General features: G+C 39.1%; 10 protein-coding genes and 1 long non-coding RNA gene across 22 annotated transcripts; 6 read left to right on the plus strand and 5 right to left on the minus strand.

Moving 5' to 3' along the window:
• Positions 1–54,885: 54,885 nt before the first annotated feature.
• fgf20b (fibroblast growth factor 20b) lies at positions 54,886–56,700 on the minus strand. The gene is made up of 3 exons (XM_036551692.1): positions 56,424–56,700; positions 55,564–55,667; positions 54,886–55,131 (listed from the first exon to the last, which is right to left on the minus strand). Exons 1-3 carry the CDS (start codon positions 56,698–56,700, stop codon positions 54,886–54,888), a joined length of 627 nt encoding a protein of 208 aa, XP_036407585.1.
• A 2,064-nt stretch (positions 56,701–58,764) lies between these two features.
• Positions 58,765–79,965, plus strand: micu3b (mitochondrial calcium uptake family, member 3b). Of its 3 annotated transcripts, XM_036551601.1 has the most exons (15): positions 58,765–59,021; positions 61,938–62,085; positions 64,425–64,456; positions 64,743–64,821; positions 67,633–67,680; positions 68,137–68,219; positions 68,330–68,401; positions 69,726–69,767; positions 72,783–72,878; positions 74,247–74,341; positions 74,673–74,844; positions 76,716–76,824; positions 77,315–77,472; positions 78,476–78,544; positions 79,684–79,965. In XM_036551601.1, exons 1-14 carry the CDS (start codon positions 58,773–58,775, stop codon positions 78,542–78,544), a joined length of 1,452 nt encoding a protein of 483 aa, XP_036407494.1. In that variant the 5' UTR covers positions 58,765–58,772; the 3' UTR covers positions 79,684–79,965. The 3 variants fall into 3 exon arrangements, with proteins under 3 accessions (XP_036407494.1, XP_036407492.1, XP_036407493.1); XM_036551599.1 differs by lacking the exon at positions 69,726–69,767; XM_036551600.1 differs by lacking the exons at positions 69,726–69,767; positions 72,783–72,878.
• A 2,885-nt stretch (positions 79,966–82,850) lies between these two features.
• Positions 82,851–104,231, plus strand: zdhhc2 (zinc finger DHHC-type palmitoyltransferase 2). Its single transcript, XM_036551251.1, has 13 exons — positions 82,851–83,135; positions 92,694–92,720; positions 94,698–94,792; positions 95,565–95,685; positions 96,189–96,258; positions 96,354–96,386; positions 97,229–97,349; positions 98,436–98,568; positions 100,596–100,722; positions 101,930–102,022; positions 102,916–103,031; positions 103,497–103,568; positions 103,849–104,231. Exons 1-12 carry the CDS (start codon positions 82,991–82,993, stop codon positions 103,535–103,537), a joined length of 1,122 nt encoding a protein of 373 aa, XP_036407144.1. The 5' UTR covers positions 82,851–82,990; the 3' UTR covers positions 103,538–103,568; positions 103,849–104,231.
• Positions 104,232–109,506: 5,275 nt separating this feature from the next.
• Positions 109,507–115,493, minus strand: cnot7 (CCR4-NOT transcription complex, subunit 7). Of its 2 annotated transcripts, XM_036551454.1 has the most exons (7): positions 115,385–115,493; positions 113,415–113,614; positions 112,990–113,183; positions 111,581–111,742; positions 110,813–110,957; positions 110,439–110,549; positions 109,507–110,053 (listed from the first exon to the last, which is right to left on the minus strand). In XM_036551454.1, the coding sequence occupies exons 2-7, from the start codon at positions 113,529–113,531 to the stop codon at positions 109,922–109,924; spliced, it is 861 nt and encodes a 286-aa protein (XP_036407347.1). In that variant the 5' UTR covers positions 113,532–113,614; positions 115,385–115,493; the 3' UTR covers positions 109,507–109,921. The 2 variants fall into 2 exon arrangements, with proteins under 2 accessions (XP_036407347.1, XP_036407348.1); XM_036551455.1 differs by lacking the exons at positions 112,990–113,183; positions 115,385–115,493 and having other exon boundaries at positions 113,415–113,517.
• Positions 115,494–115,916: 423 nt separating this feature from the next.
• On the plus strand, positions 115,917–124,987 carry LOC118792888. Its single transcript, XR_005005635.1, has 3 exons — positions 115,917–115,978; positions 116,120–116,225; positions 124,932–124,987. It is a non-coding gene; the product is annotated as an uncharacterized LOC118792888 (long non-coding RNA).
• Positions 118,841–132,692, minus strand: mtmr7a (myotubularin related protein 7a). The gene is made up of 14 exons (XM_036550719.1): positions 132,458–132,692; positions 131,546–131,668; positions 130,762–130,924; positions 130,357–130,514; positions 129,758–129,886; positions 128,022–128,156; positions 127,552–127,684; positions 123,414–123,523; positions 123,158–123,283; positions 121,924–121,973; positions 121,244–121,444; positions 120,285–120,419; positions 119,868–119,994; positions 118,841–119,541 (listed from the first exon to the last, which is right to left on the minus strand). Exons 1-14 carry the CDS (start codon positions 132,479–132,481, stop codon positions 119,176–119,178), a joined length of 1,980 nt encoding a protein of 659 aa, XP_036406612.1. The 5' UTR covers positions 132,482–132,692; the 3' UTR covers positions 118,841–119,175.
• A 2,566-nt stretch (positions 132,693–135,258) lies between these two features.
• On the plus strand, positions 135,259–157,007 carry slc7a2 (solute carrier family 7 member 2). Of its 4 annotated transcripts, XM_036550715.1 has the most exons (13): positions 144,817–145,113; positions 145,236–145,425; positions 146,656–147,040; positions 147,277–147,432; positions 148,734–148,899; positions 149,086–149,222; positions 149,443–149,665; positions 150,938–151,077; positions 153,045–153,147; positions 154,030–154,241; positions 154,744–154,910; positions 155,250–155,358; positions 155,711–157,007. In XM_036550715.1, exons 3-13 carry the CDS (start codon positions 146,671–146,673, stop codon positions 155,881–155,883), a joined length of 1,956 nt encoding a protein of 651 aa, XP_036406608.1. In that variant the 5' UTR covers positions 144,817–145,113; positions 145,236–145,425; positions 146,656–146,670; the 3' UTR covers positions 155,884–157,007. The 4 variants fall into 4 exon arrangements, with proteins under 4 accessions (XP_036406609.1, XP_036406608.1, XP_036406607.1 ...); XM_036550716.1 differs by lacking the exons at positions 144,817–145,113; positions 145,236–145,425 and adding an exon at positions 135,259–135,501; XM_036550714.1 differs by having other exon boundaries at positions 144,817–145,425.
• A 2,498-nt stretch (positions 157,008–159,505) lies between these two features.
• pdgfrl (platelet-derived growth factor receptor-like) lies at positions 159,506–165,692 on the plus strand. The gene is made up of 6 exons (XM_036551694.1): positions 159,506–159,719; positions 161,288–161,567; positions 162,364–162,515; positions 162,928–163,221; positions 164,536–164,672; positions 165,349–165,692. The coding sequence occupies exons 1-6, from the start codon at positions 159,665–159,667 to the stop codon at positions 165,535–165,537; spliced, it is 1,107 nt and encodes a 368-aa protein (XP_036407587.1). The 5' UTR covers positions 159,506–159,664; the 3' UTR covers positions 165,538–165,692.
• Positions 165,693–167,969: 2,277 nt separating this feature from the next.
• On the minus strand, positions 167,970–210,338 carry mtus1a (microtubule associated tumor suppressor 1a). 4 transcript variants are annotated; one of them, XM_036551526.1, is made up of 14 exons: positions 210,077–210,338; positions 209,064–209,286; positions 205,977–206,177; positions 201,877–201,999; positions 199,757–199,864; positions 186,473–186,693; positions 178,668–178,734; positions 174,515–174,729; positions 173,215–173,320; positions 172,818–172,891; positions 172,517–172,612; positions 170,929–171,042; positions 170,668–170,765; positions 167,970–170,261 (listed from the first exon to the last, which is right to left on the minus strand). In XM_036551526.1, exons 1-14 carry the CDS (start codon positions 210,305–210,307, stop codon positions 170,045–170,047), a joined length of 2,094 nt encoding a protein of 697 aa, XP_036407419.1. In that variant the 5' UTR covers positions 210,308–210,338; the 3' UTR covers positions 167,970–170,044. The 4 variants fall into 4 exon arrangements, with proteins under 4 accessions (XP_036407419.1, XP_036407417.1, XP_036407421.1 ...); XM_036551524.1 differs by having other exon boundaries at positions 170,929–171,045; XM_036551528.1 differs by lacking the exons at positions 199,757–199,864; positions 201,877–201,999; positions 205,977–206,177; positions 209,064–209,286; positions 210,077–210,338 and adding an exon at positions 195,460–195,753.
• A 19,039-nt stretch (positions 210,339–229,377) lies between these two features.
• Positions 229,378–233,813, minus strand: fgl1 (fibrinogen-like 1). Its single transcript, XM_036551572.1, has 8 exons — positions 233,735–233,813; positions 233,544–233,626; positions 232,876–233,047; positions 232,436–232,595; positions 232,186–232,283; positions 231,454–231,542; positions 230,126–230,313; positions 229,378–229,747 (listed from the first exon to the last, which is right to left on the minus strand). The coding sequence occupies exons 2-8, from the start codon at positions 233,616–233,618 to the stop codon at positions 229,588–229,590; spliced, it is 942 nt and encodes a 313-aa protein (XP_036407465.1). The 5' UTR covers positions 233,619–233,626; positions 233,735–233,813; the 3' UTR covers positions 229,378–229,587.
• Positions 233,814–235,110: 1,297 nt separating this feature from the next.
• On the plus strand, positions 235,111–258,536 carry LOC118793061 (pericentriolar material 1 protein-like). 3 transcript variants are annotated; one of them, XM_036551005.1, is made up of 41 exons: positions 235,111–235,296; positions 237,904–238,018; positions 238,234–238,473; positions 238,629–238,898; positions 239,159–239,329; positions 240,413–240,529; positions 240,916–241,074; positions 241,673–241,850; positions 242,028–242,137; positions 242,384–242,597; positions 242,742–242,925; positions 243,041–243,232; positions 243,779–243,930; positions 244,093–244,319; positions 244,528–244,661; positions 245,035–245,164; positions 245,273–245,407; positions 245,523–245,692; positions 246,642–246,827; positions 246,925–247,153; positions 247,353–247,498; positions 247,665–247,846; positions 248,026–248,197; positions 248,679–249,019; positions 249,488–249,646; positions 250,301–250,357; positions 251,110–251,282; positions 251,478–251,606; positions 252,073–252,202; positions 252,309–252,431; positions 252,562–252,686; positions 252,923–253,057; positions 253,165–253,362; positions 253,725–253,781; positions 254,073–254,196; positions 254,443–254,594; positions 255,574–255,646; positions 255,941–256,176; positions 256,448–256,540; positions 256,851–256,974; positions 257,779–258,536. In XM_036551005.1, exons 2-41 carry the CDS (start codon positions 237,920–237,922, stop codon positions 257,802–257,804), a joined length of 6,252 nt encoding a protein of 2,083 aa, XP_036406898.1. In that variant the 5' UTR covers positions 235,111–235,296; positions 237,904–237,919; the 3' UTR covers positions 257,805–258,536. The 3 variants fall into 3 exon arrangements, with proteins under 3 accessions (XP_036406898.1, XP_036406900.1, XP_036406899.1); XM_036551007.1 differs by lacking the exon at positions 240,916–241,074; XM_036551006.1 differs by lacking the exons at positions 240,916–241,074; positions 257,779–258,536 and having other exon boundaries at positions 256,851–257,258.
• Positions 258,537–288,358: the final 29,822 nt, after the last annotated feature.

Raw genomic sequence — 288,358 nt, forward strand, 5'->3', positions numbered from 1 at the left:
TTTCGGAGTGTCGCACAACTGACTAACACGACCGGAACTTGTGTTAACACCACTGTGATAATTTAAATCATTCAAACTCATTTGTGAATAGAGCACTATTTAAACTCATCTACACTACAGTGACTGCACCCCTTTTTACTTGCATGTGCTGCAAGTTATGTGTTCAATATGTCCATATGTCATATGCTGTATAACCGTAATAAACAGAATTAAATAACAGCTAAAAGACAGACATGTACAGTACTTTTTAAAATATGAATGTCCAGTTAAATGATAGTCTGCAGTAGTTGTGGCACATGCATATGCAAAAGAAATATATATCACTCACAGATACCAAATACACGGTGTTCAACTTTGGTTTTTCACCTTGTAAAGAGTCAAGTACCTCATGTTACCCAGAGGGCTGACATGTCAATGTGTTGGTGTCATGGGTAAGGAGTTTGCCTTAAGGACATTTATAAGAAGAACAGTTGTTCAAAACTGCTGTGTAATGTTTCCCTGTCAATTAAAGGTATCAACTGAATGATGGTATACTTCCAAATTGCGATTAATGAACACCAATATTAATTCTGAAACTGTCTTCATTATTACGATTGTTTACACTACACTACTAGAGTCTGTCCTACCTACAGCTGCTACCTACAACAGCAAAATAAACATACAATTATACTAATTTGGTTTATCCTGTAAAAGACAGTAATAGCCTATAATGCATTTTCTATCAGTTCAAGGTGCTACTGAGGGGCTGATATTATTTAAATAGAATAAATCCACACAGCTCAAAGTGTTGTATTACAGCAGTCACAGCATTCTCAGATCAAAAGTGTCATGACACAGCCAAGGTTCGTTAATATTGTGTTACTGACATAGCTTTGGGAGGGGAAGCTCAAAAGTGTCATGACACAGCCAAGGTTCGTTAATACTGTTTCATCCCGGGGGACCGGAAGTTAAAAAGTGTCATGACAGTGAAGATGAGTCGGGCCGTTATTCAGCTGTTTCACTGACACTGCCATGGGACCAGAGTGTCATAACACAAAAAGAAGTCTGTTTATATAGATATTTAACCAAGCCTACTGTTTCACTAACACTGTGGTGAGGTGTTTATTACAGTTAAAGTGAACATCATGAATCGACAATGTGTTACATTAGTAAATAATGATGATGTAAAACAGTTATCCTCATTACAATTCATATGTTGAAAATACTCAACTTGACCATCAGCATTATGCCTTAATTTGTTTCCAATGTTCTACAAGGAGAATAATCATATCTGTCTGTTTACATTAGTAAAGACTGTGTTTATTAAGTGAAGATATGCTCTACATTACAGGCTACAGAGATATAAACCTGCAGACATTCAGCATGTTCAAAAGGAGTGAGCTGGTTGCCCTGACTTCTATATACCCGTAGATTTCACTGTGGCGTGCTAAGTTCAGATTCAACACAATGAAACTATTTTAAACAATTTATTCAAATGATTCTTGTGTCAAAAAGGTTTGCTGTCCCCCATCACTGTGCTAGGTATGGCCAGTATGGCCAATGCCATACTGTTTTTCATGTAGACGTGGGATAGCCATACCACTTTTTGTTGACAGGTATTATTATCAAGCATCCACAAACGTTCTCCTGAGTTTAAAGGAAAGCGTATGCTAAATAGTAAAAATGGTTTTGAGATTAGATTATGCAGTTTGGACTATGTAACAAGTAAGGATAACAATCTGCCAAGAAAATACAGTGCAGTGCATTGCAGTCAGAAAATGCTATCGCAGTAGCAAGACTATATAAAGCTGATTTAAACATATCATTAATTGGCAATTTATTTTTATCTATCGTGTTTCATATGTTTATTTTAAACTATGGAAGTTTATATGGGCTACAGAAAAAAAAAACCCATAAAAGTTACTTTAGTTATGACAGACCATATACTGTATGTTAGCATTGTGTTTACATACTGTCACACTATGTGTATTTACCAGGCTGGATTTGAGGAGCCCACAGAACAAATGAAAAATAATACCTTACTCAAGACATGGCATTTCAATGCCAAAGGTCTCGTAAATGAGTGGAGGCATTAGAGGTATAAATTAATGGACAGTTTTCCTATCTGGAAAATCATGACCTTATTACATGTAAAACAACACAGTGGGAAGTTTTGTTTTAATACCTTTCAAGGTCAATGTTTTATGTGAAGCTGCACCTGAATGCATGCATGCTTTTACCTAACATTTCTTTTTACACACTGAGGAAGGCATACACCAAAACACATCCTTGCAGTTTACCAAATGCAAACTTTTTAAAATCTAAACAGTGGCTGCATGCCTTTTTCTTAATTGTTATATGTCCCAAAAGGAACTTTTCACTGGCACTTCATGGGGAAAACCGAAACAGAATAAATTTAATTAATCTGAAATGGGCTGTTGAGGGTAACATTTCTGTTTACCACTAACAGGCTGATCAATTAATATTATGAGCTGAAATGAAAAGTGCTGCGGTTCCATTTCTCTCAGATGACATGGGGATTAATCGGAACATTTCACATCAACATCACTAATCAGTGCTTAGTAGGCAGTCTTAACCTCTTTCATTTGCATATTGTGTAATATTTCAAAGGTTTGTGGAGCTGTAAATTTCTTCTGAAAGAAAATCTGTCTGTGGAGAACATGTGAATATGTTTTTTGTTATTCAATTAAACTAAGTATTTCTTGCACTGAAGATGCAGTGGACTATGCTGGAGACATATTATTATTGGAGAGAAGGGAAATGTGTCCATCATTGCACTGAAGTCCATTTAACTGGAGTCCATCCTTAATTTGGCATGTCTGTTTTGATAAATTAGATAGTGAATGAAACAAGACCAATGAGACCAAAGTCTAATACTTACAGTACGTTGAAAACAGTTTTTCGTGTGGTAGTGTGACAAGTTTGCAGTGTAATTCATACACAAGCCTTTTTTTTCTAGTAAAGCTTGTAATTTGTTGCAGTAAAGTGAAGGGAAGGATTCCATAGCAGGTAATGCACCTATTTTAGCACAAAAGTGAACTTTCACATCCCTATACTCATGTTTCCTGTTGAAAGCCTTGAGCACATAAAAATGTGACTAACTTAATAACATTTGTGAGTAATCTACTGATTATATAAATAAAAGGAAATAAATAAAATAATTGTTTTTCATATTAGTTGAATCAATAGTTAGATCAGATACTAAGTTCTGGATACAGACTATGCCTAGGGCAATTCAGACTTTCTCTAACTTATAAAAAATGGTTGACAGAGAAGAGACATATAAATGCTGATAAATATTCACCCAGGCAAAGCCAATGAATCATTTTCTTGAACTTTACTGAAGGCTTTCTTACATAACATGAAGAAAAGTGGCATTAAATGTCATTAAAGAACTTAGCTGTATCTAAGAAAGATGATCAAATGTCACAAGATAAACTGCTCTCTACATGGATGACCCAATATGATCAGACCACTTTCCAGATTCGTTTTATACTCAAAGGGAGTCCTGACCGACAGAGTGTACTGACTTTTCAGATTTACTCAGGTGTACGCTGAACTGAGGACAAATAGATATCCATATGTTTACTGCCTTTTTAGTAAAATTATATATAGGCAACCTTCCTTTTAAGTAACCATTTTAATCCATATGTGCTTTGACAATATTTGTATCACCATTTTTACATTTTCTCTATACCTATATGGGCAGGTTTTATTTCTGTAAACTGTCTTAGAAACTACCTTGGTAGAGCTGTTAGAGGGTCAATGCAAAGTCATTTGTATTTCTTTCTGTTTCACTCACATAGCAGGTATAAAGATGTTTGGTGATTACTTTGTCTCATCGTACAACAGTACAATAGTAGTAAGTATATTGTGCCAGTGGTGACTTGGCTATCAAGAAAACCCAACTGAGTACAGTGTTAATGCTAACTTTTTTGGTGCATTCATTCTACTGAAATTAATAATGTTTTAAGTCAGCAGGATTAGGCCTAATGACACAGCGAAGATATAACACCAAATCTGACTACCATTAGTATTAGTTCTAAATCTGACCAATGTTTCATTCAAACTGTGCTTCCTTTCAAGGCATTCATCAGTAGGGTAATGTTTTATTGAAACAACAGAATTTGAAGTATGTTGCATTCCATTATTTTGAATCATCTCATACCTCAGATGATTTTAAAGCAACTGAAAACAACTACTTTTTAAACAGATATTGCAGGTCTATCCCATAGCCTGAGGTATATCTGTTATTCCAGAATAAATTTTTGAAATTTTAACAATGATTGTGTTTTAAAGATTTCATCAGTTTTGACCATAGGGCACTCTTGAGTAAGCACATCATGAAATATATTTAAACAAGCCAGCCATGTACAGAGGACTTTTATAGAAAAGGTTTGCGTGAATTTTCTGGCTAGTGTATTTTACAAGTCATACTGTTCTTCCCTTGGGGTTATTTTTCCCAGACCCAGGTCAGCAACAATAACTGTGCTACATAATGACTCCATAAACCTGGGGCAGACTGGAGCACTGGCTCACTCTTTCTCAAGTCTTACTAAAGAAAACATGACTGACCAACGTTTAAATTATTCAGACTAGTTTAAATTATTCCAAATAATACTCATGCAGAGGTGAGTAAAATACATCTTTGATAAATATTGTGAAGTAATATTTCAGTTGCCTACAGCATAATCAATCCAAAAAAATGAAAGCTTTCAGAGTTAAATTCGTGACCAGGTGACATAATGTCTTGATGCTCTCTCCTGTTGTCAGATTACAGATTTATGCTAGGGAAACCAATCAAAATATTAATAACTTTTTGTGATTGATAGCAAAATGTGCTCATCAGTATTTTGTTCCTCAAGGATCATTTTTAATTAGATTGTAAATGCATGGGTTTACAGTTCCATAAAATCTTTGTAAATCAGGGTACTAGTAAATAAAAATGTTTCTTCAGAAGTGAAATGACTTAAATGTGAAATATAAATTACAAAGAAGAAAGAACCATGGTAAAACCATTTCCATGGAGTGAACAAAAAAGAAAATCAGAGTAATGATCAGGCTGTTGAATAATTATGATCTTTTTACTTCTAAAATCCATGAGCATTTCTTATATACTTGCAGAGCATGTACCAGTTTATGAATAAATAATATAGGAGTCCCAATCTGATCTGAAGAGTGACATAGTTCGTGATTTTGAAAAGTCTGGGCAGGGTATGTGAAGAGTGAGTAAAAGTAGGCTCTCACAGATGTCCACAAGCACGAAGAACCAATAATGCTGTGAAATCAGATCAGGTGTGGATTGTTTGGCTCTAAGGGTCTTAAAAAAATTATGTTGAAATTCACTTTGATGAAGATTATTTAGCTCTGGCCTGGGCTGGATTGATCAGAATATATTTGGTAAATGATATTAGATGGTGTGCACCACATTTGAAACCCAACAATCCCACGGAAATCAAATGCCACGTTGCAATACCTAGTTGGACAAACAGTGATTGAACTCATTCACACACATTTTAAGCAAAGTACGACACAGCAAGATTTTTCATTCAGGACAGATATCTCTGCAATGATGAACGTAAGAAATTAAGTTATTTTTAAAGAGGCCTGCTTTGCTCTCTTTGCCTACAGGGTATGCTAGTCATTCATTAATCAGCAACACCATATGTCCAGTAAAACACTTTTTTAGGGCAGTTTCTATTGCTCAGGGCTTCTATCAGTTGTTTAGCCCTGTGATAGATTTAAGGAAGAAAACCCACAAGTGCTCAACATGGTGCTATTTTTTTAGCAATCAATTGTGGTGACCTGGGGGAAAGAAAACCAAATGTTGAACCATATGTGATAGTGAAGTATCACGTTAAAATAAATCTTCTGGGCTGACAACTCAATGGTTATTTTTAGAATTGTCAAGTAAATGTGTTCAAATGCATTAGTGCAATACTGAGGTGTTTGGTGTCAATTAAATACAAATGTTAGTGACTTCTTATTCTAGATGAAGAAAATAAATATTGACAGTGGGTATTAACTATGAACTCCACCAAAAATCGATTAGAAATTGGTAGAATTAATGTAAAGAGTTCAAGTTGAAGAAATCCCACAATTTATATTGATATTTAGAGAAAGCAACATTTTAAGGGCCAGTGTTGTAGTGTTAGATGATGGCTTAAACATATCATACCAATCAATAACCTCTACAGTTTGACCAATGCCCATTATTTTTAATGTCACCTTATGTTCTTATGCTTACCAGCCACAATTTTAGGAAATTAAGAATGTGGGCCTTTTCTCAAAGCAAGGTCTTGTGGAAGATTAATCAGCTGTTTTTAAAATTCTTTTTACCCTGCAAGTTCATATAATGTGGCACTGGACATGGCCTATTTCAAGGATCTCCCGATGTATCTCATTCTCTTGGTTGTAAATTATCTCACAGATTTGTCCCTGGCGAACTATGCGTCTGGAACTGGCTGAAGAACAGACCCATAAACTACCCTTGGTACAATTTCAATTCTGTGGGTCAGTAACATGAAAACTACTTGGCTATTAGCCTCAAAGATGAAGCTAAAATGTTTTAAAGTGAATTGTCAGCAATATCATTGGGGGAGGATAGCAAAACATAACTTTCAGTTATCAATAAATGCAATAATGAGCTTTATGAACTTCAAGGGTGTTTTAATCATTTTCCAAAGCTTCCTGACCCTGCCTTGCTTTGTATTCTTTAGCATTTTCAGTCCTGAATACAAGTCATCATGCTTTCTGACTATACACTGGCAGCCTGATAAAACCTATGGTGATACTCACCACCAGGAATGTGTTGTCTGAAACAGTTTCCAATTGATTATTGTTCTTTATCCCATCTCATTATTCATATTACTCTTTGATAGGATGCAAAGTGAATTTTAATACATCTTGTTTTCCTCTACAGTTGTAGTGTCTGTGACTACAAATCAGCCAAAACGAAAAACGAAATATCACAAAAGCTGAAATGCGGCAGCCAATAGGTGTTTCATTTGTGATTGATTTATGTGATAGAATTTTACATACGTACTAAGCATGGACACAATCACATGGCTTTTTAAAATATTTTTTGCAGTGCTTTCTAAAATACATACCACACATTAAAGCATGAATCATATTCAAAATATACAGTTGTACTGTGAGTAATAAAAGCATTGTAATAGTAAAAAACATTCTAAAAAATCTTCTGGCTCAGTGTTGCTCCAGAGACGTTTTACCAGGTTATCAACACCTGCTCTTTTTTGGAAGTGTTTTTCCAGTCACCTGCATCACTGCAGAGTATATGAGAGTATTCAGCTTCACTTGCTTTCATTCACAAGAGTGGCCACCTGGCCTTTACATCCCCATTTTCAATGCCAGAGTCTACCAACATTATAAGTCTTCATGTTGCGGAACTACTGCAATTACTGTTACCAGCTCCTTTTCTCAATAATTTGATTTGTTCCAAGTGTTATGTTATTGTGATTTACAACCACGCTCCTTGTGGATGGAGAGAAATGCTCTCATTTTCCTCTGAGCTTCATGTTCTTTTATGACCACCTGTCAGCCAGAATACTGAATACTAATCACAGTAGTTGTTTATGCCACTCTAACAAAGGTTCCACTATGATCCATATATGTCTACTCTAATTCATCATAAAAAAAAAAAAAAAAAAAAAACATTTTAACCAATATTTGGTATTAGAGTTAGGAATTGCTGTATGTGTACCTAGTTTTTGTGGAATGATGTGTTTTTCTTACCTGGGTCAGCTTACAGTGAAATAGCCCAGCTGAGTTGTTAATTAATCCGTTGGCCTGAACACAGAAGCTGTTAAAGCAATCCATATCCTATGGGTGTTGCCCATCTCCCTGTAGAACATGGTCTCAACTGATAAATCTTTGGATCTGATGAGGCAGATATGACTTCATTCAAGGATGAAAGGGTACCAAGAATACCCCAGACAGCCACCTGGTGATATATGAAGGTTTACTGAGGAAGCTACTACAAAGCTGTATCCCAGACTATACACTCCATGACTTCCTCACTCTTGCATGATCTCAAGGTCAGAATTTGCAATGCCATGCAGGACATTCAGTGTATGCAACTAACCTGAGACCGTGAGAGTAGGGCCAGAGCCCGAGAAGGCTAAATATGAATGTAAATATGAGAGATCTTTTATTATTTACTGTACATGACTTAAGGGATTCTGTCACTATGACTGATTTTCATCTTGAGATTTTTTTTTTTTATTGTTTTTGAATATCCGGCAGTATTTCTCTCCCATTTCTCTTATTTCATCATGCTGATGAGAGATTAAAGAGTAGCATAATAACTAAAACAAACAGGCCAGGCAGTGATGTTTATCAGTCCAGATGCAGTTGCGTGAGTACATCCTGAATCCCACAGATAATGTTCTCCTACAGCTCTATAAATGATATCAAATTACCATCAGCAGAGACAGTGTGGTACAACACACACACACAAAGAGAGAGAGGGAGACAGCGCAGCGCAGCATCAGTTTTATATTGATTTAGTGCACAGTTTGTCCTCTCCCATTCAAGGACATGCTTCTTTTTTCATGTTCTTTTCAAGGCCAGTGTCAGTCTCTACAGCAATATGATGAAGAAGCTCCAGAAAATTGATAATAACGGCAATAATTGAATGGTAACTATGATGTAATAATTGAAAGTAAATATGTTACTGTATATATATATATATAACAAAAATATTTTACATTCAAGTTTAACGTTGGCAAAGCCACAAACGATGGAGAAACATACATTTGTGCAAGAGACTGTCAGGTTCTCTCCACACAGTTGGATCTAATTCATTTTGCACAATTTCCAATTTATCAATAAATCACACAAGTGACCAGCATTTAAAATCTTAAAACACACAAAATTAAAGTATGTGGTTGAGGGGGAATCATCTGTGAACAAATGTGGGGCAAAAAAGAGTCTTTAGCAGATAAGCAGCTTGCATAAAAACAAATTAAAAGAGCTAATCAATGTCTGACTGTACATCTATAGTCACGGACAAATCAACAGATGGGAATGATGTGCAGTGTCTTTGTGCGAATTTACTGTGCAGGTGAAGTGTGACTGTACTCAATTATTTGTAATTTGCCCATTTTTCTTTAAACAATGAAGCATTAACATGCCCATGCACAACATTTTATACATGTCTCCAATGTCCACTGATTTAAATAGTTGGACTGAATTCAACATTGTTGTCATTTGGATTAATTAGTGGCAATACATACTTTAATTTGCATGATTGGACAGATGCAGTTGGATAATTGCTTAACAAGTGGGTTGAAGGAAAGGCAGAAGTACATGCAAGAAGTCATGGAACTACAAATCAAGAATACAAGAAAACAATTGAAAAAAAAAACCTGAGGGCTCTAACCATGAGACATGTAGATGTGTATTTGTATACTGAGATGTCCTGCCCATTAATTTCAGATTGGGCCTGTGCAGAATTCAGATTTGTGCTTGTTGTGTAAACATTTATTTAACCAAATTAATTTAGATTTCTTTGCAGTAGGAAAGGATATTGTTAAGGATTTGGATGTTTCAGCTGCACAGGAAGAACTGCACTGTAACTAGCTGCATTGCTGTTTTGCAACAACCCGATACCACTTCCGCATACCATGAAAAGACATTTGCCCAGGTTCTATTTGATGTTATTTTGTGGGCTTTCTTGGAAAAAGAGAATATACGTCTTGTTCAAACAGATGAAGATGACACGAGAGATACGTATGTACTATGTTATTATGCAATAAGATGTAATGATAAAATTATTGTCTAATGCATATATTTTCTTTCACAGTGGCACAGTGGAGGACTAAGTAATTCTGTTGCCGCTCCCAAGACATGCTCAAAACCTGCATTATTTTTTTTAAGGAATGTCAATGTATTGATGTGCTCAACAACCACAAACGTCAGCATATTGATGTTGAGCACAACCTGGACAAACGTCTAATCTTGGTATCAGGCTACCCACACAAGCCACCGGGCCATCCCGTCACACTGAGCACTCCTCTCGGCAGACCCTGCCTGACACATCCATCTACCCACCAAGCATGTAATTGCAAAATGCAGAGCAATACATTTCATTGTCCATCCATCGCGGGTCTACGCAAGTGCATGCCAAAGGCAGTGCGCTGACGACCTGTGCCCTTGACGTAGGAGGAGTACATGGGTATATGGATGAGAGCGCGTGGATCAGTCATTGTGAAAAATGCTTCCCTCCAGCGCAGCTGAGAGGAAGGAGAGACACTCCATCAGGACACATTCTGACAGTGGAGTACTATGTGGTCCAGTGCAAGGGACAGGTGATCAGTGGTACATTAAGCAAATTCCTATGTTGTAGCTTTTCTCTGAGTTTACCTGTGCACATGGTAATACATATATTGTCAGAATGTCACCCAAAACATTAACTTGCTCATTTGAATTGTACTGTTTTATCTCACTATAATGCAAACTTGTAGGAATGACCAAACAGCAATTAACAGACAAATTAATAGTTGGTCGAACAGCCAGCTGAGGGGGAAACACTTTAAAAAGGCCGTTAAAATTAAGTCTCTAAAAGAAACAACATGCATTGGATAACTAAAGAATGCTACTTGATTAAACTGCAATGTTAACTAACATATTATGTTAATAACAACATAGACCCACTAACAAGTTCTGAAGGTGATACTGATCTTTTGTTCTTAGCTTAGCTTCTTATCTGGAAAACATGTCCAGATTGTTGAAATTAAGGATGGTCTGTTATTTGAATATGAATAATTCAGTTTTGATTGTGATCTTAATAACATAGCAAATTATTGTATTTGGCACAGTTCCTGCAGTTAGAGGTCAAACGTGTTATCTTTCAAAATAACTGCCCAAGGGATTTGTAAAAGTGCTAATGCCACAAGGATTTATTATTAATCAGCTGCTAATTATTGCCCCAACTTAACTCTAACCTATCACACAGTCAAAACATTGAACTTTCAACAGTAGCCTCTGCTTGTGGTATGTCAGGGCATGTTAATTAAACACAAGGGGCTTTACCTTCCATTCCCCCATATTCTCCTAATAATATGCAACATAACAGCTGAAGTAAAGGCAAATACAACATACAGTATCTTCTTCAGCTCCTTTAGAGACAGGATGCTTTCAACTCAAAGTCAATGGCAAAACAAAATTGTTTAAGTTAATTCCCTCATAATTTCAAGGGAACGAATGTGCTGAATATCTGAGATGTTGGAACACTTTTGGCCTGCAGTCAAAGGTGGTCATGGGGTATGCAGAAAGAGTTTTCGTACCTATGTGTGAACGTCTGTGGAAGGCATGGTTCTTTAGGAACATAAGGCAGCTGTAAAGGCTCACATGTCACTTGACGAAATGTCTCATCCATGCTTTTATACTATGTGCATTTTTGTCAAGCTAAAATTACAACCTTAGCTTGGTTCCACCCCTCTCTAGCTGTCTCTGGTGAGTTGGTTTTAATTTGCTTACGGTTTACGTCACTTTCATAGGTTTCACATAAAGCCCCAAACTAACTAAATCACACCTCTATTCAAATCAAAACTGTCAAACTAGGTGTGAAGTTGCTTAAGTTGTGAAAAGAAGGAGAAGAAGTTGTGAAAAAAAAAACAGCAAGGGAAAATGCTGAACATTGTGTAAATGTTACTTCCACTTGAGAATGTTTAATATTTTAGTAAATTTGAGTCCTGCCATCTGGTTTCTGGTTAATTAATGGGATGGGCAAGTGAGTATTCCAGAAAGTAACCTTTGGTCTTATATTGAGTTGTAAACATATTTTACAAGTTTTGTCTCTCCAGAGTTCATAACATTGGTTCTCTTGTCATGAGATCTTTATAATCACATTAAATAATGTTGTCTTCCAAAACAGAGGCTTACAATGTAATAGCTTCATGCATCATTTGAGACTCTTGCTCTAAAAACTTATTTTATCACTGCTGAACAGAACATGTAGTCTAAATCACTGTTAAACTGATGAATCAAGTATTCATATTTCAAAATAGACGTTTCATTTTTTTCCACACTAATATTTTTTTACGCAGTGTACAATGGTCACACACAACTGAATTTTAAATCTCAAATATGGAAATCTTGATTATGTACTGCATTGAAATGCCTTCAATGTTGTTTTAAAATGTAGGTTTTACATATTTCAGATATTAGAATATTGTCTTTGTTCTGTCCAGGTTAAAGCAAAGAACATGATAATGGCCTGGCTGACCTGAAAATTGGAATGATTTATTCACATGTCATATGGAGGTCAATGCCTGGTGACCAGCAACTATAGTATTTATGTTATCTTCACATCCATGTCTTAGCATTGATCAAACCACATAATCTCAAAAAAATCTGTAGTGTTCTCACTGATCCCAGAGTAAAATCACCACATTCATTTCTACCATATTCACCACATTTGTACATGTTCTGCTAATGGTTTTATTTCAATATCGTTGATGTATTATTAGTCTGTGATGACTCAAATAAAAGGGTGTTAATGTTCTTTGTGGTCACTGATAATAGTAAGCGGCCAGTAATTTCATATTAATGTTCGGATTTTAGCATGTACAGTGGTGTTTTAACACCTTTAAATGTCCAAAAGTATTACATCTTAAAGTGTATTCTCAGCCAAAAATTACATAAACATTACACAAAAAGGAGTTGTTTAGCTGTGTGTACTGAATGCAGTTAATTTCCCATGTGGTTTCAGTTTCTTAAACTGCAAATTATATGGCAATTTGGGCTATCGAAGGTTTTACAATTTACAAAACATTGTATAGCTACTACAGAGTATCGAACACCTGCTACAGAGTGCTGAAAACTGATGCTTTGAAATGATTTATCAGAACATGCTAGATGGTAAAAACATACCATCATGTACTGCATATTCATGTGAGGAAAATGTACATTCAGTTTTTGCAATGAAATCTTACATATGTTGCTTTGTCAAAGAGCTTGATGTTGTTTTGTCTGTACTTCTGGGGGAATTTAATGCTTGTGAATTTAATGTAGAAAAGATATTTATACAGTATACCAGTAAAGTATATCCACAAATACTCAAACATTGATGTTTTATGATCATGAAGTAACTTTTTAAAGGACATATGGGAAAAGCAGGTTATGAAGTATATAAGGTAAAAGTATAGCCAGAAATATTTTGAAACATAACCAGGACTGAAATGCAGCCTTTTCTATTGCAATAGAAATAGAATGAAAGGAAATGCTAGCTTATGTCAACAAGCCCTCAGTACCAACTACCCTGGACTCCATTCTTTTCTCCGCAGAACTAAACATTTTTTCTTCCTGTTTTTATATGTGTCTTTAAAACACAATGTGACAAACTATAAAGTCAGTGGCTGGCTCCCAAAATGGTTCATTCACAACTGAACCCATGGTAACTATAAATGATGTTTCACTACAGCTCAGGAACAATAAACCTAACAAGGCACCAGGTCCAGACAACATTACTGGGCAGGTGCTGAAAACATGGGCAGCAGTACTAAGCCAAGTCCTCTTCTTTTAAAATCATTTACTACAGCTACCACTCTTTCCCTGTGGAATACATCACCTATCATGCCATTCCTCAGAAAGAACTTACAAGCGTAATCCATACAGGCCTGTAGTGCTCATGTCTTAGTTATGAGGTGCTTTCAGAGAATGCTCCTGGAGACTTTTATTTCAGTTGGTCATTTCACCTCTGTATGTTGTTTTTCCTGTAGAACCAGGAGAGGTGCAGAGGATGTGGTCTACTCCATAAGCTATTAGAACATCTGGGCATGCTAGGGTGCTACTCCTCTTCCCACATTTTACCTCAGTATTTAAAACATTCAGTGGCACATTATGATCAAGAAATGAAACAGTCTCAAAGTGCCGCCACTTCTAATGCAACAGTTCCATGACTTCATAAGAAGCCACACTCCCTTTGGAATGTATTCTCAGTCCCATCCTGTACTTGAATGCTCAGGCACCCATTCCCATGGGTCCTCATCCCTCACTATCCGTAGTGAGAGTAATTTCTTCGCTGCCAATCAGACCTCAAATTCTTGCTACTCAAGAGTAGTGCACCAATAACCACACTCATGTCCCACACTGGTTACTCGAGGAAACAAAATGTATATTTATTATGTAGTCACACATTACTTATACAGTAGTTCCAATACAGTACAGTACATTAAAATAAGATCCCATTCCAGAGTTTCTACTTTTAACTCAATAATAGGTTTTTTATCTCCTGAAAATGATATGTAACATATATTGTAATTTATGGTGGAAATAACCATATATTGCTAACACATTTATTGGTCCGATTTCATTGGGCCAATTTCAGATGCTTCCGAGGTCAAGTTATTGAGAAACCGGTCTTGACAGATTGCTGAACCCCAGAGCTGCACAAATGCATGACTGTCACCAAAAGGTGGCTGTTCTGACAGGGGCAGTACAGAGGCACATTTGTTAAAAATCGTGAAAGGGAAGTGCCACTGTGAGATGACATGCAGGATCGGGGGAGATTATCCAAGATGAACTATCGAGTCTTAACCTTTCAAGGCAGGAAGACTTTTCTCTTTCATGGTGTGCAGAGTCACCATCACTGTTATGGGGCGTGATTAACACCATTGTTTTTTTTATTGAAGTCACGGGTCAGATGCTGCAAGACTGAAGCTTTGTGTCTGGGATATAAGTGCCCTTTTATATTACTTCAGGCTTGAACCATGAGGTGACACTGGGAGTTTGATTTACACATCTTGCTGTTTCTGAGCCAAGGAAGGCAGTATTGAGCTATACTATTGATAGGGGCGCACATCAATGCAAACCATTGGGATGATACTCTTTGAGAAATCCACTCTCCCTACAGTGTTGACTTCTGAAAAGCTTTGATGTGCCTGGTGAATACAAAGTAGTGAAATCTAAAAATATGTTTTTTTCTTCTTTTACAGCTATGTCCATCTCTCTTGCTAACTCATGAGCTTTTATTATTTACTATAAACTCTAGTATTGTCAATACAAAAATATTTGACATTATTACATCATGAAAAAAAAAGAACAAAACATCTTTCCCATGGTCCAAAACACATAATCAGTGAAATACCTAAAATACCAATCTGATTTGAATGGGAAACCTGACTAGACAAAAGTGATGCAAAGTGGAACATGCATATTTAGATGTATTGCATGGATTGCCCATATTGTGATCAGTGAAGACTTGATAGATGGGACATCATGTACATGGGTCAGCTGACAACTGTAATTTCAGAGCAATGCTATGGAAAACAAGTCTTCACATACCCTTGAATCAGTTCATTCTAACATTTTCTATCCAGTCCTCTCCTGTCCCACCACTCAGGACCACTCTTGCACACATACACATATGCAATATCTGTTTGCCCTCTGCTGTGCTGATAGATGTTACCTGTGTAACATCAGTCTATTCCCTGTTTCTACCATCCTTACTGAGGAGATTGTTCACGTTGCCTGGGTTATCCGTAGTCTTGTGGTACAGTAGGTGTACAAATCTCTAGCATTATCTTCCCTGAGGCAACAAAGAGGCCAGACAAAGAGAAGCAACTCTGAAGCTCTGGAATAAGGCCCCAAACCCGTATGTAACTGGCATAAATATTGAATGACTTATGTTCATGTGTAGAAGGGGTTCGTGTGTCCACTGTCCCCCACTTGCACCTCACCTCTGTCTCCGTTTAAGCTTAGCCAACCTGCAAGTTGTTGTTCCTTCCAGGTCATTAGATTAAGAACAGCAATGGATTGAGTGCAGGGGGCCTTATCCAATTGGCTGTTTTACTCTCCAGATATGCTGTTTTGGCTTAGAGTGGTCCTGTCATGCAGAACTTGAAGGCTTTCTAAAAAATGCCAATGAATAATGCCCTACCCTCGACAGCCTCATCTGTAACACTTTCACTGATGTAAAGTAGGTTATTTGGCAGTGCTTCTCTCCTCTTAGCTTCAGAGTTGCTTACTGCTCTCAGTAAGTTCATTTCTATTCAATTACTCCAGCCTGTCATCAGCCTACAGTCTAAAGGAGGAAGAAACATTTGAGTAGAGCCTCATCACATCGCGAAAGTTTCTGAGGGTTTTGGCAAGATTTTCCAATAACAGAAATTAATGGTGGCAGGTGCCAGTATTTTTCAGTTCGTTGGTTACAGGAAGTGTTTGTTCCACAGGAGGTAAAGAAATGTGATTTCTCCAGCCATTCCTTCCCGTATAATTGTTTCCCAATAAAAGTACATTCACTTGGCTCAGATCATTATAAATGGTATTAAAGTATTTGAGTGTACAATCTGACAAGCTCTCAGACTTTGAAGGTTACTGTTGTTACTTAGACAGAAGACAGTTTCTGAAGGAAACTTCTGAGTGGGGTGGGGGACACCATTTAGGGTACACAGTAGGCACCAAAAAGTACTGCTGAACTTTTGCCAATAACAAAACATCAAGCAGTGTATGACTAATTACATGTCTGCCCTGTGCTGAACAGCCTAAATAAATTCATTTAGCTGAGGTGATATGAACAACAAAGAATTCATAACAAAATGTTTTTTTTTTCAGTCTACATGAGCACTTTCTCTTATTTTAATCTGCAACAGTGAATGCAAAACTGCAGTACACTGATGAAAACAAAATGAAAATGTGATCAAAATTTGCACTTTCATTCTACAGATGCCTTGTGCAGCCAGTTAAACTTTAAAACACTCTTGTTACATTGCTATTCCTTTGCCTCTTCTGGAGAGTAATACAACCAGTGCTATCATGGCATGCATTTCCTGTTGAGGAGGAGAGTTTAATTCATAACTTTGATTCATCTGTCGCTAAACGTTTCCATCCTGTATACCCAATGTCAGGTTTCCTTTGCATAAATACTGCTAACACGGCACATCCTGGATTTGTGATTATAATCGGTACAGCTGTGACATTTGATATTTCCAGTAGGTAGGTGTAGACATCTTTAGATCATGCGGCTCACAGTGTCTGAGCCTGCCTTGCCTGTGAGTTGTTATGGCTTGTTGACTGAGCTTAACTGAGAAAGCCCTCAGAAATGCCATGAGGAGGAATGTTTCACAGCCTGTCCTGACCATGAATTTTACAAGTATTTTTACAAGTACAAGCATCTGACAAACAACAATGTCAATGTTTATAGCCTTTATTATACTTTACATTAGTTTGATTGGGAAAGATATTCATGCTTACAGTGATTGTCCACAAATCTGAACAGTAGTCTGCAGATTGTTATGGTGAAAATTTACCTTTCATACAGTAGTACGCCTTTCCACTTATTGTGACTGAATTTGATGTAAATTGCCAGAACATCTCATCATCAAGCATATTAAAATAAAATGCAACTCAATCAGTAAGGATTATCGAAGCTTCAAAATAATTTACACTTTCACAGTTTGGGAAAATCATGTTTTTTTTTAAGCAGACACCAGGGGTAAGGGGAAAACACTAAGCAAAAGCAATTATTGCCCACGGAAGCTGATTACTTCAGAAAATAAGGTGTAACTTCTATCTGTTTTCAAAATTGTTTTTGTGGGTGCCTGTATTCTCATAAACCAGAGAATGTTATTGTAAGAGAAGACTTGGCATATTTCCCAATTAATAAGAGGCAGTCTGGGCAGGCGCCTGAGGTGACTTTGTTTCATGGAGTTAGATGCTGTCAGAACCAGCTCTGGACAACAGCACTCAATAGCTTAAGAATTCATATAAATTAGACACACAAGGTGTGTTTTTGTTTGTTTTTTTGTCCTTTTATTTAGGTAAACAGAGGGGCCTAGGGCCTAGGGACTACATGGATGATTGATTTTGTGGAGGGATGTCCGTCTCACCTGAGCACATTCAACATTATAAGCTAAACAATACATGGGGCAATATGATCTAAGCTGCAGGCAGGTGCAAAAAAAACCTTGGACCACTATTACCACTGTGTGTGACCAGTGCCCGAGATTCTTAACTGACCAGAGAAGTCATTTCAGAGGCCTGTCCCATGTTTGTTAGCCAGCCTAGCAAGGGTTTTGGGTAGGCAGAAAGACTGCTGTGTGTGCACATATGCGCATGTGCTTGTGCGTGCATGAGTGTGTTTACAAGGTCAGGCACTGGAAGATTAAAGCTCATTTGCATTCTCCATCTCAATCAGGAGCTGTCAGTCAGGGCTCAGGTGGTGGGGTTTTGGCGGGCGGGGGTGGGGGTGGGGGGGTTCTGCTGATGAGGAGGCTTCACGCTCTGACACAGACCTCTGTTTGCAGTGTATATCATATTCATGCTTTGAGCCTTGTCCAAGCAGGAGGGGCCTTGCATGCAATTGACAGGTATGCATTGGAGGATGGATTTCATAGAGATCAGCATGCATACGCTCAACCAGCCCCTCGTCCCTATGACAGGCAAGTGGAGATTGCTCTCTCCAATCCTTCATTCGAAGTAGGTGATTTAATGCAAAGAGAATCCTTGTCAAAAAAACCCACGCTCCCCTTCCACTCACACAACTCTTCAGGTATATATGAGCTAGATCACCTTACAAAAGGAGACACTTGTATAAAACATATACTGGTTATTTTTCTGAGAATCTGACTCAACAGTACCGACTCCTGCATCTCCAGACTTTGAAACCAAATAAGCCAAACAGTAAACCATTCATCTCAGTATTCCTGAAGCATTGCAAGACAATTGATAAAAGCAAATAAATTGAATTGAAGAGAATGGACCGAATAAAATGCTGAAAGAATCTCCTCAAAAACTCTTTAAGTGATGAGAGAGATTGTTTAATCTTCCCACGTTCCAATCTATAATGCACAGCGAGTGTGATCGTATCATCACAGCATTGTGGAAGCATGACAGTATTTTATCGTCTGACGGCACAGAGACTGGAATGTTACTTCTGGTGACATTAAGTTAATATAATTGCTCTTTCATGAAAGGATGATGCTAAGAAGCTATTACCAATTCATTCTCAGATCATGCAATGACCATGAGCTTGTTTCCACTCAGAGAGGTGTGGCAGTCAGACAGTCATTCATAAACTGAGATTTTTATTATCAGTATTACTGAGACACTCCTTACAGCTTAGCTCTTACCCTGCCATTTATTGGTTTTGCAAAATGGGTGCAGTATAATCATGTATCCACCCACTGCCGTAAGCTTGGTCAGCTCCTATTGAGATGACGCAGGATGACTTTCTCGAATAATGTGAAGGAATGCAGCTGAAAGTGCAGGGCAGCTTTCCTTAATGTATCGCTTTGATCAGGTTTTTAAGTAAAGCACAACAAGTGAGATGGGTAGCACAAATTGCTCTCCCAGCAGCAGAAATAACAGGAACAAATGATAACACATTCAGCCCTAACTACAATGATTCTGTACGTCATTTGTCCTCCTCTATTTGTCATGGGGCAATTAAGTTTTCAGAAACATTAGTTTATATTGGCCCATTAATATGTTTTAGTCATTTAGTCACCCTTGCCCTTCCTTTAAAACACATTAACATTGACCAGTATTTCCTCTGTTGTCCATGTACAAAATATCCAGCGATAAATAACCATGCTTCCGTGTTTATTTCCCCAAATCATTCATCATAGACATGGGATGAATGCTGAATCACGGTTTGTTCTTCTGTATTTAGTTGGTAGCATGTGATACAATAGTAGTACACTGTACACAGGAATACAGAGCTTGTGGCCAGTTGTTCTGTTCATGCCCTCCCTGGTTCTTTCATTTCTTTGCTCTATAGACACTTTACAGGAACAGTAATTCAGTCAACTCTCACACTCCACCCTTGAGAGCTCAAGGTTTATTATTTGAGCAAATTCTTTTACTTGACAGGCTTACAGTATTGTTTATGGTGGGGGCAGGGGAAATATCTGAAAGTAATCGAAGGACATATTATTTAATATTTAATGAGGCTGTAAACCAAAAATTATGGAGATGGGTTTTCAGACAATTGAGTTACCTTAGCCTTTTCTCCTCCTTGAGCTGATGGAATGTGTCATCATATAAATATACTGATGGCCAGATGAGAGCCCTTTCCTGGCCTCTAAGCCTAAAGATAATGACCGTTTGTGTGACTGACATATTCTTTGAATACCAGTTCTTAATGAACAGAATAAACTCTTTGCAAATGTCTTTCTACTAGATTTACTTCATACAGATTATTTTTAATGTCAACCTAATGAGGCAGAATTTTAGGAGATGAAGGAGAAGAGACTGTTTCTCCAAGTGATTGCATTTTATGTTTGGATCATTACTCTGACAAAGCACAAGTGTTGCTCACTCCAGAAACAGATTAATATACAGTATGATACCCTGATCCATGTTTCTGAATAAATGCAGATTCTGGATTAAATTTTGATTGGGATTACTGCCTTCCGCTGTGCATGATGCACTACAACTTAATCTATTATGAGAAGACTGATTTTCTCAGCCAGGTGCAGCAGGCTGGGATCATAGCTCATGAGACATTATATCAGACAGAATGACATCAGTTTTAACGAATTGTTATACTTCAAAATGATGGCACCACTTCTCCGGTGACGCAAACTATATGCTGTTAAAGAGCCAACCTAACATTAAATCAATTCAACTTTGACAAATTCAAGCACATTTATTTCCCTGCTCTTTGCTGCCATCTAGTGATATTAGTCAATGGAAAAAAAAAATCTGACATGAAATTGTATTTTATTTGTATATATATCAGCTCTTTGCTTTTGTCAGCACAAAACGTCATGTATATATTAAGACAAACAGAAGTGCATTATTGTGCAATGACTTATAATTGCTTAATTATTCATTGGAAATAAATGCAAAAGATGGACAAAGGTTTTTTTGTGTGTCCACGTTGCGTTATAGAGCGTTAACGTTCAACAGATGGCAGTTGGTGAAGTTAGGCATCATTCCACTATTTTGGAGATTAATTTAGCCTTTTAATCTGAATCATGTGGAGACGCAGATTTCTCTTACTGTATAGATGCTCGTGTACCATAGTACCCTTGAGAGTTGCGCAATATTTTAATTGCTAAGACTCAAAAACAAAATATATATTCCAAGCCCTATATATCCAAAATCAGTCTGATCAAAAGGAAAGAATTTGGCTTAGGCCTACTTTATGTTAGGACTCCATTTGCCAAAGCTTTTCTCCATGTTTGTTTGTTTTTAGTATATAATGATATTACGTTTTGGCGTGTAGTCTTGAACATTTCACGGTGCTTTCAAGTGCTATTACAGTAGCAGCATGAGGGCCGATTGAAGTTGGAATTTGAATAAGGCGTCCCGGGTTCAAGTGGGAATAAGAGAGATCTCTCTTTGACTGAGCGGCTGCAGCGCGCTCTGGAAGAGGCATACGGCATCTGCGGTCTGTCAGAAGTGGTTGACTCCGCTGGTGTGCAGAGTCCTCACTGCGGGTGAAAAAAGAGACTCCGATGACACAGAAGATAAATGTCTGTTTCTTCAGCATCCGTGACCCACTTGTAACTAATCTCTGTTCATTGTGGAGATGTGCAGCAAAATAGTTTTCAAGCCTTAGCACTGGATTAAAATGGAAAATAATTGGTTGTTGCTGGAGCAAAAAGCTGTCGAGCCTTTGTGCGGTTAACATGTTGCTAAATTCCACAAACAGCTGGCAGGGTGAGACATGCATAACCGCTATGGCCTGTGAAATGGGCATGGAGGCACAGTGTAGACTTTTGTTGCAGTGCTAATCCCATTATAAAAACAATTATAGATTTTTTCTGTCTGTCAGTATCTTTTTATCATGGATTATCAAACGGGTTTAGAAAAGTTATTATATTTGATAAATTATGGTGAGATCTGGCACAAAAAGAGACCAATCAGAGAGGAGGACAAGAAGAGTCAGACTGACCAACATAAAATGGATTTACAAAACATTGAAAAGTAACACATCTGATGATGAAATAATGTTCTGTAAATTTGTATACACTAATTCCCAATGCCTAATGCACTGTTCTGTAAAGGTCTTTCCCCATTTGAAGTAGTTTTTGCTGCTTTTCTTTAGTTCGACTAGAATAATTCTTGGTCATTTCAAATCTTTTATTCTAAAATTGATTGGTCCAGTGTGTTATATATCAGCGTGCTACTTTTTTTTATCAACAACATAGGCCTTTCATGCAAACATGGGCATCACCACATGTTTGGGGGTTTTGGACCTTTTAAGACCTTTTAAGGCAGTTCTTCTTGTTCTTAATTTCTCATTTATAACAGATATGAATTCAAACAAATTTTCCAGCCTTCTTCAAGTGGTTTGTTCTTATCACCAAATTTAATTTTGTTGCCCAAGGTGTCTATTTGTGACTGACAATTTCTGAGTGGCAAATCAATTACTTTCAGTTTTGGAGGACTTGTATTTGATAGCTCTTGTGCAGGCAGTATAAAAGACCCTCAGGGGTCCTCACTTGTGTAGGCTCAAGACAGACAAATTAGGCTTATTAGCTTCACTGATGTCATGGTGCCTTTAAGGTTTTAGCACTTTCTTTTGTTCAGTGGTGAACTGTTCAGCACAAGTGTTAATCTAATTATTTTTCATATCTTTCATAGCCACCACCTCCTTTTATGGCTGGTCAGCCAAGACAGTAAATGTGAGAATGCAGTGTCTGGTTCTTTTTGTGAAACTGGAGTCTCCTTAATTAAAACCTCTGTGACCTTCACTCTACAAAGTGAGAGGCCACCACTATTGTGCTCCCATAATCTCTCTCTAATGGATTCTTGTGGGAGACAGAATTAGAGGGATTTAACAGCCGTGTGTATGGAGATGGCCAGTCAGCCATCATCATATCTCCTCAGGGTTTTCTTGTCCATAGCTGCTCTTGGTTTAAAAACCAAAAATATTACACCTGGTGTTCATTTGATCCATTATAATTTTTGGCATCATAATTTCTAGAGCTATTAGAATCTATTATTTCTATTATCTATTATATAGGGCTCACACCTAAGCGTGTGACACCAGCCTGACCTCATCAGAGGTTGGTCTGTTAATTGAAGATTCTGATAGGAAAACCATCAAATTGGTGTCAGCAGAGCTATAACAAGAGCTGTACTGCCAAATTTTCAAGTGAGAGCATGTACAGTGCTTTACGGACACATACACCATTGATGGAATATACTCGATGGGTGGCAGGTTCAACAGCCTGGGGGGTGACAAATCCACAGAGATTATCAAAATCATAGTTCTAAATCACATGGTACCTGCTTCGGGAAATTGAGTGTGAAATGTATGGTATTCCAGTCTGTGAATCCATTTTGTTTTATAGTTACTAACATATGTAATCAAAAATAAGATGTGTGATGACATCTTAAATTTAGACCCTCTGTTGTAGTCAAAGATAATTTTTCCTTTCTTAGTCTATTAAAAGGAAGTCTTGTAACAGCACTACACACTGACTGTTTAATAAAGTTAAATTAGGAATTAAATTGGCAAATTACAATTGCCATCCAACAGTGTGTCAGAACAGTTAAAGAATACCATGTGAATATGTTTAACCGGTTATAGATAATAATTTAGAATTAGCCAAATATTTTACTTCAAACACTTTATTACCAATTTATAATGTGTTCAGTAATGTCCATGATTACTTTTCAGTGTGTTTTAAGTCTTATAACATAGTAATTGAAGCATAACCCATTTATATTTTTGGAATATTTTGACAAGTAACCAGGAGTGGACCATGTCTTTTCTTTATTTTTAAAGAGGTACAGTAGGATCCTCTACTGACCATTGCAGTCCTCTAATGGGACATGTGGTGTCTCCTAACATATTGGTTAAAGGTACGCAGTTAAGATATGCAGTAGTTAGCTGTTAATGCAATAATTTTAAGTGCAAGTAACTCTGATCCAGTATCTGATGTAGTAATCACGTCTTACATGGTGAAAATTGGTTTTACTTCATCAGATGTAGTAGAGTACTATTTCTTCTTTTCAATTTTTAATCCGTAAAGAGCTTCCCATTTTCCTTTATCTCATCAAACAGGGGACTGTCTTCCAGTTTCATAAGGAGCCTACTCTGGCTGCCAAGTCTTTTCCGGGGAACAATAGAGTATCTATGGGCACCTGTCACTGGAGTCCTCTTAACGCTCTAAATGCATGCTGGGTAGCAATTTTTTACTCCCATTCTGCAGAAATATAATTAATTGAGACTAACTCCCTGGAATCCTCTCAAAACCTTTTTCTCAGGCTATGGGATCTTTTTTAATTTATTTTCATTTTGCATGGTTCACTCTACACCCCTGTAGTAACACTCATTAACCCTCTTCCACATGCTTGCCATTTTCCTCAATAGGACATGCAAACTACACCTTGGACTAAGTCTAAAAGATTGCAGCACTCATGTCTCTGTTCATATCTGATAGGAGACTAAAAAGTCTGACTTAAATAGATACTATTTATTCAGATTTGTCCCATTTTAAATTGTATGTACATATTGTTTTTTTTTCAATAAGTCAGAAAATGATAAAGCTGTATCATAGCAGCAGTAATAAGTAAAATTAAATTACAAAAGCGTTTATCTCACTGTGATTTTGAATAGAAGTTTGAACATACTGTTTTCTTCAAAAATGCTTTAGTTCAGCAGTATTTTTGCCATGGCTCAGATATATCCAAATGCACTCCTGGGGCCCATTTCACTATGTCAATGATTCTCCTTCACAACCACATCTTAAAAATGTCTAGGTCACTCTGTTTGTATTACAAATCCAGCACCGTTTACTATGGCATACTACTGGAAGGGAAAACATCTTTGGTGTCAATCACCCCCAGCACATCAATTGACATGACTTTTTATGAAATATGAGCTGTGTGTTTGAAGCAGCTTGGATGATGCTTGGCATTTGTGTCACATACTGTATTGTAATGAGGATACAGCTACTGTGAGAAAGAGCTGCTGAAGCACATCTTCGTGTTGGAAAACAAATGTAAATTTTCAGTGTACCTGGAGTCATATTCATCAAATGAATCCACCATGCTGGCTCAGGTACAGACAGGACTCAAAGACTGCTTATTCAGTCCAGGGTTTCCCAAGGGTGTGTGAGGCATTTAAAATCATATTAAGGTGCCACTGGCATTTCCTCTTCTTTCTGGCTGTACCTGTTCTTTTTATTGGAACAGCTGAGTTAAACAATAGTGCAATGTTTAGCTTTTGAAATGAAAATATATTGGTTCACCAAAGCATATTGATCAAAGTGATTTATTGCTCTACAACATCAGCAAGCGCTGGGAAACCATATAGGAATAGTACCAGGTCAAACAGCACTGCACCGAAATGCTTTTGTGTACAATATTTGCCTTGATCAGTGGCTTTTGGGTTTATGAGCTGAATGACTCTGCACAGACTGTTCACAAGAGGATATTCAGAGGGGACATGCATATCCACCATGCACAAGTAGCATTAGCATTCCTAACAGGATGATTGAAAAAGTCTGTAATCCCTTACAATAGTGCTGCGACAAGGAAATTGACACATTCATAAATGTATTCTTTCCACAATTATGATCTTGTTATAAGCACTTCACAACCAAGGAATCCAAATCTCCTCCAATCCTGCCTTGAACAAAATGATGAATACATTTGCTTAATCTTATTCAGTGGTGTTTTGTATGGTAAATATGTTAGGGCTGGTTATACATCAGACATGTTTTCGCTTTATCTTTGTGTATTGCACTGCCAACCACAGGGCATGATATGTCATTGCAGTCTTTAGACTCTGAGTAGTTTGTGCATCTTTTTATTCTCTCTGCTGAAATATGTTGACTTATTCTGAGAGGCATTCCTTGTATTTACCTGAAAGGCTTCAATATCACCTATTGGAGGCTCTCTATGTATATTTATTTAGTTAAAAGGGACAGTGCACAATAATCAGCATATGAGCATTTACGCCAATGGACATAGCACCAGATTTAGCTATAAGGTCATTTGCATCTGTAGTACCTTTGCAGGTGAACAGATTCTTACTCTAATGTATTCTAATGACCATGGTACAACATTGGTACATTGGTAAAATGAATGAGAGTACCTCACATTCTGTAATGTATTGGTAAAAATTCAGCATAGAAAGATTGAAATTGAAAAAAACAAGAAACAGGTGAGAAAAAATGGAGATTGTGAGTTCATAGTCTTCATGCATATTAATTATCGAAAGGTTATGAGAACTGCTTTGACTTGCCTTTAGCCATGTCTTAAGCTTATTGGTGAAAGAATGGTCCTGAAGGAGCACCAGTAAGTACCATTGTCTAAAACTTTGCTGAAGTAAGACTCCTCAAAATAGCCATACCAGTCTGTAAGCAACTAGTTTGGTGGTAAGAAGTGTGTGAACAGATCATAACATGCACATACAGCTTAGCAGCATCTGTAGACAGAATTGCGTATGTACATCTAACGTTGCACAGGTTGAATTTTACTCTATTAGCTATTTAGCATGTTTTCTGAAAGAAAGGATTGATTCTAAAATGATCCCATCATATAGAAAATCATCTACTATTCTGAGTTTAACCCCATCAACATACACATTGGCTGCTGTTTTTGTTAAGCATTTAGAGAAGAACATACTTACAGTTTTATTAACATTTGCAAGTGCAAGTGCAAACAAAAAGAATACAAGCTGAACATAATAACAATGACTTTTGTTTGTTCATAATTAATCTGGACTCTGTTCTTTCCATATACATATAATTTTGTATTATCTGCATACGGTGGAGAAGGTATTGTCCTACAAATCATCCGTCTGCATTTCAGCAGCAGTGCTCAAAGCACGTTCACTGAAGCACTCCATCTATATTAAGGCATGAGCAGCTGTTCAATATTTCAGTCAGCAGAGGGCAACATCAGCTAAATTGACGCAAGGAAGGCATTGCTCCGCATTGCTGACCTTTAATCAAGTTAAGTAGAGAGTGGCACAGTCAGCTAAAGAGACTACTGTATTGTTACCGACAGTTCCATTGCTCTGCTGATAAGCTAAAGCAGCGTGACATGTCTTCAGTGCAGCAGCATTTTCTCTCTTTTTCTGCCCCAGATAAATGTTCACCCCTCTCTTTATCTGCCCTCCAAATCGCTATTACAGGGTTAGAATATTTTCTGTGCAAGGCACTAAGGGATTTGGCTGGAGAAAACAGAATTTCTGACATGATAGAACATGTCTTGGGATAATGGTTATTTTTTTCCTCTCCCTCGTCTTCGAACTGAAGAAGCTTTCTCTGTACTAGTGCCATTACTTATGAGGTAGCCATTGTTCATTGTAGGAGAAGTAAAAAGGCACATCATTGCGAGTTTGAATTTCCAGTGTCTTTCCACAGGTTTTGATCACTCCAAAGAGTCATCTGAAAGGAGAAGGGCACAAATTAAAGAGGACATTCTGTACTGGAGGAGGAATGCTGTAGCATTGCATGCAATTAAAAGAAAAGCATTTGACAACATCATCTGACAAAGCTCGAAATCCAGGGCATTTTTCTCGGTGCGTGCTGATTAACGCTGATCCTGTTAGCCACTGTAATCATCATTTTGTTGGTGATGAATGTTCGCCTGCATTCCTGATTTGTCCGAAACAGAGAGGGTGCAACTTAAGAAAATACAGGGGAGGGATTCAATTCGGCAACGGCAGGGTTTTGTCATGCTTTATTGAGAGCGGAGGTAAATACATTTGTGTTGGCACATTTGAAATCCAATTTGTTGAGGCAGCGCCGGTCTGAGAGGCTTTCATCACACACATACACACACACACGCACACACACACAGAGGTGATAGCTGCTCTTGCTTTATGAGTGGCATGGCAATGCCGCTGATAATGTTTTTGGAGGATGTGGCGGGACTCCACAGATGTGTCTGCCTCCCTGCCCTCAAACCAGAAACAGACAGAATGATACATGACTTGTTTAAACTATGCCTGTGTTTTTTTTTCCCTCAATGAAATGAAAATGGCATTAAAATTGCATAGTATTTGTTTTATATTGGGTGCCTTGGAATCCGATAAACACTGGGTGCATGTTTAACAGATCCTGTTTTTTTTAATATTCCAAAGTTATGAGCTATATGCTATGCATTAAATAACAATAAAATCTTCACCAGATTTTTTTTTTTTTTTACTGCAGTGAGGTCATACTCACCAGAACTGAGAACAAACATATACTAAATTCATCATACTAAATGATGCAAAGATGAACTGTAGTTTTGATTGGATTAATTAATCTATTATGAAGAGAGGGTACAGTTGAATTTCGGTGTCATGAAACAGTCCAAGGCACAAGTATATATCCTGTGCAGGACATCTGTACATGACTGGACCTTTCAAAGCTGTTTTAAAGATTTTTCAGAAATTTATTTTCCCTCTTGATATGGACCCGGCGCCCCAAGTGCCTTCAGCCTGCAAGTTTCCACTTCATCCACAATGCAGTTAAAACCCATTGCTTATATAACCCTCTTCTCACTCTTCATAATTTGGGCTTCCTCATGAGGATGCCAAGCCTGGATTTAATTGAAGCGATGTTTGCCTTGATTTCCACATTCCGTGGTTACAAATTATTTTGTGCTCAAGTGCTGCATCAGGGATTATTTACCTGACACAGAACCCAAGATCTGGTGCCAAAATGACAATCAAGAAATTGGATTGGTGTAAACATCAATTAAAACTGACACAGTGAAAAAGCACCACAGAGCAATGACTGTTTCCTAGTTCTGGATGCCAGTAAACAAAACAAGCTAAGTTAGCTCTCAGAAAAGAATGCAATGAAAACATGAAGTGGAACGGTATATACCTTTTTATTGAAAACAAGTCATGCCATTGATGTTCCATGAAACAAACTTTCCCTTTGTATAAGAAAGAAAACAATAAAGCATGAAATTGAGTCATTGGGCAAAATTGAGTGCATTTCCCTGCAGTTGTGGTTTTGAGCCAGACATTTAGTCCTCAAGTCAGATTTGCATTATATGTGCTGTAAATGACTCCAACACCCAGCCGCTGCAGGCCTGTATCAGCCCAAGTGACTGCGGAGATGTTCTTAAGATAGAGCCAAAGCCTTGTAGCCCAGCGAGGAAGACACCTCTCACAGAGACTGTCAGTCTGCAAGAATGTAGATCTGTCCATCGCTATCCACCACTAAATACCATTTTTCATTTCTTTCATTTCTCCTTTTTTTCCACTGAGGCTTTGAAGTGAATAAGGAAAGGAGTCCTGACTGTAGCAAATTACCTGTGGACTGAAGCATTTTTGACATAAGTCCCGAGAGCAGGGGCGAGCCACTTTTCCTGGCGGCGTCTTCGGGCTCGTTTAATCTTGGGGCGCTGGAGACAGCAGCGCTGACAGAGTGACAGGACAGCTGGACACGGTTCCAGGCTGCAGTGACGGACACATCAGGCCCCCGGAGCAGGGCTCACTGGAGGAGCATCGGGAACATCATGCAAGATTCCACCTCTGCAACACGCACAGGATTCCTGCCTGACTGTCCACCCAATATATCCCTGTGGCAGAAGAAGGTGACTTGATCTTTTCACCAGCAGCAGCTGTTCTCAGCCTCGTTTGTTACCACTCTCCATTTCTCTCCATAGTAAAGAAAATGGTCTGACATGGGATTCATACCAGCTGTTTTGCCCATCTGACCCTTTAGTTTGTTGTGGTGACAAGCTTTTAGTGGCCTGTTTTATGATGTATGATAGAATATCCTAATTTATTCAAATTAAAAACACACAACAATGAGGACAACATATCTCACAGCTGTGTTACCATATGATATTTATTATGAATGCCATCAAGCCTTTCAAGGCATGAAAAGGCCTCTGCTTACTTTAATTTACTGCCACTCATGCAACCTAGGCAGGTGAACTGTCATTCTTCAAAAACATGAGCTTTGAAACAGTATCCCAATCAAAATGACCATTTCACCAGTGTGTGTCTGCTTTGTCAGTCCTGTCCCAACACCCTGTTTTCACTAGATGGAGTTCTGTAATTATACAAGTATGAGGCGAAAAAAAACACCATAAGACCAAAATAAGACTTTCAGGGCTGAAAATTCACAATGCTGTCACAGTCTCAGACCTCCTTGGAAGTTCATTGTCATGTCAACATCTCAAAAGCAGACAGGAAGTAATTACAGCCATACAGGAGGAAATCAAATCAGACTTCACTGCCTTATTTTTTCAGGGAAGGACAATTACATTTGACACGGGGAGATTTTTTTGACTCAAGTATCAGAAGTCTATTCTTTCAGGGCCTGATATCAGTCAGGTGCAGTGTTTACACTTTCTTCCTCTCCGTATTACTTAGTCATTCGCAGGAACTGTTGAACAATGGCAGCCTTTGCAGGGATCCTTGAACGAGTGTATTATAGTTTCCTATACTGGAATCCAGGTTCCTCTAAAACCCCAGATAGTGTATTTGAAGAGCAAGGACAAATGACACTTAATGCATTCATCTGTCATTGGTCGAAGCTGGTCAAGACAGCTATTTGAAACAATGTTATATATAGATTGACAAAGGCTGAACATTGTGGCAGTTTAAAAGCACTCATATTCATTGAATCTTCAGAAAACATTCTTCTCTAATATAACTGCTGTATAACTAGTTGGGAACATAGAATAGACACTATGAAAAATACTATTTTTCTAAGCATATCTGTCTAACAATCGTTTGACCTGTATTATATACAGTGGAGTTCCTCAGAGATCCCAAAGGGGCGAAGTTCAAATAAGAACATCAACATTCATTAACAATAAGAGGTAATTGACGGAAATACTGCACCATTTAGGGATTGTTTTTCAGCTTCGGTCAGCTCGAGACTTGCCCCAGATAAAGCATTGCTCATTTGCTACTTCATTATTTTAAAGGCAATTTCTCTGACTAAGGCCAAAGCAATGTCTGCCATAGACACCAGGACTATGCTGTAAGGTGAATATAGTCAATCAGAAAATGCTGCACTGGACATGAATCTGTGCAGCATTAATTACTGACAATAGTCAATATAAGAAAAATAAATAATCTCACATGGATGTTGTGAGTTCCTGAGAGAGAAGTGTTACTGTTTGAGAAACTGTTGAGGGACAAGCCAGCTTCGTACAAGTAGAGGTATATTATAAGAAATAAGCATCAGGTCAGGGTGGTTTCAGGGCAGTAGCCATGCATGTTGTGTTTAGTCTGCTTGTTTCTCACCCAGTTTGACTCCCTTTAGTTATACCACTTGGCTGCGAATGCGGTCAGAGTGTTGCTTTGTCCTCCCACTGTTCCTGTCAGGGTTGAATGAACAAACGTTCTGAATTTGCTGTGTTTGCTTGGACCACGGATTTGATCCGCCATCGTTTCTGCATTCCTTCACCCCCTCAACAATGTGCCGAATATCCAGTTCAGCAGAGACTAGGTCCATTGGAATCGGAGGGGGGGGGGGGGGGGGGGGGGGGTTCATTCCTTGTCATTTAGACCGCAACTGTCTCATTATGCAAAAATGAACCACATTACATTCTGGACTCCCACTGCAGCCTGAGGCCTCAATTGGCATCGGCCTCATTGATCCAAGTCAGGCTGTAGTATTGATACTGCAGCTTCAGGATTGCAACCACCATCCTGTCTCCCACAGGGCGGTCCATTAGAAATCTCTGTAAACCACGCCATGGAGGCATGTGCCTTACTGTTCAACATATTCTATACTACAAATTCTATATTCTTTTTGTCCTTGTATTGGCAACAATACAGCACTTATCTGCCGAGCTGCTGTACTCAAACAAGGATTCGATTTTCAATGGTTTTAGTCATGTCTATAATATTTTTATTTATTGACTAGAGACTTCAGAATGAAAGCTGTTTGTCTGGCTTTAGCAGAAATGTCTCAGCTGCAATTTAGAATACTACTGGTGGAGGTTTTAAGCATAACCCGCTACCCTGTGGCTGGAGGCAGAGTTCCCCACTTTTCAGTGACTCACCTCCCGTTCCCCTGTGGGTGGGCCGTGACCCAGGTAGCCCATTGGCCCTTGGGTTGTGACTCCTGCACCAGAGCTCTTGTAATCCTTAGGATGTACTTCAGCTCACTTCAGGCAGTTGCACTCTAGACTTTCAAAAATCAGGAAGAACTTAATGGGTCAAAGGTCAACCTGGCCAGTTTGGCAACTGCTGTTAAAAATAGAGAGCCACACATATTAAGTCTAAAAATACTCAGTTGTTTCTATTTAACCCATTCTTACTTTGAAAGCTGTGGTGATTTTCACTACACAGTGTGGGTATATATGTAAGCAGTGAACTTTAAAATATAATGGAAGCCATTCAACTCATACAGCAGTCAAAAGAAACAGAATATATCATCTCCCTATGCTGCTATTTAGCCAGCTCTGAACAGCACTGAAAGAGTCAGAGGGTCTTAGTGTGTGAGTCTTTGGAAAGTAATGGGGCCCCTTCCTCTAGTATACAAAGAATATTCTATGCTTATCTCTTCAGTGTAGGAATTTGGCATATGCTCTATGGTTCAGGGTCCGCAGCCTAGATTTCAACCTGTGGTATTCTGTGATGGGGTTTCTGATACTTAGATTTACCTAAACAGTTTTTTTTTTTTTTCAAATACTGTGTCATGTGACATACTCAATTTGAATATGAACTGAAGTTTTACACTGTGAATCAATACTAGAGATATTGTCTCTGACTGACACCAGAAAATATAAGTGGGCAAAGACCATCCTTTTACAATAATGATAAAACATAGTGCATGAACAGGTTGTAATTAGTATTCAAGTTATTGGTCTTATTGAGTAAGATCCTCTGACATGCTTCTCACGTTTTCTTTGAACGTAATAGACGGGTAATGCACATTAGTTGTGGAAAACGTATTGTTCTTTATTGTGAAATCTCAATTTTCGGCCCCCAGATGTAGTGTTGCTAGAGCAGTACATTGTATGCTTTGACAAAACATGTAAGTGTTTGGCGCTGAGCAGGGATTTCCCAGTGCACTGGGCTTGAAACCGTGCAGGGACAGGTAATAAACCAGAGTTACTGTAAAAGAGGAAATTACAGCCTGGCGGCTGGCCAGATTCCTGCTGCTTTCATCATATGTTTTAATCATCGCAGATTATTTTTACCATTTTAAGGATCTTATGGGAGTTAATCTGCCAATGGCTGACCAAAGAGAGTCAGCTGTCATTTTGTGAATGGTACTACAGACAGTCATATTGAATTCATATATTTTCTCTAATGTGAGGAAGTCTTTCACAAACGTCCAAATATTTACATACAAATGGACAAACAGAGGTTGCTATCTCATTGCATTTTTGTTAAAAGGCTCAGCTAATTCTGCACCAACAAGAGATAATGTGTATAGGGGTGTGCTGGCAGCAGGGGTGTCCTGATAATGAAAACGTGTCATTTGAACAAGATCATCCATCATTTCCACATTAAAATAAAGATCAACCTACTTCCCAGCCATATTGCATCTATTTTGTTAGTCCTATCCTGTGGACAGTGTATGACTATCTACATCAGCCTAGGGGTCATGCAGCACTCTGGCAGGGCATATTACCAGATGTACCATTAGCAGCATCTTTTGTGCTTAAGCGTTTTTATACATACATATTTTAACTTGATTTGTCTATGCCATGTTCATTGTTTTGGGGATTAAGTTGAAAGGGCCTTCATGAGAACTTGAAACAGCACCTGAAGGCAACATCCCATCAAGATAGTTCAGGAGGGAAGGAAAACACACTCTAAAGGTCTCAACCTCAAAAGGCACACAGATGACACTGAGAAACCCCCACCCTCAATCACCTTCATCTCATCCTCAGTGTTTATGATACACATCTTCTAAAAAGTCTGGGAAGATCAATGGTGCATGCTGGGGGATTGTACCACGCAGAGGCGCAGAGGCTCAGAGGCGGGCTGGGAAAGCCTCAGAGCTCCGACATCACTCCCGGCAACTGTTCCACAACAGCAGATCACTGGGGGAGACAGTCGGAGGAGCGCGTCTCTCTGTAGAAAGTTAAGATGCATACCCTCAGACACTGGAGATTCAGCGTGACTGCTCTGTGTGACCGTGCGTTATAAGACGGTGATGCATTGTCAGGACGGGGCGGGAGGGGGGAGTGAAGCCAGTTGGGTGGGCACACTGAGCTCTGGGCTGCCTTTGAAATTGTACAAGCCAGCTGTTCATGTGATCCTCCCGCCTTTGATGTTGCGATGTTGCGCTGAGTTTTCACAGGAAAACCTTCTAGAACTTTCAGAGTACCGGTATGTCAGCAAAATAATAGCTGTTTTGACGTTTTCAATCTATGTTTACATTATGATGTAAGCAACAATGGATTGATAATCACAACAACTGGGAAGGCTTTAATCTCTCCATTATTCATGTATCCCTCATACTCAAAAAAAGATGGACATACAAAATGCTTTTTTGTTTTTAACTCTCCCTTCTAACATGCATATTGCATGCATTTGTGTTCTAACTGGATTTACAAGCCATGATAGCTGATGGCTTATTATTTCAATGGCTTTTATGGAGCATTAGCATTTACACTGAAGCTGTTGACCATACTTGTTATATAATAAAAGCCCGCTTTGTGTAAACCTAGAACTAATATATAAAAGCACAAACAGTCCAATGAGCACGGGGCATAGCGTGAGATAGTGCCTGAGGCTGAACGATATCCTTGCACCCTTTTTTTTCCTTCTTACAATTTGTTTACCAATGTTAAAGCATTCTGATTTCTTTTAGATAACCACGGGAGTCATCACGCTTTCTTCAGGCTGTCCTCTGTAGCTCTGTCTTGATGAGGGGACCACCAGGCTCAGATCCCCCTACAAGAATAAAGGCACTGCGATATAAGCCCATCGCACCACGCTGAAACAGATGAAAACCTTCTAAAAAGGTGGGGGCCTGGTGGTACTTTGTCTGGGCCGCGCAGATCCGTTTGATAGTGCGGAACGATAAGTGACATGAAAGGGCCCTGTCGTCAGCTTTTGTTTTCCTTTTTACAGTCCCACAACATCGTGGCAAGGCAAACGCACCAGGAGAGAGCACTAAACGTGGAAAGGGAGAGTTTGACGTCAAGCTTGGTCTAGCCCTCGCCCGTAATAGGAAATATTTTCATGTTTCAAATTAGGGGTTCATTTTAGGTCAACACTTTAGGTTTAAATTCTCATAAAATATTAAAGCTGCACATCCTTTAAAGTGTTTCATTAACCCTATTCAAGCATATGTAGATTAGTTAAAGTGTTCATATCACCTTCATAATGAAGCATAAAGAATGCATAATATTTCATATTTGACATCAGCATTAGCATTTATCCAAAATAGATTATTATAAGTCACTCAATACATAACAACAAACTGCATGATGTTTTAGGACAAGGGTATTGAATGCATTCATATTTAATATATAATCCATAGATACAATTTTATGACATAAAATTATGTTCCTCTGTGAGACACATAGACTTCATTGACGGATTAATTAAACCTCCAGTCAGTTAACCTGTAATTAGTATTAGGATTTATGCTGCATCTGCCTAACCAAACACAGAGGCCACAAAAGAAAGAAGAGGTAAAAAGTGTTTTTTTTTTATATATGCACATTTGATTAGCCAGGTATGTCTCATTAGCTAGATTCATGAGCCTGCAAATCTGACTTTCTCTGATGAGTTCTAACTCCACCGTTCAGTGTCACGAACAGAGGCCCTCCAGTTAAATCACCAACTGCTTCTGACAGAACATTAGATATAGACATTAGCAAGCCATTTATCTCGATGTAAAATAATGTGTCTTGAGTAACACACCTCTGTTAAAATACCGCTGTAAATGACAACATTGTTTGCAAAAGGTCAGTCTGATGCCCACAGACGTAGACTAGCACGGTAGTGCTAGATCAGTTATCAGCTATTTAGATATAGTATTGGTTCACTTTACAACTGTGATACAAGTACATGACTTAGATAGAACTTAAATGTAAAACTTTATAGTTATAGACATTGATGCATAGAATCTTCAAAAGATGCTTCTTTTCCTTTTAAATTTTCAGTTTTCACTGGAACATGATCTCGTAGGGAACGTTCGGGAAGGGGAGCTTTTACTTGCTTTGACACAGCACGTTGGATAGGAAAATGTCACAGGGTCAAGAGTTTAAAAAGAGGCACCAGATAAAAGGCCAAAAGCCAGTGCTGTTTTGTTCAAATCCCAGAGGTGAGAGTTGCCGGCGACCGTGCCATCTGGCAGGCTCTGCACGAATCCGTGAGCAGCGGGTAAGACGACAAAGCAGACATTGAGTAAAGGGTGGTAAAATGCCACCCAGAACCAGCTCTCTCCTTTCCTCAGGGTGAGACGGGTACCACAACTTCATCCTCTGTCCTCTTGTACTCCATGTTCCTGCACACACTCTGCATGGAGCAGGGAAGAAGAAGCATAAATGCCTCAGTGCTAAAACCCGAAATTAATGTTTTTTTTTTTATTGTTGTTGTTGTTGGATGCATGCCAGTTCTGACCCTGCAAGTCATTCAAAGCCAAATATTCTCTCATTCTTTGAAATTGTTGCCACACTGAATATACTATATACATATTTTCATTTTAATATGAAGTATGGCCAGTATAGGAATTAAGTTTTCAATCTGATATGAGACAGAGGTATAAAAATACATCACGTCTCACCAACGCTAAACGCAAATGGAGAGACTTGGCCTGGGTCTATACGTTAAAAATACCTTCTGAGATTTACCCCTTATGCAAATTAGCACCACACAGTTCAGCATTAATACCTTCTAATGTTACCCTTTATGGCTTTTCTAAAGTAGGCTAATCTTGTGTTATCAGGCCAAAGTAGCAGTGGACATCAATGTCAGGCTGAAAAGGCTATTTCCTCTAACCTAGCATGTTACCTATTCTTGCAGAGGCCAGTGCTGCAGCTGTCATGTTCCCCAGCGTTGCTGCAATGAAGGAATCTTTTGTTCCGCTGATAAGTCACACATTGTTCCGCTCTCAGGTGCGCAGACCATAAGGGATAATGGAACACAATATGTTCTCTTTAACACGGTACAATTCACTTTCCCTTGGAGCGATAGACAACAGTTTCCTGTTGGCTGCACCTTTTGCCTCACACTCCCTCTAAATCCCCCGGAATTTATTTCCCTTCAGGAGAAAACATTTTGAGGTGCTAACCATGGCCTAGTGTCAAAAGAGATCTATTTGGCTTTATATTGCGGTATGGTAGCACCTGGTTCTCTTCTTTGGAATTGGTCTGAGAACAGTGTAGTTATTTACGCCTCACACTGATGCTTTAATTTGTTCCCTCGGTGGTGGTTCTCTCAACACAAGTTCTGCAAACACCTGTTAGGTTCCAGGTCACTGAAGCCCTGCTGAAATGGAGCTGCTGTCACATCAAGAGCTGCTTGCCTGTGATATGCAATTCTGGTGTATTATATTTCCATGGTTACTCATAAACATTGGGCAGAGAAGTTTGTTTACACATATTCAATCTGAAGAAAGAGGGCTTCTCTTGGGATGTCACTCTGTTGCAGACTTCCCTTGCAAATATTCCTGACTGACTAAAAACAACCTGCTGAATTCCAAGTAATCATTTTATTGATAAGTTCCTCTTGAGAAAACCAAGCTAACCATACCAACCATGTCATTTATCTTGTACTTATTTTCTTTGTGGAAAAAAGGCCTCCATGTGATTATATCATAATCATTTATTGATATTTTCTAGGATGTTCTACATGATTATTTTAAAGCTGGAAATGGGTATAATTATTAAAAAGATAATATTGAAATAAAGTACTGATCAGGAATAGTATCTTTACCAAGCATAACATTTTTGATAAGTGTTAAATAAACAATTCCATAAAGATTTAGGCATAAATAAAGAACACATTATATTGACAGATTTTATTTTCACATACGCGCATGCACGCATGCACACACACATATATTTAAGCATAGCCTTCTGTTCCCATGCCCCCAAATCCCACTCCCAACACTGAAGAACTGACGTGTGGTACAGAAATCAAGCAGGTCAAAGACAGTGTCGTTCTGTGATGTAATCTCACTGTCACAGCGGACTTAAGTCTGACACATCCAACGTGGTCTTTTTTCAAGTGTGCTTTGCATTCTAATGCATGACCAGAGGGCAGACCGCACAGACTTCACAGTTGGCCTGTTGACATAAGAGACTCTTTTCTTCTGCAATTTCTTCTACAAAAAGTATCCTGCTTTACAGGTAATTTTGTGTGTTTACAAGTCTAAAAATCTGATTACATCAACTCTTTGGATGCATAGGATGTAAAAATGTTATACTTTAAAATGGAGATGAAGCACCTTCTTCTAGCATTTCCACTGTACTCCATATGTTTTGACATTATCATTCTTTCTAATTTAATCTAGAACTTTCTGCATTGCTTCTAATATTGTTGACTCCTTATGTGGCTTTTTGCTTGAATTGTACTCTGTTTCACTTGCAAGTCGCTTTTGACAAAAGTGTCTGCCAAATGAATAAATGTAAATGTATTAAGTCACGTAAAAGGACAAAGCAACCACTATTAAGTAAACATTAACATCAATATGCATAGTGTGATATCTTTAAATCTGGGACAATGACAACATAAAGCTCCCTTCTCCCCCAAGGCCCAAGACTGTGTCTGCTGTGGCAATTGGTCACTGTAAGTTAAACACATTACAGGAAACACACCTCTGTCTGTAGTCAGACATGTGTCTTTGTCAAACTCTGACAAGGAGAGTGCAATGGAGGAACATCACTATTGTGCTGTAAGAGCTCAAAATGTTAAATGAGCCTACATGTCTCTCTAGTGTACACTGAGCCTTCTGTTGATATGTTGATGTAAGAGTCTTGTGTGTAGTTCCGTCTTCAGTGTCTTGGCAGGAGTCTAAATGTCTTGTTTCATTGCAAATAAAGGTTGCGCTACATAATGGTAATTTAATATTGTGTTGGATCTCAGTGGTCTGGGAAAGTGGCATAATAAGACAAAAGGACAGTTCAAATCAAAGTCAAAATACAAGTTAAAAATATCTCAATGTGTTACCTAACATGATGTTTAAATGAATAATATTTTGTTCATTAAATTATTGTCATAAGTCCATGAATCACTTGTAATTCATACCGTTGATAACACTGATGTTTTAAGCATACACCACAGAAATCTTGCCTCTACATTTATTTTTCATTATCATCAATTTGCTAAAATCATTTTGAAATAGTTAATTACAGCTAAACATGTTGTGGCACTCTGTGTTTACATGACAACAAAGTCTTTGCGCAAATTAAAATGTGGAAAAAAAAACTGAAATCACATCTATTTAATCCACAAGTCATTCAAACTGTGAAACTGCATTTCTGGATGCAGCTTGAAGGGTTTGGCAGTCATGTGTGTGTGTGTGTGTGTGTGTGAGAGAGAGAGAGAGAGAGAGAGAGAGAAAGAGAGAGCAGCCCAGCTTTGTCAGACTAAACAGTAATAAAAATCCAGAAAATTGTCAGTTTAATCAAAGGCTGACAGTCCAAATGTCAGCCCTTAGTCAGAGGCCAGAAACCTTGGTGTGATGTGTGATTTTAATCTCATGTCAGAAGTATTAATAACTTTCATTCTTCCATTTCCAATGCAAGACCTTTCTAGCTGTCGGTGGTATTAAACATTCTTTTATGTTTTATTCCAGAATTCATAACTGCGAAATGCCATGTCGGCTGGCTGTGGCAGTGAGGTCCATCACGGATTGAGCTTTGCAATTCAACTGCTCACAAAACAAGTGGCTGCTTCTCACAACCACATTAATGGCACTTTTGCACTGACCGCAGAAGAAGTATGTACTTTACTTCAAGATTCTTAGACCAATGATACCATACCAACATTGAATTTTGCGCATACTACAACTTTAGAAACTCTCCATAAAAAGTTTCTTGCTGTGTATAATGCTATATTCAGAAAACCATGGCTGTTTAGTGCTTCAGGGTGCCCTTTGAAACAGAATGTTTTAAAAAAAGAGCAATATTTCCTAGTTACCATTATCGATATCAAGAGGCCCATATCCTTACCTGGGAATACAGTCTTGAGGGCCTTCCGAAGTCAATATGTGCAGGAAATTCTAGAAAGCCTGAGATATTATCTTCTGCTCAGTCCCCCGTGTGGTATACATTTTTAACTCATCTGAACTGAAAGAAAGGAGAATCTGAATGGTAGAAAGGAGAGAGACATGTAGCGTATGCATTACTTGGAGATAGCTAATTAAGATATGTTCATTTTAAGCTTTTTTTCCCCTCCATCAGGAAATGCTGGTGCATGCATTCTTTACATTCACTCAGCCTTTGATCAATCATTTTATCTCTGCTCGATCTATATGAGAGGGGTATTAAAAGATTAACTGTAACTTAACCAACTTAATGGCCTTTGATTTGCTGTGCCTATTCAGAAAAAGAGGATGTCATTATAATGGCCATGTAGTACTGCTGACTCCAGAGGTATACGTCTGTGGGAACGCTGTTTTAATGCCAGCAGGCCAATGACTATCTGCAAGAAAATTGCTGCTGTTGACTTAGAGGTGCACGAGAAGTCTTTAGAAACAAGGAACTGCAATAAAGTGTTTTTTTTTGACAATGACAAAGTTTAACATTTTAAGAGAGGCATATGATTGGTGATCACATTTTATGAGGAAATATACTGCAGTCAAAGCCAAATAGGTGATGAGCATTGGAAGCTGCAAGCATTGCACTGTGTTAACATAATAATCCCAAGGTAGGCTGATTTATAATTCTGTAAAAAGGGATTTGTCTATGTCATTTTATCTCTGTTTATGATGGGAGACCTCCAGGGCAGCTGGAATTTCCCCCATGGATTTCATTTGCTTTCTCTCTTTATTTTACAGCACTATATCAAACTAATTTGTAGGAATTTAGCTTGAGGTTTCCATATGAGAGGATGTTTGTTTACTTAACAACAAAAGTAACACATGGATATACAATGAATGAAATGCCAAAAATAATGCTTCGGGGAAGACAGCTCAATTACAGAAAATATTCCATTATGTTATCACCCATTTACTAGCACCCTGTCTATCCTTGGAAAGTATGTCTTCATTCTGTTATAATTGAGAGGTTATATTCTTTTCATGTAAGGTATGTATATTATACAGTCAACATATTTGTGTATGAGTTATAAAGTGAAAGGACCCCATATTCTTATGTGTTGCTAAAGACATTGTTGCATATGGAATTGTTTTAATGCTCTTTAACTTAACAATGGCGTAGTAAATTGCAATACCTTATCATCGTGATAATCTTAGCAACTTGATTTTTGATTTGTTTGCTTGATCAGAGAGTTGATTTGGAGAATGATCATGCAATCATGTATAGACTTATAAATGCAATTCTGATGTCTGGATTTCTTGACTATCTTGTCCAGTTCTTCACAATTGTTTTCTTACTTTCCCCAAAAAATGTTTTGAGCAACTTGACACTCAGTTGTTCAAGTGTTTATCATGAGGCAAACTGCATGAAACCTTTTTCTGAATGCACTAAATTTGTGAAATAGCTCATTTAGCTCACAATGCTAATTCAGTATCATTTCTTTCTCTCAAAAAATTCTTTCAACTGTCAGCTGGCCCATATCTTATCACCTTGAGCAGCATCTTGTTGTGCTAGCTCGTATTGCCTTTGATATCGGAGAGCATGGAGGCTTCTGCCAAACAAAGGGCCCCTTTGTGTTGCCTTGATTAACTTCTCTACCTGTGCCATTCGATAAAGTGAAGAAATCTCTCAGGGCTCACAGCACACTCTCCTATTGTCAAAGACCTGCAACTCTCAGTTTTTCATTTGCTCATTTTTGCTTGAGTTTGAGGTTTTTTAGATTTTTTCACCTGGTGCAGTAGTGTTATGCCTTGTTTGATCACTCTTTTCTCTGATATTACAGTTTGGTTCTGTCTCCCACTCTAAGTCCACAGAATACACCAAACAGAGCTTTCAGTATAGTCAGGTCCAATCTTTATATCACTCATTTCTCTCACCTCAGCCAAGTCCATTCTAATGAAGTAATACATTTCTAAAAAACAGACTCATTGATATTCTGTTTTCTGCTTAAAAAGAAAAAGAAAGAGAAAGAAAGAAAACATGAACAATTGTTTTTTTTCAGTGGGTTTTCATTCAAGTAAAATGTAGATGGCTAGCTGCCATTAAACTTCATGTGGCACTCTTATTTCTTACAACCTCCTAGCACATCAGCTGACTATAAGGTAAAAGTGTTCCTTTGATAAACTGTTGGTCTGCATTTGATCTCTTGCCATTTTAATTTGTCAACGTTCAGGTTTCAAAGGAAACTGAAACAGCTCCGGGCTGTGTTCTTTAACTGTGGATTAGTTGGGGGGGGTAGTACAATGATAAATATATTGGGATTTGTGCTTTCAAAATCTGTGGCAGACTTTGATCTTGTTTTTGTTTTCTACGCAAATGGTTGAAAATACGTGCATGTCAACACAAAAAGCAGTGATCTGCCCTCCTAATTCATTTCTTCATTCATTTTCACACAGATTTGTCTTAATAACTTTAACACATTGGCATATTACTTTACAGAGAGTGTGCCTAGAAGTTGTTTGGTTACCTGTTGCACTGTTATTTAAGGACTGCATGCTTTGTTAATGCTCATTCATCTGTGAAATGCAAGAATTGTCCTTGCTTTTGGAATGGTTTTGTATTGATTGGATTCTGGCTCACATTGGCTAAAATTAAATTTCAAATAAAAACTAACTTCCACCAGTTAAGCTCTACATAATGATGATGTTACTGCTCTAATTGCTTTTTTGCATTCATTCTGTTGCTTAAAACATAAACTCAAGTTGTATTTGTTTTATTTTTTCTTGTCTGCAGTGAAAATTATTACTGGTATTTCAATGCTGGTAATGGTATTTTTTGCGTGTTTCATAAATGAAGAAACAATGCTACTGTTTTGGAGAGATGAAAGAAAACACATAGAATAGTAGTAAGACACTGGGACTTGTAACCAGTAGGTGGTGGGTTTGAATCCCAATGGTATCCCTGCTGTTGTATGCTTGCGCATTGTAATTACTGAGTCAATAGCAAGTTGCACAGATTGATAATGTGCATTAAAACCTGCATAAGTAACCCTGGATGAAGGAATCTACTAATGAATTAAATAATAATAGAAGTATGTTCACATGATCAAGGCTGGAGTAATCTGATATTCCTAGTCAGGGGATTTCCTCACTTCTGAAGCATTTCATGTTACCATGGAGGCAGCAGTGTGCTGCAATGCAATGAGTGTTTGAAGTTCCCCATACCAGATACTGTTTACACTCCTGTAGGTAGAGCAGCCACATCCAGGGTGTGCTGGCCAAGTCAGTCAAACATTACCTTCAAAGAAGCTGATTTTCTGCTGTATTATTGTAGAATTCTGCGTGCATGTACACTTGTTGTGTATGTGGGTGGTTGGGGGAGTTTCTTATTTCACTAACAAATACTTCTCCTTGAATTTCATCTTGCCTGGTCGGTCTAAATAGTCAGAATACTGTTTGTCAGAGGACCTGTTACATCTTAGATTTGATAGATTGGATAAATACTGACACATATTTAGTCTTACAGATGAGGCTCTATAAAACTATATTACCTTGATGATCAATCTCCATATAAAATGACACAATGTGTCCTCTACTGGCCTTTGCTCACTAAACACATTTGCAGTGATGTATAGGTTTCCATGCAATGTGTTTGAGTAGTACTACTGCTCCCCCAGCCTAGGGTATGCATACAGTTCACAGACAGCTCCGCTTCATACGCCACCTTCGGTTCATTTACTTCTCCTGCGACTTGCTGAGGCTTGCCTCGTTTCGCTCTGTGATTTATTTGACGTCTTGATGCGAGAGTTTTAATTGCTGATTTACACATTGACAGGTGGGTCCCTCTGTTTGATATCCACGCTGTGATCTTGTAAAGGAGATAACTGCGGGCAATCACAGAGCAATAGGTGCTATGCACTTGGGATTTCACCTAATACAAAAAAAAAAAACATACTTGGATTATAGATGGTTAGAAAGCCATTGATGTAGTGAGAGCAAGCCTGTGTCACACACCCTTTCAACTGCGTAATAATGCAGCAATCTGAATCATATCAATGGCTCAAATTGATCCAGACTGCAATTCTGGGTGTATTATCATCATCTCCACATATTGACACTCAGCACATATCAAAGGAAAGGCTTCATTACTTCAGACTGGGGATCTTACCATTGGTTGAAGTTAGTTGTGTATGACATAACATGATTAAACATGAAACTACACTAACTGCAGTATAAATGACATGTTGTGCTTTGCACCCTTAGTAAGTCCCTTGTGTGACGCAACAGGGAACTGAACCACTTACCTTATGGTGTTAGTGTGGACACTCTAGATAAGTTCACTAAAACACAGTATGTGATGTATAGCATACATTATTGAAATGTAGTGTACATGGTTGAAAATAATTAGATATGAATAGTTTAATTAACACCATAGTTATGGGCCCCTGATCAACATTTGTCATATATTTGAGAAGATATTACAATTTATCATATTCATGTGATTACTATTTCTTTAAACTATCATATAGGACATTCTTAGGAAAATGACTGGTGTTTAAAAATGTAACATGCACACATGGATAATATCACCCTTTAGTCTGTGAAATAGGCTGAAAGTCTCTATTGTAGATGGACCTTGAGGAATCCCAATAAACACACAGTAATGACAGGTCAAAGATACTGTCTCCATCAGCAAGGGCTAGACTACGCCCAGCAATGCTAGTAAGTTGCAATTTGAACAACACTTCAGTGAAGGGGACCCTAAGAAATTATTGCGTCCAATGTTATGAGCCTTTGTTTAATTTATAGTGCATTGTGAGAAAACAAATGCTATAGTCTATAACTTTAAAAGGCAGATCTTATCATTACAAAACAAACTAGGATCATAATGGTTCTACCTGTATGCAAAGACTTCCTGGCTTTTCTATTAACTTCATAGTTCACAAGTGTTTTAATGTCACTGACATATAAGTAACACTCTATAATGACTTTTTAGAAGATTTATTTCGAATGAAAAGGTTTACACAAACATGTTGTCAAACACCAGGAGTTCCTTTCAGAGCATAATATGTAAGTTTAAATCTCACTCACATTAGAAACTACTTTTTTTCTTTAATGCAAGATTAAAATGACAATTATCTGTTTTAATGCTTGAGAAAAGGAATTTTGGATGAGCAAAGAGGGTCATTGACCTGCATTCATTACGAAAGGTATATTTGTGCGGTAAAAATCCTTAGCCAGGTACAAGATGGATTGGCAAAGGGACAATAACTTTAAGTGAATTGGAATGATTTGCATATAGGGGACAAGCAATCGGTCATGACAGCTCCACTGCTTATTGTGACCCATCAACGATCTTCTCCAAAATTTCCATGGGGGGGGGTTTTCAATTTTGTCAATAATGTATGGCAAATAATTCAACTGGTAAAGAAAACTTCAATACATTTCAATTCACACTCCTTAATAGTGGTATACTTAATGAAAAATATCATTACAGCACGGGACTATCACATTTTTACTTTTCTGAATGTAAAAATTGAAACTGAATCTATTAAGAAAACAAGAATTTGTGTTAAAACAGACTTTCATTGTTCTGTTTTATTGTGAATGTTAATTCATAGTAATGTTCTGCTGTGTACACATTTCCAAGCTTAAAAATGACCTGAATAGTTTTACATGAAAAAAACTGAAACAGAAATTTCAGATAGAGCAGAAAATGTCTTAAACCTATATAGATCAAGATCATTCTGAATCTGATCGAGCGAGACTGCATCTGTTCTTACAATGATGGATGTCTCTCAGCCTATTAACTATTTAAAGGCAAATTCTGTGCAGAATCCATAGCTTTGACATCCCATGTAAACAATAAGCCGTGTATATTAGTCGTGGAATGAGAAAATTGCCCTCTGGGAATACCAAGTCAATCACTCGCCTTCCTCACAAAGTGCCTAAACCTAGCATGTATAACATTAAAGAACTGTAAAGACCTACATTTGTTGTCTGGCTTTTTACCCCCAAATTGACTAATTACTGTTTCAACTCTTGAAAATAACATACACTGCGACCACCTAAAAGCTCATTGGAACCTTTTGTGGTGACAGGCATAATTAGTGAACATTCTGTAGTTTTGGAAGTCAGCCAAAACAGGGCATTTCATCTGTCACAGTGTGCAAAGTGTAAATTAAGTCCAATCGAATTGATACGGGCTATGAAAAGTGCAAGGTTACATGGCAAATTCTTTTCACCTATCAGTTTTCTTCCACTCTCCGTCTCTCTTCCTCTAAAGCTTCTTTTCTCTCATCCTTCTCTTTGTTGTGTTCTTTTACCTGGCAGTCCAGGTGTGAAGGGGTGAGGCAGTGGAAAAACATCCAATTCGGTAAGCTTGTCATGAAAGAATCCATTGACTACCCTCCACATCACGGTGCACAATGACAAATAGGTGAGCAATTTTCTGCCTGACTTATGAGCAACAAAGGACATTTCCACTTTCACTTGCCGGCAGTAAGCGTACTGTGCAACTTGCATTTCTCTGGTTCTGCAGACTGTGCAGGTCATTATGGCCGAGGAGCCATATTTGTTTTGGACTTGTACTCAAACATCTACATTATTTGAACCTTAAAGTGATAAATCTGTGAATAAGGAAATACATTACTTTGCTGTAGATCAGTTCTGCTGCCGAAGGTGACTTCCTCCTTTCACCCATGAGTTAAATCACAGCTTTCAGATTAAAATAGGTGCAATGGGTGGGACTATTCAGTTGCAATTGTTATTCTTTTACACTTTAAACTATCGCCATTGATTGAATTAATCTCCATTTCATTTCATGTCCAGACATTCCTTCAAACATCTTCTTAAATAGCTTTTAAAAAGCTTGGTGCTCTTCATAGTATCACAGATACCAGACTTTCATTTCATAATTTGTATTTATCATATTTTTCCTACTTTTGTATCATATGGCTCTTTTGCATCTTTCATCTTCTCAGAAAAAAGAAAGGAAAGGGACTCCCCAAAGTATACACATTTCTGTATTTATTTCTGCGGTGGGATGCATGCCACTTTAACTAAGAATGCTTCTTAATCATTTCAGACCTGCTGTGTTTCAGGCTGTACATTAGAGAGGTTATTCGACCACAATAAATGTATTTCTCTTTCAGGAAACCCATACAGTATCAGGCCTCAGTTCTACGTGTTGCATCGATAATGATATTTTTTTTCCTCATTCATGGCTGCTAGTCAGTGTTTTTGCTGCTGATTAAATTACTCCCAAGTGCTTGAAGAATGCTTTAGGTGGAAACTGTGCAAATTAACCAAGTGACCTTTTTTTCTTGCCCCGAGGTCAGGGGAGCCCTGGTGGGAAACAGCACTGTCAGGCCCAGCTAATGCCTGAGAGTCAGGGAGATGTATGAGGTTATTTCAACAGCACACAGAGGCTCAGTCCATCTCACCATTAACCCCACTCTAAATGTAGATTCTTTTCGATTTTCAGGCTCATTTCTGCTGCTTTTGCCACAACAAAGAGTGAACTATTGCCATGCTATGATAACTTCTTTTTTTCTCTCCCTGCCTGAATATGTAGTCCCTGATACTGCACAAATCCAGTGGACAAAATCCATGCATTTATTTATTTAAAAAAATGAGGAAGACAGTCAAAGTTGATTCTGTTGAAATGCAAACAACATTTCCCTGTTGGGTTTTCAAGCAGTCCTTTGCATTTGAACTGAAGTAAATTCAATCCAGTGGCAGGGGGCGGGGGATGAGGGTGGAGGGGGGGGGCACAGGACTGGTATGCAGCTCCACCCAGACGGGCGCTCTGTGATGTGAATCCAGCCGGGTGACCATGTCCTTCAGGGGTAACCTGTCACAGCACTGAGAGGGTAATTGATGCCTCATGCTTTTCAGGGGCAATTATCGCACCCAAATGTCAAGACCTAATTTGTGGCTTTGTAATCTGGACACATGGGCCAGAGAGGAGGCCACTGGTGCACTCCGCTGGGAAACGCGGCCGGGTTTGTTCAGCAGATGTGAGGTGGTGGACCTCCTAGAACAGCGTGGGGTGGCAGTGGAAATGTGTGTGTATGTGTCAGCGTGTCTGTGTGGAGGTATAGCTAGAGGCACAATACTGGGAGAAAATGTAAAAGAGGCATATTTATAGAAACCATATCCATTTCAAATGGTCAATGAAGTATGAAAGCCTTTGTGGTAAAAGCATTAGTGTTAAAAGACGATGCGCATGTTACCCCATAAGACACAGAGTTAATAGAATGATCAGCTACATTTATTCACATAATAAGTGCCTAAAATGCAAAAACACACAGATAAAACAAAACATATTCCTTGTATTTCTTATTGTTTGCTAATATTTCAGCTTTCCCCAGATGGGGGTGCCAAAATGTCTACATGTGCGTTTGGGAGCCCTGAATGGTTTTTATTTTTATTATTTATTATTTTATTTGATAAGTACTGTGTCAAATATTCTGTTTGCTGCTCACATTGATCACATTGATCATATATTTCAATGTAGTTTAAGATGCAGTGAAAGATGCTTTCACTCTGAATGCATTGAAATAGCAAATTACACTTATCAAATGTAATTTACAGAAACCATGTGGAAAATAAAAGTACTTTTTTCCTTTTTTCCCTGCACATAAACATTGTTTTGATGTCTTATATGGCTTTTCTTTAGTATTATCTCCATGGAGATGCAAATAGCAGAACAAATTTTCCATTGGAGCAGAAAGCTTTGAAAGTCAAGTGTAAGTTAAACAAGTATGCAGAGTCTAATTGCAGTTTGTGGAAAGCAGACCGCAAAAACATGAATGAGCATAAAATGATTAACCCAAAATTAAGGATATACCCCATTAGAGGAGATATAAGCTTGTCTTCCATTTATGTTTGCATGTATTTTCATAAGTGTTCATCTATACACTGTTCCATATAGTACTATATTTACATATGTATACATTTGACCTGTGACAGGAAAACTGAAACACAAGCATAAACCTCTATGTCTATTCAAGGGGGGTGATAGGCATAGTTATTTTGGGATATATATTTAACTCAGCTTTAATAACATGTATTAAACAATCATCAATTAAGTTAAAAAAGGAGGTGATCTAAACAACATCACTTTTCAGTTATTGTTGTTATAACCTTTGGTGGCCAAATAGACGTTTCAGGTTAATCATATATTTGAATCGGACAAGCTGGCATACAATTAACTATTGGTTAACAGAAGGATCAATTGAGCTTTACAATATGCAGTCACTATAATTATTTTGGCAGACCAGTGGAGTCCATGGCATTAATCCATGCAAACTCCCCCATAACACATCATTTGGTGAACATTGTAATTTATTTTGAAATAATAGAACAACAAAGAGCCTTAAATCAATAGTTGCAGATTGTATTAGCAGACACCCTCCCTGCGCAAACAAGCACCCCCTCTTAGACGTGGCCAAAGCTTTAAAACAACAGGTGAGCCTTTACCACTTCCCTCTGTGTTTATCAAGACCACTGACTAAAGATAGAAATTATGCTTTTCGATAATTGGGGCCGACAACAAAGCAGCATGTTTCCCTGTGAGTTCCTGCGTTGGTTCACCCCCCATCTTCCCAGCTGACAAACAGAGGAGCTTGAAGATCAGAGAGGGACGAGACGCTGACAAGCACAGGGAGAACACCTGTGCTGCCTGACTGGACCACAAAGACAGACCACGGAGATCACTGACTTCCACACCTGCATGTGGACCTGTGTGTGATCACACACACACACACACACACACACACACACACACATGCACACACACACACACACACACACACGCACACACACACACATACACTCCAACATGCACACACACACACACACACAGACCAGCATACATGGAGACAGACAATCACACACACACACATTGAGACACATGCATATATTCACACTCAGCACAATCACACACACACACACATACATTGAGACACATGCATATATTCACATTTCTGTGTGGAATGTCTGAGGAGGTGATGAAAATAAGGGTGCATCCATAAAGTGCAGAAGTCTGTCCCCCAAAATGGGCATGGATGAAGGATTTAACTGTTTACTGTAAAGTACCTTAGCCCACCTGTTAAGGGGCGGCTGACAAAGGCATCTCTTCCAGGCTAGGCCATGCATAAAAGACGGCAAGACTCCAAAACATCAGTTACACAAGTGCCAAAAAGTAGTTTTGGGCATCGGGTATCACAGCTCTGTTTGAATTGGGATTTCCAGCATGTTAAAGACATGACCTTCAAAATGTCAAGGAGGCACTTATATTAACACAAAGTCGGTTTTTCATAGCTAGAAAGGTTATGGCGGGGTGCCATACTAGATATTATGCTGCTTGAATATATCCATTTTTTCCAGGCAGAACACTTCTGCACATGTATTTAGCAGTGAGAATTGTTAAGATGACTCACTAGAATCTTCAAGACCAAAAGAGAGCACAAACACTCTGAACAGTGTGAACTCAATTACAGTGGTTTTAATCTTCTTTAGAGAACTAAGTGCGAGGGGTGCAGAGTAAGCAAAAGCCAACAGGTTTCAGTGGAGATTAGAACATTTTTGTTGGAAGACTGACAATTTTAAAAACGCAAGGAGACTCTGGATAAATATAAAAGTGTTAACCTTTGCCTCCATTATTTGAAAACTGTCATTTGCCAGTTCTTGTCATGAACAGCTTGTTTGTGTGATCCTAAAACTGACAGACTGTTTATCTGCTGATCTAACTATCATAATTAAACCCAAATGTTTAAGTTCTTGACTGACCCCTTGACTCCCTTGGCATCATCACTTTTTGTATGAAATGAGTGGGTTTAACTCCTGCAAACTAAGACAGTTTAGGGAAGGTATTCTGATACCCATATAACAAATTGCACTAATGCATTATGGGCCCTGATGTTGAAAGAAATTGAATTGTCATAGTGCCAGTGTGGTACATTGTCACACAGAACCAAGTTCTATCTCTTATGTATGTGTAACCCAGTGGGCCCTGCCGTGAAAGGTGACTACTTCTGAGCACAGTAATTGTAAAACCTGCTGAGAGAGAGAATGCTGCTCTCCAGTAGCTCGGAACATGGATTAGGCAGGCCCCTCGGTCTGACTCCCTCTGTAGCTGGGGTGGCTAAAACGTTAGTGCTGCATGCTGGAACAGGGAACTGGGGAGTGGGGGCTGAAGGGGAACACTATTTTCAGTCACTGCGTGTGTGTGGCATAGTGAGTAGTACAGTTGCATGTCATTTAGCATGGGCCATGGGGAGTGTTTGCATAACCACCATTGAACTGCCTACAGTAGGTCACAGACAAGCATTATTTCAACTCACTATAGGCAAGGGCAGTGGTAGGGGAATTCAACCTGAAGTTAGGGTACAGTGCAATACTGTAACAGATAATTTGCACGCTGTCCATTACACTCTGCTGTATACAGTTTTTTGTACATCTGCGTGCTCCAATACATGTGGCAAGGTATTAGTCTGTCACATACAGGCCAGTAAATTGCCATCAGTGTACATGGGATTGCTACACCTGTCTCTTACTCCACCATTAAAAACATTTAACCAAAGTCGGCTGGCTACCACCTGTCCTACAATATATTACAGGATTCTTAACTGACTGGAGACAAAATGCCTGGTGTAGGCTGTCATTTAATGTGGTTTGTGAATACACAAAACAGGCTGCTAAGAGAAGTTAACTTTGTATTTGGAGGTGTGTCTGTGTGTCTGATCCAAATCTTGACCAATCAATTCTAAATCTAGCCTAATAATCCACATGCTGACTTCAGTTGCAAATGGGAAACAATACCATTCAATTTCGAACTCTCCATAACATGGCACTGTCAGTTTCTACATTAACACCAGAAATAGATTTTCATAACAGTAAAGTGACATCTCTACAGATTTTGCAATCAATATATCTGAATAATTAATTGTGATATGCTATCTTATTGCAATTGCTGTCCTGTCCTGTGCATGTCACCTTGTAATATGACGTCAGCATATTCAAGCTTTAGAATTTTGAACTGTCTCACTGTACTGTTTTGAATCGCATCAACATTCATAAGATCTATGACTTGTTTCAAAAAGTAATTTTAGGTGTTTAACCTATTGTGAAGCAAACTGGAATGCTCTTATGTTAACTCATTTTGACAAATTCTTTCTTTGTAACCACAGAGTTCTATATAATTCTCACATCTCTTCTACTGGGGTAAATTTATGTTACAATTATACCATGAGGGCGCTTTTTTTAAGTCTGTGTGTGTATGGGAGCACATGCATATGTGTGTTGAAGATGCCCTTTGTAACCAGCTAACGAAATAAGAGAAGGTGCACCAGTGGTGCTTTTAACACACAAATGCCATAATTCATAAAACGTTGAGTGGACAGTCACCAGTAGCTGTGTGATCAGAGCGTCTGACTCTTGATACATGGGTAGGTGATATTGTTGATTTCAGTCAAGTTCCTGTCAACTCCTCTTCCTGACACGCTCCCGTGCAGGTTTTGAAGATGTACATTTTGAAACGGGAAAGCCCCGCAGTGTCATAAACACAGAGGATGCAGGTAGGAGCTCTCTGCAAAAGGCAGCCCCTGGCTCACCATCACAGAGCGGCTGAGATCAGAAGGTAAGGCTTTCATGCTCCAGCACAGGGATCCCTCCGACTAGTGGAGAAACCGTGTACAGAAACATGAAGAGACTTAGAAAATCACTTGCTCAGCTATTGTGTGTCTTTGTTTTGAAAGTCACATCTTGGGCAAATGATTTTGTCAGGTTTAACTGAAAAAATGTAACTCACTTTTTTCCACTGTTTTCTTTAACCATACGTGCATATGCAGGTACTTAGAAACCACATCTACCTCCTTTGAAAGGGAACCCCTATTCTGGCATAGTTTGGAAATGCAACAATACTGTAAAGCAATCCTCTTGAAAAAGTAAATGTATCAATATTTTGGACTTGCCATAATACTGTCTACAGGTACAAGGCTAAAACTGTTTCCAGTCTAAAATGTCATAAAAAGAATGGGCCATAAAGGTTAGAAGCCTATAAAACAATGCTGGTCACCTTCCCAGTTGTCATTCAATCGTAGTATTTATCAAGACACACGACTCTGAAACTGTCAACAAAGATTACTTAATCCTTATCGCTGTGACCCCACTTTTTACAGGGTGCCAAGTCACTACACCTAAACTAAAGGTCAGTTTTTATTTCACTGTGATCGTGCCATTGTAAAGGCGTTACTTGAGAAGGTTGTTGGGAGTTTGAAATTGGCGATTGTAGGATAGCCCTTTTTCTTTGAGCCTAACTGTCATCATAAAAGGGACCTTTTGAAACTCACCAGCAAACTATTCAGTGTGCTCATCTATGTGCTTGAATTCCTTAGATTAAATGCAAGGCCAACTATGACGCAGAGTCCTTAGCAATAAATGAACATGTTCAATTAATGCTTGATTGAGAAAACTGAATTAGATCTAGATTTAAGAATCATTTCAGCAGTCACGTGTCTTGGGGCCACATAGGATGTCTGATACCATCGCAGGGTTTTTTCATGATATGAACCTATCAGGTAGGATATTTGGATATCAAGGGCCAGAATGAATCAAAACTCTTGACCTGGTCTCTCACTCTGAATCCCCTGCTGTTGGGGCCTCCTGTGGACTGTGCTGAGAGCCATCGGCAGACTTCAACTGGTTCTTTATGATGTGTGCTTTTGTCATTGAATTCCAGCCCTTACACAAACAGTCTGGCTTGTTAATCAATGTCATTCTGCAGTCGCAACAAGCTGGTAATTTAAAGGTGGCTTTAAACCTAGCTTCTTATCAATGCGTATAACATTTACTGCTCAATTACATTTTGTAGAATGCATATTTGTTATTTAAAAGTCTGTCAAATGATAGCTATTTCAAAAACATATTCTGTATAAAGGAGAGACACACATTTTAATGCATTTAAATAGTTTAATTCCCCATGGAATGTGTACTGCACTGCATACATCTTTGGAGGACTTTCTTAGGAAAATTAAACACCAAACATAGAGGCCCGTTTTCTTCACAAACGTTAATGAAACATCACATCATGGCTTAACCTACATAATGTTCAAAAAATTATATAAGAAAATACTATCTTCTGTCTGGTTAAAAGAAATATTTTGGTCTCTATTTAGATACAACTTCTATGTAAATACAAACAATTTATTTTGTCTATTTTTCTATACTGTATATTTAACTGTACAAATATATTCTCAAATAAATAAATATATAAAATAAATATATGTATCCAGAAATGTATAAATAAAAACTTTTGAAATTACAATGTGTGACAACTTATTTCTGTTTCTTCTCCATGGCCCTGTCAGATATATTGTCACAACAGTATGATTCCTTCACAGTTCGCCTTGAACAAGTAAAACTGTTCACCACGTTATGGTACCAAAAAACAGAAAAAGAGAAAGGAAGACAATCCTGTAGATTCTCCCATTCCACACGGATCCTCTGACATCCAGACACGCCTTGTCTGACTCTGGCTGGACACTCAGTGAAGTACCATTCCGTGAGGCAATATCAGCAGCTCTATAGCTTATCTGTTTCCCTTCCCTTTCCTCCCAGCCCTGTGCGGGGGCAGCCGGCCTCAGACAGACAGGGCCTCCTGGCTCTTGGCTTGAAGCGTGACATTCTAGACTGTCTTCCCTGCTTCTGAGAGCTCGCCTTCATGCTCCGAAGAGAGGTCCCACGCCCCTTTAGCCACTGGCCTTCTGCTGTTCTACAGAGCCGACGCGCTTTACATCCTTGTTTCCATGGAAGCCTGGACTTGAGCACATTTTCTTCATGGGAAAGGCGCTGCTGCGTTTCAGCTGTGTCCCAGCACCTCCCTGTACAGCTCTGGCACCCGATCTGGGTCTACAGGCCTCGGAAGGAAGTGTGTGAACTTTTGGTGCCGCCTGGACTTTGTCCCATCTCTCGGCGTGCCATCTTTATTCAGGGCCACAAAATAGCGAGATCCCTTGTCACCATGTTTATACAGATTGGAGGAATATGTGTTGTACCAGTTCTCTTCAAACTGTTCCCTGAAGACACACTCTGCTGTTAATTTTTCCTGAAAAGAAACAGAAGTGCTCATTCATTGAGAGAACATATAAACTGAGCATAATTTACTGAAATATTACATATTTCACGTATATATGTAGTCATGTATAAATGTGTTGCGATTATATATGCTATACAACAGTGCAGTATCTGCGAAAGACGGACGTTACATGAAGCACAAATATGTTTTACTGCTGTTCTCTATGCAGTTTGCGAGAACACTTATGGAGGGGAAAACATTTGCGCCCTCTGCTGGTAAAAGTGAGGACCAAAGGTTTAATAAAATAGTCAAGGACCGAGATAAGCCCATTCCTCCATTCAAAGTTAATTAAATCAATATATGCGTTCAATATATGACGCATCTCAATAATTCCCCTGTAATCAATAACATATTGACTGTACAAGGAAAAAGAAAAATAATGGGCGATATGAGGATACTTACAGAGCCGTACAGTTCTCCCCTGTCATTCATTCCAAGGTACAGTCCACTGTCTACTCCTCTTATGCTTATCATTCCAACCGCAAGACTGATGAATTCCAAAATACCTGAAACAGAAAAAATGCTATGTTAGTATTTGACTGAATAAAAAAATAAATAAATGAATAAATAGAATACAATAAAGAGGATGGTTACAATGAGATCTAAATAGTAGTCACAGAGTATGTTCAATGCCCACGAGTTTAAGTTAATACTTTTTTTCTCTAAGAGCAATGTGAAACGAAACCGCAAACGTTTTTAGGACGTTTGTGTTCGTTGGCTCTTTAAAAACATACTTAGGAGAATGCATGTGTTGGCGTGTTACCTGCGAGTAAAACAGTGACGCCCCATCCTTGACTAACATTAAGGCGAATCAGTCTTTTCCATTAGATGTGTACTTGATAACTTGTCATTTCATTAAAACTGCACATTGATTCATGAGGAAAGTGTCGCTACAAAGATGATAGGATGCAGCTGCGGTTTAAGATACGGTGTGCTATATCAAGCAAAACCACAATGAACACCCAGGAATACATCTGGACAGAAAGGGAGGAAGAGAGGGAAACAGAAGCTAGAGACTGAGTAAAAGTAAAACAGCCGTTATCGCGTTATCTTCCCTTCTTAAAATAACCAACGTTATTGGATATTAGTAAACAGTTACTATAGTTTAACTGAACAGATAACTGAACTCCCTAACACCTGACATCCAATCATTTACAGTAGTCTTTCGCATATAAAAAGCAACTTGATTATGGAGTGATAATATGCTGGAATGAACAGCAGATTTAGGAAACACTTAGTAATGATAACAATAATATTCTTACCAAATCGACTGTGGTCTTTTCTCGTCCCCTGCACGGTACCGTCTGGGTGTATCTCTAGGTGAAATCCGGTTCTACAGTACAACTGCCTTCTCCGCAGAATCCCCTTCAAATGCGTTAAATCCGCGGAGGTACTCCGGGAAAGCCTCTCCGCTGGGACCAGGTGATCGCCCAACAGAGCTGTACTCTCCCCAGGAGGCGTCAGAACAAAATGGGATCCGACGTGTCCGAAACCATCCACACCGTGCAAGAAGCTTCCCACTTCGCTAACAGGAGCCATCTCACAATCGCCGTCGTTACCGTTTTCAGATCAGCAAAGTTCAGCCGAGAGGTCTGGAGAAAACACCTTTGCGCAGTACGCGATTACTGCTTACTGCGTGTTTACATCCGCGTCCGTTACTTAGCACATGCTCCCTCTGTCTGACTATTCCCTATGACTAGTGTTCAGGGTTTCCTTTAGTCACTGATTCCCTTCCACGGAATGCTCTAGTTTTGCGAATGTACTGGAATATACGGACCAGATAAGCTCCCATTTAAATACATACCCTATTTAAATGTCTTCTTGACATATGCTAATTGAGCTTTTGAGATATTTCTTTTTGAAATCTTACTCCTTGATGCTTGATGTCTTCACGCCTTTGATGTTAAATTCAGGTTGTTCGCACGGTCATTGCATTGGCGGATTACGGAAAGTGTGCTCGAGAAAAGTACAGAAGAGTTTTCCTTTCAAAAACATAATATTAATTTAAGATGTCTCCCTACCCTTGCCTTGTGGACGAGCGACATAGAACGTGATTCCCCAGGTATGAGACGGACCACTATACGAGGATGTGTTTTGAGAGTGCCTAGAAGACGTGTGACAGGTGCAAAATGCGAGCAAAGATTATGGGCGGTGCTCTGAGTTTAGACCTGCCTTGGCAGATTTTTTTTTTCCAAAGGTAGGGGAGAGGGAGAGAGAGCGAGAGAGAGAGAGAGAGAGAGAGAGAGAGAGAGGGAAAGATGCATCATTATGGATGCGGTGGCAGCTTATTCGTTTGACTTGATTTCGTTTATTTTTTTCCTTCTTTCCTGCGGATGAAATTATGAATTAGCTTGTATAAACTCACTGCAAAACTATTAAATGAGACGTCATAAATTCTGCTGCATGCAAAATAAGAGTAGGCCTACTACAACTGAACGATACACATGCTATACGAATTAAGCATAGCAAAGTAAACGACTTGTGAATGGGAAACAGAATTAAACAATTCAGAAAAGGTCTGAGGAATTTTAACCCTAACATACGCAGGTGTACATTTATTTTAACCCTGTGGCTGTTATGTATTGTTGTGTGCTCGGCTCAGAAACAACCATTATAAAGTTTTCAGAACATCTGTGAAAATGCCATCACAGAGTCAAACATCAACTGATCTTTTTCTTTCTTTGAACAAAACTAAATCGTGTTGTAAAATGAAATCAAAGGATGTGCGATCAAAGTTGAGAAACTCGGGCCAGTACGAGCTCCTTCAACATAAGAAGACGTACACAAAAGGAAGAAACCTGTTTGAACCCCTCGTTGCTATTCATAGTTCCAACTAACATTTCGCCGTCTCTAATGAACACACTCTAACATTGAGAAATGGAAGTAGTCGCTAACTTTGTAATAGAATGGATTTACAAATGTGTATATTATTACTTAAAATCGATTTTGTTGAACAAGCGATACAGTAGCTATAGGCCTACCATTGACCAAAATAGCCCGATTGCGAGTAAGCTCCCATGATACCATAGCAATTCATCAGTTGAAATCTCTATTGACTGTTTTCCCTTTTGATATCCCCAAGCTCATTAGTATTTATGATTGCCAAAATACTTTAAAACAAAATCAATGTAGTCAATGAAGGCAACATCAATTCACATGAAAATCAATATTCTACAAAGGAGATGTAAACACTACTATATCTGAAATAACAGCATTGAAGAAATACATTGTCTTGAAATATATGCTATGATAAGATGAAATGCATGCCACCAATATTTAGGCTATACAATGCCCCTAAGCCTCCTGAGGATCCTCCTATGAAATAGCCTATGAAATTAGCATTTTATCTTTGAAGTATCTTTACACACTGAATGGATGTTGAAATAATGCAAACATTCTGTTAACTTTAACCCCTTTCTCCCGGTGCATCATCTATGTCGCAAATCATAGCCTGTGATGTCAGGGGCAGAGATTGGTTTGAAAATATGGAATTACAGGCCTTGACACATCGCTAATAGAGGATTATATCTCGTTTTAGTGTTCAGGTGAAACGGGGTGAAATCCAATTCTCGCGATGAATGGGAAGAACGCCGGTATGAAAGCAAACAGAAATGGCCGCCTTACGCAAACTTGCATTGATGGTAAATAAGTCTTCACACCTGAATATCGCATGTCTGACACGAAGTCTGAAATCTGGGTGTCAGACAAATACGAAAAGAAGCACATTGAGGTTTGCTGCATCTGGAGTATGTGTTGCTACCGGAGGTGCTGTTGCTTATTATTGGTACTGTGAAACGTATGACCACAAACGGAGGAGGGGACTGCTTCCATCACTACCCCCAGTAGCCGCGAAAGAAAAGGTACCATGTTTGTGATAGAGTGATATTCATCAATGGATGTGTGTGCATGTCTTACATGAGGCAAGCGTCGTGGAAGGAGGATGGGCAGAGTTTATTTTTGACTATGAGCGGAGAGTGATAGCGATTTGTTTGCTCTCCATAAAACCCCTTCCCCCCAAAGTGAATATGTTAGCTGAACGTTGTCAAACTTCTGCACTCTTTATATATATATTGATTTGGATGTGTAGGCTGTATACATGCAGCAGAATGCTTAAAAATATATGTGCATTGTTTTATTTTATACGTTGCGAATTCGGCCTCGGTACCCAGAGCTCCAGTTCGTCAATGAAGGTTGAAGCAGACTGAATGGTTACAGTCCTCTCTGATTCTAGCTAGTTAGCTACAGTACATAGTTTTTGTATTTAAATTGGATTAATTCCAGTAGACAGATGTCACATTACCCTGATGTTAATTATTTTTAGCATTTTGGTGATCTAGGGAAAAAAGCGTTGTTTACTTTTTGAAAATACATTTTTTGTCAATTGTTCCCTGCCTTTGCAACATGATCGTGAAAGCGCTATCCGCTATGAGAGGGTGCTGAAATAATATTATCTTCGATCTATCTACTTCTGCCTCCAAGAGGAATCCGTTTGCCGAAAGCGTAATATTATGGATTTTAAGTTTTTCTAAAGTAATCACATGTTTCTGAACAACGGAGTAATCACATTTATTAATGTATAACGAACGTATCATTGCAGGTATTGTAGGAGGTGTATTTGATCAAGACCAAACCTTATTTTGTCAATATATCATGATTATGACCACAAGTGACCTGCAGATTTTCTGATGTCACTATATGCATTCTAAGAAATTGAAAAGTAAAGGGGTGTCCTTTGCACTGCAGCATGCAGGCTACTGTCAGTACAGTACACTTTCCCTGTACACAATGTGCCCAGTGCTTTCCACATGCACTGGAACCATCTAACTATAACTCACACGTGACACTCATTTAGAAATGAAACCATGTCGCAAGTTGTTTGTTAGGTAATTTGGGTTCAAATGTTGGAGTGCTTACTGAGCACTTTTGAACATTTTGAACATTTTAACACTTAATTTTTAAATGATTGTATAAATGTGATGTTTTGCAAGTGAACTCTGTTAGTCATTGCCTCAGATAAATTGTTTCATAATAACACATTTTATTAGTTGTATTTCAGTCCAGCATATACAAGTATATTTTATTTGAATTTTCAAGAACAATTTATTTGCTCTTCCTCAATGTGGCACCAAGAATGAGCATGTTTGCCTATTTTTAGCAACATTTATAATTCCATGCTTACAGTGCTGTGGACTAGCCGTTCTATTGTATTTTAATCAGTGAACTGTCTCCTTGCCTTGTTCAGTGGGCAGGAGGAACTGTTATTTTTAGAGAGACAAAAATAGAGCTGAAGCAAGGAAACTGTTTTGAAGTGCTAAACTAAGGACAAATAAGTATCTCCACTTAAAGTACCAATGTTTAACAGGGGCCTTGTCTGGAGTTGCATCTTTGTAAAACAGTTGCATGTGATACAACACTTACTTAGATGTTAATTAGACCTACTCTGTACTTTACTTTAGTGATCAGCAGATTACTATCTAGCATTGAGAACATTTATAGTGTAATTGTGTGTAGGTCTGCCCTGCTAAGAAAGTGAAAAACAAGTCTCACAGAACACTTGACACTTTCTATCATGAGCAATCCATAATAACTCAAAATGGTGCATGGGTGACAGTCTGCAGAAAACCATATGACTTAAAATCATGTAAGCACGGAGAACTGTCACGGCACTGGGGCCCAGAATGTTTTAACAGGAGAGAGGGAGGAGAGCTCTGACATTGTCGGAATTTCAGCCGCAGTCCCGGTTTTTTTGGAGCGCTCTCAAGTTTGATCAGCGAAAAGTGGAGGGCACTCGCTAACGCTGGCAGCGACGCGTCCAGCGAATTTGCTGAATCTCGAGTCTGTGGGATCCTTGGAGAAATGCCTTCATCAGATTAATGGATCAACAAACCGTGTGGAATTGACCTCCTCTCGCTTGCAAACCTCCCTTACACTGTGTACCCTTTTGTCTTGTACGCTCTTATCTACTTGGGAAAACGTAACCTTGACTTGCGGATTGAGGCGAAGGAATCCAGGGCCGCAGTAACTGGACCCTGCGTGCTGGCAGTGCGGCTGACATTTGATCAGGGTAATAAGTAGCAGGGCACACATTCCAGGCTATTTGCTCTGTGCCCAGTGGGCCTGGCAACCTGCCATCACTGAGAGAGATCCTTTCTGTCCTCACCAGGTCAGCTCCTGATGTTGCTGGTTTTGAACATTTGTAGGGACATTATCTCCCCCCAAAGGAATTAAATAAGTGGGGTAACGAAACACTCTGTCCAGTCTTTGAAGTTTTCCTTGCCACTATTGCTTGCTCTTGGGGGTTCAGGCACGGATTTCTATGAAGCTGCTTTGTGACATACGGACTTTCTAAAATGCACAGTACAAATAAAATTGAATTAAATTGGATTCAACTGAATTAACCATAGTTCTGTTTGTTTTGTGTGTATGGGATGATTATCTTTAAGAGACTTAAAGATACGGCCTACTGGTTGCTATACAAATACATCCCTGTGGTCTTATGCAACAAAAGTTAATAGGATTATTGTTAAAAACACAGTGGGTGAGGTCTCTTAGCTTTATAAAATACCTGTCTTTGATGTCGGGATTTTGACTTGTGTGTTATTTCATTTTGTGGGATAAAAGCATGTACTGCCTCAGAAACAATTTGGAGTGAAATCTGCATATTGTCTCTGTGTATTTCATGTGTGAAAATATGATGACATTGAGCAATGCTCTCTGTAACACATCAAATTTCAAGTAGGAATAAAACAATACCTGGCTTGTGTGTTCTGTTGCAGGCCAGGACATTTGACTTTGAGGATGAAGAGGTGTTTGTGTCATCTCAGGAGCAGAGATTCTGTTTGTTCAGCTCCGTGAAGTGTGACGGACAGCTGTTCATGACTCCACAGAATTTCATTGAGTCTGTCACCATGAACGAGCCCAAAAGTAAGTACTGCACAAGAACCATTTCAGCCGTTATTGCAATTAAGTAAACTCAATACATTCCATGTTAAACAAGTGTCTCCCCTTCTCAAGAATAATATGATTATGTGGCATCATAAAACAGAGAATGCAGAATGTTATTGTTATGTGAATATGCCTCCTTGCTGTCCTTATCTCTGGGACTAAATTTTCCTGATTTCCCTGCCAGGGCAAAACTATCAATTCCATTCTCTGCATGTAATGGTAAATTTGGAGGTGCTTGTTGGTGGCTTTTATGGGGCATAACGACACGCTTTTTATCTTGTGAGTGAAGGCCTCATGAGTGTTATAAAAATAGCTGTGATTGGCCAGAACTCAAGTAGTCATAACACCTGCATGGAGATAGCCATCTACACCACCATCACATTTACAGAACATTTCTGTTGCAAAAAAAAGAGAAAAAAAATCAAGACAGACAGACTGACACAGAGCAAAAGCCATATATTTTGTTTCAGGTTTTGTAATGAAAATTTTATGACAATTTTAAGAAAAAGCATACTGACATCATTTGAATAAATTGCAGGCAATATGATTCAGGAGTTCATTTAAAACGATTCAGATTAATAGTTTTTTGACTGTACAGTGTGTAGTCTCAAATCAAGTCAAAGCTCGTTTGCACCTGTTAGTTGTAAAGTTGGATTTCCCAGTACATCCTAAAAGAGATAAGGTTTACGCACTAATAGGAATGGCTTGTGTTGCATCATCAATCGTTTTACTTCAATTTTAATGCCTTATATGTTACGAAATGGGATAATGAAATTTATGGTTTTATGCTGAGGTTGTAAAATGTGTTTTGTGTGTGCACTCAGTAAAGGTGTTTGGAAAGGTCTGCAGTAAGACCATTATTTTTAAATGAGACTGTTAACAGTGCTTGTATCATGTAAAGAGGTGTAACGTTTGTGAAAACATTGTTTTGCTCTTTTTAGCTTGCATATAGCACATTAATTGTGGTGTATATATTGCTTGTATGTTATTGGTTCAGAGGTTTATTATATTATGGACATTAATTTTGGAAAAAAATGCTTTGGAAATAATTCCTTTTTAAATGGCCTTGACAATCATAAGTTTTGTTAGAGGTTGTATTTAATGAAGTGAATTTGCATTTGCATATTCACAGTTCAAATTAGTTTACAGTCTTCGTTTCAGTTACGGGTTCTTATTTTTAAGTCTCCTTGTAAGACGAGCTTGGAGCTGTCTCTGAAGTCCTTTAAAGCTGGTTGCTGTGAGAGAAAGGGAGCGTTTCAAGGACTTCCATGAGAATGATCTGTTTGCTTGGAATAGTATTGGTTTTAAATTTTGCCAGTGTAAATGGTCTTGCTTTTCTAGTCTTTTAAAGGATTGTTCTCAGCAAAGCACAAGCCACTGCAAACAAGGTGCAACAGTGAAGGCTTTAGACTGGGAAAATGGTCCTCTGCTTTGGGAAAGGCACCAGATTAATTCTCTTCCATTGTGAGACATAGACCAATATCTCATAAATAGATGCCTTTTAACCTATTGCTTGTAAAGAAAGTTAATGCTAATGTTAACCCTAAATATCTCGTTCTTTTGGTCTTGCTTCCAAATATCTTTTACGTTGAGTAAAGTACTTTGAGTAAAGTACGTTGAGTACTTTTACTTTTTCGTAGTGTAGTTTATTCCAGTTCTGTTAGCCTTTGTAGACAGTATTTACAGTATTAAATCAGCAATTTAGTTGTGTTATATTGGGATATTCAGTCGTTTAGTTCTGTGGGATATTCAGTAAATTTCAGGCTAACATGCAAAAACATTTCCAATAAATATGAATGTTTTTAAAAAAAAAATTATTAATCAGATAACATTTAGGCCCAGGTCTGTAATGCTTTGGTCTAAACCCTTTCTCCAGACACGTGTAGTTTAATGTAGTGTCAGTAACACCACAACAGTATAAAACAAGATTGGTCTCCCAATGTGTCAAATGAGGGGCCATTGTCATTGTTATCATCAGACTGCGGCAATAAGGGGATCTGAAGGGCCTACCAAGTGTTTTACAACACATCCATCTTATCTTGCCGGCCAGGGATTTTATTGAATACTGGAATGCACCACTGGGGATCTGTTGCTTGGATATCAACGGAGTCTTGAGTGAGGATCTTCACACAACAACTTCATACATTTGTTACAGAATTTAATAGAGTCAAGTAACATCTTAAACATGTGCCATGAAACATGATAGCCCGGCTGTGCATGTTAGGCATGGTGTTGCATAATGCTGTCTGCATATTGAGCTTGTCACACAATGTGAATAAAATTTTGAGTGTTGAAAGAATTTGCTTTTTGTTTTCCAGACAAGAAGCTTTGGAAGTCCATTACAAAACAGGTATGGCCAAAGTATGTGTGCCACGATCCTCAAAAATACATCCTGAACAGTACACATATTCTGTCATAATGTTTCCCATTGGCTTTGGCTTTTAACCATTGCCTGTATTTTTGGAAAAGACATAAATTTTGATTGTATAAAATGAACTTAACATCTCAACAGCTGACTGTAATTAGTGCATACATGGGCATGTTAATATAGTTTCTTGAAATTTTTGCTTCAGCATTTAAGTGGGTCATAGAGGTATTTACACCAAACTTTTGAGCACTTTCTCTTTTTTCCGAAGGAACTGGAGAAGATCCTGTCAGAGACTCCACCTGTTTGGAAAGGATCATCTAAACTGTTCCGAAATCTTCATGATCAGGGTGAGACCGTTACAGCTGTTTTTTTTTTTATTATTTGTATTCCATCATGTGAAAAGTGCCAAGGCACTCCAGGGCACATCTGCCGAAGGGCCTCCAGTCAAAATGTGTATGTGTTCTGTTTTTTTTGTCTTCTATGGGTATGTTAAGGCTATATTAGCAGTGTTTAGAGGAGTACCTTGGTAAGTAAATTTTATGGACCACTTCTGGATAGTACCTCTGGACTGACATTTCACTTGGAGAGACCCAAGAATTGTCCTGTCTTTTTAAAATTTTATTTATAATGCAGCTGCTGGGATTAATATATTTATTAGGAAGATACATTAATTAAAATGTTGATAGGTGATTCAAAACTGAATTGATATTTAAGAATACATAAAATAAATATTCACAGTACATAAACATTCAGATATTGCCACATGGTAGGGAAATATCTATTACAGATACACTTAAACACACAAACCTATAAACACATATCATCCATTTATAGAGGAAATGTGCAATTATATAATTTGGAATGTGCATACAGAATGAAACATGAGGCAGCTTTATCAACAGACTGTCAGCCAGCAGTTAACGTGTTCAGTTTTTCCCTTTACCTCAGAATCGAGAAATGGAATCTGTCTCTATACTTTCTGAGTAAATAGAGGAGAGGGAGCATAGTGCCTATGCAATCATGTTTCATCGGCCTTTCAGTAGTGTCACTGTATACTTGCGTAATCTCTGGGACATGAATGACAGATTCTCCTTAAGAACATTTGTTGGTGGATATCGGCATGATAATGAACTGCATGCTTCATTGTGCTTTTGGTAAGGGGCAATTAGCTCGCAGCACACAATCCCAAAGTAATCCAAAAATAACTTTGCTTTTTGGTGTCTCTTGTTCTTGTGTTTGTGTATTTCTGGAAACGTGCTCTTCTCACAGCAAACTCTCTTGCTGACATCAAAAAAAAGCCTGACAATAGACCTGCAATTAAAGCATCTGCTGTCAGCACAACAGCAGCGAGCGTAAGCTCTTGATTTCCCTGTGGTGATATTTATACCCACATCATTTATTTTAATGCATGTTTTGGAAATCTACATTTTAAATAACTGAATTAACCAGCTGTAACTTTCCTTCATTTAAATAACAGGGATTTATCCGGGTGTAAGCGTATAATGTCATGGAAATTGAAAATGCATGAATATGTGAGTATGGAAAGATTAAGTACAGCTATCTGGATTTTTAATTTTATTTTGGTATTACATGTCTCCTCCACTGGAGTTATTTGGGCCAGGAAAGTTCCATAGGGAAGTGCAGGTAGCTGCAGTCCCTCAGCTCCCTGCTTGTGCCAGAGTCCCTGGGTGTCACTGCGTCCTTGAAGAGCCCATTTCTGCATTTAAAGCACTCCAGCGTAGATGTTTTCTTTCCTCTTTTTTTCTGTTGCTTTAACTAAGTGCAAATGCTGGGATTTAGGCTTTTAATCCTGGCGTTAAATGTCGAAGCCCCACCAAAAAAAGGGGATTGGATTGATCTTCGAACAAAGCTGTGCTTTAGAAAATGTACCGGGCTGTTTGAACTCTGCAATGTCGAGACACGTCCCCATGGCTGCCCCTGATCACTGTGGACAGTATGAATTCTAAGAATGGCATTGGATTACATCTCCACGACTGACACTCTGTATGAAGTGTTTCTGTGGAATTCTTTGTATTGTCTGACAACATTTATTTGAGCTTTGGGGTTGGGCATGTGAAGTTTTCTTTCTTTAAGAGTGAAGGTGTGTGGTATTAAGGAAATGCGACTGGAATTTTAAAGATTTTTTTTTTCTCCTGCTTAACGTGAAGGCTGCATTAAGCTCGGCTTTTTAGCGGAGCTTCTGCACAAGGAGAGGAAAAAGTATTCCTTTTTCATTCAAACAATGAAGTGAGATTTATGTATAGTGTCAAAATATTGAACCCCTGGCCTCAAGAGCTCAAGAATCAAGCCCACCTTGTGTAGCAACTCTTATAAAAGGAACAGAAACATAATTCTGGGTGATTGGAAATGCAAGATACATATACATCTGACAAGAAACTATACTGCCCTATACAGTTCCCATGTTTAGCTGTACATATCCATGTATTACTCCTTTTCCATAAGCGTTTTCTTTTAACCTTCCCTGAAGCAAACGCCATTCCAGACTCTTTCTCCCATAACACTCAGAGCAGTCACCCAGAACTATCTGCGCTCAGGTCGCTATCTTCCCTTGCAAACAAAAGGTAGGGAATGCTTTCAGTGGCTGCAAGACAGCTCTCCTAAGTCTACTGAAATGCTCCTTGACAGTTGCTCTTCCTTTTTTTTTTCTGTCACACAACAAAGGGAGTTGTGGCCCACAAAGACGAACACAAACCTAAATCAGGCATCTCCAATCAGTGACAGATCACTGGAGAATGTTTTACACCTTGTTATCCAAACAGGAGAAGCGCCTCAGGAGCCAGCGGGCGGTTTAATTTTGTTTGGGTTTGTGTCCAGATAGGTCACTTATGTTGTAAAGTTTCTGTTTGTGTGAAGAGAACACCAACCGTGAATTAAGAGGCACCTTTTTAGATTTTATCAATCCGAAAGAAAGGATTACCAGCTCTCTCAGTGTGTGCGGTATGCCCGGGAAGGCTCGGTAATTCGATTTATCTTTCGAAGTCGGCTTTGAAAATCAGTAAACATTTTAGGCTTGGCTTCAGACATGCTGTCTTTAGTGCTTAAGGGAAAGAGCTTCAGCCTTCTTTGACAGAATGCAGTCTGCATTTAAGTAAATTAATAATGCATTTTAAATGTAACCTTTAGATGATCTTTTGCAGGCATCATCGCTTATACAGAGTATCTTTTCCTACTCTGCATTTTGACAAGTGAGTATGTTTGAACTTTAATCAGAAACATGTTCCTCAGTCAGTGATACACACTAGTCATGAACATGGCTCTGCTCTGTTGATAACAGTTCACAAGGTATCACCAAGTAGAATAAAATCTGGTACCTACTATCTCTGTATATTGTAAGTTGTTTTTCAGTGCACATAAGAAATTATAAGAACTACAGTGAAGTGCTGAGTCATGAATAGCATTATACCATATTGCAGTAAATCATTGATGTGTAGATTTAAAAAAAAAAATCTGAAATAAAAAAGCAGAACTGACATCTGATTTCATTGAGTGATTTTGTCAAATATCCAGTTTCAAATTTCTCCAGAGTGTAAGTGGAAACCCCATGACTTTGACCATGTATAATGTATTGGTACATAAGTAAGATCTGGTCCTTTTTTTCTCTGTTTTATCCCTTATGTGCTATCATGCTGTTCCCCTTCCAGAGCCTCATGCTGGCTTTAAAATAGCCTTCAATATGTTTGATGCAGATGGAAATCAAATCGTGGACAAGAGGGAATTTTTGGTGGTATGTGTTCTGCTGCTTTTTACATGTCCGTTGAAATGCCTGTTAAATGCCGTTTTTGGTGCCACTGTAGTCGTGTGAAACTCTCTTCACATTCTCTTCACCTGTCTCAGCTGCAGGAAATCTTCCGTAAGAAAAACGAGAAAAAGGAGCGAAAAGGAGACGCTGAGAAATCTGCACTAGTGGTAAGATAAGCTCTGACTGATGTTGAGATCTGCTGCAGTGAAATATTCACATTCCAGTTTGAGAGATGACTGAATTTAGGAACGCTGTGTACTGACATGGCTGTGTCGTAATGCCGCCTAGTTCTGACTGTACCGCGTGTTGTTGTATTAATTAGAGCAGGATTCAGACGGTACATGTGAAGTTAGCATGGTGGGGAAAGAAACTGAATGATGTGCTGTCAGTGGGTGGAGTGGGTCTATAAAAAATGAGTGTTTTGACAGTGACGCATGCATGTCATGGGTATATAATCATTTGAATAACGCAAATTGTGCACAAGAAGTGAACACTGGAGGAAGGGCTTTCATCTTAGCGTTGTGTATATGGGTAAATTTAAACAAACGGATTTGATCAAGAAGATAAGGAGGATCTTGTATGGTTTTATCACATTAATTATACAGGATAAACCGCTCTTAATGCATTGCCATTGTGCATGAATACTGACCTTGGAGTGCTGTTTAAACTAAAATTGTATTGAGCGGATGTTTTTTCCTGTCTAACCAACAGGAAGTGCTGTAGTGCAGTAAATTACGTTTGTTAAATTTAGTCTGGCAAAAGAGTGATGTATCATTTATCAGTATTAGTGACCATACTTTTAAGGCATAATTCTGAAATAAATGATAAATATATCATTTTGATACTCAATTTGAAGGTAGATATATGTGTGATACAGCGATTGAGTATGCAAGCGAGCAAGTTTACTTAAAGTTGCAAGTTCCAAGTAGGACCAAGTTAACAACAACTAGGCCTTTATACCTCTTTTTTATGAAATTGAAATAATCAGTTAGTTGCTTAAATATTACCCTTTATTACCCTTCATTTCACTTTCAAATTCACTTTGATTATTTTGTAAAATAAGCTTTGTTTGTTCTCATTATCTTTACTTACAATATGTCTAATTGTACTGCAGCTGTCCTATACTCCATTAAGTCCACAAGCGTTCTGTCTATCAAGTTGGCAAGCAAGGCTGTGCTTATTTCAGTGCTTTTAACAGTACTCACAAGCATTTACTGTAGCTTTGCATCACACTGTTTTAAATGTTTGCATCATGGAGGAAACCAATGAAACTGGGGGGGGGGGGGGGGAGCGGTGAAACTCCATCCTGTTCGTGTGTAGACCTTTAGGCAAGGAATGAGTGTTAATGTTGTACTTGGTGTGAAGTGATAAAAGCTTAACAACTGCCCTGCATGTCCTAACTTGGATTTTTCTTCTTCCTCTTCTTCTTCATCCTGTTTTCACGCATGTGGTTTTCTGATCTCTGCATCTACCTATTCCTCTGTGTGTAAGAATGTGCAGCTTTATGGATATCAGGCTTCCTCTGTGAGTAGTGTATGTATCCCATCCTCAGTGCATGAATTTAACCCTTTGTGTGAGCAAGTCCAAGTACAGTTGTTTTGTTGCATAGTGAGGGGTGTTGTCATATCTGATTCAGGGAATAAATTGTTTAATAATCTATTATTAGACTTTTAAAGTATGTTAGTATACCATGGCTCCTTTAGTGTAAATGGAAGGCTCTCTTCTGAGCAAAGGCCCTGTCCTAGTGTAGATGCAACATTTTTACAGCTCTATAGTAACACTGAGAGTATTTTAGTTGGACTGGATTGTGAGACATTTAGCACTACTTTAAAATGACTAATTAATCAATCTGAGCAATTGTTTGGTTAAGGATTAAATATATGTTTACATTTTTCACTCTGTTCAGTATTATGTTTCTGTTATTTGTCTGCATGTTCCAGTAGATTTTCCTGTAGCTTACCTGCACAGGACATAAACAGGTGGAAACTTCAATACAGCTCATTCATTACAGGGTGGAGTAGGGTTTACCGTCTGTGCAGTTATGAAGAAAAATGAGATACAATACAGCAAATTAAAAACTCATGCTTATAGGTTTGTAGATAAATTTGATTAACCATGGTGTGATTATTTGTTCAAATTACTGTTTAGTTAAAAACATGAACCTGTATTAGAGGTGCTGTAATCTTTGTGCCCATCAGCAACCAGTGATTGGACCTGTTGTTGTATTCACATTTCTCCCAAAATTTCCCCTGACAAGCAGGAGGCAATTTCCTTTTGGTGTTTATTGTTTAATGTTTGGATAAAGTCAAACTCCCAGGGCTCCATCATGCTTCAGTTCCCGAGGGGGAGGACAATGCTGCCTTAATGGGATTCAGTCAAACAAAGTCTAAAACATATGGCCATTGTCTGAAAGGGAGCAGGATTGTCCTAACAGTAGAACAGATGATTTATGTTGCTTGTCTTCTGTCAGGTGGAGTCCTTTGAGGCATGGTCTCCCAAATTCAACTTAAAAGGCCCAGAGCCAAGGAATGACACAGTTCTGCTCAGACCCCCATGTTTTATTTTTACAGTTACTTGAAAAGTGGTATTTGGGCTCGGGTTACCTTTTGTGATGTTTCCACCATGGTGAGCGTGATGCCAGCAAGCGAGACTAACCCTTCAGGAATTAGTCTGTTTCAGCTAAGATGTGAGCAGGGCAGGGCAGAAAAATCAGCCCTTTTTATTTATTTATTATTTTTTCTTGTAAGATTTTTGGAGCAGTGCATTAAATTCTCGGGTCTGTACCGTATTATTCAAGGTACCTATACAGCAGTGCCTCACATGGCAGAACAACTAGAGAGGGAAAGGTGAATCTTTTCATGCTTGCATGATCAGAGTAGCTCTTCAGAACTGCGGTTGGGCTTTCCCCGTATATAATAATTACAAACGTATAGCTTTTATGGGGCTGGATAGGAATATCAGAGTGCATTAAAGGCCGTTCTCTTAATTAGCTGTGGGATCATGTCGTAAATCTGTCTCTGCCGAGAGTTATGAAGCGCTGAGGAAGAGTGCTGTTTTATCAGGTGTCTCAGCTTTCAGATTCTCCTGCAAGGCATGAAAGATGAAAAAAAGGGAAAGATAAATAAATATTATCAAATGAAGCAAGACACGTGCATAAAAAACATGTCAAGGGACCTGCCCCTCGCTGCCTGGCCACTGTTGATATTCCTTGTGTGTGAGGCGATGTTGAGACATGAGAGCGGTTTCTCTGTTTAAAGGCCTCGCAGCAGCGGGCCAAAAAAAATGTTCAACGCAAAAACATACTAAAGAAACCAACAACAGATGAGTGTGGCTTACCTTCTGGGTGTGGACAAGAGTCATTTCCTTGACTCTATAGCAGAACGTATTCAGATCCATAATTTACCCATAGCACTTTATAAACAGCGTTGAACAATTGAAGGAAATTAGTTGAAGTTCATTTGTACTATTAGCTACCGCTGTATAGTTCAACAGATGTGCTTTTTGAAGGAAGTCCATAGCATATTATAGGGGATTGGTCTTCCTGAATGGGAGACTAACCAGAGCTACCTGAAACAAATGGGCTCGTTTCATTGTTAAAAAAAATCTTACACTTCAGTAAATTAAATAAATGAATGGATCACGGAAAGAAAGTGAATAACCCCATTGCTGTGTCTACTCCTGGTTCCAGGCAACAGATGGGCTTCTTATTTCCCTATGCATTCTGTATGTGTAGTGACATAGTTACCCTGGCGCGGTAATCGCTCAGCTCCGTGCCCGCTGGATCTCGTGACGTGTGGTGAGGTGCAGCTGTCTCTCCGCCGCATTCGACTGAATTCCACACTGAAGGCTGCATGCCCAATTGCAGAGGTTTCCCTTTGCATCTTGATGGAGTCTTTCTTACAGCTGTGTTTGGCAAATACGTGGTTATCATCTCACGCAGGGGGGGCCCTCTCGCTGCTCTCCTTTGACTGACTGGTAGCGCTTGTTGCTGTTTTTGCACTCTTGTCATCAAGGGTGAGTTCAGCAGTTCAGCTCATTCTCCTGCCCTAGACTAGGCCTCAGTTTGTGAACCATATCCAGAGCATATTCAGTACTGCAGAGTAGCCTTGGTGCCATTCCAGCTTGTGCTGCTCCATCCATCTCTGTATTGGCAATTATAATATTGTGCTTTTTGTCATCTTCCCATTTTATTTGCAATGGTTTGGCGTCAACTTTTGATAATGTAGAGCAACATTTTTTGCAAATGAACATTTTTTCAGTTTTTGCAAATGAATGTAGATTAGTTATGAAAAGTACTGATTAAATATATCATAAACTGTCTGTCTATGTATGTATGTGTATATCTGTGTATCTGTCTATGTATCTGTCTATCTATCTATCTGTTGATATATCTGTATATCTGTAGATTTATCTATAATTATGTCTTTAGTACCTCTATTATTAGGGTAATACCTCACATTAGTGCATTTTGACATGACACATTTATCTTTTCCAAGTGTTTTTTTTTATTTTTCTCTCCTCTAATAGCTGTGCCTCTCAAACCTACAGGTTTTAAAAAAAGAGTCTCAGGATGTTGTGCCCAGAAGCTACTGGGATGTTCTGAGACGCAGCACGAGTCAAGCTCTCTTTTCAGACCTGGCAGAGGTAGCTTGGCCCTCTGTCTGGTCCCCTCCTCCCCCCTCCCCCCTCAGTAGTTTATTTCATGATGTCTTCCACCCATTCCTGTTCACCCCAGTGCTCCCTGTTACGTCTGTTGATCTCACCCAAACCCAGTGTTTTTAGACAGAACCTGATCGTGTTTAAAAAGTAATACTTCACGTCACGTATTTGTTTTATGTCCAGTCAAACTTTTTGTTTTTGTGGTATTCCGTTTCTGTCCTGTCTACTTTGATCGCAAAGTGACTGTGTAGACGAGAAAGTCACACAGGTAGTGTTGTGGAGTTCCCAGGTGAAGAGGAATCTCACTTTTCATGCAGAGGTCTCAACACAGGAGGAGCCATTGCAAAAACAGTATGGCATCTGTAACAATTGTTTTTCATGCTGAGCCTGGTTTAAAAGTACCAAAATGTCATTTTTATTTTATATTTGGTAATGCTTGATTTGAAGCTTAGTCTAAATTTTCTGATTTTAACATTGGTAGCCAAGTAGATTTACAGTATTCTACGATTTAGAGTTGGCAATATTGTTTTAAATAGAATAAAGCAACCTTCACTTTTTTCATATACTGAGCCTAAAATTACCTAATTTGTACTGATGTTTATTTCCTTTATGCTTACATCTATGAACCTTTTTCATTATCTTATGTTTTATGAGAACAGCCAATGGAGTAATGTGACTTTAGCATAGAGGTATGGAAAGTGCATGGTTCCCATCAGCCTGAATGCATTGAGCCCCTAGGAGAGGACTCATATTTGACAGTACAGTTTAGTATGAGTGACTTCTCTACAGCCAAAAGTGAATGGTCTTCAATCACAGTTTTCTAACACTGAAGATTATCCATTAACTTGTTAAAGTGGTGAAAACACCTTTTTCTGAGCCGCCTGATATCTTTCTGAAGGATTAAGGCTGTATTTAGTGACGGATTACATGCCAATGGTAAATAAACAGTGTAATCCCTTAAATTTCAGACGGTAATGGATCACCTATAAATGCTGTTGCTTTCGTTTTCACCCTTGACTGGAATTTAAGCAATGTTTTCAACCAAGATCCAATCAAAAGGACAAGCTGGAGTATATCGTCTTTGCCATCTCATTGTCAGAGCATGGGGTGCAAATGTCGTGGCTTTGTGTTTACCATCTGTGACACTTGCATCGTGTGCATGTTTTGTTTTTTCTTTGGATGTGTATTTGTGTGTTGGCCATGGATGGTAGCACCCGTGCATCTGTATGTGTCATGAATACATCTCTTAATGCATATGTGTCATGGCTTTTAGCCCACCCATGTATTACCCTTCACTGTGAGGAGTGGAAATAGCAGACCTGAACTCACGGAGGTGTGGGTTTTCCTCCACAGAGTGCTGATGAGAACATGACGACAGACACAACGCTGTTGGTGCATTTCTTTGGGAAGAAAGGGAAAGCTGAGCTAACGTTTGACGACTTTTACAAGTAAGCTGTCATAATGCCATTGTGTCAAAAAAAAAAATCACCATTTCAACCGTGGTTCTTTGGGTGAGAGTGTCATAGTTCCATAATGCCCTCTTTGAACGGAGGCTGTTTTCTGTGTCCGCCTTACAGATAATATTCTTACTTCTGACTCCTGAAAAATCAGACTCTTTCTAAAAAGAATTTCATTTCAATGGGCCAAGACTGAAAAATGAGTCATCTGCCAAATTCACAGCAGTAGTCTCTTCGTGTTAGTTGTCAAGAGGTTCGGGCTGTGTCTGAGCTAGTGGTGGCATCTCCTATCAGCAGTGCCTCTCTCCCCGCTGCCTGGCAGATTCATGGACAACCTGCAGACAGAGGTCCTTGAGATTGAGTTCCTCGCCTACTCCAAGGGGATGACCACCATCAGCGAGGAGGACTTTGCTCGCATCCTGCTACGCTACACCAACGTGGAGAACATCGGCAGCTATCTGGAGAATGTTCGACAGAGCATTCCAGACGAGAAGGTATTCCCTTTCCTTTTGTCATCTCTCCCTGACCCTCCCGGTTCACCGACATGTCTCCTGACTCTGAACGCCATTGCAGAGTCGGTCCTCTGTTAGGAGTAGTGCTTTTCAAGATGTGGCAAACACATTTGATACTTTTTATGGACCACCATAAACATCAAACAGTTCTTGGCAGTTGATTATCAATGTCCAATGCTGTAATGAAGAGTAGACACAGGCAGCATATATATATATTTCATCTTTTCATGAGCAGGATGTAATTTTTTTGCAGATTCGGTACATAACTGAATGTCTTGTGTGGAGTAAATTATCTCTACTTTGCTGTAATACACAGGAAACATGGATAGTTTTTATGTCTTTATATAACTGACTGCTGTGTTTATGCTTTCAGCATCCTTCTTTCTTTTACACACAGTAAAAGAAGTCAGGGGTTTATCCGAAAAGGCACAGCCATGTTTTTTTTTTCCCCGCTTAACGTTGACCTTCGCATAAAGAGTGCTACCAGCTTTTCAGCTGTTCGAGGAGGCTGTTGGTAGATCGGCATTGATAATGAAGTGGGTCTTATCATTAGGTTAAGAGATATTTTTATAGAGTTCACCTGGCAAAAACAGCAAAGCTTCACATATAACTCATTAGTTCATTTGTATTGTGGTGGATGTCTGCTGTCGGAAGGAGCTGTGAGCTGAAGGGGGATCTAGAGCTGCAGAAATGCATGAGTGAAAATCAATAGGGCTGATGGTAGAGTAATCTTTTGCCCACAAGATGTTTTGGATACATCCCCTTTGTTTGTGTTTATGCAAGTATCAGGTTAATCTGCTTTAGAAAAGACCGCAAACAGGCCAACCTTTTCCAAATGGCTACAATTTCGCGGTGTTGACAGCTCAACTTGTACATACCAGAAAACACTATGTATACTCTGGCTGTTTGGTTAAGGTCTTTTCTGTCTTTTGAGCTGTTATCTTCAAGGTCCCACAGACACCATAAGCTTCCTCTGATGTGGAGAGTTAAGTGTGGAACAGATTGTGTGTCAGGTAAAGGGCTACATTAACCCGATTTGTTTGTTCCACTCTTTGGAAATTCATTCTTCTGTGTGATTTTTACAATGAATGAGTCTTTGGTTTAAGATTTTATTGGCATAAAAATGACCCGTGAGCAGATTAACCAAAAAACAAGTAAAAAGCCAATAAAATAAGACATTTGTGTTTCATAATAACACACACACATACACACAAACATACATATATACATATATTATTTTACTAATTATCTTCCCTATATAAAATGCTATATTCCTCTCTTCAGTAATGATTAGCTCTGTTGTTTTTGTCATGGTAGGAAACCTGATTCATCAGCATGGTTTTTAATTCATTTTTATCTGATGTTTAATGGTCAAAAAATGAGTTTTAATTACCCTCTCTGGTCTAAGTCCAAAAGTATTCTAATAAAGTCAGCAGTGTAACACAACCTCTTAAGGTCCGAGGGCTTTCATCAGTAAATCTTTAATATGCTGTCAGAAGGCTCACTGAATGAGCCTTGTTTGTGATCAGGGCAGTCATCTTATAATGTGGCAGAATGGCAACAGTGCCCTGTATTCAGAGAACCTATGAATTATCCTGTTTTTGTTTTGTTGTGGTTGTGCTTCTGTATTCCTTTTTCTGCAGTGGCCTGGGTCAAGCAAAAGGAGTATGTATGACTTCACCCGATGTACAAGAGCCCTGTGGCAGTGCGCATTCACAGAAGTGGCTTTATGAGCATAGGCATCACCATCGTGCCAGTACTGCCCATGCGGTTTCAGGTTGTGTACTTGTGTTGGCTTGATTTGATGTTAGAGTTCTTTATTTATGCATGTCTGTGTTTTGTTTCTCCCACAGGGGATCACTTTTGATGAGTTCAGATCCTTCTTCCAGTTCCTGAACAATTTGGAGGATTTTGCCATTGCAATGCAGATGTACACCTTTGCAAACCGGTCAATAGGACAAGGTTTGTTTTCCTCACCTATGCTGTCCATTGCATTTGCAGTTATTACATGCCTTCAAATGTATTTTTCCCCCAGAAACGTATACCTGCTAATAATTCAGTACCACAAGCAATAAAAAAATGAAAGATAATGTTAAGGACAAAGGAGACAACAAGATAAAAGATTTATATAAAAGTCTGTTCTTTGAACATAGATATCAATATTTGATATTAAAAAAGGATTAGAAGAGAAACAGCTAATAGAAATATACTGGAGCAAAGACAATATATGTTTTAAATGTGTATATTCCAGACATCTGACCAATCGCTGTAAACTCAAAGCAGGTAGCTCTTTCTTACCTCGCCAAAGTCTTGGTGAGTTCATCTACCACAGGGTTATCTGCCATTATATTACGTTTCTGTTGTGCCTGATCATGTCTGCACGCTGTTATGCGCGGTGAATGCTCTCCACTGCCCCCCTTTTATAGCTGTGGCCCTATTCCCTCCCTTGCAGATGAGTTTGCTCGTGCAGTTTACGTGGCTACAGGACTGAAGCTCTCTCGCCACCTGGTGAACACGGTCTTCAAGATCTTCGACGTGGACCACGACGACCAGCTGAGCTACAAGGAGTTCATTGGCATCATGCGGGACCGCCTTCACCGGGGCTCAAGGGTAAGAGCGGGGCCTGGGAGGGGGGGTCAGCACACCACACCAGGGTTGTGTAAACATCTTATCTCCCCTTTACGATGGTGAAGGTGACAGAACTAGCCTGAGAAAGAGATGCAGTGTGGTGGGGAAATCGGATGGCTCAGAAGCTGAGCTGATGACAGGAACAGTAGCTCTGTCCAGCACCTTCAGATTGACACTGCTTTATCTGCTACCCACTTTGTTAATGGTTTACCTCTCAAGGCAGCTAAATCATGCAGTGTGTGGACCCTCACAGAAGAAGTTAGCTGCTGTTCAAGGATTAAGATCATGGGGGAGGCACTTTGAAGCTAAGCATTTATTTTTTGATTGCTAGTGACATATTCTATAGGCAGTATGCTTCAAAGGCATTTTATATTTAATTGTTTTATTCTTATCTAAATGTTTTATTTTAACTATATATATTTTAAGCATCCAGTCTATACAAAATTTCAAAACATTCTAAAGTAAACATTCTTGCATTTAATCCCACACTGGTCAAAATAAAATTCTGTGGTATGATGTGTTAAAAGCAGAATGGAGAGAGGTCATGGGACTGAGATGAGTTACTGAGGTGACTCTGTCCAAAGTGTAATACTGCCACCTAGTGGAAGATAAAATTTGGACACTGTTTTTATTTCTTACCCAGTCTCCTTTTTACCTTGTAAAAATAAATCAGGACCTTTCCTCTCATGTTTCTTCTTCTTTTTTTCTTTAATCTCATCGTGAAGTAAACCATGTACTCCCTTTTCAAACTTTAAGAAAATATTTTCTATGCTGAGAAATAAAGGGCATATTCACACTGTTTTATTCATAACATATTTTGCCAGATCATAATGCTCTCTATTTTGAGACATACCCTAAATCTTTTTGTTTCTTCAATGTGATGAAATAGTGATAGTGATGAAATAATCTTCTTCAATGTGATGAAATAGTCTGTCTGTCTGTCTCTCTCTCTCTCTTTCTCTCTCTCTCTATCTCTCTCTCACAGAGGTATAGAACAGAGGAAAGGTTTACTACCTTCAGAGCCTGTCTGAAGAAGGAGCTCTCAAGCAGATAAGTATGTTCTCATAACAGCCTCTACCTGACTGAGTACATTATGAGCAAACACTAGGCTCGGTGCCCCACAGCTACAATTCATATCTACTCACTTCACCCTCAGCCACTCTCGTTTTTTAAATCAGAAAATCAGTGTGAATGCCCAGGATGCAGGGTTTTATTATTGCACAGTTGAGCTAGCTGTAAGAAAGATTGATGTAGATTTTGTGTGATCTCAACTGTTCAGAACAGACTGAGGAAATGATGTTCTAAGTATAGTACATGGACAGCGCTTATTTCAAGAAAATGTTGTCTTAACTTATTTTCCTTTTATTAGTTTTTCATCTAATATGATCTTATTTGAGGGTGACTGCACCAAGCACAAAGGTATTTCAGTTTAAAATATGCAGTTGGAGGCCCATGCTCCTTTCCCTCAGCGTTGAGTTTCACTGTAATATTAATACACAATCAACTGATACCAGATACCAGCTTAACTCTGCTTCCATGGCAGTGGCCACTGCTGTTGAAAGTGGTATGCATGTTTACCGAGACCTCGACACACTCAGATGAGGCCTCACCAGCATATCATCATGAGAGAAAACAGTAGGCCCACTCATCGGAGCATGCCTGTATTACCCCAAGCTCTTCTGGCTCTGTGTGACTTAGAAGGTGACTTGTGTGTATCTTGTGTCTGACATCAGTCCATTCCTTTAATAGCCACTGAGAAAAGCTGAGTAAGTTTTTATATAATGTCTGCACTATGCTAAAATAGTGCAGTAATGATGTTTAGTTGTAGAATTTATACCCACCTCTCTGGCTCTCGTAGTGTTTGTGTAGAATAAACTACATGGACTAAGAAACCTATAACAGGAATTGTATTAATGGACTTTCTGGGGGCCTGTGATTCTGCCATTAAGTGTAGAGTTGGAGCCCCTCCAAACAGACCAAAAGTCACGTGATTCAGTATTCCTGTAACAGAGAACATCAAGATGTAATTTACAGAAAATGCAATACATTATTAAATAAATTCTTTGTCTAGCAACAAAAAGTTTTAATTTTATTACAAAAAAATTTAATACAAAAACAAATAGGAACACTAATAGCTTTGTGTCCTTAACTATTTGCATAATCATGACTTTTGCCCTTCTTTGCTATTACCAGGTGAATAGTCTGTTCAGCATTTACCTGGGAGTCCAATCTGGGAATCACCTCTAAAAGTGTAGAAGAGAGTGGTCAGTTGATTTCTGCTGTGATGTTGAAGAAGTGAAAGTCCAGAAGCAGTCTCTTCACTTCGGATCCACAGACTTAACAGTCTCTCAGCCTAACCTCCACTGGCACATTGAGGTTCACTGGCTCCTGACAGTACATGAAACATCTCACACTGCGCATGCACGCACGCACACACACACACACACACACACACACACACACACACACACACACACACACACACAACATACACCACACACACACACACACACACACAAATGCACACACATACACCCTAGAATCATCAATTCAATATTTATCTATAAGGTTCCTTAAAATAAAGAAAACATGCTTTTTCTTTTAAAATGCAAGCACAACAGCCCTGATATCAAACACCAAAAGAATTTTTTTTTCCCTAAGGACCTCAATAAATGCTAAATATGGTGTATGGTGTAATTCTGGGAAAATGTTGCAAGAGTGTTAACAACAAATCTATCTGCAGTTGTCTTAATAGCGGCTGTTTTGGCAGGGTATATATAATACTGGTTATGATCACAACAAAAAAAACTTTCGCATTAGGATCTACTTTGTTATATGCTGAACCATCAAAAGAATTTGTTCTCACTCATTTTGTAGCCATAGTATTATTTGTGTATTCATTGCAATCAGTAAGATCTCATGTAGCACCAGTTTTGTTTCTGTACCAGTCTGCTTGTACTGTGAACAAGATCAAATTTGTTGCAGCAGAAAATGTTAGAGATGCTGAATTACCACAACCTTTGGTGTGATTATGTACCTGCAGGAACAATTAGGTAGGCTGAACTTTTGACAGAGTTGTCATTCCTTTGTTCCTGCTAACGCTACTTAAGTCATTGTTTATGCATCATTATTAATTTGGTACATTTCTATTTATGTCTTGTTTCTATGTGAAGAGGTCAAACCTGTTTTTATGCTTGCCTTGTTCAAGCTCTGTTTCCACTCCACAGTGGTGCAGCATTGTTCTTTCTGATTGCCTGCAGTTGTAAGCCTGATAATCTGTCTATACAGTGAACGCATTGCTAACATACTTTCACCACAACAGCCTGCCACTAAACGCACGTATTATCTTACCCAGAGACAAAAGCACTGCTCATAGTGTGGTATTTATTCCAAACAAGAGTCTTATCTATCATTGCATTAACACATCATTGCACTGGATTCATTTTTATATTGATATGCCTCTTGACGTTAAGCCAGTATTCTAAATATTTCTCATGCCAAAAGGAGAGACTGAAGAAATACATTTAATTAATTTACTCTACTTACTTTATTTAAATTACTTTAAATTATTGTAGGTTTTAAAAGAATCTCATAAACATTGATTGTATTAGTGTATTTATGCTGGTTTTCCAATTTTGGTCTTACTGCTCGTGTGTTTTGTCAATTGTGAATAGTAATAGAAAAGTGCGCTGATAAAGGTGATCAAGAGACTGGTCTGAAGAGTATTGTTTAGGGCTTACAAAGCCTTTTTATAGGCCCTGGGTCTCAGTTGGTCCTTCCCATGGAGGTTGACCTGCAGCACAGCCTGCTGTGTACTGTGTTTTGCCTGTGCTAATACAGTCAGTAAAGGTCAACGCGTTGTCAAGTCTGCAGGATAGGTAGAAATGCAGAAACGGGATCCGTCTGAATATGGCCGTGGCCTTCAGTGGGCAACAAACAGGGCACATATAGAATTTACCTTTACTGAGCGTAATCTGGAGCCTGTGCTTGATGGTTTTGTACCATTAACAGGAATCACATTTGAAATAAGGATTGCCTTTTAGCAGCTGATCCCTTTAACTTGATATATATTATGGTAGCTCTGCCTTGGTGCCCTTACCATGCAAATACTTATATTCGGATATAGGTATCATGAATTAAAAATTGGTGCCCGTTAGAAACCAAGCTCTCATCATATTTGTAGCTCACCATTTACCAGTGGAATATGGTTATTCTTAACTCAACAGTTCTTCCACAGTTTCTTTTTTCATGATCTGTTCTAAATATAGACGACATCATCTTTTTATTAATGTTACTGCTTTTTGTTACCTGTTGATGATAACCATGTTCTTATTATATTAATAGAGATCCTTAATAGAAATATTTTAGTAGCTCCTGTTTTGAAACCATTTGGGCACAGAGTGTGAGAAGTTGTTCTGCCCTACGTAATGTAATGTGTGTAATGATAAATGCATCAGTAAATTATTTTGAAATCAAGAAAGACTCAATTTTTTGTATATTCAGCTTTCCTCAAACATGGTTCAGAGAAATAACCACTACTGCTAGGTATCCGGTCTCCACTGTGCTGTAAAATATAAATTCTGTCACATTAGAAGGCTGGAATTGGAACGGAAAGACAGATTATTACCGGTATGATTGCAGCGAACAAAGGGAGAATCTACACATGGTACATGTTTTCTTTCCTTGGGGTTTTTCAAACTGTCGGCACACTTCTGGGCACCTCGACAAAATTTAAATGATACCGTGAATTCATTGTTCATTGACTTTGTTACTACAGAGGCGTGCTTGAGAAAATTGATTTCCATTGAATCGCCTCTTCTATTTGCCTACATTCACCAAGTATCACTAGATTTCATTTTCATGAATGGACAACCCATCTACTAACTAACCGATTGCTTGTCTGACATTTTTTGGTTGGGAGCAGTGTTTCAGAGTGTGCATGTGTGAATAATGGTATACTCTGCACAATGATCATCACGAATTTATCACAACTGATGTATCTACAAAACGTCTAATCCGAAAAGTTTAGTTGGATCCAAACTACATGCAACTCTGAAGCCAATGCAGACTCACATTGTTCCTGATAAATGAACTGTGTGGACATACAGGCGACTGATTAACATGCTAGGATAGTTGCTTTTTAATTCATTTGTTCTTAAAATGTCCATCAATGAGTCGTAATTATTTCGCGTAGGCAGCAGAGTTATAGTTAATTGAAGCCAGGGCGCACATACCTGTAAAGTGGAGCTAGACAGCAAGGCTTTGGTATGAAAGCGACAGCATCTCACGAACGTCATGGCAACTTGGTGAGAAGGGGTGGTGCGGCTGTTTTTGCACCGCAAACACTATAGCCAGGCGAGTTGTAGTAAGAGGCTGCGGACAGAGGAGGGGAAGCTCACCAACGAATGCACTACGCGCCGCTACTCCCTGGACGCGGCTTGCCAGCACCCATGCAGTGAAAGAAAGGGAGAAAAAAAAAACTTCTGTTTTAGCTCATTTTATGGTGTCTAAATTGAAGATGGCGCCGTCGGGCTCGGGCAGTATCAAAAGAAGCTGTCAGAGAGTTTTATATTGGATCCCGGTCGTTTTTATTACCATCATAGTGGCTTGGTCCTACTACGCCTATGTTGTTCAGCTCTGCATAGGTAAGGCTAATACCATACAGAAGTCACGTTGTTCAGTACGCATATGATGGAATAGCGTGGAATGCCGCGACCAGTCTACAAATTTCTTCTTATACCATTTGACTGGCGTTTAGATTCTGTATGTATATTATTCGCCATGAAGAAGGAAATGTTCATGGATCTGAATGTGGTGAAACTAGTATGGCTTTTAGCAGTACGGTATTTGTTGACGGCGATCACTAATTGTGTTTGTCGTTTGTAACATAGCGTAGTAATGAAGTCAGCATCCTAGGGAATACGAATGCATGTATAGCTTGTTCGGGGAATTATGTCAGTGAATTCAATGAAAGGTTCCGGAAAGCCGTAAAAAAGAAATGTTGAGTCATAGCAATACTACTCGTGTAAACAAGTTGCAAATCTTTTAAACTGATGTTTCTAAGAATGCAGATGTGTTCACAGTCAAACCATGCAGCCGTTAATAGAGAACACTCTAAGCTGTTGATTTCTTTGTATTCTAAGTGTCTCACTAGATTTTTTTTCCCCAGGTAATAGTCTGTTTTATTTTCAGGTCAAGCTTGTTCTGTACACGATAAATCATTCCTGGGGAAAAAAGAAGTATTAGTACTAAACCAATTAAGTGCATATATAAAATATTCATGCGGTCATAATGCATACTCGGTTGCTTTGACATTTTTATTATCTTGAAATATGGTCTTTTCCTACACATGTACTACTTGTAAGGTCATACATTTCCCATTTTCTTCAGATTCTGTTCTGTCTACAATAGAACATGCATTACTAACTGATTTAGCTACCTCTCCTGATAGTGTATACATATTTTATTTGTAAAATGTATTTTAGCTGTTCTTTAAATTTTTTTGCTCAGTAGATGAGTATTGTTTTGGGTTTTTAACTGAACTTTTAGATAACAATCTTTAGTTGAGGTTGTTTTAAGAGGTGAGAGTGAAACTATACATATGGGGTGCTTAGTTACTGTCAAGATTTTTTGTTTGGATGGAAACTGACAAAATAGCAGGAGTGTGTATTTGATTATCTGCTTATTTTTCCGGGAAAATTTCTGCCAGTTAATGACTTGATTTTGCCAGCCCAAAGCCCAAGAGTCAGCCACAGCATGCACCTGATAGCCATCCATTCCATCTCATCAAAGATGTACAGCATGCTGATGGACTGCAGAATGTCTGGGTAATAAAGTTCAGTGAAGGGACATCATTGGAATTCTGTGGCTTTGGCTCTTCAAACACCTGCCCAATGTTTTGTGCTGAATCCGCTGTTGATGTGCTGGTTGTGGTTCTGTACCTGTGGTTAAAGAGGATATTTCGCACAGCTCCACATTTCAGTGCAGGGCAGCCCTAGGGGTAACTGGAACAGGCATGTCCGATCGAATTCATCTTGTGTTTCATAGCAGTTAAACTCTCCCTTTATTACGGTTTGTGTGGTGTCTTTTGAAAAGTTATAACACAAATGACAGGTCAGTATCCCCCGTCAGGTTTTTAACCATAGCTAATTAGTATAATTTATGAATGTCAGACTAAAGCACATGTTTCTCTGCAAGTGAAGATTAGTGTTTCTCTGTGAACAAGTTTTTGTTGAGCTGCACTTGCATTATCTTAGTAACAGTACATACTGTATGTAGGTATTCAGAAATGGATGAAGTTTGCACAGTGAATGGGGCCCACACACCCCAGGATAGTTGTAGACTTCATTGACAAACTGCTCTCCCCCATTACAGTATCTTCTCTCAATTTTACAGATTGGTGCTTCTTTAAAAATATATGTACACTGCTGTGGATGACTCCACATTTACTGCAGCATTATTCTGAGTAGCAAAAGACAGGTGCATCTTCTATTAACCGCAGTGTTACAGTGTCACACAAAGTTTTGTGCTTTCAATTGCTTTTTACTTGCTGATGATCAGAGATATTCAGACACAGTCTCAGTGGGCCTTAGCGGCAGAAGGACATTGATTGAGGCAGGCACTTGAAAGATGATTTAGTCGAACCAGTTTTGGTTGCTTCCCTGCTTCTGGGGATTTGTGTGATTTAAAGAGCTGGAAAACCTGCAGAATTGTGTCCATGTAGGACTGAAGAGGAGATTTCTTTGTGTTTTATGAAAATGTAAACTATGTACCAAGGCCAGAAGCTAGTTTAATGAATAGAACTATGATCATGGGCAACAATGAAATCAGTTGTAATATTGAATTTTGAGAGCATCTCAGCCTGAAGCAAACTCTTATGGATAGAGAAGTACAGTGTGGGCTCACTCATTGTTGTCCACAGACAATCCACTAGAGCTATAATGGGAATACCTTCCAGCCTTTATAGTATTTCTGTGAAACATGGCTGTAGGTAATCACATGAGAGCTTTTTGAATGAATGCTTTTATAATGTTTGTTTTGTGACAGTGGCAGGATAAATACATTATTAAAATATTTGTTAAAATACAAGAAAAACGGAGGTTTTGTTGGCCTGTATTAGAAATAGAGAAATTGAACATAAAACTTTTACTAGAAGAGAAAAAGGACAGGGTAGTCCAGCAATCCACATTTTATAAATGGCCGTTGCACCTTGTGGCCCCAGATTGCCCAGAGAGCTATCTGAATCAACTCCAGAAATGAAATGTTTGAGCACTGAAGGCCTTTAAACTGACAGACAGATCGATACTCCAATCTCATCGAGTTAAATCTTAACTGAGAAATAATTGCACACATCTTTTCTTATTAGATGCCCAAATGATGGTCATAAAAATGTAAAAATAAACACCTTCATCATCTATAGATAACATGGGTAAACAGAGATGATGTGAATGATGTGTAATCTGTTTGGGCATGATTTCTTTTCTCTGTCTAAGCCAAAACTGTTCTAATGTTACTTACATTACCTTTGGGAGAATGTGCCTAAAGATCTGAAAGCTTTGTTGCTGTTCTGTATTATTTCAACCATAAATGTACATGCTTTGTCTCTGAAAGTATTTCCGCAGGCCCTTTGGAGCCTGTTAAATGCAAGTTGAAATGCCACAATAGCTCTGTATTACACAATAGAATTTTGTGCTTTATTCTTGAAAAATGTAGGTGATAAAAAAGGGAATGTAACCAGGTCATTTCACACAGACCCAGATGAGGTATTTCTATCAACAGCAAGGTCCACAAAAGAGAATCAAAGCCTGGCAAATAAACTACAGAGATGTTGTGGAAGCCCTCACAGTCTGTTATGGAGAACATAGTGAAGTAAGGATACACAGGACCGGTGCCACTATGTGGCCACAGCATTCTGGAAAAATAAGACCACATGTGTCTATTTACTCTCCTCTGACAGCTACAGTCTCAGAAAGTAAAACATAGCCTTTTTTTACTTCTTTGATCTGACTATCTATTTTAGTAGTTGACATTAATGCTAACATGCTGCTTCTACTTTCAGATTTCTGAAATTGCTTTTTTGAGTAGTGAGTGGTCTAAATGATGGTATTCATCTCGAGTATGATGAGAAGCACATAAGAGATTGTGGAGGAATATGCCCAGAGGGCACTGCACCAGAGCTGTTTCAGAAGTGTCAGAGGCTGTAGAACTCACTGCTCTCACTGCAGGATGCTGGAATACTCTACAGTGTCTGCTTGGCTGCAGCCAGACTGTGTCAGTAGACATTCTTTCTCTTATTTTTGTCTGAAGCTGACAAGCCCAACTTTGAATAGTGACCATAGTTTCCAAAGGTTAAGAATCTGAAAAATCCCTGCTTGTGTTGTCCCAGAGCCCATGGTGCACCCACATATTACCCGCTAGGCGTAAATCTGCAGTAAATTCCTTCTTACAACCTCAATACTGTAGTAGAGGCCATGAGAATGAAAAGAATCGTTGTACTTCCAAACACATACTGTACAGTGGATGTGCTATTCCGTACTGTACATCATTTCAGAATTTTTTTTATCTCATTTGTCCAGCTGTTGGAAAGCTTCCCCTTCACTCAAGAGATTCTTATTAACCTGCCACTCTACCGCTGTGTTAACATTGCTAGGAGGGACGTTTGATTAAAATATTGGGCTGGGATTAAAGTCAGCATTAAACCCAGGCATGCAATTTAGCAAAGGGTTCAGATGCTAAGTGAATGGTGTTTTCCTCAAGCAGTCATCTTATATTCTGTAACTAGTCACCAGCCCCACAACATTGTACATACCTATCTTCCAGTAGTTACATACTCTAGTTGTATGCAAGTGTGGTGCGTGCAGTGGTAACATGGTTGCTGCTGTGTCTTTGGATTCATCTACTCCATCTTGATCAGCACCTTTTCCAGCTTCACCTGGCAAACGAGCAACTGCTACTCTGCACTGTCACATTGATGTGATTTTTGCCTACTTTTTATTGGTGTGTTTCATTCCAAGGTGTTCCGAAGTGGTTATCTTTCTGCTTCTTAATATGACTTAACAGCATTTAGAAGCACTTCCCTAACTCTCTTTGAACATTTTTTTTTTTCAGAGAACCAGTTCTTGTGTGTTTTCACTTACCTGTAACTGTAAAAGGGTGTTTTTTAGGTTTTTCTGTCTTCTAATTGAAAGTAGCCCAGCTATTAATTCACACAGCAGTGTAATAAATGAGCTCCCAGTGCAGCTCTGTGAAGCATATAATGATCTGCATAATGGCTGCATGTACTAGATAAGGCAGAGTACAGGTGAGAAGATAAGAGGTAGGAGATCACAGCTGCACGCAGGCAGTGATCTCTGTCTTTTTGACACTGATGCGCTCCTTCCTGAAACACAGGCCTCCAAATCGCTTCTGTCCCATTGTGAGTAGCCATAACTAAATCAGTGTCATTATGCCATTCCATTTCTGCTCAGGTAGCTAACCTTGGATGCTGTGATAGCTCTTTCTATCATGATGCTACAGTCTGAGTGAAGTCTTACATTGTTTCGGACCGGACTCCCCTTTTGCAGCGAGAGCCAACTGTATCTCTGAAGTCATAAATTATAATAAATTGCTCTTGCGAGGACAGCGTGTTGAAGTTAGATTACCATTGTGATGCATTTGGGGGGAATTTAAATAATACAACTACCCAAACCTTTATTATTAAGGTAAACTCATTTTTAGACATGCAAAATCTAAGTAATGTTTCATGTTTATTTGATATGAAAAATAGTAAGAAAGGTATATTGTTTTAGATTAAGCATTCCATTTGTGTATAATATGATCAAAAAGAGCCAACAAAAGATACAATAGCATCATATTTAAAATTGTATTCTTATTCAAGGGATTGTACATCATAAGCACATCAGCATATCATCAGCTGTGATTATGCGGATGGAACATAAGGAAATGTAACGTGTTTACATTTCTTCACTGGAACATAAAGCAGTGAAATGTAACTGTAGGAGCCCTTAGAGAGCATGTGCCTTGAACTAATGCAGGCAAAATTGTAAGAGAGTACAGTCAGCTGATTGCTCCGTAACAGACTTAATCTCATTGTCTGCCTGGTTAACTGAATAACTCCAGGCAATATTTGCTTGACCCAGTTTTATCTTTGTTTTTCCTCTCTTTTCTGGTAAAAAGACAGGGTGTTTAAATCTATTAAAAATATTAAAAATCTGAATTGTCTTAAAGTCTTCATGCTTAATCAGTGAATCAAAACACACGTTGTGAAGTATTCCTTTTATGGAGTATGTACTATTCACTTACTGTTCTAAAAATTGAGTTAAACGAAGAAAACACAGAAACTGATTACAGTGAGATATATTCAGCAATAGGATCCTATTTTCAATACCCATAATTTACAGTGACTATTATTTTGCTTGGTGATGTATTTCTGTTTTAAATATCCAAACTTTAGGGTTACAAGTTTGATGCCATGAATGCAGTCAGATATCATACCATTTAAAATGAATTAATGCATTCTCTTTATTGATCGAAATAAATTTCATTTGTATTCATCTGTTGCTGGTTCCCTGTTGGATGGTATATCTGAGCTACAGGCAGGTCTTTAGCTGCGAGCACCTGTTGTAGCCTGCGGGATGACGAGGCAGGGATGGTACAATGTTTAGTGCCAGCTGGATGCCCACACACTCCTGATGGCACCCAGACTGGCTGCGGAGTGACGGCCGCTTCTCGGATGCCACACCCCTCTCTCTCGTGCTCTGTTTTTATCGCGCAAAACTTTGTGACAGCCGGTTTTGCTCACACCAATGGCAGTAAAAGTCAGTAAACACAATTGAATGATGTACGTCCTGCCATGAGCACAGCCTACAGCCATGACTAGGGCTTGAGAGGAAATTACAGTGAGCTTTGAGATGCTGAGAAGGAAGAGCTTCGACACAAATTGCAAACAACATCCTGTCCGTCTATATTCTGTCTGCCCTTTGTCTCCATGACTGATGGAAACCAGCTCTGGATTTCTGGTTTCATTAAGCTATGGCTGATCCCCGTAGAACAGTCTCTGCCAGAATTTTCTTTTATTCATTTTTATTCATTTATTTATTTTAAACATTTCTTGTACTGTAAAGATTGTTTTTAAATGTTGTGTTGTGATGTTTTTAAAAACCTTGCTGCATATTATTTTATACCATCTTAATTATGACCAAAGGAAGTCTTTGCAGGTGTCCTTCAGCCACCTCCGTATCTGTTACTCTGGAGACCTTCTGAAGTAAGGCGCTTTGTCATAGGATATCAGTATACATAATTGATGTTGTCATTGAAAGTTCGCACAGTCCCATGTTCAGTGTCTTACACACAAGGGTTTGGAAGTAAAGAAATGCCCAATTTGGTTGTAATGTTTAAGCAGTAATTAGAGAATAAACAAGTGAAATCTGATAATGAAAGGACTGAAGAGTATTTAGTGTTCCCCATTACTGTATTAAAGACTGGGTGCATTTGTAGCCCCAAAAAAACAGAGGGATTTTAGTCCTGAAGGTCCAGGAGAAGGGTTCTGGTCCATCTAAACTTAGAATTACAGACAACAATTGCTAAGAATGTTAAGCTTGCATTTAACTGATTTGACTTGTATTAGTAGTTATTATTAGTAGTATTTAGCTACTAGTAGTATTTAGTTACTAATAATTACTACCCTATTTGCATAGAGTACCACCTCTTCATAAAATGTACATTAAGAAAGCACTGTTGAAGTGTCTTTTCACAGTCTGTTATTTATGTTCTTCTCAGTTGTATGAGAAATGATGCTATCCTGAGAAAAGGGGGGGTTTCTTCACTCATTCAGACTACAAGCATCAATGAAGAACCAACTGTAACTGCTGTAATGGTATAATGATATAGATCTTAAATTACCAGAGGTTGCCCATGTTTTATTTGTAAAATAAGAAAATCTTAACTGGTCCTCAAGAAAAGAGTTGTTATTAATAGTATCAAGTGTTTCTTTGGATGTATTTTAGGATTTCTATTTGATTTTAATTTTTAATCATCAAAGAGTGTGTTCGTCATGCAAGTTTTTCCTTTTGCTCTGAGTGGCAAAGTCAGCATATTGTACCACAGCGAACTTCAAGCTTTAACAAATCACATTGCCACCAGTTCTCAGTCATCATGATGCCTGTATAACACCACTTTGGAGACCACACTATAGCATTTAATCCATTTGTAAGGCTGTGGCCTTATTTTAATGGGCAGTTGTAATGCTAGCAGCAGCAGGGCCATATGATCTTTATTGCTTATACTCATAACTGATATGAGCATGATGGTGATCTTCAGTCTATCTTTGTGTAAACAGTGCCGCAGCGGTCTCATAAAAGCAATTAGTTATATTTTAAAAGAGCACTCTGTATGAAATAACATACATGCAATAATATTAAATGTAATTTACCGAAATTGAAAACAGCAGAGAGTAATTGAAGAACGTGATAATAATGGTAATAACTGGATCATAAACTCAGTTTAGCAGACTGTCATTATTATGCTTTTCAGATAATGATACATTGCAAATGTGACCCTAACCCTCTACCCCCAACATACGCAACTTTATATAGTAGGATACTGTAAGTATAGTAGCGCTACATTCATGTTTGTTCTTCCACCTCATCTGAGAGTAATTCACTTGTTAGAACACATTAAATCATGAGGATAGATAAATCTCACCAAAACAAATTATTACAACCTGTTTTCCATCAAGCACTGAAAATCTTCTAGGAGTATGATTACAGGTTCTACAAATTAGATTACTACTATGGCTACTACTGCTATTAATAATAATATTAATAGTAGCATGCTATTATTATAATAACTATATATCTTGTGATGGTAGTCATACATCCTCTCAGCTATTGCATTCCTTTTATATTGTCTAGATTGTTATTTGAAATGCTTTGAGACAGACATCCTCAATTTGCCATTAGGAGCTGATGGCCTTTTTGTGCTTGTGCCCCAGTTTAATGTGAGGAAGACAGAGAATGCTTAGGAAATGCACCATGCTTGGCTCTTGGGTGGGCTCTGGTCTCAGTGGTAGCGTGCTGACGCAGTGAGAGTCTCCTCCCGGCTCACCTTTCCCGAGTGCTGGCAGCGCTCTCCTTACAGCATGAGGAGCTGACAGGAGCCCGGGTCTGGCTCACTGATCCGTGGGGCCGGTCAGCAGCTCACCTCCCCTGTAGGGAGACTGCCAGAAACTCTACAGCTTGGCAGCTGCTACTCAGGCTAATCACCCACCACCACCCCCCCCCCCTTTTTTTTTTTTTAAAGAAGCATATCTCCTCTGTCTCATGAATAACCTGGTGTTCACACACTGGGCTTACAAGTGTATTTGATCTACACAAGTATATGCATACTTGCAAGTATATGCAAGTATATCACTCTATTCAATGCTCACCTCTGGTCTTTCGGTAATGAACTATAATACAAATTAAAGGTTGGCTGAAGCATTTGGAATCATGAGTAGCTATACAGTAAGGAGTTGTGACTAGTGTATGATCCCATCTTATGCTTTGGAGCTGTCCCTGAAGAATTGACCCATGTACTTTAGGAGCTTGTTTGAATATTTCAACAAGTGTTAAGCATTGTATACTCAGAAGAAGGTACAGCACACCGCCTGGATAATTCATTTCTCCAAAACCATTCTGGGAAAGTAAATAAATTGATGTTATTCAGCCTGGTTATGAAAGGTACAGTATGATATGTCTGGCCACTCTGTCACATAGAATAGAGGGTTTTCGACAGTGTATGCTCAGTATACTCAGTTATGTAGCATAGCTTTGACGCATGTTTAGTTCATTATGAAGCACACATGAATAGGAGACACATTGAATGCTTATCAATCACAAATTAAGGACAGCTTGTTTGGTAAAAATAAGAATAGGATTGAACGATTAAATATGTGCAACCAGTCAAGAATCTGCATCGCTTGCATGTGAGTGAATAATACTAGGATACGAAGAGCTGAGTAGGATGTTGACATTCTTTTTGTAAAACATCTACTTTGTCCATTTTTAATTCATGCGGACTTTCTTTTGACAGAATATGGCAGGATATAACCTGGAAATGCAAACAGGAACAGTCTGCCCTCCTTTCACTGGAGCTGGCACTCAGTAGACATTGGAGGGAGTGTTACAGTCAAATAGGTGTAATTGCATCATTTCATTCTTTTTCAGAGTCTGTTGAAAACATCGGGGAAAAAAGTAAGTACCCTAACATAATCTCATGGCTGTCCTGTGTTGTATAATCCATAACAATCGCTTTAACCTTGTACTATGTGTCTAATGCAGCAAATAACATTGCTGGAACAGTAAAAGCTTGGATTTCAGATCATCACTCTTATTCACAGAGGCCGTCTTTTAGGTCTCCATTAAAGTTGCTGTCCTCAGTGTGGATTGAGGAAGTCAGCTACACCGAGTTCATCTGCTGATCCATAAATCATTCTGTCCTCTCTGCTGCCTGTCTTTTACTGACACTGTGGAGCCACTGGAAAATCCCAAGGGAATTGATGATGGCCATCATACCTGAAAATATGCAGATATTGACAGGCAGGTCTCTGATTACCACTCACTGGAGAAAGACAACATTCTTTATTTAATTATAAGAAGGCCAGTTTGAAATTGTGTGTGTGCACAGCTGCGCACAGCGGTCTGATTACCAGTGTGATCAAGTGGAGTGGTGTGGGTAAGTGACTCGTTGTGTATTATGAAGCCCCTTTGATCCAATAGTGTGCATTTATTCAGCTCCTTGTGTGCACTGGAAATGAACAGGAGTTATTTTAAGAATTGAAATGAGAGTGCAATATCTGAATGCTGAAATATCTGCTTTAAGTGTACTTCAAGTCTGCTCCTTGTGAATGTCCTGCTGATTCCTGTCAGGCCAGCCTATCCTCATCTCAACTTCTCTCATTATCCTCCAGCAGCTTTGGCTGCCTGTCCGCAAACGCTAGAAAACACAAATCAGCTTTTTTTAACTGGCTGTCAGCATGCAGCTAGCCACTGTCTGAGAGCCCCCTTACAATGTATTGAAACAGCCTTTCTCTTTCAACTGTTCCTCAGATGTGATGTTTAAATCATCAAGGCTCTAGTACCTTTAGTCAAAGCCAGCTAGTGGCCCCAAGGCTTTCATCTGTGTTAGTGGCTTCTCTAATTTTTCTTTATCCCACAAATTACTCAATTGCACACTGGAAACAAATTAGGGAAATTACATGAATAATACATTCACTCCTGTTTTCTGACACCACCCCTAAATGGCGGCTGCTCTGTGGTCCCATACCTGAGTGTGCCCATGTGCTAAATGTGACATCATTAAACACTTGCACTATTGGCACTTGTTGGAGGGCAGTTTATTCTGATGTTTAAATGATTTACACTTGACCTCAATAACTCAGAATATGAAAAGACCTTGAAATGTGATTACCTTCTTTGGCGTAGAGGGTTCATGAGTTTTGTGTTCCTTCCCAGGCATGATTTAATCAGAATTTATTTTGTCAATCAATTAATCTCACCAAGAGCAAGAATTGCCTCAATCCCAGAGGGGACTGTGGGAAAAGTTTGTTGAATTGCGTAAGAGGGAAACAGTACTACTGTATGTATAATTTATCACTTTTCTAAACTTCTACAAGTTGTGATTACTCTGCAAGAAACCAGTGGTAGTAGTAGAAGCAGTAGTTTTGTATTTAGTGGACACCATTTTTCAGAATGGAATCAGATTAAATCCAGAAATCAGGCGTAAATAAGAGTTCACTGTAGACCTTTTGCACTTCTTTGAACAGAAATACAGTGTCTCTACTAAGCAATTTTACATCGATCAGTAAAAAATTGAGCTTCAGCCAATATCTGCAAGGGGAAAAAAATACCAGTTCTAATAATGGGACATGATCAAAGTCAATCAAATGATCTGTGCTTCAGATGAAATATGCATACAGCACTGTGCAAGAGAAAAATGACAATAAGAAAGAGTAAGAGATTTAAAGCAAATTAAAGAACCAATGGGGAGGCAGTGGAGGCAAACAACAGTATGAGAGAAGCAAGCTCATATATACTTTTTTGTTTTATTGTAGTTTCCTTTTTATTAGATCCTAAGATTTAAAACACCCAAAGATAGTTGGAATATGTTTGATTAACATCAGACCCAAAGAAATGATTCCTCTTACCGGTATGTGTCTATCTGTTTTACAGTTGTATATCTCCTGGCGTATCATCTCTTTTTCTTCATGTTCACATGGGCCTACTGGCAAACTATTTTTACTAAGCCTATGAACCCTCTGAAGGAGGTGAGTATCTGATCAGCTCAGATGTGGTCAGTGCAAAACGGAAATTCTGAGCATGCTTTAACTTGTTCCATTACAGTCGTACACAAGTCGTTCATTCACTCAGAAAATAATTCCACTTTCAATGGCAATTACATTAGTTTTTAACTATAATATATAATGTAACTGTTACTGCCTGTAACATTTCAAATATTTCTCCTTAACTGCTACAAACCCTGATTACTTTTGAACAGCTCTAGTATTATGCTGTAACAACATAGTCCTTCTACGCTGTCTGTGTGCAAAGTGAAACATGAAACGCATCTCTTGCTGTGTAAGCAGAAGTTCAGGCTTTAATACTAGTGGATAAAACATGGGCAGCTGATATTGAAACAGAGATTAGTATCTATGCCTCACTCCTTGCTAGCCAGTTTTATGTCAACATTATTGGGTTTCAGTTTTCAATCATAAAAAGCCTCAGTGCACCAGTCTAATAATCTACAGCTGCAGTAGTTATCCACCTGATTTCTGTGCTTGGGAAGAAAGGATGAGAAAACAAAGGGCAAACTGAGATCAGACACATGACTGACGGAGGGGAGGAGAAACTGGCCCTTTTATTCTGCACTCAAAGCAGGGCAATGTCAAGACTACACTTTATTCATTCTCTAATGCTCTATCATTTGAATCTTCTTTGGAAAGGGTCATATGCAAAATATGTTCTCACTGTAAAGCCTTACTTACCATGCTAGAGGTATTACACATTGCTGTTCTGTTGTCTCTTCCCTATTCCGTGCAGTTCCACCTGCCATATGCTGACAAAGAACTGCTGGAAAGAGAAGATCGGGGAGAATCACAGCAAGAGATCCTAAGAAGAATAGCCAAGGATTTACCCATTTATACCCGGACCATGTCTGGAGGTACATAAAAATATGGCTCAAATATACTCATTGATAATTTCACCAACCGTGATAGACCCATCTTGTTCTCTCGTGGTTACTTGATCCGATCACTGATATAGATGTGATCATTACATTACCTTACTTATTTTGTGTCCACAGCAAGCATTAATTTGATGTATTTCCTGTAACTGCAGTGATTTATGTGGACATGTTGAAAAGAGCTTTACACAAACGGAAATTAATAAATGATTACACAACAAATATGTCCATGTAAACTTGGATCAGAAATTGTGTTTCAGTGGAAGAAATCAGTGGGAAAGTCATTAAAAAGGCAAAATCGTTCAGCCCATAAAACAGACAGATATGAACTGTTTTACACCAGCTCTTGTGAAGTACCCAAGCCCTCAGGATCAATAGACAATTTTCATTCATTGATGTACTTTTTATAGGTAGGCAGGACAGTATTTGGCCTGCTGATTGTTGTTCGGCTTGTAGTGCTCTAACGCATTGCTTTTCCTCAGCTATCCGTTATTGTGATCGCTGTCAGCTGGTGAAGCCCGATCGATGTCATCATTGCTCAGTCTGTGATAAGTATGACTCTGCTTACTCTCTATGTACAATTAATTTGGAATATCTTGTTAAGGGTAGCAAGTGTAGCATAATTAAACTCCACTGTGATTTTACAGGTGCATCTTAAAGATGGATCACCACTGTCCCTGGTGTGTATTACCTCATTAATTTGAAATTAAGTTGGGTCTTTTATGCTGTATAATATGGCACATTTTCTGTTTTTTTGTTTTTAACAAGAGACTATATAAATTATTTAATGTTGCTATAAGGAGCATATTAATGATATTTTGAAAGGAGCATTTCATACAGTAATACTTTTTTTTAAAATAGCTTTGTTTTTTTTTTTATTCATGATAAGCTGTACACTGATGTTTTAAATGCAAGACCCAGTCCATTTCACTTGTTGTGATAAAATGATGCTAATTTACAACCTCTGGTTCATGGACACAAGTGTGCTCCAAACCTGTTAGCATGCCATCAACACAATGCATGTTGTTGCTCATTTTCATTTTGAGGAATGCAGCACATGCCCAAATCCATTATTAGTTTGATAAAAAATAACTCTTTAGAGTCCCAGAATTAACACAGATGCAATATGTTTGCTTCCTGAAGCAAAGCTCTCAAATTGCATCTGTAATTGCATACAGTGCTAATATACAGGACATAAATAGACATCCTTTCTATTATTACCACATTGGCAGTGGGTAGATGCTGGTCTCGCTCAGGAAGAGAGGAGGCATTGTAATCAGATGTGTATTAGAACCTGAATTTATCCTGATAAGTCAGGTCAAGTTTCAGGTGAAATGATCCCAGCTGACATCAATTGCCTTACAGGCTATGCCCAGAGCAAAGCTTATTAGCAGGCCCTATAATCACAGAGTTTATTTACTGCCAATGAATGGGAGTGTATCTGTGTTTTCCTGTGGGATTACTGTTTGGTGTTTGCACTATTAAATATGCTCACTGCAGCATGTCTTCTGTGTTTTGCCAGGGTAAACAACTGTGTGGGCTTCTCCAACTACAAGTTTTTCATGCTTTTTCTGTTATATTCTCTACTGTACTGCCTCTTCGTCGCTGCAACAGACTTGCAGTACTTCATCAAATTCTGGACTGTAAGTCTGTATTTAACTATTACTGATATGTGTCTCTGTCTCAGTGCAAAGTAAGGAAAAATAGAACTGCTGCATTTCATAGACTTCGTTTCATTAAATTATTTACAGTCTTGGTGTTTATGTTTGTAAGGCCGGAGGTAGTTCCTATATCAGAATATACCTGGTAGGATGAACAGTATAGTCAATCTGTGGTATTGTATCTGATTAATGCTGAATGGCTATCCATACTGCAGGCTTGTACAGTAACCCTGTAGCATTCAGGAGTCATAAATACACATTATTTATTAGCTTTATGTGGCACAGCTAGTATGCTTTGGATGAAGTAACAGCTGTAAAATGATTTTACAAAGCTGAAATGCATTTATTTAGAATTCTATATACACATTTTAATCTTTGCACATTTTAACTGGGGAATCAATACAAGACTGTAATCACCATAAATGATCATCATCATTACTCTGTGAATTAAAAGAACAACAGAAAACTAATGGATGATGTGTATTTCTGAATCTTACATTATTCAAAAATTAAGAATGATGATTTAGAAATTATTAAATACCTCAAGAATAGCATATGTATTCATTCTCTTCCATTTCTATTTAAACACAGAGAAAACATTGAGTATTTAGAAATTTACAGTGACATAAATTTGCTGTTTATAGACCAGATAAGCAAATGTGTCAGTTTCAAATATTCATTAATTCCCCAAGTTCACTATTCATAACAGTTCATATTATTTAGGAAGGGTGTCATTTCATAATTGTTTAATTACAAAAAGAAATGTGCGCATATAAATAAAGAGCTCCATGGTGAGTAATCATACACTGAAGCAGCACCATACTTCTTGCTTATTCCTTCATAGTAATCTGTGACCAGCTCCTTTGTGAGTGACTGTCCTGTGTATGATCTTCTTTTTTATTTACAGTCAGTTCTGTGTGCCTGTCTGTTTTGTAACTCTATTCTCTGTGTGACCGCCTGCCCTGCGAGTGAATGTTTTGTGAGTGACTGTCTTTTTTGTGATCTCTTCTTTCTGTGCCTGTCTGTTCTGTGAGTGACTGTCTGTTCTGTGTGTGGATGTCTCCTCAGAACGGACTGCCTGATACACAAGCTAAATTCCACATCATGTTCCTGTTCTTTGCGGCCTCCATGTTCTCTGTCAGCCTGTCCTCTCTGTTTGGGTACCACTGCTGGTTGGTCGGAAAGAACAGATCCACTTTGGGTGAGCCCTCTCTTCTCTCCCCTGCTGACTGAGCTGTGTGCCATTACAGCCTCCCCCTGTGGCTCAGAACTGTGTATTTTTTCATGTTGAAAAGAGTGGCATCGTTAAACCCCAAGGGTCATCTCAATGAGTATTTGGCCTTATAAAAGTGTGTGTAGCTTGAGCACTGCTTGTTGGAACTAAGCCCTTTCTTTTGCAATGGTGTGACATACCAGGGTGTCTCTTACCTTAGTGAATGCTCAGCTGTCTTTTTGGATTGGTATTCACAAGACCAGGGGAGGGTTCTCTGCTTGACTGTGCTCATTCAAGTACGCCTTTCTCCACAGAGGAATTCATTTGACATTTTGCTTTGCCTGTGTTCTTGCTACTCTCCATCAGATCAGACAGAAGTGCCTTGCTAGTGGAAACAGGGAAGTGTACAGCAGCTGTCTCTGAAAGTGATTAGGTATGCATTTGAGCATTTGTGGTGTCCCCACCACTCAGCTTGCAAGCTCTGTGTCAAAATGCCTGCAAAGGATGAGACAATGCCATCAGAAAAACATCAGAACAGTGCAGTTGAAATCAGGAGTGTAAAAATGGAGCATACTCTGTATATGCTATAAGGGCTTACCTTTTTATTTTATTGGCATCCTTTGTGAGCCACTGGTGCTTTGTATATGCTCTGCACAGCCTTGATGATTTATGTTGTTTCAGCTAATGACTACCTAAATGTAGTGTGAATTACTAGAGTGTTTTTTAAGTGAAAAGCATTGGAGGTAATCAAGTACTAAATATTTGGCAGCTTACAACTGGTCTGCAGATTGCCGTTCTCACATCTGACTGTTGCTCATTTACATAATTGCTCAAACTTAGTTTTGTAATCACCTTCCCAATTAAAGAGGAAAACTGTTGCGGAATATGGACAGCTTCCATGGGTTAGCGCTTACATAATTTGATAATGCTGTCTTTGTTGGAGCCTTCACTAAAGCCAGCCCTCATTGTGTATGCACAGTGCTGATCCTTATTTCATTTCAGAGTGGATTATCCACATACAGGGTTACAATGTCATGGAAGGGGCAAAAAGCAATAAGAGGCTTAGAAATTGGATGAGAAATGGTACTCTGCTCAGAAGCTGATGTGAAAGTACAGGTATACCTGAATGCGCAATTGGTAGACTGTGGAATGTTTTCCACAGGAAAGAGATTTATGATGCGCAGGCATTAGGTGTGGTAAATTCATATTAGGTATGTAAATTCATTTATTTGCTGCCGATATCTCATTGCTAGATCGAACACGTTTTAAGGTGATGGTGGAATGAAGCTGGTTTGTTTTCCAGTTTAGCTGAGATGCCTCATATGCCTCACTGTATTAATCTTTTTTTAGGTTTATTTGCAATCTGATATCCACCATATGAAAGCAAAGAGCAGCTCTCAGTCTTGGTATTGCACAAGCTCTGGTTAATGGATCAGGCTTGCATAATAACAGGATAAGTGCAGTTTGAAAGAGGAGATTCCGTGACCATGCCTTCGCTTGAGAATAAGTGAAGTCCATTCACTTCAAGCCTACATAACATAGCATGTGTTCCGTATGTTTTTTTTACAGGGAGTAGCAGGACAGGACTTTGTGAAAAGCAAAAAATAGCAGATTACTTTTTGATAGACATTTACATGTCCTGGTGTGTTTTAATGTCTTGAGGAGCTTGAGGCATGTTAGTAAAAGATTTATCACTATGGTACTTGTTTTCTCTCAGAAGAAAACAATATTATGAGGTATCTAAAAAAATGATCAAAGAATGCCAATAGACACTTTAACTGTCTCCTTCTGCCCATGAAACAGAGAGAAAATGTTTTTCTTTTTTCAACAGCAGTAAAGCTCGCAATACATAAAATCTGTCATAACTCCTTGATGGGGCATCAAACGCTAATTTTCTGAGATAACGGTGGTGAGAATATATCAAATGTAAAATGTTCTGTCTCTGGGGATAAGTCCAGAGCAGACAGAAGTGTGGCATGGGGAGAGTGTTTAGTGATCTACATCTCTCTTCCCAGAGGCCTTCCGGGCTCCAGCCTTCCGCCATGGAGCTGATAAGAACGGCTTCAGCCTTGGTTTCAGCAAGAACTTCCGACAAGTATTCGGTGATGAGAAGAAATACTGGCCCCTGCCAATTTTCTCCAGGTAAAATGCTACCCACTGCTGTGTGTGCCAGGATATGTCTCTCAAGTGACTAGAAGCAAACCTTTCTTATGTGGACAGCCCTCATCTTTTTCATTTAAATGGACATCAAACCAACAACTATCTACTCATACGGACAATGCCCAGTAAATGTACATGGTTAGCTGGGTCTGAGTAGGAAATTGCTGGGAATCCCTAAACCAATCAGAGATATGAAGGAATGCATATCCAGGGTGGGGGTGGCAGCAGTAGAAAGTGAATGAGATAGGAGTAGTATGTGCTCTACTGTAGTGAGACATTCACTTCAGCAAGTCCTTAATAACTCTGCTTGGTGGAAGGGAAAGATAAGCATTTGGACAGATGATAAGGAAGAAGAGTTTGTAAACCTAATTAAAACCTCCACCCAAGTCTAATGCAAGAAAGTTAACTAAATGAGTTACAATGTAATGGACCTAGTTGAAAGTGCATGTGCAACCCCATTGTTTTATAATGCATTAAAGTACTTGAAATGAGTAACAGTCAAACTGATTGAAACTACATACAATATGATGTAAGTCATTTATCTGAAAGGAAATGCAGCAGAGATTGAATAAGGAAGTAGTTGTAATTGTAATTGTCTTTATCTACTATTCAATACTAAAACTCAAGAATCAAGGGCAAACTAAAGTCAGACCTGTTGTTCTGGATAGTTCTTCTTCTACAGACTCATTGGGATGACTGTGGACTGTGAGGATAGTCATATGTCCATCTAAGACAATAAAATGCTTATTTGTTCCTTGAGCAGACCTCCAGGATTCCATTAGTTGAAAGAAAGATATCCTAACAATTACTTTTCTCTGATTGGGAGACATACATTAAAGAAGTATTTCATAATTGTTCTTAAATACTGATAGCCATGAGCTACAATATGTATTACATGTATTACATTGTATTATGTACAATATAATATGTATTGCATTGAAACAGATTTGCCATATGTTTTTCAACAACATCTGGCCACGGAGTGTGGTATCATTTTCTAAATTCTTAGAATAATATCTTTTTGACATGAATGAAACCAAATGAAACTCGGGAATTTCCACCTGACAGACATCTTATACCTGAAACCTTTTACAAATTTGAAGTGTTCTTAAAATTCAGCTTTACAATGTCATGAAAAAAAAAGAATTGAATTTAAATGGTGGACTTCTTCTCTGTGCTCTATACACAGTCAGGGTGATGGCTGCTCCTTCCCAACCTGCCTTGTGAACCAGGACCCTGAGCAGCCATCCACTCCTGCCGGATACAACCCATCAACCAAGAGGTGAGCCAGCTGTTGTGGCAGACAGTGTGCTGGGAGTCTGCCCTCCCACACAAAGCCTACTGGCTGCGTTGCGGTACTGGTGGTGATCAGTCACTGCCTGAATCATTCACAAGTTGGCAGTGTTACAAAGGACAGCGTTTGAATTTGTGGATGTGGAGAATTCACCATGCAGATATGATGTGTAGTACCTTGTGTGTATTCATATCTGAACTTCTCTTTTCTCAAAACCTCTTTTGACATGCAAATATTTTCAAAGAATATATAGTTGATCACATTTTTTGCTAATTAAATTTGCTTTTTATTTGAGCAGTATCATGATCTGAGATAATGATATTTGAGCAATCATTACCATCTGATGTCCTTCCCGGTGCTTCCCCGTAATGATTCATGGGGAAGTGGTGATTTCCACATAATGAAACAACACTCTATTCTAACTGCTCACTTCTGTTCAAGGTAAAGGATTCACCAGCAATGTGATTTTCAGAAGTGAATATATGTTTTACACCTAATTGTATCTCAACAATACAGAAGCTCAGACTGGCAGGTTCAAGTATCATGTTTTGATGTAAAGTAATATCTGGAAGGGTTTTTGAAAGGAAACTTTATGTTCTAAACCGCAGCAAGGGGAGCTGCAATTAATTCTCTTTGGAAGAAATATGGATTATTTATCTGTTAATTAATTGCATGAGTTAACCCTTGAGCAGTATTTAAGTATTCAGCAGTAGACCAAATTTTAGTCTGAAATGAGACATTGCTTTTTTTACAATTTGGAAAGGTCTTTCATTGGCCTTGCTTCACAGGAAATCAAGTTTTATAAATGTGTACCAATATCTGCATATTTGGATTATTTTACCCTCAACAATCATATTAGCATGTCCCTGTGTGATTGCCAGTGCTGGAGAAACACACCAGTTCCCTGCCAAGCCTCTGAGAGAGTCGCAGAGCCGGCTGCTCAACAGTGGACAGTCCTGGAGCGAGGCTGAGGGAGCCGATGACAAGGACAAGCGAGGTGAGAGGGGACAGAGCGCTTGGTTCTCCACACAGATGCTCCACGGCTCATCCGGGTGGCTGTTGTGGGCACAGACTGGCACAAACATTTGGCCTCCACTGTTAATTTAGCGCAAGTTCTTCAGAGCAAGGACAAATCCTGGCCCTTGACAGATGTCCTGGAGCTCATGACTCACAATGTTCAATGAAAGTGATCATAATTAGCTAGCGCTCAGCAACCCCTCATAACAAATGAAGAATGTGACTATGTACAAACTCAGTTTTTTTTAAATATGAAAAATGTATCTTTCATTAACAATGCACAGTAATGTTTCATAATGCATCCCTCTCATCAGGAGAACATTCAGCTTTGAAGCTGTTTGAATATTTAAACAGCAGCTGTCAGAGCAGTAAATGATAACCTAGAACATGCGTATTTTTAATTGCATCTGAATAGTGATTTTAGTTTTTTACTTTTTTATTTTAGGTACAAGCAATCCAGCAATGACCATAGAAAATGAAACGTAAATTGTAGGGGTATTTCTACCTGGAAGTAAAGGTTAGTAACTAAGTAACTTGCTTGTGTAGAGATGTTCATGTAGAGCCATTCATGAAAAAGTAGCTTTTTCAACCAGATTATGTTTATTCCTTCTACTTTCTTCATAAGCACCAGCCTGCAGTATGGCTAATCCATCTATTTCTGTATTACATACAAGTTTAGTCAAATATTTTCAATATCTGACAACAATTTTTGAGGGATAGCTGCTCAGACTGGTAAATCTGTATACAGTGATCACTGATTTACAAATCTGAGTAATATTTCTTTTTTCACATTTCAGGATTTCTGGTCCCTCTGTCTGTTTCTACAGATGTGGCCTTTGCAGTCTGATTCAGCCTAGAGGGTCCTTGCTTACCCACAGTCCATGGTGTGCCTGTGTGGGTGTGCTGTCTTGGCAACATCCCATCATCTAATTAGCTTGCTTCATCTCATGGCTCGACACCGAATCAGTGCAGTAGATAGCTCCTTGGAAAGACATGGATTTATTATATCCATAATGTTTGTTCCTAAAAACATGGCTTCAAGTTAGAGATTTGAGATTCAATGGATCCTACATGATCAAGCTGAAAGATCAAGCTGTGTTCCAGCGCAGAAACCAAACAGAGTTACGAGGACAAGTAGCATTCCAATTATTCGTACTGTTTTTAACGTTTATACGTGAAGAAGCACATGAAAAATATATTAATAATTTGAGCATCTGCTGCACTTTGGATAAAAAAAATGATAGCTTTGTATGATAGCTAGAATGTACCTTTATTCAACATTTTCTTACCAAAGGAGCTATATTGTAGACAATTTGATCGTTGAGACATTGATCTTGAGAATTGGATAGCGTTAAACAATGTTTTTTAAGCAATGTTTCAAGCTGTATTTACTTTTGTGCCTTTGTCTATAATTTGCCTTTGAGTATACAATAATCCATATGAATATTACACATGAAACTTTTCCAATTTACGGTATTGTTATGTGTCTCATTTGGACCAACAATTTAAACCTAATAGTCAGAAAAATTGATATACTTGAGATATTTGTATAGTTGAAAATGTTAGGTGTTGTGTGATGCATAATACATTTGGATGCTTTGAAATGGCATGCCAAAACAAATATTTTAAAATACCTTTTTATGTCTATGGAACTTGAATGAAGGTGAATATGTAGTGCGCATAGCTATTTTGTATGGCAGTTACATGTACATACTATTCCGTATATACCGTTATGGACAATACCGTGTGATGTACGTGCTTTATATCTCGTCCGTGAATATTTAACTTGCAGAAATCATAAGAATATTCTGCTGTGATAAAGGGCTGCATTACGTTTTAATTTTGAATGGAATAATGTGACAGTATGAAATTGGACATCAGTCTCACTGGCAGCCATCTCCCACTGAAAATCTACATGTCACTTTAACTTAAGAGCATTCTCGATAAAGAAATTTTTTAAAATTAAAAAAGAAAAATAAATAGTAAATGAAAAACAGAATCATTTTTTGGGAAATCAGGCTGTCAGTCTTGGTCCATGCATGCATGGGTCCATTAGCCAAGTTATCTGGACCATAGACCACAAAATCTTACAATCTTTGAGTATTTGTGTGAGTGCATGTGAGCAAGTGTGAGTGTGTGTGTCGTTTTTAAGTAAAGACCAGCTAGCGTGCTTAGATTTCCCTGCCCCACCCTCACATACTAGTGAAACAACTCCCGCTTGGCAAAGAAGTAACAGAAAATGCAAAGAGATTCAGAAACTCATGTTTTTATGTTCTTTTGCTTTTTTTCTCTTATACATTTTGTTTTTATCTTTGTGGTTTGTCCTCGGCATTTCTCTGAAGAATAAGCTGAAAACCTGCTGCCAAAGTCTCTGCGGTGTACTGCACTGTGCTAGTGTACTACTTATAGTACTTGTCAGTGGCTTTTAAAGTGAACACAGGCCAAAGAAACTAACTGTTGTTCATAGCAGTGTATTCACTGTAAAACCCAGATGTGCTATGGGTCTAGTAAGACATAACATATTCAGAGTAAATGAACTGATGGACATGATGGCTGTACATTAGTGTCGTTTGTTTAAATGAGTTGTTCCCCATTTACAAATGGCAGATATTTATAAGGGTTATAAAACTCTACTCTACAACTATATTTCCATGTAGTTCTTAATTTCATCTTTATCCGGCATGCAAATAAGAGCTGAATTATCTCTGGAACAGGGAGCTCTCCCACTGGTTTCTCAGTTTATGCTCGTGAAGTGTTAATGTTTCTCTACTGTAATAAATGAGAAGCAAGTGGGTACTTGAATTATTACCCATTGAACAAGTCAGTATTTTTACGGTCTCGATATAAGCCCACAAAGCATGTTTCAGTGGCTGTCTTGGACCAATTAATGCATGTATATTTTTACAGGCATATAATTATTTCACAATATGTCAGTTAAAATGTACAGTGATCCATTTGAGTGTATTAGCTGTCTGACTACAGCGCCCAGAAGGCATATCTCTGTTTGAATATAAAATGCATTGTGAGGTTTGTGTTTGATTTCAAATCGCGTAGATGTTATTTGGTTTAGCTGGTTTGACTGCTTAATAAAAAAAGGGCTCTTTGCTGTGAATTCCCATTATACTAAAGGTGAGAAACAACACACACATTTATGAAATTCCAGTTGAATTATACTTGAACATTGTGAATGCAATGACCTCTTGGCTCAGATTTATCACTGTCTTCACAACAGTCATTGGCAGTCATCTGCAGCCCCCGTATCAGCACTTCAACATTTGCTTCCTTTGCACTCTTTCAGCATAATATAGCTTTGCGTTTCCATGTAGTTCTTCTGTTGCTCAGTCACAAAGCAGGTTCAGGTTTATAACATGGCCCATTAAGTTTGAGAATGGATTAAATGTAGCACATAATGTCCACAGTGGTCCCTAGAACCCAGAGTGTACCCAGAACCCACTGTTGCTGCAACAGAAAATGCCTCCCCCTAGATCCAGAGTGAGTATAGTTGGTTCCTTTAGGGGGTTGGTGTTCACTTTTGTGAGGTAATGGCATCTCCTGGCATGCAGATGCAGATGGCCATGTTTTGAAACCTGCGGACCTAACTTATTTAAATGAAGCTATACTTCCAAATTATAAAATATTTGCTGAATTTCTGTCTCAGCTTTTATTATTTGCTTTTCGGACGGATGGGTATTCAACAACCTCCGAGTACTGCCTCATATTGAGTATTTCCAGTCTGGTGGGGGTTTTGTTATTCGCTTTGCATTGTGTTGCTCCCAGATCAAATTGGACTTGCTGCATTGTAACCATGTTCTCATACAAAAAACCTTGCATAACAAAAAATCTTGCATAATTTTTGGTTGAAACCAATTGTTTGGTAAAATATATAATTATATCTCCACAGTTTTTCTTGTCTTTTGCATCTTTGTCATTGTCTTGGCTTTCTGAGCCAATGTTGAATATTGGATGCAGTTGCTCACATCTGAAAAACGTTTAGCATCACACATCAGTGATTCATGCAGCAGACCTCTGACTATCCAGTCAAGCATACCCGGTAGGCTGGGAGAACAGTATTTACTTATAATCATGTTCTTGAGTTGGGTAAACTAATGTGCATGTATGTGAAGGTCTTCCCCGTGCGTCTTTGGCAGTCTGCTGATAGACAGCTGGCTAGAATGACTTGGTAGATATATATTTTTAATAGCTAGGGCAATTCCACTTAAGTCTTGACTGAGATTAACTGAGCGCTGTTGCGTCTCAGGAGTTACAGGTTGTGGTATCCAAATCCATCTGGTGAAGTTTGCATTCAGTACACAAGTGTCTCTGATTCTCTAGCCCTTATTGAAATTACAGGCCAATCTCTGAGCTGACACTATGATACAAAAGCTCAGTCTGAGTGGAGCTGAACACACCATAGACAAAAGACACATTTCTAAGCAAAGGATGCTGGGTATCATAACAACATCCACTAAAAAGGATGAACTGCACTCAAAGTAAATGTGGAAATGTTAAATGACTTATTTGAATGTTATTCCATTGCTATATAAAAAGGGGGAAAAAATCCCAAACATTTCTATTTGGCATTTTACTACTACGATACAATTCATTGGTGTTCACTGGTGAAAATCATTATTTAGACTGGTGAATGCTGCATTATTTCTTTTAGAAATGTATATATAACAATGTCTGCTTTTAAACAGATGCAACACATGTATTATGTCAACAGTATAGTAATCTATTTTTATATTTATTTGCTGGTGATATGGAACATGCTTATCTATTTGATGCAATGTGAAGGCATTGTAAAATGTTTATGCCTTGTCAAGATAAGAAATAAAGTTTTGCGTTCAGAAACTTTACCTTTATAGAGGTCTTTCGTAACAGCTTTATTTTACAAGAATGTTTCCCTGCAGAACTTAATAAACAAGTTTGTATTCTCCAGAACCACACAGTGATTATGCCTTACATGTTGCTTGAAGATCAACTACAATTTTCCTTCGACATTTGAGGATTTATGCTATGCACTGTTGATGGTTTCCATTCATTGTAAGCTATTCTAGCAACAGATTAGAAGATTTTCTTAGAACCATTTCGACAGTATGTTCGTAAGGGAGCTCTTTGATGACCTGAGAAAAACCTCAAAGTTATCCACCCGGATAAAACATGGTATTAGGCATGAATAGGCTGCCAGTTTTCCAGATGTACACAAATATCCTTTGGCAGCCCCATCAAACACCCAAGAGCTATTATGTATTGTCTTGTCAAAACAAGGTAGTTTTAATATGGGTTTCAGGTATAATGAAGTAATGTTTCACAATTTCATATGAATATATATTAAACTGAAAAGTTATAAATGCTTATGACAGCAACATTCAAATACTCTCTCAAATTCTTATAGGACACAGTCATAAAAATCATCAAGCCAGAAGAAAATCAGTCACAATAAAAAAAAAACCTTCAATCTAAGAAAAGTCTGAAGGCTTTATTTACAAAAGCTCTAAAAACAAACACCCTTTATATTGCATAATTTCTTGTGATGGATCCTCTACACAGCAGTAAAAATGAAGAAATGAAAATGTGAACTGTTTCCTAGTATCCTCCAATGGAATATAACATTCAATGGCAAATCACAACCCGTGTTCATGCAACTCACATCTCCATACAAGCTCAAGCTACTATTCATCTATACAGCATGTATAAATCATCATTCAAACTCAATGGGTACATGCAGCAGTTCTAGGCAACGTACAAGAATTGTAAAGCAATACAATATGAAAAAAGAAATGGCACACAAATGTGCATTCAAAACCAGTACTACAGGTAAAAATAATTCCTGTGAAATTAGGTGCTGGAGTTGGTTAAGATTTAGGCTATGTTAAGAACTATCATTTCTTAAATGAATAAAATTGGTGGATTATTTTTCTTTTACTAAAACACTTCAAAACTTCAATTTTCTTTAAAAAAATGCAAATGAAAAAAAAAACTCCATACAGACATTCAGGATTACCTCATTTCAATTTAATAGTGGCAGTAAGCATTTCTTTTCCTATTTAAGCCTAATTATAACGGTAAAATTGGTGTACATCAAGCGTAAAGGGTAAAATCAGTGCAAGACCAGATGTCCTGTGAAATCCCTATGTCTACCTGTGCCTGTGTCCAAGTGAGCTACATATGTCCAGTTATAGGTTGAGCAAAAATTCAACCATACTCAGAAGTCCCTTATCACCAGGGAAGAACAGTACATGTAAGTGACTGGCAGATTAGTGTTGAATGAGTAAAACATTCAACGTTATGCACGAACAATGAAAGTAAATCAAGCACAAAAAAACATAAAAAGTAATATTAAGGCTGAGCTTTGTAGGAAAAAAATTCAACTGAAAGCCCACATACACTTTTCACCTTTAAATGATGCATATTCCATGAAAAATGTTGATGTATAAAAAGGAAAAAAGGGGATAGTGTCTTGCTTTTAAATTTCTGTACAAGGAAGAAACAACAATCTAGCTTTCCTCATAAAAGTAAGAATCTGGTTAGGCCTTTAAAGTGCAAATTTCCATGGTCCATTTCATGAAAAACTAAAAACCCACATTCAAAGCACTACATATGAACTTTAAATGAACCAATCAGTCACTCTGAATTGTTTTTTTTTTTACCGAAGATAACATGATACACCTTGAATATGTGGGGGCGCTGTGGTTAACTGTCCAATTTACCACAGCCTTTTCACAGGAGACCCATAAAGAACGCCACGATCCTTATCGCTACCCTTCCTCCCTCTCTTGATCTCTGGTAATTCCCCAGCACTTGACTTTGATACATACCAATGAGGGAAAAGAGAGATCTAAGGAAATACACGTGCGGCTGTACATTGTGTCATGATTGCTGTTTGTTGGCTTCCTCCTCATAGGCGTTGCCGGTGCCATTCTGAACATATGATGAGCCTGAACCTAGCCCGTACAAGTGACCACAGTATTTGGCGTCATCGATGTGATCCTCAAAGAACATCTGAGATAAAGAGAACACATTCATGTGGGATTTCAGTAAACACAAAATGGCTCCAGCTTTCATGTTCAAAATGCGTTATGCTGCACAAATTAACGCATGCACAAAATGTCAACACAATCAATATATCTGAAGCAAAATGCTTTCCCATCCCTACATGGACAAATCAGTAATGGCCTCAAGAGTCTATGTTAAAGAATTATAAAACAGAATACTTCATACCATCTAGTGGTTTGTGAGGGTAATGCACATTTTTGTTCCTTAACTTCTTGCTCACGTTCCACATTAGTTCAAGCACCTCAATCACATGCTGTACAGGGTTGTACATCACTGTCATTTACAGTTAAAACCTTTCCATGCATGGTGTGGAATGCTGTGCATACAGTACCTCTCTCATCTTGAAGAATGCCATGCCAGTGAGTAGGGAGTCCGAACCCGCCTGGTGCTGTGGTCCAATTCTCTCCAGCTCCAGCTGTTCAGCCACTTCTTGTAAGCCGCCCTGCCCGCCAAATAACAATTTGTCATAGTGGAGGGACAGAAGCAAATCCTGATCAATCAAGTCTGAATGAACAAATTCATCATTTCTCAGTTCCTCTCTTTCTGTACAGAATGAGATTTAGGATTTAATAATGCATCTCACAGGATATTTCCAAAAGCTATTTCTAGCGTAATGATTCATAATATTAATGAATTTCAGCTGCATAAATCACAATATTACGGCTAAAAGTGTAGTTTTTTTCCATTGCAAATATCCAAAATCACCTTTAGGTTTTTGCAGCTTTTCATGAGGTACTTCACATCATAAATAATGGGAAAGAATAAGCGGAGGATCTCAAAGAAGTCTGCTTCTTCATCTGGTAAGTTGGAGTTTGACAAAATTTTGATTAGGTATCCAAAGTCATAGCCACTGCAATGACAGAGAATGAAAAATGATACAATGATAATGCACTGATACATAAACATGAGAGTGAAAGGAAAGAGTGGGCAGAGAATTGAACTGGATTTACTGCAATATTAAATTCCTTCCATTCAAACCACAGAAAACATAATAGCAAAAGAGATCAAATGGTACGTATGAAAGTTATGAATTCCAAAAACTGCATTTCTGAATAAAGTAGAAGATATTAAAATGTGTTGAAAGTGATCCTGATTCAGACACTAAGGTTAAGAAGCCTAACACTGAATTGACAGTTGTAATCAGCCGAGCCATAAAACCAGGTCAGCTGACATCTCTTAAACTATCAAGTCTCACAGACCTTCTGCATGAATACTGAAAGGAAGACATCAGGTAATTCAGTACTTCAATTTCCTTTGCCTCTTAGTGATAGACAAGGAAAGAGGCTCCTATTATAGGATGATGGTCACTGGAGTGTTAATTGTATACACTAATTACATGAAAACATAAAAATTAACATTACTAATGACAGATATCTAGCATGGAATTAATTCTACCTAGCAGGTATAAACAGTGTATGCATCCTCCCTTTACACAGACTTGAATGGACTGAAATAAAGCGAGCAGTGATATACCTGTGGAAAGAAAGCCACTTCACGCCTTCACAGAGCACCACCCCCGAGGTCATGAGCAGCTCTGCAAAATACAACGTTTCGATCCCTTCCTCCTCATGCTTTTTGAACTGGATACCTGACGTTGTCAGCAGCTCTATGGAGTCCTGTGCATACATGTCTTCCCTGTCAGGGGAAAGAAACAAAACTGACATACATACCCAACTGGCACTCCCCCACCATACCACACACAGAGGTATTTGTGGTAACTATATATATGTGATCAATTCTGCTGGGAATAGTACCCACAGTTAAACATGTTATCCATACATACATACACAGTAGTGACTACTACAAATGGCGTGAACATTCCATATTCTAACCTAATCTAATATTGTTCACTTTTTTGGCTTTATTATTTCTCAGTTATTCTGGATACAACCTCAATACTTTATGAACTGAAATGTGGTAACCATGTGCCAGTCTTCAATGTCGCACTAGTTTTTAAGTATAAGTGCTCAATCTGCATCTCAGTTTCAATACATGCTCCATCTATTAGTTTTACTTTAGTGTACCAATATCAAAACAAACAACTAACAAGTTTAATAATAAAGTATTTACAGTATCTGTCGTATGCTTGAAAACAAAAGAAAATGCATGTGTGTTTACTGAAATCATATTATAATTAAATACATGCCATAAATATAAATCAAAGAAAAATAAGAAACTAGGAGAAAAGGAGGTCATATCGTTCAACAGAGCATAGGATACTGCCCCCAACATAGCATCTCTCTCATACCTATGGATGTTTTAGCTCATGAAAGTGCTGAAAAGATGTATAAATGCTTCTCTTGACCTTAACTGCATCAATTTGATACTTCTTGTGTCTACTTTTAAATCAGACAGTTCAGATATCCCCAGAAAATAAAGCTTCAACAAGTTTACTTCAAAATTTTAATAACTTTGTATACATTTAATGTCCATACAACACACACTTTGTGAAACTATGCAACGTGCACAGTGTCATTATTTTTCAAAACTTAAGATACAGTAACAAAAATATTGCTCCTCTTCTTTGACTTCCTTTTCCCTTAGCTTCCACTGTAATATTTGAGACTTGTGACATCTGAAGAGATTGCCCTTGAAAATATCAGGAAACTGAAACGTTTCACAACCTTTTACAGGTATCATGTTTCAGTGCCATTGTGACTAAAATTTAGCTGTTAGTTAATTGTTGACTGAAATATCATTTCTTCCTCCAAGGTGGCATAAAATCACATGACATTGAAAATTCACCTTCAGCTGTGAACCTTCCCAGAAAAACAAGACCATGCAAACTTGCATTAAGTGTCTAGGCCAAGTCCCAACAGGCAGCATATAAACTGAAGATGTACAGCAAAGGAATTAAAAATTTCAGAAGGCATTGTGCTTACGTGAGATTAAACTTAAAATTGAATTGCCATGTTGAGGTTCCTGGTGGGTATTCACCCTGTTCATTCATGAATGTTAATCCCAGCTGGATTATCTTTAACAAGTCCACATTGCATCGCAGTAATTGGTACTGGTAGTCTGCATTACTTCTGAATTCTCCAATTGGTCTTGCAACTACACCTGGAAACTCTGTATCCTACAAACAAATGAAAAATAATGTCAATGTTGTCTTTACATGCTGACTATAATGGCATACAATACACATCAATTTAAGCATTCAAGAAATGCTGCGAACATGTTCTTTAGAGCATATCAAGAAACCACTATTTCCACACCACCTCATTCAATATAGCTCCTTTCCTCCTGTCTGTTTTGCAGTACAAAATCATCCAACAGAAGAATGAGACTCCAGCCAATTTCAACCTACCATTGCAATGTAGTTATATTTGCGAATGACATGCCGTATTCTCTTCAGTTCTTCATCCAGGTTGCAAGCCCAAACATCACATATTCTTTGGCTGTGATCCACAGTTGCTGCAGGCATAATGCCAAGTTCAGATGCAAGGCATCAAAAACAAAAATCGGAACAATTTCATGGAATTATGGGCCCTGATCCTTATTTACGACCTGGAGTGAGGAAAAAAAGCATGACGGTTAGAATGTTTATAATGCATTAAACGCAGGCTATTAATTGCATGAAACGTTTGGTGATCACAGATACAGCCTGCTTATAAACTGCTGCGGAAATTCACCAACCAGGTTCACCACTTCCTTCTTCCAACCAACAGGTGCCAATATAATGATACCAAATGTTAACCTACATATTATAGAGTTTCCTAAAATCCATACTGTATAAAGTCAATGAGTCTCGTAATTTGGGGTGGGGGCGGGGGGTGGGGGGCATTTATTTCAAATAGCACTCGTATAAACAGGCTGTAATCACATTTTGTTATACCTGTCATGCAGGCCTAATTGCATTCAACACCCCACAAGAATGTCATTTAAATAATGGGTTAGTTAAAATGTTCATACTCCTGCACGACTGCTAATACACCTTTTCCTGAATGTGACCTAACGTAAACTTCCAATTAAATTCAATAAACGGGGCTTATCTCGTATAGTACCTATCTTAACATGTCCATACGGCTCCTACGCCTCCATATTTTTTTTCTTTTTATCTCCATTTCACTACTTCATGTTCAGGCACCGTGTGACGCAAATCATAATGTGGAGTGAAATAAAACTGTGAAAAGTATTAGTAGCATTTGTAGTCATTTTTTTTTTTTTTTTTTGTTCTTGAAATAAGACAGGTAGCTAGACGAGGTAGTTACCACTGTATAAATCAAGACCAAAGATCTGCCACCGCAGCTAACGTTGACCAGCTAATTACATAAAATGACTCTTAGTCCTAAATGACTAGCAGCTACCTGTGTAGTTGGCAAACTGCTGCTTAGCTAATATTCGCATTTTAGAGCAGGAGAACGACACTGCCTTAGATTGTGCTAGCCAGTTCATTCATGGTTAGCCAGCTGGCTGTACTGCGGTACTTCGAGACAGACCAGCAAAGCAACCTGGACTCCCTTTAAGATAACGGTGGCTCGGTAGCTAACAAATCGTATACAGGCTGTAACTTATATTGAACTAGCCTAAAGTAAACTATGTTATATCAAACCGATTCACTGGTTAGCTAGCTTGTTAGCAAACGTTATCCAACAATTTATTCAATTCGGGAATGTTTTCAAGAACTGCAAAGAGAGCGAACTGCTTAAACTTTTGGATGAGAACCCCACACTGCTAGCTCTAACTGCGTTACGTTATCCAGCTAGCTAACATTCCTGTGAGGCGCACTATTATATATACCATTCAGCTACCGATGTAACTATTTATGTTCCATGGGTGGGGTCAGTATATCTCAGCGAAGGGTCAGGACAGTTCTAGTACAGCTAACGTTAGCAATAAAACAACGCCAGCATGTTGTTCTACTATAATACTGCCTAGCCAATCCTTATCTAGCTAGCTAGCCGTCCTGCCATCTAGCAAGCATACGATCAGTCTAGCTAGCTAGCCACACAGTTCCCTTGAACGAATGGGGACAATTGCCGTTTATTAGTGTCGCAATCATGATCAGCAATAAACTAGACTGCAAACAATGTCACTGTGTTAACCATCCAGCTAGCTAGTAATGTTATAGCTAGTTAGCCAGCAAGTTAGTTGCCCTGCATGTTCTATTTTTCCGGGCTGTACTGCTGCTAGCTAGCTAACGGACCCGTCTTGATGTGATAGCTTGCGAGTAATAGCTAGCTAGCTTGGTCATCAGGTTATTCTGAACTGTAACTTACCTTTGCTAAACAAGGCAAGTACATTTAAAACTGCATTGCTTTTATAACATATAGTTACCTTGCCTAGAAGGGACCGGGGCCTGGTTGCTATCTAACTTTCAAATAGTTTTATTGTGTAAATAACGAAATCAACACTCTGCTTCCACCATCGAACTTCCATTACAGCACACCCCCACGCACACCTATGACGTAGCAACGTGTTAGTTGACCTTTCAACTTCGTGAATGTTAAGATAAACGAAAATAATAGCTCAATTAAAATTTCACTTTATTTAACCTCTCTACACGTAAACTCGGTCATATAAATGTACATTAATGTATTCTAAAAAAATTAAAGGATGAAGATGCATATATGTCGAAAAACGATGACGTACAGCACACACTCACCATTTATTAACGAACGTCAGTCGAGAGCATACATTGCGCAGATTTACTAGTCATTACTCCAACGTTACATGGATCCGTCATCTAATCATTGATGTACACTATCCGTGCATCCACTATGTTTTGAGACCAGTGCACCGTTTTAGCGCCGAATCTAAATTGATGTTCGTGAAGCAGCATGTAGTCAAGTGGCCACCCTTCTCGCTTGCTAGCGAGCTAACTCCACGTAAACCAAAAGCGAATGAATGGGATTTACTACTTATCCAAAGGTTTGGAACCTCTAATTTACCACGTCTCATCACTCAACAGAAGCCAGTCGACACTTACTAAAAACTTGCTGGGCTGAGAGCTCAAACGTAGTTGTACTGATAGTGATTATGTCTTTTCTGACCCTTTGGGATCGTTTGCAGCGAGACTATTCAACTTCTACGGAGCAAATGTATGCAATGGCACCAAGATGAGGCATTTGCAACACTTCGTATCTTGATCCCTGGGCAAACTAGGTAGAGTGTCAAGGTGAGGCTGGCTGAGTTAAAACGAGCATGCCTTCAGCATTGAGAGCAGAAAATCACAACAGCACGTGCAGTTGTCGGGTCTATGACTGGCGGACAGACATGGATGATGATACAGTGTTACTGAACTGAATGAAGTTACAGCGTCAAATGTTCAGACTGCATTGCTTCTTCAGTATAGCTACATAATACCCTTTACAGTAAACAAAACAATAGCATTAATGTGTGATTGTAGCTGTCAAATGAAGTAGTAAGCAGAAACACAATATTGATTTATTTAGTCAAACCACACTGTTAGGTAACAGATTATAATGCAGATTTTGTGAGAATAAAAAGGTGACAGTAACGGGGCTCTTCTTACAATTTGTCGTCAACATTTTGCGCATATGGATGGCGAATGTCTCAATTTATGTGTGCCACGTGTTAATGAATGTGCAAGCGACTTTACTTATTGTTCGTATGACTTGTTTACACTCGCACCCCATGTTTCGCAAGAGAAACCAATGGTATATACCTGCCAGTGAGACATGCTTTGATAGACAGCCACACTGAGGCCGTTGTCGTCAGCCCGCTCATTACCAATGTTCATTTATAAATGGAAGGCTACCATGAATCGATGCTGATGTGTATATTATAAATAAAACTTTGGAAGATCCCAGAATGGTAATTCTTATGAGGCTTTGTAATATATATATATATATATATATATATATATATATATATATATATATATATATATATATATATATATATATATATATATATATTTATCTTCTGTTTGGAATGCATTCTGACCTGGGAAAAAGCGTGCAGAGCCTTTTGGATGAGTTCTGTAGGAATCTGCTTGTCTGGGTTTCTTGTTCCAGCTTTTGTATGAGAGAATAAACCTTTGAAATTATACATTTTGCTCAGGGCAGTATTTTTCCATAGGAATATTAATGTCCCAGCTTAATGTTTGGTCCCAGATTTATAACTGGACATGCGTAAGATTCAAAAATGAAAGTCAGCCTGGCAAGTTGTGTAAATAAACTATACACAGTAATGGAAGATGATATCACAAGTGACAATAATTGCTGTGGAACTCTGCCCAAAAATGTATAGCTTTTATGATTTGGTAATATTTTACATTTATAAAAGGTTTGAAACTGTCCATTAGAGATGATGAACCCCATGAAATTAGGATTTCCAAAATCCTGATTCTAGAAATAATGATAAACCTTTGAACTACACATGGAAATGAACAGAAAATAAACTGGAATTCAAACAAAATGAAATGTACTAATGGAGCGAGATAATTAACAGGTATTCATTTTATTTAATTAGACCTGAAATAATGCTGCATACATCATAATCAAAAGAGGTCTTTGATTCTGTATCTGAAGTAACTTTCAGATATCTGTCTCGGTTGCTGTTACATTGTATGTTCAAAAAACGAGGCTAACTTGACTCTCAGAATATATGCATTGACAACAATAACCCTAGTAACTACTAACACACACTAATTATACTATATGTATTTGAAAGGGGCTTTCAAAAGACAAGGCTTAGATACCTTTTTACATTGTTCAGTTAAAATAACATTCCAGACAAAATTTGTACTCATATCGTCATATCTCTCTCTCTCATTCATTTCATAGGGCAGCATTGAATTTTTTTTTGCACTATACAAATAAATACATTAAATAGATGCAGGATTGATCTAAATATTAATATAAGCAAAGCAATTTTCCTTTATTTTCATTTTTAATTGTGTTGTTTGTAATATTGAAAGCTGGCACTGATATACTGATATGCACAAAATACCCCAGTATACAGAGCTCTCATCTTTGTTCCCATTTCTCACAATAGCATTTAATATTCAAAAACATGAACAAAATAATTTTCTGAGTGGACACTAGCACACATACATTACAAACCAGTTCTTTGTTTCATTGGTGATAACTCCAAAAGAGAAATCATTCTTAATCATTACAGGGATGATTTAATTTAATAGAGGATATGTTGCCAAGACTGTAAACAAAGCTGGTCTTTGCACGGGTCCCTGAATTAGGCATAAGGCCCTACCTCCAGTGTTCAAGCACTATGCACCTCCACCTCTGCATGCTATGGTCTGCTCAGTTTTACTATTCTTTACGGCATGCAGAATGGGTCCAGTGGATCAGCAGCATTTTCTTTGGTAACAAAACCGTACACAAATCAGGCTACGCTCAGCAACATCTATACAAAAATTTCAGTGTCAGAGTGGTGTTCTGGCTTTAGATACATTTAAAGGACAACTAAGGCCACTCAGTAGTTTGCCTCAAAATTATCACTGAACATTATCTTACTGGAGCTGGAAACTTTTTTGCTCTGAAAAGGAACCCTAGGGAAAGTGTTACATCAGGACATCCTGAGCACAACCCAGACATTTCCCCTGGGTCTGACTTTCAACACCCTAGCTGCCTTTTCAAAGGACATGGAATATGTTCATCTCTTAATTTCAACTGTCTTACACAATTAGTATTCATTTATTAGTGCATATCTGATTGAAATGTGGAGAGAAAAATTGGTAATATGACAATCTGTGTATATTTTTTCCCTCTACAATGACTGATGAAAAATGCATAATGAAATTGGATGACATGTTCTCAAAATATTGCACCCAAAATTCCAGTGTAAATGTTTCCAGAGTACAAATTCACACTGGGTCTGTAATGTTCACATTTTCCAAGTATGGAAGACAAATCACATACACATAAAATTCCCAAGATGAGGATGAAAGGTTGCAATACACTACATTTTACATAAAAAGAACAACTTTACACACAGCTTCCATCCGTTTTTCTGAATTCAAGTCAGACTGGACCAATATTTTAAAAAAGTCTACACTGAATTCTTTTTGTAAAGTCTCTCATTTGCAAAGCCTACCCTGATACATTGCCTTTTTCTCTTGATTGTAAGCATTCCATTTGTGTTCAGGCAGCTGAATAGGCAGCCTCGTCTGAGTCAGGGTCCTTGGCACTGTCCTCACTTGGCAGGGAGTCTCCACCACTGGGTGAGCGGCAGCTCAGGTCAGCTACTCCTGATTCCTGGTCACTGTTGGTGGAAAGGTCTGGGTCGGAGCTTTTAAGCATGTCTCGGGGCAGGATCAGCAGTGGGTTTTCTGACTCCCCCTGCTGGCTGAGACTGCCAGTAGGGAAGCTACCTATACTGCCAGTGTAGTCCTGAGGGGTGTTGGCCAGGGTGTCTGACAAGGGAGCCCAAACATGCTTGTTCTTCTCCTCTGTGTCAGTCTTTATGAGGATCTTCTTCCCCTGTTCCTTTTCGAGCTTTTCTATCCTCTGAGAGAGAGGAAAACAAAGCCTTAACAGAGCACCACTACCATGAAACAGCTATTGACAATCCAGATCTACTATTAGTATGTTCACCGTAAAGTGAATGCTCATTTTTAAAAGCATCTGCATAGTGTTTTTATACACAATACATGTTAATCTGATAGTATAACAGATCACTCTGTTTTAACCAGGTATTATGGCTCCAAAGGAGCAGTATAGCAGTTTTACATTTACTGTGTCTGGATCTGGCTGTTTTACTCCAGTGTGTCCTCACTGGTCAGATTCAGCGATAGGGTTGTTGGAGAGGGCTGAGCCCACTTCTCCTACAGTACCTCCTGGTGTACAGTCAGCTCCTCCTCCAGCTGCTGCGACTCCTCCCTCACAGCCATCAGGTAGTCCAGTGCAGACTGGCGCGGGTGCAGGCCCTTCTCAAAGCGATTATACATGCTCCTCCAGAACCTGCACATGGCCACACACACAGCAGCTGAACACTGACCAAACCTCACAACTCTAACATAGAGATTTTTTTTTTTTTTTAAATGCGGTAATCCTGCTACTTAGGGAACATCACTTCACATCACATTTCTGTAACTGGTCTGAATATTTTAAAAAATGAGCAATTATTACTCTGCTTTGATCTACACAATCTGGAAAAGATTAAAGCAAATCATGAGGATGGATATTACATTTTCAGTCAATTATAAATGTGAAATTATTTTCATTTATAGTGAATATGTGTAGTAACCTACTTAAAACAGTAGGGGGTAGTAACTGGCTGCAGACATCCCTGAGTCTGGCTATGGTCTGGTCTGTACAGGGGATTCATGTAGTCAGCCTTGTTCTTCCATAAGTACGCCCAAAGAGAATGAGTCCTCTCTTGAAGTCTGTTAACATACAAACACACACACACACACACACACACACACACACAATGAGAGCTGAGTGAAGAGTGTGCTTAAGACAGAAGGGGTGATTTTGGGGTCCTTGAACAAACTTGTATATACACTATATGGATAAAAGTATTCGGACGCCTGACCATTACAATGTAATGACACTGTATTCAAATACATATACTTTAATATGGAGTTGTTCCCCCTTTTACAGCTATAACAGCTTCCACTCTTCTTGGAAGCCTTTCCACAAGATTTTGGAGTGTTTCTGTGGGAATTTGTGCCCATTCATTCTTTAGAGCATAGCATTGTCCAAAATGTCTTGGTATTCTGGAACATTAAGATTGACCTTCACTGGAGATAAGGGGCCTAGCCCAAACCCTGAAAAACAGGTGTGGCCAAATACTTTTGCCCATATAGTGTATCTTTTTTCCTTTCTTTTGATGAAAAAGTCACCAATAAAGACAGAGACAAGTGTGGCAGCAGTCTAATATACCTTTCTGCTTCCTCTGTGGGACATACAGCACATGTACAAGACAGCACTTGTTCCTAAAATAGTTCAATTTCTCCTTCAGTCATTTCCACAGTACTGGTTAGTCCAGAATTCATGCTTGAACTAGCTGCCATAGGCAAGTGCCCTATAGACCTCCTTTAAGGTTGTGTAATGAAGTTTTACAAATAATTATTCAATAATGATGCATAAATCAATGGGACCTTTTCACAACTGTTCAGATATGAAAGTGTGACTGAGTAAAAGAGACAGACAGAAGGTGATATGAGAAGGAAGCAGCATATTTTGAGATGGAATCACCTCTCACCTTAGGTCTCGCCTCTCTCGTTCGCTGTTACACAGGAAGTTGCCATACTGACAGGAGTACACGTGATTGTGGATCTGGATGAGGAACCTCTCGTTGTACTCAAAGGCACAGGGGAATTGCTCTGTTAGCTGCCACACGCATTCAATGAACTGGTCAATTACAGGGGACACCTCCTTAGGGTCTCCATCCAAATGGCTATATCTGTGAACAGGAACAATACCTCGTCAAATAAAGCAACATTCAGACATGAAGACAGAACTGACTTCTTTTGTGGTGAGCTGGGCTTTTACTGTGAGAGGTGCACAAATAATTAAACTGCAGGTCTGAATGGAAAAGTCACAATGACAAAAAAAGAAATGTCTCAATGACAATCTTTCTTTGCATGTATCCCCAGGAATCTTTTTATCTTCTGGATATGGGTAACACAAAAAACACTGTGATTTGTGTTTATAGAAATTTGATACATTAGGAAACAACATATCACCCAGTCGTTTATAGTCTAAACCACAAATGATTGGAAAAGGTGCTACAGATAGATAGATCTTACTTGCTTACTTTTTTATGTTATCAAAATATTTTTTTTTCTAGTATAATTAATCATAAGCTCTTTAATACTCATGCTATACATCAGAGTCCATACTGTGAGTGTGTACATTTCAAATGACAGTGAGCATTCTCACCGGTGGGAAAACTTGTGTCCAAATGATATCCAGTCCCTTTCAATGAGTACCTGAACATGGAAACAAAACATCAGAAAAATTCTGAACACTGGGAAGAAGAGGAGGAGAATGTCAGCAACTGCAAACTACTGCAATCAATTCTCATTCATCCAACCATTTGTGATTCATTGCTCTACCATTTAGCTGTATGGTTCTCTGCAATTCTGGATTTCACATCAACAGAGTTTAGAAGAGGAGAGTCCCAGTAAATTTTATGTTCTGTCTAAGTCACTGTTAAATGGGACACAGATGAGCATATTCTAAGTGCCTTAAACATGTTTGTAGCTAATATCCCTGTCAATAGGAGGACAAAGAGTTCACGGTTTAAACTGTTTATCATTTGTCAACTGATGCTTGACATCAGACAGTGTTGGGTTTGAATATCATGAGAGATATTATTTAATGGCTCCAGTGAATTTCCAACCATTTTAAAGCCTTACAGAATATACAATGTAAAATCATAAGTACTTTCACATTATCTGGATAAGGGCAGTTACTAAACAAAGACAGTGGATGTATAAATGTTCATCTGGGTCAGTGTAATGATGTGCCTGTTCTGTGTGATCACTCCAACATTATAATCCAGTGTGTGGATACTTTTCTAGGAAGTCCAAAGATTCTAAAAAAGTAAAGCTTTTCGTTAGATTCATTTTCTCTATGCAAGATGATGCTCGGCAGAAATCTAGTTAGACACTGTAATCCTTTTGATCAAAGGAGAGGGATTTATAATCACAGCACGGGACTGCTTATGTTATGAACAGCAAAAGTTTCTCTGGTAATAAGTCATCCTTGATGGAATTACATGTCAAAAATACCAGCAGCATATAACATGAAATTAAATTAAGTAAATAAATAAACAAAGACATTATGTCTGTAAATATGATAGAAGAGGAATATTTCAAATCTTAAATTTATAATATAAATAAAAGCAGTAACAGTGCAAAGTGTAAAGCCATTTTGCATGTTCATTCTTTCCATTCTGTTGAAACCTAATGAAAAATGTGGTTGATATGTACTGTAGCATAACTATTAACTATACAGTAATTGCTACTTTTGTTTGTCTACTCTGGGAAAAAGCAGTACCTACAAGCAGTTCAAAAGAAATCCCTCAAAATGTACATACATCACAACAAACATAAAAATAACAGAATATGAAAGTAAGTAGATAAGATGTGTGCTTGTAAGTCAGATGTACCATGAGGCCTTTTAGAGTCCTGTAGTAGGGGTCCAAGAGCACACTGGCCACAGAGCACACCTGAGCAGTACGATCCCAGCCATCTGAGCAGTGGACCAGGACACTGACCCCCTCCTCTGCCACCGCCTGCACATGCACACACGCACACACACACACACGTGCGCAAATGCACACAGGAGACAAAGAGATAGACCATTATCTGATATTCCCTTTCTTCAACCAGACATAAGGATGTTTATACATCACCCTGGCTCACCTTGGCTATAAAGATGCCAGCATCCAGGACAGCTTTGATGTGTCTGAGCCAGCCAGAATTCTCCAGTCCCCAGAGGAAGTCTCCCATGGAGGGAGACTTGACCTCGCACACTGCAGACAAGGCAGGATCAACAGGAATAAAAGATACAAATCTTGTAAATGGTGGTCTAAATGATGGCATAATCTACACTACTAACAAAACTATAAACCAAACTAAACATAAAATATCCATTCAATCCTTGATTCATGAGACGGGAATACCCATGAGGACATATAAGGTCAAAATGCACTCACCAACTGTGTCCCCTGTGGTTTACAAATGACACACCAGTTTGCCCATGGAAATATTCTATTTTACTGCAGCATGTTCGCTCGTAAGGAGTCTCTGATGGTACTCTCCCCATGCAGGTCCATGTAACTCACAGCAAGCCTGACAGCTTCATTGTGAGACTGCAAAACATATGGCTTGCCGTAAAACATCCTCATGGGCAAATCGTACATGTACCATTTCAGAGTTGTTTGCTCTGCAAAGACATGTAAGATGTGTGGGCTTCAAAGCTCTCTGAAGCCTTCCAACTCTAATTATGTTAACTGATTTGGAATAACTGGATTTCATGAAAGAAACAGAAGCACCTACAGTGTAACAACTACAACTACAACTACTTTAAAGGGAAGTTCAGTTCTTCAGTTCTTACTAAAAGGTTACAATCTGAGTCCCAGTAGGAACTTTGCAGTTGTATCCTTGAGTGGAAAGCTTAACCTGACTTTCCCCAGTAGGTACAGAGCTGTAGAAAGTGATAATATGTAAATGTCCGCTATGTAAGCAAACACTTAATATTAACCATTATTAGTGTCCCTTTAAATAAACTCGTATGCTCTTGTTCTTAATTTCTACAACTTTAATACCGACAGCAAACAGAAAAATAAACAGCCTCCACATAATAATGCTCTGACTAACACCAAAATAATGCTGTATTACTGTAATACATAATCAAAATGGTAATTATCAAGGGAGCTTAACTAGGTTTTCTGCCAAGACACAATAACCAAATCCAGAAAAGTCCTTGACATGCTCCTCTTAAACCTTCACCCTTTGAGGACTCCGTAAAGCAAACATACAAACAAAACGCAAATGTGGGGAAACACAACTGATATTCAAAGGTCTTTCCTTTTCTTTTGAAAAGCTTTGCCAGCAACACTCCATGTACAAAGGGCAACGCAGGGGACCATACTATAATCACCCATATTATCCACTAGAATTATATGAAAAAAGGAATTTTGAGATACTGCATGTCTACTGTAACACTTAAAAGTCTATTAAAGAGGAACATAAGGATATTCTTGAAACTAGGTCTTTCTAAATCAAAGCTAAAAGTGGCATGGTGTCCGGACACTCTTATTAAAGCCATGTGTCAGGAAAACCCAAAAGCTGGAACATCTGAAATAACTTAGAATGTTATCATTTCAAATGTACACATGCACTTGTAACAAACACTTCTTTTTTTTCATATCACTGAAGGTAGTCCACAGATGTGTGAAGAACGCAGAACTGGGCTGTATGCATCAGATTTACTGTATAAAGCCTGTGCATATCCACAGAGGTAATCCTGCCAAAGCCTCTTGGCAATGAGTGTCTCTTTTGTCAAACAAAATAATTGATTCACAGTTAAGTCCAATTTTGTGGCACACTAGGCTCTAAAGATCAAAGAGCTCAGTGGTGTAAAATATATTACTGCATTGCTCATTGTAAACTGAATGCAAAGAGCATCTATTTATAAACCATTACCATTATATAAGTAAATCAGTATAATCTGCATCACAGTTTAGGCTCCACTGTACTTAAGTGGAGGGGTTTTATTCTGTGACTACACAGAAAAGTTGTCCTTTCTATATCATGGCACGATTTTAAACTTGGGTAAAAGATGTGATTAATGACATGCATTTAAACCACAGATGCTATTTGTGAGAGCTGGCCGCGCTGGATATGTCATAATTTTTAAAAATGATTCACAAAATATTTGTTTTACTTAATATATCCCATAATCATTCTCCCCGAGATGTGTATGTCCTTTGTGCGTCAATATTTGGTTTGGATATTGTAGAATTTACACTCTGCTGTTTGGCATGAGATTTTATGAAGAAAGAGAACACAAGCATTTAAATGGACATCAGCTCTGAGACTGCTAAATGCATTCATTTATTTGTTTTCATTGAAAACATGAGCTGAGGAATAATTTACTCTCTGAGAGGTTCAAATCAATATTTGTAGGATACTTTCAGGAGCAAAGTGCCGGATGACAGTTTACTTTGTCCAGGGCTTGACGTAAAGACTCACAGGTACAGATCAATATTTAAATGCACATTCTTCATTGCAATAGGTACGGCCTGCCAAGGCATGACATGCATGACTACTCAGTATATTCCAACAGTGCAACTTTATAAAATAACTTGCTCTTCATGTCCCCTCTACAGGACTATTGTTCTTGGCTCAACAGGACATTCAAAGAAGATTTCACACCTTACTGCTCTTATTTCTGCAAGTCCACTTGATAAATGCATTCTTCACAACCACCTCAGGCAAAGTTGCTACAGTTGAGTTACCAAGGTCAACTGACCATGGTTTTGTAGCACTTCATACAAACTCATTTCTAGGGAATTTCTGTTCTGGGAAGAACACAAAGCTTTTCAAAGTACCGTACTAAAATGGGAGATGGCCATCCGCAAGTAATCTTTGCAAGACATGGATAAATATTCTTCCTGGTATTCCGACCAACGGACTCCCCAGGGCTTTCAGGGCAAGAAGTTATCACAGCTAAGACTACTATTACATTTTTCAAACACTAAATCACATCATTCTCACGCCCTCCATCCTCGTTTAGTGGAAAAGTCCTGATTCATCTGCTCTGAGAAACAAAAATAGTCCAGAAATGTTATCCAGATGGATTCAAAGCCTCCCATCTCTACCCTGCACTTTCCTGGAATTGCTCCTGGGGTAGAGCTGATGGCAGAATATGTTCAGCATTGTAAAGAAAAACATAAGAAGCATGAGCCATCAAAAACCGTTATTTGCTTTAGAGCACAATGGCAGGAACAGCTTGCAAAATCATAAAGTAAATACAACTGCATAGAACAGCATCAGAATCAATTCTTACTTTTGAGGGCTAACAAATTAAGGGGCCTCAGGTGGACTTCTCTGAAGTCCTGTAAGTGATCACTCTTTCAAACCTGCTACTACCTTTTCCTTCAAGTACCCTCACTAAACAAGAAATGTAAAAAATGCTTTTAGACACACACACTTTTAGCATTGCAATTTAAAGTGACTAAAACATATGCTTTCAATATGCTTACTTTGTCCTTCACTGCTGTCTTCTCATGGCAAACATTTTGGTAGGCTAATTGGTAGACTGTAAAACCCATTGACACGAGGCTCAACAAATCTACCAATTACATTAATTATGAAAGTGAATGTGCTGAAAAACACCTGTGAAGACGCATTAGACTAGTCACATTAGTTTGCCTGATTGACCAGATGTAGCAGCCCACGCCCTTACAGTCAGTGACTGGGCATTAAAAAACAACAATAGATGAACTGTTTTATGGCAGATGCATCTCTCAGTGTGGAACGGAAAATCTTTTTGATGTTAGTGAACATGGTGACTGTTTCATATCCCCAAGAAATTCAGTTCCTCCTGTGTTAGTTTTGCCTTCTTTTTAGCCAGTCTATTTTCTTTGTGCTAAAGCACAGTATGCAATAACACAGTTAATATAAACAGTTGCAGCCTACACTGGCTATGCAAGCCATCTACAAACAGGAATCAGCAGCAACATCAGAATATATTTTATTGGCTACTGTTATGTGCAATATTTAAATCTGTTCTGTGAGTACGGATTAAATGTGAATGGATTTAAATATTTAAAAAGTTACTTTCTGTGTGTGTGTATGTGTGTATGCGAGACCCCGGTTTCAGCACATTGTTACACACATGTATCAACAACTCATATCATTGGTATCTACACTGGCCTCTTCAGATCTCAAAATTTTGATGCATCTCCGAGCTCTAAATGCCATAGAAAACTTAAAAAAATAATTCGGAGTAAAATGACAACAGTGGGGGGTGGGGGCAGGGGTTCATTTTTACCTTCTAGCATTTTCTGCAGGCTGCTTCTCATCACATGGATGTTCTCAATGCCAATGAACTGAAATTTGATGTTGGAGTAATTATCTTCATTTTCATAGCCTTTTCCTGCAGCCCGATTGGCCATCGCATTCAGCTGGAAATACAGTTTTAGGGTGAAAGCATGTGGTTCAAGACATGTTTTCCTTAATTAATCACCATTCATGACATCATGAGTCATCAAATCATTGTGCTGTGCAAGTTATCCAGGAGAAAGCCATATACAGAATGCAAAGCACTGACAAATAATACACTAAGACAAAGGTTTAGAAGGTAATCTGCCAAAGTCATCAAGAGAGATCAAAAGTACTTTCTTACAACCATGAAACTGTCGACAGCACGTGCTGGGCGGCACGGTTACTTGTCCTGAGACCGAGAGATTTGAGGAGATTTTTCCACGGCCCACTCTCCTTCGCCCCGGAGGGGAGGCTCACCTTGGGTCTAGTGTCCACCACGTACATGAACTTGCTGCCTGGGTTCGACTTCATGATGGCCTCCAGCATCCGCTCGTCCTCCAGGCACCGCGCACTGAAGCCCGACAGCGGCTGGCTGCTGCGGCAGATAGCAGCCTGGGTGCGAAAACGGGAGTCAGCGTTCCATGGTGCAAGATGCTGAGAATGGACATGCTTGCCAACTGTAAGGTCACTGAAGGTCACAGTGCTCAAGAATCAGAGGAAGAACATCAGCCCATGTCTGATGTGTGTGGATAGTCCGATTAATATGTATGCTTTTTCCAGCTACTGGATAACTAGATCAATTCATCATTTGTTTGGTCCAAGAACTCAGGGTTTAAAAGTATGGATAATGAACTAAATTTTTTAAATAATGGATTTTGATATTAAGAAAACTATCTTGCATGCATTTATTTATTTATTCATTTCTTAGTCAATTCTCACTTGTAAGAAATCCCTGCATTTTATTGAAAATACAGATGTTTTCAGTCAGAACCAATTTCTGTACTAAAGGTTCAAATATTATTTTCCATGAATTACTTTACCATTTTTTAAATGAAACACTTGGACTGAAAAGTCAAGCATGTTTTATATGGGAAGTAGAAACAATATGTAACTACAGTAAATATGTAGACAGCATCATCTACAAATTAATGTTAATATAAAAAGCTAATGTTATGACAACTTCAGTAAATGTCCACATAAATTGTGCTGTGACCATATAACAAGTATGAGTTTTGTTGCCATAATAAATAAAACCGCACAATTTCATACTTTGATATTTCAAAGAGACAAATGAAAATGATTATAGGACCCCTGTGTGTTTCCCATCAAGAGCTGTCCACCCACAGTTCATAAATAAAGACCAGCACACATTTGAACACACAGATTTGTACAGTCTGTGCTCACATTCATGGGAATTTGACCTTCCATGTCATAAAACACCCAACCTCAGTATGTTATATTAAATTGTACAAAAACTTGACATTCAAACATTGAACATACTACATATGTATAAATGTTTATTCCTGCTCAAGCACTATAGTTTCTTTCTGGAGATTGCTACTCTGGAAGATCTGTGAAGGTCAAATGCACTTCATGCTTTTGACATACTGTCCATATTAATGCACCGAAAAGAAAATATTATTAATCCAAGGGGAGCTTTTCCCTTTCCTTGGGAATCAAAGCCAGTGCCAAAAACTCCACCCGTCAGGACTGGACACTGTGAGGAACCCGGCCTGAACTTTATTATAACCATATAACATGATAATTTATAACACAGGGCTGAGCAGCACCCCATTGCAATATACTGCAGTTGCTCCAGAGCTCCAGAGGAAATCCACTCTGTCACTTACAGAGTTTTAAAGAGTGGCTACACTGGGATTGTAAAATATAAGACAACAATCTACATAAAATTAGAGTATCAACATAATATATCCCATAATATCGATTCATATTATTCGATTCTGATAGTATGACCATGCATCTGCTAGTTCTTCAGGCACTTTTTTTCCTGCTCAAGTGGTGTTCACCAAGTAAAGTGTGTAAGAATGGCCACTGTCATTAGAAAGGTTTGAAATGTAAATGTTTAATGGTTAATGGCTGTACCCATAAAACAGCATAATCTCAACCTTGTAAAAAGAGTGAAAAAACTTGACAGGAGAAAACTACATTTGAAAATTCATTAGAAAGCAGTTTCTGAACACGGCTGAACTCACATGGTTATCTTGACAGTAGTATGATAACGTGGGAAAACGCCCTCTGCTTCTGAACTTGGAGCTCCCAACAATGATGGGGGGAGTGGCTGATGCTGGTACATAGAGATCAGAGGGATACGTCTCGCATACCTGTAAAAACATAAACCCACCCCCCACACAGTGAAACATCAGTCTGGATGTACAGTAAGGCATCATTAACATTCATGTCACAGAAGGAACGCTTCTATACCAGGGTTTCCTGAATACCATTGCTTCTGACAGAAATCCTGAACTTCCTCTTAAGGTCATGGAGAAATTTTCACAGAGGTTAGGAACACATGGCATTTGAATTGCTTAATCAGTTAAAAATAGCTTTTTAAAAGACAGAGCTGTTTTTACTCAGTACATGCCAGTAGTTTGTAAAGACACTTCCAAGCATATGAAATATTACATATTTAATCATCTAAACATATCATTACAAACTCACACAAACATGGAAACCATAGTAACAATACAATACTGTTAATTCCTGTACAAAAGCCCTAGACACTCATGTCCAGAAAATATTAATGATCCTATGCAGAGGGCAGTCAGGGCTGTAAAGAGAGGAATATGCCCACCCTATACTCTAGGTTAGCAGGGGTGATATGCCAGAAGTTATTGGGAACCCCCATGCGACTGTATTCAGCCTTGAGGTCTATAAGGTTCCAGTTTTGCTCTCTCTCCTCCTTGTCCACCTTGGAGTTAAAGGAGAAGCAGTACAGTTCCTCATATCTCTCTGGAAGAAATGAAGAGATCACCATTAAACACAATCTGACAGAAAAGTTTCACCAACTCAGGCGCACACAGCTCACACTCAGACAAAACTCTATGTGGTTTCAGCAGGTAGTAATCAGGGTCAGAATATACTCATGGGCTCATAAACACATGCTGCCCGCCTGAAAGTGCAGACAGTGGTTATGGGAGACAAGGGCTATAAAATCCTTTCCGCTCTCACTCAAGCCCAATCCTTTGCGGGTTCTTACCGGGCCTTGAGAGGCGTAGGAGTGACACGTGCACGTCGTGGCAGTCCCTCTCCTGAGGGATGACGAACCTGATGACTTGAAAGTTCTTGCAGCGGATTAGCAGGGGGCAGCCCGTGGCTGTCGTGGACTGCTTCTCAACACCGCACACGAGGCTGTGCAGCACCTACAGAGAGCCCGAGAGATGCGCTGCACTTTCAAACACCCAGAGAAATAGTCTGCAGTTCATCAGTCCAGCTGAATTTAGCTTGCCATATTCTACTCATGGATGACTATTACTACCACAGAGAATTTATTTCCACCTGATACATCACAGAGCTTCCTCATTAAGACAATGGGACTTACAACAAAGAGACTGTTGCAAAGGTTATCTAATATAGAGAACAGCTTCCATACAGACCTTGGGACAGTCAGGTCACCTGACCAGAGGCTTGTTTTATGATAAGAGATCATAGTGGGAACTGTCTCCTGTGAACAACTTTCCTGTAAAATCTGACACCAATTTAAAGAGCTGGAGATCTGTTTGCCTGAAATAATCCAAGACCACAACACTAACGTTGACCATTATTTCAGAATTTAAAAATGTAAAGATCCAGGTATTCTGAACAATGTATTGTCTTATTGATTATCTAGTCTTTTATGGCTGCCTAGGTCAGGTGTTCAGTACCATGACTTGCTCAAACGAACATTTAACAGCCAGTCGATAACAAGCAGTTAATGCCTTTGACATTACAAAGCACAGTTATTTTCAAAAAATGTTAAATCACAGAAGCAGCTCTGTACCTACCCAGGTTTCTTTGCGGATCTCAGACACACTCTCGACAAAGATGGTGTGGGTTGCAGTCAAGTACAATGTGCCCACATAGGCCTTCCTGGAGGAGACTCTGTCAATCAGACGGACATTCTCTACCTAAGAGAATGAGAAAAGGCAAGGACTCATGTGAATAAACCCTTTTAAACCCATCCTTTTAAAAACTACACGTATAGGACAGACATTCTAATGATTTTACAAGTTGCCTGTGCATTTAGTTGGCTCGTTGTGAATCCTATCTCTAGAAATTCACTGCTCACGTGAAGCAAATATGACAGATTAGGCTAAAGATCATATTGAAGCAGATACATTTTTAATGCTGCAAGCTTGAGCGAAGCCTTAGCTACAGAATCGAGTTGCATTATTTTCTCAGGATGAGAGACATAGCTCCCTGACAATCAACAAATTTTATCATAAATATGTGACAACGACGTATATATGACAGTACCACGTTCCTTCCTTCAAACAGTTTCTTAACATAAATTAAATGCTAAACGCTTTTCATTTTGTAGCTTGCTAGCTATGTATCCAAATAGGCTGCCTTGCTGCCATAAACTGATGACGTAAGCCGTTTCAATATACGGAGCTTCTCTTCTTCACACTTAACGTTTGCTAATGCGATGAGCTTTTTTTCCCCAAAAGCATGTAAAACGACACCAAAAATTTACGTTGACGACAACTACAAAATTATGCTTTTAAGGTATGAACACATCCATCAACCATACATGAGCATTTATAATAAGCTTATGAAATGCAATTACATGTTATGATGCGCATGCACAGCTTTGTGATGACAAATAAAATCACATACACGTGGAAAACTAGCTACCAAAATACGGATAAAATCATGCAAATTTCATTACTTAGCCCTGCTTAAAACCAGTTTACCTTAGGCATTCTGATGTGCTCCATCACTGAACAACAAACCAGGCAAGACGACCTCTAAAATGAATTCGACGCAACTATATGATTCAAGGAAACAAAAGGTCAGACGTGTTTAAATGTTTATGTATAAATGATGAACTGAATAAAACTGTCCACGTCATCTATATGTATGTGTTTTGTTTTTGCTTGTACTGAGCCTCAGGTAATTCAGCCATGGTTCCCTTCCACCGGTGCGAGATTCACCCATCAGCCTCTCGGATGAGAAGACGATAACAACGCGGTCCTAAAGCCTGCCATGTGACCGGTAGTTTGCCGGTGAACTTTAATGTTTGATCTGTTCAGTTGTATTGCGTAGTGTAACGTCGGCCTAATTCATCCGTCGCAAGGTGGATGTGTTATTTCTAGTTTTATTTAGTGTATATCTCAGTTCCCCCCCCCCCCCCCCCCCCCCCCCCTTTTGAAATATCTCACCATGCCTATGTCTTGCGTATGAACCTTGTTTTCAACCTTCACAATTAGACACGAGGTATCCAGGCTAATACGATATGCAACACAAATAAAGTATTAAAAAAGAAAAACAATAATTCATTTCACCCCTAAAGTTTATAATATACGTAAATAAACCTCCTTGATAGCATTTATATGTAACTGTTGCTCCTATGGACCTTGCTATTTTTTTCCGTAGGGAACACTAGGACTGCAGAGAGACAACACCCAAACAATGTGGAAAAACCAGAGAAAACAGATATATTGGCAAGACCTACAGGCAAAGACTTGACATCTGACATCAGTGAAAATGACTCAGTGCCTCTATGCCTGCATCTAGTGTGAGGTGCCAGATCGGTTAATGTCCTACCAGTCCTACTTGCCTGTGGGAAAGGGCACAAACTTTTTTTTTTTTTTAATTCAGCCTCCATGATTGTACCATGGCTGAGAAGGATTGTGGTTTAATGGTTTAGCAACATGTTACAGCCAATAAATCAATACACTATAGACCAGAAAACACTTTAAAACATGCTTCCAGCTTAAAACATTACCCTTTAGAGCTTTAACATCAGAAGATCAGGTCAAGTATTCATTTGTTAAGGTACACATAAGGGTTTGTTCTGGTGCCAGTGGTCTTGTTACTGTACCTTGGCTATCAGAGCCACTACTCGAGAGATGGGAGAAAAAGCAAGGGAGTGAGGGAGGGGCAGATAGGCAGACAGGAAACCACTGAAATTTGAGTGTTATCCTCACCATAGTACTTTTGTATTTTGTATTTTGTATTTAAGTTTGTTGTTTTGTATGTAGAACATATGTGAATTGCCAATGATTGTATTTATTTTGAATGAGATGTTAAAGAATTCCTAAAATAGACAAAGGTCAACTGTCATGACCTCTACAGTTTCCAACTGTATCACTCCCAAGCTGGCGCACACGCAATGTGACAATTTCTTATTTTATCTAATGTTTGTGTAGCCAGTGTTGGTTGAGCCAAACACAAACTGAAAAATGCTGATTCTTTCCAGACTGAGAAGTAGGTTTACTTTACTACGGATCTGTCTTCTGAGCAGACTAGGCGTAATGGCCTTGTGACATTAAGACGCATAATTGAGAGTAAGGTCTTTAAATGCAATCACTGTTTTAAATGTATGTAGTCCAGCTCATTTTACCCACTGTCTCCACAGTGGTACAAACTGTCCAGTTTTCTTTGTTTTCGTTGGCTTCATTGAACTGCAGGCACCTCCATTTCTCTGCTGAAATAGCTAGCTATCTAGAATATTTGGCTAGATGTGATGGAAAGATTAATCCGTTTGCCATTGCTGTCAAACCTGCATAGCAACCCAGGTAACCAGTTGTATTTTTCTTATGACTACATTGAGGGAGGTAATGGAACACAAGGGGTTATTGCCATGTCAGAACCAGGAAGATTATCCAGCCTCAGCTGATGTATCATAATAAGCAGAATGCAGCAAATTTTACTCAAGACCAAAGTGTGTAATTTCAAAAGCCTACTGACCTTTGTTGAGCCAGCAGAGAGTATGCAGTTAGTATGGAAGCAATGCTGCCATAGGCAATATCGTCTCATGCTAGTCGGTCATGGACGGGAGTGCATGTGTTGATCAAAAATATCAATATGTCAACAGTTCATACTTCAGTGAAAAGCCTTTCAATCATCATGCAACTCACCATCTACTATGAAAACAAATAATAATAATAATAATAATAATAATAATAATAAAACTAAATGTGTTTTACGATTCACTCATGTTGGCATGACAGAGACAGTAGGGGGCTCATTTGGGGGTAAAAATCAGAACTGATATTCCTTAATAGTACAATATTTAACTTGAATTCAATGAACCCTTAAATAAAGTTATGTACCATTCTACACACATGGGCGTTCTAAAAACGAGCAATCTTTTGCGAGAAGTCGGACACGCGAATTCAAGGCCCGTTTTATCAAATGAAATAACAATAATGAATATCTTTAGTAAGTATCTTAATGTACTGTCTTCATTCAAAAATATCTTAATTCAAACAATGCTGCAAATAAATAAAGCAATTTAAGAGAGACGTTAAAGAGAAAAACTTTTGTTCAGATTGAAACACGTTCAACACAATCAGATGAATATGACAGTAAAACTTAACAATGAATACATTAACGCCTATTGATGACAGTAATTTATTTTGACATTTTAATGTCAACCCCCACTGACAGGTATGGCAAAATCTGAGCGTTTCCTCCGACATGAACTTACACTAGGGCTTGTTTAAGCAGGTAGTTGCGTCTTTTCCACTACATTTACATACCACTCGCGGTGCAGGGCTGCCTCCTTAACCCGGGTGTTTGGGCAGCAATGTTGCAGCCTATCTTCAGATAGGATACACTCTGAATCCCGTTCCACTAGTTTACCAATAAAGTCCGACTCTTGCATACGCAAGTAACCCATCCTCTTTTTTAGACAGAGAATTAGTACGCACGTGGTTGGGGTATTTAACTGCCGCAAATATAAGTTCCGAAACCAGCTGACACTGCTGTGCACCGTCAAGATCCACTCAAAGTAAGTGCCTGTGTAGTTAGTGCATGTGCAAACAGAACGAGTGCTACCGACTCATTCTTTACGAAGTGAAAGCTAAATGGGCTTAGCGCAGAAATAAAACGGAAAGTAGAAGAAAGTTTCTGCAATGGCTTGCTCCTTTATCAGCACTGGTGGCGCTAGGATCATTTGTAGTTTTTGCGTTGTGATGCCAAAATGACATGGTATTACTTCTTGAGTGAACTTTTAAACATGCACTCATTCGTAAAGCTAGTTTCTTTTAAAATCATTATGATGATGGAACTTGAATCATTTCCATAATTGATAATTTGTTAGTGGTTAGAACTGATTTCTGCCATAGTCATGCAAAATGAGTAGACCAGATTATTTATGGTATTGTTACAGTGTGCTAACATTTTAACAGTTGCATGCGTGCCTTTGCCTCCCCGGCTGCAGCTGCAGGGCTTTTCACTGTTCCCGGTGAATACAGTAGCGTAATTATACACGGGTGTATAGCAGTGAATACATTCCCAGGCATTTCAGATAATAGCTTTTGAATCAGGATTATGGAAATTTTTTCCCCTGTGTCGGTCGAACACTGCATTTTATTCTGATGTACAGTGTTTCTCATGCTTAAAATTGGCATTAATCTCTGTTCTGTTAGTGTTTTCTTTCCTAGCTAAACTGAATTGACTTTAATTTAGGTTTTGGCGGCGGTAGTATTACAATGCTTATTAATGTTCACTCATTTGAATATGTACAGCCTGAAGTAGTTCATTGAACTCCATTGTGCATCAATGATATCCAAATCCAAGTATTTTGGGATGTTCCAAGGAAGTATATTTTGCATTATGTATAAATCAGTGGTGGTTTACTCATTATTATGTCCACTCTGAAGAACTGTTGGTTCCACTGCTCTGGCTTAGGCTATGTAAAAAAGCAAAACAATTCAATGTTGTCATTATGTTAGTAATGGATCTAAGACCTGAAGTGAATTTGACATATACTGTATATCAACCAAATCATTAAGACTTAAAATAGCATGAACAATAAAAATGAGAACAAAGTTGTTTGCAGTTGTTCTTGTATGTTATATTATTCACACTGTACAGTAGTTAATTCCAGATAATTCAGTAGTTAAGAACCTTTAATGGGGTGTGTATATATATATAAATCAGTGATTTAGAGTGTATGTATTAGAGAAATATTGTCATTCACTTCTATATTCTGTTATCATGGTAAAAGTAAAGAGTCATGTGAACACATTGTGTCTGCCTTCTTGTCATATTAAAGTATTATAATCAATATTACAGATTAAAAGTCAGTAGCAGTAGCAGATTTTAATATGCCACCAAACTATTCATGTACTTTTCTGTTTGGATTGTATTACTATTTTTGCTTTCTTTATCAAATAATAAGTATAATTGATTTTGCTTTAGTGAGCAACATAGATGAACTTCAGTCTACCTGACATTTATATTCATATGCTGCATGGGTGCCTGAGTGCACATAGACTTGTGGAAAATTTTCAGGCACAGTTCACTTACACACTTTAACCTTTCAGTAAATAAGCCTTTAATGCCTTATATGTTTTTCTTTTTCACAAAATGGTGCCAAAGTTGACACACCTTGCACAGTTGACAATTGCGTAACACCTGATTCTCTGGCTTGGGAGTTTCATTTAAATTTTATTCAAAGCCTGTTTTCTTGCATCTTGTCTAACAAGTTTATGTTGTGTTAGAACAATCTGCAGGTGTATTAGTTAACTGGCAGCAAAATGCAACAATTAAAATGAGAAGTGTCACTTCATATCAGATCTAGAGGCAATGTGTTTGTCATTGTCTTTTAAGTTGTCATATATAATGCCTAATAATAGTGGGACCCTTTTGAATATCCTTTGTGAGAGAAACTAGAACCGTACATCAGTCCTATACAAATAGATAATGGCCATTAACCCGTAAATGTTTAATATGTGACATTAAAGCAAGCTGTATTGTACAGTGATTGAAGAGAGATCCCAAGGCTTTGGTTTTATTTCCTTATTTATTTTGTTGTGTGTGAAGAATAACAGAATTCAATGTCCAGCCAGCAAAATGACTGGACAACATGTAATTATGCACCACTAGCTGATGAAAGTTCATGGGGACCAAAAATGTGCTGTTTTTTCAAGCAGCTCATTTGAGATTTGAGACTCAGCAGAAATTTCATGTATGTCTTCCCCTGGTTTTGAATGCCTCTCAAAATAAATGAAGGGCCATCTGCTGCAGGGTAACATGGAGAGATTAGGACAATAAAACTGTTCAGTTAAACTAAGCAGAAGTGATTGACTTACCGATGCTTGGCAGCCCTGTCTCTCTCCCACTGTGCAATGTTCATACATCCTGAAACCAAACAGTCCTCCATAACCCAGAAAATAAACACCATTTGCTCACTTACATTGATTCTTAAAAAAAAAAAAAAAAAATCAGGAAAAAAGCTGAATTATTTCTCCTGGGATACTGTTGGCATGGCTTTTCTTACTTTCAAAGAATTAATTTGGCAGTACCAGGAAAAGCCTAAAGTGACCCTTGATCTGGAGTTAGCTTCATTGTCCCTACTTTATTGGGTTGGATTAAGGTAGTGTTCATGATAGTATTACTACCAACTATTACTACCTTTCCTCATTCCTCAAGGTTAGTGCATGTTGCAAGAGTCTTTACAGTAAAGCTCTATTAATTAATTTACTTATGTAATTGCTGGGGGATGTCAGTAAATAAAATTACATGCATATGTTTTTATTAATGCAACCACACATTTTTATCAATACAAGAGACCCATCTACACTATAAGTGTGAGACTAGAACGGTTTCTTTTTTTTTTTACAATCAGCATGCCAAAATTAGTATGAGGCCAGTAAAGTCCAGTTTATGGCCAGGCTTCTATTGGATATTAATTGCAGATTTGAATTTACCCCTGTAGAAAGTTGAGGGGAAAAAGTGGTTATTGGACTGAGCTGATTCTGACAATTTTAGACAGTCAATGACGCCATCCATGATCTAGTACTGACCACATGAGATGGTAATACTGGTGAACAACTGCCTGATGAAGCTGCATATAGGCATGCAAGAGTCTGCCAGATGATGTTTAAAGGGGTTAGGCCTCTAATGTTCTTAATGCCATGTGTAACTGTGTATATCTGAAAATGTATCTGAAAAACTGAGGACGCTGAGAATGTGTCAGCTTGAGTTTTTTGGCAGCAGGAAGCAACCTTTTGGTCCAAATATTCTGGTATTTGGTGGATTTCATCACCCCCTAAATTTAAAGTGTGACAGGCCAATGGTTGTATGACAGTGCAATGAGTTCACTGCTCTGTGCTGTTTAGGGGCTATAGCAGTCAATCATGTTCAACAGGTGATATTGAGAAACAGTTTTTAAATGGATAATGTTCTGTAACTATCCAGTTACAAGAATTAGTCTGTGTGTATTTATTCATTCTATAGCACTACTGCTATAGTTTCTGTGTTGATCTGAATCATATTGTGATTTATACATGCAACTAAATGTGCTGTTTGTGGAATGAAAGTGTAATTGTTGTCAGTTCAATTTTAAAATGTCTGTCATGATGTCTTTCATTATTGTTTATATGTATTGTTTACATATCCCGGTATTAGTCATAGTGCAGTTTGATCTTTGGTACGATGCCAGATGGATCATTTAAATATGAGCACAAGGTCTTTTTGACAGTTTATCAGTGTTTAACAAGACCTTGACATAATGATGCCCCTCTGCAGTTAATCACAAGGACCATTTTCATTTGACAGTGCAAGTATACCTTTATTCTCCATGTGACTTGTTGGAGAACTGAGAAATTGGTGTCCTTTGGTATTATTGCCATAGTCTTTCTCACTTCTATCATACAACAGAAATATATTTAACTAACATGGATAATTTTCCAAATTTGCTGTTGTGTTTCATTTTCTTTCCTTCATCACCTGTGTCCAAGTGTGCGGATAATGGAGTGGTAGAAGATAGATGTAGTAGAATATAGAAAGTACTTCAATGTAAATCCCAAAGGCCACTTTCCTCATCTGTACAACCGGCAAACATCGTCTCTCTGTCCACTTCACTCAGCGCTGTGAAAGACTGTGGTGTCAAGGACTGTAACTTGCCAGTGAAGCAGTTTTCTGTTAATAGATATTGGACTGTCCTATTGCAAAATTTGTTTACACCAGCAGAGTGGTAGGATTCTGTTTGATGAGCTGTTTTAATAAGACATTTATATTGTTTGCTCACTTGGACTTGTTGACCATTTTAGTTGTTTTTGCTTCAGCAGGCAGCCCTAAGAGCCAATATAGGAGCTCTGAACACAGCGTACGTGCTCTCATCTAGTTTTCAGACAGCACTTTTGTGTTTACCATTAACCTTGCTTTAAGGATATCTCATTTCTTTTTGTCTTGCTATATTTTATCATATTGTAATTAATTGACTGCTCTGCAATGCAGTTTGTTTTCATCTTCAAGTAAATATTGTTCTTAGATAAACACAAAGTGTACTGTAGCTTTTATGTTTAGCTGTTTACATCTGTTGGAGCGATGCTTCTAAATCTGGATGTTTACAAGCCACCATAGTGAGTAAATAGCTTTTATAATGTTTGTTTTTTAAACAAAACAATATTGTGGGAATAAAAAATAGGAAAAGAAAATTCTCGGTAAACATTTATGTAAGATTATATAAGATATACAATAGTGAGGAGACTAATTCAGATTTACCTCTTGCCTGGGTTTGAATACAGGGGCTGGGTACAGTCCTGGTGGTTCGCATCCACTTTTGACTTCATAGGGGACAATTGGATGTTTTTGTGCTATGATACCAACACTAATTCTACTCTGTGATCACTTTCTTATATGGAATATTCATAACCAACAGACTAACCAGACAAGCCAAATGTCAAATAGGACCAGTTTTTTTTGTTGAAGTTTGCCCTTAGTATCTGAAAATCTCTGATATGTTTAGATTTTGAAACATCAACCTACAGTCAGATAAGACTGTAGTCATCCGTTCAGGCTTCTGAAACAGAGATGGTTGACTAAAGTTTCCACAAAATTATCTAAAATGTAAAAAAGACTCAGAATAATATTAGGTTTATTACTTAAAGTGGATTCCAGGTGAATCCAGGAAATTGTTGAAGTTCATTTGATATGACTTGGGGCACATTCATATCAATGGTGAAGAAAGTACATGGGGAAGCTAAGATACCTCTAATGCTTTTAATAAAGAAAGCCTTGGCTGGAGCTAAGAATGCATGTACAACTATTCACCTCAGGCTCAGGGATTTATAAAGCAGACAGTTCATGAAATTTAATACAAGTAGGATTTTTTTAACAGTTCCATTATTATTTTTCTTTTGAAAAAAAAAAAAAAATCAAGAGTAATGTCTCCATTTGTTGGCCAGGTTTTATTGGCAAGGAAACTTGAGAGCTATTTCTGAATGCTTACTTTGCATTAAACAATTTGACAAACAACCAAATTATGATCTATTTGGGTTCCCTTACAAATCTGTTTACATTTCTAATCTATTTTGTAACATGCTTGTGTGTGTATTGTTACAGCAGTACATCTCAAGGAAATGGTGCTAACACACAGCAATACAAAAGAGTAAAATGCCATTAGGTGTCAGTTCCTCTTGGTTTTTGCATGCACTATTTCTCAGTTTCAGACGAGCCAGAATTGGCTGCATAGCATGTGATTATTGCAGCATTTGCCAAATGACGCAACTGATACTATTTCCTATTATGCTAGTAAAAAGAGAAAGTGGTTTAGTTTCTACTAGGATATCTTGATGCCCATTCCTTGCCCAAAATGTAGGATCATTGGGGCAATGTGAAGCTTTCTGGTTACGACATATTTTGCTGAGAGAATCCTTCTGTCATTCATTCTGTGCATAAAAGTTGTTGATTGAAAGCACTGGCACAATATATAGTGCATTCACTCTGGTGAAGTTGCTCAAGTTGTTGGAACTAATCTGTCTGGATGTTCAATTTTTACAAGCCCCACAAAAGCTGATTCAAGTCTAGACATCTAATCTGACAGTGACATTTTCAAAAAGGCTGCTTTAATATGCTCAGGGTGTGACGCTAAACTTTGATCGTTTGTATTTTGCATGAACGGTGTCATTGGAGAAATGGTGGACTTGTTTGGCTTGTTTTATTTCCTTTTTTTGCTTCACAAAACAAAAAAGTTGGATTGGAGCCCCTTTTAGCAGTGACCTCGTTTGACCAATTACCATGAAGTAACTTGAGTTGACATGCACAATTTTGGAACTGTATGTAGTCAGTTACGTGTAGAGTCAGGAGGATAATGAATCCAGTTAGCTTATGAGGCTGTATGAAACTATTTTAATGTCCTTATCTGGCTTTTAGTACAGCAGACAAGGCTTTCTACTGTTAGTCAGATAAGAGCAATGAGAAGAGATTGAGAAGACTGTGTTGTTACTGAAGTGTAAATTCTCTTCCTGGAAGTTTCTCTGTAAATATGAGTTGTTGAGTATGAGTTCTATATAAATGAGACTTTAAATCAGGGATATATTCAGCCATGAAGCTTCCAAGTTTCAAAAGCACAGCCCTATTTGGGCAAGAAGCACAGAGTGTAACCATGAATCTGTTGCTTTTTTTCCCCTGTTACATTTTGCAACATTTGATTTGTTGAAATACCAATTGCATTGCACAATGCTGACAAACAGGACAGTTTCATTTAGCACAGCAAGTACTGTGTCATTGTTAATTCATTTCATACACCCATTCATTTTCTGTAGAGCATTTGATACATTTCTCTACTACTGCTTATAACATTGTTTCTTATCACCCAGCAGTGTCTCTGACATTTCCTGGTGACAGAACTGGTAGCTGTTGTGAGTTGACTCCTTAACAAAAAGTGCAAACTGTTGACTGTGTGCAGTTGTGTTGCCAGGTCAATCTGCTGATAAGGCGTATGTACTCAATACGTGTTAGGAGATTACTGTGTTAAGTCATTAACTGGATAACCACTTCTCCATGAACATCCATCTGTGGCATGAGTAAATTGGTGTTAAACCTGTTTACAAAGGGTCAGATGTATTATTTCTTTGTAATCACTCCACTTTTGCTTGAATGTCTGTGCAAAAATGTAAGTTTTTTTTACAGTTAGAATAATGTTAACTGAAGAATTGCAAGCACAAAGCAGCCATCTGTTGAATGCACAGGATCCCAGAGACTGATGGGATCACCACCACAGCCTTACACTAAATAAAACCACTGAATTTATTTGTATGTCCAGTGTCACAGTGATAGAACTGTAATCATTATGCCTATTGAATCCTATTGTACCCTGTTGATTACAAATGTCTGTCTCCCTCTGTGCATTTAGAGGGATGAAATATAGCTGTCTGAAATGGCTGAGTACATCTGCAGAAATGAAAAAGGGGGCATCTCTGGTTTGTGCTTTAGGAGGCTGCAGAAGTTCAGCCTTGATTAAAACAGTCCTTTGTGCTGGTGCTTACTACGCCCCCCGTACACCTTGGCAGAGGCGCATGGCTGCTTTTGGACCTGTCAGCACTTGCCTCAGTATTGTGAGAGCCCTGAGTGATGCCACGGCGCTGGTCTGGGCTGAAAAGGCTTCATTGCGCTCTCCGGCCACACTTTCCACTGGAAGGCTCTCTGCCACCGAAGGTCATTTGAGTACATTGTCGGTGTTACCTTTGTGGAAAGGAATGGTGTTGCTAATTCATGTATCACGTTGTGGGAAATGAGTTTTCTTTAAAGCTATGATACAATAATAATAGTCACTGATACTGTACTATGTGAGAACATTCCTGGAGCCATAAGTATTGTTTGATATTCAGTTATGGGCAGATTTCCTTTGCTGTGTTAAGGTTAACTCTGCCTCCATAAAATAAAATGCATACATGTAATCAGGTTGTTATTTTTCATTGCCTTTTTCACCCAAGTCTTAGAGTCAGACAAGAAAAAATGTACATTTGTGATGTGAATTGGGCTATGTTTCGGGATGCATACTTTGAACAATTTGGAGAAAATGGAGGGTACTTCTGGGAGAGACCTGGAGAATGCGATAGCCCAGTGTTGTCTTGGTCCAACTGAACAGGACCAAGACAACAGACAAAAATCCATGTCTGTCTATATGAAACAGACTTGTACGAAAGCTGAAATAATCATTTTATATCACCATTTTGGTCTGTATGAGATATTTTCAAATATAAATATTTGACTGAAGGTTTGAATGTTTCCACAGCTACTATAACAGTACTAGTGAGTATGTTTTAGATAAAATGAACTCTGCTTTGAAGTCTGGCCAGTTGGATCCTCAGATTGTTAGGCAAGCCTGACTGTGCTGCAGATATATAAAAAAAATGGCTGAGCTGGATAATTAGACCCTCTTAAATACAGGGGTGCCGTACTGCTGGTGGTTTGTCAAGGCTGGCAGCAGTGGCCCCAGTATCCCATCCATTAAGGCTGGCATTTGCTTTGAATGGCAATGCCCAGGACAGTGAATGGGACCATGGAGTCAGTGCTTGGAAAAGATTGCTGGGGGAGGGGGGGGGGGTTAGTTGTGCACAGTCTAGGACACACACACAGAAGGACTGGGACTCGGTTTCCGGTGTGTCTCATTTCTGTGGGCACTTGAAGAGCCTGCTGTGTTCTGTTGTCTGAGGCTTAAAGCAGACAGAAATGGACAGTGCCCAGTTCCCTGTAGACCTGAAGCTTTTGCCCCTGAGGGCTGCAGCTACCCTGAATATTAACAGATGTGTTTTCTTTAATAAAGCTGAATCTTTCTGGGTAAAGATTAGGATTAGGCAGATATTTTTGCTAGAAAGTAGCACAGCAGTATTTTTAACCAGGCTCTGGAGGTTCCTCTAGCTGGAACTCCATCCAGTTTGCTGGTTATATTTTAATCCATCAATTGGTTAGAAGTAAGATGAGACCACTTGTAATGTGATCATCCCCTTTAAAGAAGTGGCTCCCTTCATATAGGCCCAAGTTAGCTTCGAGTTGTGCTTTTCCAGGTATATCTGAACTTTTTTCTCTTGTTTTATGCTGTTGTTAACACACACCCGGTGTCTGTGGAGGCAGGTGCCAAACCTCACTCGTGCCCACAGCCTAACTGGGCAAGTGGAACATTGTGCAACAGCCGTTCCATTAAAACACCTTACCTTTGTGGCTCCTCCACCCTCCCCTGACCAATCAGCGTTCATGCTTTTAGCAGCTCTTCCAGGCTGCGCTGGGCAAACAGAGGTGTCCGTTTCAATGTTTGTCAATGTCCGTTGCCCAACCATTTATCAGTGGTCAGTAAGTACTCCGGCAGCTGGGACTGTTTGGCCTGTGTGTACATTAGGAATCTGTTTTTTTTTTTTTTTTTTTTTTTACGAAAGATAGCGTCTCTGCTCTGTGTTCTGTCTCTAAGGGCCCTGGTGTGACCCACAGCCAGAGGCTTTGTGGAGCAACATTGCCTCCATCTGACCACAGTTGTGGGGTAGACTCCCCCCTCCTTCCCTCCTGGGGCAGTGTCACAGCTGTGGAGCATGATCGGTCACTGGTCCGGGTACAGGCAGAGAACATGTTAAGAGAGAACTGGATTGAACGGGAATGAAGGGAGAAGTAAAAATAGGTATCTTGGGTTGTTGCATGTCAGCAAAATGTATTTGCGGTTGAAGACTGAAGCACTGAACTTGAGACTCGTCTTTAGATAGACTGTGATCTACATCTCTGTCTCTCCTGTCTGTGCCGCAGGCATCCTTGGTCTTACAGTGTCTTTTTTTTTTTTGTGATGGTCATCTTGGGAAGTGAGCATGTGTTCTTGTGTGTGTGTGTGTATGTGTGTGTGTGTGTGTGAGAGAGAGAGAGAGAGAGAGAGGGGGGTTCAAAGGAGTTTTGGAAGCCAAAACATACCATTTCTCTCTCTTCTGAATCATCGTAAGAGGTAAGTTTTGAAATGATGTAGAACTTTAGTTTGCTACTTCAAGCCTACACTTTTGTATTTGTATTGTATACAAAAGTACAAAATGAAGACTTTGGTTATTCCTTAGTCAATGAGGGAATACAGTGTGGTATTGTTGGACAGCTGGACATTGTCACACACAAACATACATATTGATATGTACATAGATTTACATGAGGGTTTTTAAAATATGTTATGTGTGGGACCCTGGTGTCATTGAGTCCATAGCCGTTAGCTTCAGAATGATGGACCACACTGGGGTGTAAAGGTCTAGATTCATTCCTTAGGAAAGGAAAGATAATGCTTTGGACTCTGACGGAGTCACATGATGAATATGCGACCTCTGGGCACCACCTGAAGGCTCTGAGCCCTGCTGGGGGGCATTCTGGGATACGAGTGTCCTCTGACCTGCCAGTGGGGCTCAACTGTATTCTTCCAGTGTGTTTATTTAACTCAGATTGTTATGATAATGCACAGAGATAGCCTTTCTGTTTCCTGTGGTTTCAAAACTAGACTCCATGACATGGCTAATAACACATAGATTTCTATTTATTGTTAAATTCAATATAAATGCTTTTAAGTGTATATTACAAGTATATCAGGACACAGCCTGAAATATTTGTCTGAACTGGAGTTTCTTTTTATTCTCAAACTAACAGATTGTACAGATGATATTCACCATATACAGTACTATGCATGAGCTTTGCAAACACTTGGAGAGTGGCCAGTAAACCAAATAGTGCAGAGGGCAGCATCGTTTTTCCAATCCAAGAACAAAGCAAAACTGTATGTGTGTGTGAAAGCCTCTTAATTTACATTTCCCTATCGAAGTGATGCAATTAGTGTGGAAACAAACCTCAGTGGCATTTCTCTCATAGAGAAGGGCATTGTGTCCCATTTGTAAACACTCATTGAACCATTTTGAACAAAGGCATTTCACCCTTCATGTCAGCACAAAGCTCTGTAAGTTGGGCTATAATGAGCATTTTATTGTTGTTGCTGAAAAGTCCCTGAGTAGATTCTCTCTCAGAGCTCAGAAGAGCCGTCTTTCCATTTGTCCACCGTGTAAGTCTGCAGACTAGACTCTTGAAAGTGTTTTAACTTTTTCTACACTATTTTGTCGTATCTATGAAGTCATGCTTTGTTGTTATCCTCCATAGCCTGTTCTGTCCATGTGTGTAACAGTCATGAATGTGATGTTGTTCCTGACAGGACTCCGGAGACAGGATGCTGGGACACGTGCTCTCTTTCGGACGCTCCCTTGTGCGGAGGAAGATGGTGAACATGGACAACCTGGAGGAGTCCAAGCTGTGTCGCTGTCTGTCCACGGTAGACCTGATCGCCCTGGGCGTGGGCAGCACGCTGGGTGCTGGCGTGTACGTGCTAGCTGGGGAGGTGGCCAAGGGAAACTCAGGCCCCAGCATCGTGGTGTCCTTCCTCATCGCTGCTCTGGCCTCTGTCATGGCGGGACTGTGCTATGCTGAGTTTGGTGCGCGTGTGCCTAAGACTGGCTCGGCCTACTTGTACAGCTATGTGACTGTAGGGGAGCTGTGGGCCTTTATCACTGGCTGGAACCTTATCCTTTCCTATGTGATAGGTGAGTACACAAATGACCCCATGAGTGCACCCGTAGCATTACGAACTTTCAAACTTCCTAGCACTTTCAAAAAATGTCTCCAGACATTGCAGACACTGAAACACCCCATTGACTTCTCTTAATGGATGAAGTATCCAAGATGTTGGACCTTTTTGTCAAATCTCTTGCTTTTTTCATGGTATTAACCTTGCAGAGGAAGTGAGTTGTGTGAGTCCTGTGATGTGTTTCCTCTACAGGAACCTCCAGTGTGGCTCGGGCTTGGAGTGGCACTTTTGATGAGCTCATTGGTGAGCACATCGAGCAGTTCTGTAAAACTTACTTCCGCATGAACTCTCCGGGCTTGGCCGAATACCCAGACTTCTTTGCCGTCTGCCTCATCTTACTGCTGTCGGGTAAGGCGTGTCTTTTCTGTTCACTTGCTATTACATGTAACGCCAAAAATGTTTTAAAAGTACAAACCATGTTACTGAAAATTATTTAAAGTCACAAGAATATAAAATTCTGTACAAATAACATTACCGAATGTGGTTTGGTACATGCATCAGTGTAATGAACTTTAAAAAAGAAGGTAGGAACATTTTCATGTCTGGATTTCTGTTGACAGTAAATCTGAACAAGCACAAATTTGCGTCACACTGTAGAAATTAAGGGTTGGCATTGTAGAAATGAAAAATATGATCACATTCAATAAGAAACGACAGAATATTAGGATAATGCTCACATGGTACAGACAACGTTGAGCAAGCTGCTAGGGTGAGTTGAAAGGATGGAATTGTTTTGAATCAGTGAAACAAATTAGTTTCATGTTGATTAAGGAAGATGCTCTGAAATATGGTTATGCAATTATACCACTTTTCAGATGGGCTTCTACAAAGCTTGATGCCAGGATCTTCTAGTGCCAAACAGCTTAAGTGAAGTGGGGGTAGGCTTGGTTAGTAATTGGATGGGTTACCAACTGGGAAAACTAAACAAGTTGCTGCTGGAGGTGATGTTGGCTGGCTAGTAGGCGACACTCTTAATCCAGTGCCTTAGTGCAGCAATGGGAGTGTTGTGCTGTAGAAGGTGCTGTCATTCAGATGTTAGACCAAGGCCACACATTTCACATTCACTGTGGGCACTGATTGAAAGCATAAGGGTGTTAACATCATTGTCCTTGTCAAATTCCCCAAAACTGCTAACATTTATACATCTAATCATCACCCTGTGTAGCAGTGGCTTAGAGTCCTTCTCCTTGGCGCAGTCATGTCTGATTCATTATTACCAACATATCACTACGTTTGGAATGGAAATTACAATTGCAAAGAAAACCAGCATACACATACTTTCAGTCTGTTGTTTTGCATGTATTGGACTTTAAAGGGAGAGCCGAAGAACACTTCTTTATTACTTAGCCCTGTAGTTAGGTAAACACCTGTCAGGAGGCTGTGATTTGCATTTTGCTGTTCTCCGTTCCTGTCATTCCTGAACCTTTACACAGTACATGCCACAATAGTGAAGATAAGGTTACATCTGTTGAAAAATTAGATTCAATTGATTCAATTCCCAACAATCTGATTAATGAAAGGATTTCCATTGTATCCAAGAGGCAGGGAGCCAATGTAATGTTTGAGTTTAAGCATACTTCAGAAATGTAGCACATATAACATATCTCTATTATACAATCACTCTTCTTTTGTCACTACCATTTCCACAGGGCTTCTGTCATTTGGAGTGAAGGAGTCTGCCTGGGTGAACAAGGTCTTCACAGCTGTCAACGTTCTTGTGCTCATGTTCGTCATAATCTCAGGGTTTGTGAAAGGAGACCCACTTAACTGGAAGATTTCAGAAGAATCTCTCGTGAACGTTACTATTGTGACAAGGTATGGACAAACATAACCGGTCTTAAATGACAGGAAAAGATGTGAGGAACATGTGTATACATGCATGCAGAAAGGCAGTTACTCACTCACTGCATTTACTTGATGCATTTAGGGTAAGAGAACATGATGTTGCCATTGCCATTTGCATATAGTCTCAACATGCCACTGGCCTTTTGTCCTCTCTAGGAACCTGTCTTTCACTAGCAATGTCACCAGTGATTACGGTGTTGGCGGCTTTATGCCATATGGATTTGGTGGAACCTTAGCAGGAGCTGCCACCTGCTTCTATGCTTTTGTTGGCTTTGACTGCATTGCAACCACGGGTATGTGATTTTAAGATACTTATAGTGCAAACTTTGAATACATTGAGTGTTATTTATAGCATTGCAAACAGAATTTCTATCAGCTCTGTAAAACTGTGCATAAAACATGTTTTCACCATATTGACAATTTTCTGCTGTATAATATTTTTTGAGCATTCTTTGAAGTCTTGAGTGCCAATACAGAAAGGGTAAAGAGACAGGTCTTCTGTGCTTGTGTCAGGTGAGGAGGTGAAGAATCCACAGAGGGCCATCCCTATTGGCATTGTGGTCTCCCTGCTGGTCTGCTTCTTGGCCTACTTTGGTGTGTCCGCTGCCCTAACCCTCATGATGCCCTACTACCTGCTGGATGAGAAGAGCCCCCTGCCTGTGGCCTTTGAGTACGTTGGCTGGGGACCTGCCAAGTATGTGGTGGCAGTAGGGTCACTTTGTGCCCTGTCGACCAGGTAAGGGCCGCTTGTACCTTTCCTGTGCCTGAGCATCTCCTTCTGAGCTCTTGAAGTGGAGTTGGATTCAAATTGACACAGTGTGTTGTTTCTCTAAATGTTTCCTAAATCTATATGAATATGCTGAATCAGATTCAAATATTGAGTAGAAAACTCACCATTCAGAAGAAGTATGTATCTCTTGTTGAAATGATTCCAAACCCCTCTGAAAGCACCAGTAGTCACATATAGCGCCACTGAAAGCTCTATGTCTGGCACATTCTCATTAAAAAACTGTTCGGTTCACCGCATTACTTCTGTCATATCAAATGTGTCTGTTTTGAAAAACATGTAGGATATTTGAAATTTGACATTTAGGAATGTGTTATCAATAGTCTCCAGACTGGTGGAATCTTTGCAAGTTTGAAAATGGTTTGAAAAGGTTGACCACCACATGAGGGGATGTGGGGAAAATGACTGATTGCCTATGAACAGTTATGGAGATTTTGATGTCACTTATTGACCACAGAATTAATTACTCAATAGGTTTTTATGATTAGTCATATACTGTTGCATGCATTTTGTTTTTACCCTGTGAAGTGCTGATCGAGACCATGTGAGTGTGAATGGGGGTCTATACAATCAATCAAATCACTGTTTTGCTTAAAACTAAAAACAAAGATGGAAACTGTCATGGATTGATTCTCATTGTTCAATGTCCTTAATGCTGCTGTATGGCTGTTGGGGTGCTTGAGAAGAAAACATAAAAATGTCCAGTTTCTACCCTTCTTTTTTTGGTACTGTAAGCAGCATGGTGTTTCCCTCATTACTATTTTATTGCTCACATACCAGTGGTAGGGCTGGCTAAATGCATGTCTTCCCACTAATGACCTAGTTCCTAATTTACATTGGTTTAGGTGACTGTGGTATAAAAGACATGGTTTAATGATACTTAATACACAACATATTGGAGTCTGTGGGAACAATGAGGCCAATTTCCTGATGACTGAAACACTGGTGGTCTCTTCTGGGCCTTTAGGCTGTTTTTAGAGGGATACTCATTAGCCTATCATTATTGAATAGGAAATGGAGTGGTTATGTAATCTTATTTATATGAGATTTGCCCCTCAAAACTGTAGCCTTCAGGTTGGATTATACATTTTGTTGCTGCTTCAAAAAATGCTACCAAAAAAAGAAGGCTGGTTTTCCTGTAATGGTGCATTTCTGTCGTGCCTTTTCTGTGGGAGTGGGCGTCTAATGTGTTTGTGCTGTGCATGTCTCTGCTCTCTGCAGTCTGCTTGGCTCCATATTCCCAATGCCGCGTGTAATCTATGCTATGGCAGAGGATGGGGTGCTTTTCAAAGTGTTAGCCCGAATCAATCCTAAGACCAAGACCCCACTAATTGCCACAATGACCTCTGGAATAGTAGCAGGTGAGCCCTGAGGAAATTCTGTCAGAGGTGAACTGATGAACTGTCCACTGACCCAACTGAGAGACTAAAAGCAGCAGCCAGTACAGGATGGTCTGAAGTGTGTACATCTGATGCAAATTCAGAGTTTACCATATGGGATTATTCTACGCTTAATAGTAGGATATGTGATCCAACAAATCTGCTAAAGTTCTCTATTGTCAAGCATCTTGAGCTTAGTTAATTCCTCATTTCAAGTATTACATTACTGTCATTTTTAGCAGATACTCTTACCCAGAGCAACTTACTAAAGTTACAGTTTTTATATGGTTGTCCAGTTACACAGCTGGATATTTAAGTCAATTTTTATTCAATTCAACTTTTATTTAGTCAATTCTGAGTTAAGTACCTTGCCCAGGGGTACAGCAACAATGCCTGAGCAGGGAAGTGAACCTGCAACATTTTGGTTACAAGCCCTGCTGTTTACCACTATTGCCACACTGCCACCCATATATTCCATAGGAAATTGTTCTGTACAGCTGCACTTTTAGGGTGTCCCAGTTGCTAAGGTGTTGCAGAATGTTTGTGAATGTTGAACCGTAACTTTTGTGTTCTAGCCTTTTGGGTTCCATGTTCCCCCTGCCCCGCATTCTCTTTGCCATGGCTCGAGATGGCTTACTGTTCACATTTCTTTCCAAAGTGAGTAAGCGTCAGTCGCCCGTGGCTGCCACCATGGCGGCGGGCACCACAGCGGGTAAGCTCCAGAGAAAAGACCCAGCATCGCGTGTCCCGTGCCACGTGTTTGTGCGTTCGTTGGTGGAGGGGACCGTGTGCATGCGTGTGCTGGTGTGGGAGCAGTTGAATTATCAATCACAAATCAGGAAAGACTGTGCCATTTATTAGTAGAGACAAAGCATTGGGGTTCCAGCAAATATTCAGTTCAGCACCTGATCAAACTTAAAATTCTCGTCCAGTGTTCATAGGTACAGCAGCTAGTATCACAGCTCACAGATGCAGGAAAATATATATTATAAATTGTACAAAAACAAGGTATGACATAATTGTGCTAGATTGTTAATGGCAGCTTGTTTAGGAGTCCATAAGGCTGGTAAACACTGAGAGCAGTTTGTGTTGAGGAACAGATGTTAGGGCTGGTTGAAATTGATGGCAGTTTGTTTAGTGGAACAGGGAGTAGAGCTGCAAGGCATTGACAGCAGTATGGTTGAAGATGCAATGAGAGCTGTGAAATATTTTTGAAGGCAGTAAAACTGTTAGACTTTCTTGTTGAATGTAGGTAAAGCATTTTGCCGAATGGTTCCTGATTATGCATTGGTTTAGGGAGTGTCCTGATCATGGGTGAAGTCTCTTACAGTTCAGATCACACTCTGAGCTTCTGCATAGTAACTAAGACAAGTTGTAATAAATGAAGCTAATTCAAATTAGTAAGATTCAGGCAAATGGTAATATCTGAAGCCAATTGCAATAACAACAACACTTTGTTGAAAGAAAACTGTCATCTACTATCATAAAAATATGAAATTATGTAGTTTCATAATGGAGCATCTTTATCTACAGTCTGCAAAAATGCTGATCTTTGCTGTTAACAGCATATGATGTGTTTATTCAGTTGGAGTTTTTATACAAGTGACTGAGGTGAAGTGTGTTGTACACAAGCACAGCTTCTTCCGAGATCTGACTCCTCCGTCCTTAGATTCAGAGTTCAGTGCTCTAAACCCAAGCAAACCCCTCTCTGTATCCAATGGCAAATTTTAATTCTCTGTCTACTAACTCTGGTAATAACAATGTGAATTCACAAATGTAATTGTTTATTCATGAAAGTAATTTTTTGTGGGTGATGTTCTGATTTTTCATTGTATCGTGTGCTTTGTGAAAGTTTTGTTGTTTGAAATGTGCATTACATAGACACCTGTGCGGGAGGAGACAGTGCAGGTTGTGCTGACCCATGTCTGTGTTACACTGTCCATTGGCAGCGGTTATGGCCTTCCTGTTCGATCTCAAAGCTTTGGTGGACATGATGTCTATTGGAACTCTGCTGGCCTACTCCCTAGTGGCTGTGTGTGTACTCATTCTCAGGTGAGTCTTGGGGAAGAGACAGGTTGTGCCTTCAAAAAAAACATCAAGTAGAGAGACTTCAACCATTACTGTGTAATGTACCCAGCAAAAGAGTAGCCAGGCTCAGAAGCAAATATCATTACTCTATTAAAGTAACATGTGTGCTGTGTTATGGAAACAGCCCTATGATATAATCCTTTTTTCAATGCAGGCATTGTGTAAGTCTCAGTGGCCTCCTGATTTGACCTTGTTTTGTGCTGACAAGAATATTTTGATGTGGAAGCACTCCAGAAGGGTTGTATTTGACTTGCAGGCACACATAATTATGTTTTCTAAAATCATAACTTCCCAAAAATCCACAGCTCTGAGGAATTTAAAAAATTTTGAGAATGCTGACAAGGGAACTGCAGCCCTGACAGTGTGAGGTGTAGTAAAAGGTCAAAAGAACCTTTTGCAAGCTTTTACAAGATTTTGGAGGCCTTTTTCAGTTTGCAGAAAAGGAAAATGACAGATAGGAAATGACAATGAATTCATCCATCTCATCAAAGGCTGCATACTATGATATCCCCCAATAACTCCAAAAAAGTGATACTGTGTGTCTCAAGTTTATTTTTTTTTTTCCAAGCCTGTTACAACATTTCTAGTACCCAGCTGTCCTGTGTTTGTGCATGCATGATTCACACACCACCTTGTGGCTATAACTTATATAACAACTTGTTCAAAACATCTGTTAGAATTGAGTATAACTGTGAGCACTTGCTGCCAGCTCTTTAGAATACAATACGTTGGGCAGCATTGTACAAAAGGGCTCAGTGAAACCGGTGTACAACTGATAGGGGTCATGTCTGTGTGCAGTGTGGTGGATCAGGCGAGGGGAAAAATTGTGATTAATTTTTCTGGCAGGTATCAGCCAGACTTTGCCCATGAGAAGACCCAGTTTAACGGGGAGAAGGACGGCATTTCCTCAGAGGAGGGCGAGTCAGAGCTGACCGAGTCAGAATCACACCTCAACATGCTGAAGGACGGAGGCCTGACGCTGCAGTCTATACTCAACCCCTCTGTCCTGCCCACGGAGCAGTCCTCCACTGTGGTCAACATGTCCGTCAGCGTGATAGGTCTGCCCTGCCTCCCTGTCACCCCAACATACAGTACCACTCAAAAGTTTGGACACACCTGATTAAGATAATGGGACTTGTGCATAAATGCTTGAAATCTGTTTCTTAGCCAAATATAAATAGTGAAGTTGATGCCTATGCTTCGGAATTTCTTTCCAAAAAAATTAATTTAAAAAAATATTTTTTGGCTATTTTGAAGAATCTAAAATATAAGAGAGTTTTGATTTGTTTATAACACTTTTCTGGTCACTGCATATTTCCATTTGTGTTATTTCATAGTTTTGACATATGTACTCTTATTCAAAAATGTGGAAAATAGTAAAAATGTCCAGACTTTTGACTGATATTCTACCTGTCATCTCCAGCCTGACAACTCATGTCTTAGAAATAGCCAGACAGTGAGCCTCTTTTCTGGCCACGTTTGCCTTGGGTCCTGCCTTGTGTGTGTGAAATGCTTACCTAGACTCTGGAATGATAAGAATGTCGGTGCTTGTCTCTGCAGTGCTGGTGGTCTGCGTGGTCAGCACTCTCACCACATATAAAGGACAAGCCATCCTGGCCATGGAGTCCTGGATCCTTGGTCTCCTGGCGGTGGCCTTCGTCATCTTTGTAGCCTGTGTCTTCATTGTCTGCAGGCAGCCTCAGACACGCAAGAAAGTCTCCTTCATGGTGCGTAAGAATGTCCCAGCCAAAGCAGAACAGATTGAGAGATTGAGTTTCCTCATAATACCCTGTATAACAGTTGTTGAAAGTTGTTTGTGATCAGTGTGGTTAACTCAGTAGGGATCAAGGCTGTGTAAGTTCTGTATAATGATACTTTGCACTCCACAACTGGAGATAGTGCAACAGAACGTTTACCTTACATATATAATGACAAAGTCTGTGGGTTCCAGATTTTCCACCAAAATACCCACCAAGAGTTTTAATTCTTGCAGGCTGTAGGTCTAAGCACAAATTCCTTTCTGATGCTGACTGTTTGGCTTGGCCTTTGATGTGATTGGTCTGCAGGTCCCCCTCTTGCCATTCCTCCCCATCTTCAGTATATTTGTCAACATTTACCTCATGGTCCAACTGAGCGGGGACACTTGGATTCGCTTCTCCATCTGGATGGCTGTTGGTATGTGCACTTCTGTATATTTCCAAAGTGATAACTATATTCTAAATCACAGATCACAGATCTTAACACCCTGCACTTCTGGGATCAGTTTGTTTAACCGCTCATTATGACTATGAATCAGCTAAGATTAGAATCGCCTTCGGTCAGTTTCCTATGAATCTAATTTACGATGAACAGAAAGACAATTTGGGCCGCTTGCCGTAAAGTGCAGAATAAGCTGAGTGATTCTGAGGGCTTTGTTAAAGATCACTGTAAGAGACATGAGCTGTTCCATTTTAGAATTCTAGGGCATATTTATGTATGTTCTGGGGATCCACAGGGCTTTCTAACATCCCCCTACTCACATTTCCAGGGTTCCTCATCTATTTTGGCTACGGCATGTGGCACAGCGTGGAACGCAAGCGCCAGCAGGAAGGCTCTATCTGCAGTGTCACGCAAGAGAAGACCAAGATTGAGAAGGGCAAGGGCATGGGCCCTGACGGCGAGGGCCAGCGAATCCTCCAGCAGAAGACCAGCGAGTGTTAGTGCGTGGCGCTGGCCAGCGCGCTTGGTTGGACCCAAAAAGACTCTCGCAGGTCACCCGCACACAGGGCGCCTGTGTCACACTGCCTGAGACAAGACGCTCACAAACACACAACAGTAATCCATCTCCCATCCAGGTCACACGTCACTCGGTGTGCCCACTGTTAGCGCACAGATGGCACTCTGCTATGAGGTGCGGCGTGCCTTCGCTTTCCACAGGAAAGACATGACCCACTTTGACACTAAAGCAGTGAGCCATTACAAATGTACGTGCAGCAGGAAAACAGCCACACAAGTAGTATGTCTCTAGTACAGGAAATAAGCAGCTTTTGCTTCCATTTTAGAATGGACTAGAAAGGTGAGGAGGGCTTTGTCCGCAGTATTTTTCTCCCCGGTTGCCGTCTTGCTGCTACAATTTACTTTCTGGCTTTTAGTCCAAAAGTTACATTTCACACACTTGAGGTTAGCAAGTGCAGTGACTTGTGTTTGAAATCAATCTAAATTTAAAAGAAAACAAGGCTGGGTTATTAAGTATCAAGTGGAGGCAGGTCCAATAGTACAGTACTTATATAAACATCATATCATTCTTATATCCAAGTTATATGGACAGTTGGCAGCGCAGCAGTGATTTGACATCAATCAATGTATTTGTGTCATTACAAAATTGTATAACCTGCCTTTCCATCCACCAGATTACAGATTGGCAGGGCCTACCCAATACCTATATATAATAATCTCAAGAGCAATGATTTTTAAATGAGAGCTGGTTCTGACTAGAAGGAAATACATTCCTACATATCATTTTCCATTAAACTAAACTATAGTCAATGCTTCTTTGTGTCCAAGAACTGCCACTTTTTGGAAAGATTTTGCCATCCCTCTCTTAGGCAGGGCAGTTACAGTGACACCCTGATTTCAGTGGGGCTATAGTGAGCTGTTACTTTATATACTTGATAGATTTAGCCATGATGTGCAGAGGATGAGCCTCTAATAAATGACAGGGTTACTTAATTTTAGTCTTGTATTTGACTGTACTTATGTCATTTATTTACGTTATATTATTGACAGTTAGCAGACGGTCTTATCCAGAGCAATTACATACTGTAGGTTACAGTTTTTTAACATGTTACCCATTTAAACAGCTGGAGGTTAAATACCTTGCCCAAGGGTACAACGGCAGTGCCCCAGCAGGGAATTGAACTGGCAACCTTTCAATTACAACTCTTGCTCCTTACCACTATGCTACACTGCCATCCTCTTATTTGCTTGTGTTATTAACCGAATCTGCAGTGTGTCCTGTCTTTTTGTTTGTGGATCTAACAGACACTTCTGAAGCCAGCCACGGAAGGACATTCATTTACAGGGGAAATATTGGCTATAAGAGGTTTTAATGTAGAGCCTTGCCTACCACCTTACCTGTACACAGCCTTCTATCTGTGCCCTATCATTTAAATATGTATTATATGTAATATGTTTGCTAGGCTGGGGAGCAAGAACTGTGAAGCTTTACATAACTGAAGAGGGCAGATTTTTAATGTTAAAAACTAGCAGTCTGGATTTCATGTACAATTTTAAATTCTGTCTGCTTTCTGCTCTTTTATCTCCTTTTTCTAAAATATTTTGTGATATGGTTTAACTGGTAGGATGTATGGCTAATTAATATTTTAAAGCTCTATGTCTGTTTTGTTTCTGTTGTTTATTGTTTTTTTTCTCCATTTTATTTCTTAATTTTAAAACCCATGTATTGCATATACTGTATGTGTTTGTCATATGGCCTACTGTGTACATTATTTTTAAGATGATAACAATATAGTGTTATTTTTTAGCATTGCAGTTTAGAGCAAAAGTGAGTTAAGAAAGTCTGAACGAGTATAGAATTTTAACAGAAAGGAGTCTTTCTCCTGTTCTCCGCTGTTACAGAGAACATTGACATAATCAACTAGCAGTAAGTGTGCCTTCAGAATTTCCAAAGCTGTGAAGAGGTTTGCAGCCATGGAAATGGGGTGTTAATGGGAGCATCATTGGTCCAACCAGTATTACATTCCCAGTGTAGAAAATTCTCAGTATCCAAACTGGATATTGATGGATGTCATATATATATTGCTTGTCTTGTACAAATGTGAAAAAATAAGGATAAAAAACTGTATTTCATACAGGTATGTAGTTTGTATGTTTACAGTTGTGATAGGGCCACTGGATTTTGCTGAACTTGTTCATAGTGGTGTTGTAACATCTGCCTTCACATACCTACATACTGTACATATCTTGGGAAGCACATTCACATTTGCTTTGGTCTGTTTAAGGATATTGGTCCAAGCAACCAAAATGGACACGGTTTTCCCAGAACAATTGAAAACAAAGGTCCCACTTTTATTTTCACTTTTCTGTCTTAGTACAAAAGATAAATTGAAGTGTGACATGCTCAGTACTTTGCTGTTCAAGTTTTTTTTCACTATGTTGTTTGTTACATTTTGGCCCACCCGCATTTCACCACAGAGCCACCACAAGTCCAAACGTATGTTTTTGTTGTAAGGCTTCTCCTATCTCCTTTTTATGGCTTTGGAGTATTTTTTAAATTGGGTGTCTAAAGTTTGATTCAGTCTACAATACATGTGGGATAAATAAACTGTAACATAGGTCAGCAGTATCCACTCATGGTCCTGGAATGTCATGATGTCTGTGGGTGTTTGCTCCAGTTCAGCTCCTGATTGAACAGAGTCACTAACAGTATAATGTCAAATCATGGTGTAATTAAGCCTCTGCTGTTGTTCTTTTCTGTCCATATAATCTGCAGTTTACACTCTCACCTCCCCTGTTTGACTTGTACTAGTGACTAGGCCTTATACCAAGTCATTGGCACTCCTTGCTTTATGTGCCTAGATTCTGTTTTAGAACATTTCTGAATGCTTGTAAAATAAATTTTAAGGAGTAGTACCTTGAATATGTGGTGAATAAGCCACTACTAATTTATTGGTAATGCTAAATGACATTGAGTAAATTGTACAATTAGTCATGGTCATCTGGATGTTTTGGAACAAACCAGCAGTCTCCTTCGTACCAGGACTATTAATCATAGACTTTGTTGTCTACGAAAGTATTACATGCAACATATTGTCTATGAAGTAACAGAAAGTAGTATGGCATCGTTTTTCTATTGTTTTCTACTAACTAAACTGATGATAATAAATGTATTTTTCATTATAAGGGTCAGCTTCTTTCTTTGATGGCAGTTCAGTCCCCATTCGGGGTGCACAATGTTTTAATGAAGTGCAAAAGGAATTTTTATGGCTGGCATCATGAGAAGATACAGCTGCAAGCTTACATTACAGGAAGCAGCAGAAACAAATGGGTCCGCACAACTGTTTCAATAAGGGCAGGAATACTGTGGATTTGTGTGTCAGTTTGGTTCACAGACTGTGGATTTGTCCCAGCCCTCCTCATACTAAGCTAATTTAACTTGGGGTATTCCAGTATTGGTGATAATAACAGTCTACAAACCCAGACAAAGTTGTGTATTTTACCAATCCCCTGGATTCACCGTGAGCTTTGCAGAAATGTTAGTTTGGTCCACTAGGTGGCAGGAGAGAGGATGCATTTCCTGCTTTACAGAGGGAGTGAGCAGAGGTTTGAGACTCTGAGACTTTTCCCTTTTTCAGTGCAGATGTAGCCCTTAATGTGCACTGGACTGCTGGTGCCTACAGAACTCCAAGTCGGTGCTTCACGCTCCACTCCTGCACTGTGACTTCAACACTACGCTAACCCCTCACACCTCCGTCTGCACGCAATGAAGCTGTGGGTCCTCCTTTCCCTGGTGCTGCTGTGGGAGGAGGTCCAAAATGGTGAGTATTTTGACCTCTCTTTGTTCCTCTGGTCCCTTTTTTTCATCTCTGGCATCCTTTGTGTACTTTTTACCATAGTTTCTTTTTCCACTTATTTCTAAATGGTGCTGTAATCTGAGAATGCGAGGGAGGATTAGATTATTTCTGGAGAACCTTGAAAATAATCTGAAGTTGGCATAAACAACCGGGAACCCACGCGTTTGGTGAGAAGAAAAGTCGGAGGAGGACCTCAGTCAGTCAAGCCAAGTCAGAATATCTTTTACATAATTGCAAAGGCAGACACAGCAGTCATTTGAAAACCAGGGTGGTATATGGAAAGCTTTGTTATCCCATTGTTTTATACTTTCAGAGGTCATAGGAAATATTCTTTTGCAACTGTTATTAAGATTCATCTTAATCACAAATTATTATTTCATTTATCATTATTTGGAAAACATGAAAGGAATGTAGACAGAAAATCAAGCTGGAGAAAGTTAGCCTCTGAACCAATGACATTTGTTTTCGGGGCTTCCATGTCACATGGATGCTCGTCAGATTAGTCAATGGCTGTGCAGCAGGTGTTTACGATTAACCTGTTTTCTCCATAGCGGACGAGAGGAACACTGCGGAGAACTGACTTTCAACCTCCCACAAGGCACAGACACATTAATTAAATCAGAACAGTGGAAAAAGAACTACTCCCTTGCGGAGGAAGCTCTTTTCTTTCTCTTTCATAACTGTGTATTACCAATATGTGTCACAGTTAGCAGATGTATAGTTTTTACAGTGTGAATATATGGGATGCTAAACAGTCTGGAAACACACAAAGTTTAGAGTTGGCCTGCTTTGCACGTGATATGCCATGAAAAAAAGAAAAACATTTCCTGCCATAATGTTTATACAGCTGTGTGTAAGAAATATTGTCACTTGGAGTTCTCCAGATGTGGGTAGCGCCTAGCCTCCCTGTGATAAACACACCGTTATTTTTGGAGGTGAAACATACATGAGTGAGACAATGGAGGAATGCAGGTACATGGAGGGTGAAAACATGGCATCTTTGTAAATAAAGGACCAAATCAATGGTTTTAACTTGTAAGAATCAATAGAATTGTGTGCTGGTGAAAGTGTATGCATGTTAAAAATGTTATGTGTCACAGCTTACACATTGCTATGGTTATAGATTCCAATGTTTACTTCAACAAACTCATCTATCTCGAGGATAGTTAAGTTTTTAAGTGAAGCTATTTTTATACCTGAAGGGACATGTCAGAACAGAAGACTTGAGATCAGGCTAAAAACACAAAAGCACTGTTGTCCTGGCACAGAGAAAAATTAAGATAAATAGCGAGATGCTGTGCCTAACAAAACATATGTGTCCGCACACTACCACGTTGTTTTATTTAAATCTTGGCGTTATAAGCCAGAGTTAAACTGATAGAACCATGGGATACGGTTCAAAGGCTTCCTGCTTTCTTTGGATGAGTGCACCTTATGGCATTAATGAGCTAGGCGAGCGTGTGGCGTTGTTTTCATGACACCCGTCCGAGCGCGCTGGTCTCACTAATCTCCCTCTGGCCTGATCACCCCAGGCCTCTGCCAGCAGATCAAGCGCAGGAAGGAGGCGGGCGAGAACCGCATCAGGCCTGGCAGCAAGAGGGTGAAAGTCCGCTTCCCCAAACTGAAGGAGAAGGAGGGCTTGGGGAAGGGTCAGTCCCTCATGACACAGGTGCTGGACAAGGGCCGCTTCCTTCGCCTGGGAGACACCCTGACCCTTGTGTCTGGTAAGAACCTGGAGCTGCGCTGCAAGGGAACCCGGATTGGCTGGGCCTACCCTTCGTATCTGGACACTTTCAAGGACTCCCGCCTCAGGTAACACACAACCAGTCAATTTGTACTCTGTATTGCTTGGGGTAGCAAATAATCCTCATTTTAAATTAGCACTGCCTCAGTTACTAAAGAAAAGGGTATTTCTCTCAGTATTGCTTTGCATAACAAACAATGGGATAACTCTTACGAGTATTACATTGATTTCCATACAAAAGGATTGCTCTACCTGAGTATCACTGCATATTCCACGTTGAAGCTGTATTCTTTTCAACAGGGTGTATGAATGTAAAATGCTCATTGGATAAGGTTATTCACTAAAGAAACTGATTAAGAATTGCCTCACATTGGGCATGGATGAAAATGATAACCTGAGTGCTAATAACTGTTTAGGTTATTATAAGCTGGCAACAACATTTGGCTTTCTTAGTATATCATCAAATGTAAATTGTCTCCTGGTGTTATGTAACCATCTTGTGTATTGGGCAATAGGCTAGAAGCTGTTGGAAAGTTTTTGCACAACACTGACCTCATGTTTTGCCCAGGAATAGAGCAATATGTTACAATTATATTGTAAAAGTCTATTACAGCACAGTCCCATTCAACAGATAGAGGGCAATAAGCACCAAGCTCACCCCAGCAGTCTAAGTGTAATCTCAGTTTGCAGTTGTTGCCACTAGAGTGCATATTTGCACTACCACTGAAAAAGAAATTTTTGATAATGTGTACAATCTATGTGAAAGGGTATCAGTATTGTAGCTGTTACAGGTGAACTGCAGTTTGAGGATTACATGGTTTCTGAGAGCTGACCCTCAGAGTGGCCCTTTCTGTGTGACACCAGCATCAAACAGCAAGACAAGTACAGCCAGCTCATCCTGACATCGCCCTCTGCTGCTGACACCGGGGAGTATGGCTGCTGGGTTGTACTCTGTGATGGTACAGAATGTGAGAAGGACCCAGACCGCACCTCTGCTACCTACATCTACTTCACAGGTCAGCTCAGCACTCTGTATTAATCACTGCTGTGCTGACTGCAATCCACAGCCTATTGCCCTCTTAACCTCAAATGAATGCATGCTTACCATTTCAGATGCATAGTGATGGGGTGGCAGTATAGCATAGTAGTAAAGCACAGGACTTGTAACCAAAAGGTTGCTGGTTCAGTTCCCTTCTGGGGCACTGCCATTGTACCCTTGGATAAGGTACTTAACCTAGAATTGCCTCTGTAAATTTTCAGCTGTATAAATGGGTAACATAATTTTTTTAACCTATCTAAGTTGCTCTGAATAAGAGTGTCTGCTAAATGCCAATAATGTAATGTAGTGACAAGAAGGGCACAATCTAGACAAATTAGTGAACAGGGCACTTTGCACTTACGCATGTCTCCCTATTATGCACCCCTCAGACAAGGATGAACTGTTTGTCCCATCTACCATCCACTTCGAGATCGTCTACCTGCGTCCGGACAAGCCGGCCACCATCCCATGCCGGGTGACCAGCCCCCAGGCTAAGGTGTCCCTGCACCGCGAGGTGCCCCCGGAGGAGATCCCCGTGGACGGGACCCAGATCTCCTACAACCCCACCAAGGGCTTCATCATCCAGCAGCCCAGCCCCGAGCACAAAGGCGTGTTCTACTGCAAAGCCAGCACCAAGGACACGCCGCAGATCTCCAACAAATACCAGCTACTTTATGTGGAAGGTACACATAAACCGAAACACATACAAAAAAAAGTTAAATTTGCTGATATCTGTCATATTTTCATGATTTTCCTTCCAACATGATATTTTGATACTTTTGCTTTAACTGTCAATTGTCAATACCAACTGTCAAACTGTCAATACCAGAGAAAACAAGCTTACAAAAAACAACAGCTGCTATACTACAGTGGCTTCCAAGAACGGAGTCAATAAAGTTGTGTTATGTAGCCTCTATGCTGTATGGTTTCTTTTAAAGGCAGCCCAGATTAGATGAAATTATTTACCATGTGTTGCTGAAAAACTGAAACAGCAGCACGAAGAAGTCACTTTCCAGGATTGAGTGAGATGGATGGATTTGATTGTTTTGTTTGGGTTTCCATCAGTGGAAACTGAGGTGAAAGGGGATGAAAACACTGTTGTTGCACCCCAGAAAGGACTGAGGACTGACTCAGTGCTCCAGCTATCAGCTAGCTTGTACCTTGTCCGGCCAGCTGTTGAAACTTGGTCATACAGCACTTCTAATATTGTGACTCCATGTATAGCTTTCGCTTGTGTTGTACTTTGCCTCACTTGTAAGTTGCTTTGGATAAAAGCGTCTGCCAAATGAAGAAATGTAAATGTAAATGTAATGTCCTAACATCCTAACATCCTGTCCCCGTACTGTCGCTATACTTACTGTATGCACTTTTGTACGTGGCTTTGGATAAAAGCGTCTGCTAAATAAATAAATGTAAATGTAAATATAATGTAAATGTACCTGTTTCCCAACCACGCCTACTTTTAAACTCTGTGTTTTTTAATGCAAAAGAGCTACTGTACATTTATGGATGTGATTTGGGGAGTAGTTACAGTGCAAACTGGCACCAAGGTAGCTCTTAGTCATCAAGGTTATACTTTAGTTGTATTTTACCTGAGCCATTCACAGTTTACACACAAATTAGTTTTCCTCTGGTATATTCTTTGTTTTTCAGACAAACATATTTCCCACAAGCATCCAGAACATGTTGTTTTTACACTGTGTGGATACTGCTGGATAGTTTTTCTCTGAGGTATTGACATGCATGTGTCTTGGAGCCACTTTTGGTGAAACCGAGTACAATTAATAAAGAAATCACATAATTAACTCAAACCCACAATTCTATACCTGCCCGCTGCTACGAAGTGTTTCCTAAATTCATGTAACTTTTCTTCAACAGGTATTTTATTGTTGGGAAAAGATGTTTTGTGTCTGAGGCAGGGCTCATATATAAAGTGATAACTGAATTTTTTGTGGTCTTAATAATACAAATTTGTTTTGTTCCTGGTCCCCTCACAGTTCCCAGTGGCCCCCCCTTTGCCACCATTGAGGCGTCCTCCCCTCTTGCAAAGGGGGGTGACAATATCAATGTCACCTGCACGGTCCTGGGGGAGCCAGAGTTGGGTGTGAACTTTACCTGGACATATCCTGGTCAGGTGAGTGGCAGCGGCATTCCACAGGATAGAGGGCAGAGCAGTGTGTAGTTTCAACCAAATGATTCTGCCAGGCCTCTGCCTCACTCTGAGCCCCTCGGCACTCTCCCAGCACACCTGCTTCTTCTTCTGCTGCTCGTGGGCCCTTCTCTCTCTGTAGAGATTCCTGTCCAAACACAGCCAGACCCCTGGCCTCCAGACTCAGTGGCCTTAAATTCTCTGGCTCTGTTTGATTTACATATCACAGCCGGAGTTCATTTAACCAGGCAAACATTTGCCTTATTAAAGCCTTCTCTGGGGTTTTCCATTTGTGGCTAAAGGAAATGTCAGAGACCAAAGTACACCACTGGTCATACTGCCTAGCTTTTTCCTAAAATTGCTAACAGTCAGTTATATAAAAACAATGAGGACTAACAATATGAGTAGCACATGTTGCATGTACAGTATTAAAACCATCATGTGCATAGAATACCTGGATGAATCTTTTAATTAACTACACTGAAGAGCACTAAAATATGATTTTAGAGTACACATTTGAAGAGGCTTCTACCGTGAATTAATGTTTTGATCATCAACAAAGAGCAGGGTATACGCACCCTTGACCTGAGAGGGTATTCAAAAGCAAATGATAACCATCCGTCCCACAGATCTAATCCCCTATGCTGTATTTCCTTTTCAGGGCCAGCGGCCAGTGAATATCCAGGAGACATGGAGGTTGATAGACAGGGGTGTTGGGCACACCACCCGCATCTCCCAGAGCGTGATTACTGTGGAGGACACAGAGACCATTGATTTTGGGAACTATATCTGCCGAGCCAAAAACCAGCACGGGGAGACTGCAGTGGCCGCCAGCGTGAAATCTTACTAGCCACCCCTCATGCCATTTTGGGTGGGACAAGACAGGGTGAATGGAAATCCATGCAAACAGGGTGCACGTCTCCCTCTGCTATGTGTAACGCGCTCATATTTAGCATCTTGCAGCTGGATGGTGTTTGTGTATGTTCACTGTTCCATCAAGGCTGTCTACGGGACTGATAAAGCTTTGAAATAAAATGGTTTTATATTTTAGGTAGAGCTTTCTATGGGAATTTCCATTCTTCAGACTCACTGACTTAAAGCTGTAGTAGATCAGTGATAGAAGGAGTGAGAACGAAAGGCCATTTCAGTACAGCACAATACTTTTTGCTTCTATACTTTGCTGGAGAAAAAACTTAGGAGATAATTACTTAGAGAGAGAGAGAGAGAGAGATGAGATGGATTTACTAATAAGTAATAATTCAAGCAAACTTTATAGTGATTACATAGTTTGTGGGATCAGTTCTCATTACCATTTGTAATAGTTCAAATGAGGAATGAACCGCATCCCCACAATGGTACAGACACCAGTTATTTTCAGGGTATGTAATGCTAAATGTATGAACATAACTACAATACATCTTTACATTCCCTGACAAAATGCAGGGAGCCCTCTTAGCCATAGGCAATGCACATACACACATAAATACTAGAATGGTATGAGTGGTGGTGGGAGGGGGGTAAGGCAGTAGACCTGTTCTGTTCCACAGTTAGATGGAGACCATCTATGGCCGATCTACTTATAGGGAAGCTACTTATAGAGAGCGCTGTCTCGTGTAGCGGCTGATCTCTGAAATGGGATGTAGATACGAACAGACACACAGGCGCACCGACGTTCTGGCACGAAGGAACATAAAACATAGTTTATGGCTGAGCTGTGCAAAGAGAGTGCCTGCCTTTAATGGACTCCTTATGTGGAATGCAGGCCCTGCTCTTATTTTGGTGCGTAAGAACACACTTACTGTATTTTTCCTAAGCCCTCCCTTCACAGCACCTCTGTGGGCTGGCTAGAGTCATTTCACAGTTTATAAGGAGCACTTTCCAACATTGAGTGTGACTTATTTTGGTTTATGATTGAAATTTTTAATGGAATCTAAGGACAGAGATTCCATTCTATTTATTCTTGTCAAATCCTTGATCCTCTTTAGACAATAAAACAGTAAACCAACAAGCTGTACAGTACATCTTTAAAAAAAAGCTTCTGGATTACACAGTACAGATATATGCTTGGATAAAAGTAATATGTTAGCATTACATAACCTGCATAACTAATAGGAGAACATGAATAAACTGCATTTAAATGGAGCCTTAGTGCCTTTTATCTAACCAATAAATTAAGGGATTGTTTCACAGTCAGATCAGAATCTGGCCAGGACACTGGGCAGCCCCATAAGTGTCGTGGGATATTTAAATCAACATTACGACTGCCAATGGTTATTATTATCCAAAAGACTGCATCTTTTACAGCACTGTCCCCTTCATTACATCAGTTTTCCATGTGATCCAGAAGGAAGGAAATCTCCTACCCAACCAAGCACAGCTCCAATTAGCCTGAGCAATAACAGTAGATGGTAGGGTGGTATGATTGCTGGCAATATACACAAGCTAACAAAACTAATAATATATTGGATATTTAAACAAAATATGAATAATTTTTTAAATTATGATGGGACAGGTGTGTCATTTTAAAGGTATATGAAAAATATTGTGATGAAAAAAGAAGGCAGGAGGCAGGCCACACAAATCACCTTGATGCATGGCTGTTCTTTCAGATCCACAAGCATGCCAGGTGTTTTTAAGGTCACACAGCGATTTCAACACCACATTCCAACATGTTCTGCTTCTTTGACATGTTTTTCCCCATTTAATTTGACTGAAGCAGTTGATCTGACTCATTAGTCACTGGCATAAGGAAGTGGATGCAGTATGTGTGGCATTTTTAATTATACCCAACATAAGGTAAAATAGTCTGTGCTCCCTCATCCAAGCTATGCAAAACACTACAGTACCTTTGACAGATGTTACATCACATTATTGTCATTTGGCAGATACTTTTATCCAGAGCAACTTACATAGGTCACAATTTTATCCATTTATACAACTGAATGTTTACTCAGGCACCTGTGGGTTAGGTACCTTGCCCAAAGGTGCAACAGTAATGCCCCAGTGGCGAATCAAACCAGAAATCTTTTGGTTACAAATCCTGCTCCTTACCACAGCACCACACGTCTGGTGGATATTGTATCATCTACCAGTGCACCAGTCATCCCATTAAAAAAAACAACTGCCTTGCCATTTGTTCAGCAACACATTCAATCATAAATTAAATATGCTTGTATATTACCCTTCAGATAAATTTTCAAAACCTTCAGGATAGACACACAAAAAAAATTATGCCACTGAATGATTCAACACAACACACAGAAACAAGCTCCAGCCATTATATAATATTTCATATATGACTTTTATTAATTGCATATTTTGCATAACTTCACACCAATAAATTTCAACATCCACACAGTTATTTTTGGGATACAATTTCAAGAAAATCTTTCTAGACATTACTCTTAACATATGCATTAAGCTTAGCTTTTTATTTCCCCCCACCATCAAACTGCAGTGACATCTTTGTAAATCAAGGGACTTAAAGCTGCAAAAGGAGCAGTGGGACTGGGTTAACATGAGCGACTGGAGGCAGTTCTCTGGAGTCTCTGTGGCCTGGACAGCAGAGGGTGCTCTCGTTAGTAAAGCATGCATGTTGTTGTTGGTCCCGTGGTCCCCAACAGCACAGCTCTGTTGTGCTGAACCCGTGATGGATTTACTGTATACCGACAAGCCAACATGTGAGCACACAGCTGAGGGCCAAGACACCAAAATCCTCCACCTTTACTCCAAGGAATTCCCTAATAATACTGGCAACACATACTGGTCATTATGCGTGGTTGTTTATACTTGCTGGATGAAAGTGTGACCAGAAGCTAAAACAATGGACAAAAAGAGTGGTGTAGTGGAGAGAAATACTGGGTGAAAAAGTGAAATGTACACATTTTTGGTATGGGGAAAAGCTATACACCTCATAGAAAGCTTACATTTATGTATAATCAAATGCAGATGATTGCAGCAGCTTTTCAAACTATGTTAAATGAACACTAATATTTAAAGGAAGGCATCCAAAATATTTACAGGAGCATAATACAACATCATGACTGACTTTCCAGTGGATATGTGATCAAAATCCTAGATGCAAGACTCTTAATTCCCATGATATCTCCTCCAAACCTCCAACTGAAGATCTGAATACAGTGACATGAAGATTGACAGGCAAAATGGCAGCTGTAAGCATAAAGTAAAGCATGTCTGTGGTTGCAAATCATCTGTAAAACAGGATGATTGGCAAATCATGCACAACATAGACCATACAAAGCCTGAAGCAAGAGTTCATTTTGGCCTGGTTCTGAACACAATGCCTGTTAAGATGGTGTAAGGTGTGGCCAATGCTAAAGTTGGGCCAGCATCTTTAGTTTCTGATTAAAATGTCATACGTTATCCATCCCTTGTTAGACTGAACATGTTACAAGAGCTTATTTCAATTACAGGTACCCCAAGTAAGAGCACCAACATAGTCAAACAGAATTCTGAATTAGATAAAGCAAGAGATTAGCAAGCTGTTTTTGGTGTAAGAAAAAGACTAAACAAAACTAACAATACAACCTGTAGCCCAACCAAATCTTATTCAATGCATATGATCAGGCATCAGGATCCCTGCAGTGTAGACAAGTAAATTTTATTGTATTTTATTTTCTTTAAAATAAGATGAATGCATTATGCTAGTTCACACCCAATGTAGTGGTACATGAACATAGCAGTACTCAATACAGATCTATGTTAAAATAAAAGGCAAGAAGGGACAACAGAAAAGTTATGGTTCACATACCTGGTCAGTATGCACTTAATATTCATTTTTATGCCATGTTCGTATCAACACATTATCAGTCATGAAAAGGCTCCGTCTGGGAAAGCCCTTATCCTCACAAACTCCCCTTTGAGAAGGGCATTCATTTTTGGATTTCGTTGTGTCGACGCATTTTACAGACGTCGAGTTTCCAAAACATGAAAACATCCACTTGTTATTTTAACAGACAAAAGACAGCCTTAGACACACACACCCAAGGGCTGGCACCTACTTTCACACAGCAAACCTGCCCGGCAGACCAGCTTTCACTGAGCAAAAGGAACCGGATCCATACACGGTGATTATCTACAAGCCCTGAGATTTCCTTTTTTCCTCCAAAAAAGGCAAAAAGCAAGGGTGGCCTTGCTCTTTAAGTGCTTCTGTGCAACATTGTCTTTCAAAAGTCTTTGTAGTAAATTACATTTTACAAGTATCAGCAGAAAGTATATCCATTTTGGAATATTTCTCTTCAGGTGACGATTCATACACAGCTAATATAGCTTTTCGTCTTGAATTATACTGTCCACTCAGGTGTTACCAGAATGCTTCCATGAAACCTGTGCTACCGTTATCTGGGTGACACTGGTGCGCTGGAAAAGACACCCGAGTTGCGTGGAGACTGGAAAGACTTGGAGGGTGAGGAGGGGGATAGTTTGCGAGGGCTGGTCAAGTCTCCATTGTGAAGCTTCCAGAGAAGCTCTTCATTTTCCATGGACAGCCTTTTGTTCACTTTGGACTCCTTCTGAAGGGATTCTTGCAAAACTGCTTGTTCTGTCGACAGTTGCCTTCAAGGAAGCACAAAATCACAGTTGCGTGAAATAAAAAACACCAAGCCTCTAACCAATCCAGTATTTCACCAGTTTTATATTTGAAAAACCTGCAGACACTCCAAGACAGTGAAAATCCTACTATTTACACAATACAGTATTTACATTACTATAGAATTATATGTTTATTATACAATATTCTTATTCTCATGCATGGGACAGGCCTCCATGTGAAATGTTTCCTCACCAAAAATGTTTTTGCTCCCAAGTGGATTTCACTGCACCTCTTTAACAGCCTGAAGCATTTCATGTCCATGTACCAAATTCCACTCAAGGGAGGGTAGATTTAAAATGCTAAAGGCAGAGTGGAATGTACCAGCAGGTTTGCATATAATAAAAACAACATAAAACATAGTTACTCTACCTTGATAAAGCAGCATGCTTATCCATCCTGGCTTTCAGGTCTTCATTTTCTTGTTGGATTTTTTTAAGGCTTTCATCCAATTTCACATTTTTCTCCATCTATGATGTAAAAAAGACAAGCAATTCAATTTACACTATTGCTTAAAACATATTTTGTACTGTACTGAATATACCTACTGAGGACAACAGAAAAGTACTGTATTGGTGCAAATGTATTCGTGTGGTCTTGCTCTAATTTTCATTTGCTCTCTAATGAACTCACCAGTTTGTCCATTTGCATCAGTTTTTTATCCTGCTGATGGAGCTGTTTGTTCTTGATATCTAGGACCACTTTGAGACTTTCCAGTTCCTGCTCCAAATAGAGGGTGTGGGAGTCCTTCTGTAACAGAAAATGATTTAGTTGCACCCTGGATTTTGCCAGACACCACTGTATGCTCTTGACACCACGTAAGGGCCACCATGAGTTCACGACCTATTATGGTTGACCAACTAAAAGCATTGGTTCCAGCTCTGATTTCTGCTTGGTATCTGCCTCACATTCTGGTTTCAGCTTGTACTTTCTCTGATGCACTCATGCTGATAAAGGAAGCAGATTCAAAGGGATAACATATTTGAGGTAGGTAGCTGAATTTGACAATTCAGCCATGTAAAAGAATCTTCCATTATATTTCAGTACCACTTCAAGTTAATGTGGGGAGGAAGGGAAACAATTAAGACTGACAATGAAAACAAGGAAAACCACAGTAAGAAAAAATCTTAGCTTAAAAAATGGTAGCATGCATTTGTGCATGACAGAAAATGTCACACAATGCATTTCCTTTTGAATTTCACCACCTGAACACAGCCAGCTACAGCACAAGCGCTCACAGTGACCCCATTCACTGGCAGTGAACAAGACCACAGCAGATGCAGTTCTTCCAAGGGCCAACAGAGGGTATCACACATTGCACAGTTCACACAGAATGCAAAAGACATACAGAAACACTACAAGTGCAGGTGTACATAGTCATGCAAATGCAAACGCAAATACATGAAGGAATACATTATGTGGTACTGAATCAGTCCCAATGATTATCAGGGACTCTAATTTATTATATCTTTAATATTTTATAATAAAAATCAATCTCATGGCCATGGGAGTCTATCATGCCTCAATCCCGCTGTTATAGTTCTACAATATATAGCAGATAAGTAACAGTGTGAACAATCTATATCCATTACCTGCATTCTCAAAATCAAGACCTTTAAATGCATACATTCTCTCAACTGGCCTTTTGCCTTATTAAAAATGCAGTTAGTTAGCTGAATAATCTATACTCATTCGCAGATACATAAATCAGTTTGACAGCTCATTTGGTTGCATCCTTTCCGTTTCAGATCACATTAGGTGTACTCAAACAGAGCTCATTTTAGCAAAATTAAGCTTAAAGGTGGTCTTATAATTGCATGCCACAAAATGAAAAGCTAGGCAACACATTCAGTGAACAAACTAGCCTGTGCATATTGTAAATGTCACTGGATACTGAGAACCAAATAGGGATATCCACAATAAAATGAGTGGATATACTGCACACAGTACACAATTTTCTAATGTGAAGAAAATGGCACTACAATAAACACAATTAAGAGAATAGGAATGTGTGTCTGACCAGCATGGATTCTTCATAAAATTGAATGCATAATTGATAGTCATGCAAAACACTCAAAAAGGTGAGAGTAATAATCACTTTAATGGGCAAGGTTTATGCCCCACCAAACTATCACCACTAAGGAATCTTAATAGCAATAGCTTCTCTTGTCAATCACAATTCACACCGAGAATGCAAGGCAGCATTTCACATTGGTTTTACCTGATTTTTTTCAGCCAGCATTCTCCTCCTTTCCTCCTCAGCCTCCACCTTCTCTTTTAAAGTGTTGTTTTCAGTCATAAGTTCTTCAATTTGTTCCTGTAAGAACACATTTAGTTCAGTGGAAAAACTTTTGAGGCCACTCAGTCCAGAACATATGGTTCATGTAATAAATAAATTTAACTTGACCAAAGTGCTCTTTGATAATGCCAATTATACATGTGAGATGGACATTTCTGAATATACATTATTCCAAATAATAAATAATTAATAAAATGCGTAATAAAATTAATTGGTAGCTTACTGATAATTTGGTTTCTGCATCCTTCAGTGATTTGTCCAGAGTCTGGATTTCCTGTTCATGAGCTTTCCTGAGATCTGAAAGGGAAGAGTCATCTCAAGACAAAGGATACCAACAATACTATCAAAACAACAGTACATGTTACCTTACATTTCAAAACATATGCTTTACATTTTTAAAACAAAGTTTATGAAAGTCCTGTGAATAATCAAATGAAGCATCCAGTTAGAGAACATTGGAAAACACCAAATTTCAACTGAATGACACAGACAACTTTAGAAGCAGTCACACAGAATGTTTCATTAAGTCACAGAATTAGTGCTATTTCAGGACTAACAAAGTCAACCTTGAGTAACCCTAGATAATGTTAGAGGTCAAAGTCAGGAAAAAACAAGCTAACCTTCAAAAGTGGTTTCATACTGTTGTGTCAGACTCTCCACCTTCTCAGCATGGCTGGCTTCCAGTTCTTTCCGCAAAGCTTCATGTTTGGATCTTAAATCATCCACCTACAAAGGAGGAATAAAATGATCTTTGGAGATATCATACCACCTTTCTAATTGCTTCCATGCTCAAAAGTTGAGTCATACGTTCAGATTTCAACATTCTTATGCTTTTTGTCTGCATGACAGAAATCTACCACTTTTGACATATTACATTGTCACAATGTATGTGTAAAAAAAATCTTGCCATGGACTAATAGTCATGAATCTCAGTTCCATTTAGCAGTGAAAACAGAATGATTAAACCTGTGCAATAAAACCAACAGAGAGAAGGGCATGGAATTAAAAGTGATGAATCACACTTTTTTCATGACAGAATCATTTATACAGTATAAATCTCTGCACTCTTTGCAATACAGTTCTATCCTCTTGCTCGTAATTACCGCAGAGTGCAGTCTATTTCAATAGAATGGTATTCAAGGAATCAGCTGAATAACACAAACTATGCTTTGAGCAACAAAGGCAAGGAGACCACACTGACAGATTTTAAACACAGCGACACTAAAAACGTCAACAGCAGGATCCAACATGCACCTTCCAATGAATACCACTATGATGGCATAATGACGGCACATACTGCCTCCAGGGCCTTTTTGTAGACCTGCAGAATCTTAGCCTTCAGCAATGGGGGACTGACTGCCTGAATCTTTGATTTGCCTTGACATGTGTAAGACAATGACAGAGCCTCCATTAGAGACAGCCTTGTTTGGTCATACAAATAATATCTGTGGCTCAGAAATGACATTAAATAGCCATTAGTTACACACTCCTTCCCCTCTGTCTTTGCCTAAACACAAAAAATACAGATTCAAATAAGAAATTTCATGCATATTTCCTAAACAGACCCAAAAAAAGGAACAAAAGGTAGGCAATGTCAGTGACTTGTTCTAATAAAGAGTCCATAAGTTTGGGAACAGAAAATAATTCAATATCTAGACAACATTCTGGAAAGGGTGAAACACTGATCCTTACTTGTGCAGCTAATATGCTTTTAAATATTAACATGGAACTTAATCAATGATCTATATTAGATCTAACAGTGCAGTGCAGTTCTAACTGCCTTTATTGTTATTCGCCAATCAGAACTGCTTAACCTAAGCAGTGGTGAGTGTGAGCGAATTTGAGTGAACTTAAACAAAACTGGATATTATTTGTCGGCAGTAATAGAGCCCAGATTACTCAAGTTCCCCCTTTACTCACCTGCTGTTGCATCTGGTTCTTGTACTTGTCGGCCTCCTCCTGGTAGGCCTCGTGGACCTTCTCCCACTCGGCTGAGTAAAAGGCTTTGAGGCGCTCCTCCAGGTCAGCCAGGTCACTCTGGTGCTGCTCCTGTACCTTCTGCAGCACCCCCTCAAAGGTCACGTGGAGCTCGTCCTTCTCCTTCTCGAGCGTCTCACATGATGTGGCTGATGTCACTGAGAGGCAATATCACAGCATTTAAAATTCAACTCTAGTGCACTGACCATTGTGCAGTTTATCACGCATACTCCTTAGCACTATGAGCCCTGTCCTATTTTGTTCTGTTTTTGAGGTTTTGGAGTCCCCTCAGTTTTAGGCAGATTAGATAGGATCTGTACTGGTTATCCAAATATGCCATATATCATTTAGTTAAAAACCAATTTGTCTAATGGAAAATGTCATCACCTGCATACAACATCAGGAATATGATATGGCCTTTTATTTTAGGTAATATAATTTGCTTGTAAAAAAGTGTTTACGTGCATGCCCCTCCAAGGGCAAATGTATCACAACTCTTATCTCTGCAGAGACTAATGGCTTAGACTGTCGGATAGTGTACATATAAAAATCATGTGAGGGGGATATTCCACTACTTTGTAAAGTTAAAAGTATCAACTGAATGCCAGGTGAAAATATTCTCAGAAATTTGAAAGTTAGATACAGGTGATTTCTAAGCATATTTTCACCTGGCATTCAGCTGATACTTTTAACAGTTAGATACAAATGTTGTCTTATTTAACACACTGCAAACTATAAACCGTTCAACCTAAATCCTGAAAATAATTGCAAAACTAATGCAAAACACAACAAATAATCTACCTAAATAATCATATAAAATCTACACAAAAACAACAATACATTGCTGTATACATTTTAAGTGATTGCAATCAAATGTCTTAATAAATTAGTTCACATTACAGTTATAATACCAATTAGAAGCAAAACTGCTATCAATCATCAAGTCTGGTCGTCGTTTACGTTTACATGGTCAGATAAGGGGAGAGAGATATACAAATACACTGCATCCATCAAAAGGAGGATATTACATCTTCATTTTACACAATCCTGTTGTTTACTGACATCTGACCGAGCACTATGTAAGACCCCACTATGTAAGAAAATGTTTCTATGCCCTGAAATGACCAAGATATTGAACAAAGATGAACTGGAGTTTTTTCTACAAGTAAATGAGAAAAAAAAAAAAAAAAAAACTGGTGATGCAAAAATACAGGCAGATCTGCACCACTGCTGCAGAGTCAATTTTACATTTACTGATGATATATTCACCACATTGAAAGCGAGAAGCCTCCTGCACACCATGAAGTGACAGTTATTCCACAGAGAATGAGGTAAGCTCAAATGGCCGCAATGTGCAACTTTCGGGTTCTAGGGGTTAAGGAAGATGCATCACAGATTTTAAGTATTCTGTGCACAGATACACAGTGTTTTGTTCGGCAAGGGGTTTTTTATACAATACAGAATTGTGCAGTTAATGGGCACACAAAAACATGCCTCAGATCCCAACAAAGCCACACTTTCACAACCAGCTGGAATAGCCATGTCCTAAATATTTCCACCACTTGGGGAAAAAAACTCCCTTTATTAACAACAGATGCGACTTATCTCCTAGCAGTTTCAAAAGGCAAGGTTGAATATTGCACAATTACTTCAAGCAGTTAATACAAGCAGTTCAAAAACAAAGCTGATTGTCCCAGCTGCTGAGGATAGTCTCTCTGCATTATCTTCTCCATTCTGTCATAGTAACGGGCACAGAAATAAACAGGATGAATTTGTCCCTGCTTCCTGGTGGTGCTCATGAAGTGGTGCTCAGAGCTGTTCAGCAGTTGGCCCCAAACAGATTTAAATCAGTGGGCTGCTGCTTCAGAGATGACATAAGAGCAGCAGCTGTGTACAACAGGGCAGTCTTTATTGTATGACTGCTGACAGAGTGACAGGTGTGGCAGATGCTCTTTATTCTAAAATAAAACAATATTTCAAACTTAAATGTGTTTATGAGCACAGTTTAACATTGTCACTGAAAATGCACTGTGCTGGTCCACCCACTGTGGGAGTAAAATGAGTCCCACAGTAACAAGTCAACAGACCTCTCCCAGAGGAATGAAGTATGTGAAGATCAATCATGTGTCTCTGCCACAAAGCGACATTATTTTATATATTATACATATGTTTAAGAAATTACCTGAATATTCTGAAAAATTAACAGCATTTAAGAAAGAAGTCAGTTGAGCCAAGACGAGACAAGCTGCCGTTTTCCACTAGAAGCATAACACACATCACCCTATGAACCAGGCCTGGCACTCAATAATGGCTTGATGGATTACATTAATCTGTGGTATGATTCAATTAGTGAGTAAATGCAAAAAAAAAAAACCTCCTGCCACAGAGCCCTGTGTGTGTTGTATAAAACAAGGGTGGAATAGTGAGCCTCAGAAAAAAAACAGGCACCAAGCAATATTCCAGTCCCAGAGGCAGAGCTACTTCTACAGGTCATCTGAATTGCCTCAGAGGTGAAAAAATACTAGACTAATTTCTATTCCATCCTTGTCAAACAATGTTTAATATTGTCACTTTAAACCATTCAAAAGCACTGAGACACTCTTTAGTAGTAATCCCCTTGACGCAACGTAAAAAAGCTATTGACCTGGTTGGTTGATACATTCAAATCAAATCAAGTGGAGACCAAATACAAAAATCCTGGGCATGCTGTTGGTGTTTGTGTTAGTGTACAGAGGCGACCCTACCAAACTGCTACCACAAGTGAAAACAGGAGCTGAGCTTAGAAGCCCAGAATAGGAGGGAGACCAGATGAATGTTTGGGCTCTACATCAGGCTGTGGCATGTGCAACAGCAGAGAGCCTGGCATTCCATAGCCATGTGTAAAAAAGTTACAGGTCATACGACACTTGCAGGCAAAAATTAATTATAGATAAGAATAATTGCAGCCCTGGGGAGAAAGGGGGCAAATACCTAGGATGGAGAGGTTGCCGTTTCCAAAGGATGTCCCTATCACTTGCTTTTCATCAATGAGATTCGTGTGTACAATAGCACAGCCTTGGGGACCAGTGCCACAGGTGGTGATGATGACAATGTGATTGCCAAATGTGACAACTGCCTCAAGATGCATGGGCCAAGTGTAAGGAGATCATGCTTCCATTTTTTTTTTTTTTTTATAAGCCAGCTCTGGGTACCAGCCAATGAACACAACACTGCAACGACCTAACAAGTAGTATGCTGTGACATCATCGGAACAACAAGCTCACACTGGCAATCTGAACTCTGAAGGGGAAACCCGTGAGCCAGTTACAAGCTTTGCATGCAGATCTATGCATTCTCTCTGTTCATGGTTACTCCGCAGTACCATGCTCCAACAGCACAAGGGGGCTTATGGGGGGTCCTTTTTAAACATGAGCACAGAAAGAATGCGCTGCTAAACTGACACACTAAGATTATTGATAATAAAGTCATGTGGACGGCTTTAGGGTATATTTCAACTTAACAGAAATAAGCTGTTGTGAGGGGGCCCCATCGCCACTGATCATGTGCTATGAATCGTGGATTTTAAAACCCCTCAGTCCATCAACATCCACAAGCACTTAATTCATCTCTAAAAAACCCCAGTGTAACTGTGCTAGGCTTCCACCAGGATGACATTTCTGTCCTGGGAATAGCTGTGGCGCTAGCTGAAGCCTCTTTGGGTTGGGGTCAGCCTAATAGCCCTCAGGGGAATTTGGACTGAGTAATCTCCTATGTAACAAGGCCAATGAAAGAACATCTCCCAAATATGTACTGCTGTGTCACATGCCAAATGGTGGATAGGGGGAAAAAAAATTACAAATAAAAAATTTTCCGCACTGTACCACAAGACACAGGAGTAATGACAATGTTGTTGGGAACAGTGCCACTTCTCTATCAGATTCATTACTGGGCTTGTGACTGACATAAGCCATCAATTACAGTACTTAACTATCATTATGCCTTTTTGCTCTGTGCATGAAACATAGCGTTGCTCTTACAAACACAGTCAGTTTCACAATAGCAGGCATAACAGAGGCTCTCTGGCAGGTAAAGGCAATGTCTTCTGTTTGATTCTTACCTAGCTCCTCGCGCAGAGTCACCAGCTCCTGTGACAGCTCTTGGCACTGCTTCTGGGCCTCATCTCGCTGCAAAAGGAAACTCTTTGTTACACATTCAATATTTTCAAGCATTTTTTCCACACAGAACAAATACAGTATTTCAGAGTTACAATACAATACAATACAATACGGCTTTACAACACAAAAAGCTTTCAGCACATACGATTAAACAATTTGTCTACCAACACAAATACACAGTTGAAGCATACAGTCATAAGGCTTAAAATAGTTTAAGAGTATTGAAACAGGTCTTTAAGCTTATTACTGTTGCATTTTTCCTGTGAAATGGAGATTATCAAAGAAATAATGTTAACAGACATGCTACAAAACAAACAAAATGCACATTGTGTTGCTGGTCTAACGGACAGAAAGCAACTACAGCCTATTTCAGGTCAGGATATTACAAGCAGCTCCATCCTTGCAAAGCTCAATTCTCCCCATCTCCTCCCAAGTTCAGTGTAACTAAGATAGAGCTGAATAAATCTCTCCATAATGCAGCAAAGCCTAGATATATTCATTCAATTAGTAATCACAAACTATATTAATCACCTCTGCCATGTGCAACGTCAGTTTCATACTTAAAAACAACCCTAATAAAACTCTACACATCTTTTTAATCTATAAATGTGCACCAAGTAATATTTCTCATGTAAACAAGAGAATGCACACAACAAACAGAAGTCGGAAATGTGCATGCTCCCCAATGCGTCTGGTGGATAGGGAGACAGCAGAAACCAGTCCCTCTCTTAGCATCTGTGTGGAGAGCAGCCAGAACCAGGTCTGCAGTGTTCCTGTCAGCCTCCCACACCGACGCAGAGATGACACAAAGCATCCTGTCACCCTCATCCCATCTCTCTAAAGATCAATAACTGAGCCTGAGCAAACCCTTCACCGCACAAAACAGTAGTCCCCCTCCCCTCCTGTCCCCAGACACACAAGCGCAGTCTGCTCTTCAGAGATCGCAGCACAAACCGAACCAAACCAAACCTGCAGTACCCAGGGAGAGCAGAGCAGACGCTATCCAGTGGCAGGAACGCAAAGTGCTGTGCGGCTGGATGATAGTGCTAACATCCAGTACCCTGTCATCACATCCCGGCTGCGGTGCGGAACAAAGAGAAGTGCTTTACCCTCTTCCCGATGCAGGGAGTGCTAATGCACGCTCTGCTGCCGGAGCAGCCCATGGTCCCGGAGCGTACATGCGTTCCTCCAGCGGAGAGGCTGGAATGTGAGGAGCAGGAGTGCAGGTGGAACCTCCACCTCCTGAAAACTGGTCCGTCTACATTGGAGGAAGTACTAAAAGCAGCTCCATTGGACCTTGCCTCTCACAGCTGCCTCTTGTGCCGTCTGGCTACCGTATTCCTTCTGAGAGTGGGGCAGCAGAAAAGGAGGCTGCACTGAGCTACGGGGTTGGCTTTGCACAGCTGGAGTGGGATTACTTTAAATAACAGTGACAGCGCGCATGAAGAATTGGGTGTTTGACATTAGACTGATCGTGAAGCACTTACTGAATTGCTACATGTTACAAGAGAAGCCTGAAGGACGACCTTTATAGATGATAACAGGAGAGCACTTCATTTCCACTGTTACGCATGGAATGTGTTAGTAACAACGCTCCTTGATGCAGTGCTGTACTGTGTAGTGTTGTGAAAGACCTTTTATTGCTCGCTTTCAGATTATTTCAGTCTAAGGCTTTGACTGAAATTACCCAGCCAGAAAATATCTCTCATAAAAAATAAACGAAGTCAACTCTATTCATGTTTCCTGCAACAGAGGGGCACAGTAATACATGGTCTTTTCAATTAACTATCAATGTTTTTCATACTGTTTACCTCTTTGTAAATAAGTGATCATCTAATAGGATCCTTTCGTAGATTAGTCTGCTTTGAATTTACAGTTGACTGCGCTTGTGTAGATCTTCCTAAAGAAAATACATCCTTGCCCTAGAATAGCATCCTGCTATTGTAGCTACCTTGTTCCCCCCATTATCTAGACAGATGTTTATCCTTTGTATGTTTCCCAGATGAAACTGAAGAACATAATATGAAATATTAAACCAGACTCCCTATCAGAAATTAAACAGAAAATGATCAACTGAGATGAAATTTAAGGTATTTGGAAGTGCTCATTATAACACAATTCAACAGCTCATGGTAGGTAGTAATACGATAATGAAGACATGAAGGGGAAAAAAAGGATTTAAGTGGGTAGGGGGGGAGTCATGGTGTGGTGGGGTTTATGGGCACTTGTGTGGAATAGGAGTTTCTTTCCTGGCTGGTACATGGTTGTGTTCCAACCCTAATGAAGGTAATCATTATCTCATCTGGAGTTAAAAGTACTACCAGATCAGGGTACAGGTATACATTTGAACATTCGATGCTTATGATGAGAAAAAAACTGTTCCTAGAGGAACTGCATTAATGTGTGTTTTTGGTAGTATGGTTTGGTGGTTAGGGAACTGAGCATGCAACTATAAGGCTTCAGGCTAAAATGGCAGAAGGAACATCACTGTTGTACACTTCAAAAGTGTTAAGCCTGAATCGCTACATTAACCAGCTGTATAAAAGGGTTCACAAAACCCACTACATAAGAAAAGGGCATCTGATAAAGTACATTATAAATTTGTATTAATGTGTCTTCCTCTGACAGGAATAATTGAAATCTTCACCTGGAACATCAAGCACCACATTTTTTGAAAGTCTGGTTCAGTTTTGTACTGTCACTACTTCAGATGATCGGTATATATTCTTACAAGTGATGCAGCAGGGCCAAACCCTTTCTCCTGTCCAATGGATTCCTGGCACAGATTCCAATGCTGAGCTCTTTGTCAGCTAAATGTCTGCTCATTTTCTTCCATCATGGCTTTGTAAAAGTGGAAAATTTCATTTATTCAAACACCCTAACATTTTAAACTGCTATTTTTCATGTTGAATAATTCAACATTGTCTAATATTTTCATTTCAAGATGGCATGTAGAAAAAAAAAAAAAAAAAAAAAAAAGTGTGTGTGGGGGGGGGGGGGGGGGGGTTTCTTATGATTTTGACCACCTAACCAGCTGAGGGCTGACTGGTGTAAACAGTATTACTTCTTACAAATAAAAAAATAAATAAATCACTTTGGAGCATAATAACAGTATGTGGGCATTCTTTACCGATTTTGAAACAGAATGGTTGCCTTACAGATCTATGAGCACAGACAATATTTCAGTTCTCCCTCTGCCTGGCCATGTGTTCCCCTCATTGTATGTTTATCAGATATCCGTCCCCAATGGTTCCAGGAAATACGAAGCTATTCTAGATCCATCAGAAGACAAAGAAAATCACTTTTACCAGCCCTCCCTCTCCCACACTGGACACACAATACAACTTTTCAGCACAGTGTGCAGAGACTGGTTATCATATGAAATGACAGCCCTCTTCAGTGGACGAGCCTCACCATGGATATTAAACCTGAGGTGAACGTGAGGGGGTGAATCACCGTCTCTGAACAGCTCAGGTTCTTTAATGTGTGTAACATTCCTTCAAGCGAAGGAAGGCATTGTAGCAAATACCATCTGCAGGCCATCCACCTACTGATATCATGATTATCATGACAGATGGACAAAGCAACCTGCCAGTACAACCACCATTTCTGTTTTTCTGTACTCCGCTATGCATTCAATGGTTTAATTGACTATTAATCTTTTCCCATTACCTCATGGAGTGCCATTCTACTTGCACGCACCAGTTTAGTGATCACTAGTGATAAAGAATTTTGCAACAGTGGTCAAGTTTCAGCTTGTGAGTTTATGATCTTTTCTCAACATTCCACAGTGACAGGATAAAGACAGCAAAAATAATTCAAAAAGAAAAAACAAACCTTGGTGTTGCGTCACTTGATAGTTACACCAGTTCAAATAAATTATTAAAATAAAATAAAATGTGATACAAAATATTGAAACTCCTTTAGTTTTATGGGTATCAAATGGGTGGGGGCTAAACATACCATTTCCCTAACAACAAATCCTTGTTCCTCCAAGAGGATTACTGACATCAAACCACCAAGACACCCATTTCTTACATCTTTTTTTCTTTTGGTCATAGTATCATTTAGGGAACATTAAACCAAGAGTCGTGTCAATATACTCAAGTCTCATTTTACCACTACAGAAGACTGGAAGCAAATACCAGCTTGAAGACTGATATCATGCTCCCCTTTCCCATAACAGGTTAGCAATCCATACATTATGCACAAGTGCCAGACTTCCATAAACAAATTCATCAATAAAGAATTACCCACTCAAAGACTGACTTCAGCCTTCTGGAACAAAAAAAAAAAAAAAAAAAACTGGACTGGAGTGACTTCATAACTGAGCACTCTGCTGACAAATACATTAATTTCTTGGATTAGAGGCAAGTACTGCAATATATGAAATGGCACAAATGCTGCTTTAAGAACCTGAAGATATCCTCCATAGCTTGTCTACTGTTTGATGTTCTGCACTTGAAAAATAAAGTGACTGAAAAGGCCACCCTTGACTCAAAACTTTTGCTTAATGCAACAAATGATCAAATCTCCCTGGTGAAGCAGATACACAGCAGCACAGCAATTGCAACTACATGCAAGTCTGTACTCCTTAGGACCTTATATCCTATTTCTTCAGAAGGATGTATTACATTTAACACATTCTGCTTAATTTCTTTATAAAATGCAAAATTGTGAGTCTGACTTCTCAGTCCACCACAGCATCCACTGACAAACACCTCTGACTGGCCATGAACTGCATCTGCTCTGTGTCAGGCTCTGTCAAGACCTGCTTTCTCACCTTATCTGGTAATGCTACATTTCAATACTCAAAGTATCTGTGGCTTCAAGTACCTCCAGGACCTTTCAAGACATGATGTGCACTGCACCACTGTATTTATGAGTCAGCAGCAGGACTGGGAACCTGAACTCAGATCACACACACAGAGCACCTTATCCCCTACAGCAGCAAACAAAAGCACATGATTGTTTTAACTAGGTATCAGTGATTACTATTTCCTCAGAAAGCTAAGATAAACATTATTTATCACTGATCTCCACATTTTGTGAATTTTAAGGATCAATCCCTATAGTTGACGAAGAGTGAGCCATTTAGCATTCTGTGACTTTGTTCCTCTAAACGCAGAGACAGGTAATTCACCACAAATGACCACCGAGAGGTGGAGCAGCCTGAGTTTAGGAATCCTAACCTGTGTTTAGGTGCTTAAGCATGAAAATAATGATAGGGGGGATGAACAGTACTTTGGGAGTGGTGCTTTTATGAGATGGTTATTTCCTTTTAGATTTTTTAATTGAGAACTTCAAAAAAGCAGACTTCCCATCTACATTTGAATGCATAGGATGTATTTCACTTCCAAATGAATTCTAACACATATGTGCATTTAGGAGGGCTAGTGCACAAACAGACAAAACTAAAAAGATCTTCTTTGAGCAAAGGAGAAACTGTGCTCTTAGGTGCTGCTGTAAGAATTCATGGTGTGTTTTTCCCCTTCCAGTTTTATCAAGGACAACTCTAAGTTAGACAAGTCTAATCTGAAGGTGACAGAAATAGCTCTGTATCAGCTTTAGCACCAGATAAAGTAAACAGTACTCTGAGTTTAAATGAAAAGGTACAATTAAAACATACCAGTGAGACCTGAGATAGCATGAGTGAAAGATGTATTTGAATTACATTTTAAGTCAAGAGCAGAATGTTTATCAAGAACAAGAGGGATTAATGAAGGTTTTTTTTTGGAAGTTAACCAGAGCTCTCCAAAAGATTGGAGCAATGGCATTGTGCCAGCTTTGTGAAGTTCTAGTCCCCTGAGAATTTAAGATGTTTTCAGCTGTTTTTAGTTTAGATTTTATTTTTTGGTAGTATAAAATGGCCAAATGAGGCCAGGAGCCAAGCACTTCTTTCCTCCAGGTTGCAGTCAAGGCACCATCTTGATTCCACAACATAAGCACATAAGCCTGTCATTTATCTCACAATAATAATGAAGAGCTACAGGAAAATGATATTATCATTGGAGCATGTATCAATAACATGTATATTTTTAAAGAGCTTTGTTTACACAGTGATTTAACTGTAAAGTGAGACAGCCCTCTGCTTTATTGATTTCACCATGGAACAATCAGGGCAAGATGAATAAGCACAAATGATAAAGCATTGTTCCACTGACATGAATGAGTTTGGAAAGTTTTAGGCATTCATTTTAGTCCAAAATGATTATGTTTTTGGCAATTCAAGTTTATTCTTTTTACTGAAAACTGCTCAAACTGGAAACTAGTATAGCTAGTGGTTTAATGCTGAAGTTGCTAGAAATCATCTACATTGGTCTCAAGAAAGTGTGGGATCCTAAGACTTCAACATCTGGAGGGTTGGGGGTCTTCTGGGGAGATCCCTGTTAACCATACATTTAAATGTATGGTTGCCCTTTGCTCAATCACAAAGATATTGTTTAACAGGTAACAGCAACAGAGGCAAGAGTAAACCACAGTGTTAATCAGCCCTGCAGTCAGAGCTGGACAGCCTCAAGTGTAGAGCACGAGGATGCTCTCCATGAGTGTGAGAGAAAACTCCCAGATTAAACCATACACACACCCCCAAGCCAAGTCAGGATAATTACCACTTTGACTCCTGGTAGGCTGTTTCACAGACACAGAGCAGGTGTGTCTAAAGAAAATACCATACCCCCAGCTCACTGAAACAGGCTTGATTCAAGGCACCACACGAACACAAAATGCAAAAATATACACGCTACAACAGACTTTGTAAAAAAATTGACCTCCACTCCTTACTGCCCAACATGAGGAATTCATACATTAAGGTAAACAATTGATGGGACTCTTCCCCTAAAATACAATGAACACAGCCAGTGGGAAATGCCAGAGGCTATGACTAAGAATATCAGTAATTAAGTGCCAAATTGACACGGGGCTTCAGAGGTTGCCCCAGGCACTCAGAAGGTAATTCTCACACACAGCAATGAGTACAAAAAATTTAGTTCAGACACTTTCTGATTCAGCACTGAATAAAAAGCATTTGGAGAATATGCAATTCCACAGCCAAAAATGATCTCATTCCCCTTTATTGGCCAGCCTTTCCACGCTAAAGAAACACATACTGTGTTGTAGCAACATCATAACAAAATGGAGGTGGAGAGTCAGGCTGGTGGTGGTGGAGGGTGCACTGATACAAGGTCACACTCAGTACTGTTTCGGGGGGAGAACAGGACCTCCTGGCTGCTAATTCCTGGAAGTCAATCATTTATACAAGAGGGAACATCACCAAAACAAACAGAGCTGCAGTCATCCCTCCTTCCAAACTCCCAGCAGCACCTGCAAATAGCAGTCACATGCCACATGCCTCTTCTGTGCCTCAGCAAGCAGTTCTGACTGCTGCCATTTAAAATTCAGTGCATACAAGATTGTGCAACCAGACTTGACACTAATAAAGCCATATCCATTTCAGCTAGATCAAGCCCATTTCAATCCAACCGAAAGCCACAACACTGGAAACAAACATGACCGGGTACAACTGATCTAATTTTTATCAAGTTACCTCGCCATGTGGTAGTACAAATACACACAGTTTCAATGTCAAATGACTACTCAGTTCAACCGCCTGCAAATATTAAACATGACAGCATGTATTATATCCATTATTGTAAGCTATATTAAATAAACATTCACATTAACCTTAAGTAAATTTTAATTTACAGGATTGTATAGATTGGAACGTGTAGAAAGGCATACTTCCTACCTCTGCAATAATGTGCTGTATGACCACGGTGATGGCCTCGAATCTGCGGTTGCCAGAGATGAGCAGTTTCTTCAGCTGTTGGATACATTGGTTGCTCTTCTCGCACTGTGCTCTGTAGTGCTCCGTGCCCAGGGGCTTACTCTCTGCGGGGAGCAGGTCTGGATGGCCGTTCGTCTGTGGCTGCTGGGTCCGTGGGCCTGTCTTCTGCTTGTTCTTGTCCACTAGAAGAGAACATCCATTTAGCGTTGTAACAACGTTCAGCATCATTTCCCAACACAGACAGACACACGCCCTGCTGCCGTAGCTTGGTTCCAGGTCTGAAACCTACCACTCCAAGGAAACTACAGATGACACCAGCTCCAGCATCAGACAGGTCTTAAATAAAGACGGAACACGGTACAGTCCAGAGCACACTTAAGAGCATTACAATGATTCACAGAGCAATTAGGGACCATAGAGCAGCTTCACTACCACGCATAAAATGGAGATCCGAATGAGATTATAACCATTTCCAGATCGAATCATCCCTCTGTGACCAGTGCTGTTGGTACAGCCTTATTTTAGCAGAGCCATGCCACAGAGGTTTTGATTTACATCAGCTTTATAAATACAACACCCAGGGCATAATAATGGAATAGAGTCTTCTAATGTGGAACGATATTTGCACAGCAACTCCCACTGAGCAGGGAGGAGAGAAACCAACACAGTGTTACCCACTGGTTAAAAAGAAGTAGTATGCAATATTTGATTTATTGCAAGTGTTGCAATATAGCCTGTATGAGGTCTTGTGCAGGATACTGAGGAGCTCTCAGCATGTTGTGGGTACTGCCTGTTCTGTCAGTGGAGAGAAGATGAAGCATTTTTAAAATTCCACATAAATTAGTGACATTTTACCAATGCTATCTGAAATTTCACTTGCCTTACCCAGACACTTATTTAAATGTTAGACCTAATATTTTGTACTGGAATTTTTTAAAGGATAAAAAATTATATACAAACAACTTAAGATTTAGGCTGCTTTAATTTTGAACAGGCAGTACATAAATCAACAGCTAATTTTGTGGTTTTGGTCTAAGCCAGGAAAATTTATAGGATATATAATGTTGCTTTGTATACACCAGATGACTGAAGAGAACTCCTTCAGCAATCATGAGTCATTGCTGGCTGAAGCCACCTACACCATCACAAAAGAAAGTGCCAAAACATGCACTGATTATGTTTGCACTTACACTACATTGTGAACTAAGAGTGGAAAAGTGCTAAACATGAGGATAAATCTGAAAAGAAATGACAGCCTTTTCTCCACTTTTGCATCACTCTCCAAACCTTTCATCTAAAACAGTCCCCTCCTATGAAATGACTCAGTCTCTCAGGGTTCAGCCTCTAAGTGAACTTCCTGAGGAGGAGTCTACAAGGCACTCCTCCCTCCGTATGGCAATGTACAGGGAAACACAGGGGCTCATCATTACCACACAGTGTGTCAGGAACAAACAGAATGACAAGCTCGTCTGTATTTTCAACCATGTAATCAGTCTTGATGAAGTGCAATAAACAACATGTACCCATTTGTTAGTGGATATCAGATAAATTAAGTTATACCTAGAAATTTAAAATTGAGAGAGCCATTTACTGGAGGTTTTTAGCAATAGGACAAGTGAACAGAATGACTATAATCAATGTTATCCCAGGGGGGTTTTAATACACCCGACAGGTGGAAACACCATTTACAATAAGGCACACATGGAAAATTCCAGAACACAGACCTCAGAAGTTCTCGGTTGAAAAATGAACCTTTAGGACTCTTATTTGAAACAGAGTGTGAAGAGACAGGAGAATGTACGATTCTCCTCTCAGTCTGCAGAATATGAGGGAGAGAGTTCATGTTAACTGGCAAACTGTAAACAGACATGGACCCCTTCTCAAATGCCATTTAGATTAAATGACAGATTGAACAACCAAACAAAGGAATCATGTTTACAAATGATCAATTAATGCATTTTCCATCGATTTTATACTGAAATGAGCAGCAGAAATAAGAACTCCTAATTCTCAAACTGCGGGGATAGCAGAGCAAAATGTGAAACATTCTATACTGCATTCAATGATTTGGAATACAACAGAACTGCATAAAGGACTGCACAGAAAAGATCTGGGAAAGAGACATCATCAATACTGATGGTGAACTGGTTCAGAAACTACAAACAATGCAGTCTTGGAAAGGCATATAGATATAAAGCATGATTTGGGACAAGGTACAGATGTTGACTAAGCAAGGCCCCCCCCCCAACATACAGTAACAAATTAAGATTTAACTAAGGATACAAAATGGGATTTCTAACACACATTAATCATACAAAATTGCATGGACACGATCTTTGCAGTATAAAAAACCTAAAACCATTTAGGTGAATTTGGGGTTTATCATCTAAAATTACTGTCATAATATTAAATTCCACATCAATCGTCCCATTTTGGGTTTAATGTGCCTCAAAAGCTGTGGTCTATATTGGGTACAAAGGTTCTTGACAAAATAGACTTCAAAAGAGCTACGCCTGAAAGTCATTTTTAGCTGTCCAAGCTAAGAGCGTCGGATAAATCAAAATAAAAATCATTTCAATTCATTTCAAGTAATTGCAATAGTGAATAGTTATTTTAAATACATTTTGATTTTTTTGTAATGAAATGGTTTTTGTCTTCTGAAAAGAATCTCTGCCTTGTTGGTGCTTTCAACTGATTGCAAGAAAGGACAAACTAACATTCAATCACCCTTTTTAACACAACCCATGCATCAAGAACATTAAGAAAATTACTTTCTGGAAGCTACCAATCATAGATTCAAGGTCACAGCCCAAATATGTAAAGGGAATCAAACAGTACTGTGTATGCCCAGTCTAAGCAAAGCTCTAACAGGTATTTGGAAGTACATCATTTTCATAATCAGACCTCTGTTTTGGGAAACATGTGTTTTGCCACACATCAAGAGAGACTGATACAATTTCATTATCTGGTGTAGAGAGGGACAGTAATATTAAAATGGTAGCTCACAGTAAAGGCCTCCACGGGCCTGAAACTGAAACCTGAACTCGACATGCACATTTTAATGTCCCAGCCACACCCCGCCCAAGATAACGTTCTCTCTTACCCAACCTCAGTTGAACCCAACCCGACGGGGTGGTAATCAAACCAGCTACTGCTAAAAATTACATGAAATCAATTTTTGAATTAAATAAACTCTTACGAAAGCCTCTCCTTTTTGGTAATTATTCATAAACTCAGTAAGGTCTCCAAAAACAAATCCCACAGCATGTAACATTCAGCATCTTATCAAATGAACAAAATACAGACCATCCTTGTTGGAAAAGTGTACCATTCAGCAAATAAATGCTGGACAAGTAAACAAGAATGGGAAAATTCCACTCAACAGGTCAATAAAACAAACAGCACTTTTTGGGAAAACAGTGGCCTTGCATACACAAAAGGGTATTAATAATGTGATTTCATCTCAAATTTTAGACAGAAGTGCATTAAATATCTGACATTCAGAAATTTTGAGCAAATTATAGGCCCTATAATGCAATTATAGGCCCAAACCAGACGTTTCCTTGGGTGCAGTCGGGTTGAAAGGTTTTATCTCACAGAAACAACATAAATAAGCCTGGATCTGACTCAAGGTTAAATACATTACACTAAAGTAAAACATTTAAACTGCTTTTGCCTTGAATGAACTATTCATCAAATAAAAGATGAATCACAGCTCCCCTGAACTTTTTGACTAAAAAGACCACTGCCATCCTCCTTTTGACTCATGTATTGCATCTTAATTTTATATTGGGATTCAAATTAATACATACATTACCAACAATCTATGCTTATCTTGTCATCAACCTAAAATGCAAGCATCTAGAAATCAACCTTTTTTAAAATTAACCATGCCATCTCCACCTCATACAATATTGCTAAAACCAGCTGTGCGTGTACTGGATAAGGCATCAGGATTGTTTCACATAAACCCCTTTTAAATCAATGTATTAAGTATTAGTATTAAGTACTTTATTAAGTACACAGTATTCAGTAGGCTGTTTTGACATGAGGCATAAGGATGCCATTTATTAGCCTTGTTTGTTATGGCTCCCCCTGCTGGTGTGATAAGCATTATCAGTTCTCCCTCGAGCATGCGTTTTCCCTACTCAATGCTGCAGCCTGGAACCCCACTGAAGTGGAAAACCCATCCTGCCACATTCATGCTCAGGTGATGCAGTCTGTCAGAATGGCTGTCAACACTAACGGCCCCTAACACCGGATATCTCTACTGCATGTAAAATAAGTATCAGATACTATTGTGATGTATTTTGGATTCTGTGTTCTAAGGATGTTGTACGGTAGTGTACTTGGCTCCCGTCAGACTGGACAAGTTAACTTGTGGGAGGGCTCGAACAGTATTATGCTCACGCTCACTGGTCTGGGAGTGTTGTTAGCCTGGTCTGACATTGTTGCTCATTTAAATTGAATGCATATACTTCCCTATTGGGCTGGAAGACACTCTACATTACATCACATGCATTTAGCAGATGCTCTTATGCAAAGATATGTTCTGTACAGTACTCAGCACTAATATGATGTCTCAGTGCCAAATAATCATTACTTACTTTGAAACAAAATACTTCTTTTTGAAGCTAGTTTCTCAGTAACTAACAAGATATTATTCAGATTGATCTAAATTATTACAATGTGGAAACTAAAGCAATGTCATACAAGCCTTAGCCAATCATTTCTTAATCTTCTAATGCATGTTTGACCATGAAACAGGATGGACCGAAGTCATGCAGTCTGCTATCTATCCATAATCACAGCACACTGAGGCAAAGGGGTCTTTGAAGCAGAGCAAGTTCATCCAGAATCAATGCCTTTTACTCTGGTATTAATTACACAGTCATCAACTTTGAAACAATCAATTCACTCTATATTGTTTAGTCTTATTCTTACAATCAGTTCTATGTGATGTCATTTAACTATCTGTGACAGAGTATGCCTTTTGCAACTGCCCAACGTCTTTGCCAGTCTGTCTGGCAAATTATCACCCCCTTTATGAAACAAATGCATGCAATAAAACAGTTGACTGTGTGGACAAACATATTTCACAAATAGCTCATCATCAGCAGATATTTTCCCATCTCTTCCATCTAGTATGACAACAGCTAAGAATTAATATGAAAGTCCATTCAATTTGCATTAAAATAAGGAAAAAAAATCATATTGGAAGATTTATATCAAACACCAGCAGACCACTGTCAATGTAGAATCACTTACATCCATCTCCTGAACATGGAGATATTAACTTTTGCGGTGACATTCGTCCTAGCTGATGTCACAGAAAGGAAAAGAATCCACAATAGATGACTGTCTACACTGGTACCACCAGGGACTGGGCCACACTGCATGATGGGTGACCTTCATCACAATTGTGAGCTTGTTATTGTGGGTGAATAATATAAAGAGGGCCATTGAAGCTGAATTATAATCACTAAGTCAGATTGAAACACTATTATGGTATTCACAGAAACCTATGGTGGATTCTGCATCTGACCTTCATGAGTATGGGTCATGAAATTGACATTTGGAGTCTTAAGTTCTGTTCACATTTCTCCAAACTTCTAAACAACCACAGCTATATTTCTACCATACCAAAACATCTGAGCCTAATCATGCTCTTGGATATAGAACCCAGAACACTAGTGTTTTCTGTATTATGCCTTCTATTTACAACCAGTACTACACTATTAGGAGAGAAATATTAGAGTTTTGTACAAATATGGTGCCTACATAAGCTATACCTGTATCTGTGCAAGACATTTGTGGTTTTCATGCTGCTTTTCTCAGGAGTTTGTAGGAAATTGCTCTAAAAGAGTAGGGGTGAATTTTTGGCAAAAGGGTGATTAAATGGGCACAATGACCACCAATGAATGAATTTACACAACAGAAATCCCCAAGTTCAGTAATGATTAATTTAAATTTCTACCACGAATGATTTAGGGGCATTTCTGCATAAAATTTCAGATTCTTTGAGTTAACTTCATAAACAAAGGGACTAACACCTCCATGTCAAACATCTTGCCATGTTATCCTCATCTTCCTACAATATCTGGAGAGATGCACTCTAGCCCACTTTTGGTACATGGCCATGTGTCTATTTGCCAGAGACACTGTCTGGGGGGGTGGCTGAGGGGGCAGCCTTCCTGCCTGTCCACACTACTGAAGGTCTTGAGACTTCTCAGGTCAGGCCTGAAACGATGCATGCTCTGTGACACTGAATGAAGAAACGGGTGGATGTCACAAACAATACATCTCACTGCATGCATCCTACTGTTTTGGACCGTTTTCAAGGGCATTTGCAGCTATTTTGTGGAAAACATACACCATTTTCTGTTTTGTGGCATGACATGTAAATTTGCCTTCAACAAGCATTATCCATTTTTTTGAAAAGCATTTTCTTTTAACCCTCCACCTCCCAAATTGTCAATTTGTGAATTAATATAGGAACTGGCAACTGAACATTTGGCTCATCCTAATATGACGTCCTTTGCATTCATGCAGGAGCACTGGCATGCAGCAAACTCTCAGATGCTAAGAATAGCTATTTTTCACACTACAAGTCCCACAGAGCACCAAGACAGCAACAGCTGAACGGAAGACAGACCGGCGAACCTCCCTGAGGTCATCTGAGTGACTCACAGGCACCTGATGAAACAAGGTGTGAGAGCAGTGCCACGAGGGAATTCTGGCCAATAAAACCAACCTTTCACTAGCACAACAAGGCCAATTGCGCTCCGCCACTACAGATCGTTAAGCAACACAGCTCAGACCTACACACGGGAACCCATTCTCAAATTATTGGCAGTCACATACACACCTTTGGATCACAGTCACAAGGAAATATTTCCAAGAATGGCTACCAAAGACCATGTAGTTGCGTGCAACAAAGCCGTAATTAACGTTAAAGTGTTCCTTTGTCACAGCCTCCACTTAAGTAAATGGAAGATTCACGTACGTTATATGCACTGCTGAGTGATGTCTATTTAGGCAACAAATTCCTCCCCAATGCAATAATTCAATGGCAAAATCTACACAAAAACCAACATGACATAAAATGACATCTTTCCAAGGATGAGATTAAGTTGATTCAGGAATTGATTGAGGAATTAAAATAGATTATGCATATTAAGACTGGAGATGAATGATCAATGGGTGATGCGGTAACTATGCCAATAGTAAGTAAGTAAGTAAACTTGCGTACATAAACTCATGTGATGTGGACTGCAAAACTGGGATTATGTAGTAAATTTATAAGGATTAGAGACACAGGGGCCTGCTCTGCCCAGATTAAACCAGGGTCTTAAAATGGACAGTGAGCAGTGTTATGAAACATTAAACCGACATGAACAGTTGTTCATTCAATTCAATCACATATCATTAGGTTAAATGCACATTCTTACTTTCGCAACCACTCTAGCATTATTCAAATGACATAATTTCACTGTGGCAAAGGTAATGCACATTTTATAATACACTAGAACCAAAACAGTCCACTTGCTGCATACCAAGCATATACGATACAATGAGCAGAGATATGACAATGTTTCTTGATGTGGTTCAACACAATGTCCTATTAAGTAGAAGGAAAAAGCATCTATGTGGCCAGCCCTTTTAAATTAAATACATAAATCCAGAAAAGCATGCAAACCATAGTTTAAATCCTTCTTCAGCCTGCAAATTTGCTCTGCAAATTCACCTTGGTTACTCCACTAAATTCAAACACACTGGTGAGGCAGAAAGGTTTTTCTGAGAAGGCTGCCTGATATTCTGGATGAAGATCTCAGATGTGCATCTGGGATAAAGTATTTAGTATAGCATAAGTATAAAGTATTTATGCTGAATGAAGTCTTCTCAAATGAACTGGCACCAAACAAACTAGGCTCACTGGCAATCATTTGTGTCCTACATTACACTGACTGCAGATGAAAGCGCAAAGGGATTTTTTTTTTTTGCCGCTTCTTTGAGTCTATAGCTTAATATAGCAGTCTCCTTGGAAACCTGCATGCATAAATGCAGCCCAAATTGCAATATAAATGGAGCCTTTAAAATTATTTTGTTGATAATTTCCCGTTGAAAAAGATTCCGTAAACAATATTTATAACGAGCCAGCGGTATCATTTAAGCACCTGAACTGATTTTGTTTACATGCTGAATGTTGATTTTAAAAACCAGACATACAGAACCAATTATAAGCAGTAGGTCATATGCCAGCCAGTTTACATATTTATGAAATGAATACTTGGCCTTTAAGTCACTGTTATTACAACTGACCATCAAGACCATCAAGACTCAGAAAATGCACATTTTCTTACAGACAGCAGGATACTATGCATACATTTCATTATAGTCCACCTACAAAAATAGAATCACCACAGGGATGCATTTGTAAAAACAGGCCTTCATGTAAATCTGTGGGAATTTTCACTGTCAGAACAATGTTCTCACAAGAGTGAGCATCCTCACCTCAACCCAGTGACTAAAGCCTCAGCTAACCTACATTTTACGCTCTGACTGGAGAAGTAGGTTTCTATGTCTGTCCAGTGAAATGCACAAAACGGTAAACAGCTATAATAAATATGAATAAATAAAAATAAAACTACTAAATCAACAGGAAATCCAGCAAGAACAATAGGTTTCATACCAGTGTATATAATCAGTTGCTAAATTTTAAACTATCCTCAGGTGTGAATTTTATGATTTAAATAATGTGGCTTTTGCACATGGAGATGGTGATAAATGCCTGTTAAACAGCCATTCTGCTGATGTGAAATTGCTCAGGCTGAACACACAAATACATAAATTCAGTACCTCATGGACAGCTGCAACCTCTCCACATCAATACTAAGGTGAACACATTTAAAGTCATAGAGGGTGAAGATAGCAGTAGGGGTACAGACCTGCGTGGAACACCACAGTGCTCTTCTTGCATCCTGACAACAGCTGGAGGTTCCGGAGCAAACCCTTTGCCGTTAGTTTCACGTGGATGTTGGACAGGGAAAATTTCGGAGACCATAACATTTCTCAAACACTCAAAGGAGGGCTATCCCTCCCTCTCAAAAATGAAAACAAAAACACCCCCCCCCCAGAAAAAAAAGCCTCTGTGAGGAACTACCACATGCCAAGAGCTATTGAGTACAGCGTGGTTCCAGATTTCTCACGCTGAAATCCAATAACACAGACAGGAAGAGGGAAAATTGATAGTAGTCACAGCAAAAAACAACAACCCTTCACTTCACCATCGCAGCGCTCCTCCACAGCTGCATATGACTGACAGGGATGGCTTTGGCTCGACAGATGTGACAGAAGCAAAGACTAATCCGTGTGTTCAACACAGCTCTTCAGCTATTCACGCCCAGACAAAGCTCAGCATCTCCTCTGTGCTGACGGCAGAGCGAGGGATGCAGGGTAGAGGGAGGGGGTGGGGACAGTGAACAGAGAGCCTGGAGGGGGTGGGCCTTGACGAAGGGCTCATTCGCTCTCCATCTCTGTCCTCGACACACAGAGAAGGGGGGGGAAGAGGGAGGCAGAGGAAGGTTATGCCTGAGAGTAAAAAATAAAAATCACCCATAATAACAATGTGCTGCAACACCATTCCCCATATTCCTCACCATAGTAAATGTCACATATTGTCTCAATTAGGATAATATTTCTAGAGGGAGGGTGTGAATGAAAATGTGTGACCGCCTTTGAGGAAAGGGAAAACAGGCGCTTCTGAATATTAATGAGTGACGTTTCTCAAAATGGCTTACATGAATCAGATCCGATTCAAACCAAGGTTGTAGGTTGCGGGAGGGAGAGCAGAATATTAAACATACCATTCTACAATAAATGACATCCTAGACCATGCAAGCAAGGGAAGTGTGACTGAGGTACAGTAATTTTATAACCCTTTTCAATGACAATTTTACATTTATATTAGGTTGTACTAAATGTGTTCTGTGAAGCACTCAAAAGATGTTAAGAATGCTACATCAAATCAGTGTTATTCCCAAGTGGTATTGAGAAGCTAAAAAGACCAAAAAAAAAAAAAAAAAGGCCAGCAATGAAATCCCTCCCATGCTAACCTGTTCAGATTTCAGCACCAAGATCCACTGTGTAAAAAGCAAGCACTCTAGTCCAACTGGACATTCACACAGGCCATTTGCACCTGACACTTGCATTTAAGTCAGACCATTTACGACCAACATGCTACATCTCAAGACATGACCTCCTCCTCCACTTTCTGAGAGATCACACACACACACGCGCGCGCATCCACACGCAAAGATATTTCACTGCATTGAAGTAGTTCATTTCTGGTAGCACACACTGGTACCACAGTTAAATTGGAAAAGAAATATGTTGTCTGCATAAAGTTTGCAAAACTGTTGTCTCTATCTTTCAATGACAACTGTATAAGGTACAAAAAGGTACTCTACTGCATAGATATATGCATAGATATTCTGATTTAGAATGGTTTGTAGTCGCTGGCTGCTGGTAAAAACCCCTTTAAATTTCAATTTAGGTGGAGATAGCACACAGGAGATGCAAGTGATCTTAAAACATGCATATCTGAATATCTGAAAACATATAGTGCATTTGACAAAAATGAAACATCAGAAGTCGCTCAAAATTTAAGAATCAAAAATGCAAAATGCATTTTTCCATTTTATGATCTGTCACAGTTTTTTTTAGGTTAATGTTTTCTAAGCAACAGATGTATGTTTTTCAGTGAAACAGGCATCATCTATGGCCAAGTGTGCTGGTATGCAAACTGTCCCATGCTACCGCAAAAGATAGCAGGCTCCCCGGGTTACACTCATGATGCCAACACAGTGCTGCAAACAAAGAGCCTTCTTCCTCTGGGTCATAATTATGTCTTAAGTGCAATTATGTTTACAGGAAGCACATGTGGAGAAAAGCTGACGGCTGCAGAACTGTCCGTCCCTCAAATCTCAAACTGGAGACCCAATCATAGTGTGCCTGTTTAAAATAAGCATTTAAAAAGAGTTCCATGATGAAATGGGCATGGTTTGCTTGGAAAGGGTGGTTTGACACATTCCACAGAACAAAAAGTAAACCTACTTAAGCCAGAGAATTCAACACTAGTTTGCCTCACAAAATGTTGAGATACTGCACAGTAACAGAGGTCTCTCCCAAACATTGTTGAAAACAATCCTCCTGATTGCAGGTTTACATTTTCATTTCATTTCTTCATACCAAATCTGTAAAGGGCCAAAATATATTCTTGGCAAAAAGCTACCTTGTATCTGAAGACCTTCACTGTGGTAACACTAGTACAGTGAATACTTGAGTTCTATACTGGCCTTAGTCTCATCACACATAAAAGATGAAATAAATTTAATTACAAAAATCTAATCAATTACAATGTGGGGAAAAAAAACTTGTTATAGGCCTAATGTTTGCAACAAGCCCAAATATCCTGATATTACTATCAGGCTCCAATCTTAACCAATGCAGATGCAGTTCTGTACTTTAAAACAAGCTGGCACAAAAAATAAGCATATGTATTAATAATCACAGTTGCATCATGAGATGGTACATAAAACAACATAATTTCAAAATATACAAGGCCAGCGGATTCCAATAGTGCTGCAATAGCAAGCGCATAAAATATGTCAGATTCACCTGCCATATGGTGATATTGGCTGTGGCACCAGCTACGCTGACACAATCCGGCATACCATTGAAAGGAGGGAAAAAATATGCAAAGTTCTGTTATAGGGCCAATTTAAGACATTGACGAGCATGACCAATTTAGACCAATGTAGTGCATAGATACATCTACTGCTTATCAGGGATAAACGTTTGGAATAGTTTGATTTGAATATCCAGTGGCTCCCAATATCAAATATTAAATAATATATCATGTTCTCCTCCAGGTCTCCACTGTGAATAATCACTAAAATCCATGTTGACTCACTACTCAGCAGAGTGGAAAGTTAGCAATGAATTGTCAAATCAGTGCAGGGTTCTGAGGATATCCTTTGTGGATATTGAGGAAGGAGGACAAAAAAAAAAAAAAAAAAAAAAAGTGTTCTTATCCCTAACCTCCACAGTACACATACTGAGTGGGTAAACACACATTAAAATGATTTGAAAATATGGAGGAAAACTATCATTCTAGATGAGACTGAGGTACTACACAGTAGGCCTCAACAGCATCACATTATCATTAAGAAGTGTAAAACAAGGTCAATTACTCTGCATATGCACATTACAACATGCTAGGCAAAATGACAGATGTTCAGCCAGTGGCAGTTTGATTTCTTCAAACATAAACACAGGTGCTATTCCAACACTGTTATATTTGCTGTTGTGAATGCAACCTAATCCATTGTAATTTATGTTAGGGATTGGGGCTTTTTTCAGAAATGGCTGAAAATCTGTTCAATGTACCAGTATTTCACTCTGTAGCAAATCTATCAGGGCCATTAAATAATTGCAGCAAGTGGTGTCCTTGTCATGACTGTGACAAACAGCCCTAGCTGCCGCAGGATACTGCTAAAGTGATGAGTGGGTGTTTCTTCGGCAGACCACATGCCTTAACCGGCCTGGTGGTTTGTTAACATGAAAAAAGGCTACACAATTTAATGTGTACAGTCTGTGCACAACAAATACATTTTGATGTGGATTCACATTAATAATGTTGGTGATGACAGCAGTTCTAGTAGCAAAAATTATTAAACCTTACATCACCATTTGATTACAAGTAGATTACGAGTACAGAATTTGTAGTAACCTTCAGTTTCTCCTGTTTCTACAATATGACCTTTTCAAAGTACAAGTTAACTATATTAACCTATATTATAATTGTATCTCAACTGAGTTTACAATCAAAGCATGAAAGCATAGCATACTTTCATTGAAGGAATACCCAAGGTACCAAAAAATGCTACAAAAAATGGAAAATGGAAATTACCCCTTAGCAATTCTCATTACCATATTAATTAGAAGCACCAAGGTACATTCATTTATTTTCTGTAAATAGGAAGCATGAATGACAGAGGCTGGCTGATCAGAGGAAGACAAGACAGAGACAGACATCTGTATGTGGGACACACACACACACACACACACACACACACACACACACACAAAGACAAGACATGACAGAAGATCCCAACGATCATTCATAACCTGCTGGGGATTCAGCATAAATTTCATAAAGTTTTCAAACTCAAATCCATGTACCTGGTGGAGCAGCTGTTGGTCGCTGGAATCTTGCTGAACCAGTCCTTTGCAGCGGACTTCCTATGGACTTCGTGGGCATTTGATTTTGTAAAGCTGTAGTCTTGCAACCTGGTGCCACAGAAGGGAAAAAGACAAATTCCCTTAGGTTTTGCATTGGCCCGACCCATTAATCTCCTATGGCAAAAGCAGGAGTTAGTGGAATTTCTCCCAAGACACCAAGCAACTCTCCACAGACACTACAGCAAGGCTTTTTAAAAACTTATGTTGAAGTAATCAACATGTAAAGGTTATATGTAGTTGGGGAAGGGAGGTTGGAAGTCATTCAAGGATACAAAGGGCATTTGATTACTTTACACACTGACCTATCAGGAGGGTAGGTTTAATTTAATCAGCCACAGTAAGTACAAATGGAGGCATGTCCCAGCAAGATCTGATCTTTATTATCTACTCAACAACAGCACTGCTTTTCAACTTTAATTACTGTAGTGCCTGGCCTCTTCAGCCAAAATCAGTTGGTGTTTCTCAATGGAGAAACCCATTCAACTCAATGATACACTTTTTTGTGGTTAAAATTCAACCAATATACAAGAAATGAAATACGCAGCAACCCATTCACCAATCCATTCACCAGATGGACTAGCCATGGAATTCCTAAAGTCCTTGAGTCAATGAGCACTTCTTGTGCACATTCTGTTTTCATTATAGAACAGAACTAGTTTAACAAATGGAAATAAACTACATTTTGCAGAACCAAAACAAGTTTCTAATATTGTGAGACTGCAAACTAATGCTCTTATTACCCCTCACAGTCTTAAGTGTGAGACACATAACCAATTTTAGCAGAACTACAGTTTTCCCCAACTTTTCAGACTATTCAAATGCTGAAGTACAGAGTAGCTAGCTAGTTTAAAAAAGGCAATATGCCAAACTCAAGGGGAAAGGGGCATCTATTCAAGCGGACAGTGACCTGCAGCTATGAAAAGCGGAATTTTTCACAAACTGCTGACAATGCTGACAGATGTTGTAGTAGGAGGATTATGGCTAGCCATTCTTTTCCAAAAAACTAATCTGCATTTCTGTTCCAGTCATATGTAATTCAGTTAAGCACTGCCCTGCAATAGGTCTTATTTTAGTTGGTATGGCTGAATTTTACAAAGCATACCATGGTATTACATGAGTCATTACACCTCTACATCTATACTTTGGCATTAATATAATTGCTCTGTTAAGTTTCAACAGTATAATAATGCAGAATGTCCCATTGTAGCTCCTGTGCTGGTTTCACTATTTTCTATGCTTAGGTCAACTAGCATTACACCGATAATACTTAATATAACCATTTTTGGCCTGTTGAACTATTAATATTAATTAATTAATATTAATTCTAATAAGTGGGGTCTAGTATTAGGTTCTGGTAGTTAGTGGTTATTAGTAGGTGCATGGAACACAAGAACAAATTAGTGGTTCTGTTTAGATTGAGAAGGTCAGAAAATCATGATTCTATCATATCTTACAGAACCAATTATGATTTTGTTATACTACTGGTATAACTTAATATTGCATTATTGGTAGAATGGAACAGTTAAAGAAAAGGATCAGTGATGTGTTGAAAGCAAAGTGTCAAATTTGAACTGCAGCACTGACCCCCTTTTCTCCCCTTGTGTAAGCAATGAGCATTCTCTAGTGTTGCTTGCTGGTGTGAATGGAGGTCAGAGGGCACTACCACCATTTCTGTGCCACCATGTCAGCATTTTGCTGTGAAGGTGACTTAGAGCAGTGACCCTTTATTATAATAGGCAGCAGCTGCAAAGGCACAACACAGTGAGTCTGCAGTGATGTTTAACTTATGAAACTGGGCTATAGTGCTTAGATATTTTACAGCTGCTTTGGGAGATATGCAACATTTCCCTCAGACACGAATGCATGCTAGAATGCATCTTATGAACACAATTAGACTCAAACACCAATGGAAAACAAGGAGATTACACATGCTGATCATTGTTCCTATGATGTACATTCATAACGTGGCTTTCAGTCTGCAAGCTGAAAACCAAAGCAGTGTGCCATTTTAAAGCCAGGACACAGAACTGTGTGTGTACATAGAGAGCTACATTCTTTACCTGCTGGCCTGCCCTTCCTTTGAGGAGACCCATTTCTTGTGCCAGCAACCTTATTGATGGGGGGTTTCCCCAAAATCTTCGGCACTGGTCCCCCAATCTTATTTTCAGTTCTGTAGACACCAGCTGTTGAAGAAAAAAAAAATTGTTTGACCAACATCCTAAGACAAATTCATAGAGAGAACACTGCGATGATGTAAAAGACAGATTCCTTAAAGTCAACAAGTGGGCATTTCCATGGATTCAGTGGAGGAAATCACCATGGTCAAAATATGTATACATAGTTCAAAATACTATAAACTACAAACATCTGTAAATAATTTCTTCCAAGCATTAAGGGGGGTATGTGCCTTACAAACCTTAAACCTCCTTGAACAGAAATATGGAGAGAAATCATATGCATGAATAATCAAACAGTCTGAAACAGCTAGTGTAAATGTATCTACGAGTTAATAACTCTGCAGCAAAGTAAAATATGCTTGTTAAAGCATGCTTTGATTAAATCCATTGCAGAAGATCAACTAAAATCACATACGTACTGACGATAAATCTACATTCACTTCAAAATGAGTCTTTCCTGTAATCGATGGATGCAGCAACCATTTAATGGTGTTTAAATCTGTCTCCAAAATAACGTTGCATTGTAGTTCAAAGCAGTCCATTGCTTTAGGAACCACTTCACAATAACTAGGAAAGTTACTTTTATGTAAACAAGCAGTGCACATATTCTCACAGAACAGCCTTTATGTCAGTGCTTTATCACCAAGACAACACAACTGACCCTGCGGGGAAATTCTCCTCTCATAGATTTCAACAGCACCATAAAAATGACTAATGCTACCAAACAGAACAAGCAAGAGCAGGCAGAAATTCTTCTGTGGAACCACAGCCAAGACTAGATGAAGTCTTCCCATTCACACTCTCCTCAAGTCTGCACTCACACTAACAACAACAATGGCTTTGCTGAAAGATAATGATGGTACTTTACATTTCAGGAAAGCACAGAATTTCATGCACAAAATGATAAGCAACAGAATTACAAACTTTATCAACTTACTTTTCCATAGCTGGATTCTAGTTTTCCTATTAAAAGCAGCCAACAAAGGAATGATACAGAATCGATAGGATCCAATGAGCAGGCATGTTAACAATGTCAAATCACAGGGAGAACCTGCACTGGTGTGTGGAATTAATGTGGAATTGATGAAAGGGTGAACCGAAAACTCAGTTGAGGTGCAGCTCCGAAGTCCTCCTGGAGCAGACATTGATAAATGCTAGGATGAGCAAAAAAAAAAAAAAAAAAAAAAAATATAGCAAGCCGAAAACAAAACCACTACGAGGACACCTCAGCCATATTCCTGTGCACTCCCCCTCTGCATCCACTTAGTGAACTGGAGTGGAACAAACCCATCCTCCCGGACAGCTGCATGTGGGGTACACACACAAAGGCAACACGCCCCTTGGCCAATGACAGAGTGCTGAAGATGCTGCAAGAAAGAGGCCCATTGTGTGATGAGGATCCACAGAGATTCCAAAGAAAGCCTCACTACACCATTAGAATTCTTCTCTTCCTTAAAATTTTGCAAGCACTGACACCAAGGCTGCCAATCTGAGCATCCTAAACTACTACCATTGCAGTTATTTGAAGTGAGAAATGCAATTTATTGGGTTAATTCTGTCTGTCAGCTCTGAGATAAGCAAGTCTGAGGCCAGACAGCTTAAGAAGCTTAAAGTCACAAGTGAAATCCAACACACACATAAAGAAGGCTGAAGTGCTGATTCTTGAATCATCTTAAAAGTTGATCAATCGTCAATATAAATCTTGCATTTTGGTTGAAGCCTTGTACTGCTTGCATTCCAGATTTCCATAATATTTAGTTACCACTTAAAATGTAATAAGAACAGGAGGAATCACTTTATCCTTGGCCAATTCAGCAATGTTACATGTGCTTTTCTGGACTTACATTCCATGGAAAACAGTGGTTGTTGAGAACACACAAGACCCTGATCCTTTCATCTTTTTTGTTTTTATTGCAGTAAACCTGGTGATTTAATAGACCAAATACAATCCCCATGTAAACAGTAGTATTTACCCATAACCGTGACTGAAAAGCTATGAAAATCCATTTTGAAAAGCTGTGAAAAATTGAAAGGAGGAAATGGCGTCCAAAAGGGCAGATTTAAAACCAGGGAGTATTAATTCTGAGGCTTTCAGATCAGCAAAAACAATTTGCCTTCAAATGTAGGTCGAGTGTACATGATAATCTGTTGTTTACATTTGCCAGCTGTGAACTCTGAACTCTGATGCAGAATCATGACTCTACCATAGCAAAATGAAAGCCCTGACATTGTAAGAGATGCATGGACACAGAGCATAGAAGTAATAAAATATGCACTATACATGTGAAGAGTGGAGAGATCGTTCAGCAGCAGAGCACTGATGAATGGCCCTGCTCATCAAGGGGAAAAATAGCATGCAGCCCCTGAGGAGATTAACACAGAGGCATGAGTCAGTGTGGTTTTGTGGTGGACGAAGGAAAGCTCCTCAATGGAAATAACTGAATGTGACACAGATTCCAAGGAAGACAGTATCCCTACTACATTAGACTCTGATTATTCTGTAACCCCTTGGTCACACTAGCTACAAGAGACAGAGACAAAGCGACCGGCCACCATTCATTTTCAATCAGAGTGGGTGTTTTACAGTGACAAGAGACAAGCGTCGTTATGCCGTCAGCTAGATGGGGCCAAAATAGACGAGAAGTCTATTTTATGCAAATGTTGAGTGATGCGACACGGCGACTGCCAATCCGAATAAAGGCAACATGATGTATATTCGCTGGTTGCTCAACTCGAAAAAATAATCCAAGATGGCGGAATCAGCTGTATTTCTGTATAAATCTAATATGTTTGGCATTTTTTCTTTCATTTTGTAAAGGTTAGCTAGAAATAAACACTTTTAAATGCAAAAACTGTTTTTGTAACCAGATAATACCTCTGTGGTGATATACTGGGTCAATCTCCCTGCCAACTATCAATACAGGAGCGTGTCCGTCACGTTTGTAACCAGGTAACTACGAGCTAGGCATGCCCGGGAACGCCCATCAAGCAACGAAGGCCAAGTGCGTGTTGTCCTCATTTGTAGCTAGTGTGACCGAGAGGTAAATGCTCTATCAGGCACCTTGCAGCAATGAAATCAAGTCCATATTAATTGTGGATAGGAGGTAGGACCAGCAGGCATGGCTTAATTACAATTCACAATCTGTAGTCATAAATGCCATGAACACAGTTTTACTGCTAGCTGGCTAATATCACAGAAAATAGTGTCATTCATTGACAGGAATCTTCACTCCAGGCTCAATGCTGACACTTCTTGGCTTTTCATGTACACTGGCACATGTTGCATAGAAGCCAAACCTAGCAATTATCCTGATCAAAAAATCATACTGTATGAACCCAAACACCACCTCTACAACCAAAATACTGTGAGATGAATACTGTATTTAGACGAAGAGCTAACCTGAACTGTACTCAGCAAGCTCAGTAGACATCTCTGATAAATTTATCTGCTCCATTATCACATCATCCACTGCCATCTAGTCCCTGGTCCACTGAAAGTGCTGTCTTGGCAAAGGACTTGCTGAACCAGATCATTTCAGTAAGGATAAATCAAAAAGAATTTCATCCATTTTTTCCCCTATAAAAATGTAAGGGAACGCTAGGTTTCACATATTTTGCCAAAGCACAGATTTAATTTGTTTGAAAAACTTAAAATGCACAATGATCGCAAATTACATTTAAGTACAGTCATGAGTAAGGAATATAGCCAAGAGCCTTTTTACTCTAACTTCTTTATCTGCTGAGCATTTGGTGCATTGCAAATAACACTTTCTGCGAATTTTATTTTTTATCTGAAAAACACCATACTTAAATTGCTTTTTAGTATAAGAATATTCTGCCTGTAAATCCCTACAGCACAGATTTTTGTTGGGTATGATATTCAGAACCATATTCTATAGAACCTCTGACTACAGAATACTTTGAACTTGTTCTTCAGTAAAGCCAGAGTGATTTATTTGCTGTACTCCCCCAGAGAGGCTCACCTCGTGTGCTGCCTGTAGCCACACCGGGCTCGCTGTGAATGCTGCTGAGGGGTGAGGGACTCAGGCTCACAGATGGGCTGTGGAACTTCACAGGCAGCTTGGAGCTGGTCGCAGCCGAAACTGGGTTCAAGGGGGGTTTGGTACCGGTGACGACCGCAGCGGCAACAGATGGTCTCTCCGTCAGCCGCATTTTCTGATTACCTGCGAAACATGTAGGTCATGAGACAGCAGCAATCCATATTTCTTAGTAACAGTTACTCTGTTTCATTGTTTCAGGGTAAAGGGTAGGCAGAGAAGCATCTGTTCAATGCCGTATTTGAACACACATAATTCTTTAAGCAGGCCTGTTACCATCGGCTTGGATATTCCAGATCGCACATGCTCCTGTCCTCACTTTTCTGATCAGCAAGTAACACACACACGCACACACACATGCACGTTCAACAGGGCTGATGCGACACCATCTGACAGCGCAACTGAAAAACAGCTGAGAGCTAAATGCAAAGGCAAAGTCCTGCTGGGAAGACCTCAGTTGACACAGCTTTAGAAAACAGGGCGAGAGTGTCTTTTCAATACCTGTGCTGTGCAGAACTGGATACATTTTCAGTGGAATACAGGTTTGTCAGCAAAGTTCAAATAAGCATTTTAGCATAAAGATACAGGGAATAGCTTGCAAATCCATTGCAAATGTGGGGGAATTTACATTTTGATAATGTGCAAACCTGGTTGTATGTGTGAATTTGCTTATGCCCAGTTTTACGTTTTCAAATACAGTATTTCTGATCCTGTGTGCATTTCTCCTGTATCAAATACTAAAGAGATTGATATGTGCCTGATAAGGATATTCCATGTAGGCTACTACTTGGCTGCAAGAAATGCTCAAATATACAGAACACCCATTCTGAAATGTCACCATAGTACTGCTGAAACTAAAACTCCTAATCCTAATATTGGACAATCCGTTTGATCCGACTTTTTGCGATCACTGATGGTCCCCAATCACTATCAAGACAGGATAATCCCATCAAACCCAACTGATTTCCAGCACTTTCTAAAATAAATTAAGACTGATCCCAGGCATCTCAACCTAGAGAATTTCAAAAGCTTCTCAGCCCTTGGGACGCTCTGGGACTTTACCCCACCTTCTCCTGTTTCAGGGCTTCTGCTCACAGGCATTAGGTTCTGCCGGCAAATTGCTGCAACAGCCTTTACAACATCTTTTTCCCTGTTTTTTCCATTACTGCAGTCAAGTTCCCAGTAGAAGGAAGGTCCTGGATGTACGACTCCCTTTTCCTTCACACTGCCTAAAGGAGATGCAGTGCAGAAGGCGATGTGTTTATCACCATGTCCCAAGGGGTCTGACTAGGGTGAAGGTACATCTGTAGAGCAGAGCCAGTAGTCAGTGACACTGGCTTGTTCATCAGGGACAGGAAGGCTGTAGCATGGAGATTAGGAAGCCCTTTAAACACCTGCCCTCTCATGGTACGATTTGGTACTGCAGTGTTACATTCACTTCCAATGCATGCCTTCAGATGGTCAAAAGCGGCCAGTGCACTCATTTAAGTTAACTGTAGAAAAACGACTAAATATAAAAAGCTTAACACTGAACACTGCTCAACACTGAAATAAAATACGTTTGACAAATTAAATGAATATGAATGAATCTGAAACATCTGAAATGAATTCATCTTGAGTCAGAGGGGAGCAAGTTTTCCATGCACGCTAAGGACTTGAGCTGTGATTCAATAAAAAACTTGAAAATGAACCAACAACTTAACAGAAATACTTTTATTGGTCCTGACAATTATAGCTGTCAGCATTCACTGTGTGGTTTTGTCTTGTACGTATACCATTTTAATGTTCTTAATGGACATTTGCCTCTAACCCAGCACTGAGACTTAAGCTTGCTTCTCCACATTCTGAATCAAATGTAAAAAATGTGATCAGACCTGGTGGGTGCTGTTAAACCACTGCTGCACATCTCACTTGAGTGAAAGACCGCTAGAGAAGTTAAGTCAGCTTTGAACAATTCTTTATGAAAAGGAAGAAATTCTTCATTTTATGGGAAGGAAACAGGCCCACATTGTCCGAAATGGACTTGCCTTTTGGAAAATGATAGCAGGCAGTCCCACCCCCCTTCCACCAAAGACCAAAGCACAACCATTAGGACAGAGAGAGGATAGGTTAAAGGGCATGTGGGAGCTTCAGAGATCAGGCTGCTATTTAGAGTTGAATGCTACTGCAGCTCGCTGCTTTAACCTTTCAGTCTTAGGCTCGCCTCTCGTCTCACAGCCAACGCACATTGGTTTCAATTTCCAGAAACAAGCGCCTCTTTGTATAGGTAATCTAACAGGGGGGAAAAAAATAAAGCCATCCGTTCATTACACTGCGCCTAAAGGCTGGGGTAAGTGTGACACTAAGTTGGATCCTGCTTGAAACTCTTCAGACACCACTGAAATATTTTGAACATATAGCAGTCGCTAAAAACCACACATTTCTACCTTTCAAAATGAATTACTCACAAGAACTTAACACTGTGAGCTGCATTAGAACATGCCGTTTAAGAGAGGAATCTGTTACATAACCCAGCACTGCAGAGACTGATTTTCAAGCAGCATATTTTTACCCAGTTGTAGCTACAAAGTCTAAAGCTCCTATATTTATTTACAACTGCACAGACCTGATACAAATCTGAAGCGATTAATCCCTGCCGTTGTCTGACAGGATACACACAGCATTAGATTCCAGCGCCTGTTTGAAGGTAGAGGTCTGGAATGTGAGAGGCATTTATTCCGTGCTGCAGTGACTGTTTTTCTGCTGCAGAGACTCAGCAGTCACGTTCTGGAGCAATTCACACACACAGAGTGAAAAAAAAAGCCCAACAACAACAACAAAAAAAGATCTATCAGCACAGAGGTTTATGTGAAATAAGTAAGAGTTACAAGAGAACATTCTCAGTAAAGTTATGTGACAAGGTCTGGATGTGCTGGTGTTGACAGAAAAAGCCTGTTTGAGGAGGGGAGCGCAGCGGAGGGAAGGAGAGGCTGCAACGTAAACAGAACAGTGGCTGTGGCGGCGTGTACTCACCCGCGGCAGAGATCTGCTTGGTCCTCGAGACAGACATGCTGCCAGAGGTGCGGCCATCTTTGCTGGAAGTGCCCAGCTTCAGCTTTGCTACAGGAGGTGGCAGTCTAAGGATTTCAGTGGGAGTTTGCGAGGATGTGGCGCCTCTTGCTCTGCCGGGGGATGGCCTCTGTCCAAGTCTGCCTCTGCTCCCGTCTGACGCTGCTGACAGCTTAGACGACACAGACTGCAAGAAGTAGTCCTTTTTACTCACAGAGTCCCACGCGAGCAGCCTCAAGTCCACATTCCCAACCCTGACTATGGTGTTGGCCATAACAGAACTTAAGAATGTGAAAGGGGAAAGCTCACGCAGGCTCTGAACCAACTTGCTATTGTACTACATTCCCCTTGGGATACTGGCAGTTCCAGCCAAGTTTTTTTTTTTTTTTTTTTTTTTTTTTTTTTCTTTTCCCCCCCCGTCTTCTATAAACACGCACTGCACATGGAGTATATTTGTGGGCGGTTAGCATAGTGTTGGCTTACTCATACTTTCAAAGGAATAATTACGCAGTGAAAACTTTAGCTTCATTCAGAGTGAGGTTGTTGCTTTCTCTTTTGTAGAAATCATATTAAACATATGCCTTTTGAGTACAGGTATGGTTTTCACACTTCATTTTTACAGGTTTTTTGGGGGGGGGGGGGCAGACAGGGGGGACTGAGCTCTCAAAAAACCTGGTAAGTATAGGCTATATAGTTTTTTCAGAGGATGAAACAATGCATAGTAATATGAAAATATAACATTTTAACATTTGCCATGTTAAATCATGAATGTAAAAATCATGCAGCAAAACTGAATGTAACAAGAAAATCAATGTAGCAAGCCTGAACTTGCTGATTGTCTTCAATCATATCTACAGTATTTACTTAGGATAAACCATTTCCACCAATAAACTAAAGCAACAACTGCTATTACATTTAAGACCAGAGGTCACTGACAGCATATCAATCAATAAATAAGGACTTACATATTTACTTACAGCAGAGCTTAGGTCCTGATTCTCTCCACATGATTTCTCCACTGTCCCATTTCCTACTGCATCCTTCTCTAAGGGTCTTAGTGCATTGTCTTGTCTACTGTCCTCTTGAAAAGTCTCATTCTGGAGGCTATGTTCAGATGGAGCCAGGATGCCATTAACAGTGATATTACTCACAGGGCTCAAACAGTTGCCATTGACAACAGTATCCCTCGGCAAAGAGGAAACAGACATGTCCCCATTGGGTTTTGGTTTTGATGAAGAACCACCATCAGACACTCTGCCTGGCTGAGGTTTTGGAAAAACCAACTTGTTTTGAGTTAAGGACGATCTGCGTCTTTTATTCCCATTGATTGCATCCTCTTTCCTTTGGACAGGACGTTTAGGAGTACTAGCAGGGGTGTTTGCAATAGCCAGAGTAGATTTACTGGGAGTGGTCATACCTCGAGCAGAGTTAGGCACTTTCAACGGAGTGGGTGGGCGGGAATTGATTTTAGATTTAATGTTCTTGAAGTCCGGCTGGGGAAACCTCTTGATATCCACTTTGGAGAGCTTGTTTCCCACAGCCATGGGTGTCCTTGCACCCCCCTGTGGTTTTCTGGAAGGCACATTTGGTTGTCCTTTCACAGTAAGCACAGCAGGGCTGCCCGCATCACTTCTGTCACCTTGGAATGGGGACTCAGTCAGTGACTGAATGCAGAAAGTTTGGTTCTTTGAAACCTGCACTGGAGTTGAGGTCTGCACATTGCAACTGGCATCAGAGTCCTCAGAGCCAAGGATTAAAAAGGTCGAGCCCTCAACTGGAGTATTTCCTCCAGTGCTAAACTGCAGCTTCTCAGCATCAATGTAGGTCTCACCAAGAGGTGTGGGTGAAGAACATTCATCAGGGATATGAGCAAGGTCTATTACCATGGAAGCCTGGCCTTCTTTCACTTCTGTTTCTGGTGGCAGGCTAAGCACACTTTCAGAAGGTGCTAAATCTGTGTCACCCAACATCGGTGTGCTGATGGGCAAATATCCTGCAAAGTTGTCATCTGCAACCCCAGTCTCTCTCTTCTCCTCAAGGCCTTCACAAACATCAGGCAGCATGCTTGACAACATGCCTATTTCAGAGGGCACTGGAGAAGAGCTGGTGGACTCTCCAATCACAGATATGCTGAGCGGCTTATTCTCAGAGTCATTCAAACTAAAGCTGTTTTTCCTCATCACCATCTCACTGGAGCTCACAGACACCGTAGAATCCCGTCCGTTGTGACAGAGGCCATGGCGCACTTCGTCAACAGAACTGACTCTGCCCTCGTTCATAGAGTCGGGAGAGGCATCAGAACTCCTGTCGCTGATTTCCCTACTACAGCCACTCTGGTTACCACTACAATCTTGAAGACTGTTTATCATGAAAGTAAGGTTTTCATTCCAATTATCTGCCTTACTGTCCAGATGCCCTGGTGCAGAAGTAGCATCAGACTTTAAACATTCAATCCCTGCATCCTTGTCACAATTGACAACATGGAACGTGGTGGAACTGAAGTGCTCATTGGTGTGCATACTGCTGACAACGAGGTCTTCCGCAGGAGTCTCCTTGTTAGGAAAGCAGTCCAGCATCTCCACATCAGCAGGACTCTCAGTGCTGCTGTTACTCAGACTGCTGATGCTCCTCATGGAGTCTGGAGAGGACTCACTGTTGCGGGAAACTTTGTTGCCATTTTGGTCACCCGAGTCCAATACAAGATGCATTCCTCGTGGACGGCCGCCTGTATTCTTTGCCCTGAACAGGTTTTGCTCACTGGATTTGCGTACACTCATTTTGAAACGTCAAAAGCAGCTTTAAGGTCTCCAAAAAAAACAAATGAGCTGCATACGTTTTATAGTTTTTAACAATTAGGCGTGCTTAGTTGAATCGTGCATTTTGGACATATGTGGAGTAGCTGCTATGGGGTTGCTTCAGCAGTCTTTACTGCAGTGGTCCACACAAGCTCATTCAAACAGCTAGAACCCATCTTTCAGTGCTCCAGCACCATCAAAGAAACCATCTGGGGGAAAAAAAAAATTGTCAGAATTAGCATAGTTTCACACAGCAATGAAATCGGCAGAGCCTTCAAATGACTTCCACCCTGAGTGACAACAGAACAGGGCGTACACAGTCAATGTCTCCCTTCTTATATCGCAACTGTATATATTTTTAAACTTACTTCCTTATCAAATGACTGCTTGTCAAAACCTCACTGCTGAGCTCTACAAGATTTGGTTTGAGAAATAGTAATGTACTTAGACACAATAATGTTTTAACTACCAGATTGTTTTATTAAACAGCCTGTTACCTATTGCTTTTCACTGAAATCACAGATTACCTAGGCCCAGTATGCAGGGGTGGGGGAGCCATCAAACAAATTGCAGGCAAAAAAGCTTCAATTTTCTTTAAAAATGCATTTCACACAACCATTTGACACATGCTTGATTTCTGCCTGGCCACATAATGCCTTACACTCAAGTTAACTTCTCAGCTCCCATTGTTATATTCAAATTGGATGGGAGGACAATCTCAGGTCTCAGGTCAATTTACAATAACACTCCTGCACACATCCAAATACTGCATTTAAAGGTTAAAAAAAAAAAAAAAAAAAACTTGTACATACAAGCAGGGTGATCCTGTGTAATGCAACTCCCCTAGCACATGGCCTAAACATTTTTTATTTAACATCTGTTGAATAAAACATGCCTTACAAACACTAAATAATGATTGGTTTTATTACACCTAATGTTTATTCTGAGCATTTTATATCTTCTGTTTATGTAGATTTCACCCAAGAAAGTAATCACGGAAAAAGAATCTTGGCTTCATATTCCACTGTCATTACATTTCAGATGTTCAAATGATTAGCTAGCTAGCACAACAGCTCTGAATGAAACAGCGAGGTAGCTACCAATTCAGCTTTACATTTATCATAGCGAACAGTTGGGTAACTAGATAATCCATTACCCATGCCCATCTCAAGTTATCATATATAATCAGATAGTCATTTGTGAAATGACTCCACAGTAGGTTTTCCTTATTTCACAGAACTAATATGCTTCCCTTGAAACTTCATAACCTGATTTAACAAGGTCTAGGTTATTTGCCACAAAGGCTATCAATGTCATACTGATATAACTAATGCAGGAACTCAGCACAGCTAAAAACCACATTCCCCTGTTTACTACCCAATCAAGCTTTCCATTTCCATTGGGACTGCTCAACAAAAAAAGAACTTTGATAAGGTACAGATGGGTGGAAAAAAAAAACAAAAACATTGAAGCCAATGTGATTAATAGTGTAATTAATATTCAAGAGGTTTCTACTTGCTACACTTCCACAGCAACAAACCACAAAAGCTCTGTGTTCAGCACTGCTGCTCTCACACAAATGCAGCAGACTGCCTGCCTATGCCTTTGTAAAAATAAAACCTAAATTACACCCAGAAACATAATACACCAAAACAATAATCCAAACCACAAGTGCACATGTATAAATCTGAAAACTGAAAAGACTACAGGCACTCCAGACCATTGATCATGAATGCAGCAAATCTTACAATTTTCAGAATTTGAAGAAACTTAGATAGTGCATGTTAAAGTGTACCTTCACTGGACTACACAACAGGCACTTTTTTAAGTTATGCCTGCAGATGAAAATATCACCACTTAGGAAATAATGGTACTCTTCCTTGTATTTCGATATCCTGTATCTGACATAGTGACGTTTTAAGACTTTCTCTGACATTGGCCATGCTTCAAGGTTACTGCCAGGAATGTAGATATTTCCCTGAGAATATGTGCATTTTCCCAGGATTAAATAATGTTAAATTGCTGGGAAAACTGAGGGAAGATTACTTTATGCCAATGGTGAAGGCTGTGCCACAAGGCAGTCTGCCTATGATTTGCTAACTGCACCTTTGGCTAATAAATGACTCACTTAAGAGCACAATTGAGTTGAGTTATGAGTATGTGTTATGAGCCAACCATAAGGCTTTGAAATGTAAAGGCAATCTGATTAGGGAGAAGTGAGGGAGCAGGGAGAAGTTTTAAATTCTACATTCTTGATTCAGAAATTTTTCATTACTGCAATGCCTAAATGAACACTTCACACATCCAGTATTAGTACTACTAAATGTCTACTAGTTCAACATCTTTGACCACACAAGTGATTTTTAAGATAAACATTCACATGTTTGTGTGAACCCCTGTAAGTGAGTTAATGGGATGACAGGTATGAAAACATTCAGAGGGGACAAATGGCCGCTGGGTAAATGCCACACTCAGCACTTTGTATTTGCACGAAACAGTGAGCACATTGTTAAAGAATTACTGAACGTAGCAAACAGCATGTGGTTTTGCTCAACATCAGTGTTAAGCAAGAATACAGCAAAATTAAGAGAGGAAATGTTAGTTTTAAAGATGCCTTTGAGTTCACTACATGTCAGTAATATGCGACTATGTCCAGTTCACTATTGTCTTACACTAATGAGTTTTACTGTGCTGTGATACCCTATTGAATTGTTAATGGCTGTAGGACACGCAGCAGAGCCAGCAGCCTGCAGCGGCAATACATTTTTAATGGAGCCACTAACTGACAATAGGATCAGGATACAATTTCTGCACTGTCACATGATGGACCACAGGAACGGGCAGTGTGAAACAGATAGCAGTGCTATCCACGACGTTGCCTAGTTAAAATACAGATCCAGGAACTGGCATTCCTGGACATTGATAGTTATGCTCCTACTGAATCGTGTCGGAATGCCGGAATGACCGATTAAGCGGTCAAAAGGAGCGCAGTCACATTCACATTTTTGAAGGTACATGAACACAATAATTCCACCCTTTTAGTACTCAGATGTGCAGAGAGTGCAACAGCGAGCCCGTCCTCACTGCCCGGCCCTGATGCTGCCGACGGGGGCATGGGAGCGTGTGCAGACTGATGGAGTGAGGCATGTGGGGAGGGCAGTTGCGGCATGAAGTCACATTCCTAACAACCAGGACGGGCTGATCAATGTTTGGCACAAGTGAAGAGCAGCATCCTGACTGACAGTGAGGCTCTGCGGTTGGGACAGGGGTGACCCAAAATTCCCCATTGTATACTATTGTGCTTGGTTTAGCTCTGTAATGGAGACTAGTCTGTATAGGCCATTATACCCTGCCAGACAATCACCTCTTTGTGGTGGCCACAGCAAACAAGCGCAACACAAGTAGGCAAACACACAGACCGCGCCAACCACAGCAAATGTTATATCACTTTTTCCTCATTTTACTCCTACACGCTTCACCAGTTCACTAAAAAAGCAGACAGGAGCAGCCCCTGTTTAACATTGATCTGGGTCACCATTCACAATAATCTCCACTATTAAATTTACGCCTACACACTTACTCAATCCCACATGAGTCCAGCCTTTAGCAAAAAGTTAGATTTCAAGCTCATATTCAAGATCATAACACTGCTTACAGCAGTGTCTGCTGACAAATGCAATTCAGTTACTGACAATCTAGTTCATGACAGGGTTCTCAGGACAGCATCATGTCATAAAAGTGGGGGTTACTGGAAAGAGATAAACTATAATTCATAAATGCTCCTGTGTTGGAAAAACATTAAAGATTAAGATCTGCTTTTCAGTACTCAAATCTGTGTCTGTTCTTGTTAGAATGATGGCCCTCTCCTTAGAGGACTTGGTAATTCAGCATCATTCTCAATTGTCTGAAGAAAAGCTCTGTACGCTTTGCTGCACTCCTGTCAAGTGAAATAAAGAGGAATGTTTTACACTGCAGAGGAGCAGAGCCGGCATGCTCTTTTCTCAGGACAAGCAAAAAGCAGCCATACAACTGAGAAGTACCGAAGAAAAAAAATAAAGCTTTTTGTTGGGAGGGGTGCAAAAGAATGGTAACTATATATAAATTTAAACAGAAAGGGAAATTCAAGATCAACTGTTCTAACTGGAAGTAGTTTCATTTTCTGAGAAATGTAGTGCTTTGGGCCTATGGCATTGTATAAAGTAATACTGCTTTTAATGACAGACCAGGGGATGTGAGGGTGTGTTAAAAATGTGTTTTGATTCCTAAATCATTTCTTCTCAAGTGAAGACACCCACTTTGATTACAGATAGGAGAGAGCTACCTTGAGGGCTGGGATGTTTCTGGCATTGCAAATAAACCTGGCATAACACTTGCATACTCCTATGGATACTCTGTGCACTTCACAGGACAATTTGGAAGAAATCACAGCTTTTGCCACAAAACATTTTTTGTCTGGTGTGAAAGCTCTTGGACCTACTCCAGTGGTACCCACCACCATCACTGTGATCACAATTGGTGATTAATGGGTGCCCCCAGGGAATGGTGTTTAATTAAACTAAGGAATTCTTACTAATAATAAGTTAGATTTCCAATGTTTATTACAGGTTTCTACTGGGACTGCATGGAAAAGCCTTGAACACACAACAGTGACACCAAACAGAGGTTACTAAGGTATAATGAAAGTTGTATGAGAGTTATAATTTGATTCTCAACTTAATCCCCTATGCACATACTTTTCCAATGCTAAGCACTGCCTCTCATAGCTGGGGTAAAAAAAATGTAAGTAATGAGAATCTTGAGAAGAAACTGAGTTATAGTAGACTGCATGCTATCCAGAAAGAAGAAAAAAAAAAAGCATGCTCCTTATCCAAGCATTGCAAACCATCTTATTTTATTAACTTCGAGTCAAAGCCACTGCCTACAAACACCTTTTTTATCACAGATGTTATAAAAAGATACAGCAAAAAGGCACAGTAAAATCACAACTTTGCAAGCATTTAAGCTTTTAGTGCCATATGCAATAAAAGCAGCATTTTAAGCCTCCCAAGACAATCTAAACATATCACGACCATATAAGAACTATTTTCCATTTAAAATGCCTAGTTTAACCTGGTCATTGCCTACTGGTGTGCAAATTTTCATTCACTTTCAACATTCGATGAAAATGCTTGCTCAAACGCCTGTGAAACAATACATCACTCCTGGCTGAATGAAAGGTTTCCTTGGGAACGGAAAGTATGCTTAGTCATTTACAGTCAGATTTCTGCAGTTCAGAGGCAGAGGCAGTCATTTAAAGAAACACCCTTGCTACATTAATGCTTAACTCAAGTGTACATTGGACTCTTGTGGGCTTCCAATTTCCCAGCAATTGACAGTATATTGCAGTCAATCACAACCAACATTAAAGATGTTAATCCAGTCATGCATCTGATGTCAGAGACCACTACAATTCCTGATGTAAACACTGGTATGTCAGTGTTTGGTATAACAGTATAGTATATATAACAGTATAACAGGTTCACAGTCTGAAAAACATTCATTGTAAACCAGCTGTTTACAACAGCTGGCATACTGATTAACAAAATGTCAGAATTTCAGATTCAGTATATTAACGTATATAATTTAAAAGGTTTATGCTTCTGTGTAAGACTGTATGGTTGAATATTTCAAACCATGGTCAATTACACTAGTCAAAAATCCTAAATTCATGTGGTTTTGAGCTATAATAGTGCTACAGACAGCCCCCTAAGGCCCACAGATCTAAATCTATCTAAATCTAAAAAAAATTACATAATATTTATGTATTCAAATATCTTTCAGTCACTGCTAACGCTACCCCCCCGCAAAGGCTCACATCTCATGCGACATTAAACTTACCAGACAGCGCTCAATGTTCCAAGATCTCAGTCAGTCAAGGCTGCAGATCCCCATTAAGGAACTGAACGTGCAGCTCGCACTCACTCCTCTGCCAGGACTTTCACTCTCTGCTCCAATCCTATTAGTGCTTCGCACAGCACTAAAGCAGAACAAACCCACTTGGGGCAGAAAGCAGGAGCGGTTCTGTTTATTAGCTACCCTCCACACGGCCTGGCCCGGCCGTGTAGCAGTAATAAGGGCTAAACCGTGGGCTTTTTCCAGGCGGGCAGGATGGCGTTTTTCCTGGGAGCTTCTTTCCAGCAGCTCATCTCAAACCACAGTGCATACACCTCTGTGCCGTCAGATGTCTGTGCTGACAACGTGCTTACGCCCGCGCTGCCTCGCACGGAGTTCAAGGTCCACCTTGGGAGTGAGCTCCCTGTAGCACTCCAGCGCTAAGTTTACTGTAGAGAGCAACTTGTTACCTTATCCATGGCAAGCCCACTCCAAAGTGGGAGGGGCTCAACTTGTCAGACCAAATCAGCATTCACTGTTGCTAAGCAGCCAAAGTCCCCTTTTTATGAGAGAACAGATCAGCCAGCTTTTTGGCACTGTGTGGAAATTGAGACTAAGGAAAACAGGAAAAAAGCAGGCCATCAACTTGATCTAATATTTCTATCTTCATCCCTGATACTAGTGTTACACCTCCTTTTTACATATTATGCAAGCAGATTATGAGTATAATCCAGGAGCATGACAGTTACTTTTAGCCCCCTGAAGACCACCCTATACATGTATGACCATTCATTCTTTCATTTGGTACAAATATTTATTTATAAATGAAGTGTTGGTAGCCTCATCTGACACTGTTTCTTATATAACTTGAATGGATACACTTTCGTTCTGTTGTGCTGGAGGTTGCTCTGGGTAAGCGTGTCTGCTAAATGTGTGTAATGTAATGTATTACCTCTCATCAGGTAAAAATATTTTAAAAGTACTGAGATGGCTTCCATGAACAGCTCATGAACTACAAACAATTTAGAAAGTAAGTAATACAGTGCAAGAAGACCACTAAAACTGTACAAAGCCAAGTTGTACAGTGTTCAGTACTACACACGCAGTAGTGCTGCACAGCACATCAATACTATACCCCTTGACCCAAAATGATGCAGTCTCAGACACAACCATGCAGGTGACATCATGCACCTGTAAACAAACAATGTTGACCCTGACAGTATAAGAGGCATGGAGCGTCACAACAGTTCTATTTTCTGCTTAATCCATATAAGGTCTTTAGCCTGGAGAAACATAATCTTTGCTAACAAAAGACACAACCAGCCATGGGAACCTTTCAGTACCAATCTTCTGTAGATTAAACAGGGATAGTGACAAGATGTTTCTTAGCAGAAAAAACTGCACTATACATTCTACATAACTATACTCATGTGTACATTACTTCCTCATGGGTGGGGTTCCCACACTGACATTTGTCCAAAGCCCCAGTTTCAACACTCAGTCTTCTCGACTCAAAAAAAAATGCATTGACAGAACCATCATTCTTAGTGAAGAATCAATTGCACCAATATGTTCCAACCAAGAAAAACAAACTGATACTAGAAGGCTGATAGAGGCATAGGATTACAGATATCAGATAATATTCAAATTGAGGCTTTCCATTTTGCCTGCATGTGTTCCGTTTAATTGTATATTGCATTTCATTCTGGTCTAAAGTTACTGGTAATCACAATTTAGGAAATTTGACCAAGAGACCAAAAAGTATCACACATCACGACTGATTAACACTAGTCCTAATTCAACAAGTGATCCTACATTATTCAACATATCTGGTCATGGTTACAAAGAAATATTTTGTTTGGATGTCACTGCAGCAACATGTAATGCAGAATAGATGTGCAGATGTCAGTCAACAGATCCATGAGAGACACATGCCAAAAAATAACTAGTCTCTTGTAGTACAGTAACAACTGAACTGATGAATGAATCAGCTATATTATAGCAACCTCTCTACTGAACTCAATTCTACCATTTACAGCATCTGCCATTTCAAGATCTTAGAATTTAGCACTCAGCAGAGCTGTAATTACAGAAATGCGCTATATCGTGATTACCAGCTCCGAGGTCGCGATCACTCACCCTGCACAGATGCATTACGCAAATAAAAGCCAGCACAGCTCCCCACATGCAGGCTGCAGCAGGAGCACATGCCCCTGTTAGGCTTACAAGTCAGGGGAAGAAGTCATCAGTCATTATCATCAGTAGACCAGACAGCGCAATGTTTTCAAGCAGCCCCAGCCAAGATAAATCACGTATCAGCACCATGCATGCTTCCCAAATAAATAGAGGGAAACGAAACATGTTTAATTCTGGAACATGCAGCCCCTGACAAGCAGTTTCAACAAGTTCTGAACCCACATATATGCAAACAAATTTTACAGTAAAGAACCTTTTCTTTATTGCAACAGTAAATTGGCCATTTCTCTTAAGGCTGTTACAAAGCAGTCACCTAATGGTTCGGCTTCGTAGAAGAGACTCCATAATCCCAGGGGTGTAATTTCCCCTCAAGCACAGGCATGTTCACATTTAATCAGATCAACCTGAAAGAAATATTTTAAATAACAGACTGAATTTTCAATAAACTACCACCAAGGGCCTCACAAGGGCCTAGCCTCAGAAAAGGAATTAAAAAGGCATTACAAACAATTTACACAAAAAAATGTCACTGATCAGCAGACATCAGTTCCATTCACCATGCTAATCCCCCCATTACCTTACCCATTTGAATGGCCAGCGGAAAACAAGGTCGAAGTGTGTGTGTGTGGGGATGAGCAACACTGTCCTTTGTCGCTCGAGGAAGATGAAATGCACTGGCCTGACAACGTGGGAGTGTCCCATTGCTACAGTGAGAGCTCTGTGATGCCAGCAGACATTGATCACAGACGTCAATTGAAAGCTTAATCTACCCTGTCATTTTTGAGGCTGTCAAAAAAGCTTCATTTGCAAAGCAGACTAACAGCTATACAGAATATAAAGGACCAAGATAAGAACTTGAGGCATGTAAAACCCTACAAACAATCTTGAAAATGCCTGTAAACAGCTTAACTTTCAGAGCAGTAATCACCATTTTATGATTCCACAAAACATTTTTCACTTGTTTAGTCATTTGTGATCCATCAAAGCTGATAAGATGAAAATTGAGGATACAGAAAACAATGCAAAATAAAACTACACTAAAAGCAGAGCCAGTTACATTACTAAAATTATAATGCAGTTCTGGGCTAAAGTGTCATCAAGACAACTCCCTAAATGTCTGTTCTTCATGTAAATGTTCTGCAGCAGCTACTTGAGAACCGATCTTTAGAAACCAACTGACAAATAGACACAGAGCTGGCTCTTGATACCTACACAGCGATCTAGCACTCTGCCCAAAGCTAGAGCTGGTGGATTTCCAAACCAATGCACAGACAGCTTGCCACCACAGAGGAATCTCACCTACAGGGGACTACAGGCCACAGTGTCGAGCCACAGGATTTCAACTACCATGCCACACTGGCAAGCTCTGTTTTTAGACACAAAAAAGTGGCAGCACTTGTCATACCATTCAAATAATCAATCATACTGATATACTTAGCACACAAAGATTTTCAATGGATGCACTTTTACCTTTGAAGTTGCATTTCAAAGTTAATGGACTTTCATGGTCAAGCAGAAAAATGTGTGTTACAGGGTAAATACAGAACAGTTAAATTAGTCATGCTAAATCCTTTGCTCAGTTCTATGCGATCTGGCCTCCTTGTTGGTTTAATGGACATTGCTTGGAACAGGTCATATAGTCTAGAGAACAACCTGTAAATATATTTTAGCCTCTCTCCTAAAGGCAACCCATCATTCATGAAATAAATAAGAACTGCCAGCATTTTTAGCTGATCAATACCAGTACGACTGGATGGCCAAAGGGCAGAGCTGATGTGAATTATATATCAAGTTTCCAAAGCAGTCTTTCACCTCAAAGAGCTGCAATCAGCAAGTGAGGTCTTAAAGCAACAGTGAGCTCCACATAATGTGAAGAACAGACACAACTATAGAACAGAAATAAATGCCCTGAATGGACTGTATATTTGGAGTAACTCATTCCTGTCCAGATCCCCTTACTTATGAGGTCATCTTTCTCCCGTGCAGTCCGTTTCCTAAATACAAGCACCCAAGTTGTCCTCTCCACCTGACATACACATATCAGATGGCTATTTGGGATGTCTGACTGCCCTCTCTAAAAATAGATCAGTGGGGTAAACATGCAGTAAAGCAGGTGGAAGGGCATAATCCTTCATTATACAGCACTATACACTACATAGTAGACATCACCACCCATTGACCATCTTATTTTTGTTTGGTTTTTTGTTTTGCTTTGAAATGAAAGTCTGCATTAGGACAAACACCAGTAATGAATAATATTAAATATTTTATGTTACAACTAAACTTAATTACATATACGAGAATACTTTATCCTATAGGTTCAAAAAATAAACTTAATTGGACTATTTACCTTTACCTACGTATTTATCAAACAAATGGTCATTGCTGGCAAAGAAAATATATATATTTATTTTTTTTGGTAATGCTTGTATTCATGTCTGTTTGGGACCTTTGTTTAGAGCTGAGGCCCAACAGTTACTTGGTCACTGCAAAACTGACAATGCAATGAGGTGATGTAACTAAATGTTCAACTATTTTCCATGGGATATCTGGGTACACTGAATGGACTAGAATGACCACTAGTTGACCTATTTGGGACCCACCACAGTTTCTCCAATAGCCTTCTGCCTTCTACAGATCCAGACACAGCATCAAAGCTGGGTCATGGTGATGAGCTTTGGTCATTTCAGGAATCTTAATACACAGCTGTGCATTTTTCATTCAGTAGGAATCATCTCAGAACATTTGCGTAAGACACTGCAATACATGTAGCTGTGTTGATCATTCTGGGTAGCGTACAGCTGTGCTGGGCATTGTGACAAAATAAAATCTATATTTGATTGTAACTCCCTTCTAGGATTGAGGTTGAGGGGGGAAAAGACTGTAGCAGAATAACCCTTCAATGTATGTAAACCGTACATAACCAATACACAGCAGGACACATTAAAGAAGAAATTTTTTGTGATATGCAGGCAATTTGGGAAATTGCACTGATGACAGACATGCTAGGGCATATTGAGACTTTTTGGAAATATCTAATCATTTTGGTCTTGAACACCAGATGTCCATTCCTTACTTGCTGATCAATTAGTTAACAGTAAATTAAATACTAGCCTACACCGCAAGCTAGCTAAAACATTTTTCAGACAGCCAAGGAGATCCGTTTGTATGTTTTCATTCTCTAGTCTCTGCCCATGAAGGAATGTGTGAATGCACGTGGAAATGAGTGTGTGACTGAAAGTGTAGTAGCTAGCCTAGCATCCAAGCCACTGATGATAAAAAAAAAAAAGTCGAAACACTAAGTTTCTCAGTGCAAAATAATGCCACGGCCTTGGTGATAGCTTCCCTACCCTGCATAAAGCCAGTAGAGCACTTTCAGCAGTGACATCACTGCCTAAGACTTAGCTAGCGTTGTTACACATGGAGTTAGGGGAAAATTACAAAGAGTCTCTTCCCCCACACCACACACAGCACTATGATCCTTTTTGAGGATTCAAATAGCACAAGAGGGATTACTGCCACACAGCTTCAATAATGAGGATCAACAATCCAGTGAGCAATTGGATCAGCAGTCTCATTTTCCCAAAGTGTCTTGTTTCCAAATAGAGCAGCTTCCTTTTGCCTCTTGCACATTGCAAGAAGTGAATCTGTTCAAAAACAGCTTTTGCGAGCTTCTGTCTCCATCAGTAAAGTACAAGTCAAAATGCAGTCATCATTTTCTCCTCAACTCTACAAGAAAACACTGGAGTGGCCATGGAGAAACAATGGGAAAGCACACATTCTTATCACTGAACAGGGTGCTCTGCATGTCACACTTTCTGCATTCTGATGCTAGACTGACATGTGAAAAGATCTGAAGCACAGGAAAAAGCTAAATTCACTAAAAACTTTCCTGCCCTGTGATGAAAAGCATTAAGAACACTCCAAGTAACTGCAAATGAAGGAGAACACTGCACAGCATGAGATTCAAATCCTAATACATAAGAAATATTTAGCATCCAATATAATGTTCAATAAGGCTTCAAATCCATGTGGAAATTCATTCATCACGACTAGGCAAACCAGAGACTACAATGAGTCAGTCAGAAAGGAAAGGCTATGATGGCTACTTATTTATTCAGGTGCCACATCCTGTCGCTTCAGAGTTTTTGGCTCGTGTCCAAATCTGTCATTTTCAAGTAACTAAAGGGAAGAAAGCAAATTAATGATCGCGTTTTAACTACGTATTTAAGCGAAGGGAAAAACACTGCAGCTGTGCTTTATGCATGCTAATTAGCTAATTGCATATTGCTTGTTTGCCAAAGAGCTGACAAATGTATAGTAGAAAGAAATAAAAAGACTAAAGTCACGGTTATTCTCATTGTCCGAAGTCTACACCCTCTGGAATAAACTCCAAATTTAACCGAAAGCGTACAATATCACTGCCGTATCAAGGAGCTCGCGGCTATCTGCTTGGCTGCAACAAGAAATGAGGCGAACTGGTGAACTCCGGCAAACACGTTTTCCAGCGTTTACATAAAGTCAGTATTTTTGCATCTTGGACGCCATGCATTTTGCAGAAGTGACATGGCTACGTCCTAACTGCATTTTTAAAAGTAGTGCAAACAAAGCGAACCTTCTGCATACTGTGGTCCACTTCTCCACAACAAACCCCTATCGACCGTACGTTTACACTGATTTAAAGATACCCCCACCAAAAAAGAAAAAACGCTTTAGGTGGCGAGCTACCTAACAAGCCACATAGCAACCAAAATTGATGGACTAAATTAGCCTAGGTATTCCACTGCACAGAGCCAATACTGATATTGAAAAATGAGCCAAACAGTATATCCCATTCGTTGAAGACGTTGAAATAAGTGCGAGAAAAACTTTTACAAAGTAACCCCAATAACTACAATACTCACAGAAACCACCACGTCCAGCAAGGGCACTGATCTGGCCCAGGTAATCTCCTCTCTTCACCTGCGTGAACAATGACGTCATCTGCAGTCTGCCAAATCAGTTTGAACAGTTTGGCAACTATCAGTTACTTTTTGAAAAAACAACCGTTAGGGATTATCTTTTTATTCGAGTCAAATTCGCCATTCAAATATATGGGCTGATTTTAGATGAAGGGAATTAGTTACATGATCATCAAAACAAACACGTACTATGTAGCCTGCTTATTCACTATAAGTCAATAGAAACACTTTTAAAATGACCCTGTCATTGAAATTACTAACATCAAAATGAAGCCTTACATTTAAGAATCTGACATCTCACAAATTTAACAAGCATCTCCCGAAGCAAACCTATGCAATGCGCAAATTATTATGTGTTACTTGCTCCTGTGTTTGTTCTTGTTATTGTGATCTCTTGGCCTCTTTGGACACCAGTGTTAATTTTGTTAAAATTTACAGTAATTGTTATGTTCTTCTTGCTATAATCTTATTCTTACTGTACTGGTTTCTTGTTTTAGCTGGAAATTCCCCACATATTACACTTGCATATGTGGCATATGGCAAAGAGACCTCATCCTATGATGGAGCAAACAATAACCAAGGACAAAGGCACACAAAATAATTTTAAACGTTGTGTAGTTGACGCTGGAGTAGTGCTTGTCCAGTTTGTGTGAGGTAATGAGGCTTAATTTTTATAGCAATAGCCTAATTTTTAGTAATTAGGTATAAAATTAAGTAAATTTTACTGCTGACTTACAGACTATAAGTATCTAGTGTTTGTGATTATTTTTTGTGCACTGAAAGCATTTTTGTGTTGATAATACTATATGTTATTTGTTAGAATAGTAAACACATGAATTGATGTAGCATGATTTTCCCTAACTGAGGCTCAGAGCTGCAAAATATTTTTTCCAACATGTAAATACAGTATTGTTCAAACTGACAGATTAATGGTGAGGCCAAACAGTGTACATAAATACATACACATGCACTGCTCACGCACCAACTGTATTTTCCCACTGACAGAGTCTGTTACTATGGTTATTGCCTAAATATAGCCAATCCAGTCACTGGTAGACATCACTGCATCAAAACTCACCATGTCACTACACAGCCACACAACATGGCATTGTGTTCATCACTGTAAGCACACGTCTCCCACTTAGTGTCCACTGAGTGTCCAAATTATTTGTTTTGGTGCATGATGTATGTTAGCATCCAACTTGCAGTAACAGGACCTGCTTAATAGGGGATACTGGTGCTTGGTTAAAAAAATGAAAAAGCTTTCTATATCACAATCACTCAATGTATGAGGGTTGCTGATTTTATTTATTTATTTTTTTATGAGAGGGGTGTTGTGTTGTGATAATAACTGAGAACTCCTCAGATAGTGTAATAGATGAGCATGGTGGCAGTATTGTTATTCAGTGAGGGTGTTTAGTCATGACACCTGAACTGCAGTTGGCTGTGAATAACTAATCTAGATTAGGGGTGTGAAGGCATACCTTCTAACCTTGATAATTATTGTTTAACAGATAAGGCTGTTGTTAAATCAGAAAAGGGCAAGGAGAGCATTTTAAAATGTCTTTGTGGGTGAATTCTTTGTGTCTCTGAATTTATTTTGCTGATTGTTATGAGAATATTCATATTTTGTTTGGAGTTTCGTTAGGTAGCCCAGCGAGCTATCTTTCATGCACAACTAAGATGGCAGTCATCAGCTCTCTGGCAAGGGTAGAAAGTGACTTCCACTTGGGTATAATGAACAGGCAAATTGGCTGAATATGGGGAGAAACCAATGATCAGAAATGTAAATTGGGAGTCTGGAACATTACTGATAATATTATGTGGCAGGAAAATTAAACTGAAGAAGAACAGATTGTGTGAACATATGAGATTGTATCTGAATTATGTATGGTAGCATGATGTTAGACAGTATTGAAGTAAATGTTTGTAATTGTGTGTTGTTACTGTGACTATTTGTGCAGGAATCCACACAAAGAGATAAAGTCTTGGTGCTCTATAGGTATAGGATATGCCCAGCCAAACAGTAAATTGGTGGATTATCTGGAAAATGTCTTCTAAATGTGCACATACACTAACAAAGAAGAGTAGTGAATAAGACTTGTATTGGATGAATTACTGTATAGGGCGATGCACAGTGTGCTGCAATGACACAATGACTGGATCCAATAAAAATTTTTCTCTTTCAACAACAATCCTCTTTGACTACTTGGGATATATTCAGAATGTTAATACAGAGAATCATGCTGAATATGAAATCTCAGTTACCTATCTCCGAGCACTATCAAATATACCTAAAGTGAAGATACAACAGATTATTCCAGGAAATATTCACATTGTCAAAAAAATGACTTGGAAATACATACAACTAATGATCTATTTAATCTACTTAATGATCTGACAGCTAATTAATGACCCACTTAAATTTTTCCAGGTGTACTCACCTTTGTCCCCTTTTGATTTTGTCTTCACTCCTGTCAAGGACTGCATTATAGGGACATTATGTCATATAGTTCAACACATCTCTGAAGTTTTCTGAGCTGTTACAGCTTAAACCATCTCTGAGAGTTGCTGAGAAGCCAGGAGAACCCTCTTTTAAAATCTCACAGCCATCCACTATGCATGTGTACAATTAGATTTATGATAATACTGTTGAATACTAACCAGACCTCCTGTTTGAATTGTGAGAAATATGCTTTGTTTTACTCAAAGCATATCCTCAGAAAGCAATATTAAAACAGGCACACCCCTGAAACCTGTTTCAAGTGTATTCTGCCACATCAGGAAAAAGGAAATGTGAGATCATGATCAGGATATCTGGTTGGTTGATTCAGGATATTAGGCCAGAACAAGAACACATCTGAAGCTTGTGTCTTTCTGTTCATACTAGTGTAACAGAATGTGTCATGGCCAAATAAAAAGTATTCACTGTATTTGCACCATTGTAACACTTAGATTCTCTTCAGCCAAGGAACAATTGCGATAAAATCCTCAAAGCTGCTCCTATTTGTATATGCTTATGTAGAATCCATAGGTTGCACTGCAAGCACTAATCATAATGCATGAAGCATGAATTAGTTCTTATGTCATGAAGTCAGTTTGAAGGAACTCCTTTACATATGTCAAACTGTGTTTGTTAAATGAAGAAATTGTTATTTGAGCTTATGTAAATTACACTTATGTTGATACCCAGTGCATGCCTGAACCTGTCCTCATTGTATTAAACAAACATCAAAATCTCTCTGAATGAACTCTCTGAACTATGTGGTTTATGCCATTTTGCTCATGTTCTTTCAGGTCATTGTTGCACAGCGCTAACATAAAGACATTGTTCATTTGTGAAATCTGACAAGATATGTTTCTTTTTCTTGTTTAGCCAATGTATCAGTGATTATGCAAGGGCACTTTACATATAGCCTACATTTAGGATGCGGTAGTTGGATAGAACTTGTACAGCTCATATAATATTACCTTGACCAAAGGCAATAAAGGATAAGGATAGCTTCAACATAATTTTGAAATGTGCTGTCCTTTATCTTATCTGTAGTATGTATCCTTATTGATATATCCATATCCATATAGTATCCTTCATATACTTTAATTACTAAGAACAATAGCCAATTTGAAATCATTTCAAGGTTTCATGGTGTACTTTAAGTTGTAAGATCCTTATAAAAAGCCCAGAATGCATTACTCCACCTCTCCTTCCTTCCGTGCATTATAGTATATAACATCTGCAAATCATGTTGGTGCTGACATTGTTTGTGATTGCAAGCAGTTTGAATTATGTGTGAGAACTTTTTTTTTTAATTTCATTTTATACATTTTGTAGGATATGTTTAGATTTTTCTTTTTCTTCTTATTGTTCTTTTCATTATTTCCTTTTTTACATTATGGACTCTTTGGTTTATTTTGTACATACGTAAAATATATCTCTTTATTTAGTTATTATATTTTTGCCCCATTCCGGGTGTATGAGATTGGGAGCTTAAGGGATGTGTGTTTTAGTGATACTGGTGAATGGTATTTTGGCAGCATGAGGAACTTTAAAGCTGTTTCATTGCTGAACACAAAGCATATAGACATTAATTATATTTCATTAAAAAACAGAATTTGCAAATATGAAGATTGAATAATGTTGAAAACAACATGTATGTCAGGCTAAACCATGTATGGATAGTCATAGTAAAAGATCATGTTTTTGCCCATGTAAGGACTATATTTGCAAAGAGAGTCAAAAATGCAGACACTAGATATGCAGCTATCCTTTTAAACAAAATGTTTAAATGAAAGGAAATGTGGAGTAAAATGTATTGTCTGTATGCCTGTACATTTACCCGTATTTATCTATATTTGTTTTAAGTCAAGCATGTGTGTTGTGGTCACTTGGGTCTAAAAATGCCAATGGACTTGGATATTGATGAATGCTTTATTCGGATTATACCCTTTGGCCAAGCAAAGCAAAACAAAAACAACATCAGGTATCGGCTATGATTTGAGTGACGCGCTCATGATTGGATATGATGTGAATTTCTAATGAATTTCTGAATCCTTTATCTAAAAAAAAATCATAAAGTGGAGTTATAACTTCCAGTGTTACTAAAAAATGTAATTGACAATGATGTTTTCAAAATATGTAATGATGGAGGTGTGGTCAGAATAATTTCATACAGCATTAGGCTCAAAATCCACAGGCCTGATTTTCATTACCACTGATTTTAAGGAGTACCACCATCCATGCCATGTGTACCAGACAATCCCGTTGTCAGTCACAGCTGTGTATGGGCCCTTGTAGTAGTAACCATTCAGATTGGCAGAGTGACATCTAGAGGAGATAAATGGAATAACACATACATTAAAATGTGTCTGAGACAGAATAACAGTATAAAAGGGTCTCCTTATGCAATCAGTCCTGTTAAACTGGACTGTGATTAAAATGAGGAAAAAAAAAAAAAACCTATTGAGGTCTTTACTTAACTTAAATAATTACTTTGTGTTTAGTGTTGCTAATTCATGTTGTTGTATTTATGCATTGTCTTTTATATATGAAATCATAATTTTGATCATTAGAAAATATGTGTCACGTATTGTACAATGCCATGTCTGTTTACATGCCAGAAGCATTTCAACAACCTACATCCAACTGCCATTAACATACATAACATTCATGGACAAACATTATTGTAATTTGTGTTTGTGAGACCTGTTAAACCACCAGCCGGCCTTGTCCTCACGGGCACAGTTGCGTTCGTATCTGTCATTGTCGCGGTCATACGTGCTGAACTTCATCCCCTGGTGACTGGCCCACCATTGCACCTCAGGATGGTAGCTCCCTGCAAGTGAGTCCCCTGCAGTCCCAGAGTACTCCCCAAACTGCAGCTGATAAGAGTCCTGAAGAGAACATTGGGCAATTAATGTGCAAGATGGGTGAAATACATTCTGCTGCAAAGAGCTAAACTTTTAACTTTGTAATAACTGTGCTGTTAACTATTGTCGGCAGGCCGTGATTGATCTGGAACGTGTTGTGGGTTTTGTCTCACATTTGAGAGGTGCCTGAGATAAACCAACAACTAACACTTTTGTTAACAATCTGTTTGACAAATTTATATCTCACAATTTGCTAAAACCATATTTTGATATTTTAATTATAGGATCATGTTGAAATACATTGCTGCTTGCAGGAATGGTATACAGAACAATACTATAACAACACAAATATGATAAGTTTACTGTTCATAAAAATCACTCTTATGAAATGTTTTTTTTTTTCCACACAAAGGTCTCTAAAAGGAGAGAGTAGTTCTATTACATGATTAAATATCACCTTTGATGCATGAATTGGCATGCATATTGTCTAAAATGAGCGATAATTGAATAAAATCGACTTCGTCTAACATGATCTGTGTGTATATTGTTTCTGTTTTATGTATGGTGCTGATAAAATGCAAAATGGGTCTCCATGTTCATTTGACTTTGTACACAAGTAAACATTTGTTCATGTCTGTTATTGAAATATTACAGGTTACACTACTGAAAATTATTTTCTAAAGATAAAGTCCAAAAATATTAATTTTTCTCACATTGATTACTAAATTCTCTTCATTTAAATTAAGATTTAGTTAGAGATTTTAGATTTAATTGGTTAAAGCTATGTAGGGCTGAGGGTGGTTAATACTTCGATAGGAGTCTCCTAGAAAAACCAGGTTGCAGGAAGCCCGTTGGACCGAAGAGAAAGAAGGTGCACTGACAGGAACACTGTAGTTAAAGATTTTATCACTTGGATGTGAACTTACCCTGAGGTCCTGAGATAATGTGGCCATTAAAGATCCAGTGGAACTACTCAATCAAAAGGGACCAAGGTCCCAATTTAGCTGTCTCAGTCTGGTCATTTAATCATGGCTGCAGTGCATCTCCCAGATGGGTTCTACACACTATTCAACCTCCTCACTTTCACTGTGTACTCTTGGATACATGGAAGGGATGAACGTATTATTATATTATGATTATTATGACTCATATGATTATACATACCTTTTCATCTGCAACTTTGAAACTTTTGTACAGTGCAAAGCGTTGATTATCCGAAAAGTCCATCATGTTAATCCTGAGGCTGTAATCACCTTGAAAACAATAACAAAACAATCTTACATGTACCTATACTATATTACTAATATAAAATAGTCTGAATGTAAGCAATTCTCATTTGTTTTGTATACATCATTTTAATGGTGTGAAAGCGTAAAACAGTGTAGACTAGAATATCTCAAATTATTGTAATGGGTCAAGCTCCTAAGGTTTTCTTTCTTTCTTTTTCTGTCTTTCCGTCCACCACTTTAAAATCCTATATAAAATCTAGATAAAATAGACATTAAACTTGCCAGATATTTTGAGGGCATAGGCAAAGTCCAATTATATGCTGCTGATCAGACAACTGGCATTATAACAGTCTGTTTATTACATTAAGTGAAGCCGTGGCATTTTTTTTTTTTACAAATGATTACTCATACATTTAACATTTACAATATTTCTGTAGAAATGTATTTTCTGCACATTGGGGCATTTGCTTATTCTTGGCCTGCATGATTTCTGCTTGCAGCATTGTTTCATATATGAAATGTCTCTATGTATGAGCAGTGTCTGATATGTATGAAATATATTTGTGTGAAACTTTTAATAATCATTAACAGTGATGCTAAGAAACTCAATGCAACCTTATGTACTATACTATCCGTGTGTTCATATAACATATAAAAGAGTTCTCACCCTGTGAAGTTAAGTAGTGCAAGTTATCATTTCCTAACCAGAATTCTCCATTGGCAGAGTTCATGTTTCCAAAGCCTTGTTTATATTCGCTCCAGTCCCTATAGAAAAAAAAGTCACCTTACCAAGAAAACCACTGCTCTGTATAATAAACAGATTTTTTTTTTTTCTGAAATACCACAAACATTACAATAAAATTCACTCTAAATGGTGCATAACCCTTTTTGGCATAAATTGTTATGCTTTAGCTCACCTGTCAAAGTGCTCACTGCCATCTGATCGCCTCTGAAGCACTGTCCAGCCACCCCCCTCACTCATGTCACAGTATACCCTGATCTTAGAGGGAGCCTTGCGAGGTTTGATCATGTAAAACCCGCTCCTCTTCTTCCCGTCATTGTAGATCTGTGCACAGTCTGAACAAGACAACACTTTTTTTTTCTTGTGATAAACTTCAGTCATGTCAATGTTTAATGTAATTGGAAAATAACAGATATAAAAATATAATTGCCTCAGCAAATATCCAGCTGTATAAATAAGTAACATAAAAAATACCTGTAACATATGTAAGTTGGTCTGGATAAGAGAGTCTGCTAAATGCCAATAATGAAATGAAATTATTGTAATTTTCTAACCACAATGAAACATGTTTATGTGCTCATTCTTTCCCTCCATAAAGATAGAGGAGGTCCTGACCTGCATACTCTGTTTGCTCCCCTAGGTCAACAAAGTTGTCCTGCTTGACAGAAGGCTCCACCTGCTGGCTTCGTAGTTGCTGAATGAGCTGCTGCTGTTTCATTACTCGACTCTCCAGAGTCATCAGCTGAGAGCGCAGCCTGATAGTCTCTTGCTGGCAGTCATCTGGAGCCTACACTCACACACACATGAGTACACACGCACAAACACAAACACACGTTTACATACGCACACCATACGTGTAAATAGGCAAGTACATAGACATGAGTGTGCACACACACCATTTATTTGCATATCAGAAACATAAAAGAGGAGCAGAAATTAGAGCTATTCTGTTCTACATTAATTATTTACAGTATGACACTCTATATGCAAATGATAAAGGTAACTCCCATTGATAAGAATAAGGATTCCATTGACAAACAATTTTATTCTGAAGATTTTGCTTACAAGCGTGTTTTAGCAATTTCATAGTTATGGGGAAAAATAAGATATTCAGAAAAAACAAATTGTTCTACTGTGTTTAATCATATTAAAACTATTTAAAAAAATATCCCAACTGCATTAAATGTTTTTTTTACAGCTGTTGATATACATGATTATAAGAATTATATGAAATAAAAAAAGAAAAACAATCAGACTGATACTGTACTTCTGCAAATGCTTACCGAAACTGAAGTATCCACAATGAAAACAAATCCAAACGCAAGTAGCCTCAGTCCCAACATTTCAGTCTTTCCCATGGCTGATCCTACAATAAAATACAATTAGCTCGAAGACTGTTTAATTGGTCCTTAGTTGCTTGTTTTGCTTGGTCCTGTAAAGAAGGTATAAGACAACATGGATTGAACAGACTCACATTAGCTTTGTCTTCAAAAACGTATTGTGGCAACGAATCGTTGGTCCAATCAGTTCAGGATGCCTTAACAGTCTTAAATCTGGCTGCAGTCTGGTCCTGGTGATGAGTCACAACAGAAGAATGCTCACATGGGCCTGATATACTCATGTCTTGTAAACATTGTGTCCCAAACAGTAGGAGCTTATTGTCTTTATTCACCCCCTAAAGCTTTGCCACCCTCACCATGTCAAAGTCTCTGAATGAGTGAAATAGGCAAAGAAAGAGGGAGCTGGATATCCTCCCAGTATGATCCAAATATTCACCTATTGCCATTTCCTATAAGGAGACTGCTTCTGATTAAAAGGATGACCAGCACAGCTGTAATCTTGAAAGAATGTTTCAGAAACATGAAAGCGTGCATAATTCACCTAGACAAAAGGTCAAAAGTGGGAAAAGCAGGTGTGAGGCCCACTACATACCATATGTGCCACTGAACATTATTGATTCCTGTTGACTAAAGTATATCCTATCCAAGAAACATTTACATTGAAAATAAAAACTACATCTCATCTCATCTCATGGGTGTCACAACTACACCGAGAATTATATTTGGTTAATTTTTTCTGCCAAAAAATAAATCAGTTACTGTTGTGTTCTCGCTTAAAATCTTGAGCCAGATTCCTTTGTTTTTAATGCCACCCAGTACATAATTCTCTTGCTCCCATAGAGCTTTCCAGCATATTTTCAGCAAACCTGGAACATGTATTTGGCTGAGCTAGGAATCTGTCAACCGCTGTAAGTGTAGCTGGACAAAAATAGGCATGCAGAAAACAAACAAAAAATAGTTTCTCAGAAAATGCCATCATCCTGAACCGTAATCATCACCATTATCATCATTGTTCAATAATTTGTTTGGGGTGTTTTGGGCGTATTTAAGCGTTACAGTTTCCTAATATCACTTGAGAAAAGAGAGGAATTCATAATTTTCAGTTCATTTAATTCGAATAACTGTAATAACTGTAATACTGAAATAATGAGCTCGCTCAATACATTTGTGCTTGTTTACTTAACAACAACTACCCCGACCAAACCCAGCAAACTCCACTTTATGTCGGACCTTTTTCAAGCCGGAACTCTTTGCAAGCAGCCTGAAATTCCAAACCATCCTCCACCACTCTTTATAATATTCCGAGAGCATAAGTAGTACCGCACTTTCGAGGATAAACTTTCTCCCTGATAAACTAAAAATAAATTGGGTTTGTAAACAAGTACAAAATTTTTGATTGCTTTGACATTTACAATTAACCCGTTCAAATACTGGGAGACAAACAAACTGGCAATGTGTGTCAGTAGCTGGTAACTATTGGAAACGGGATATCTTTCCGCCTACTTGCTTGCTCGGACAGGAACGATGGCGGCCAACGAATCTCTAGTTCTGCAGACGCTCAGTAAAAAACGCCTTGAATAGGCGGTGTTCATACATTTTAGTTGAATATATTAATGTTTGAGTCATAGTTATAATTACCATCTGGCAACATTGATGACCCCCGGCTATAGCGTCAATCGGTTTGATTATTTCTCAGGTAACTTAAGGTTAGCAGATAGCTGCTAGCTTACAAACAATACATGTATTACGAACTGGCTAGCAAGTTCCTGGTTTGTTTTGGAGGGCATAGCCTTTAAAAATTAAGTGCAACTGTTTCATACGTTACCCTACTGCATTTGTGATAGCTAAGTATCTGGGTAACTAGTGCTGTGACCCGAATTGCGGCCATGGGCTGTCTAGCTAGGTAGCTAAAATATCACCTAATGTTGGTGAGCTAGGGTGTCAGTATTTATTATAAGTGTCTTGACCTAGCTTGATTTTATTTTTCGTGAAAGAATGAAACATTGTATCGCTGACTACAGTTTGTTAACTGATTATTTGCTGTCATACCGTGGCTAGCAACATAAACAGCTAACTACCTTTCGTTGGGTTTTTTGGTAAGTTATCTGTTAGCTAGGTAGCTAGATTGCTGTTTACGCCGATATTGATACTTGAGTCCAAGTAGCTAACCTATTAGCTTGCCAACGTAGTGGCTTATAGTGTTGCAGGCCTGCTTTGTGTACAGTAGTTAGCAGGGTAGCTCGTCAAATGAATGTCATTTGAGCTGACAAGGTAGCTAGTTGTCCAGACTAGCTGCCTTAAATACCTACAGCTCGATTGCTTTCGCCATAACAGCTAAGGTAACTTCGCTACCATGGTGACACAGACTTTCTCACAATGTCTTTTAGAGCTGCAGTGTCGTTAGCAAGCTAACTAATTTAGCTTTCATCTGAAGACCGTTTTCCAAATTATGATTATTCATTGTCGATGAACATGTGATTTAAGCAGTTAAGCTTCAGCCCAGGAAACGGGGAATAAAATTAACTTCGACAGTGGTTAGTTAACGTTAGCTGATGTTGCAGCAGAAGTCGCGGTTCCATGCGCGGCTTTTTTCCCCCCCACAAGAACGGGTACCCTGTGGGACGTTAACGTACAGTAAACAGTGGAAAGTTTGGTTTGTCAACGTTGAGAGAGGCTTCCGTGTGCTCACAGAAGGTGACAACTAATAACTGACTGGCTAGCATAGGTAAGAAATAACAGTTCATCATAAGTGTAATTTCGTTTTCAGGCGAATCATAAAACAGACGTGGCTTTGCGTCGTTAATAAAACGTTTTTGAGTAAATGCGATTTTCTGGTGGACCGTTGCCGGTGTTTTGCCAACTGTGTTCGATTGCTTTATAGTTATTTCTAGTACGCAACCTTGTCAGGAGAAGTCATATTAGTTACTTACGATAATTTTATTGTCACTTAATCCGTAGCCTGTTTTTATTAACCTGTTATAAATGTATGGAAGGAGATTTTGGATATTCATTAAAGTGTGTCCGAGATGTAGCTAAAAGGTCAGCGTGACTGGAAAAGGTGTAAAGTAAAAACTATTGGGCTGTAAGGGATCACGATATTGCTACCTACAGATCTTGCGTAGTTCTTATTCTTATAGATTTGATCTAAATACATTCACCTGCGCTAACGCATCTATTTGCGCTGTCGTTGAGCTCTTAACGTGGTGAAGGAAGAATTGGCAAACAGGCGAATAAATGTATTGCATTATAGGGAACTTTGCACATAAACGTGAAATGCAATAAAGTAGCTCACGCTAAAAGACAAAAAAGTGTGTGTGGGAGTGCGGGAGTGCGGGGTGACTTCATGTGAGATCGCTGAGGGGAAGTGCATTATTCCTAAATTTGAGAACATAATAGGTCTGTTAACACTGGTGCCACATCAGCCTTGTTCAGTAGCTCATTGTCAAGGTGCAGATTACAAAGAGGAACCTGATCCAAGGCCAGTGTACGGCGAAGATCTCTCCGGGCCACACTGGTCTGGTCTGGTACATGCATAACAGCAAAGCAAGTCTTATCCGGAAGTTATGTACTGGGGTATCTTATATGACAGTGTGGAAAAAAAAATCTTTGCGGGGTGCCTAATGAATAAATAGGACGAGAAACCTTTCCTAAAGATGTGTAGTGAAATCTCTTTCATAAATTTGAAACATCCCATGGATAGATGATAAACCAGATACAAGTTTTTTTTTTTTAAAGGAAGAACATAGTGAATGCATTGTTATGAAGGATCCCTTGATATATCTGTGCTGTATGTCAAACTCTTAGTGTCAGAAAACACCTTATGGGATGGTGGGAGGGAGCAATATTCAGTGTGGAAACAAATCAGTTTTTGTGCAGTGAGTAAAATCGGACATCTTACTTCGCTCCACATTTGAATGAGATAAGCTGTAAATCTGCTGACTTCACCTTTGGTCTGCATTAGCATGTGATCTCTACTGCCTTGCTAGCTAGCATATGTCTGCCATTACTTATTGTAAAGCTGAAACCCTTTCAGTTTCACAATCTTGTTCCATATTCCTCTATATCATTGTGCATATGGTTGTATAGTCATTCCCTCTATAATAGCAGTAATAATTGTATTTTGAGGTGGAAAAATGAAAAGCCGTAAGGATATCAACAGCATATTGGGGTGAAATGTCTGGACATGCACAGTATATCTTATCCTTTGCTGTATGTACAACATAGTGGGCTTGTTAATTTGAGACACATCAAGGTAATGTATGCATCACATGGCTGAACTTTGAATTATTTACGTCCCCATTAGGTAGTGGATTGTCAGGATGGCAACAGGTGGGGCTTCATTTGACTGTGCTGATGAACAGGAGTTGCCCAACTGGACTGTTGGAAATGGAGCCCTGGATGACAGACTAAACAATATGGTGGGTGAAACTGAAAAATGGAATACAGTTTATTCAATGGGTTTGAGTCAAATCATATTTAATCTGTTGCAGTTAATAACATGAATGAAACATTTTTATGCACCAAAATTGAACTGCGTGGTTTTCAGATTAAAAAGATGTGAATTTCTGTGCCGGTAGATGCTACAAAGCAGTGCAGAGTATCTCTGTTTAGGGTATATGTTTTTTCCTTTTAGGACTGGGGTGTTACGCAGAAGAAGGCCAATAGGACATCTGAGAAAAACAAGAAGAAGTTTGGTGTGGAAAGTAGGCTGACCAACGACATCTCCCCAGAGTCCAGTCCAGGGGTGGGACGCAGGCGGGCGCGTACTCCTCACTCCTTCTCCCATGTGAAATATGCCACTCAGATGTCTGTCCCAGAGCAGGCTGATCTGGAGAGACTCAGGCAGAGGATAAACTTCACTGACTTAGATGAGGTGGGTGAGAAAAGGTGTTCTTGATTTATTTGGAATAAATGGAATTACAGTTCAGACCAATGCGTCACTGTCGCAATGTAAGAGATTAAAATTGGATTCGATTCATATTTCAGATGGTCATTGAAAATAGGTGTATTTTACTTTCGTTATTACAGAGGAGCATCGGAAGTGATTCTCAAGGCCGAGTCACAGCCGCAAATAACCAAAGGCAACTTGCAGAAAATAAAAAGGCCTTTCTACCATTACATGTCAATACTAATAAAAGCAAAGAGCTGGCTGCATCCGCCTTGGCCAGTGAAGACAATAAAAAACAGACCCCTGGTCGGGACATCTTTGCTAGTGTGCTAAGCAAGGATGCTTTTCAGACTGACTGGACATCTTTGCTTGAAGGACAAGGAGGAGAATCAGGCATTGACAGTAGCCAGGTACCTTTATTTTTTGCTGGAATGTATTTGTATTCTCTTAAAGGTCTTGAAGGTCATGACGTTGGATGACATAAGCAAAAAGGAGTACCTTATACCCATTTCAGGAAATGTCCTCTATGTATAAGTGTAGATAGTGGTTATGACTTAAGTAGAAGATGTGTACTCAGATGATTGTAAAATTTGCACCGTCACTGCAGGATTTATTTCTGTATCATGTCCTAATTAGCCATGTCTGTATTGTGCTGTATGCTCTTCTCCAGGTTGTCAGCAAGCTTGTTCAAATTAGGGAATATATTGCCAAGGCCTGCTGCATGCGAGATGACCTGTTGGAAAAAAATGATATCCCAGCCAATGTTGAGCGTTTAGCACATCTAATAGATCACCTAAAGGAGCAGGAAAAATCTTGCTTGAGATTTCTACAAAAGCTGTTGGTTAGTATGTTGAGATTATTTTATGATTATTTGGTTAGTTGGTGTAAGGAAACTGTCCTGTTCACAGGCATGTGTTCAGGTGTTAAGCCACATATTTTTCATGGAGTACCTGCCTTAGGTCAGAAAAATACCTGATTTAGAAATAATAGAAATTAAAAATAGAAAAAAAACATGAATGCCTGTTTATATTTTTACACATCTATGTGCAGGCATGTTTTATGTGGTATAATTGCTGAATCCATTTCTTATTACCCATGATTTGTGTTTTCCAGTCATGATGGTCATGTTATATTTCCTTAAATGCTATAGTTGTCACAGAGGTCATGGATGGGTCAAGTGAAATTTAGAGCCGCTTCTGACATACAGAAAAGGAAAATTCTGTATACAAGCCTAAAACGGGATGAAGCTTAAAGGTTTCATTTCAATGTGAAATGTAAAGCCTTTCCTTTGTAAATAACTCTTTATATTTCTCAGACGGGGATGAGGTTGTGGATGGGACACCACACAATCTCTTAACAGGTGCACCCTTATAATGCACTGGTCTTTAAAAAAAGGTTTGATGCTTTTGGAACACATGAGAATTTGTCATTGTACAGTACAGAGTATATATGTATATGCATAACAGATATAAATAGGTTGAAGAAACGTAATCATAACTGTAATGTTTAGTTTATTTATTGCGTGGCACATTGCCATGTAGCCATGACCTCTTAGTGTCAGCAGAAAGTATTCCGAATAAAACATTCTGATTCCCTTAGCAAAAGAATTAATTTGGTTTGTATTAGTTTCTCTTTAAAGACTTGAGCTATGTGGCCTGAGACAAAAATGTAGCTGCGATTCCAACAGCCTGTCTCCTACCTGTGAATTTTTCTCATTCACTCATTAAATTAATAGCCATATTGTTTTTGTTGGACAAAAAAAACCTGCATCCTAAAACACATGTACAATTTTTTATTTTGTTTCCCGTCTATTGATCATTTGCAGTACTTGTCACAAAAGCTCCCTCAAATGAACGATTTTGTGTGATTCACATATATGATTATCTTAAATGACTCCAAGCCATTACTCTGAACTCTTCTGCAGGCAAGAGAGAATGATGAAGATGACATTGGCACCATAGATTCAGCGGTTGGGTCAGGCTCTGTTGCTGAGAGCACATCTCTGAACATAGAGGTGCAGTCCGAGGCCTCAGATGCCACAGTAAGTAAATGAATTAGGACCTCATTCTGCCAAGTAATTTTCATAGTGCTGTCATTTAAAAATATTTTTGCTTCAATCTAAGAGACGTGATTGAAAAGAAAGGGAGTTTTCTGCTTTAGTGGTGTTTTGAAATATTTTGTGTTTGTTTTGGGTCCCACTTAAATTTGAACAGGGGAAATGTTCCATTTTGCAGTTGTGTCCCCATAATAAAGTGAAGTCAACATCTGCTCCATTTGTGGCCTCTTTAACCAGGGGTCACTCAGTGGGTTAATAGACATTATGTTACATACATGATGATTTACACTAACCAGTAGAAGTATTGTAGCAAAGTAATTTGACTGATTTGCCCCTATGATCTAATCATAATTTATTTAAACTTGCTGAAGGAGGTATCTCAAATTGTGAGATATCGACCCCGCATTGAGGACAAACTAGGGAAGCCAACATCCCCAGAACAGGGTTCTCACTATGATGTTACGGCAGCACCAGCCCTCAGTGACAGGGCGGTATGGCCTGATAGGATTGTTAGCCAGCATCTTGGAAAGGTACCTTCAAGCCTGCATTTAATCCTCATTGAACAGTCTTCACTCTCCTTTCAGTTGCTCCTCCTTCATGCAGTACATGAAACTTCACCATCTGTTATGTTGTGCAGAAATACAGACAAATATTTAAGATGCTTCTGTTTCACTTTGCTTCTGTCTCTTAATTTTCCTTTTGAAGTTTGAAAATTGCAATTGCCCTCCAGTTCCTTGCATTATGGCCTTCCAAAAAAAAACTAAATAAAAAAACAAAAGAATCCCTGTGTGTTCACCATTGTGTCTGACTAACAGCTTTGCTATGCCATAGATGAGTACATTGACATTTTACTACCTTTGTGTTATCCAATTAAATGCTTAAGAAAATTCCCCGCTTAGTCATGTATCAGTTGGCTTGTAGTATACAGTTCCAGCCACTGGTAGAAGAAAGCCCTTGCCATGGCAGCAACTCATTTTCTTTCTCATGAAAATGGTACAGCTATTTTGAACATTGGTCATATAATGGAAGTTAAAGCTGTCCACTTTTGAATAGTGTTGCTAATAAAAAAGCAATAGTGGTGCAGCATTGATTTAGTGGTGGTTTTCTGACACGCTGCGCCGTTCTCAGGGCCGGGATCTGCACGGAGAGGCAAAGGAGGAGCTAGAGAATCTGCGCAAGCAGCACGCCCTGCTGAAGAGGATGCTGCAGCAGCAGGAGCAGCTCAGGGCCCTGCAGGGGAGACAGGCCGCACTGCTGGCCATGCAGCAGAAGGCCGAGCAGGCCATCGCAGTCATGGATGACACCGGTGAGCTACTGCAGGTTCAAGGGTAGTGCTGGAGAATAGAGACCTTTGTTTGTTCGTACCTGAGATATCAGGCTGTATATATTTTTCCTGAATGGAAATGTAACGGTCTATTAAAGAACCAAATGTTTTATATTGCGCATTTAATTGTGTGTGTGTGTTTTTTCTTTGTGTTTGTAGTCATTACTGAAACAACAGGCAGTGTCTCTGGAATCAGCATCACCTCTGAGCTAAATGAAGAGTTAAATGATTTAATTCAACGGTTTCACAACCAGCTGCATGATTCACAGGTAGCGTGGGCCTTTTTACTGATTACACAATGCGGTTCTGTCTGGACTGTGAAAGGAGGCTTGAGAGTGCAAGTCTCCTCAAAGTTAAATTTGAGATTATTAAACTTGTATGTTATTGTGCTTTTATGCTAATATGGATGTTATTTATTGAAATGCATATAACAGACAAAGTTGGTGGCTTGTGCAGTATCCTTGAGGTCACTTTCAAATATTTTCCTGTTGATTTTCCTCCATGTTCTACTTTAGACAAAGGCAGTCCCAGACAACAGAAGGCAAGCAGAAAGCTTGTCTCTCACCAGAGAGGTCTCCAGAAGCAGGAGCCTTCCTGGGCCTGAGCCCACTGCTCCTGCTAACGTGCAGCGCACCAAGCTACAAGAACTCCAGGACAAGAAACAAACCATGGACAAAATATTGCAGGAGCTTCACACACTAAGAGACCACACTTTAAACAACAGTTCCTGTAAGCATCTTCTGTTTCTGCTATATTCCCATTTCTCTTAATCAAATGCAGAAGCTGTGTCTGCAGCCTATTTGTCATTAAGAAGTGTGTTCTGTCTAGGCCAGAGCAAAGTTAAAGTGCCCTCTTCATGCACTTGTCCCTCAGGTCAGCGAGTGGAGCCCTCATCACAGCGCAGCCCGGGTCAAAGAGCCATGCTGCCTGGTGCAACCGCAGGACGATCCGCAGCCCTCAACCGAGTGGCCAACAGCCGTGCAGCCGCCCGGCTGGACTCCTCTACCTCCCAGCACGACACTGAGGCACAGAACATCCACCCTGCTGAGAAACTCCGGTACGTAGCCACACCGCTTCACGCTAATGTTTAGCTTTAGAGGAAAACAATCAGATGACAATCCAGTTTTCCTGTTTGACTGGTTGTGGTGTTAACTGAGCTGTGTTTGCTGAAGGAAACTGAAAGAGGTTCATAAGAGGCTGAACGAGCTGCGGGAGCTGGTGCACTACTATGAGCAAACCTCGGACATGATGGTGGACACGGTCAATGAGAACAAAGATGAGGATGAGGAAACTGAGGAGGAATCCATTTTTGAGCCCCTATTTGATTCCGAACAGGAGAATCCAGAGCCCATCACAAATATAAGGTCAGCTCCTTATACTTTATATGTGCAAATTGTAATGCAAATGCTGATTGTAATCGCATTGATTACACAAGGCCAGCTGGGCATTTTTCCACTTTCAAATGAAGGTGCATTCCTAACAAAGTCGGGATGTACCTCTCTACTCTCCAGTTCAAGTCGTGAATAGTAGTTAACAGGAGTGCTGCTTTCAGATTTCCACACTTAACTTCAGTTTGTCAATATGTGTGCTTCTGTACCTGATTGTGTACCTGTGTTTTCCCATTTAAGTTTGAACAGTTTTGTTACAGGCGACAAATGTAACTTCAAAAGTTTGCCATAGACAACATTCAGTAAATTCAGTGCCAGTTGAAAACAATAATACATATGCTTTGCTATGATTTTATGAAATGCAGTAAGTGAACATTCCACAGAGTTTTTTTACAAAACATTGGAGAGTATAAACAGTTGAAGTGTTACTGTTACCATAGCAGTAAAATAAACCTACCATTGACAGTTGAGCATGGTAAAAAATACATGTGTTGAATTGTTGAGTTGTCTTGTTTTTCCCAGGAATCCACAGCATCCTAGAAACTGGATGGACATGAATAGCTTGACCAATGCTCACAGCACCAGCAACAGAGATGGAAGGCTGAACACTGAGCACGAGATCAACAACCGCGCTGCAGCTAACCTCAGAAGTCTAAATATCCCATCTGCAATTGGTAGTGTTATTTTTCAAAAGTATTTTTACGTTTGACAATTTTATAATACATTAGTTTGATGACGGATCTTATTGTACTTTAAGGATATAAATGTGTTGATGTTGAGTGTTGATAACAGTGCGCTCATTACTGAATTTGATATTACTGCTGCCTTGTGGGAAGAGTGTCAGTACAACCGGGATCACCCCCGCAATGAGGTGAGGGATAACAGCGATGAAGAAGGACTGGGGGATGAAGAAGAGGCTCAAAGGAGAGAGGGGGCGAACAGCTCTGCGTCCAGCCGCAGAAGCAGCCAGGAGGAAGACCCCGAGTTTATGCAGAAGGTCCACAGGCTGCGCTCTGCCAAGGAGAAGCTTCGACACCTGCAGCAGCTGGTAGCCATGGTGCAGGTGAGGCCAGGTCATCAGCTCACTAAAGCTCAGTAATTCTAACCATAAGATTCAGAAAGTTAACAGCAGTATACAGTCACAGTTTGATGGAATGCACATCTTGGTGAATTATATTTAGATTTGCAAATAGCCATGAAAACTCTATTGCATGGTCAAGGAGTGATGATATCAGATCATATCAGTTGTTAGAACCTGTTTGTACTTTCAGAGTGATGACACTGATGGGGCAACTGCCAACGCCTCCAGTGTAGCAGAGGATGAGGGACTGAACCAGCAACCCAACAACACCAGAGCTGCTGTTCCCAAGTCTCAGAGGGATGTTGCTCTCACAGAGAAAGCAAGGTACTTCACATCACTGACCAAAGGACGGAATCAAGGAATGTACATAACTTATGTTGGACATCCTTTTTGTTTTCTCAAATGCAAGACTACTCTATGAGATGTATGTACAGAATTTCCAAAGCATACGTACATATATGTATTGAAAAAAGAAAACTAAACAGGCAGGAACAATAGAAGTACTGCCTTAAAAACATGTAAAAAATAGTCAGATGTCTTGTGGTTTTGACAGTATGAATCTGTACTGACTGTCCTTCAGTCATTCAGGTTACAGCTGGTTGCTGTATGCATATTTCATAGAGTGGTGCTGTGTGTGCCTTGCCTACTCGGGTTGAGGCTTTGAATGAGGATGTGTTATGTGTTCGTCATGGGACAGAGAGAAGTTTTATGAGGCTAAGCTGAAACAGCAGCAGCAGGAGCTGAGACAGCTGCACAACGAGCGGCAGCGTCTAATGGAGATCAAGGGCGAGATCCAGGACCTCCAGTGGGCCTGTCCCGATCTGCAGGTACGTCTGCAATCTTTCCAATAGTCGTCCAGTAATCGGCCATTTGGTCTCACTGACTCGTTATTTCCAGTTGCTGTGTAAACATTGAGTATGCCCTGTTATTTTCAGTTATCTGGGGCTAGTATCAGTCAGCGTGGGCCGGAAAAGGCTCCTGCTGCAACATCAACCCCTGCAGTTAACATCAATGGAGCCATGCTGAACCGCACAGTGGAGCCCTCCGCAACATCTGCCCCTGACAATAAGGTAACAGTCCTAGGCATAAGCAGTGAAGACCGTTATTTTGGATCAGAACTGTTTGTAAGGTGTTTTATTTTTTTAAGCCAAAGTTCCATTAATAAATGATGGGTTTTCTTTTCAGCTGTGGTCAGAGATGCACCGACACCAGATCCTGCGGGAGCACCTGAGACAAAGGAGGAAGCAGCTTGAATCTTTAATGGAGGAGCATCAGAGGCGAAAAGTACTGAATGACACTTCCAACAATCGAGATAGCGTGAAGCAGCCGGTCTCAGAGCTGAGCAGAGATGAAAGGTTAGCCCTTGAAAGTCATTTAGGATCTTCCAAGTCATTCAATACGTGATTTTACTAAATCATTAAAGTTGAAGTAAATGCAGTTTATTCTTGTGATGGATCATCTCTTTGTCACCTGTAGAAGTGTATTTCAGTCGACACTCTGTAGAAGATCTGACAAAATTAACCTGGCCAGTTGTGCATATTTTGTTTTGTGGGTATAGTACTGTGAACTCTCCATTTAAATTTGCATTTATCACTATATGTCACAAATTAAAGATAACTCAGTTGAAGATCTCTCTCTGTATCTTCGCTGTTGTACATATTATATTAAAACCCTTCTCGTTTAATTGCTAAGAATACACAGTACCCTCACACAAAAGCCCAGAATCCAGTTTCACACCTCCTGTATGTGCTAATAACATTTGTATATACTTATTCTTTCTTAAACAATTCTTGATCATTTTAACACATCGATACAGTCCATAAATTTGGCACACTCGGTTTTACAAAAGTTCATATTTTTTAGCTATTAACATTTCAGTTAAGTAGATGGTTAAAGACAACTAACTGTAGAATGTTACCATGACAGCCAGTTTTGAATATTCATATTGACAATACAGTGACTTGCAGAGTGTTGTATCAACTGTCTGGTCATTACTCATGCATTAGAGGGTGAATGTCACATACTAATATCAGAGCATGACATTATGTAAGGAAATGGAGATGTCTCCCTCACAAAAGCAATTCCATGTAATGCAGAATATATATGTATGTGCATTGTTCTTTCAATCATAAACAATGATTATGCTGGTCAAATGCCTGGGGAAACGCATTTAATGTTAACAATTATAATTATTATAAATTGTAAATAATCTTTATAAAGTATAATTATTGTAAATATAGGAATGCTCTTGTTGAAAGACAGTGCTAGGTGTGTGTGAATTACATGTTTTGCTTTTTTATTCAGGACAATGGATACGTGGGGAGTGTCCCTGCAACCCCCCCTTGATCAGTATGAAGATAGCGTCCTCTTGGACATGGGAGCTGGAGTGGAGGAGGAGGAGGAGGAAGTGGACACCAGCTCAAGTGAAGAATTCCACAAATTTTCCAGCCGGAAGCATAGATCTCATGGTGCCAGGAAATCTAGAGAGAGGTGTGTTACCGCTGCACTTTGACTCCAGTCAAAATCAGAGTTTTTGATTAATGCTTGCTGGAAAATGTGAATATACCTAATGCAATCTTAACTACAGCTGCCGGAAGACCCTCCACCTGAATTCTGTGAGTAGCAACATGCGGCCCTCACCAAGATCCAAGCAGCAGCAGCAGAACGTCAGCATGCGGCGTCAGGAAAACTTGCGCTGGGCCTCGGAGCTGTCCTTCCTGGAGGAGAAGCAGCACTGGCAGGAGCAGATCAGCCAGCTCAAGAAACAGCTGGACTTCAGCACAAGCATTTGCCAGACACTCATGCAAGACCAGCAGGTCACTCTCCCCTTGGCCTCGTTAAACTAAACCTTGATTGACTAATTTCCTTTGCAGTATTTTCAATGTATTATTGTTTAAAGTTGTCCAGGCTTCAAATTAAGAATCTAGCTGTAAATTTCTTTCCATCCTAAAGTAGATTGGCACTTTAGACAGCATTGGATCTGTTTGTGAATGCCGTTCTTTCTCTCTCTCACAGACACTCTCTTACATGCTCCAGACCATGCTCGCCAGCCCCTACAGCATGATGCCAAATAATATTGGATCTCCACAGGTGCACCTCATTATGCACCAGCTCAACCACTGCTATACGCAGTTGGCATGGCAACAGAACAATGTTCAAAGGTAGAAACCTTTTTTAAGCACATGAAGGTTGCTGTGATGTAAAATAGTTTATACAATTGGATCTGTGTATCTGGGTATTGCCAGTTCATCAGACATGACAGTGTTGTGATATAATACAAATAAAAATGACTGGTATGTGTAAAAAAAAAACAAACTTTATTTACAGATTGAAACAAGTGCTGAATGATCTACAGCGTCAGCAACAGTCTCAGCCAACACAGCAAAGCGCAAATCATGACTCCTCTGCTTGCACCACATCTTCCAGTGTGTTCCCTTCTTTCAGTTTACCTACCTTTTTAAATACCATGAACATGCCTGGGCCTGGCAACTTCTCTCCCCTTTCTTCTGGTATGTCTCACCTTGAAATGTTTTAAACGTAAACAAGAGCTCAGTGCTCATATTCAGCTTGACAAGCGGAGTCAGAATTAAACAAAAAACGGCTTTTGTACATATCCAGGATGACTTTAATGCATCACCGAAACCGCTGCCCGCCTTTGATTGTGAATTGACACATTCTCTCCCCTCAGGGTTTAACTTCAATCCTGCGTTCCCCCCTGCTGCTGGAGAGCTTCATCAGAACCCAGCAGCCCAGGCTCCCACGGAGCCGCAGCTGGAGGAGCGGGGCGCCCCTGCGAAGCCAGAGTGCATGGGCTTCCCACAGCCCTTTGAGAGCTCTGCTGTCAGCGCGGCAGACAAATGGTATGACATGTGTATTATCCAAGCACAGCTCGGCAGAGACCTTGTGCAGAATATTTGCCCATATTTAGAACACATGTAAGAATTCAGTCTCTGTTTCTGTACAAAGTTGCAGTCTAAATTTGTGTCAGTACACAGCGTGCCTTTGCACATGAGCACTTCACCTGCGTTAATGTTAGCGCAGTTCACTCCAGGGTATCTGCATTCTGAATACTAGCTGAGGGACATTGAGTAATGTTATTACATTGCCCTTGTTTAAATCGTGAATACAGACCTCTAAACGACCAGTTGGAGTCACTGTTGCATTTTCTTTCATGAAGACTTTTTTTGGCATTCTGAATGGAAGGTTTCTATGCAACATTTTTCAACTCTATATGCCAAATTTAAAAAGATTATATTCTGTGTTCACAGAATCTAATGCACGTTGTGGAAATGCTTTCATGCTTTTGGTTTTAACATGAAATAAAAATGTTTGTTTGATAAGGACTCAGAAGACAGGGGAGGGTGCCAAACACCAGAGTGCTTGCTGGTTGGACCATTCCCGCAACGGGAAAGCCGACCAGCTGCCCTCTGGCCTCACGGACAAAGGTGCTTCGGGCCAGAAGAGCAGCACGCAGCAGCCTCCCAGAAGCCTCGGCAGCAGGCGGTTTGATGAGGAGTCATTGGGGAGTTTAAGCAGCATGCCTGACCCCTTGGATCCCACCACTGTCACTAAAACCTTCAGATCGAGGAAAGCCTCGGCTCAGGCGAGCCTCGCCTCCAGAGACAAAACGCCCAAGTCCAAGAACAAGAGGAAAAGGAGTAAAGGACACGGCAAGAAAGCAGGTATGCGGTATGATACATAGAAGGCATGTGTTTCACTTCAGACTCAAATTTGCATTTGGTATGTCCCAGTGATTAATATTGTTAAAGCAATAATACATTTTAAATTCATAAATTGGTACTTTCTTTTGTCATAAAGGATAGCAGACACATCTGACTAATTTAAATACACTGTAGAATGATTAACTGTCTGACATTAGGTACTATAACAGACTATTTTTTATTGTAAGGGTTTGAATTAGAGAACGGTGAGGATTAGTCTACTAATGGACTTGAATAATGGAGCTCATTACTAAAAGTAATCATTTAACCACTGTATTGCTTTACCTTTCTATAATTTGGCTGGCTGCAATTCAGGGACTGTCTGAATTTAGTCAAAAAAAGATCTCTGTATAATGAAGACTAATTACTTTGACAGTGTGCTGAAGGTTGGTGGAAATCAATCAGCTTTGAAATGGCTTCATCTTCCAGGACTTGAAAGTGACAATGTGTCCAGTGTCAGTGACTACGGCAAAGGCAAGGGTTCCCAAGCCAGGCAGACAGAACGACCCGAGAGGATCTTGGAGAAGCTCACACAGGAGAAACTGGACAGCAAACTGAAGATCAGCAAACCTAACGACCTCTCTTCTGGTAAGCTAACCTTTCAGATTTTCCACAGAAACAGACCTAACTTGTGAGTTGAAATTAGGTTCACTGTTTAAAGGTAAAGGGACAAACAAGGTAAGCTCATTAAATATACAGATGTTTCATATTCAAATTGGTAAATGATGTGAAGTTAGCTTAATGGCATGTATCTCACAAAATATAATTAAAAGGTATTTACACCATAGTTGTACAAGCATCTCAAAATGTGTTAGCACATGAGTACTTACGAATGTACTCCTTTGTGAAAACTGATGAGAAAGAAGGTTCACTACAAATAGCACATTTCAGACCATGAAATGTTTTTAAATTGTATAAAAAACCTTTCCTGAAGTAGATCAAGACAGACATGTTGCAGCTTTGTTTTTTTTTTCCTCCCATGAGTTGTGTTTAGGTCAATGTGTGTGTGCGTGTCTGTGAATTTCTTTCAGACAGTGTCAGGCCCATGTCAGACAGTCTCACACATTATAATCGCTTTTTGCTTTGGAATTTTCTTTTAAGGATTTTATTTATCATATTAACCATCTGTAAAAACACAAACTGTGAATGTTGTCTAATATTATTTTGTTGTGTGCTGCTCCCCTGATTTTCCTTAACGTTTGCACCTATTTTTGTCATCTGTATTTGTCCCATTTCACACAGCATATGCTTGGAGAACACCTTTCCTCTCTAATAGAATTGCATGCACTGAAGTCCAAGGTAAAATATCCTGCATGTTAACAGTTGCTTGGATTGGCTGTCTGCTCCCCTTACCCATATTTTATTTTGCCTGATTTTTGTTGTGGCAGATGCTCAGTTAACACAAATATGCACGCCATGTTGCAGAACTGGACCTGGATGTGTCATGGAGCGAATAAGAGTTTCCATTTCACTTTCATCTAGAGCTTGACAGCTGTCTTTAAAAGTAATTGGCATCAGGTTCAGATGGCTTAAGCTACATGCTGCTTTCTGCTTGTTACAAAAAGATATTTATTAGTTTATATTATAACTGCACTGCTCCTCCACAGTACCTTCAGGTTTTGGGAAAATTGATTATGCTAAAATCATAGTTGTTGTTAAAAAAAAGTTTTCAGAGAGTTAGAGTTAGCGAGTGTGGCATTTACAATTTTTAAAGATTTTTTTATGACCAAACCCGTGGCTCCCGCCCTTGCCACAACATAATCTGTGGTGTGTTTTCTCACCTGACAGTCAACTGGTGTAGCCGTGGGTGAATGAGCTGGAGATCTTACTTTATCACCAAGTGGTGTTATATCTGGCCAGCTTGTGTCAGTTTGTTTGTGACTGCATGTGGCATTAAGGAATGCACCCTGGGGGGAGAAACACAGTTATAGGAATTCCTGTCAGTATTGATTAGTGTATTTGGATTGCAATGCTTGATATTATTGGTAAATAGAGAATTGTGGACAGTGTACAGTGGATTAAACAAGTGTGCTTTTTTTCGGTATTTGCAGATGCCAGCAGTGATTTTTCCCTCTTTGAAGCATTGCGAGAGACCATTTATTCAGAAGTGGCCACTCTCATATCCCAAAATGAATCCCGACCACATTTTCTCATTGAGCTTTTCCATGAACTTCAGCTGCTAAATACTGATTACTTACGGCAGAGAGCACTTTTTGCCTTACAGGTAACTCTTAAATTGTCACAGTAATTACGTTCATGCAGTTAGTACATAATTAACAAATTGTGTTGAAATATTGTCACAGCATGCCGTATATTCTGATGGTGACACTGTAGTCATGAGCCTTTATGTAAAATAGTAATTGCATTACACATGCGCAGCGGACCTGTTTTAACTTGTGCTTGTTTTTAACAACTGCAGGACATTGTGACCAGACACCTGACTGAGAAGGACACTGGCGAGGAGCAGCCCATCTCTCTGAGCTCTGCAGCCTGGGCTGCCTCCAACTCAGAGCTCACTCCTAGTGAAAGTCTGGCCACCAGTGATGCAGTAAGACGACATGGTTCATTTTAAGACATTTTGCTTAATTTATTTATTGCCTTTTTACACTTTCCAGCTGTTCACATGTGTATTATTAAATACGGAAAAAGTCAATTGCTTACCTTAATGTTTGTAACTCTCATGGGGGCATTGTGTGTCTTCATCGTAACATGTAAATTTACACGTCAGCAATGGCTTTTCTGACTAAGACTGCAATGTATAATAGCATACATTATATTTTAGTTATGCATACAGCCTCAATCAGAGTGATAACAGTGCATATACTTGAACATTTCGCTGAGCTAAAGCTAAAGTGCCTGTCCCTAGGGCACAATACCAGTTAACCATAATGGAGTCAGTCCTATAATCCACACGTCTAGAGTCCACTGTGCTAACTATGCGCGTTGACAGCAGCAGTGGACGATGACTGTGAATTTCAATGGAATGTAGAACCTTCTCTGTCCTGTTCTCTCAGGATGTTTCTGACAAGAACATTGGAAGTGCGCTTCACTTAAGCAAGAAAGGCAATGATGGTGACTCTGTAGATAACGAGAGCACCCTGTCTACCTCTTCAAACCTTGACCCCTTCGCCAGTGATGATTTAGGTAATTGTGCAAATGAATACAGTAACCACAGACTAATTTCTCTTCTGCCTCTTACCTTGGCTGCCATGCCTGATGTCTGGTTTCTGTGCATGCTGTCTTGGTGCAGGAAACACTGTGATACACTTAGATAAAGCGCTGGCTAGGATCAGGGAGTATGAACGCATGAAGTGTAATGAGAATGTTGCCAACGCTTCTGCCACTGACCCTGGTGCAGTGGGCCAGCTGCAAGGTAATGGGCTCTTCATGCTTTTCTGCTTTCTCTTGCTATGCTTAAGGGGGGGGTGTACTTTGATGCTTCATACTTTACAGGTAAAGGAGATGCCAGGTATGATGTGATGTTTTTTTTTTTTCCCCCCAAGGTCCTTCAGATGGCCAGAGCATTATTGGACAGATGTTTTCAGGTGTTCATTGCCCACAGATTGACACGCAAGAACTGGACAGGCAGATTAAGGCCATCATGTCAGAGGTCCTGCCCTTCCTCCAGGTGAGAACAAAATATACTGAAAATGTTTTGTTCAAAATAAATTTCAAAATGGCTCAAAAACTTTTGTCACCTGAATGGATTAGTGCAGCCTCAGCCTTCAGGCATGTTTGTATGTTTTGTATATGTGATGGGGGTTTAAATAAAGATCTTTAGACTGTTTAGAGAGATGACATACGAGGGCTGCTGATGATCTTGATGATGTAATGATCTTGACCGTGTTTGCATTGTACGTTCAGGAGCATATGGATGACGTGTGCTCCTCCCAACTCCTGACCACCATCAGACGTATGGTGCTGAGGCTCACCCAGCAGAACGACGAGAGCAAGGAGTTCGTCAGGTTCTTCCACAAGCAGCTGGGCGGAATTTTGCAAGTCTGTACACCCCATCACCTTGCTAGGGGCTTACTTGGGGATGTTTAGTTCAGTCTTTACTTTTCTTTTTCATTAGATTTTGCTCAGTTTTTCTCTTGAATTCTCAGGAGTCTTTGACCAAATTTGCTGGGAGAACACTGAAGGAGTGTGGAGAGGATCTGCTTGTAGCAATTTCTGAAACCCTCTTCAACGAGCTGGCATTCTTCCGACTAATGCAAGACTTCGATAATGGCAGTGCTGCTTTGAAGAAAAGAGGCAAAAAGAGAGCTGCTTCCCTCCCTCTAAAAGAGACGCATAATACACGGGTGTGTAAGGCCGTGCATCTTTCTGTGTGTTTTCTTCCCGCTGTCTTTATTTTGAACTACTGCATGTCCGAATTCTCCTGACTAGAATACCAGAAGAAATAAGCGTTCAACTTTCAGAAAGTTGTACATGTATTTTACATTTCTCAGTGCAGACATTTTCTCAGTCACATGACCTGTATAGATTGTCAGTCTGAATGCCCAACTGAGTAGTCGCATGGTGTCTCATGCTCCCACACATCAAATATGAATGCTGAATGCAGTTTGAGGGCTGAGTTGCAGCTGTTGCAGTTGACAGTTGACAAGGGACTTGACAGGTTTAAAATCTGTTAAAACAAGGCTGAATGTTTACCCTTCCTTTCCAGGAAAAGAACTCTCCAGAAGATCAGTCATTTTCTGCAGCTTTTCATGATGAAGACAAAGTAAGTTATTGATGCGTATAATTAAGAAATAAAATTCTAACTTTAACCAGCATATAACTTTAACCGTGACTAATCTTACGTATACTGAAACTGTTATATTAACAAGCTACTTCTATCAGTGTGTAAAATATGTTGTATATTGTATAATGTCTACTTACTGCAGAACTAAAATTTATATACATGTATAATATATATTTTTATATGTAAATATAAAATTGTATATATTTTATAAACACACGCATATGCTTGCCTACCTTGCTGTGTTTTCTAGCGCACTGTGTTGTATTGTAGGACAAAGATGACACAGAAAAGGAGGCTGTCTGTAATGGCCCTGAGATGAAGGAGGGCCGGAGCTGCGATGCCTCCGAGAGGGAGGAAGAGGATGATGATGACGAGGGACTCCCTCTCTCAATACGTATGTGAATGTAATGAAATGACTGTAGTGTAACATAAGCATGAAGGAAAGGGAAAGACCTCATAAAATGAACATGGGGCTCTGACATGAGGAAAATGATTGATTGTGAAATTATTGTTATTGTATTTTATTTATGTAAGAAAGCAGTGTCCTTCGATAGTGATAGCTGTACTAGATAGTATATGATTATAGTGGTAAGCTGAAGTCTTTCATTGTGGTGAATTTGGGTGAATCGCCTCCTTTCAGGCCTGTCGAAAGCAGAGACCCAGGCTTTGACCAACTATGGCAGTGGAGAGGATGAGAATGAAGATGAGGAACTGGATGAATTTGAGGCAGGGCCTGTCGATGTTCAGACCTCTCTTCAAGCCAGTTACGAAGCTGCCAGTGAGCAGGAGGAGGTACGGCACTTTAACACCCACGCTTTAAATGCTTGAAAATACCTGCTGACAGTGAGAATGAAGTTAAAATGGTGGAAAATGAAGTAGGGAAGAGATGTTCTTAACGTCCTCATTTTAAAGTGTTGTACTGCTGTCCACAGAGTTCTCAGTTAATTGATGAAAAATGCATTTGTAGTGAGTTAAAAAAATGTAGAAAAGCCAAGTTAATAGATATTAAGATTTTGAAAGTTTTAATGGAGTAATCTTTTGAAACAAATAGTTGTAAGATTTGTTTGCTTAATGGCCAAAAAAAGCTTAATGCAGAATGCCTAAAACACTATAGATAGTATAGATATAGATGTTTGTAACTGTGTCATTATGATTCTGCGTTCTGCTTGCACTTAGAAGTGAAAAATGTTCTCATTTTGCGTGTGACAGACTCTTAAAGTGAAGGAAAGTAATTTTCTGTAAGCTGTAGCCAATTTTATGGAACTCAGCACTATACGCAGTTAAATTTCACGGCTGATGCAAGTACATCTGAGGACCTGTATAGGTTCCCCTCCAGAGGAAGAAAAGGCAGGGCTCCCAGATACTCATTTGTTGCACTGATTTGCACATGATCAGGATAAAATGGGTTTAAATTCAGAAATCTTGAATTCCAAGCTTGCTTGTGAATGTGACACTTGCTGTGTGGACTTAAAAGTGCATGTATTTATACTTTTCTTTTTCTCCTAAGTAGTTGTGTAATGCATAAAAAGGTCTACTTAGTCTTCTCATTGAATGTTGGGCTAGTACCCAGTCTCAACATCTAAACTGTAATTTGATCTATATTAATAACTAGTGCTTTATGTTAATCTTTAATTACATTAATAAGCAAGTCATGGTCAATATGTCCTGTCCTATGAGTAGTAATAATAAGCAAACTTTGAACCTGAAAGGAGTCAGATTCTTAATAACCTAGAAAAAAGTGCATACAAGTATTTTACTTGCTGTTACTCAGGGAACAAATGAAGTCCCAGAAGAAACTAGCCAGGACACCAAGTTGGATCAAGAAGTGCTTGAAAGCTGTGATGGTATGTAATTATGTTTGGTGTCACTCGCTGCACTAAACTAAGTCTGGTAATGTTCATTTATGAAGATGCACTGACCTGTTTTTTTTATTGGAACTAAAATCCATTGCTGCTGTAGGCTAAATTGAAGCAGGTTTTTTGGTCTTTCATTTCATCTTCCATCACTTCAAATGTTAATGCGTGAGATGATGATGTATAAATGGTAACATGAAAGGTCTTAGTGATTAGTGGATCCTAAGAGACTGGATGCAGATGAACCTAAATCATTTTTTCTTTCTGTTTCCCCACCTTCCAAAGTGAAAAGCAGCAAGTGGGAATCGGTCGAGGCGGTGGACTCCGCAGAGGAAAGGGAGGGCTGTGACCCGGGTGCAGCTGCTCCTGCCGCTACCGAGTGCAAATCTGGCTCAGCGAAGCTTCATGGTGCAGGAGATGCCCTTCCACACATGGCCTCCGGACCTGCTGCTGCTGCTTCACCCGTGAGCTCACTCACCTGTAGTCCTGACACAGACTCTCCTGTCATGGTTAATGAAGATGTAAGTTCCAAAGCTAGCTCATTGCTCGTTATAGTCTAGTGTATGTAGTTATTGTGTCAAATTTATAATGACAAGTTTGAAGTCAGTCCTGTACTTGTACTCCTGTACAACATTTTAATATAAGGATGACTCCTATTTATTCAATAATGTTTGAGCAGAGTGCATAGGTGCCTTTCAGTAAACAAATGTTTTAGATCCTGATCTTGGGATATTCTGGGAGTTTATACACTTTGAATGAGCGGTGACCACTTGTGTATGTTTTATTCTGTAGGAGGTTGGTTCTGGAAATTTAAGCCAAAAGTCTGACGAAGATGATTTTGTCAAAGTGGAAGATTTACCGTTGCAGCTTTCTGTGTTGTGCAAGGTGTGTGTTTTCACAGATCTGAGAATTGAGGATACGCTTAGAGTCCAAACTTTGGAAACAATGAGTACATTATATAATAAGCATGAAAACACAGTAAACAGTAATTCATCTTTTATTCTTCAAAGCATGTGTATTTATCAATGATTGTGTAATACTTGAAAAATAAGAAAAGGCTGTATTGTTATAAGCAATCTGACAATCGGTTAAATATTGTATGTGCTGGGAAGTGCTTGTACTTGCTAATGAAGTAAAACAAGTTGTTCACTCTTTCACTGATTTCAGTGCTGTTAAGATCTCTGTGTAATTACAGGAGGAGCTCCAAAAAAGAGTAACAGAAGAACAAGAGAACAACAATCTCTCATCAGACGTTCTTAATGGAAACGCAGATGAACAAGGAGGCCTGCTGGAAAATTCTCCAACACTAAAGGAACCAGGTAATTTGCACTGCACTGAACAAGAATGGGGATAAGCACACAAAATCAAAAAAACATTGGCTTTACACCTACCCCTTCTTTGGGCTGCCCCATATTAAGTCTATAAAATTTCTACTGCCAGATTATAAGGAAAAATCTTTGTGAAATGCCACATTGCAGGCAGTCCCTGCTTTTACAACACAGTGTGTTCCTGGAGTTCACTGAACAAAAACGGCAAAATAAAATTTATCACACAGTCAATCTCACTGCCTTCGCTGTCTTTCCTGCCGTTGTGGTCACTTTCCAGCCTCACCAAGTAATGCAGGGTTTTTGTATAGTAAAACATGCACATAAACCAAATCTTCAAGAAATAGGGATGGCCTGTAAAAGGAGATGCCTAAAACTATAGCTGTAGTCTTGAATGTTTGTAGATTGAAGTCTGTAGTTTGTACATAAATTTTGTCACTTGAAAACATTTTTCTGTTTTTATTCTTGTGTCTTTTTAATTGATTGAAAATATGTACATAGATCATTCACAGTGGTTCAGTGATGCATCACTTACAGTGGTGCTGGTAATAATGGAAAATTTGCACCTATGTATGAATAGCCACACATCTCGAGAAATGAATACAGTAAATCTTAAAATGGTTATATTCGACAGTGTGTTGCTTGCCATGGTAAGGGTGTGAAGATATCGTATTTGTAATATTGGGTGTTTTATCAGTACAGTCAGAATGCTTTGATATTGATAAAGGCGTGTTTGTTTACTTTCCAACCTTGAATGGTCATGCATCCTTAATCTGTTTTTTGTTTGTTTTTCCACAGAAACAATCGGAGCTCAGAGTGCATGAAATGAAATTACTTTGCTCATATAGTTGTGGTGATGATTAAAATAAGTTGGCACTACGAACACTTATTTCAGTGTTTCCACTAAAAATGTACAAACCTTTGTAGATAGTTACCTGCTTTCTAACAAGATACTCTTTAGAAAATGTGTTGATTGAGCACTGCACATTCAGTCAAGTTCTCTTATCACACCTCACTTCTGACTGCCCTTGAGAGTCAGCCCCAAAGATTCTGGTAACATCGGAAGTTTAAAAATTTTGTTATTGGAGCACCTGTAAAATCCGACAATTAGATGTGCAATATCTCATAGGGCTAATGAAAACTGTGACGAAAAGTCCTACACTCATACCATGTAAGGTTGTGTTTCATTTTTGTTTAATCTTACATGATTTGTTACTGCACAGTTTGTGGAAAATTGCAAAGAGTTAAGAGTTTCTGAGAACAGAATTATATTGGCGAACAATAAGTAGAATTTAAGGCAGCAGTGTGAAACCATATCAGACATGGAAAAGAAGAGGACAGTGGAAGAGCTTTTAAATTCTGGAGTCTTCTGTTTGGAGTTCCTGTGTGGGCTGATGGATCAAGCTGATTAAAATTCTGCATTTGAGCCGTTTTGCGATAAGCCTCATTTTGCAACATCAGCAAGCCCGTTTTCGTTAAGGGGCTTTAACTCACCCCCCATTTTTTCACCATTTCGGTGTTTGAATTTGATCATTTCTAAGCATGTTGTAATTTTGTGTCTATCAACTTTATCTTTTTGTTTAAAAATTGCACATGGAAAGCACTTGGTCTTCATTTTGACATTATCTTTGACCATTGAGTGATTAAAATCTGTTCATTAATCTAGTTGACTTTCAAATTTTACATTTCTTGTTGAGGAATGTTCACTCTGCATTCATTATTCCTCATTGTAGATTATTTCAGTGTTTTATTCAGGTGCTTTCTTGCTTTGCTCAACTCGTGTTTAATTTTTATGTACTGTATTTGCCTTTTAATAATTTTTAAAATAAATGATTAAATTATAGGATATGATCACTTTCATGGCTTTCTGTGTGTGTTCTCCCAGAATAGTCTCTATTGAAGTTGAAGCTATTGACTTGAAAGAAAAGATTAAATAAAACAAAGATGCTGAAATGCTTTGGTTTTAAACCACTTCTGTTTAAGGCCCCATCACATATTCACTTGAAATGCACACAAAATGCAACCCCTAGCAAAAAAATATGGAATCACCACACTTGGAGGATGTTCACCCAGCTTCCATAATTGATTCCATAATTTTTGCCAGGGGTTGTACATTAATGTGTGATGTAATGAAACAGTTTTTCTCAGTTTTTAGGTAAATTTAAATTGTAAAATTGTAAAGTTGCATGGAGAAAAATTAAACACCACATCACATGGTTTGATATTTATTTTTTGGATTATACACTATGGCATAGAATGGCATGAGGGTACTTGTACTTGCTATATATCCTGTCTGAGGAATAAGATTAAACTGACTTTTCTTGATCTTCAATTTTCAACTTAATTTACAAAAACAAGTCTTACATGGATATTTATATTTACAGCAGTTGAAGCCCTGGAGTATTTTTGCAGAAAGCCTAATAAAGTTTTGTGAAATTTCCTGTAAGCCTTGGTTTTCTTCAGCATGCCATTATTGCTACACTTCTACTGTCTGTAGTCTCTGAAAGTTGTATCTAGAAACTCAACAGCTTGGTGGCACTATTCAATACTTGTGGAACATAACCACTGTTACATTATTCCTAGTAGTCATAATAGAGAGGGATCATTCGATGAAATAATGTGACCAACAGTGGCATAGGACTCTGAGTAGAATGGTAGTTTTTGTAATAGTATGCATATAAATATGTAATATTGGTCAATGCTGTAGTGAAAATACTATGATTTGTAGGTAATTCCAGGTTTGAATTAATATGAATATAGCTAGCTAGCTGTAGTACATCCTGGACATGGCAAGCTACCTACATTGACACATACTCTGAACACGAAGCTAACTAATTTCTGTTAGCTCCCCTCTGTAACAACACATTCTGTGGTCTTTTATACCAGTAGTTTTGTGTATAGATATGTAATTTTTATGTTAGGTTGTCAAAGAGCATCCTAGCTTTTTCCATACTTCACTCTTGACTCCAGCAGATACATTTTGTATGTTTTGAGGTTGAAGGTGAGGGACCTGCTAACCTAGCACAGGCAAAGGCTCACTTGGTTCTAGTGAGTGGAAGCCACTCAGGCCCAGCCCTGCTGATGAGCTTTTATGGCAACTGGCTTAGTAGTGCAGCATTTCATTGTGTATTTGGGGTGCTGAGCATTTTGTGATGAAGCCATCACAAGGACATCCGGTACCATTGCCCAAAACGACAGTGTCATTATGCCGCTCGCATCGCAGAATGACATGTAAAGCGAAAGGCATTGCACTGCCCAAGGCCTAATGACTCACAGTCTATAAAAGGCAGCGGCAGAGATGTTTCATTTCTCCAGTCTTGCCCATTAGGCCTCAATGGCCCATCAATCCGACTTTAACAGACAGGTCTGTGGAGTGACAGCCTGTTGTGAGTGCTGCCCAAGTGTGATTAAGATGTCAAAGCCCTAGCTCTGCAATGGATGAGTTTTCAGAAACAAATCTATGATCTCAAGGTCAACTAAGTATAACTAAAGCTGTGCTTTAGAATGGTGCCCTGTTCTTGTTAAAAAAAACTTTCAAATTTATGCCACCATTATTTCACATGAGCATTTGAAAGCTTTTCATCAGCTCAAGGTATCACAAAGGTTTTGTTTTTGTTTTGTTTTTTTCTGTCCTGAAAAATGATACCATTTGCTATCATTTTCCATTTGTGAGCAGCTGAAATAAAATGCACATCATTTACTTAGCAGTAAATTGCCTCAGTCCTCATCTGCTGTATCTTGTTATATTTGCGTCTCTCACCTCAAGACCAGAGCTGTTATAAGGAAGTGAATGCATTTTTTGATAAAATGTGATGTGCAGTCCCATTGTGAATGCAGAAAATTGAGGCCTCTCTACTCCCAAGAGTAGCAGGAGAAAATTCAACCCTCATTTATGTGGGTCTTCTCTTGCTGCAGTCTTGTTCTTGGTAACTATATCCATTATTTCTAGGAAATACAGTGTGGTTCTGTTCCAGTTTACCTTTCAATGGACACTGAAAGGCAAGGAGAATTTAGCAGTCCGGTTGAGAATTTTAAACCAGAAGACGGTGGCATCACAGTTTGCCACCATGCTGTACAAATGTAAACCCAAGGATTTCCCATACACTGACTTCAGGCCAATCCTGTAAGATGAAAGAACTGCATTTCTAAGAACATTCACCTCTATTTCAAACAATTCCTGAATATAAATAGATAACATGCAGTAACAATGCATTGCACATATAAAGCACATTTCAAAAATCTGTAGCACTTTACTGAATGACTCACTTCAAGCCAGGACCCTGGGGAACCCCCTACTCTTTGTTATTGGTGATATGGGATCATGACTACAGCAAGCCATGTGTTGAGCCAGTATTTCTAGGTCTGGTGCAAACAGAAGGTCATTGTGAACACAGTGAATACTTGCATCATGTTGTTTATAGATCCCCAACTAAGGTTTTATGCGTAGCAAAAGACACTGTTTTTATAAATGGTACAGCACATCTTGGAATTCACAAGGTAAGCACACCTACGTAAGTAGCATTGATATACCCAAAATAAATTGGCTCATGCATCCACTTTAATTAGAGACTGTATGCAGCAATGGTAATTAGCAAACTGTCAATTGAAAGGGCGTTACAATTGTCAGAATTTTCAACACCCCCACACACCTCACCCACCACCATACGCACGATAGACAGAAATGAGGTTTCATTTCAGGCAGGTTTCCTTTAAAATGAAAACCTCAGTAATACCACTTTAGCCACACACAAAGTCCTCGGGTGTCTACAGGGGGCCACGGTGCTGTTTCACATGCAGGGCACACGGCCGCGCATAATCGCAAGAACCCCACCACCGTTTCCAGAACAGCTCTCCAAAGCTCACAGGAGAGAAGGATGACAGTGACAGTGGATGCACGCTCTCCTCTCTTTCTCTTCGCCATAACATTGAGTGAAATCTCCAAATCCCTCACCTGCTGTTCCTCTTCGCCTGTGCCTTTCCCACCGCTAGGAAATAGAACTCGCACACTTCTCCCTGACCCGGCGACATGTCAAAACAGACTCCACACGCCAGTTCTTTAAGAGCCGAACAAAGCGGGCTCTTCATTCTCTCATGAATGCTTTTGTTCTACTTTGTATGCCATTTCCCCCCTGATGAAAATCAAAAAGGACAAACTGTTAAATCTCAACAGTCTCTGCTCCTCACTCTCCTTCCTTTCATCTTGGTTAAATGAATCAGTCTGGATGATGGAGCCTCAGCTGCATTTAGACTGGGCTTTCACACTTCAGAGTTCGTTTTTGTTCTTTCTGAATCATGATCTGATTTTTTTCCCCCACCTTTGAAGAGCCAATCTGAAACTGTTCACTTTTATTGAAGCCGACTTGACACAAACAAAAGGCTTTAAAAAAAAAAGTAAATGCCCTACAGAGCTATTATCTGCTTTGCCCTCCTAATTGGGGAATACACAGAGGCATAGACCAAGTGTGCACATGAATAAATCCAGCCTGTCCTAAAAAGGGACATTTTCCAGTAATCACTTCGCTGTATGTTCATGTTCTCCTTTTGATTATTGTTCCATAACACATTCCTGATATTAAAAATACACCACTACATATAATAGTCATCAACAATGAAAATTGCCTGGCTGCCTTGGACATTGAGATTCCTGTAGCACCCCAAAGGTGGCTTTAGCTGTGGCATCTTGGTCCAGCTATAATGTGTGCAAATGTTTTCCTTTGCCTACATGCAGAAACATAAAAATCATGTGATGGTGCTGAAGCACAGCCTGTGCTTTAGAAAGTTACTTCTCAAGAATAAAGAGCTCCCCTGATAAAGAGCGCCGCTCCAAAAGCAGAGAGCAGCACTGCCGCAATGAGAACAATTCAGGATGGAAAATGCATGAAAACTTACTTTAGGATCAATTTTAAAACGGGTTATTACGACTATGTGTTTCCAATGCAGGGGAAGCAACAGAGTGGAAATGATCATGCAGATGGAGGTGATGATGCTTTTGATCTTGATGAGGTGTTGCGAGTCACAGTCTCCCAGATTGTGGCCGATCACTGAGAAACTGCATGTGGCTGCAAGGACAGAAACTGCTGACTGTGGATGAAATCATACAATATATGTGAGCTATGCAGATTGCCCTGGATAAGGGCTTCTGCTAAGAAAATAATTGATCTGGATAATAAATACCGGTAATTTGAAGAGATCAGTTTTCATTCTATAGATTATTTTAACCCTTATGCTGTATGTCTGATAGAATGAAAGCTGGATTGTCCAGATAACTGAAATACTGTATATTATTATGGTCAATGATAAATCACATTCATGTATATAGTCAACAGCTGTGTCTGTGAAATGGGAACAAACTTTGCTTAAGCCAGCTATAAATAATATGTGACTGGCACAGCTTTGTTGACACTACATGCTTTTATAAGCTATATATAATAGGTTATATGTTATAGGTTATAATAGGTTATATACAAAGTCTCTTAATGTCTTGCTGTAATACCAAGGGAAAGACAAGGGTGAGCATACTTGTACATAATACTGGAAAGTAGCCATAACTGAAGGGATCTATAAGATTTCGTGGGGATTATTATCAGTTCTATGTGAAATTTCAAAGGTAAAGAGAGGGGAGGTTTGGTTATCTATTATTGGCAATTATGGTGTATAATATGATAAAACTGCATTTTATTGCTCTCATTTTATTTAATCAGTTTCATCACCAACGGTCCAGTTATCACAAATAGCACGATTTCTGAAAAATGAGGTTCACACTGTAAAGGTAAATGACCCTTTTCAATGACCAGCGGAAATAGTAGGGAATGAAATGAACAAAAGTGTAAGGTTTAGGTTTTAGGAACGAGATGAAAGCAATATTTAATTCATTAGAAATGAAATAATATTTAATTTATTCAAATGTATTGTGGACATGCAGTGAGTTTTCTTTCAGATACAAAAATAAATTGCTAAGCCTGCTGGGGGAACATTTCAGACTGCTAAATGGAATGGGAGCAGTGGGGAAAAACAATCACAAACTTGAAACAAACCTGAGTGAGACTTGGACCAACAGACATTAAAAGTAAAAAAAAATGAAAAGAAGTTGCTCCAGTCTTTCAAAGACTTTCGTTAATGTGTTTGGTGTGGTATTCACAGAGGTTAAAATGAATATTCCTGAGAGCTTTGAAATAGTCTAGGCTTGAATTTCCAAAAAAATACATTCTTTGATAGAAATAGAAATAGAACAATGAACAGCAGCAATATCATCTGAATGCATTTCCTCTATCAAAGGTTTAATAACTTTTTTTTAATTCAGCATCCTTCCTGTCTGATGTAAGATGCAAACACATTTTGCAGTCTTCCTTCAGAAATAAAACAGTATGAGGCAAAATTCAGGTGGCATAATTGCAGACAGTTTATATGATCCTCAATACTTTCATGGGGTGCTCTAAGACTGACTAGCTCAATGTCACGATCAAGGATGCTGCATATCTATTTTTAACAAATGTAATATTTATTGATTATAATAAAATCATGTCAGGCTTCAGAGTGGCTGAATCAGAAAGGTGCTCATACAAATGATGAGTCCAAAACAGGGTTGCAAAAACAGGAAAAAAAAAAATTAAAAAAGCATTTCATAAAACATTTACATATAGCCAGGTAGCCTGATAATAATAGTACTGCCAAAACATTGTGCAGTGTGTTTTACTTTTAGTTGAACATTGAAATCTGAGCTGTTCATGCTGTTAACTTTCAGATAATGTACAATGGAAAAAGTGCACTAATGAGCTTTAGCACAATTCACACTAAAGTGCCTCTGGGCACTGTCTTATGTACTCCAAGAAATGTGAGACACCATAGTTATGCATTTTCTTACTGCATCACATATTTACACCACTCAAAATAATGGCTTGGCTTTTGCAGAATTCTCCTTTCATTTGAGATGAATTTCAAAATTCTTGCCAGTCATTCTTGACAGTCTTTCTATTTGTTGGCACAGACAATGCAGAAGAAATGGCACTGCCAAAGGAATTTGGAAGTGAGCCTCTGTGTTGTAACTAAGCAGCTTTATGCTTGCACCTGCTTCCAATGAATCCCTCATGTCATGACACATCATTTATGGTGTTTCCATGATTGTATTTTCTGAAAAATGCTTCCAACAACTCACAGGGAACATTGTAACCCCCACTGTTGTCCCTCTGCTGGGTGGAACATATCTGTTTCTAACAGTTAGGTACAGGTAATCGGCCATCTTGAAATGCATTAGTTCAAATTGTTGAAAATATCCAGGTTGATTTTTAGTGTACTTTTGTTGCCAGTCTTCGTAGTTGTGACGTATAGTGCTGCCCTGCAGAAGTGTCAACCATAAAATCATTGTGGCATCTGTGTGGCATATGCCTTCCATAAATAGTGCAAGAAAGCAAGTTCTTTACATTTTGTATTTTGTTATTGTGTGAAACATAAAAAAAACAGTAAGCTACAGAACATTGATTTGGAACTATCCTACAGGTGTGGTGCTGAGCGTTCTGCAGAAAGAAGTTTGAACTAGAAAGATGAACAGCAAGGTTTGTGTTTACAGTGTGAATTCTCATGTGGCCAATGAACCCTCATTCATTTATTGAAGTAGCTAATAATTTTACATGAAATTCTGATTTCCTCAAATAAGAAGATTTCAACACAATTAATGAGAACCTGTTCATGTTATTTTACATTTTACATATAATATCCAATTTGATTTCTGCCAACATAACTACCTAACAAGAATAGAGAGGAATATGTCTGTATCGCAATGTCGGGAGGTAGACCGACAGTTGCCGCCGAGTTGAGCACCGCGCCTGGGAATTAATTGGGAACCGCGGGTGCGTGCTTGGGCCGGGGCTGCTGAATGGCTGCTGCTGCCGTGCTGGCGGGGTCCGCGGCTGTTCTGGATTGTCTTGATTAGCGGGAGTACGGGTTAAAAGCATGAGAATTCAGGCAGTCGGGGGACGGACAACTTGGGAACAAAACGCTTTGCGCCGCAGGTTTTACGGGGGATATATATTTTTCTGGTTTCGTTTTCTTTTGTGGTTGTTTTTTTCGGTTTGGCTATTTTTCGGCCGGGTTTTCCTTTCGGTTAGGGAATATTTTTGGTTAAGTTTGGTTTTCTTTTGTGTTTTGGGGAGCGATCCCGGGAGGGGATCTCTTTTAATAGGTACGCGAGTGAGGAGTAGGTGACGGCGGAGCGCTGCGGATCCGGACCGCTTTTATTTTGGGACGCAAGCGGAGCCCGGCATAGTGGCGCGGGCCGAGTTGCGTCCCACCTTTTGTTTATTATGCGTGTGTGTGAGGACCCACTCCTCCCTGGCGGGTGGTACCCCCCCTTGGGCGGCCGAGACGGGTCTCGTTTCTGCCATCAGGGCCGGCGCTGGAGGCGAGTCTGGACTCGCGGTGTGGAGTGTGTGTGTGCGCACGGGGTAGCGTGGAGTGGCTGGGATTGCTGTGCTGTGTGGGGGAGAGGGCAATCTCGCTCTGGATGACGGGCAGAGTGAGGAGAGTGGGATGAGGGAAGCGCCACCATAGAGAAGGGGGAGGAGGAAGGTTAGGAGGGGTAGGGTGAACAGGGCGTGAGCTGTACCTGCATGATTATTTTATTTATTTTTTTTAAAATACTTTCAATAAAGCTTTTGTACCCATACTCCTGTGTAGTGGTCGTCTGTGGCGGGCGGATCTATCTGGGGAACCTGAGTTGGGTGCCGGGGGCCAGCGTTGGCGGTTGTGGCTCTCGATGCCCCTGACAGCAGCCGTAATCAAAAATTACCTGTTTGAGTTGTACAAAAAATGATGCAGTTTCTTGTCAGCCTAGATTCCACCATAAATGGCATATACTCACAAAGAAATGCAAAAGGTAAGGGTCCTGAGTGGCTCAGCTGGTGAAATGCAGACTGAGTGCTATGGCCATATCATTTACCAATGATGACCAGGATCCCACTGCAGAGGAACAAACTGCCTCCGTCATGCCACCAGATAGGGGTGGGTAGGTTGGCAAGGTCGCCACTCTTAGCTACCCTACGATTAATTGGGTGCTGCGAGTTGCTTGGATGACATCAATTGAGAAGTGCTATCCTTTAATGAGGTTTTTTTTTTTTTTTCACTCCACTATAATGCACTGTGTGACTCGTAGAGGAAAAATGTAGATACCTGCTGTGTGCGTCTGCATTGAAGGGTTGCCTTCATCTCGCCTCAGCACTCCTGTGTGGGTACAGAGGTTTTTGTGGCAAGGCAAGCCTCACATACAAACGCTGATTCCAAAAACCAAGTTCTATAAAGAGGGGAAAAAAAAGCATACAAAATGTAATACACATTTCAACAAAGCACTTCTCTGGTGCACTGGCATGTGGGGGCGGAATGAAGACTGGTCAAACTCCGATGAAAGCACAAAGAATTGATTTTGAATGTCTGTGTGCTGACATGGCAAGGGCCAGATATTCTTGAATGTGGTAAGTGAGAACAAGACTGGTTTTGACTCTTACCAAGCTTCGGGTCTCCGGGCCTGACAGCCTCTATTCACTCGACTGTGGAATTGGCTGCATTCTTATACGCGTTTACAAATTGGTGCAAATGCCACATACCTGTCTGTAAAAATGTATGATGGGCAGTGACAGAAGAGAGGGGAATGATGTTGCATGGTGACAGCTGTCCAACACAGTCTTTCCCTTTCAGTGTGAGAGTGCATCAAGAGGCAGGTTCCAAATGCGATTGTAATCTGTATATGTAACAATTGCACTTACATTTAACATTTTGTTTGTCATTGTGATTATTTGGCTTTAGTTTTCTGTTGCCCATTAAGGGAATAATATTAATAGTAAGCATTATGGTTATTATGTTACGTATTAAAATGTATTAGAGAATGCTGTTATCAATAGATCCAGCCTATAAGACCAAGCATTTTATAGGTCAGCCAGTATTGTGCACGGTTAGTGAGAGTTCTATGAGTGATAAGTTAACACCAGCCCTAAAAGGGTCTGGTCATAACCTGCACTGGTTTTCCATAGCTAATAAATGTTAATTAGTTGATATTGCAAGATGAAAAATGGATTTTGTGGTGTATGTATTGTATTCATTGTGAAAAAGGCTGCGTAAATGTTGTTACTGCAATGTGTGTAATGTTTGACTTTGCCCATGGAGCCTGCAAAAACAGTTTTTACGGCACTTGGGACATAAGATATGAATGGCTATTTATTCATAAGGGAATACAGGTATGAGGGAAATGAGGTGGATTTGCAGGCTTATAGCCATGTACAGAGATAAGAAGGTACTTTTAGGACAGATCATCCTCACCACTTCTCCATTCCATTTCCTTTTTATCTTTTTTTTCTTAGCAATCCATCACTGAAAGGTTCTGCAGCCTCTCAGACTGGGCACCTTATTCAAGAACCCAGGAACTGGGCAATTTCCCCTATCTTTGTCTTTTTCAATTTCACCTGTCCACAGTTCATGAGTTTAAACTGATAGAATTTCTCCACCTTCTGAATTACTGTGCTGCCGGATAGTATTGTGCGAGGCGAGTCATTGTGCTAAGCCTATCATCCATGAATTCCTGGATATGGCATGTCATATTCAATTACCTGGATCTACCTCACAGTATAAGATAGAACATAAAAACAAGAAATAAAAAATGGATTAAATTAGATTTGGCCACTGACTGACTATATTATGTGTTAGTGAGACAGTTACCTTGAGGAATAATAAAAATGGGGATAATTATTCCTAGATCGTTAATTTTGGTGTGTTTCTGTTCAGGTTGTGTTAGATATCTGCATCCCTCAGTACAAATGCAGAGAGACAATTTTTAAAATGTCACATTTGCACCTAAAGAATAGCTTTCACAAATGTACATCATAAATTGAATCTTCTAAATAAATAGATCAATACAGGAATGAATGAATGAAACAACTCTGTGAATCTTTGAATTGCTCAGCTGACATCGGGGAGGTGTGCAAACCCTCTGCTTGGTGTTTACTCTCCTGGTGCACCATACTGTGGCCTGCTTGTGTATTGGAGAATTACATTTGCTACACTCAGTGCAGAAAATTTTGCGGTATGACGATCCAAATGTGAAACAAGCAATTCCATGGGGGTTGAACGAGGTAAAAAGGGGGATTTAACAGATTGATCTGAGACATGTTCTTCCATGAGCCTCTAACCCTAGCAATCTTTTTTTTTTTTTGTAAAACTAGTTATTTATTATTATTTTTATTATTAGTTATTTCTCTATAACATTCATGTATGTTTTTTTGTTTTCAGATGTAATAACATCCCTTGTGTATTGCTACTGTCACTGCAGCTGTTTTGTCAGGAATTTACAGGAAAAAAGGTGCAAATAAATGTCTGTGAAATTTCTTCAACGCCTTGTTGTCAGTGACTGTTTCTCCCCAAAGCAATATATCTCTATATCTCATATTTATAGCTAAATATGATTATTTACAGCATTGTTTAATTAAAATGAGCATGACATTGAACGAAGAGTACATCTGAGTTATCACTTGAATGTGTTGTTATTTCTCTCTCGACAATGTAAGATCTATGTTGATCTGATCTGTATCATGAGTCAAAAACACAAAAATAACAAAAGAATAGAAAACCTTAAAGATGCAAAAATAATGAAACAATAACACTATTATCTTGGCAGTAACCTGAGCAAAGCTAAACTTCCTTAGTTCCACCTCACTGTCTATAAATGCATGCTCCCCATGGAAGCAATGTTACCCCATTCCCTTAAAACAGTTTCCCCCAAATAATGACGTATGACTGGTGGTGAAGGTTATTTGATGTAAATGAACCAAATACCTTTTTTTTCACAGGAGGGAAGAGCTGGATGCACTGATGATCCCACACAGTTTTGCATTTAAACAGATATTTCGCCTTGAACTCTACATGCCCTTCGGCAGTGATACTGTTCTGTTGATGTTAAGAGTTCCAACTACATCATTTGAAAATCCATTATGTTACTCCAGGGGCAAATGTAAGTCAGCATGGTCAGACATGCCACACCATTATAGTAAATAAATGGTGTGCAAGAAAGACATACTTAATACACCTAGTAGTAGCAGTATCCACTAATGCCACCATTGTACAAATGTAATTATTTTTAATTGTACAAATCACCTAGCAAGTAAAATATAGTTTTTCAAATGTAACCAATTATTTAGGACTGGTAGGGACCATTAGACTACAGAGTCAGAGAAACAACACAGAGAAAAAAAAATAGCTCCTGATAACTCCCTGAGGTTGTACTGTGTATGGTCCTGTGGGGCACATGTGCAATCAATTTCCCTGCAAACAATGGCCTGCTGCCTCTCTGCCTAGTTTCTCTCAACCTGACAGTAGTTTATGCAGCATCAGTGTCTTTTACCTGGACTCTTTCACTGTATCCAGAGGGGGGCAGTACATACATGTCGTAGTTTAACAGTTGGCAAGTTTGCGTCCTTCACTGAAGTGATTAATTCGATTACTAAAGTAAAAGCAAAGTATCTGTCAAGTATATATCAATGCAAAGTATGATGAAGTACGTAACAATATACCTCATGAAAGTACCAATAAAAATACCAATGTGTTAAACGGAAGGTGTAATGTGTCAGAGTTTCATCAGCCTTTTGATCCATCATCAATAACAAGGATCATGCTAAGATCACAGTGCAATATCAATTTTCATTGCACTACTATCACAAACACGAGCTAATACAAAGGGGTGGTACTGTCTCACAGAAAGTCAGAATAACAGCAGACTATACTATTGACTTTCTGTGCATGCTGCCATCATAGTTAGAAACTACTGGAGGAAGTTTTTTTTTTTTTGTTTTGTTTTTATTGTTGGATTCTGTCACATCAATGATCTAACAATAGCAAATATGCTTGAAGGTCATTTACTCTGGCAGGCTAAATTTCCCAATTAAAGAATGACTGACTGCATAAGAATATGTGGGCCTGTCAAAATTAATAACATTTCTTACTGCTAAAAGGCACATGAAATAAATGACCTTTTACAAAGGCAAAATGGAACAAATACGGCATCTGAAACAACTAAATAACTATTAAGTGTATCAATTTTCATTAAAATGTAATGTGAAAAAAATTATGTCTTATACTACTACTACTACCAGCACTACTACTACTGCTACTACTACTACTACTACTACTACTACTACTACTGGTACTACTACCACTACTACTACTACTACTACTGCTACTACTACTACTAATATTAATAATAATCACAGGGAAATTATATTTTAAAGATCTACCTACGCATGCCTAATGTTGAGAGATTGAAGCTGTGAATGAGGTACCAAAGTCCCAGTTTGCAGGACATTCTGTGTCTCTGTATGGCTTTATGTAAGATGACAAAAACGTGCTATTGACTTCCTCTGTCCTGCAAGGCACGTAACAGTAGATTGTAGATGTCATCATTTCATGTGATTGAGAGGTCTCTTCTAAATCCTGTAATCTCAGGGGCAGGTGAGATTGAACCTGCTGTGTTATTACAGTGAACGGGTCAGCCAAAATAAGTAGCTTTCTCTCACATGGCAGTGACTTTGTTTTTGGGCTACCTTTTCTTTGTCAGGAACCACAGTGTATAAATAAATTGCCTGCATAAAAAAAGAGAAATTAGGAGCAGAATGGTCTTGATAAGTGCATTCAGCCAATGTGCTGCATGCCTGTTTGCTTGTGGGCTTCTTCTTTTGTGTTTCTTGTGAGCTGTACTTGCTACTTAGCTGTGTGGTTCTGGAGGGAGTAAATCAAATACTGTTTGCATTTTTGCAATTTTTCTGCAGCTGCTCCTTTAGGGTGTCAAGCTCTACAATACAGAAAAGGATATGAATGCTCTGCTCTGATCCATAAAAACAATTTGAAGTCCTCACTCAAAAAAAAACCCCACAAAAAACATTGTTGAAATAGTCGAATATTCAGTATAGTGCTAATATTTAACTACAGGCGTAACTCTGGTAAGAGCATATGTAAAACAGTACTCTTTCTAAGTAACCAGTGACAGAAAACATGCTGTATTGTGAATTGTTACCACTTCCAAAGGTAAGCGATATGTATTGTTTTTGTCTGTTTGTCTACCTGGTCATTCCAAGTTGTGTGTGATGTGGTCAAGCACAGAGTGCCATCCTCTCCTCTCCCTTGGAAGCTGTCTCTGTGTCTGGGAGAGAAAACCTTGGCCCTTAATTTATCCTGTGGGAATACAAGCAAAGAGGAGCAGCTGTTTTCATTCCTGGTTGAGCAGTGAAAACCGATTATGAGAAACGGTCAAGTATTGCCTATGAACTGGCCTTTGGCCTGTGCACAAAATTGAACTGTGTTCAATGGATTTATGTGGCACACATTCAGCTTTTGAAATGTTTTTCAACTCACCTTCCCCGGAATTAAGTGATTAAATAAGTTTGGACCTCATAACACAACTGCCCTCACATATTCATGCTGCACAACTATACCCTGAGGAAGCAGGAGATATTCACTCAAATGACAGTTGGAAATTTAATTGTATAACAGCCAAGAGATGAGAAGGATACAGAGCCTGAGATGGATAGTGTACAATGCCTATGCATGCATTCAAAACTAGATAGATACAAATCAAACTCCTTAGTTCACTATACTGTATCTTTTCCTGGAATCATGAGAGTATGATTTCAATGTTTAACCTTCCATGAACACCTTGTGCAAGTACCGATATCTCTGTATAATTAAAAACAACTTGGACAGACAAGCATACTAAATGACCTGTGTATGACTTAGAATAACAACAAGCTCTGTATCCTTTTGAGTCAAATATACAATGTGACATGTACCATTCTAAAGAAACACAAATAATTTGACGTGCTCTCTAGAAAACACAAGTCTAATAACAACCCAGAAGTTAATCTGCAACTTCTTCCTCTTTGAATTTTACAGTGAATCCTGTTGCAGCAGCCTCATTTTAGCCACTATATCCATTACAAGGCCAGGTGCAGGTGTGTACAGAATTTGTACAGATATTTCTTAGTAAAACGATGTTGTTACACAGATAAGTGTATTCTATTCCAGCCATTATAAATGACTACAAATATTAGACAATGATGTGCTTTGGGACAATAATGTGTAATGCAATCTATCAGTCAAAAATTGGAGATTGTTCTTTCATGTGTCATATGCAAGGAAAGAAATTAAGATAATATGAAATACTGCCACAAGAATTAGAGTGTACATCAGTATGCAAGACACACTTTACATTCATTGAATTTGAACAAATTCTGTTTGAAATCATGCTGAGAACAAAGACAACTGTGACGTACCTTTATTTACCAAGAGACAGTTATCGTTCATCTGGCAGGATGCATGAAAATTATGCTGTCTGAAATAATTTTCATTGTTTTCTCAACTGGAGGAAAATGGTTGAATCTCTCATAATTGTATTTTATTTACTCCAGTGTAAGTATAGAGTGCAAAAGAAAGATCTATGGCCTTATTACTATAGTCTACTATCGTCTATAGTCTACTATAGTCTATAGTTATTACTATAGTATATAGTAGTAATATGGAAAGAGATAATGAAGGACTGAGATGTGATGTGTGGAACATGGTATTGTCTGTTTGTGGGATGTTTGGGTCCTAAATTATAAACTGAAGTGATTATTCTGAAGTTGAAAATGTATGTCCAAAAAAGTTCAGTAATTTTCAAAGTTGAGCCATTGACAGTAGAGTGAGTTTTTTTTCTCTATAATAAAGCCAAGCAATAGCTAGTTGATCAATGTTTCTACGGTTAAATGTTCGGTTATTTCATTATGCTGACATGAGGCTTACTAAATATTTTCACTTTACAGTCAGAATGTTGTTTGGATGTTTTTGGTTTGGAAGTTTCAGACACTTCCATTTTGGAAGTTTCAGATGGTTTGGTTCAATTTGGTGCAATTACAAAAACTGAGCATGGAATATTGATGAAATTAGTTCTGAATTTGGGATTTGAATAGGGCATGGTGGGAAAAAAAGATGTTTTGTAGGATTTTTGGTGAGGTGTGGATGGATATATTTACATTTACATTTACATCTATTCATTTGGCAGATGCTTTTATCCAAAGTGACTTTCAAGTGAGGCAGAGTACAATACAAAATATATGTCATGGAGCCTGAAGGGTGAGGTTACTGAAAGGATCTTCAGTATGAAAATGTCAATTCAGCAGTAGACCTGCATGGTTGACAGGTTGTAGCTATTGTTTCTCAGAGTGCAAAACCAAAGAGCAACAGAGCCTGTTGAGAGGCTACCATACACCTTATGTGACAGAGTGCTGTCACTACGGTTGAGTATGCGCTCTGACTGCCATACCAACAAGCCTGGCTCTTTTGCGTTGTGGTCAAAGCTGCAGTTTGGTACCCCATAGACCCGGGTTCGAGGTTTAGTGGGGTGACTGCTCTCGCCCTTTGCTACACCCTATTCTCAAATTTCACAAGTTCAATTAAAAGTGTTTTTGTCAAAATCTCGCTGAAGTGCCATGTGAAGAACACAGTGCAGGCAAGCACACGGTATGTTGTGACTATTCAAGGGAGAAATTGAAATGTTTGCAGCTTCTTAACAGCTTATGACAGTTTGTGTTAAGGCTTTGAATGCCTACTGGCAATTTTCTACATCAACAGTTGAGTGCAACTTGCTCAGATAAAAATATAAACAAATATATAGCACAGTCATCTCAGGACATGGTGAAATCCTTGAAACTTTCTCCAGAAACTGATGCTATCTTCTTTTTCTTACAAGGATAAAACACCTGACAGAAATCTGTATATTTCTGTTGTCATATATCAGGCTGTAAGCTAAACTAATGGCACCTGCTCAAAGACAAACCCTGTTGGGACTTTGCTTTGTCTATAGACACACAAACATCTGTTGGGTCTAATGAGCCAGCTTCTTTTATGGCAATACATAATGAATGTTTTTAAGTCCACTCTAAGGGGATCTCTCTTTTTATATGCAATCCAGTGGCCATTTCAATTAGCCTGAAGCCACATTATGTATTATATAGTATTGTAACATGTCTATGAAATACCAATTTGGATTCATCGTTCACATATTCAGACAACAAATAAAAAGCTTACATTTTCTCACATGATGTAGTAAAACTAAAATATACTTTCAAAAGAGTATTACTTGCAATATAATAAAAAATGCAATGATAAATCTCCTTTGGGTCCACATCGCTCTAAACCAGCAGTTCTATAAACTCAGTGCAGACTAATCTTCCCTCTTGTGTTCCTGTGCCAAACTATGCAATCAAGTGTTAAAGAAGATGCAAATCAAGTCAATGAAAAGATGTGTGCATACTGGTCTTGTGAGTGATTGCCATTCAGATGGTTTAAAGTAGCATCACATAAAGAATTTTGGGCACATTGGCTGTATATTAGTCCCATCATCTATTCAGTGAGGACATGCAAGAATTGAGGCACTTAGAGGCACTCAAGGTATACACCAGGATGTATAACCTCTCCAAATGTTTGCAGATGGTATATAGTATCAGTACACAAAGAATGCTGAGAAATCACTATTCATCACACATGAATATGTTTATCCATCTATTTAGTGGCTGCATAGAATGCAAGGCAACACTGCAAGGACAATGAGATGCATTGCAAGACCAAGATTAGATGCCATGCAGGTGGTATGCAATAGCTCTATTCATAGAAAGAAGAGAGATGAATATTAATATGACATGAATACATTTCTCCATCCATTCTGTGCTGACATGGGGAGAGTAAGAGAAATGCAATTGTTGTTGCAGTATTTTTTTCAAGCTCTGAATGATGCCTCAGATTGGCTCTTTAAGCAGAGACAGTTCCTTTCATTGATTCTCTGTTGTTGCTGATGATTAAATTGAATTCAAATGGAAGATTTTTTGAAGATTTTGTTTGATTTTTCTTTGCTTGTCATTATAATGGAGTGTTGTGCATTCTGAGTCATCCTGGGTCGGTGTATCAGTAGAGTGACTTCATAAAAATCAATGGAAATGGATTTTGTACACTTAGGCCTTTTGGAATGTACTAACTTTCTTCATGAGCTGTAGTGTCTATCCAACAGGTGGTAAGACAGAGCCAAAAATCATAAACAATATTAGTTATTAGTAGTAACAATATGTAGTTAGTATTTTGTAGTTGTCCTGCACGGTGTGTTGTGGTGCACGTATGTATGTGTATACTTGTTATCACAACAGTCACACATGTCAGTGTATGTACAGTATGTACTGTTGTAAATAGATCAATCTCATAAAGTAGAGTGACTTTTTAAGTCTCTCTGAATAAGAACATACTGTATGATAATTGACAACAATGTGCATCCACATGTTCCAAAGGGTAAAGGAAATGTCTGGACTGTTTAATTGCTCTGAAAGTCATTATTTCGGTGTGGTCTTGCACACTACCCCCCTTTTTATTAAATGTCAAGATTGATCTGTTTTGTTGTGTAATGTAATGATGTATTAAAACTGGGCTTTCATGTTAATTCTCATCTATTTCATACTTGATTGACTTGATTGCATTGATAGCCAACAGTGCAGTTTAAAAAAACATTAATCAGAGTAATAATAAGAATGCGAGGACATATTTAGAGAAGGTCAGCCCAGAGTCAGGGCTGCAAGCTATTTAATCAATGAAAGAAACATTAAGGGGTTTTCTTTGTGTTAGCTAAACACTTTTGTTCGTGTTGTGGACTAGTGGAATAGAGCCATTAAAATTTCAAAGAGGGAAGGAAAACAAAGAAAAGCACTCTGGGAGGATTTCCCTTGATGGTTCCTCAAGACGCATCAATACATTGAAATCTGGAACACCAGAAGCACCAAGGGGGCCCCACTTAACCTGCTGCTGAGTCTGTCCATACGATCACATAAAGATCGAAAGCTTCCAGGGAAAGCCAGGAAGACTGACTGAAACATTTCAATATGTTTGTGGTTCAAACTACAAAGTGGTGTGTTCCAGCAGTTAGATTGCTCATAAGAGGTTTGATGTATTGGATAGCAGGACTCTTTGACACTCTTTTGCACTGTGCGGCTCAACCAGAGAGGCATACCTGCTGTGAGAGAGCCATTGTTCTCAAGCTGAGCATACAGGTATGGAATCAGGTAGTGACTGTGCCTCTTGCTGTGCTGTAACAAAAGATGATGGAGCCCTCCCCAAGCCTTGCGTGATTTAGCTAGTACCAACTTCATTACACTGCTTCCTTCACATTGAGTGGTGGTGATTTGTTTTGATAGAAAAGATAGTGGAAGACCTTCGAGAGCCAGAACATCACAGATCTCCCTGATCTGTTGTATCAATATAAAAAAGAATGCCTTCATAAGTGTTGTCAATATTTTATCTACTGAATGCCTTCCATTAATATCAAACATCAATAATAATAAAACAAAACAAAAAACTCTTTTCAGCTTACAACAAATGTATCAATTACCTTTGTAATTACCAAATGTATCAATTCCATTATCTTTCTTCAGGAACGTGATTATAGTTTCATTGCCACGTAACAACAATTTAAGCCTATGCATCTGTCCTGGTTGTTGGATGTGTTGGATTCATTTGGATGTGTTGGATGCAGATTATTCAGGATCTGCAATAGCTATCCGCACATATACTGTATATTATTCATTTATATATCATATAATTTTGTTCTGAAATAATTTGTGTACTTTTGCTTATGTCTACTTTACTAACTTACTGACTTTTACTTTTTCTGACTTTTACTGGTTTTGTATTTTACACATTGAAAGTGACAAGTCTCTTGTATATAACAAAAAGAAATGGGAATTTTCTACATGGAAAAATGACTGAGTTATTCAGTGGAGAATGAGGTAACTCATACGGCTGCAGTTTGCAGATTTTGGGTTGTACAGGTTAAATGTCTACCCAGATTCCTTTCCTAAGGGTTTGTATTAGCCAGCAGTGCATTTCTTTTGCCAGTGGTATTAACATCACAAACATCCCTGTATATTTCAGTAAGTCTTTTACCTTTATTGATATGAAATGGTCTATCTCTACCACTATCACGAGGAAGCGGAGAGCACTTGGCTTGCAAGATTGATCACTCGTGTTAATGTTCCTTTAATATGCTGACAAAAAGTAATAGACACATTTATATGGATACCATACTATTCTAATCCAAAATTTCAATTCAACAGTGCAGCTGGGGAGTGGGGAATAATTTATCTCCCTTGGCATATCCTCAGCTCTTATAGAAGCGAAACTTGAAAGAACAATGTGAAATAGGAAAAAAATAGGTCCAATTCAAGAAAGATTTGGAATCGTTACATGCAAACCTTCCCGTTTCTGCTCCGAGGAGTCTCTTACTGCTCGTTCCTTTCCCTCTAATTACAATCTTTAGTCTCCCCATAGCTCCAGCAGCCACTCACGTCTCAGCATGAAATTCAACTCCAACAAAGAGACCTAATCATGCCAATCAATTACATTGTTATAATATAAATTTGAACAAAAAAGGTACAGCCGTTCAGTATGCCGCCTTTCCATTATACCCAGATACAGGCCACCAAAGCCACTGTCCTGTACCTCTTTTTGTTCCGTGATTGCTTGTATGAATCCCAGAGCATCTTGCTTTCCCTGCGAGCGTCAAGGTTTGCAAGCGTTTGTAATGAAGGCCAGCAAAGAAACTGATTTGTTTGGCTGACATTAATGGTAAGCACACACTGTTCTTAACATCCTTAGGCACATAACATTTCAGTAAATATTTGCATATATACATGGTTCATACACATGACAATAAGATTAATTTATGATCTGGCTACTGTGAAATTCAAAAGTGAAGATGTTTGCCTGAATTGAATTAATTGAGTGGGACAATGCTATGATAAAAATGAAAATGATGTAATGGTGGTTTAATCTCTGTTAAGACAGAGACATCTAATCACATTTTGATGAATATGATGGTAATGATAATTGGTCATAATTTTTATTATTTTCATGTAGAAACTGCTCTATTTCAAAATGATATACAAATTGACATTGCTAATGTTTTCATGAATTAAAACTGAATTAAAATTGACAAAGAAATAACAGTGAAATATCTCCTGTGCATTCTCAATAACTCATGTACACATGAACACATCTCTCTCTTTCCCTTCATACAAATACTACAGGTATTTAATATTTGAGCACAATGATAAATGCAAGTGCACACACACACATGCACACGTACACACACATAGGCACACAGAATGTTTTGGACAGGTGTTTCTGGTTTTATTTCTTACTAGTGTTACATTTTCCCTCAGTGTTTAGTCTGAAGTATAAATGTAAAGGCAAAATAAGTCCACCACAACACCACCAACAATGAAAAAGTTAGTCACATTTATATTCTAAAATGTGAGGGATTTCAACTGTCTGTCACAGTTCAAGTCTTGACTTACACTTTAACACAAATGTAATGTTAAAGAAGACAATGGTTTAAATTTAAACAACATACAGCACATACAAGAGATGAAGGTGAAACACCTTTCAACAACAAAGGAATAACAAGTGAAAGTTTTTTAAAAAGAGAAGAAACAACCCCTTAAGCACCAGATGCAATATTAACATATCACCACTAAACAGCTGGGGCAATGTGTTACTTTCTTTGCTTGCAGCAGTTGATGGTCTTATAAAGGCAGAGCACGAAATCAGCTTTGATTTAATTACAACAAAATCACCATCATTTACACATCACCATATGTCTTATGCACAAATATATACACATTACTATCTGTTAAGGACAGCAAATCTCAACATTATTCATGATGTAGATTTTTACAGAGTGTGGCAGAGTGTTTGTGTATCAGACTATATTTCATGTAATTAAATATACTAAATATCATAAAAACCCAAACAAATTTATATAATTACATTTCATAAATCATAGTGTTAACATATAATAATATCAAAACAATTGTACATATTTCCCTCAAAATATTGAAGGAAATAAGCACAGCTTGCACATGGGAAGGAGAAGCAAAAACAAGCAAGTGGCTGTCAGCAGAGCTTTAGAGAATGATATGGAGCCCTGTGGGCTAGAAGAACAAGGGGGTCCATAGGCCCATGTCATTTCCTGGGAGACGGCCCAATCAGGAGGGCAACAGATGCATGCCCACGTTGGGAACGAGCGGGGAGGACAGCCGTGATAAGACAGGACACCTTGGTCATGCTACAGGTCTCTGCGGATGGATCTGAGACAAGGGATGCAGCACAATGGGGCCTAATCAGTACTGAACAGCCTTGTGGAGCATAACAATAATGCTGTCAATAATGGTTGGCCCATCACCGAAGAGTGAGAGACCCTAATGAATGCAAAACCCCCTTTCTAGGGGGACTATAGGAAGCACTTGAAATCAACCACCTCCCAAAAGGTCTGCTATTCTGAATCAATATTCTCTCTTCAGCGTGTGTGGCTTTATGAAGGACAATAAAGAATAAACTGCTCTGTCTTACGCTTACATCATGGCTATTTTTTATTGATGTTATAGATATACTGGAGTACGTTACACTTACATAGCTGGCTATCAGGGATGTGAAGGTACCATGGTCTATGGTCCATGCATGCTTTTGCTATACTACAAATTGTCTCTGTAGCCTCCATAGTGAAAGTAGTTAGCTTAATAATGTCATTAGAACATTTGAATAGCTAGTGTGAATGAAAACAAATAGACCACAGACAACAGTCAGTTAAGTGCTGTTTATATTAGTCAGACAAGGTAGTTAACTAACTAGGCACCTAAGTTTTAACTAAAATATGAAGTTTAAAGTTATGATTATTGAAATTTTAAGTCAGTATCATTACAGTTACTTAACATATACTCTCACCCACAGTGATTTATATATCTTACTATTTTTACCTTCTATTCTATTCTATTTACCTTCTATCTATTTCTACAGCTGATTATTTACAGAGGCAATTTGAGGTAAATACCTCACTCAAAGGCACAACAGCAGTACCCAACCAGGGAACTGACCTGGGCACCTTTGGGTCAAAAGCTGTGTGTGTTACTACTATACCACACTGCTGCCCAATTAAATTACATGTAACATGACAGATAAACTGCCTTCTCAAGACAGGTATCCTTTTAAACACAGGCAACTAGCAGTCTAACTATCTTTAAGCTAATACTAGCTGGGCATACTGATGTGTATTTATTTTATGATTCTGATGGCAGTAATCAAGATTGTGTAATTTATATATTCTCACAAATAAATATGGTAGCATTTTAACCTGTTGGCTCACTGGCTGTAGATACCATTATGATCCTACCCTATTGAAAACAGTTTGTTAATATTCTATCTGACCACAAAACCTAGCTGTAAAATCTAGTTTAAGGAATATATGTGAGAAAGATCCACTCCTTTTTCACTTCCTGGGGCACTTAAAACAGTGCACTGATGTTTTAGAACTACAAATTAAGGAACCAAGAGAGAAACTTTTCTGCTCCTGAGATGATGTAGTGTCATTCATTTCCATGCCAAACAAAGGTAAATAAAGTAAACTAAGGTAAATAAAAAATATGAAAATAGAGTCACTTGATAGAGTTGTAGTGCCCCTTTCATTTTATTTTATGTGATTATTATGCATCTCACAAACATCAGTAAGAAAAACAGCACTACAGAGAATCATACAATGTGGTCTGCCCACGCAACCTTTAATGAGTCCCTTCTTCAAGGGTTCACTCATGTTGCAATAGAATTGTACAAAAATACTCCCATTCAATGTCCTTTTGAAAATGTTTGACCTTTGATGCTAATGGAGTATGTTCTCGTAAGCATGCATGGGCAGCTTTTGTAAACAACATCTTTTATAGGCAAATATGGAGACACACTGGATGTTGGTCTTTGAAACATTTTGTCCAAAGCTTGATTTATAACAAGGATTGATCAAGGACCTGAGAACATTCAATTATGAACTGATTTACATCTGTACTCCAGATGTGCTGATTTACTGTTCTAACAATTGAATTAATTTTAAAAAATGAAAAAAAAACGTGTACTAGTTACAACCAAATTGAAGAGACTGTTGTTCTCCATGAATCAGTGATTTAAATGAGTCATGGAAGTTTAATTATCACCTTTATGCCATCACTAAGCAAAAGTATCCAAAATAGTTTTTGCAATTGATTAAACATAATTCTGAGGTTAAATTCTGTAGCCTTCTGTTTTCTTGTTGCCTTATTTGCTCATTCAACAGAAACATGTCTCTGTATGTCTTTGTATGTAAAATAGGTAACCCTGAGCAATTCTGTAAAGTTATTAGAGAAGGCAGTACTGCTGTAAATTCTTTGTAGGTGTACAGTATAAAACAAATTAGTTACTTTCATTAAGTATTATTTCATTAAGTCCCTTGATACAAAATGATCAAAGTTTGAAAATTTATTTTATGGCTGTATGAGGTTGTCTCTGAATGCTGTGTTTTCAAATGAGGGTGAATATTTCAGACATATTTTGTATATTTCAGAATACTTTGTATTCTACAAAGTCAGACTTCAGGGCTATTGTGTAACCCCCTTTGGAGTATAGATATGAAGTGGATGGTACACCAGCCATCCCATATCTAAATAGGGATAGGTGTAACAAGGTCATTTTGTCCTCATTACCCTTTCTTTACACCATTTCAGTGCTCTTTGTCTGCCCAGTGTCACATTTGACTGCACATTTACATGTAGGCCCTGTATGTAGTTTAGCTTTTAGCAATGCACCTATGTGACTGTAAAAAGGGGAATTAATAATTTATACTTATGTATCAAAAATAAGACCAGCGTGGTTGGCTCTCACAGTTGTATGCTTTTCAGCACTTAATAACAAGGTGGAATTATAGAGTGTTAAGAAATAACCATGCAATATTAAGTACAGGCTCAAAATTTGCACATCCATCCAGGTGAACTTGACATATTTTCATGTAGTGCTTCCTTGAATATACAAACACCTATTTTATTGTTTCTGGCCTCACTTTCTTTTACTGCTTACTTTGTTTCATTAAAGGTTCCCTGTTGTTCGAAAATCTCCTTTTCTTTTCCAGCCACATGAGACCATTGACTGAGCTTTTCACTTTAAGCATACTGTGTACTCTAAAATTATTTTGTTACATTTGAAAGAAAGTAATCACCACAATTACAAAAGAGACTTGGAGAAAGGTATTGGACATCTCTTATTTCCCATTCATTGTATGACCCAAAATAATGCTTCTTAAGCACCTTTTATCAAGTCACCTAAAGCAGAGTTGTAAAACTCACATACCATATAATTACATTACAAGTAGATTACAATTGCTTATAATTAAGTACAACAATAAACGCTGAAACTTTTTACACAAACTTTTTTTTTTTAACTCCCACTCAAACTATTCAACTGTTCTGTTGTCACAAGTACTGGGTTAAAATTGTGGAAGTCATTCACAGAAACATCATAAATCATGTCTTGGGTGTTTTATTTGTGTTTGGTTGGCTTTGCAGATGGGTTGAGCAAAGAGTGAAAAAAAATCATGGCTACAATAAATAAGTTTGTTGCCTCTATAAAGACAGATGCATCTGAAACATCCCTAATGATACTTTAAATATGAATAAAAATAATATAAAAATATTCAACTCTGCCACACATATATACACAGAGACACATTCTTAATGTGTATTAAACACATGCTTGTCTGACAGATTTTTTCCCCACACCTTATCTTTCCAAATACACATAGCAGATATTTATAATGTAATAAGTGACAACATATTCTAGACTACAGTACGTCTAGTCTTTTACACCCTTGCACTTTCCAGACCATTATAAAAATGTTATAACAGACTGGCCAGTTTATCAATATCCTAATCTAAATGGACTTGGAGAAGTGAAACTTTGTAACAATGGATTTTGGTGTTCCCTGAAATACGTACAGTATAGCCCAATTTGGCTTTTCTTGCACTCGTCTCATAGAAATACAAGCACCTTGACCACTGGCTCAATGTTACTGAGGACTGTTGCAGGACATAAGCAAGGTGGTTCTGTTCTGGGAAGTTTACTGCCAGCTCTGATACATCTGTACACTGGAATCAAATGGTAATTGATGGGGCAGGCTCTCATTTGACAGCAGAATCCTAATTCAGTATAGGTAAAATGCCTTAAATACATTGGAAAACAGTTAAATTAACACATAATAAAGGACAATTCACCCCTCTTGCCTTCATAAAGACTATTCTGTTTCTCATGTGATGAACACCTTTTTTAAATATAACCCGTATCAAACATTGCTGGAGTACACACTGCATTGGATGATACATGTTTATGATTTTGGAGCCTGTAACATTTTGTCATGAGCAGTTAACTTTACGAGTTGAAGACTTTAAGTTAATTAATTGGGTAACAATCTATGTTCTGTAAGAATATAAAATGCTTCACATTACACCTACATCCTTATAATGGTAACCTACCACCAGCTTTAATTTTAAGAGAATCTTGTTTACACTGACGTGTTTATGAACCAAGAGGGCTTACTTAGTGTTAGCTAGATAGTTATATAAATTGCAGTCATGCAGAAGATATAGTAGAACAGCTGCACTGTAAACACACTCTGCTGTGATTTGACCTTAATAAATCACATGTAGCTTGATAGTTAATTTTATAGCAAAATGATCATTACATTCATCATGAAATGCACAGTTTACAATGGATGGAGTTTGTAAGCATAGTTATTATCTGTGATAACTATCTACTCTGTCTAGGTGTGGTAATGCTTTTGCTCAGTCCTCTTTTCATTGACCTATTAGATTTCTCAATCAGAGTTTTGTATTCAGAGTCTAGTATTTGTAGTCTGTCAGACTACAAAGTGGAAAACATCATAGCCCAGGCATCCTAGCCAAAGGACACCTGTCCGGTATTGTTATATTTATTGTTATATATATTATGTTTAATATAACCAGGTGGAAAATACGAAAATGAATGTATTAGTTGATGCCATCCATTTCTCCATTACAGCCTGTGGAAAAGTGACAAGTTGCAATGTACCCCTCACCATAGTGGCTGCTTCAACTGCTGCAATAGGCAGTGGCTTCTGCTTCATTCCAGTTCAGTTGTGTTATTGGCTGCCAGTGGAGACAGGTATATGCAGTCATTCAGTTAATACTGCGGGGTCTCAGGCTGTGAGATGTTAGCATGTTGCTGTACACACCCCATTAAATCAAATGGGGATGTAAAATGAACATTTCATTCATTTAAAAAAAAGCTACATCCCCTGTGATTATATAGTTAGGAAAAGGCACTGGCACTGTTCATGGTATTAATCATTTGATCATTTTAAGAGTAAATTGTTCAGTAAATTGTTCGATATTTGAGTGTTTGCACTGATGAAAATGCTTACTTGTGCTATCTTGTTCATGAAAACTACTGCATGGATTTTTGAAACGTGGTTGCAATTTGTTACTTGTCATGGTGAGATGGTGTATAAAGTCTAAAAAAACCTGCCATCAACAATTTTGTTTTAAGCATAGAAATGCCAGATAACTATGATTCGACACATGTTTAACACCTAGGGGTAGATTCAAGTCATTAAGATTTTATTCCAGAACAGACTGCATTGCATGTTTGTTGCTCTGATCTAACATCCATTTCATATTTGTGGGGCTATTTACGAAAAGTAATTATGTAAATGAAGCCAGCTGCAAAACATCAGTTTACATACAGCTTAGGGCACTTTCATTAGATGACTCTTTCAATGAAATGCACTTTGTGTGTAAAAGCTGCACACAACAACATGGAAACAGACAGCCCTGCTACACCATGCTGCACTGCAGATCCACATCTCCGAAGCAACTGCATTACAAAGAAAGGCAAAATTCAAACACATTGAATTAGAAATGTTTAGATAATCAAATGCTTACATTACCACAGCAAAGCCTCAGGCCCATAAAACAGTTTGATTTGAACATGACCACCATGAGTTTACTACACTTGTTGATGAATTTAGTGCATACATGCTGACATATACTTAACATACTGCTAAATGTACGCTCTCATGTGCTTATGAGCCATGATAATGGTGCTTGCAATCACCTACAAGCTGAAAGTCAGAAATTGTTTGCCATCATCATTTTCACTATCTGAGTGAGCTAGGCTGGCAAGAGGGACTGCCAACAAATATCAATATAAAAAGTCAATTAATTGTATCAAGTTTACTATTGCATTTTATAGCCCATTTTTTATAATCAAAGTTGTCACAAAGTGCAACCAGGGCCAGGGCCAGGGCCAGGTGAGGAAGAAACTGAAAGATTATTCCCTGACCCTGGGAAATCATGTTTAGGAGTCTCCTATAACAGTGAAAATGTTAACATTGGGACAGCATGAAAAAGACATCAATGCATTGCATCAGTTCCAGTCTATGGGCAGTGTGGTGGACAGGGATGGCATAATGGCCTCAGGCAGGCTAGTGGGGACCCTCCATCCAATAGTGGACAGTGTAGCGATAATGAAGACATTCTGTTTGTTACAGCAAGGGACAGAAGCACTTGTTATATATTCCAGTCATTGTTTCCTTCAAAAACCATATGGAAGATGACAGAATGATAGTAAGACACACGCACCAAGGCAAGGAACACACATTGGATAAAAGTGGAGCCTACAGTATTGATTTGTAGTAAGAACACAAGTGCTTATTTTAATAATTCACAGAGATTTAATTTATACTGAACTTACATAGAGTTTTCAAGAACGTTGCTATCTATAGAACCCACTTTAGACTATAAAAAAATTCAATACACGCATCAATAAGTCACAAGATGCTTGACATAATTAATTGGGCAAACAGCAAACAGAAGAAGTGGCAAATGAATTTGTTTTACAGTTTGAATAGAATCACAGCTTACACAGAAACTTAAATGTAGAACTCATCACTAAAATCCCTGCACAGAATCATCATTGATTGCCACTATCCTTAGGTGTAATTGTTGGCTCTGTGGTGGCTTTTTGTGTAATGACCACCTTTAAACACTTTGAAAATCTGCCCCAAAGTGTCTTTCTATTCACTGTCTAAATAGAAGAAAAACAGATGTAAATGGATTGATGTAAACATTTATTCATTGTGTGAACTGCATTTATAATGGGTCTCCAGAGTTATGTCTTGAGTTAGCTATCTATATATACCCACAGCATCCAACTGAAGTTATCTATGAGGATATGGCATGGTTGTTGTAGATCTGAGTCACTCTTAGGCATTATAAAGCTATTCATCTGGTTTTGGTCTTTAAACATGAAAATACTATATATATTCCTTGCATACCAGTCTTACCTTTTATTATAGTTTAGTATGAAGTGGTACACATAGAATTCAAATTAAGCCTAAAATGAGTCGTCTTCTTGACTTTTTGGGCAAGGGTACTTTTTTTCAAAAAACAAATGACTATGATTTCTGAACTCAGCATCCAACCCCCGCTGAGTTGCAATACGCCTGAAAGAGATGGACTACAAAGATGGACACATGGCTTGGAATGATCTATTGCAATTGGTAAATTAAATATACTGTAGATTGAAACAAACAAATATTATATATATGGCCATTAAGTGGTGAGTGGGACATGAACACAAGGCAGTGTTGGGCAGAAGGCGTCGCCATGGCCATGAGTTTAACTGAAGCAACAGAGAAAAATTATGTGTTCAGGTGCTTACGGTGCAAACCCAAGAAGAAGCTGCTCTCAACGTCCAATACATCTAACACTAATTTAAGAACACACATTCAGGTAATTCCTGAATAAGCTAACACAACCATCGCCAACCAAGCTAATCAATAGCAACTTGTCAACAGCTAAGTACTAGCTAGCTACATTTTTTGTCTCAAATATAAAAAATAAATAGAATAACTAAAAGTAGAATAGAGATTAGAGATGTAACCATAACTAGAGAAGCATTTGCTGCAGAAAATGCAGAGTGTGATTGGCAATGAAGTTAGCATTGACTTGGCATGAAGTTGGTTCAATTTTACAAAATAAATAAAAAATGTTGCTTCTGATGTAGTGAACTACTTTTGCCATGTTGGTGTAGCTTAGCTTGCTACATTTCTCTGGGAGTAGGGTCAGGGTAGTGAAACTTCATTTAATGTAGAGTAACTGGTAGCTTAGCTCACTATACTTTCCGAGTAGCTTGCCTCTGCCATTGATTTATTTCTGTGGGAATTTGCAAGGTCTCATGACTTCATCTGAGCTAAAAAGAGCATGCACAAAATTGGGTGAGGCAACTCAGTCTGTCAAACACAAACACACCCCATTGGTGCCTGTCAGCTCATCCACTGCGCTGTTTGCAAAACAGCACCAGGCTAAACACCAGCTCCAGCTTTAGTCTAATTTCAACCTTTGGAATCACCAATGATTGTGCTTGACAGGGTGTGGGAGGAAACTTTTGTCTGCAGTTG

The sequence above is a fragment of the Megalops cyprinoides genome, chromosome 18 (genome assembly GCF_013368585.1).
Source record: "Megalops cyprinoides isolate fMegCyp1 chromosome 18, fMegCyp1.pri, whole genome shotgun sequence".
In the NCBI taxonomy this organism is placed as follows: domain Eukaryota; kingdom Metazoa; phylum Chordata; class Actinopteri; order Elopiformes; family Megalopidae; genus Megalops; species Megalops cyprinoides.

What these genes read in the sequence shown, in the direction of transcription:
- fgf20b (XM_036551692.1), bottom strand. Translation starts at nt 56,700, where the DNA reads ATGGCTCCTGTTAGCGAAGTGGGAAGCTTCTTGCACGGTGTGGATGGT. An exon ending in AAAAGACCACAGTCGATTTG is followed by an intron (nt 55,668 to 56,423) that starts GTAAGAATATTA and finishes TTTCTGTTTCAG; the next exon opens with GTATTTTGGAATTCATCAGT. An exon ending in GGGGAGAACTGTACGGCTCT is followed by an intron (nt 55,132 to 55,563) that starts GTAAGTATCCTC and finishes GTTTCTTTTCAG; the next exon opens with GAAAAATTAACAGCAGAGTG.
- micu3b (XM_036551601.1), top strand. Translation starts at nt 58,773, where the DNA reads ATGGCCGCCTTACGCAAACTTGCATTGATGGTAAATAAGTCTTCACAC. An exon ending in CAGTAGCCGCGAAAGAAAAG is followed by an intron (nt 59,022 to 61,937) that starts GTACCATGTTTG and finishes GTTCTGTTGCAG; the next exon opens with GCCAGGACATTTGACTTTGA. An exon ending in AAACCGGTCAATAGGACAAG is followed by an intron (nt 76,825 to 77,314) that starts GTTTGTTTTCCT and finishes CCTCCCTTGCAG; the next exon opens with ATGAGTTTGCTCGTGCAGTT.
- zdhhc2 (XM_036551251.1), top strand. Translation starts at nt 82,991, where the DNA reads ATGGTGTCTAAATTGAAGATGGCGCCGTCGGGCTCGGGCAGTATCAAA. An exon ending in CCCCTGCCAATTTTCTCCAG is followed by an intron (nt 100,723 to 101,929) that starts GTAAAATGCTAC and finishes CTCTATACACAG; the next exon opens with TCAGGGTGATGGCTGCTCCT. An exon ending in CGATGACAAGGACAAGCGAG is followed by an intron (nt 103,032 to 103,496) that starts GTGAGAGGGGAC and finishes TTTTTATTTTAG; the next exon opens with GTACAAGCAATCCAGCAATG.
- cnot7 (XM_036551454.1), bottom strand. Translation starts at nt 113,531, where the DNA reads ATGCCTGCAGCAACTGTGGATCACAGCCAAAGAATATGTGATGTTTGG. An exon ending in AATTTTAAGTTTAATCTCAC is followed by an intron (nt 111,743 to 112,989) that starts GTAAGCACAATG and finishes TTCCCCTGACAG; the next exon opens with GGAAGACATGTATGCACAGG. An exon ending in AAAGCTGCAAAAACCTAAAG is followed by an intron (nt 110,550 to 110,812) that starts GTGATTTTGGAT and finishes TTTGGCGGGCAG; the next exon opens with GGCGGCTTACAAGAAGTGGC.
- mtmr7a (XM_036550719.1), bottom strand. Translation starts at nt 132,481, where the DNA reads ATGGAGCACATCAGAATGCCTAAG. An exon ending in ACTACTGTCAAGATAACCAT is followed by an intron (nt 128,157 to 129,757) that starts GTGAGTTCAGCC and finishes TTTCGCACCCAG; the next exon opens with GCTGCTATCTGCCGCAGCAG. An exon ending in CCTGCAGAAAATGCTAGAAG is followed by an intron (nt 123,524 to 127,551) that starts GTAAAAATGAAC and finishes CCTTGTCTGCAG; the next exon opens with TGTGCGAGGTCAAGTCTCCC.
- slc7a2 (XM_036550716.1), top strand. Translation starts at nt 146,671, where the DNA reads ATGCTGGGACACGTGCTCTCTTTCGGACGCTCCCTTGTGCGGAGGAAG. An exon ending in CTTTGTGCCCTGTCGACCAG is followed by an intron (nt 149,666 to 150,937) that starts GTAAGGGCCGCT and finishes TGCTCTCTGCAG; the next exon opens with TCTGCTTGGCTCCATATTCC. An exon ending in CATGTCCGTCAGCGTGATAG is followed by an intron (nt 154,242 to 154,743) that starts GTCTGCCCTGCC and finishes TTGTCTCTGCAG; the next exon opens with TGCTGGTGGTCTGCGTGGTC.
- pdgfrl (XM_036551694.1), top strand. Translation starts at nt 159,665, where the DNA reads ATGAAGCTGTGGGTCCTCCTTTCCCTGGTGCTGCTGTGGGAGGAGGTC. An exon ending in TACCTACATCTACTTCACAG is followed by an intron (nt 162,516 to 162,927) that starts GTCAGCTCAGCA and finishes TGCACCCCTCAG; the next exon opens with ACAAGGATGAACTGTTTGTC. An exon ending in CCTGGACATATCCTGGTCAG is followed by an intron (nt 164,673 to 165,348) that starts GTGAGTGGCAGC and finishes TTTCCTTTTCAG; the next exon opens with GGCCAGCGGCCAGTGAATAT.
- mtus1a (XM_036551524.1), bottom strand. Translation starts at nt 210,307, where the DNA reads ATGTCTGTTTCCTCTTTGCCGAGGGATACTGTTGTCAATGGCAACTGT. An exon ending in AAGGAAGGGCAGGCCAGCAG is followed by an intron (nt 199,865 to 201,876) that starts GTAAAGAATGTA and finishes CTGTGGCACCAG; the next exon opens with GTTGCAAGACTACAGCTTTA. An exon ending in GTATGAAACCACTTTTGAAG is followed by an intron (nt 172,892 to 173,214) that starts GTTAGCTTGTTT and finishes CTTCCCTTTCAG; the next exon opens with ATCTCAGGAAAGCTCATGAA.
- fgl1 (XM_036551572.1), bottom strand. Translation starts at nt 233,618, where the DNA reads ATGGGAAAGACTGAAATGTTGGGACTGAGGCTACTTGCGTTTGGATTT. An exon ending in TTGTGGATACTTCAGTTTCG is followed by an intron (nt 233,048 to 233,543) that starts GTAAGCATTTGC and finishes GTGTGAGTGTAG; the next exon opens with GCTCCAGATGACTGCCAGCA. An exon ending in GCCGGCTGGTGGTTTAACAG is followed by an intron (nt 229,748 to 230,125) that starts GTCTCACAAACA and finishes TATCTCCTCTAG; the next exon opens with ATGTCACTCTGCCAATCTGA.
- LOC118793061 (XM_036551005.1), top strand. Translation starts at nt 237,920, where the DNA reads ATGGCAACAGGTGGGGCTTCATTTGACTGTGCTGATGAACAGGAGTTG. An exon ending in AAATATCCCATCTGCAATTG is followed by an intron (nt 243,931 to 244,092) that starts GTAGTGTTATTT and finishes CCTTGTGGGAAG; the next exon opens with AGTGTCAGTACAACCGGGAT. An exon ending in CTTTTCATGATGAAGACAAA is followed by an intron (nt 253,782 to 254,072) that starts GTAAGTTATTGA and finishes GTTGTATTGTAG; the next exon opens with GACAAAGATGACACAGAAAA.